Below are 236969 nucleotides of genomic sequence, written 5' to 3' on the forward strand. Positions count from 1 at the left end.
GGGGGAACGCGCGCCCCGGGTCGGAGATGGCTGAGTGGGGGGAAAGGCCGAGGGGCCGGGGAAGGGGGTCGTGCCTGGAAGTGGGGGGCCGATCCCGTGAGCCAGGAGAGAGGCACCAGCGAGGGCGCAGCACCGCGCAGCGCGGCTAATGGAGGGAGAGCGCAGCGGAGAGCGCAGCAGGACCTCTGATCGCCATCGCCAGACGCGCAACTGAGAGTGGGGAAGCTGCTCCGCCGGTTTCCTCCTCCAGCACCCTGCGGGAAACAGGAGCCCGTGATTCGGCGGCCCCGCCTGGGCCTGCCCCCTTCTGAGCCCCGGGGGCTTCCGCCAACGCCCCGGCGATGCCACCGGCTGCGCACGGGGAGAATGAGCCCTTTGTTCCCCCCTTCCCCCCGCGGCACCCGGGCGCCTGCCGAGAGAGGCTCCCCTGGGGCAGTGTGCCAGCTTCCCAGCCGCCCCACCCTCCCGTGGGCCCGGCCCGGAGCCTGGCAGGCGGGCAGCACCCCCACTATAGGTGCCAAGCCCGGGAACTGGAGCAAAGGGCGGGAGGGGCCGGACCAGGCCACGGTGAGGCGGGGTGCCCCCCGGGGTGCAAGGGCGGGGCGGCAGGGAGGGGTCAGTGCCAGAGCTGGCAGGGGCAGTCGGGTTCTCACGGGTCAGTGATGGCTGCTACGACCCACGCCAGCAGGCCCGTGCCTGCTGGACCACTCTCTCCCTGTCCTTTCCAGCTCTGGGCACACCCCAAGGACTGGTGTCTTCCCTACCACATTCTTAATCTTCACCTGCCCAAGCCCCTCTTCCCAGCATCCCTCTCAGGGCATAAGGTTACTCGAAGTGCTATGCTTCGGAATCTGGGAGGGCCTGCCATCTGGTCTATACCCTGGTCTAAGGCCCTTGATTTCTACCAAGTGTCCAGAGGGGTGATGGGACCAGAAGCATGCAACCATCCCAAGCTCCAGCTGGAGTTGCCTGCTCGGCTGCCCCATCCTCAATGTTCCTGGTGCTCCCAGGCCCAGTCTGGAGAGGAGCCCATGGGAGTGGCTCCTGGGAGGGAACAGCGAGTAGGAGAGGAAATGGGCAAACAGGGCACCCTCCACCCGAGGAAGCATCCCTGCTCTTCTGCGGGGGTGGTTCCAGAGCGCACACACAAACAGACAGATTCAGACAGACACACACAGAAACCCACACGCCCAACGGGTGCTTCCCTTCCCTGAAGGCACCCACCTCCTGCCCCTCTGCTCCCCTGCCTCTCTGAGCCCAGTCTGAAACAGAAGCAATACCACCTACTTCCCCATCCCCGTGGATGGGATGAATTCTGGAGGCCACAACCTGGTCCCAAGTTACACCACCATCTCTGAAGAGGATGTCCATGAAATGCCCAAGGTCTTTCTCTCAAAAGGGACAATAGTGAAGGCAAGGAGCCTTTCGCCAACTGTTGAGGACAGGATGGGTACTTGGGAGAGGTGGTCCATACAGCTGAAACTGGTCAGAGGTGGGCCTTGTCGACACACATCTTCCTAGCCCCTCATCTTCACAGGGGCCAAGGGGTGGGGGTGGGGGCAGCAGGCTGACAGGAATTGTTTACTTGATTCTTTCCTATTCCTTTTCTTATCCACTGCCTTGGGGGTGACCTGACTCCAGTGTGCCATGGAGATTAATGAGGAGGGTCCAACAGGGACTGGAGCCCCAAGGCTCCAGCCTGGCCTCCAGCTCCCAGCCTGGCTCCTGGGCAGGGTGGTGGGTTGGGATTTGCCTGTGGTCCCAGTCTAAGTCCTTTGGCCTACCTTAGCTGAGGAGGCCTGTGAGAGAACCCTTGTTTTGGGGAAAGTCCTGTGACTTGAGGCCTGGAAGAGGCCAGAGCAGAAAGCCTGTGCTGTCCAGAGTCCCAGGGGCCTGTGTCTGTCTGCCCCTAAAGTAATAGGGGCTGTCTCGGGGGGAGCCGAACAGAGAGCCACCCCTACACCTCCAGCTGACATATCTGCCTGTCAGATTATATTGCCTGGACTAGACCAGAGCTCTCAGGGAAGTCTTCTGGAATGTTCAGGGGTCAGTGGAGGTGACGGTGGGGAGAAGTGCACCCGCATCCCACCACATCCCTCATCCTTAGAGCCTGTGCCACAGGCCAGAGTCCGTGTAGCTGACTGCTGTGCCTGAGGATGGAGCATAGCTGAGGACACACGCAAGAGACACAAACACAGGGGGGAAAGCCACCCACCGCGTGGTCACAAGACCGGACCATGGACCTGGTAAGCCGGCTGTCACCCCCAGACTCACATGGGTCTAGCCACAGCCCACACGGACCCCTCACACACTGACACACAGGCTGACACACACACACACTCGTGCTGACAGGCACAGCCTCACTCACAACCGGCTGCCCTTTCTCCACCCCAGAGCCCCTTACCTGGGCAAGCACAGTGCCCCTCAGGCAGAGTAGCCCCCTGCCCAGGGGTGGGCAGCAGGCAGGGCGGGGGAAGGAGCCCCGGAGAGTCAGGCCAAGCTGCCACTAATCCGGGCGGGGAGAGGGGGGGCACACACGTCAGAGCGGGGACTGCCGGGTGGAGGGCATCTGAGGACATCCCCTCCCACACACGCGGCCGTCTGGGCACCTAGCCCTGCTTCCCCAGCCCCTCCATCCTTCAGACAGCTGAGGCTGGCCTCCCCCCACCCCACCCCCACCCCTGTGGCCATGCCTAAGGTGGGGGACACGGGAGGGGGGTATACCGGAGAAATCTCCCAGGACAAATCTCCCAGGATCGGGGGGAGGGGCCCGGGAAGGGAAGTGTGGAGATGTTGCCAGAGCCAGGAGGAAGCTTGGTGGTATCCTCTCCTCTGGCCCACCCACCCACATCGCTGACCTAATTCCTCTTCTGGAGCCCTCCTCCTTTCTAGCCCTCCCCCACTGCCATCTAGCTTCCATTGTGTTCCAAGCTGAGCTTGGGGACTTTGTGTGCCCGGCCATGTCAGCTCTGTCTCCAGGATCCCCCAGCCCTAGGCACCAGCCTCCTGCGGTGGAGATCACCTGTTAGTGTGCCCCAATCCCAGGTGCTGGGTGAGAAATGGGGACAAGGACCTGAGCAGTTACCCTCCCCCGGCCCCCACCAATGGAGGGCGGTGCCTGCCAGGACCCCCAACTCAGCCTGGGCCAGGGTCATATGGGATCTAGAGGCTTAGTATGCTGCTGAGGGTGGCAGCTGGAAGCACAGCCATGGGTCCCTGAGTGCTGTGACACGGAAGCCAGAGAAGGGGAAAGTGACTAGGACGATGAGGGCCACAGGGCAGAGGGACAGTGATGGGGCGGGAGGCAGAGGGCTGAAAGGATGGCAGGAGTTGAGGCAGAGGGAGGAAGGAAGGTGAGAAGGAAGCCAGGAAGGGTGGAAAGGCTGAGGAGAGGGAACGGGACCGGGACCCACAGAAAGGATGTTCTAGGGATCGACCTTCATGGGGTCAGGCCCTTTCCAACCTTGAGCCTACCCAAGGAGACTAGGCACCCTGGGATCAAGCAGAGGGTTGGTGGCCCTTGGAAGGCAAGCACATGGCTTAACCCCCACCCTACTGAAGAGGCCAGGCCAGAGGATCAGTGTTGGGTCAGGGACCCTCTCAAGAGGTGGGTAGTGCTAGGTGGGGGTGTGTCTGTGCGGGTCTCAGAGAGGCAGAGCTGCTCTGAGAGATGTCCAGGTAAGTCTCAGGCTCACATTTATGCTTGCACAGAAATGCCCACAACTCGGGACTTCTACTCACTTCTTCCTGTGTGGCCTCAGGATGCCTTGGTGGCCAATTCTAGCTAGCTATTCATCAAGCCGTATCAGAGATGCTGGTAGTTTGAAAGCCGGGAGGTGGAACTGAGGTGACATAGGACACAGACACCAAAGCACAAGTTCACACCCATCCTGAAGAGGGTTAGGACACTGACGTATATGTTCGCTTACTTAGGAGTCACTCTTGGAGATGTGAACAGGACCACAAAGGACTCCACGACTTCGGATCCTGTGCTGCGGACTTAGAGACGCTTCCCAGAGGAAGGGCTGATGCCTGAGCTCCAAAGTCAGACAATCACCACCAAATCCCACAGTTATAAAAATACCTCAACCACTTATTTCTGGGCTGGGATACAGCAGTAAAATAAGGCTGGTTCTGAAGTCACGACTGCAGAGGGACAGAAAAAACATGACGTACTCAGGAGGAAAACAGAATCCCTCCATCAACAGTGACAGTAGGGAATGCCAGATGAGCAAGGCGAGGCCGAGGCAGAGGCATGCCTGCAGAGGCTTTGGATATCTGAGTTGGGGTGGGAGTATAAACCTGAATGGGAAGGAGTGGGGTGTGGAGGGAAGAGCAGACATGGTTAAACACAGACATGGGCTTTGCAGAGCCCGGGACGCGGCTTCAACATTTCTGCCAGGAGGACCGACTGACTGCCCACCTCCCAGGCAGTACCACTGTAGAGGAGAAAGCTGTTCACCTGTAAAACGGACATGGGCCTGTTCTAGAGAATCCAAGGAAACCGTCTCTGCAAAATGCCCAGCACAAGGTCAGGCGTGCCAACAAATATTCCATACATGCCAGGCTCCTTCTCCCTGCCCCCCAGGCAAGGAACAGCCCATTGACTGAACAGTGATTAAGTAAATCAACTCTGGAGCCAGACTGCCTGGTCCAAAGCCCAATCCTGCCACTTACAAGCTAGGCCACCTTGGGCAAATCACTTGCCCTTCCTGTGTCTATTTGGGAAATGGGGATTATAATAATAGTACCCACTTCCTTGTCTTCTCACCCCTACAGCACCTAGCAGTGCGTCTTTTGAGTGAATTAATGAGGAGGTAAATCAGCATCACAATGAGAGGGAATGCCATAGAGGAAGCCGCTGAATTCCAATCCCAGAGAGGCTAAATCAGTGGAAGCCGCTGAATTCCAATCCCAGAGAGGCTAAATCAGTCACACAGATTAAGTGCCTTCCTTCCAATAAAACCCAGATAATCCTCACACCAAGAGTTAATCCTCACAGGCTACTCCAATTTAGCAGCTCATATCTCTCCTCCAACCAGCACCCTCTCTACTCCCAGCTATTTACTCCAGTGGGAAGGAAGGACAGATGGATTGTGGGAAGGGAGCACCCCTTGGCTACTGTGTCACTCCAACACCAGGGCAGCGACCCAGGCATCAGAGATGGATGAGAGCCAGTCCAGGGCGAGAGCCTGGGTCGCTGTGGACCGAGCAGGCCGCATATCAGCAACTAGTAGCAGAGAAGGACTATCATTGGGTCTGCTGGCTTCGGCATCTTTCCTTTGGCCTGCCCCATCAGCAGCCAGGCCCCAGCAGGGCGAGGTTTTGGCTAGTCTCCGAGCCCCGCCCACCTTGACCTGGAAGGTGGGGGCAGCTTGGCCCCAGGCAGCTGCTGCCCTCTTGTGGCTTCGAGTGTAAATTCACCCTGATTATACCTGAATATTTACAGAAAGGTTTAGAGAACTGAAACCCTCCAGGTTCATGGAAGACCTAGCCTGGCTCCCCAGGTTTCCACACCCTCTCCACACCTCACCTCTTTCTGGAAGGGCCAGTACTGACTCCTGACTGAGTCCTTTTCAAGAGTCTGACTATTTTGAGGGTTTTCTTTTCATTTTTTTTTTTTTGAGACATGGTCTTTCTAGTTCTGGAGCTTGCTTTGTAGGCCATGCTGGATTCGAACTCATAGTAATCATTCTGCCTCCCTCAGAGCAATGTTGGGATCAAAGACTTGTGCCACCTAGGAGTTCAACCATGAGGACACTTGTGGCTGTTGGTGGCAGAGATCTTCCCGCCCTTTTGTCAGAGCCTGCAGAGGGCTGCTAGTTAACAATGTGAGATGTGAAGAGACAAATCAGGAAGTCAAACACCGTTAGGTATTTATTTATAAAAACATTCACAAGCCTGACCTCGCTCCCCAACATGAAACACACAGCTAGGACACACACACACACACACACACACACACACACACACACACACACACACACGCACGCACGCACGCACGCACCCCAGGCCTTGGAGAAGGCTGTCAAGTACTGTGAAGGACAATGAAGGAATGAACACAACTGGCTGGACTTCTGATTTCATTTAGAGGGATTAGTGGGGCTCTGGTCCCACGTCTGGAAAGGGGAAAGGCCGAGGAAGGCAATAAATAGGTCCCTGGGCCTGGCCTGCTTTGGTATACTGTAGGTGTATCCCTATGCGGGGTACCACACCATGTGCCCCTTAGGCAGCTGCAGAAGCCAGAAGGGGCGGAGCCTAGGCGGCTGGTGTAGCAGCAAAAGGTCCCTGCTGGCTGGTGAGGTAAGATGGCCTGACTCTGCAGAATCTAGCTGTCCATGTCTGAGGGCATCGTCTTTTTCCGGGTTCGGACCTTCAGGGAGCGCGAGGTGCCCTTGGGGAGAGAAAGCCAATACACTATGAGTGTCGCGGACATGGCAGCTCAATCGACATCCCTCACATTGTCCTGCCAACACGCTGACCTCTCGAACCAATGGCTTCCTCTTGACCACCCGAAGGCTCTGGCTGCGGATCAGAGGCTTCTCTCGGGGCCGGACAGGTGGCTGGGAGGTTATCTCATTGTCTGACCAACACTCATCCTCTGTGTCACTATCTTGCAGGCCGCCTGGCCGGTACCCTGTGAAGAGAGGCTAGCCAGTGAGAGGAAAGCCGAACATTTATACAAACCTGGGGCCGCTCCCAGCTTCCCTCTACCCTCAGAGAGGCAGACCTTCCCACGTCAAATGTGGATTCCTTTTCACTTACCAATTGGGGGTCTGCGTCGGGGAACCTGATCTTCCAAGTAGAGGGGATCTTGGTAGGTGGGAGCAGGCGTGTCAGGGATAGAGCGGAGGTCTTGCATGGAGAAACTGCGTAGCCTTCCAGCTAGAGCACCCTGACTCTAGGAGATGAGGGATGGGGGGGCACTATTAATTGCAGAAGACAGCTACAGGGGGAAGGGCTTTAGCGGGGAAGCTGGTCACTAGGACACCAGATTCAGAACCGGACTGGCTCAAAGGTATTGGGAGGGGGGCTGCCGCTGTGAGCACTGGGACCCAGAGCACCTTGGTAGCAGCCTGCACAGCAGCAGAGGCCGCGATGTTGAGGCCCCGCTTCCCGAAACTGAGCATGGTCTCGTAGCTGCGTTCCTTTGCCTGCACAATGCATGCGTCAATCTCCTGCAGACCCAGAGTGGAGAGCTCAGATCAACAAAGGAACCATGTCTTCCTCCGCAGACCCCAGGAAGCTACTGGCTGCCCACTCTTCCCTAAGACCAGGAGCCACAGACAGAGGCTCAGAACAAAAAGCTGAGAGCAGGGTTCCCCACCCACAACACCCACTCCACACCTCAGTGAGTGTCCCTTCCATTTTCCCACATCAACTTCCTGCTGGCATGTCACACCCCTGGAGTTCATTCACAGGTATCACCCAGGTAGATGAGGAAAGTCAACCCCTTTCACAGTCCCACAGCAAAGCTCAAGTGGGACAGGGGACCAGACCCAGGTATCTCTGGCTCCCTGAACACGACCTCTCCCTGACACACCCTTCCGTGTTCATCCTCTATCTCCCCCAGGGGTACCTTCTCATGGCGGGACAGGGACGGGTGGACAAACTTTCGGTAAAGCAGGCTGGCTCCCTTGGTGTAAGGTGAGAGCAGCCATAGCACGAAGGCCATCTTGATCTCGTAGTAAAAAGGGAACCTGCGGGGAGCAAGGGGAGAGGTGTCCGTGTGACAGGAGCCAGGCAGTGGGCAGGCCTTCCCAACCCACGGCCCGCCAATCCTTGTGCCAAACCAGGAAATGAAGACATCTGTGAAGGTCTCTGCTGCCATGAACATTGCAAAGACAATCCAGTACATCATCCACCGGACCTGTGGGTCAGAGTGCACAGAGCTCAGCTTGGGAGCCTGCGGTGCCAACGCCCGCCCCCGGCTGGCCCGACCCAGAGATTCCTGAGAGCTAGTCCTACAGCATTGCTGCGTCTCCCCATGTCTGTGTAGACAGGAGCCCCTGAGAGACTGCCCTTCATTCCAGTGCCCGCCCCAGCTCCTCCTCCCACACTCAGCATCAAGGCCCTGGAGTGTGAGAGGCCGCTCAGCAGCTTCCGTATCACCAAGTCTTATCACCCCCCCCTCACTCCTCAAGGTTAACACTGATTAAGCTCTCCTGCCAACCCTTTGCACTCACATATTCTCGAATGTTTTTGCTCTTCACAGCCTTGTAGGAAGCATATGCAGGATACAGCATCCCAAATATGAGTCTGGAACAGCAGCCATGGGAAGTGTGAGGGGCACCATGCCCCGCCCTCTCTCTGCCACATGGCTGACTCCCCCAACCTGGGTTTGAGGTGGCAGTGCCTGCCCTGTTTTTCCCGCTTGGCTTGCACAACCCAAGGTGCCTGAGTCAGTGCCCTGGAGGCTGCCTCCCCACCTGGCTGTTTACAAACATCCCAAGCCTGCTCAGGCCTGCACTGGTGGCCCATGGGTACAAGACAGACTGGGAACACACAACAAGGAGGGTGAGGGCACCAGGCTGTACCCTCCCACCACACACAATCAGGCCCAGGGCCACCAGGTTGCAGAGAGAGACATTTGAGCCAGATGTTGGAATTTCCAAAAGTGAGGAGTAGACTTCAGAGGCCAAAGCCGCGAAGCTAGGGTGATGGGTTGGATGTATGGCTGCTCAGATGGGAAGGAGGCACTTGGATTCTCCGCCCACAGCAGCGCCTATCACCTCACGGGGTTGTGGGTAGCAAAGCCTGAGCCCTGCCTGCACCTATCTGCAGGGTGTGCGCATGTAGGAAGGGTCTCCATCAGCCTAGAAGGATGCGGCTTGGGAGAAAGGCATTCAGTGGTCAGGTTCCACTTCAGACCTCCAGGACCGTTAAGCGTGTGATGGAGTTCAGAAAATTCTCTCCTTTACCAAACGTTCCCAGTTTCCACCCCAAAGGCAGGCTGGCACCGGGGATCAGAGGGGTCTCACAGGGGCTATACTCACACTACCAGACGACAGATCATCCAGGACACCATCCTGAGAGCCTTGGGGATGACCCCAAGAGACAACTGGAGGGACGCTCCACTCAGGTGCTGGGGCAGAGGACCGAGTGCTGCAGTCCACTTGTCCCTCGGTGTAGGCAGAGACCACCACGCCTGGCTCGGATCCCACAGAGCGAGTGGCCTGGAGAACCCGGAACCAGTGGACGTAGGGCCTTGAAGAGGAAGGCGATTTGGGAGCGGGGAGGCGGGCGCGTTCCTCCGCCCCGCGCCGCGGAATCCTTGAGGCTCAGTCCAACAGTTCCTGCGGCGGAGAACCGCGCATTCGTCCGTTGGGGGCACCGCTGCTAGCCCCGGGTCGGGGAAGCAGGTCCCGATCTCCGCTCTCACGGACCCGTCAGGGTTCCGGGGCGACCGACCACCTGCACCAGTGTCCGGGGCGGAGTTTGTAACTCACTTGAAAGTTGCACGGAACCTGGTTTTGCCCAACCCCAGTGCTCAAGCTCGAGGCGCAGGCGCAACGAAACCTCCAGAGGGGCGGGGCGAGGTCATGGAGACAAAAGGCCCATCCCTTAAAGTGGCGATGCTCCTAGCAGCTCTGAAGTGGGGCCACAGGTCAAATAGTGTTCCAGGTCTGTAAGGTTAGCAGGTGGAAAGTCACAACGGAAAGACAGAACGAAAACAACCCGGACTCCTAGCTAGATGTGGTGGCGCTCACATGAACTCCTGAATCTGAGGCAGGAGAATTGCCAGTTCGGGCTGGGCTACAGATACATCAAGACACTGTTGCAAACAAAAGAAAAGAAATTCATAATGAAAGAAAAAAACAAATTGTATTGGAGTCTCCCGATGTTCTTTTCTGTCACTTCTCTCTCTCTGTATAATGGGAAAAAGGGTGAAATGAGCCGCGCGGAAGTGTTATATGCCTTTAATCCTCTCACTCGGGAGGCAGAGGCACAGGGATCTCTGTGAGTTCGAGGCCAGCCTGTTCCCCAGAGTGAGTTACAGGACAAGCTCCAAAGCTACACAGAGAAACCCTCTGTCGAAAAAACCAACCAACCAACAAACAAATAAACAAAAAAGCATGAAATGCATGCGTCCAGCGGGAGACTCGGGTGCCAGCTGGAAGCAGGCTTAGCTGATCCTTCCATCCTAATGGTCAAGAGTGGGGTCAGTGAGGCATCTTCTCAACAGGGGGCTTCAGGGTTCTACTTCTCTCTAAAGCAGCTTTCCAAGATCCATACATCTGGGCACACTGACCCCAGTGTCCTGAGAGACTGAATGAAGATCCAGATTAGCCCATGTCTTCCTTACGATAAATTTGAAATTCCACCTGTTTCTGAATGAAGGATACAAATATCACAGAAAGTTCTAAAGCACTGCCATTATATGCAGTGCTTTCGTGCTCATGTATTTTTTGTTGTTGTGTGAAATGATGGAGTTATTAAAGATTCTTCTTAAGAGGTTGGCCACAATGGAAAGGTATAATATCTGACAAAACTCGGGTATTTCGTCATCATCATCATTACAATTATCTTGGTTTTTGAGACAGTTTTTGGTTTTTGTTTGTTTGGTTGATTGATTGGGGGTGGTGTGTATTTTCAAGACTGGGTTTCTTGTCGGGCGGTGGTGGCTCATGCCTTTAATCCCAGCAGTCGGGAGGCAGAGGCAGGCGGATCTCTGTGAGTTCGAGGCCAGGCTGGACCGACAGCCTCCAAAACAATACAGAGAAACCCTGTCTCGTAAAAACCAAAAAAAAAAAAAAAAAAAAAGACTGGGTTTCTCTATGTAACAACCCTGACTGTCCTGGAACTCAACTCATGCTGTAGACCAGGCTAACCTCGAACTCACAGAGATCCTCCTGCCTCTGCCTCCTGAGTGCTGGGGTTAAAGTCGTGGCCACCAACACCCCAGCAGTTTTTCTTTTTTTTTCTAGACAGGATTTCTTTGAGTAGTCTTGGCTGTTCTGGAACTACTCTGTAGATCAGGTTGGCCTTGAATTCACAGATCTGCCTGCATCTGCCTCCTGAGTGCTGGGAATAAAGGCGTGTGCCACCACAGCCCAGCTTGAAAACGTTTTTTATTAATTCTTCGAGACTTTCATACAATATATTTTTATCATATTCTTTGCCATCCCCTACCTTCTCCCAGATGCCATCTCCCTACCCACCCTGCTTCTTGTCCCTTCTCTCTCTTAAAACACACAAACATGACTCCAGGGAGAGGCTTCCTCCTGTAGCAGACCAGAACAAATACAGAGACCCACAGCCAGACATTATGCAGAGAGTGAGAAACTTCGGAACACTGGGTCCTATAGGAGAGGTCTCCATCAAATCCCTCCCTCGGGGCTCAGGGAACCCCATGGAAGAGGAGACAGAAAGAGGGCATGGAGAACACCAGGAAAGCAAGGTCTTCTAAACCAACATGGTGGATGCTCATAAGTGCTCACAGACCGAGGCAGCATGCACCGTGGATCTGCATGCACCACGGATCTGCACCAAGTCCTCTGCATATAAATTGTGACTTCCAGCTGTTTTTATTGACCTGAGTGTGTGAAGCTGTGGGTCTGTTTCTTGTGCCTTCTCTTTTTGTTTTAAATATTTTATTTATTTATTGTGTATACAGCCTTCTGCCTACAAGCAAGCAGATGGTAAGGTCTCATTCAAGGTGGTTGTGAGCCACCATGTGGTTGCCGGGAATTGAACTCAGGATTCTGGAAGAACAGTAGTGCTCTTAACCGCTGAGCCATCTCTCCAGCCCTCTTGTGCCTTCTCTTAGACTGTCTTCCTTCTGGGTTTTTTGTTTGCTTGTTTTTTGTTGTTGTTGTTTTGTTTTGTTTTGTTTTGTTTTTGCTTATGCTGTTGTTTTGGGTTTTTTGAAACAGGGTTTCTCTGTAGCTTTGGAGCTTGCCCTGGAACTTGCTCTGTAGGCCAGACTGGCCTTGGCATCACAGAGATCCACCTGTCTCTGACTCCCAAATTCTGGGATTAAAGGCCAGCACCACCATTGCCTGGCTTTGTTTGTTTTGTCCAATTCCAGTGTGTTAGTTTTTGTTTCATCTTATTACATTGTATTTTATTTTATTATTATCCATTTGAAGTCTGTTTGTTTTCAAATGAGAGTCAGAGTAGATCCAGATGGTAGGGAAGGCCGGGAGAAACTGGGAAGTAGAGGGATATATTATATAATCAGGAATATAATGAGAAAAAAATTGCCGGACTGCCTACCTCCTCAGGGTTTCTCATTGTAGCCCTGACTGTCCTGGAACTCACTCTGTAGACCAGGCTGGCCTCTAACTCAGAGGTCCACCTACCTCTGCCTCCTGAGTGCTGGAATTAAAGACCTGTGTCCCCAAAAATCTATGTTCAATAAAATGAAACCCTACACACACACACACACACACACACACACACACACACACACACACACACACAACCATGGAGTCTGATTTGTATTGGCCAGCCTTGAGATAAGGGTGCAAGCTACCCCAGGGCGTGGGGGTGGAAACTCAAGCAGTTACTGCTTTATTAGAGCACAGTTAACACCCACCAACTATGAGGTTGGAATTGGTAATGATGGGAGCCAGGGAAAGGAGGCTTCTTGGGAATAAACAAACACATAGTGATTATACAGTCTTAATTATTATCATCAATTTTATTGGTATTGCTGGATGTGGGAGCCAGCAATGAAACCTGCCCACAGGAGAAACTCCTCCATGCCTTCAGTCTCCCTTGCTCCTACTGCCCCTCCCCGAATACTGTTTTGGAGAAACAAGAAACACCAAGGCTTGAGAAAGTCCCAGACCCCATGCATCTTGTGGACCTTTTATTTTTTTTTTAAAGACAAGATCCCATGTAGTTTAGGTATGATCTTGGACTTCTGATCTTCCTGCTTCTTCCTAAATGCTGGCATTACAGCTACGTGTCACCATGTATGCTAGTGCTAGGGCTCAAACCCAGGGTTTCACGTATGCTAGAAAAGCACTGTACCACCCGGGTGGTGGTGGCGCACGCCTTTAGTCCCAGAACTTGGGAGGCAGAGGCAGGCAGATCTCTGTGAGTTCGAGACCAGCCTGGTCTACAAGAGTTAGTTCTAGGACATCCTCCAAAGCCACAGAGAAACCCTGCCTTGAAAAACCAAAGGGGAAAAAAGAAGGAAAGATAGAAAAAAAGAGAAAAGCACTGTACTGAGTCACCTGCCCAGCCTTCCAAATCTGATATATGTATGTATGTATATGTGTATGTATATAAGTGTTTTGCCTGCATGTGTGTTTGTGCACATGTATGTAGTGCCTGTGGAGATCAGAAGAGGGTGTCAGATCTCCCTGGAACTGGAGTTACAGGTGACTGTTAGCCTCCATGTGGGTGCTGGAAGGGCAGCCAGTGCTCTTAACTGCTGAGTCATCCCTTCAGATCTGATTGTTTACACCAAGTAATCCCAGCATTTAGGAGGCATAGGCAGGGAGATCTCTGTGAGTTTGAAGCCAGCCTGGTCTACATATCGAGTTTCAGGACAGCCAGGACTACCTATTGAGACACTGTCTCAAAATATCAAGCAAATAAACAAACAGTATTGTGTATCCCCCTTGAAGGCAGAAGGATGCAACTGACAAACCAACTTAGGAAGCATAGAGAGGAAGAGACACCCATCACTTGAGAAACCCATGTGAGTCTGAACCCTTTGGTATGTTCACCCACTGGGTCACTTCTAGAACCTCCTTCCCAACTCTAGCATCACAGACTCTTTGTGTGGTATAGGCGTGGGTGGCCATGTATATGCAGAGACATGGGTGGTCATGAATGTGCAGAGACATGGGGTGGACATGTGTGAGTGCAGAGACACCAATGGGCATGTATGTGTGCAGAGGCACAGGTGGGCATGTGTGTGTGCAGAGGCACAGGTGGGCATGTGTGTGTGCAGAGGCATGGGTGGGCATGTGTGTGTGCAGAGACATGGGGTGGACATGTGTGTGCAGAGTCACGGGTGGGCATGTGTGTGTGCAGAGACATAGGTGGGCATGTGTATGCAGAGGCACAGGTGGGCATGTGTGTGCAGAGTCACGGGTAGGCATGTGTGTGTGCACAGACACGGGTGGGCAGGTGTGTGTGCAGGCAGGGGACTTGTAAAGGGCAGCAGAATGTCTTTCTCAATTATTTCTCTACAGTTTTTTGTTCGTTTAAGTCAGGGTCAGTTGGACGGTGGTGGCACACGCCTTTAATCCTAGCAGTTGGGAGGCAGAGGCACAAGGATCTCTGTGAATTCGAGACCAACCTAATCTACAAGAGCTAGTTCCAGGACAGGCTCCAAAGCTACACAGGGAAACCCTGTCTCGAAAAACAAAACAAAAAAGACAGGGTCTTACTATGTATGCCCGTCTGGCCTAAAATTTACAGACTCCCCTGCCTCTGCCTCCTGAGTGCAGGGTTAAAGATGTGTGCCACCATGCCCAGCTTCTACCCTTTTCTGTTTGTTTCTTTTGTTTTTCAGGACAGAGTTTTGCTGTGTAGCTCTGGCTGTCCTGGAGCTCCCCCTTAGATCAGGCTGGCCTCGAACTCAGATGTCTGCCTGTCTCTATCTCCTGAGTGCTGGGATTAAAGGCATGCCTCACCACCGTCAGGCATATTTTTTTAGACAAGGTTTCTCATTGTTCCTGAGCTCACTACTTCAGCTAAACTAGCTGGCCCATAAGCCCCCAAGAACACAGACACTCCAGGATTTGCCTCCACTCCTCTAGGGCAGGGATTGCCCTGAGGAGTCTCCATGCCTGGCTTTTTTTTTTTTTTTTTTTTACGAGACAGGGTTTCTCTGTATTGTTTTGGAGGCTGTCGGTCCAGCCCGGCCTTGAACTCACAGAGATCCGCCTGCCTCTGCCTCCCGACTGCTGGGATTAAAGGCGTGTGCCACCAGCTGCCCGGCCTGGCTTTTTACATAGGGGCTAGGGACCCAAACTCAGATCTTCATGTTTGTGCAACAGACACTTTATGCACTCACTAAGCCATCTCCCCAAGTCAACCGAATCCTTGTTTTGAGTCATGCTTGGCAGCACCTGCCTATAATCCAAGCATTTAGGAGGTTGAGGCAGGAGGATTTGATTTCAAGGGTGGCCTGGACTACCCAGTGAAACCCTGTCTTAGAAGAAAGAAAGAAAGAAAGAAAGAAAGAAAGAAAGAAAGAAAGAAAGAAGAAAAACAGCTCCCCTCTGCTTTTATTCACTGGCAAGAGCTTGCCTGTGCCAGCTGTGAGCTCTCCCATGGAGACTCTGGCCATGATGCCTGTGCTTGGGAGACTTAAAGGGTAGAAGTCAGAGGTCTGATGCTGGGAGCCGGGGGAGAGGGGGGACCTCCTCACAGAGAGGTGTGGGGCTGGCTGGCAGTCAACTGTCATCCTCCTTGGCTTGGACAGAGTAAGTCAACTCTGTCTCTTATAGCCTTTGGTCCTGGGCTGTTGACACAGTCATCCAGTTACCCTGAGTTGCTAAGCAGCTCCATGGACTCATGGCTGACCCCCCAGGCAGGTGACCAGGCAGCCTTGCCACAGAAAGCTGAGCATTCAAGGTTTGATGGAGAGAATGTCTCTACTGAAGGGAGTGGCTTGTTGAGAGCAGTGTTTATCTTGCAACCGGGCAACAGAAGGCCAAGGTGTCTAGGAAACCAAAGCCATTTCCCTTGGCAACCTCATTGGGCTCCGGTAGGGGTGCACTTGTCTCCCATTCGAAAAAAGAGGACAGTGACTGGGGATGTAGCTGGGTTGGTGTAGTGTTTGCCTGGTATACATGAAGTCTTGGGGTCAATACACAGCACTGCATAAAAGTGGCATGGGCCACGTACAGCTGTGATCTCAGCATTTAGGAAGTGGAGGCGAGAACCGGAAGTTCAAAGTTATCCTTGACTACACAGTGAGTTTAAGGGCAGCCTGGGCTACATGAGACCATGTCAAAAGGAAGGCATAAAGGGAGGGAGGCAATCGTGGCGTGGGATAGGGAGGACTCAACGGTCTCCACTCTGCTAAGAGCATAGGAGTGTGATTTGAGCAGATGGAAACCTAGACCTGTCACTTTTAGTTGTGACCAGGGATAGTCAGGAGGGCTGGGTGCCTGAAGCCACAGATGAGACGGAGTGTGCAGGGGCTTTGAGAATGCAGGTGGTGGAGGAACCCCTAGTCTCAGAGAGCACTTGTCACCAAGGATTGCCTTTCTGTCACTCTCCTGAACCTCACTTCTTGGAGCCACTCCATCTCATTCAATCCTACAGATCAAATAGCTCCTAATTACGTCCCAGGCACATTCTTCAAAGGCACCCACACATTCATCTGTACTTAATGCACTTAAATCTCAGGGGAGGTAAGCTGGACCTCACATGCACTAATCTAGGATAGTTGACCCTATTTGTAGCAGAGACAGATATTGGGGTTCAAACTTCAAAAAGGCAAAGTAGCTGGCCACTAGCTCTTACCACTACCTCAGGCTGAATGGGCTGATCCTGCTGCCTCTCCTCAGTGTGGCTGGAGAATCTGAAACTGAATGCCTCCTATCCTTCATGTTACTATAGAACGAATGCCTGATACTGAGACCTTGCTCCTGTCTTATATACCCCCTAATGCTGGGATTAAAGACGTGTGATCATCTTTGTGTGAGCTGTTTCTCTTTAGGGCTAGATCCAATCTTGTGTAGATCTGGGTGGCCTTGAACTCACAGAGATCTGTCTGTCTCTTAATCCTGAGTCCTAGGATTAAAGGTGTGTACTACCACCTTCTAGCTTCTGGCTGCTGGTATTAAAGGTATATACCTGACTTCCATGGCCTGTGGCTGGCTTTGCTTTCTGAATCCCCAGGCATGCTTTAATAAATCATAAATAATGTATCACCACACTTGGTGGCTAAGCATCATTGGACCCACGTTGAAGATGAGACTGAGACACATACAAGCAAAGTGACCAAATGCCATTCACTGCTTTTCCTCAGTAAGTGAGCTGAATCAGGACTCTACAAAGTAGGTTTGCTAGTCTGCTTTGCAGGGTTTGAGGTTCAGGGAAATTCGTTGACACCAAGCACAGTAATCGAGCCCACATCTACACATGTGTGGTCCAGACTGTTGAGTTCAGAGCATGCTAAAGATGCATGTTCCGGGGCTCTCGCACCTGGCGTCCTTCCCTTGTGACAGACCAGTGAAATGTGGTACACATGGACACTGTGGTGGTTTGAGTAGGAACCACCCCCATAGACTCATATATCTGAATGCTTAGTCATCAGAGAATGGCACTTCTTGGGAAGGACTAAGAGGTCTGGCCTTGTTGGAAAAAAAATGTGTCACTGGGGAAGGGCTTTGAGGTTTCAAAAGCCCAAGTCAGGCCCATTGTCCCCCTCTTTCTTCCTGCTGCCTGCAGATCTGGATATAGAACTCACAACTCCTTCTCCAGCACCATGTCTGCCTGCACGCCACCACACTTCCCGAATGCTAATGGACTAAACCTCTAAAACTGTAAGCCAGCCCCAGCTCAGTGCTTTCTTGGTGTCTCTTCACAGACATATATGTGACATGTGAGAGCTGACAGGGGCCATGGAGAACAGATGAGAAGCAGGCGAAGGGAAGAGGCCTAAGTGTGTGTGCGTGTGTTGTTGTCACGCATGCTTCAGGCCTGCTGAAGATGTTGTCATCTCTGCCACTTCTGTCCCTTTCCCTGTTTCTTTTCACATAAGATGGCAAAAGTTCCCACTTGCTCGAGTCTGGGTGGAGAGGAGTGGCAAGGAGATAAGTCCCACCGCTGAGCATGGCAGTTTTGCAGCACAGAGCTATGTGCTCTTCCCAAGATGCTCCACGTTCCCTAGTGACCCCGGCCATTGCTTCTGCCCTAGCCCCTGTCTAATGATGTCCTCCTTTTGTTGCAGGTTCTTACTGTTGTCTCAGAAAATAGCAGAATGGAAGCAGGCAGGAGAAAGACTAATGCTGCTGCATCTGTTGGCCCCAAGCAGAGGAGCCTGGTGTCAGCCACAAAGCCGTGGATTGGTTTTCAGAAGAGTGGGAGCCAAAGCACGCTCCTGGGTGGCAGATGACGTAATGGAGAGATGTTTCAGGAAGGCTGGACTAGAAGGATCTAAGAAATAGGCTGGCAGGAGGGACCTTGTGACTATAGTAATGAGGACAGATTTGGAGGAAGGAGGTAGTCAGGTAAGGGCAAAAAGAATGCTCTTTTAGAAACATTCAGAGATAAAGAATGGGGAATTGGTGGCTGGTAAAAAATGGGAAGAAGAGGGACCAAGATGTTACCTAGGACTCCAAGGTGCCTCGCTTTGGTGAGGGGCAGTGACAATGTCAGACATTTGCCCAGTGGGGAGCTCAGGGAGTGGTACGAAGACAGGGCTGCTGAGGACTGAACATGTCTTTCCATGTTGCTCAAAGTCATCCTAACAAAGACACAGACCCAGGTCTTAGCAGGTCCCAGGCCTGTAATCTCCAGGAAGAAGCACTGGGCTGTGAGTCAGGCCCAGGTGGAAGAGACTCGTCACACAGTCCAGCACCTGAGTGGCATCGCCGTGAACTCCTGACCCTAGTGTTAGCTGACTTTAAGGATGCCCATTGCTCTGAGGGAAAGGAGCCAAGAGGAAGAGGACCTGGAAGCTGGTGTGGTCCCTGTGTGCAGCAGGGACAGGTGACACGACCCTGGCTCTGCTCCTAATAAAACACTCCGAGGACACCTGAGAGCTAGCGGTAGGGTGGAACTTTTTATTTGAAGCAAGTAATAGCATGGCCCCCAGGTACCCCAGGGCATCGGGCCACAAGAAATCCTCTCAATCTGGCCATTTCCTGCTTCTGGGCTGCTGTTCCCAGTGGACAGCAGAGGGCAGCAGAAGCCTGGTTCCCAGGTTCTTCCTGTCACCCACATCCAGCCTCCACCGAGCCAGGCTTCCAGGGGCATCCCCACGGGATGGAGAGGTGCCAGGGACCCCAACACGTTCCTGACACTCACACAAGTGCCTCAGGTGCTTTCGGGCATCTTGCGTTGGCCAGATTTTATGTCCACCCAAGGAGCAGTCTCAGTTCAGGGACCACATCCCAAAGAGAGAGGAGACAGCCCAGTCTTGAAAAAGCAATAGCTACCCCGAGAGAGCTTTTCCACCTTTGTCCAGGTGGGCTGCGACTGAGTCGTGGAAGGAAACTCTAGTAAGAAGAAAAGGTATACTGCACTGTGAAGAATCCAGTTGCTATTGCCTCTGTTGCTATTATTGCTTCAGGATGAAGGCGCTTTGTCCCCAGGAGGACACGGCCATGCTTACTGTTATTATCCTTATTAGCCACATAGGGGGCACACTGGGGTGAGCAGAGGAGGTGTCAGTGCTGTGGGCACCCTCCAAGAAGAGCAGCTAGGTGATAGCGGGGAAGCCTGTTTGTTTAGCACCCAGTCTGCACGTGTGCACGCTCCCAGACATGTGCATATATGGAAATAGGAGTGTGGCCGGGTATACAGGAGCATGTAGCTGACTATGTCCAACAGTGTCCACCCTCAGGTGCATGAGGAAGGAGCATGGTGTGGGCAGGCACACTCGGAAGTGTGGGCACACCTGGGCAGAGGCTGTAACCGTGGATGCTAGACAGGCACACAAACACTTTGAGCATCCCCAGGAAAGGCCAGAGGGCAGGAGGCTAAGCCGAGGAGACAAGGCCGTGGCTCGCCCGTTCCTGCAACCACTGTATCACTCAGACACACTAGCGAGGGGGCAGAGCATGGGGACTCTGTAGATACGGGGGCCCCTGCTGCAGCAGAGACCCTGAACACCAGGTGCCTGGTGCATACAGAGGTGCCAATTATGGAAATGGGGATGGCTTCCCTGGTATGCGTGTGCCCAGGCCCACTTCTGTGTGTATGTGTGTGGGCACCGAAATAGGTTAGCCACATGTGACTTCACTTAAAGCCACAAGTTGCTCCCAGAGGTCTCTACCCAGCATACAGCGCCACCCTGAGGAACCCAAAGGACTTAACTTCCTTCTAGGCACTGAGATCCACCACAACATGGCGGTACACTAGCGTTTGTCCCTTGAAACTAGGGGCCAGGAGCAGCTGGGCATCTCCAGCAGGCATGTAGCAGAAGGCTCGAGGGGCCTGTACCGCCAGCTCCTGGAACCGTACAAACTTCTGCCGTCCCTCGTCCCACTGGTAGATCTGCGTGAAGGAGAAGTCACTGCCCAGTGCCAGGTAGCGGTGGCCACCAACCAGGAAGGGCTGTAGGGCCAGTGAACCCCGGGAGGGAAGGGCCTGCACCTCGGAGAAACGGGTTCCCTCCCAGCGCAGGATCTTGGAGTCACCGATGTATCGACTAAGACACAGGTAGCTGTCTCGGCCAGCACGAAAGTGTTTCACGGCCTGGGCATCGGGCACCTGGGTCACCTCTCCCTGGACCACAAACTGCTTCTGAGAACGACTCCACTGATGGATGACAGGTGCCTGAGAACTGCTAGACACAATCAGCCGGGGCTTGCCCTCTCCATCAACAAACTCCAGGTCTGTGTCTCGGTGCCAGGCGTGCAGGGCCTGGTGGGAATAGAAGCCGCTCTGGTGCCAGCGGTAGAGGCTAGTGGCACCCGCCTTGGAACTGTCAGCCACTGCAAAGTACCAGTCACCGTCGATGCGGAAGGCTTCCAGGTCATTGGGCTTGCGCACACGCTGTGGGTCGATGTCCTGCAGCTTTGTGAAACGTGTGGTGTTGGGATCCCAGTGGTAGATGTACGAGCCACCGAACAGCTGGGCCACGACGACGTAGAGCTGGCCGTCCACCACCATCGGCTTGCAGTGCACAGCTGACGGGGCTGAGGACGGAAGCATGTGGAATCAGGCGGTGCCAGGGAGCTCCCACCTTTCCCCACCCAAATGGAAGACCGCCCTGCAGACATGCCCCACAACTAACATCTGCCACAGAATCCCACTCCCAGAACTCCGGGTCTGTGGTTTGTTTTGTTTGTTTGTTTAGTTTGTTGAGACAGGGAAGCCCTGGCTGGCCTGGACCTTATGATACAGACCAGGCTGGTCTTGAACTAGCAGCGATTTTCTTTCTCTACTTCCCAAGTACTGGGATCACCAGTGTGAGTCACCACACCCAACAAGCCTTGTTTGTTTGTTTTTCCCTCTGAGACAGATTCTCGCTACACAGTCAAGTCTGGTTTTGAATTCTTCCTATTCCCACCTTCACCACTCAAATGCTGGGATTATAGGTGTGAGCCATTATCAGCCCAGGACTTTGTACGTGCTAGGCAAGCACTCTACCCACTGAGCTCCATCCCTGGCTCTCAGGATTGGATTTATGTATGTATTGTTTGAAACGGAGTCTCTCGATTATGTAGCTCTGGCTGACCTTAAACTCACAGAGATCCACCTTCTCTTCCTCCCAAGCGCTGGGACTAAAGGCATGCATTCTATAGATATTATTTTGTAGACACTAGCTTTCCTCGAACTCAGTAAATTCTTTACGGGCAGAAACCATTTTTTCACCCATCCTTCTTCCTTTAGGAATTGACTGGGGTTGGACAATAAATAGAGCCACCTTCCCCCGGATAGGAGCAGCATAGGCAGGTCACATGCGGCTACCTGGAATTCTGTCGTAGTCTCGAAGCTGTCGTTCCACGTAATCCCACTTCAGGATGGTGCAGGCACTGGCACCTGGCTGGGCCAGAGCCAAATAGAGGTCGCTAGAGTAAAGGAAGGGTTCCGCTGACACTGCTGGGAAGGACAGTGTCTGGTAGAGGACAAAATCTGCAGGGACAAGAGGGGGGTGGAATCAACACCGCAGAAAGAGGCACCAGCCCGCTGGCCGGTAGTGGGGACCTGGCCATAGAGGCTGGTGAGCTCAGCTGGGTGGCCCTCAGTCGGAGCTGAGGCCCATCCTACCGGTGGTGACGCAGTCAAATTCCCGAAGAGGCAAGTCTTGCACTTTGTGCTCCTGGAAGCGGGGCGGGCTGGCGCAGTAGATGGGGGCCACGGTGGTGTTGGTGTGTGCCAGCCACTCCACCAGCCACTTCACCTTGCAGTCACAGGTAAGGGCATTGCCCCGGAGGTCTCTGGATCGTGAGGATAGGGCACAGAGGGGCAGACCCTCAGCTGCTCTGCCCACCAGCCCTCCTGGCTTTCAGAAGCTGCTGGGGACGGCTCACAAATAACTGGGTTCCGCCCAGCCCTCACGGCACAGGCAGTGAGAGGTGTGCTGGTTGAGCCTAAGCCCTGCTTGCTTACCTACCTGGCCAGGTACTTTTTTTTTTAACTTTTTTTTTTTTTTTTTTTTTTTTTGGTTTTTCGAGACAGGGTTTCTCTGTGGCTTTGGAGGCTGTCCTGGAACTAGCTCATGTAGACCAGGTTGGCCTTGAACTCACAGAGATCCGCCTGCCTCTGCCTCCCAAGTGCTGGGATTAAAGGCGTGCGCCACCAACGCCCGGCTTTTTTAAACTTTTAATTAAAATGTTTGTAACGCTGGGGACTGGAGGCCAGGCCCTTGCGCATTCTAGGCAAGTGCTCTAAATCACCGTCCTATTTTTAGTTTTTAGCCATAAGACCAAATGTTATTGTTCATGATCTTCCTGCTGAGCCTCCTACGTATCTGGGATTGCAGGCCTGTGAAGCCGGTCCTGGTGGCCAGGCACCTTTTGCAGTGGCCACCCTACCCCACTGCATGTTACTTCCCAGTTCTTCCAAACTTGACAGAATTCAGGAGCTTTTCTCTTATAAATAATAGCAAATGACTGCAGATATGCTATAGTTTTTTAATTAATTCAAATCAACCACACATTAAAAAACCCACGTGTTTGCCATACATATCTAATGTGCAGTTGAGACTTGAAGAGCCCCAATTTGGAAGGCTCTTAGCTATAGCTAACTTGACTCCACTTTCTCGAAGTCCCAAACCCAAACCTCCCAGTCTTTGATCACCCTAATTCTGACTCCCAGTCTACTCCCTCCAGGGGTATGCCCTCTGTGGCATTGTGGGAAGAAGCAGAATTCAGGCCTTACAAGTCACTCAGGATGTCCAGGGGACGAAAGATGTCTCTGGGCAGTGTCTGTAGGTTATTGTTGGCCAGTGAGCTGCAAGAAAGACCCTGAGGTCATCTAAAGACCATGACTAAATCCAGAGGATGCACAGGTTCCAGTCCCATGTGGGTATAGGTATCAAGTACTCACAGGTGTGTCAAGGACTTGAGTCCTCTAAAGGTAAACTTGGAGAGCGCCCAGATGTCATTGTTCTCGATGAAGCTGGAGAGACAGGAACCGGCCTCAGTTGCTACTCAGGGTCAAAGACCCTCAGGAGTGATTACGTCTGAGGCCAGACCCCAGCACGGGAGCCAGAGACAGGCTTCCACAGTAGGCAGTCACATCACACCCGTAGTGATAGGGTGTTAGGCAAGAGAGGGGCATGGCTGTGCCCATCCCACCTCCCTCCCGGCCTTCTCGTTCATTGTACTTCCCGGCTCAGCCCACTCAGACCTGGGCGCCCTCCTTCTACCCTGCCCTTGACCCCTCCCTCCCACACACAGGTACTGCAGGTGCGACAGTCCTATGAAGGCATTGTCTCCAATGAGCGTGAACTTGTTTGAGTTGAGTAACCTGGGAAGACAAAGGCGGAATTAGAACTTGCAAGGGTGTGCCTGCTGCCCATGCCCACTGCCCCACCCTCGAGCTTCTTCAAGACCTGGCTGTCCTTCCTCCATACCCCAGGACTCCTGGACAGCAAGACCAGGTGTGAACTTGCTTCCACATCACAAGCTCCCTATTTGCTTCTAAATACGGCGGGGAGGCAATGTTGTCCTGCCAAATAGGCTCCTGGTCCACCTCCATAACGTCTCTTCCTGCCTTCTCATCCTCACCCCAACCCCCTCTAGCCCTGCACAGACAGTTCTCCACCATGCCTCCCAAACCCTGATCCCTGGAGTCACCTGTGTTTAAAATGACCCCCTCCCCCCAAGTGTCCAGTGGTTGGCACTGGCCCAAGCCATCACACCCAGTTCCCTAGAGTCTCCAGAGAAACCAAATCTGCGTTCTGCATCCCACGTTCTTGGCTCCTGTGTGCAGTTTCCCTGCTGCCTGGACTCCTGGCCCCATGTCACCCCCTCCTGCAGCGTCTATCAGGGCATCTGTCTGCATTTCCAAACACTTCTTCCACCTACTCTCACACAAGCTCAGCATCTATCTGGTCCTGTCCGGTCCCCGCCCGCCCTTCCACAAAGCCATCCATACAAGAACTGTAACAGTGGCAGGTGGGAGAAGGCTCCATCCTGGATCTCTGAGAAAGCAGCGTTCACCAGGGTCCTGCAATGAACACACCAGTCAATGCTGTGCCAGAGTCTGAGGACCTGTACTGGGCACAGAGGTAGACAGGGCAGTGGCTTCCGCTCTCAGCGGCCCAAGCCCCCACCTGCATCTTCCTTGGCTTCCCAAACTCAACGCCCTCCTTCACCATCCTCTGCCTCTGCCTCCAGGAGCACCAGCGGCCCCGGGGCTCACCCTCCCTCTCAGCCAACAGCGGGTTCCATTACCATCATCATCACCGTTAACAACACCCACAATGTGTTGGTGCTGCTGAGGGATGGGGAAGCAAGATGAGGGACCTGGCAGCCTCTCTGGTCCTACAGGCAAAGGATGGGGGTCATGGGCCAGTTACTGCAAGTGAGGCTGCCCAGCTGGGTGCAGACCCAGTGCCAAGGTACCACGCGGGCAATCTCACTTGACAAAGTCCCCCTGCTTTCTGTCCTTGGTGTGACCTCACAGGGAGGGGCCAGCATGCTCATGAAGACACTCCCTCCAACCCACACATAGTAGGTCTCATTATGCTACTGGTGGTGATGATTCATTCTTGGCCATGAACTCTGGCTTTCGTAGGCTATGGGGGCTGTATGATTGCAGAGCTCCCTGCAGTCTGGGACCTGGAAGTCCCTGGGGGTGCTCGAGGTCTGTATCCTCTGAAGAGAGGAGCAGGGTTTCTCTCTCCCAGAGCCCTCCCTACCCTCCGTCCCTTCCCTACCGCCCCCCCCCCCAGTCTAGGTACACACTCACAGGGAGATGACCTCTGAAGGCAGGTTCTTGGGCACTGCCTTTGAGTCCACGCAGAAGGCGGTGTCCCTGGTGCAGGAGCAGCTGGGTGGGCAGGGGGGCGTCTTAGGAGGCCTCTTGGCACTGGCTTGCAGCATTAGGCAAAAACCCAGCGTGGACAACACCAGTAGCCTGCGCCCAGGGCCCAGCCTGGCTCCTAGCCCGGCCATGCCTCCTGCAGGGTCTCCCCCCACCGGCCTGCCGGCGCCCCGCTGTTCCCTGCAGGATGTTCTGCTCCTCTCGGGAGCTTCCACCTCCGGCTGGGCTGCGGCAGCTCTGGGTCACCCGCACTCTAGGCGCCACCTATTCCTCCTGACCTCAGGCGCTGGCTGCAGTTCTTCCAGCTCGGAAGCGCTGCGCGGAACTGGGACCGCAACTACCGGCTGCCAGGGCTGGTGGACGCGGACTGCGGCGCGGGCGGCGGGGGCGCGCGCGGGGGCGGAGCGGGGAGGCCCAGGCCGAGCGCCCGCGGGAGAGCAGCCAAAGGATGGAGTGGTTGCACCCGTCCGCAGCGTGCCCTACCAGGCCACCAGCCTCTGTGTCTTGATCTCCAGGGCTGTGTGTGTAGCGAGTGCATTTGTATGAGAATGTGCAAGTTCACGGTGCACATTAATCCGTGGACCTATGTGCACCTGTGTGTATGTCTTGGCTGTGAGGAGGCACAGAATTCAGGGGTATGTCGCAAGTGACTCATGTACATCCAGGTTGGCATGACAGATCGGATGCTTGAGGGTGCGAGCGTGTTTGCATCAGCTGAAGAACAGAGTGTGCCTTTGTGCCTGTGAGCTGAAAAGGGAACGGTAGCCACTGGAGCTGGAGTGGGAAGTGTGGAATCCGGGAACGTTTCACACCGCACAACCACAGTCAAATGGAGCTGGTAGCACCTTGGCTGTGCTCCAGTTCAGGTCTTTGTTTTATCATCAAGGAAACTGAGGCCACAAGCAAGGGAAAAGAAGCCAAACTCCATATCTCTGCCATGTACTTGGCATGGTTAATTGGCTGACCCTTTGGAAGGAAGGGACATTAATTCCCTTCTACAGATAAGAAAAGTGTAGCCTTAGGCCCAGAAGTCCAACTTCAAGTTCACAGCAATCCTTCCACACCAGTGCTCTTCAAAGGGTAACGCTGGAAGTCCAAACCTCCTTGAGAGCTTTCCACGGTGTCTTAGAGGTCACCATACTTTACCTAAGAAGGACATTATTTGTCTTTTTCCACTTCTATGTTGTCATAAAAGTACTCTGGAATTTTCCAGAGCTACGTGGCAAGTCTTTTATGAAACCTCAGACTAAAGAGATTTACAAAAATATAACAGCAACACTTCGTTCTACAGCTATTTTTGTTTAAAAAGGCAAAGGCATATGGGTTGGCAAGATGGCTCAGCAGGTTGTCACCAAGCCTGATGACCTGAGCTCAACCCCTAGGACCCACACAGTGGAAGGAAAAACTAAATTGTGAAAGTTATCCTCTGATCTCCACATGCATGCCAAAGCATGCTAATGCCTCCCTAAATAATGGATGCAATCATTAAAAAAAAAAAAAACAGGGTTTCTGTGTGTAGCTTTGTAGACCAGGCTGGTCTTGAACTCACAGAGATCCTCTTCCCTCTACCTCCCAAGTGCTGGGATTAAAGGCATGCACCACCACCACCCGGCTTTTGCAATAATTTTTGTTAAAGATTTAGACAGATATCAGGGAATATAGTTCAGTGGTCATGGGTTCGAGCCCCCAGTTCAGTTGTTAGAGTGTTTGCCATTAATGTGGTTCCACCTCCAGCACCTCATTTTTTTAAAGGTATATAGATGTATGGCTGCTCCCGGCACTTGGTAGGTAAGAAACAAAGAAGCTCAAGGTTATCCTCAGCTGTATAGCAAGTTTAAGACTAGCCTGGGATACTTGGGACCTTGTCTCAAAAGCAAAACAAAGAGATGTGGTGGTGCATGCATGCATTCAAGCACTCCGGAGCGGTGGTTCTCACCTTCCTAATGCTGCGACCCTTTAACACAGCTCCTCACGTAGCAATGGTCCCCAACCATAGCATTGCTTTCGTTGCTACTTCATGTCTGTAGTTTTGCTACTGCTATGGAGTATAATGCAAATATCTGACATGCAGGACATCTGATAACCCCTGTGAAAGTGCCGGTCAATCCTCAAGGGGGTCTTGACCGACAGGTTGAGAACCACAGTCCTAGACGGAGGCTAAGGTAAGATGATCAAGAGTTCAAGGCCAGCCTGGCCATATAGTGAGAATCCCACCTAAGAAAAAAAAGAAGCATCTTTCCCAACTGTCCAAGCTTCAGTCATCAGGGGAAATCCCTGCTCTGAGTTAAAGTCTCCCTTCTTGCAGACTGGGATACTCCTGCCTTTTGACACTCACTGGCCTCTGCTGGTCCAGTGCATGCTGCCTTGTGCATGCCAGCCTGAGGGACAGGAGCAAGGAGGGGTAGGGAGGATGGCTGGGGCAGCTGGACAGCCATGCCCACTCGTCCCTGGCACGGCTTTGCCCGGCACACAAAGGGCAGAGTGAATCTTGTCCTGGATGGTGCAGCTGAGGGGCTGGGAGCAGGAGAGGGATAGTGGCCACTGTAAGGTTTTCCACTGCCCGCAGTTTTACAGAGGACAACCCAGAGACAAGAGGGAGGAGTTTGGCTCATAGGCTTAGCCTCATAGTAGGCGATAGTGATGATGATTGGCCTCTCATATCCATGAAGTCATTGCAGTGTCAGGACAGCTTAGTGAGGGGGAGAAGGCAGGTGGTAGTAGTCCCATTTCAGAGATGAACACAGCAGAGTTTAGAAAAGCGCTGCGGGTTCCAGAGCTTCCAGGGGGAACACAGAGCTCAGGTACCAAGGGACTTACAGAAGGAGCCTCCTTGTGTTGGGAAACTGTCTTGTGGGTGCATATGATCACATGTGGGGCGGTACGCGTGTTCCTTCCCCCGTGACAGGTTCACAATATATAGGGTGACAACCTTCCTCCCACCTTTCATAGCTGATTCCAGTTAACATTATGTGTGCTAAATGGAGTAAATTGTAGGGGGCAATGAGAGATTTCAGAGTCTGGAGCTAGGATAGAGGGGTCACAGAGCAGGTGCCGCTGACTCTTGGCCTTTTAGGACGAATGGGATTCACAGTAAGGTCTAGCTTCTTCAGTAAAAGCAAATAAAGAAAGCTGTACCCCAGGGCTGGCCTGGGGGGGCAAGGTTGAGATCTGTGTCTACCCAACTGAAGAGACAGCTTCCCTCTTTCCCCAATCCCTCTCCCCCTCCCCATCCTCTCTAAGGAACCCAAGACCCCCTACCAGGTGTTGAGAAAGATCTGAAATTCCTGACAGCAGCTTCTCCCAGTCCCCAAACAGACAAATTAAGACAAATTAAGTTGTTGCTGTTGTTTTAAAGTTGCAACACTGTGAGAACCCAGCCTAAGGGCAACCTGCAGGGGAGACTGAGGACCTGAGAGAGATCACTAAGATCTTAGTGATGATCACAAGCCCCAACGGTAGCTCCCATTCTGAATAAGTGCCACCAACTGGACACTGCGGCCCCCTGAGATGCCCACAGGGACCCCGAGATGCCTGCAGCTCTTGGCTGTCCTGCTGGCCTGCTGCCCACCTGGCTCAGGCCCAGTGTGTGTGAGTCAGCCATCAATCTCCAGGTTTCCAGGACAACCCTGGGTAGGAGTGGGAGCCTGGGGGATGGGCAGGGAAGTGGGCAGTGCAGGCCAGCTGTCACCTGCACACAACCAAGGGGAGAGGACACTGGCTTTCCCCTGTCTTCCTTCCCTCAGCCCTCCCCTTCTTCCACTCTTGCTAAGACACTTTGCTGAGCTGTGGGAGGCTTAGGCAAATATTTAAGGGGGCCATTAGAGGGGCGAGGAGGATGGTAGGAGCAAACATTTCCTTCCTTCTGCTCTCCACTAAGTGCTCAGGAGCTCTCATCTCAAATGCCAGGCTTTTGTCCACCCTTGAGACTGAGGCCCTCCAGCTGGAGAGGGCAGGGATCCTTGGGGGACAGGGGCAGTTGCCAGGGCTGGAGGGAAAGGGGCCAGCCCATGATCAAAGGCAAGGGCAAGGTTCTAAGGAGCCTGGGACACAGGCTAGGAAGGGATGCTATTTCTAAGTCTGGTACAGTTGGCTGCTTCTCTAGGTTTGGCCTTCATCAATTAGAAGGTAGATGGAGCTGAGCTCGGTGGCACATGTCTGGAATCTTGCACTCAGGAAGCTAAGCCAAGGGGACTGCCACCAGTTTCAGGCCCACTTGGGTAGAAAATAAGGCTGTCTCAAAATAACAAGGGACTGGAGAGATGGCTCTTGCAGAGGATCAGAGTTCAATTCCCCACACCCAAGTCAGGCAGTTTACAAGGCTCTGTGACTCCACATCTAGGGAATCTGACTCATTCTTACAGCCTCCAGAGGCATTACATGTACATGGTGCACAGCTAAGCATGCAAGCAAAACATAAATCTCAAAAACAACTTCTTTGGAAAGATTTGAAATGTTTCTATATATTTAGATTTGATACTGTATATGGATATTTCTAAGGTTGACCATTTGGCACTGGAAAACAAATTGGTGTGGTCTTCCCTGGGGAAGGCCATTTCTCTGATACCCCCCCCCCCAGGTTTCCTCAGTTGCCTGTAGTTCTTTGTGTAGGACTGAGGCATCGGGGGCTTTTTCCCATCCAGGTTGGTACATTTGTTGGTGTCATCCTTGTTCAACTCACATTTGGGTGGTGATGTTGGTGAGACTTTAATGTGTGTAGCATCGGATGTTGCTAGGAAACAAAGTCTCACAGCAAATTGCCTGATCCTGGTTTTCTGGTCCTCACAATCCTCCTTCCTCTTCTACAATGTCCTCGAGCCTTACGTGATCCACTGGGATCAGGCTCCACAACTCCGCATTCTGTTGTATGATGTTTTTTTCGAGACAGGGTTTCTCTGTGTAGTTTTGGAGCCTATCCTGGCACTCACTCTGTAGACCAGGCTGGCCCTGAACTCAGAGAGATCCACCTGCCTCTGCCTCCTGAGCGCTGGGATTAAAGGGGTGCGCCACTGCCGCCTGGCTAACTCTGCATTCTGATTGGTTGTGGTTTTCTGTAGCAGTCTCTATCCATTGTAAAGAGCAGTTTCCTTGATGAGGGGTGAGACTACACTTATCTCTGGGTGTAAGGACAATGTTTATAGAGCGTTGTTGGGATTATGCTGGCTTAATAAATTAGTGGTTGTAGATTCTCCTCCAATAACCATGACGTCACTAGCACTGAGTAGTAGCTAGGTTTCCAGTATAAACCATGGATTCTCTTTTGCGGAGGGGGTCTGAAGTCAAAGTAGAGAGCTGTTGGTTACTCAAAGGCAATTTTTAAAGAATATGTGAGAGTGTGTAAATGTATATAACTTCTTTTTTTGTTTTTGTTTTTTTGAGACAGAGTTTCTTTGTGTAGTTTTGTAGACTAGGTTGGCCTCAAACTCATAGAGACCCTTGTGCCTCTGCCTCCCAAGTGCTGGGATTAAAGCCGTGTGCCAACACCACCCGGCTAATATGTATGTAACTTCTATAGTCTATTTTGTATACGGGACTTGCATGCCTGTGGATTTGGCGTGTCCATGAGGAATCCTGGAAACAATCTGGAGCTATTAAGGGGCAGCTGTGTAGAAGGGTGTCAGGTAGATACAGGGAAGTACTGGGCTCCAGCTTACACATTCATAAAGTTGAGAGGTGCAAAGATGTTTCAAGACCACCTGACCAACAACTGGAAGGGAACTGGGGGGCTAGAGAGACGGCTCAGTGGTTACAAGCATTGCCTACTCTTTCAGAGCATCCAGGTTTGATACTCAGCACCCACATGGAAGCTCACAACTCTCTGTGACTCCAGTCCCAGTGGGTCTGATGTCCTTTTCTGGCTTCCAAGAGCACCAGGCATGCAGGTGGCACACAGGTAAACATGCAGGCAAAACACCCATACCCATAAAATAAAAATAAGTAAATCTTTTTTTTTGGTTTTTCAAGACAGGGTTTCTCTGTATTGTTTTGGAGGCTGTCCTGGAACTCACTCTGTAGACCAGGCTGGCCTCAAACTCACAGAGATCCACCTGCCTCTGCCTCCCGAGTGCTGGGATTAAAGGTGTGTGCCACCAACACCTGGCAATAAATAAATCTTTAAAAGGGAATTGAGGGGCTAGAGAGATGGCTCAGAGGTTAAGAGCACTGACTGCTATCCCAGAGGTACTGAGTTCAATTCCCAGCAACCACATGGTGGCTCACAACCACCTATAATAGAATCTGATGCCGGCTTCTGACCTGCAGGTATACATGAAGAGCATCCTTATACATAAAATATAAATACAATAAAATCTTTTTTAAAAAAAGGAATTGGGGAGAATTTGGGGAAAGAGAAGGAAGGGAGAGAGGAGAAGGAGGAAGTCATGAAAGTGAATTGAATGGGATTTGGTTAAATCACATTGGGCAAACTTAGAAGCCATAAAAAGGAGATCAGAAGGGTAGATAGAGGGGTAGAAGGGTAGAGGAGGCTGATTGGGGCCACACCCAGCCCTGTGCAAGGTCGTCTTGCTTAGGAAATGTCTGGGGATGTAGCCCAGTGGGAACCGGCTTCCCAAGCATGCTCATGACCCTAAGTTTGATCCTCAGCACTGGAAGGCAAAAAGTAAGGCCTGGATTAGCCGTCAGAGCATTCAAGAGTAACAAACAGGACTCATGCCCTAGTAAGAGGTTTGCAGCTGTGGGGACAGGGTTTCCAGAGTAAGAAAATGGCTAGAGCAAATTCAAGGTTAGGGACAGCACATGTGGGAAGCTGGATAAAGAGGAACTGACCCTGTCTAAGAAACCATACTAATGGACTCCCAGCTGTTGCTCCACGCCCCGTTCCTCCAGTAGACACCTCTCCACCCCCATCAATAATCACTACTTTCTCAGTCCCTGAATGGAACTCATGTCTGAGCCTGGGAGGAGATTATCTGGTAGAAAGGGATGGCCAGATTCTTGGCTACCACGGGAAAGGTTTGGCCTGTCAAACCAAGAGAAGCCACAGGGCTGCAGGGGCAGGTGCCAGCAAGAGAGGCAGACATGCCAGAAAGACACCCACGGTGAGAGGAGCAGGTGGCCCGAGGGTGAGTTTGCTCACCTCTCCCAGGTTTGCTCTTGTTGGGGCCAAGAGGATTCATGTGCCTAGGCCAAGGGCCCTTGGGGGCTCTTGCAGCTGGTTTATCAGGGCCTAGGCTCTGAAAAGCCAGGAACAAACAAGCTTCAAAGCCAAGGACTTGGCTGGCAGACAGAAGACCCGGTCCTTCACCTCTGTCCTCTCTCTCTGACGATATATATAGGACACTGGCCACACCAGAGAGATGAGAAGAGAAGAGAAGAGAAGAGAAGAGAAGAGAAGAGAAGAGAAGAGAAGAGAAGAGGAGAGAGCCTACAAAATGGATGTGGGTAGCAAAGAGGTCTTGATGGAGAGTCCACCGGTGAGTGTGTGTGTGTGTGTGTGTGTGTGTGTGTGTGTGTGTGTGTGTGTGTGTGTACACATAAGTGTACTGGACTGGCCTGCTCCATCCTCCATAGGCTTTTTTCTTCAATTAGTTTAGGATTGGGCTGTTAGGATGGAGACACCATGATCATTAAGAGTCCCTGGAAGAGGCAGGCATGGCAGCCATGAATTCCTGTATAAAGGAGCTGAGAGCCACCACAGGGGTCAATAGAAAGGTCCGTGAAAAACGCTGCTAGGGTCACCGAGTAATTAGGAGGTCGCAGAGAAAATGGCCTGTGAGGTTGGGGTGTAGTTCAGTGGGAAGAGTGCTTTGCAAGCACAGGACCCTGGGTTCGGTCCCCAGGACCACACAAACCAGACACGGGGTACACACCATTTGGAAGTGTAAGCAAGATAATCATTCAGTGTTATCTTTAGATATGTAGGGAGGTAGAAGGCAGCCTGGGTCATCAAAAAAAAAAAAAAAAAAAAAGAGAAGGATGGCTCCTCAGATAGGCATGAAAATAACACATGAATTGGATTAGGAAGAATGTGCAGGCACCCACAAGGCAAAAGAGAAAGGCATAGAATGAAGAAAGGGAGTCTACAAAAAGGCATGGAGATGGCGCTACCTGGATCCTTGGAAGGAACAAAAGATGCTGGCTATGTCTGAGGTGCCAAGAGTGTTGGGAGAGCATATGACTGCTAACTGGCTCTCTTGGATCCTTCCAAACCTAGATTGTGCCTCTAACTTCTTAAGTCTCTATGGGCTTGTTAGAATCCAACCACTTTCCCAAAAGCCTTCTCTGATCTCCCCAGCTCTTCTCTGCATAGTCATAGCTTACAGGGGCACAAGTGCATGTCTGGGTTGTACAGGGAGAGGAATGGGCATCCTCTCAACTGCCTGTTTGTCTCTCTGCTTCCCTCCTTCTTCAGGATTACTCAGCAGGTCCCAGGAGTCAGTTCCGCATCCCCTGCTGCCCGGTGCATCTCAAACGCCTTCTCATCGTGGTTGTGGTGGTGGTCCTTGTTGTCGTGGTGATTGTAGGGGCCCTGCTCATGGGCCTTCACATGAGTCAGAAACATACCGAGATGGTGAGCTGGCCTGGGTTGAGCACAGACTAGCAACGGGGAACGTCAGACAGGGGAAGTTGCTGGAGTGGGCAAACTAGAGCGTATCTTGGGTGACACAAGCAGAGATGGAGGGTGGCAGGCCAGCGTAGATGGTTTTCCCCCAGGTCCTGGCCTACAGTGTGATAACCACCAGTCCCTCCAATACTGTTATGTTTAGCCTTCCCGAGATCTCAGGAAAGAGGGAATTGCATTTGACCAGAAGGCTCTGGGTACCAAAAGGCTAAGAAAAGAAAGAGGAATGCCAGGCAGCACTCTGACAGCCTCTCCCTAGGTCCTTGAAATGAGCATTGGAGCACCAGAAACTCAGAAACGCCTAGCCCCGAGTGAACACATGGACACCATCGCTACCTTCTCCGTTGGTTCCACTGGCACTGTTGTGTATGACTACCAGCGGGTGAGTATGCCTGAGGGACCAATGTGACTTTACTGGAACTGCCTAGTTGTACCACCTCTTTCCAGAGGTCTCTCCCCATTCTGTGCCTGGCTGCTTTCCCTCGGATGCTCGAGTCGAGGACTCAGATATGTCTCCCAAGGCCGATCTAAAGGGAGTTGTCTGAGAATCAGGGTTGGGGAGTGAGCAAGACAAGAGACCTTCCTGAGTGACCTCTGGTGTTACATGCCTAGCTCCTGACTGCCTATAAGCCAGCCCCCGGAACCTACTGCTATATCATGAAGATGGCTCCAGAGAGCATCCCCAGTCTTGAGGCTTTTACTAGAAAATTCCAGAACTTCCAGGTGGGTGCGTGAGTGAAGGGAGTGAGCTGTCTCTCTCCAAGGGTTGGGGAGAGGAATATTTGAAACGATGGCTAGTGTCATCGGGATGGTTTTGATTCTCCTGGGCCAGATGTGTTCTCTCTACACTCAGCTGTGTCTCACACCTTCCCCAGCTGTCAGCTGGCCTGCTGCTAAGTTGTGCTTCTGTGTGCTTCTGATTTCAGCCTAGTCCCTCTGTATTGGTGAGGAAACAGCCTCGGAGATTTTGCCTGGCTAGCCTAGTGTCCGCAATAAGGACTGCAGGTGAGACTGAACATACGCGTTCTTTCCAGGCCAAGTCCTCAGCATCCACCCCTAAGCTGGGCCAGGAGAAAGGGCATGATACTGGTTCCGAATCTTCCGGGAGAGACCTGGCTTTCCTAGGCCTTGCTGTGAGCACTTTGTGTGGAGAGCTACCACTGTACTATATCTAGGACCCCCTCAGGTGAGCAATGGTACCTTTGAGGGTACCTGCCCAACACTGGGAAGGCTTGGGCTGCCTGCTTTGTCAGGGGACCTACTAGGATTCTTGAAGTTAGTGGTCTGGGGATGTCAGAGGATGGCAGGCTCACAGACACAGCCCACACTGGGATCAAGCGGGTGGCTCCCCAGTCCCCCTCCTTCGTGAGATAAACATCAGTTCTTTGCTTCACAGGGTCGGTGGTAACCGCATAGGGACAGGAAAGACCCTCAGTAAAGGGTCTCTTGCAGATGAGCAGGAAGCTGCTCCTGTTCGGGCCGGCAGGACAGGGTAGAAGTCAGTAGACGACAAGGGGTCTCCTACAGGCCAGGAGTCTCCTACCACAAAACAATAAAGCAGCCTGATTGAAAAACAAAGGGTGCCATTTCTTTTCTTCCACATTTTCAGTTTCGCTCCTGGCGGGAGTCGTCCTGGGAAGGAAAGGGTTTGGGGGAGTTGGGGCGCTTTGCCACATCCTTTCTGTCTAAGAGTGATGGGGATTTGGTCCTACCCCAGGTAGAGGGGAAGGGGGCAAAAGGCGGGGATAGGGGACGGGACCTAGGTGCCATACACGGGTATTAGGCGCCCTCCAGCGGTGTGTCCGCAGGGAAGGACAGCGACAGAGACAGGCTGAGAGACAGTAAGACAGAGACAGCGAGAAGCTAGACAGCAGGTCTGAGACAGACAGACTGGAGTCTCAGGCTGAGAGAAGGACCGCTGATCCAGGGATTGAGAGGCAGGAACGGACCTGACAGCGTGTCCGGAGCCCGGAGGCACTCCGCCCCGCGCCGGACAGCGGCCACTAGGGGGCCCCTCGCGGGAGCGGTGCCTCCGGGCATCCCGGGCCCGCGCCCCCTCCCCGGCCTCGGCCCCAGGCAGCGGATCCCCCTCCGGGGCGGGCGGCGCTACTCTCGCCCTCCCCGCCCGGCTGGCGCGCTTCCCGGCCCGGCCGAGCACGGTCCCGGCCCCGAGTGGGGCCGAGCTGGGCGAAAACCCGCCCTCCAGCGAGCTCATTTCCCTAAAAGGGGGGGGGGAGTGGGAGGGCGGCGGAAAAAAAAAAAAAAGGGAGCGACCGAGCCGAGGGCGAGGGGACGCCGGAGCCCAGGGCCGGAGCGAGCCGGGCCGAGCGGGGGGCGGGAGACAGGAAACGGGACGGGAAGAGGTGGCCGCGGGGGGAGAGCACCTCCCCTTCGCCTCCAGCGCTCCTCCAGTGCTCCCTTCCCCGTCGCCCCGCTCCCGCGTCCGGGCGCGACCGCCACCGCTGCCCGCCAGCATGCCCGGCGTGGCCCGCCCGCCGCTGCCGCTGCTGTCGCTGCCGCTGCTGCTGCTGCTGCTGCTGCTCCCGCGCGCCGGGCGGCCGCTGGACTTGGCCGACTACACCTACGACCTGGGCGAGGAGGACGCCCCGGAGCTTCTCAACTACAAAGACCCCTGCAAGGCGGGTGAGCGACCCCCGGCTCCCAGGGGCGCACGGGAGCCGGGCGTGAGCAGGCCGGGATCGAGGTTGCGAGCCGGGCAGGGGTTGGGGTTGGGGTTGGGGGAGGACAGTCCAGTGTGGGAAGCTGGGAGCTGCTTGGTTGGCAATGCAGTGGGGGAACAAAAGACCGAGGGAGAAAGGGAGGGGGAAGTTTGGGGGACTTTTAGGACTGAAGTTTTGCTGCTGTTTGTGGAAACTGCTGCGGCTGCCGCTTGCCTTCGAAGAGGATTCCTGGGGAAATCTCCCTGGGTCTTAGCGAATCCCGCTGGCAAGGAGGCTTTTTCTCCACAGGGAAACTTTACTGGCCAACTCCTGTGTGAGTGAGCGTGTGTGTGCGCGCGCGTGTGAGTTTGTGTGTGTACTTTTCCCTTCTCCCCTATCCCTCCTGCTTTATGGGTTATTGGTGTTTGCCCGCTTGTCTGTTTGCCAGAGTGCTACACATCTGTCTGGTTTGCTGCCCAGAAGGCCTGCAGCTCCAAAGGAATAGATTTCCCGGATACTCAGCCCAATGGAAGGAGAAAGTTTTTCAGGGGGTTGCATGAGATACTCCTTCGTGGGCAATCCTGTGACTCCAACCAGATGCAGCAGCTCTCCTGGCACTCAAAAGACAGCTGTCAAAGTCAGAGAAATCAGGCTAGGAGAGGACTTACCTGTGCCCCTGTGTGCCAGGAGAGCTCTGCCAGAGCCAAGTTGGGATAGCAAATGAGCCACACAAAGAGAACTTGGATATTTTACCTCAGGTCTCTCACCCCACAGACACCTGAGGTTAATTAGTCTGCGTGCGTGCGTGCGTGTGTGTGTGTGTGTGTGTGTGTGTGTGTGTGTGTGTGCGTGAGTGATCTTTGTCCATGAGGACCCTCCTGCTATGATCTCCCTGGAATGACCTGATGACCAGGCACTCAGGCCATTGGCCTAAGTGATGTCCCTGAGCAGGCTGCCTGGAACACACTGGGGACAAAATGTCACAACTTTTCCTCAACTTCCTGCTTCCCCGCTTCTGACTTCAGTCTGTCTATGAAGAGCTAGAGCCAGGGACAGGGACACAAGGAAAGGAAGTGGGCACGAAGTCTTGGGACAGGCAGCTGTAGTTCTGACCACAGGGAGTTTGAGCCATCCACTCTCCTTGCTCCATCCGCCCTTGGGTGGATAGGGACCATTTTAGTACAGGCAGGACAAGCCAAACCCTTCACTCCTTCCTCCTCCATGCCTGGCGGGCTGTGGGCAAACCAGGACATTAGCTGTCTCCATCTCATTGTATGTGATGGGTTGGCAGGAGGAAGATTGAGCAGGGCATAGACTCTGAAGGACTCATTAGCCACCAGAAAAGTTAAGCAGGAGTGACAATACATCCCTTCATAGAGCTGGAATAGGGTCTACATCTGGGAACACATATAAATCATTTATTATTAGCATATGATAAACAGTAAATAAACATTTAACCCTTGTGCCCTGTGCCCCTGGCTCTTTTTCTTTTGAGAGAGTATAGAGTTGGATTTTAGGAAAAAGCTAACATCTCCCTGACCCTCTTCAGTGTCTTTTATCCGTTCAGTAATGCACATTCCCTGATATGTCTCTGGCCTGGATTTGATGTGGGAGGTGCCAGGCAGGTCACTGTCCTTAAGGAGATCACCATCTGAGTAAGGACCCAAGAGCACAGTTACACAGCATAACCCAGGAAGAATTTGGGGCCCTGGTCATCTCTTCATTCCTGGTGATGTGGAGGGCAGAGCAAAGTGATGGCAGGGATCTGGGTCGGTTTGCAGAGTGGAGGCTCTGTGGAGGATGTGGGACCGGAGCACAGCCTCCAAGAATGAGCCTGGAGCCATGCTGATGTTGAAAGTGGGAGTGCTTTTTGGGAATGGCAAGAGGCTCAGGGCTCCATCCCCAAGTCTCAGATTTCATGCTAGGGTGGGGCTGGCTGAGTTGGAGCTTCAAACAAGGGCTGTGGAGAAAGCTTTCTCCACCAGGGTGAAGCGAGGCTGGTGGGGAGCTCAGCCAGGCCTGAGGTGGCGGAGAGGGCCTAAAGCCTGACAAGGCCAAGCTTCAGGGTCAGATCAGGCCTTCTTCTTGGGTGTGACTGATGCCTAGGCCCCATGGCCCACGCCTGGAAGGAACTGGACTGGTGTACATACACACACATACACCTTGGCTGAGCCTCGCCTGCTGTCCCCTCTGCAGGCCACCAACTCTCTTCTTTGTGTTGCTCCTTCCTGCCTGACATGGCCCCTCCGTATCCCTGACCTCCAGCTGCCAGGGGTGCCCGTAGCAGGTGCCCGTCTCTACTTCCTTTGGAAGTGGCTGGTAGACCTCTCCTTCTCCCTCCTTCTTTCTCCTCTTCCCTTTTCTTCCCGAACAGAGGGTTAGCAACGAAAGCCCTTTGATTCTCCCAGCTTAAACGGGATCTCTCTGTTTATTCTAAACATAGCCAGGCCTCATCATTTGAAAAGTATCTCTGTAGTTACTATTTGGGTGAGACTTTTTTTTAAAACTTCTATCAACGGGGTCCCACTAAATTGGCCCTGAGCTCGTCATCCTCTGCCCTTAGCCTCCCACGTGGTGAGATTACAGAGGTGAGCCACTATATTCATTTATGGCTCCTGTTAGGAAAGACAAAAATTAAGACCCTTGATGTCCTGGGGAAGGTTCTGAACTTTTGGGCCAGAAGCCAGCCTGGGCTATTGGTGTGCTTAAGGCTAATTCTACCAGGTCTGCTGTGAGGGGATTTACTGCAAACCCTGGTTTCTTCTATGTTGGATGCTGAGCCATGAAAGAGGATTTCAGAGATTCCCAGGGTAGTGTCTCCGCCCCAGATGTCTTGCCACTGACACGTATGGCTTTCACTTAAAACTCAGCTGGCAGCCAGTGGGTCTGCAGGAGGAGAGGTGGATGGTCGGTAAGGACCCTTCTTACCACCCTTACCCCAGGGGCTGTGTGTCCTAGGTGTGGAGTCCAGAGGAAGCACACGATATTATCTCTCACCAGACAAACATTCCCTCTTCCAGACACCCTGAGTGAGTCACTCCACCCACTTAAGACCCTGTTCCTTGCCTGAGTCACCCTCAATTTTAGGTGCCCCAGGCATGGAGGAAAACATATCTCCATGGGCCCTAATGGAGGGAGACCAGATAGATACCTTCTCTTGTTTTGAGACAGGATCTCACTATGCAGCTGTGGCTGGTCTGGAATTTACTCTGTAGACCATGCTGACCTGGAACTCACAGAGATCCACCTGCCTCTGCTTCCTGAGTGCTGGGATTAAAATATGCACCGCCACAGCTGGCAGGAAGAAGGGACTCATGAATTCTGTTTCTCCAGAATTGACTTGGGAAAAACATTGGTGGCGGTGGTGAAGGCGGGGAGCAGGCCATCTCCTGAGGAGGTTTATGGGGGCCCAGTTGGTCCCTTCCTCCCTACTCATGTGCACATCTCTGTCCATTCCTGGGAGCCCTCCTCCTTTGAGGCGTGCGGATTGTGAAATACAGTGTACTGCTATTTTCTTATGTTAGAACACCCTGGAACTTGCACAGGGAATTGGTTGTTGTGCACATTTGCATATGTGTCTTTGCTTCGTAGCAGGTCTGTTCACCTGTGTGTGTTGGTGAGCATAGGTACAATTGTGCATTGGTGTGTAAGTGGACAGGAGAATAAGTCCATTTGTATATTCTGGGGCCACAAGTACATCCTCCCTTGGCTACAAGTCTGCATTCATTGAGGGGGATACATGCCTGTCCTGCGTTCATGGCCTTGGCACTCCCGTCATACCAACCAGGTTCCTACAGGAGGGGAGGCCTGGCCATGCCAAAGGGGAGGGGACTTTGGAGTCCCGAGGCTGACCTAGGGGACAAAGATTGCTCTCTAGGTCCACATGCACATTGATGTGTCTCTGTGACCTTTTCCCTCCAGCACTGGGCTGGCTACAGAGCACCCTCGAGTGCTTCCTGGCTAGTTTACAACCCAACAAAACAAAAACTTTTGATCCTGTGTTGAAAACAGCTGCTACTTTGACCCTGACCTTGACCCTGGGGCTTCCTTTGGACCAGGAAAGCATCCGGAGCCCTCTTGCATTTAGATTGTCCCACTTCCTAAGGTTAGGATCCTAGATGGACCAGCTGTCAGCCCAGCTCCTGGCCATAGGCTCCTCTCCAACCCCACCCTGCCCCCATTCTGTTCCCATGCATTCTCCAGCCGTGACATCTCCACCACAGGGCATCCAGCTGAGCTCTGCAGCTAGGCCTGCTCCTTCTTCCTGCCCTACCCTGGTCCCACACTGCCCTGGTCTCACAAGCCAACGTGGTTCTAGAATTCTCTGTTCATAGACTGATCCAGCTGGGGAGTGAGTGCCAGGGAGCGAGTATGTCTAGGGAAGGGTTGGAGCTGATGTTGACTCTGGGTTGGGGTTGGTGTGGTGAGCATAGGGAACTGGCTGGTTAGTAGTTGCTTTCTATGCTCCGGGCTTGGTGTAAATGCTTCTACACACCCGGTTTCTTGCAGTACTCTTAGGAGGTGCATTCTATCATGTGCCTTCTTTTCTGTAGGAGAAAACTGAGGCTTCAAAGAGCTTGCCTGAATGTCAGCTAGTGAGAGACAAATTGAGGTTCAAAGACTTCAGTCTCTGCTTCTGAAGACTGCTCTTTGCTGATAGCCAGGCCCCATGGGTACGGCTGTCTACTGTATCTGTGGGTTCTGCACCCACAGATTCCACCGACCATGAATCAAAATTATTTCAGGAAAAAATAGTCTTCAGACTTGTTCATTATTCCCTAAGAAATACAGTATAATAACTACTAGATATTTACATTGCAGGAAATATTGTAAATCATCTAGAGATGACTTGAAGTATATAGGAGGGGTGAGGGTATGGTCAATTGGTAGAAGACTTGCCTAGCATGTACAAAGCCCTGAGTTTGAACCCAAGAACTGTTATTCAGGTAGAGTGGTTCACACTTATAATTCTAGCATTTGGGAAGTAGAGGCAGGAGGATCAAAATTTCATGGTCATCTTTGGCTATATAAGGAGGGAGTTTGAAGCCAGGGTGAGCTACACAAGACCCTGTTTCAAAAAAGGGGGGGCTGGGGAGATGGCTCAGAAGTTAAGAGCACTGACTGCTCTTCCAGGGATCCTGAGTTCAATTCTCAGCAACCACATGGTGGCTCACAACCATCTACAATTCAATCTGGTCCCCTTTTCTGGCATGTAGGCTGAACACTGTATATATAATAAATAAATAAATCTTAAAAAAAAGAAAAAGAGAGAACCTATGAAGATATGATTATGCTTTATGCAAACACAATGCCATTTTATATATGGACTCGAGCCTCTGGAGATTTTGGTATCTGTAGGGGTCCTGGTATCGATACCCTAGGGAGACTGAGGGACAGCTGTGTCTGATGATGCCCATAGGTGTGGGTGTAGAAGCCTGGAGATGCCATGTATATGCAAAAGTACAACGTGTACAGTAGTTCAAGGTGTTCCTATGTTGGCATACAGGAACCTACCATCTCCTCTATGGAGTCTCTCCTGTCTCATGCCCCTTTGCAAAAGAGACTCTTGACTAGTTACAGGCTGGTGACCTTGGACATGCCATCTCCCTCTTTGGCCCCAAGGTCCTGATCTCTGTAGTCAAGGCAGGGGGCTGGTGTCTAGCTATGAGGTTATCTCTCCAAATGTTTGTAATGAGACACTCCTAGGGGTGTCATGGCTTACTGGGCATGTTGTGGGTGGGCCAGGATTAAATGGACTCATTAATGAGAGAACACTTTGTGAACTGGAAAGTGGTGGGTAAATTTCAACAACATTTACATAAGGTGTCATTATTGCTACTATTACGGGCTTAATGAGTTCTCAAAGCTTGCCACTGGCTTGTGTCTGTTGGAGCTTATATCTGTGTTTTTTTAGAACTCTGTGTGTATATTTTTTTGTCTGTGTGGATGTGTGTATCTGAGTGTCTATTTTTGTGTATACGAATTTACAATATGGGTTCCTGAGAGGTAATGAACTTGAGTAAGTCCACTGGACTAGGAATGGTGAAGTATGAGTATAAAGCAAGCCTTTCTGAGGCTTAACAGTATAGTCTAAAGTCAGTTCCCTTCTGGGCCTCAGTTTCCTAAATTGTTAAATGAAAGATTGACTTGATGCTAAGGTCACTCCCACATTCTGTGTCTGTGTGAGCATGTGTCTCTTTGCAGACCAAAAGAAAACTGTCACGATCATTCATTCATTCATTCACTATGCTCTTTCTACTCAAAAGCTAGTGCTGGGTGCTGCTTCCATGTGCAGGGGTGTAGTCCCTGACCTCAATGGCTCTGCACAGACAGTATGGGTTTGGATGTCACCATATGCCCATAGGGACATTAGCCATCTGTGACTAAGTGTGTGATAAAGTAAATGTATACGTACCCACCCAGTGGGGCCAACTGGGGAGGAGGAACCTGTGTGTAAGGCCTCAAGGTTAAAACAATCTGTGTCATGCTGACTCTGCGGGATGAGAAGCAGATGTTACAGCAGCTGCAGGGAGCTGCTGTGCTGTCACCTCCAGCTCGGCCTCCCTCCTCTCCTGGTCCAGCCTAGCCCAGTATGAAGCTCACTCACATCTGGGCTCCTTCCAAAGCACACAGCACTATGCTTCTGCTTCCTCTTACCCCAGACTTGTCAGAAAGAAGACAGGCTGTTCAACCCATCTCTCCAAAGGCTTCTCTTCCCAGGCCCAGAAATGGAAATGATCTCTTGGGAGGGGGATTGTCCTACCCCTGTGCCTTTCCTCCCCAGAGGGAGGACCCAGAAACTTAGGATTTGTTTGAGAACCGTTAACACCTTTCCCTGTTAACTGGGAACTTCCTGGTATAAGTCTTGACCTCCCAGATTTGCCTACTGTTTTATCAGACCAAGCACTGGAGAGTGCTAGTCAGTCAACTTCGTGATAATAATAATTGTAACCAAGCACCTGAGAGTACTAGTCAGTCAGTCAACTTTCTGATACTGTAACCAAGCCGCTGAGAGTGAGGACTGATTTGGAGAAAAGGTTTATCTTGGCTCATGGTTCTGGAGTTTCTAGTCTGAGATAGTAGAGAACTTGGTTCTGGAGCCTCTTGGAGGCAGCAGATTTTAGTGGGAACACTTGGCGGAGTAAAATGACTCATCTAACTAACCAGGAGGCAAAGAAAGGATGAGGAAAAGGCTGGGTCCCAGGATCCCCTTCAAGGGCACACACACCGTGACACAAGCACCTGTAAGGCCCCACATTCTAAGGGTACACAGAACCTCCCAGTGGCACCACCTTGGGGACCAAGCCTTAAAATGCAGGCTCTTAGGCACCTTTTCTTCATGTTTCCTACCGTCAGAGCACATGTCTCTGTGGACTTCTCTGAGTCAGTGTTTGTGTGAACTTTGTGTTGTAAGGGTTAGCTCCATAGGGCCTGGGACTCTTTCGCCTTGCTACTCTCTGACTTAATGTCTGGCCCGTAGTGGGTAATAATTATTTGCTGGAGATAATGGGAAGAGTGACACAATCATGTCTTCATGGGAATATTTATTTTATTAATAGTTTTATTTACTCTCTGTCTCTCTGTCTCTCTTTCTGTCTCTGTCTCTTGCACGCGCACAGGGACATCTTGTAGGAGTTGGTTCTCTCCTTCGTCAGGTCATTGGGTTGGATGCAAGCACTTTTATTCACTGAGCCATTTCACTATCTGTTTGTCTGTCTGTCTGTCTGTCTGTCTATCTATCTATCTATCTATCTATCTATCTATCTATCTATCTATCTATCTGAGGCAGGGTTTCTCTGTAGCTTTGGAGCCTGCTCTGGAACTCGCTCTGTGCACCAGGCTGGCCTCCAACTCATAGAGATCTACCTGCCTCTGCCTCCCAAGTGCTGGGATCAAAGGCGTGCACCGCCACTGCCCTGCACCATTTCACTATTAAGTCTCAGTGTGCAAACCCCAGGCCCAAGAGATCCTTTTGCCTCAGCCACCTGAAAAGCTGTGGCTGTAAGCATGTGTTATCACACTTCCTTCTTGTTGGGATTTGAAGTAAAAAGCAGGTATAATCCCTAAAGAGATTCTAGAAGCTGACCTGTCTGTCGTTCTCCTTGGTCTTTCTCAGGTGGCGCCTGAGGACCAGAGTGGCTGTAGGGATCAGGGCCATGTATCCCCTGTTCCAGGGCTCTGAGCACAATGGGCACAGCCTTGGGTAAGAGGATTAACTCAGCCTCTGGCCACTTTCTTTTTCTCCAGCCGCCTTTCTTGGGGACATTGCCCTAGATGAAGAGGACTTGAGGGCCTTCCGGGTGCAGCAGGCCGCAGCTCTCAGGCAGCAAACAGCTGGAAGGTCATCCATCAAAGCCTCAGGTACACGGGGACAGGCTGGCTCTCTGCGTCCTAGAAATGTGTTTCAGATTTGGGCGACAAGAACTCCTGCCCCCACCCCCATTTCCAGCCAGGCCTTCATAGGGCAGAGGTCATGAACCTGAACCCAGCAGGGGACTGTCTTCCTTTAGGTATCTTTATCCTTTCCCCAGAGGAGAGATTAATGTTGACACCTGTGGGAACCAAAAGCCAGTATTTTTCCAGCGTACAGCTTACAAAAGTATTATCCATTCTTGATGGTCTCCAGCCACCTTCAAGAGTGTCTTAGAGAGGGTTTATATTGCTGTGGTAGGACACCGCAAGGAAAAGCAGTTTGGGCAGGAAAGGGTTCACTTCTGTTTATAGCACTCAGGTCAGATTCCATCACTGTGGGAGGTCAGAGCAGGAACTCAAGGCAGGAACTGAAACAGGGGCCGTGGAGGAGTGCTGCTTCCTGGCTTGCTCCTCCGGACTCTCTCACCGCGCTTTCATGCACGCCCCACGACCGCTTGCCCACGAGTGGCACCAGCATGGTCAGCCAGGCCCTCCAACACCAACCATTAATCAAGACGATACCCCACAGACTTGCTTACAGGCCAGTCTTAAGACATTTTCTCAATTAGGAGTTCCTCTTCACAGATGACCCTAGTTTGTGTGAAGTTGGAAAAAAATTCAATCGGGACAAGGGGTGTCAGGACCACACGTTTCCCAGAAGCCGAGCCTAAGTCTCGCAAGGGTAAAGTGATTTACCCAGCGTCACACACAGTGTGTTGGTGACAGGACTGGAACTGGAATTCAAACCGTTGTCTTCCAGTCCAGCACGCTGTGGCCAATACCACAGTCCCTCCTGGGACTCCTGGTCCCAGTGTGCGAGCTTCTAGGCAATCTTTGGGGCTTCTTCAACACCCCTCCCAAACTGTCTCCAAGATGGAGCTGTTCACCTTTACCGCCAGGGTTCTGTTCTGTGTCTTTCCATGCCGCACAGAAAGGGTTTATTTACATGTCCTAAATAAAGCTGGGCTCAAAGCTCTTTGTTTCCTGGCAGCTCAAGCACCTACCAGCCTATGTGATTGGTGATTGGGAAAGCAGAATGGCTGAATCGTCTTTTTCCAGCCTCCTGGCTGCGGTGCTGAGGGCACTCTAAGATCAGGATGGCACTGGACCATGGTTCAGAAAACCTGCATGGAGCTCTCCATTGTATAAGTGAGAGATTCCGATTGAGATCCAGTTCTGGGCATACTTGGGTGTGCTAGGCTCTCTTCCCTGCCCAGCAGAAGGCACGATCCTGGTGTGAGAAATGTAGGGGCCGTAAGCCAACTATCCAAGAGGGCCATTGGTATCCAAGGGTACTCTGGTGTCTTAGTGTCAACAGAAGTTTACAGGACTTCAGTGGAGACTAGTGGGATTGGCACAGGGGAAAGTCTTGCCAGGGTCTGCTGTCAGCCCACCAGGTGATCTCGGGCACAACCTTGGCCTTAGTCTCCTCTTCATTCAGATACAGACAATGGCACTTGCCCCAGTGCCATAGAACTGCTGAGTCACGTGGGAATATGGGCCCTAAAGCCCCGAGAAAGCGTATTCTTCACTGAGACAAAAAGGGACGTTTTCCAAACCTTGGATCCCTTGAGTCCTCATAGTTCTTGGGAATCAAGTACCTCGTTGTCTTAGTTTGGAGTCCTAGCCCATTCTTGCTGTCCATGGCAGTTCCAGCTGCTTAGAGCACAGCCCCACAGCTATTATGGAACTTTATAGTTATTTTACATAGTCAGCCATGAAGAATGAATTAGCAAATACTGAGTCATTGCTCCTAGGAGAAATGCAAGTTCCCACCAGCCTTTGGTTACGGTTTTGTAAACTGATCACTATATGATCACATTTTATGTGTGTTTCACTTAAAAGATACCTTATTTAATATAATGTTAGTTCGTTAACACTGAACTCATGGCTAGCAGCATTGACTTCAGCCAGAACAAATTTATTGAATGTGGGCATTTCTTGGTAAGATACATCCCAGCTTTTGTTTTGCTGTTGTTTTTGAATGCATGTGTGATAATGGAGATTACCTGGGGCCTCATGCATGCCAGGCAAGCATTTTACACTGAGGTACCTGCCTAACTCCATTTTTTTTCCTGTGTTGTTTTTCAAGACAGGGTTTCTCTGCATTGTCCTGGCTGATCTGGAACTCTCTGTAGACCAGGTTGGCCTCGAACTCAGAGATCTGACTGCCTCCATCTCCCAAGTGCTGGGATGAAAAGCATGTGCCACCACCACCCAACTGCCTAGCTCCATTTTTAGATAGGGTCTCTCTTAGTTACCTGGCTGGCATTAAATTCAGAGTAGAACTCAAGCTGGCCTTGCACTCAAAACCCTCCTGCCTCGGCTTCCCCGGGAGTTGGACGACAGGTTTGCGTCACCAGCTTTCTTGCTTTGGGAACACAAGACAGCACATGGGCACGTTGCCTAGGAACCATTTTAAATGGCCAAGTTAAAAAATACTTAAAAAGTGGCACTCAGTTTACCTAAAACAGGACACTTGTGTATAGCGTGAGAAGTAAAACAGGCAGACAGAATACTTTACCTTTGGCTGGGAATGTGCACACATTGGACCACTCAACATTTTTTGTTTTTGTGGTTTTTTTTTTCTGCCCTGTGCACGACCATAAATGATCATGAAAGCCTGGCAGTATTAATTTGAGAGTTACAAATAAATTTCTAACAAAGCAGACGGACTTGTAAGTTCAAAATCTACAAGTAATGGGTTTCATTTTTTCCTGCATCTCCCCACTGACCTCTTTCCTCCTTCAGTTCCAGGAAACTCTTCTGCCCTGGGTGGCCAGAGCACTAGTGGGAAGCCACAGAGGGAAACCAGGGGCAGATGGAGAAGCCGACGTCGGAGCAGGCGGGCAGCGACATCCAGACCTGAGCGAGTGTGGCCCGATGGGGTTATCCCCTTTGTTATTGGAGGGAATTTCACTGGTGAGTGTGCTGCTGTGAGCCAGCCTGCATCCGGCCTTGGTCTTGTTACCTTTGGCCTGGCAGTGTGCCTGCAGATTGTCTCTAACACTATCAGTGGGTGGAAGCCACTTGACACTGTGACAGCCTAGCTTCTATCCTTCCGCAGGCAGCCAGAGGGCAGTCTTCCGGCAGGCCATGAGACACTGGGAGAAGCACACCTGTGTCACCTTCTTGGAGCGCACTGATGAGGACAGCTACATTGTGTTCACCTACCGTCCCTGCGGGTGAGCAGGAACCCTGGGCACTATACCCTTGGTGGTGATCCCCAGTCAGGTTCTGCCCTAGGCATTCCTGCTGCCCTCAACTGGGCCTGCACATCCCCTCTCCCTGCTATGGGCATCGCCCATTGATACAGCTGTGACCTTGGCATACAGCCTGCGCATTGGGTGCTCAGGGTCATCCCCACCCCCCTGCACCCCTGCACACCCCCTGGCAGCCTGGCCCGGCCCCTGAGTGGATGCACTCCCCCAGCTCGGGACCACCCCCCTGAGCTGGCCCCGCCCTCCAGGTGCTGCTCCTACGTGGGTCGCCGAGGTGGGGGCCCCCAGGCCATCTCCATCGGCAAGAACTGTGACAAGTTTGGCATCGTGGTCCATGAGCTGGGCCACGTCATTGGCTTCTGGCACGAGCACACGCGGCCCGACCGGGACCGCCATGTCTCTATTGTACGCGAGAACATACAGCCAGGTACACACCCCCCAGGGTTTGCATCCCATCTTAGGGCTTCTGGAGCTGCTTGGGGGTCTGGCCCAGGTTCTGGACATAGGGGGGCAGGCTGAGTAGCCAGAAGCCAGCTCTCCTGGTGAGAAGGTTGAGCTGCAGCCAGCTTGTCCCTGGATACTCCCACAGGCTTACTGCCATCTCATGGCTTTGCTAGTTCTGTTCCTAGCTCTGTCCTTGCTCCTTCTTGTCTGTGGTCTCCTGACCCTCTTCAGCTAGCTCTTCAGTCTCTTCTGTTGGGAAGGGCTCCTCCACAGACGTCCCTGTCCCCTTCCCCCTCTGCATCCCTTACACCTTCAGATAGACAGCCCCTCACAGGTACTGGGAGGACACAGGCCACTCCCTCGACCCCACCCCCGCTTTCCTCACCTTCTTTGCAGGGCAGGAGTATAACTTCCTGAAGATGGAGGTTCAGGAAGTGGAGTCCCTGGGGGAGACCTATGACTTTGACAGTATCATGCACTATGCTCGGAACACGTTCTCCAGGTGAGAAATGGTCTGGGTTTTGCCCAGGGTAGCCCAAGCCTGCCTTCTGGAAACCATTCCCTTGCTGATATCCTAGTCTCCCTGTCCTGCCCTGCCCCAGCAGGCACCAAAGCCGAAGGTAGTCCTCTGGGTGCCTGCAGCCCCTGGACAAAGGGCTTGGGCTGTGCCTTAGTAGCCTCCCCGTTAGTGCGGAGCTGGCAGCCCAGGCTTTGCCCATCACTGTGGGAAGCAAGGCTGAGCTTGTCTCTCGTCTGCCACCAGGGTACAGGGTACATTTCTTTTTCGTGACTCCGAGGGAGACTGCCTCTTTCTAGTTTCTTAGTTTCTAGTCTGCACCTCCCCACCTTTTTTGTTTTTGTTTTTGTTTTTGTTTTGTTTTGTTTTTTAGCAGTACTAGGAATTGAACCCAGGGTCTTGTCCCCACTAGGCAAGTGGTGTACTCCTGGCTTACAGTCCTATTTTTTATTTATCAGTGACTTTGCTTTTATTTGGTGTTTTGCCCGCATATGTCTGTCACATTCTCTGGAACTGGAGTTACAGACAGTTGTGAGCCACCTTGAGGGTGCAGGGAGTTGAATCCAGGTCCTCTGGAAGAACAGTCAATCCTCTTAACCACTGAGCCATCTCTCCAGCCCCTAATTTTTATTTTTGAGAGGGTCTCACCAAGTTACCCAGACTGGTCTTGAGTGTAACCCAGGCAGAGTTTAAACTTAGAATTCTTTTTTTCTTACATTATTAATCTGTGTGCATATGTGAGCATACATGCCACTTGTGGAGGTCAGAGGACAACTTTTTTTTTTTTTTTGGTTTTTCAACACAGGGTTTCTCTGTCCTGGAACTCACTCTGTAGAACAGGCTGGCCTCAAACTCGCAGAGATCTGCCTGCCTCTGCCTCCCGAGTGCTGGGTTAAAGGCGTGTGCCACCACTGCCTGGCGGTCAGAGGACAGCTTGCAGGAGATGTTTCTCTCCTTCCACAGTGTGGGCTCTGGGGATCAAACTCTTTAGCGGATGTGGTGGCATGTGTGTACTCACTGAGCTGTCTCACCAACCTGAGACAGCAGGTTTGCTTTTAGAGTGTCTTGCCTCAGCCTCTCAAGTAGCTCATTACAGACCAGGGCTGGTTTTGTCTGCTTTGTGACTGGCTAATTAGAACAAAACTTGGCGTTTACCCTGGAATGGTCCCCACTGTCAGTTCACAAGATACCTCCTTACCCAGGGCCTGATGTGAAGAGATTCTTCTACAGAACTGGGGGAGCACCCCACTCCTCACACTCCTCCTGCACCCTTCCTGCACCACCCCTACCTGGGTGGCTTCCCTTCCTCCCTTCCTCTCTAAGCTCCTCTAGACCCATTCTTCCCGCTCTGGACCTGGGAATGGAGACCAGGGAAGAGAGTGAACTCATTCAGCCCTCCACCCCCACAGACCCTCCATGCATTTCCCATCATACCCACACCCCCTTCTGGCCCTGCCCAGCTGGATGTGAGTCAGGGACCCTGGGGATGTCGAGAACTGCTGTCTCCTCTTAGTTCTGCCCCTCCCCTGTGGGGTTTAGCAGGAAGGGATTGGGAAACAGGGACACTGTGCCCTAAGAGCTGGCTGGCTGCTGTGGAACCTGCTGTCAGCCTTGCTCCAGTCACAGCCGTGTTAAGAGGGTAATGAGTTGACCCTGGGAAGTCCGGAGAAGTTGGTTGGGACTGAATCATCATTTGAGGCCTGGAGCTGGGTGGCATTGCAGAGATGACAAATGAAAGCCCAAAGCTCTCCCAGGGGCTGGGATTTGAAGCCAGTCTGAACATCAAGGGTCTGGGCCCCTCATCCTCAAAGCATTTCTGCCCCCACCCCCCAGCCCCTGTGGTGTAGCTGCCACGGAAGAGAGTGACTGCTGGTCAGTGGGCAGCTTAATGACAGGGTGAGACAGCTCTACCCTTCCCTGACCCTGCTGAGGAATGTCTGCGCCCTGGCAGTGTCCTGCCCTGTGGGTGTAGATGAGCACGCTTCCCTTCTTCTTCATCCACCTTCCACAAGACTCATGTCCTCAGTCTCCTCATGTCCTCCTCAGGGGCATCTTCCTGGACACCATTGTTCCCAAGTATGAGGTGAATGGGGTGAAGCCGTCCATCGGCCAAAGGACCAGACTCAGCAAGGGTGACATCGCTCAGGCCCGGAAGCTCTACAAATGCCCAGGTTAGAGCAGGGAAGGGACAGACCAGGAGGGATGGAGGGTAGAGTCCAAGGAAGGCAGAGGCCAGGGCCCAGAGCCACCTAGGAAGTCACAGCTGTAAGTCTCCGAGAAGAGTATTGGGAAGAAGGAACAATAAGGAAGGACAGCGTCCCAGTTAAGGACCAAACTGGGGTGAGGCTGGTAGGTGGTAGGGAGGGCCAAGGGTGAGGATGAGTAGGGGCAGAAAGGGGCAGCAACTAGCCTCTCTCCTGGGCAGTGAGGAGGAGGTGAGGCCCACCGGAAGAGCTTGACCTGAACTCTGGAATCCATGTTGCCTTGACAACAGGGCATCTGGTTACCCTGGCAGCACTAGACCAGGGAAGTAGGATGGTTTCTGCTTATATGTGAGGAGGAGGGGTGTATCTTAAAGGGACAGAACCCCTCTCTTCAGCCACTCTTGTCTCCCCAATGGATTCTAGAGCTCAGGGGTGAGCCAAAGTTGGGCGCCTGAAGTCAGTAGCCTAGTTGCTTTTTTGCCTTGACAGCCTGTGGCGAGACCCTCCAAGACAGCACCGGCAACTTCTCCTCCCCTGAGTTCCCCAACGGCTACTCTGCCCACATGCACTGCGTATGGCGCATCTCAGTCACGCCCGGGGAGAAGGTAACTGTGATTGACCACCTGCCTGAGTCTTCCTTCTTCTCTTGGGACCCCAGAAGTGGGAGAGCATCTCCCTCCAGGAGCCTGAGCCCAGGGACTTCTGACACAGGGTGACCTACCTGGTCACCAGCATGAATGCATTAAGTATGCCATGAGGGGGGCTCCCAGTTCTACCCTCGCCCTGTCCCCTCCTCCCCATGAGCTGTAATCAGTGCTAATCTGAAGATTATGTTGCTATGTACAGTTGCCATGTCTTGCTATTACAATTGTCTAGCTCTTCTTGAGTGCTTTTTAAAGTGCTTGTCACATGGCTCCTCTTTTAATTTTTATGGATGCCCTGAGTCTTTATGTTATAGAGGAGGAAACTGAATCACAGGAAGATTAAGCCACTTCCCCAGATCATGCAGTTAACAAGGACAGGGTAAGATGTGAACCGTTCCTAGGGCTGGGTTCAATCCCAGCCTTTTCCGGGTTGTCCTGGGTGACCTTGGGTGAACTACTCAGCTCCAGCCCTTGTCTGTCTCCTCTGTGTCATCAGAGCTTGAGTCAGGGACTCCCAAAGGGCCCTTCTCAGTTCTCACAAGTTGTGGTCCTGAGAACAGTTAAGAGCAAGGCAAATGCCTCCAGCAAGATGCTTCTGGTCATGACCATCCTTCCTGGGACCCTCCGGTCCTGCTCTGCCTGCTGCTCATACATGTGAGCAGAGGAGAAACAAATGCGTGAGGGGCCCAAGAGCTTGCCCAGTGCCCTCTCCCACTGATTGGTTAGCCTTGTTTGAATACCTGAGGTGAGCTTGGGACTTCCCTTACTATTCTGTTCTGGTCTGTTGCTGACTCTGAGTGTTGCAAAGTCTGCTGGAGAAAGGGGGAGTTTCTGTCCCTGAAAACTCTCAGAGCTTCTCAAGAGCAGTTCGTTGTAGTCCGCCTCCTGTTTCCCAGACAGCCCTCCAACCCAGGAAGGCGACTCTCCTCCTTTGTTTTTAAATCATATTATGTGTATGGAGTTTGTGCGTGTGGGTACAGAACCCAAGGAGGCCAGAGGCATCAGGTCCTCCTGGAGCTGAGGTTACAAGCAGTTGTAAGCTGTCTGATAAGGGTGCTGGGAACCAAACTTGGGTCTCCTGCGAGAGCAGAGACACATCTCCAGCCACTCTTCTGACTTCTTAGACTCACACGTGGCCTTGCCACATGGAGTCTCGATTTCTCAGCCAACCCCGCACCTTCTGTGTCCTTCATATTTTTATTGTTCCCAAGAGTGAGCTGATACATTCTTTTCCTTATTTGGAGCGTGGTGTTTTATTTGGTGTTACTGTTATTTTCATGGAGCCTTCCAGCACCTTGTGCAAGAGGGTTTGGCGTCAAGAGTTCCACTATCTAGCGGGACACTAGTAGCCTCGAACCTCTGCCATTGCCCATTGGATAGGTCTGCCATCTACGACTCTGTCCCGAGCTTCAATCAGAACACTGAGCAGGAAACAGGCCAGGGTGGGTGTAAGATCTTCCTCCAAACTGCCATTGACCCGCTAAGTTGCAGGTTTCTGCCAGCCACGGGTCCCCACCTGTTGATGGAGATGCGCACTCTTCAGAAACTCTGTTGTCTTCCTCTGCATAGGAACCTATTGGGCAGTGATGAATACAAAGCTGGGATGCATTTCCAAGTCACACCCACCGTCCCGACAGTTGAGAGGAGTCCCTTTGGGAAGGAAGAGAAGTGTACTGGGCAGTGGGCCGCTTTTCAGTGCTCCATACCCTGCCCTCCCCACCCCACCCCGCACGTCCCCACGCACTTCTTTCCTAAGCAGCCGCAGACCGTCTTTTTAATTATGGATTGACGTTCAGCTCCAGGGGCTGCAGTTCCCAGAATCTGCTCCTGATCTCCTTTCAGTAGGCACATGCATGCGGACACACACACACACACACACACACACACACACACACACACACACACACACACACACCCTGGAAACTTGAGGAAGCTTTCGCTGTGAGCTGTCGAGATTGCAGTCGCTGACCACATCTGCAAGCTATTTGACTGTTCTCTGACGTCATCTGTGAAGCCCAGAGACCAGCGAGCGTCAATTTAGGAGCTCCTTACTCTCCCTTCTGTCTGACTGGGCAGCTGCTTTCCTTTGCTTTCCAGACGATGTGTTTTTGCAGCTTGAAGATCATTCTTTCATGTGACAGATTCTTATTGAGAATTTGGTAATTCTGTTATCTCTTTCTTAGTTGGCGTTCTGCCATTTTCCCTCAAAAGCAATCTCGTCCCTTGTTCTTCACATTCCAAATCTCAAATTTGCAAGCCTCTCTGCTGTTTTCAATAGGCTGAGCCCTGGCTGCTTTCCCAAGGGTCTCTACTACTTCAGTCTTTGGAAATTTCATCCACAAATAATAATAGTAGTAGTAGTAGTAGTAATAGCTAACAATTATGGAGCTTCTGATTAGTCGAGCTTGCAATTCTTGTGTTGTCTTTTGTGTGTGTGATGGGAACCAAACCCAGGGTTAGCTAGGCAAAGGCTTTACTTTACTGTGATCCCCAACCTAGACTGTGCGTTTTAATTAGCATCGCATCATTATAATCTTGGTACTGGAATGGTCCCTGTTTTGCTTATGAGAAAGTGAACCTAGAAAAGTTAGTGGCCGGTCCAAGGTCACATAGAGGCTGGATTTGGATACAATAGTCTGTGATTACATCGCTGTTGTGCTCAGGACCCTGTTGCAGCGTTTCAACAATTGTTCTGGTTCTTCAGCAACCTGTAAGCCTACCTAGCACAGGGGATGTGGAGATGCTCCAAAGAGCCCGGCCCTTGCCGGGCGGTGGTGGCACACGCCTTTAATCCCAGCACTCGGGAGGCAGAGACAGGCGGATCTCTGTGAGTTTGAGGCCAGGCTGGACCGACAGCCTCCAAAACAATACAGAGAAATCCTGTCTCGTAAAAAACAACAACAACAACAAAAAAAACAACAACAACAAAAAAAAGAGCCCGGCCCTTGAGGAGCCGTCAGAATGGAACATGGCTTGCTTTCCTGGTCAGGAGTGTGATGCAGTCATCAGGAGTGAGGCCAGGTGGCCTGGGTCAGCCTTCTCCCCAGTAGTTTCTGACTGCGTGAGCTGGCTCTAGTCTCTTGAGTGGTCACAGGGCCCTGGTTTAGGAGCCTCCCTGAGCTGTAAGCCTCCATAATTTCCAAAAGACCTTTCCCTTTCAGAACCATGCTCAGAGATTCAAGGTAAGAAGTGAATTCATGATAAAAATTATAAATGTATCACTGCATGGTTGTAGAAACGTATTAATTAAAAATGGTGAATCCAGCCTAGCTCTATGGTGCATGCTTTTAATAACAGCATTGAGATGCATAGGTAGGTAGATCTCCACATAGTGAGTTTCAGACACTCAGGACTACATTGTAAAACCTTGTCTGAAAAACAGGAAATAACAACAAGATGGCAGCTTGGGGACATGAGCCTTGAAAGGACCTCTGGAGGCTGGTACTTTCATAGTAATGGCCATTTTCTGTTATTCTTACTCTGTATCTCACTTTACAATCATAACCTTCGTCCCTGGATTTGTTGTTAGAACAATTTCATACCAAGCAATGAATCAGGCACGTGACACTTATAGTCTCTTGATGCCCATAGCCATCTTCAAGCTTGTCACTGTCACCTCTACTGTGTAGGTGAGGGAATTGAGGCTCACGGTGCTTGCACATAAATGTGACCAGGGAGTTCTAAACTGTGTGACTCCAAAATGCCCTTTCAACAGTAACCCTTAACTAAAGCCACCTGCCTGAGTGGATGGACTTTGACATCACATCTGGCTGCTGGGAGGTTGTTTTCCATTCACTCTCTAGCGCGTAGCTCATGGCCAGAGGTGTGGAAGATAGACCCATCTTGGCATGTCATGGTTGTTTCCTTCATGAAAGAGTTGCTTCAAGAGCTGGGAGGTGGTGGCACACGCCTTTAATCCCAACACTTGGGAGGCAGAGGCAGGTGGATCTCCAAGATCAGCCTGGTCTACAGAGCAAGTTCCAGGACAGCCAGATCTGTTACACAGAGAAACCCTGTCTCAAAAAAAACAAAAGAAAACAAAAACAAAAAGCCTTATGATGGCCCAAGTGCCTGTCAACACCCATGTACTTAGCACCTGGTCTTGGGACTTGGCAGTGTTTCCCAGGTAATGAAGCAATCTGTGTCTTTGTTTTCCAACCTACAAAATGGGCCCAGTGATTTGTGGGTTTATGTGAGGATTGAAGGAACCCGTATCCAGAAAGAGCTTGAGCAGTACATAGCGCGTAGAGACATCTCAACAAAGGTTGGATGCAGCTCTCGTCTCTGTATTCCCAATGGTTCGGCTGGTAAGTGCGAGTCTGTTTCCCAGGTGCCCTGCTTGTTTCTCAATTCTTCCAGGATTCTGATTTTCAGAATGTTTTAAACAGCTTAGAGTGGCGGCACAGGACTAGCATCCCACCTCCTTGGAAGTCAGAGGCGTGCAGCCTTTACGTTCAAGGCATGCCTGGGTACTTGAGCCCTTGTCTCAAGATAAAAAAGCAAACCCCGTAAGAAGGGCTAGCAGTGTGCCGCTCAGTGATAGGCGCTGGCCTGGCGTGTGCGGGTCACAGACTCACATCAATCCCCAGTACTGCTAAGACTTGAGCAAACTGGATTCTAAAAGTGAAGTTCAGGCTTACTGTCTGCCTGCCTTGCACCAGATGGTGACGTAAGCTTTACTCATCTCATTTCCCCTCAGCCCTGAGCGGCACTATTACCCACTCACAGATAAGGAAAACAGTACCATAGAATTCAGTGACGTGGCTAAGATTGTGGGGTGAGGCCACCCTGAAACCAGTGAGTTGTCTAATGTGGTTACTGGCCTCATGCAGCTCTTCCCCAAAATGGTTCTCCCTGAGAGCAGCACCATGTGTGGGGGGGCTCCTCAGAGTTGGCTACACTGTACCTCACTTAGCCCCCCATGTCTTCAGTGCAGCCACTGAGACCCCGTCCAATCTGCGGACAAATATCCGGAGGCTTAAGGAAGCTAGCTAAAGGCTCTAAGTCCTCAGACAGGGAACAGTAGAGCCGGCCAGGTTTTCTTTGGCAAAGGGCAGTGCCACTGCCACCAGGGCACAGCTGTGCCCACATGACAGCAGTTAGTACAACTCTTAATTAGACGAGTCTGGTCTCAGTATAGCCGTTGCTGTGCTCTTGAGGATGTAACTCACCGCCCCCCACCCCAGTCAGGCGACCTCTGTCTGTCCAGTCCCTTGGGAGGTCTTGGGTGGGCCCTCTGGGGTTCTGCCCTTTGGGCGTGGTGACTTTGGAGCGTGAGGGAAAGTCGATGTTTGTTCTTATTCCAGCTGCTGAGGGTAAAGGAAGACTGGTGGCCCAGGGGGCCGTCTGCATGAGGGGCAGAGGGTGTGTGTGGGAGTCAGGGTGCTGCGCCTCAGCTCTCCTCATCCCTTCCTCCATCTGGCGTTCCGTGAAGGGTATTTTTGTCGCTTGTTAGATATATAAAAATAACATGTGCATGATATAAAATGCCTGAACAGTCCATAAACACAATGTAAAAAATGAATATTCTCCTCCTTAATCTTTTATATCCCACTGCTCAACAGGGACTAAGCACGAGGAATGCTTTGATGTGTTTGTCTATGTGACACACATAAAGCCAAAAGGACTCATGTTCATCTAATGGATTTCCGCAGCTTGCCTTGACTAGCAGTAAATCCTGTCCTTGCTTTGGGTCAGCTTGTATAGATTTACCCCATCTATTTTTATGACTGTTTATCCTTCAGTTCACTTTTTCCCTCCCTCCCTCCCTCCCTCCCTCCCTCCCTCCCTCCCTCCCTCCCTCCTTCCCTTCCTCTCTTCCTTTGAGATAAGGTTTCTCTGTGTAGCCCTGGCTGTCCTGGAATCTGCCCTGTAGATCAGACTGGCCTCGAACTCACAGAGATCCACCTGCCTCTGCCTCCTGAGTGCTGGGATTAAAAGCGTGCACCACCACCTGGCTGTCTTCATTTCTCTCCATGTAATGTTTCAATACCCATTGCAGCGCTCTAGTGAAGGGCGGTTGATTTAAGTTCTCAGTATTACCCCAAAATGCTTCAGTAGACATCTTTATTCTTCCTTATTTATACATTTGGGCAAGTCTGCCTAAAGATTCCTAAAAGCAAAATTGTATTTGAGAGACAGTTTTTAAGTACCTACCCAGTGCCACATATGGAGAGGGACAAAGGAGATTTTTGCCTGTCTGGGTTTGCGTTTCTATGTTGGAGGATAAACAGAGAAAGAATGTATCAGAAAGTCCCTGAGAGCAGGAGATGGTGATGCACCTTGGGGAGGGACCAACAGGGAGAGTGACTCCTGTGGGATTTCAGACCTCATTCCTGCAAGTGTTTAGGGACAGAAAGTGGCAGGAAGTGAGGGAGTACCGCAGGCAGCTGTCCGTACAGAGGTCCTGAGGTAGACACGGCGTGTTTGATGATGAGCGTGGACCATGTGGCTGGAGTACTAAGGAGGAGGGGTGGGAGACAGGGTCAGAGGTACCAGATGAGATGGAGAAAGGCCTTCAAAGTGCCAACGTTGGGGTTTATTCTGAGTTGTGCATCTGTTACTCAGGCAAGGCAAAGCCAAGAGCAAGGACTTTTGAACTAATCCCAGACAAAAAGCTGACGGTGGAGCCGGGTGGTGGTGGCGCACGCCTTTAATCCCAGCACTCGGGAGGCAGAGGCAGGCGGATCTCTGTGAGTTCGAGGCCGGGCTGGACCGACAGCCTCCAAAACAATACAGAGAAACCCTGTCTCGTAAAAACCAAAAAAAAAAAAAAAAAAAAAACTGACGGTGGGACTAGGATGGGCGAATGACGGAAGTGGCTGGAAGAGAGAGGAGAGGTGAGAGGAAGGTAGACTTAGTCTAGCAGTGCCAAGGGCCCGGTGGGTAGGTAGCATGGCATCCCAAGTGACAGTCACTTACACAGGCAGGTGCGGCTGTCCATAGAGACAGAAGACAATGATCTGGATGTGACCAGCTTGTAGTTTTTAGGTGAGAACAGTGAGTTGGAAGAGGAGTTCACACCTAGCAGGAAGTGGGGGGAAACCTGGGGGCAGCTGGTGAGAGCTTCTAACTGTCCGTACAAAGGTCCTGAGATACGGTGTGGTGTGCTTGGGGGTGAGTGTGAGTTGTGAGTGTGGCGTCCACACCATGGAGGCTGAGTGTGAGGAGGTGTCAGCGCAGGCTCGACGTGGACTCGCTTGGCAGGCTACCGTGCCAGCCCTTAGCTGCTTCCTCTGTGGGAGCATTGGGTCATTTTTCTAAAAGGGCTGAGTTGGGTGGAGGGGCTTTCGAAACAAAGCCAGATGAATGGATCTCTGTAAGCCTTGTCTACACAGAGAGTTCCAGACCAGTCGGGGTGGGGAATGTGACACTGTGGCCCCACGGGAAGAGTTAGAATGGATCTGCAGCTTCACTCTTTGAAAATGCTGGCGGTAGTAGTAATAACAGCAACAGCTTTCCATGATAATGACTGGGGAATAATTACAATACAGAATTCACTTATCAAAAATACGGTCTCGTTCAGATACACCTCGGGTCACTACACCTGATAAAACTTGCATGGCGAAAGTAAGAAAGAAAAGGGGGACCGTGGAGGAAGGAGTGGGCAGGGATGGGTTATAGATTTGCCTATAGTCTCAAGACCTTGAAAGTCACAGTGAGGACCGCTGGCCGTGTGCGCTTGGAAAGATGGAGTGCGGAGATGCAGGCAGGGTCCTAGGAGTGGAGATTGTAGACGGGGCGAGAGTACTTATTTATGAGCCTAAGGCATGTGTGCTGGGTGTGGTCCAGAGGGTAGGTATATAGAGAACGGGACAGAAGACGTCATGGAACTGAGAGGCAAGGGGAAAAGGGGATGGTTAGAAATCACTCAGAAGGGCTGTCGAGATGACTTGCCCACCAAGCCTGGCAACTTGTGTTTGATACTTGGAACCCACATGATGGAATGAGAGAACTGATTCCTGGAAGTTGTCCTCTGACCTCTATGTGCCTGTTCATACACACACCAAATAAGTAAATAAACAAAAAAGTGTCCACACCCAGCACTGACAAAGCTGGCTTGGGAGAGTGCCCAGGAACCAGTTCTTTGACCTTATACCTGTTGACAGTGATACAGACATTGGGTGCTGGTGCCTGCTTTGGAATCTGTCTCATTCTAACCTTGTACCTGTTGACAGTGATACAGACATTGGGTGCTGGTGCCTGCCTTGGAATCTGTCTCATTCTAACCTTGCCATCCGCACCTAACTCTCCACTAGCAGAGGGGAAGTGGGGGCCCTTGTCCCTTCTTTGGCATGAAAGCCTCCTAGCTGAGTGTCCACTACACCCCCCCCCACACAGGTTGCATCAAATCTGACCCTGGAACCTTGTGGGGTTTCTGACAGCACAGCAGGCTTGGGGATCCCTCTGGATATTTCCAAGCAAGTGGATTCCCTTAAGCCCCTGCCTTTTAAAAAGCCGTTGGTCTGGGGGTACTGGAGAGATAGCCCCGTGGGTAAGAGCATAAACTGCTTTTGTAGAGGATCCAAGTTTGAGTCCCAGCATCTACATGTGGTGGCTTACAACCACCTGTAACTCTAGTTCCAGAGGCTCATGTTTTCTTCTGGCCTCTGGTACACGTGCATGTATTCAGTCACACACAGATACACATGTACTAAACTAAATAAAAAACATTTTTAAGAGAGTGTCTTGCTGGACAGTGGTGGTGCACAGAGTGAGTTCCAGGACAGCCAGGGCCACTGGTTGTCCTAGAACTCGGTTTGTAGACCAGGCTGGCCTCAAACTCACAGAGATCCTCCTGCCTCTGCCTCCCCAGTTCTGGGACTGAAGGTGTATGCTACCACATTGTCTCTAAAATCTTTTTTAAAAAGTTCTTGACCATGGTTATGGAGCATTGAGACTTACCAAGGGGCTGTGGCAGGTATCAAGTCAGTATGACAGTATGATCCTTTCTGTCTCAAGGGGAATACTGTGGTGTCAGCTGCTGTCGTGTAAACTGGGTGACGTTGGAAGTTGTATGATTCATCCCAAGACTTAGCAGGAAATACAGGCTGACTGAAACCCAGGTCCTTTGTCTGGAGTGTACGTTTTTTTCTGCACAATGTTTCATATATATACATGTCATCCCATTCATAGGCTCCATGAGGTCAGAGATGTATATTAAATCCATCCATGAGAGGAACTGTGACCTGATAATTACTCCCTGCAGATACCATGCCCCTTCCCAGAATCAGGGCTCAGGGAGTTTGTACGATTGGTAACCTCCTGCCTGGCCCCTTCTTTCCTATCTCAGACACCCCCATGGGTACCCTCACACCATCCTGGGCCCTTCCTGGACCTGTCCTCTTCCACTGTAGGGACATCATGATTGATACTGACTGTGTTGGAACCTGATTGGTTATTTAACCCAGGACAGTAGCCCTGTACTGGGGTGGGGAGTGCCTGGATGTTCATGACGGGGACAATAGACAGGAGTTTTCAGTTAGACTGACAAGGCCTGTGGGGACACAGTGCTGGCCGTGGCTTGTAATGGTTAGCTGTCATTCCTGCCAGGCAGTGACACATGCCTGGACAGGGCAGGTCTAGAGTGGGAGCAATGTAACTTTCTGTCCTCACCCCTTGTTGCTTTCCCTAGATCATTCTGAACTTCACGTCCATGGACCTGTACCGTAGCCGCCTGTGCTGGTATGACTATGTGGAGGTTCGTGACGGCTTCTGGAGGAAGGCGCCCCTCCGAGGTAAAGGGCACTGGCCACTCAGCCCCCTCAGCACCCTGGCTCCTTGTTGAAACGCTCTGTGACCCAATACCCTAGGGGGGTGACATCCTGATATGAGACCTGCAAGCTCTGGTGTAGTTTGTCCGGGCTAGTTCTGTCATTAACTAGTCCTGTGACAGTGGGCAACTCCTGTCTGTGGTCCAGACTTTCAATTCTTACTGCAGACTTTTGAGCTACCCTCTGAAGATGCTGCTGAAAGTTGGGGAGTCACAGGAGTATACATGGATATCTGGCAGGCTGTTTTGCACATCCCATAGCTCCAGGGATTTCTTTTATCTACAAGGCTTCAAACCTACTAGGGCAGGCCCTTAGCTCACCTTGATAACTGTAGGCTTGGAACAGTCGCCTGGCGCTCTTCGTAGAAGATACTTTGTCATCAGTAGAGATAAAGAGGGTCAGAGCCACAGGACAAAGCTAGGCATAGTAGTGTCGTACTTCCAACTTTCGGGAGGCAGAAGGATCCTGAGTTTGAGGATAGCCTGGGCTAAATAGCAAGATCCTATCTTAGCAACAACAGAAAAGAAAGCACCACTGAAAAAAGAGGCAGCTCAGCGGGCGTAGAACTAGAGCAAAGAGGACGTTTGCACCGAGCCTGAGGTGTTGTGGGACCCTGCTCACTGTTCCATCTGTTTGCAGTTTGACGTGGTTCAGGGCCACCTACCCCTCATCCTCAGCAACGTCGTCCCATAGGCTGTAGCGAAGCAGCCGGATGCTTTCAGAGAGTCACCCCTTCACTTCCGTTTCTGGTATTTTAGTAGACCTGTCAGTCACCCACAGCCGCTGGCGTTACATTTCCTCTGTAACACATAACCCCCCAAATCAGTAAAACACACATGTCATTTAACTCTTGTCCTGTTCCCTAAGGGGTTTCTGGCTCCTCTGGTGGTCTTAGAAATATGCACAAGTAGGTGACTGTTGACTGGAGCCCTGGGCCTCCTGGCAAGTTGGGGCTTATATGGAGAGACCTGGAACTCAAGAGTCATCTGTCTCTACTCTCTGCAGGCCGGTTCTGTGGAGGCAAACTCCCCGAGCCCATTGTGTCCACTGACAGCCGCCTCTGGGTGGAATTCCGAAGCAGCAGCAACTGGGTTGGAAAGGGCTTCTTTGCCGTCTATGAAGGTACTGAGGGAAGGGAAGGGGACCCTTGGATAGTCCAGAGCCACTCCCTCCTGATGCTGCCAGGGTCCCTGCCTGCTGTGGGTTCTCCAGCAGGGTCAGCAGGGTGGGCAATGTGGGATGTGGAACAGAGTGGAAAGAGGGGGAAGGGCACTTAGGCAGGGCCTACTGACCACCATCATCCCCGGTTCCCAAAGCCATCTGCGGTGGTGATGTGAAAAAGGATAACGGCCATATCCAGTCGCCCAATTACCCAGACGATTACCGGCCCAGCAAAGTCTGCATCTGGCGGATCCAGGTGTCTGAGGGTTTCCACGTGGGCCTCACGTTCCAGTCCTTTGAGGTAGCCACAGACCCTACAATGCCTATGCTGACCTCTCTGAAGGCTCTGGGGGTGGGGACCCTGGAAACCAGAGCTCCTTGCCCTGACAGAGCCCCTGACTCCTAGATCGAGCGTCACGACAGTTGTGCCTATGACTACCTGGAGGTACGCGACGGACACAGTGAGAGCAGCAACCTCATTGGGCGTTACTGTGGCTACGAGAAGCCTGATGACATCAAAAGCACATCTAGCCGGCTCTGGCTCAAGTTTGTCTCCGACGGGTCCATTAACAAAGCTGGCTTCGCTGTCAACTTTTTCAAAGGTGCTTCCTCCCGCCATCCCAAATTCTCCTTCTAAGGGTGGATACTCAGTCCCTCATTTCTTTATCCTTTCATTCATTTAATGTGAAGACTCCTGAGAGAGATGCAAATGCAGGTTCACTGAGGTCACGGTATTGAAACATTGCGGATAAACAGTAGCAAAGGCCAGCCCTGGAGGAGCAGGCTTGGGGAAAGCAAGACACAGAGAGTTGTTTTAACCCGTGTGGTCTGGGGCAGACTGTTTCCCCAAGCCTCACAATGGCTGCCTCCATACTAGGTGCCACGTAGTGGATGAAGGAGAAACAGGAGGGCAGTCCTTTGGTGGGGGCCATACATAGGAGCAGATGGTAGCTGCCAGTCAGCCTGAATGATCAGAAGCAAGGTGTTGTAGGGTATCCTTGTGCGTTCTCAGCTGCCGTGGGGACTTGGGGATAGCTCAGGGCTGAACAGACAAGTGAGGCTTTCGACTGACTCCCCCCTGCAATCGGGGCGGGGGGGCACAGGAACCCTGAGACTCTGGACTTGCAGCACAGTGCAGGGAGGAGGAGCAAAGTCAGGCCTGTGGTTTGTAACACCGCTTTCCTCCCCATAGAGGTGGACGAGTGCTCGAGGCCCAACCGTGGGGGCTGTGAGCAACGGTGCCTGAACACCCTGGGCAGCTACAAGTGCAGCTGTGACCCCGGGTATGAGCTGGCCCCAGACAAGCGTCGATGTGAGGGTGAGTGCCCCACTCTGGCCCTGGTCACTGATTTCTTTCCTGTGCCTTCGGTTGATCTCATTCCAGGACAAGCTGGAGAAGTTCTCTAGTCCCATTCCCAGCCGTGGATGAGAAAGTTGTACATGCCAGCCCCAGATCACTGGCAGGGTGTGATACACGCTAGCACGAGGGGTTTCACTCCTTTGTTAATACTGAGCTTGACCTGGTAATTGGTGTCTCCACCTTCCAAAGGATCATGATCCAGAGAGTCTCAGCCTGTGTGCTAGTGACAACCCTTCAGGGCAACAGTTCCAGGCTGGTCTTAGCTGCCTTTGAACAGCTCCTCTCAGCGCCTCCCAGGACTACTACCCATGTATACATGTACACCCATGTATGCCCATGTATACACGCTCCCCAGGCCCCTCTGAGGCCCCTCCCAGCAGATTCCTTGCCCATTTTCCAGAAGACATAGTAGAAATGACCATATATGTAGCCCTCCTAACTCTAAAACTTTGGGCTCCCCTCCAGAGACCTCCATCTGTCCCATACCCCCAAATTGGGGGACCCACAGACACCAGAGACCCCTATCTCCCCCTGACAGCTGCCCAGCCTAGGCCTCAGGCCCCTTCCCTAGAGTGGACTTCTGGTGGATGACACCGCCTCCCTTGTCCCTCCAGCTGCCTGTGGTGGATTCCTCACGAAGCTCAATGGCTCCATCACCAGTCCCGGCTGGCCCAGAGAGTACCCTCCCAACAAGAACTGCATCTGGCAGTTGGTGGCCCCCACCCAGTACCGGATCTCCCTACAGTTTGACTTCTTTGAGACTGAGGGCAATGATGTAAGTGCCTCTGGTGGGCTGGAAGGTTGGGTAGGGCTTAGGGACGTGGCTCAGTGCCTGCCTGCTCCCATCGGGAGAGCACCCCGTAGAAGGCTATGAGAACAGAGAGGGGACTGCCCAACGCATGGAAGCTTGGTGGGTTTGAGGGGCCGTGAGGGAGCATCTGCAGGTGAGAAGCGGGCATTGAGTCGGAAGCTCATGGAATGAGAAAGGGCCTGGGCCCAGCTGCTCTGGGGCTCCACGGTGCACACAGCAGCGTTTGATGAGGGAACAGCTGCTCAGCCTGACAGTTCCCCAGGAAGGGAGTCGTCAGGAGAGAGGCTGACTGGAGGAGGCAGCCAGAGCTGAACTCTCCGGCAGGTTTGCAAGTATGACTTCGTGGAGGTGCGCAGCGGACTCACAGCTGACTCTAAGCTTCATGGCAAGTTCTGTGGCTCTGAGAAGCCCGAGGTCATCACTTCCCAGTACAACAATATGCGTGTGGAGTTCAAGTCTGACAATACTGTGTCCAAAAAGGGCTTCAAGGCCCACTTCTTCTCAGGTAACCCTGGATTCCTTGGTCTCTAGCACCACCTCCCCCCCAAAAGGGGGCTCCCCTGCCCTCCCTGGCCTCCTAGCCTGCCCCCTGCCCCCCATCTTATCATTCTCCATCAGGTCAGCCCCTGGGACATCTGAATATCTTTATTAGGAAGCCCTTAAAACCTTAGTTGTGCCAGGCCTAGGGAGGGGCAGAGCATTTAAGTGCAGAAATGAAGAACCCTGGAAGCCGAGGCCTGGAAGGGGAGGTCCTGGGACAGGGAGTTCAGTTGCCTGAGGACGGAGTTGCCTGGGACTAGAGAAGAGAAGGGTGTTTGCCTTGGACTGTGTAGGACAGTTCATCGGGCTGCAGCTGGACTTCTAATCAGACCCCGCCCGGTCCACTGGGTCCATGCCAGGCCTTCCCAAAAGAGGAGTCGCCTCCACCCTTAGTACCAAAGCTGCCCACTCCCCTGCCATGGAAGCTTGGCTTGATCCATCCCGTGGCTTCGTCTTTTGATGAAGTCCTCCCTTTCGAAGGTCCTCTCTGGGTGGTCCAATCCCAGCTTTCCCAAACTGGATCTCGGGGGTCTTGAGAGACCTCTCCCCTGCTCTAGGAATCCCTAAGTCTTTGGTCCTGGGTCAGTGGGAGACCAGGAACAAAAGGGCCCAGACCCAGCCATGAAGGGTGAGAATATTCTGGGTGGAGGTGGAAAGAGCAGGAAGTTGGTGGGCTGGCTGGAGCAGGTGGCTTGTGGAGGGGTGGGTTAGGGACCCGACTTCTCCTGGTGGGTGGCCATAGGGTGGGCAGGAAACAGGAAGCCCATGATTTCGTCCATGCTGCCTCCCTTCTCCCCTCCTTACCCGGGGTCCTGCATCCTTCAGCTCCCTATGTGGTTGCCCTGCATCCTTGCCTGTCCCACCTGGATGCCATGCAGCTGTCCCTGTGCACTGGTTCCCCTGCTTGGCACTGCCAGCTGCCCTGCTCTGCTTAACGTGCTCTGTTGAGCTATTGCCCCCGGCCCCCTGACCCACGGCTTGCTGGACCCTCTCTGTGTAACACCGACCCCCTCCTTCCCTAGGTCCACCTAGAACAGAGATGCTTTCCCGAGCCTGAGGGGATATAATACCTGCCAGGGTGGGCTTCTCAGAGAAACCATTACCTGCTTACTCTTGTCTGTCTCTGCCCTCCTGTTGCTCCAGTCTTGGAGAGGATGGGGGCAATATTCATGTCTGTCTGGAGTTACTGCCTTGTCTCCCATCCCCAACATAAGACTCACACCATACAAGATACATACATGCATATACACATGCTCACAACATATGCATACACACATGCATTGCCCCTTGCACAAGAAACTGCAGAGGACCCTCATCGATGGGCATCAGAGCCCAGCCTCAGGGCCTGGGGCATGTGACTTTGGCCCCCAGGAGGGGGCTGTGTGGACTTTTGGGACACCCATCAAGGCGACCCTAAGACAAGAAGGAGAAGCAAGAGCCTGAAGACCTTCGGTCTGACCCCAGCACCTCCAGGGCATTTGGGCACTGTAGGGTGAGTGCCATCTCCTTGTTGGGGTCTGTGCCACCTCCCCTGCCCTGATCCCCCTGCAATGTGTTCTCCAATCACCAGAGTCCCCTCCCAGATGTTAAGGCAGCCATCCACAGAACCGACATTCCCTCACTCGCTTCTTTAGTCATTCACTTACCTATCCACTCATTGACTTAATGTTTTTATTTTGCCCCACCTGTGTTCCAGGCACTGGACTAGGCCTTTGGAGAGCATGTATGAAGAAGGCATGGGGGTTCAAACATGCTAGGGAGCTGAGCCCCCTGGAGCTTCTAGCAGAGCCCCAGGAGAGGTACCCCCTACACTCAGGGCGTTCCTCACAGACCTGTACAATGGCAGCCTCCTTGAGCTCCTGTGAGCTCTTGACGGGTCTAGCCCACCTGAGCATGGGTGGGAGGAGTAGGGCCTTCTGGGAGTCAGTGCTGCAGCCCTCAGGCTCCTCTCCTCAGGTTAGATTAGGAGCAGTGTCCACTTGCCACATATCTGCCTGGTTGGTGAAATGCCAGCAGCCATCTTTCCACTTCATGGTTCACCTCTGGAATTCTGGGTGTAGCTGGGATCCACACATCTGTGCTGACTGCTTGCTTCTGTGCCAGGCACACCGGTTTAGAACCACGGTGTGGCACATGTAAACCTGTAACTGTGTGCATCTGTGTGTGTCTGTGCGTGCATGCAAGCGCACACACGCACGCACATGCGCCTGTCAGCATGTGAGCAACTCTATGTAAATGCTCACATGATCGGCATGAGCCCTTCTGCATGGATGTGTGTCTGCATCCACATTGGGTCCTCATGTCCTCATGTATGCAGGTTTGTCTGTCTCCCTCTGTGTGTCTGCTCCTGCCTGTGTGTTTCTATCTGCATACGCGCGCGCGCGCGCGCACACACACACACACACACACACACACACACACGGAGTGGGCCATGTGGGTCTTGTGTGTGTACTCACACACCAATGGGTGAGTAGGTTGTCTGTGTGTGACTGTGACTTTGTGTCTGAGTCTTCATGGTATACTGTAGGTGTTTGCCTGTGTGTGGGTGATGTAGGACATGTGTACATGTTTATCTCTATTTGCATGTTTGTACAGCCGTTCTTCCATGCTCAGGGTTGCGTGGGGAGCCTGTGTTTATCTGTATGTCCGTGTCTCACGCACTGTCTGCAACTGTCAAAATGAGGGTAAACAGAGCTCTTACACAGCCCTTTCCACTGCTCCCCCCACCAACAACCCTGACTGCCCAGTGTACACACCTCAGAGTGTGTCATCCCTGCAGCCCTTCTCCTTGCCACAGGCTCGGTCTTGCCCCCTGTCGCTGCGCCTCTTGCTAACCCAGCCGTAGTGACATGGCCGTCCTGCATGTGGGTCTGCCTGCCCTCCTGCCCCACTCCGCCCCGTCCACCTGTCTGGAGACCCTGGGTCTAGTTTCCATTGATTTCCCTCCCACTTCCTGCCCTTCACCCCCACTCCTCGGTCCCTTTTCTCCTTCTCTCTCTCTCATTTCAGAAAAGAGGCCAGCTCTGCAGCCCCCTCGGGGACGCCCCCACCAGCTCAAATTCCGAGTGCAGAAAAGAAACCGGACCCCCCAATGAGGCCTGCCAGGCCCCCAGACCCTTCATTACTCAGGAAGCTCACCTCGGACGGAGTGGGCTGGGGGCTCAGGAGCCCACCCACTCCCTGCCTCCACTCTGCCATTCCAGCCGTTTCCTTTGGCTGGACAGAACTGGTGCTCTCCTCTTCCCCTGACCCCTTCAGCAGACAGGGGAACCTTCCCTGCCCCCTCCCATTTTGATGGTGTCTGTGACATTTCCTGTTGTGAAGTAAAAGAGGGACCCCCGCGTCCTGCTCCTTTCTCTTGCAGTCTGCTTGTCCCTGTGTCTGTTTTTCCACTTGTCCGTCTGTCCAGTAAGCAGGTAATGGTAGAGGTTCCCAAGCTGGTCAGTTCCAGACCCCAGTCCTCCCTCCACCTACTTCTCCCCACTTCTGCCTTCTCTGCCCAAAGCAGAGACGCACTCAGCTGGTTCCACTGATGCGGTGTCCAGAACGCCATCATCACCCTGACCTCCCAGTCCACACCCAGCCCCCCTGTGCACTCCCTCCCACGGGAGGAAGCCCGGCCAGGCCTCCCACTTCCCCTAGGGTGCCCAGACCTCAGCCCACACAAACCCATTGCTCTTGTTTGCATTCTTACAGACAAGGACGAGTGCTCCAAGGACAATGGCGGCTGCCAGCAAGACTGTGTGAACACTTTTGGCAGCTACGAGTGTCAGTGTCGAAGCGGCTTCGTCCTTCATGACAATAAGCATGACTGCAAAGAAGGTAAGAACCGTGCAGAGGGTGAGGAAGGTGGAGAGGGTGACCAGAGCGTCTCAGGTGCTTTATACTGCCCAGAGTCATCCGAATACAGACATCTCCATCCCAAGGAATGCAAGGCTAGCACCTCCCACCTGGTGCATGGGCCACCCTCCCTTATTGTGGTATCCAGGTCACCTGCACACCAGGAGAAAAGTCCACAGATGCTGAAGGTCCATTATGGACTCTTTTGAGGCGTGGTCGAGACAGGGTTTCCTTGGGTAACAGCCCTGGCTGTCCTGGAATTCACTCTGTAGACCAGGCTGGCCTCAAACTCACAGAGACCCGCCTGCCTCTGCCTCCCAAGTGCTGAGATTAAAGACATGCGCCACCACCGCCCGGCTTATCTCTGGACTCTTAGAACCCGAACCCAAGCCTTTCCGTTTGTTATGCCCTCCTCTGACACACAGAACAGAAAGGATAGCCAGCCGTTAGGGCACTGACTCTGAAGCTAGATCGCATGGCCTGGATCTGTCACTTGGCTAGCTATGTGCCCTTGAGTGGCTGCTTACTAACTCTGTGCCTGGGTTGTCCCATGTAAAATGAAGGTTATGCGTGCTGGGAAGTGACCAGGTATTCCCAGCAACCCCGATTGAGTACATTGCCGCTGTGGGCCACACTTCACCGTGGGGACTCTCAGAGCAGGGCTGCTACTTTCTCTGACATCATAGCCCCGCAAATACAGGTTAAGCACCCTGAATCTGAACATTCAAAATCCAGAACGTTCTAAAAATCTGAAACGTTTTGAATACTAACATGATGGAATGAGTAGGAAATTCTACCCCTGATCTCCTGTGATTGGTTGTAGTCAAAACATAAGCAGCACTAAAAATATGAAAATACCTTCTGGGACTGTCAGAATGGCTCAGCCTATAACCTGAGGAAGGAGAGAACCAACTCCGCAGAGTTGTCCTCGGGCTTCCCCACACGTGCTGTGGTATGCACAGGTGCACCCACACACATCATACATGTTCACATATGCAGTGGTAATAAAATATTCATAATATTCATTTTATTTTTAGATGTGTGTGTGTGTTTGCACATGACTACAGTTACCAGAGGAGGCCAAAAGAGGGCATCAGTTTCCCCTGAAGCTGGAAACTTGATGTGGGTGCTGGAAATTGAACTTTGATCCTTTGAAAGAGCAGTATGTGTTCTTAACCACTGAGCCAACTCTCCAGCCCCAAATTTTACAAATTTAGGAGATACTTTCAGGCTGTGTTCGTAGGGTGTATATGAAACATGAATGAGCTTAGTTGGCACTTGCATGCCATCCGTACAGCTCATTACCTACGTTCCTATAGTGCAAACACTTCTGGTCCCAAGCATTTTGGATGAGGGAGGCTCAGTGTGTTTAAAGGCAGCTCTCCCCTCAACACTCACAGGATCCAGCTGGACAGGGTACAACACTGTTCCAACTCATTAATTCTGTGTCCTGTGCCTGCCATCCCAACAGCCAGACAGGCCTGCCTCTGCCACTGAATGTTTGTGTGACTTGTGGGGAATCATTTAACCCCTCTGAGCTTGTTTCTTCATTCATTACACGATAAACAAACAAAACCCTGCTCTGCCGAGTGCCGAGCTTGATTGCTGTTACTCCGTGCACTGAGATAGTCCCTGACAGATGACTCTTCACTATCATTAAGTGAACAACCCAACTATAAATAAACAATGCTTCTGAGCAGAATCAAGAAAACTGAAGCACCCGACATTGGAGCCGCGTGGCATTGAGAGCCTCCGCTAACCACTGAGGGTGCCCGGGGAGGGAGCGTCTGACTCACAGAGCACCCACTGCCGTTAGCTAGCAGAACCAGTCCTGTGGTTTTCTAAACCACATAGCATTTCTGCTGTTTAAGTGGAAAGGGATGTGGCATGCTCATCAGCTCCCCTCCTGGTACACTTAGAAACACTCCTTGCCCCTCACTTGGAGGCAGGCTGATCAGTCCACATCCCTGGCCCCCACGGAGGATCTAATTCCGTTCAGTGTTCTTTGAGGGAATGTGCACAGCGATGGCACCCAGCCTGAGAAGAGATGCGGGTACCTGAGAGGCAGAGCAGGAACTCAGTACGGAGGTAGGGTGGGCAGCCTGGCCATCGGGAGCTGCAGGGGAGGGATGGGAACAGCTCACAGCTCAGCAGCAGGGAGGCGGGCGAGACAGCCACACAGATTTGAGGACTCAAGAGTTAGGTGAACCGGGCTGGAGAGATGGCTCAGAGGTTAAGAGCACCAACTGCTCTTCCAGAGGTCCTGAGTTCAATTCCCAGCAACCACATGGTGGCTCACAACCATCTATAATCCAATCTGGTGCCCTCTTCTGGCATGTAGACAGAACACTGTATATGCAATAAATAAATAAATCTTTAAAAAAAAAAAGAGTTAGGTGAACCTTAGCTCTAGTCTCGGTGTGTGGCCTGTGCCTGCCTGGCTCTTTTCCCTCAACAACCCTACCACACATTGACCAACTGCTTTCTGTATTAACCACCCACAAAACTCTCTGAAGAAAACAATTTAAAGAAGGGAAATTTTTGCTGGGTGGTAGTGGCGCATACTTTTAATCCCAGCACTCGGGAGGCAGAGGCAGGTGGATCTCTGTGAGTTTGAGGCCAGCCTAGTCTACAGAGTGAGTTCCAGGACAGTCAGGACTACACAAAGAAACCATCTTTCAGAAAAACAAAAATCAAAATAAAGAAGAGGGAGTGAGTTTTATCTTGGTTCATGAAGAGTTTAGTCTATAGTCACTTGACTCCATCACTTTGGATTTAAGGCAAGGCCAAGATCATGGCAGAGAGTTCATGATGGAGCAACAAGCAGAGCTGCCCAACTTGTGGTGACACAGAAGAGGGTGGAGGCAGAGAGGTAGCAGTGGTCAGGGGCAAGATGTTCCCTTCAAAGACGAGTGAGGCAACCTTCCTCAACTTGACTTCACCTCCTAGAGTTTCCAACCCCTCCCTCCCTCAGGAATCTGTTCAAGTATGAATGCATCAGTGGACTAATCTATTGATGAGATCCAGTGACATTCCAAAACCATACTGCTGCCCGGGGGATATCTCTTGAGTGTCTAAGGGACATTTTAGATCTACACCGTACACTTGTCTTTAAGGGTTTTGCTACTGTCTGATCATGAATAGTGATCATTGGCTTTCGTTTGGGGACAGGGTCTCACACCATAATCCAGGCTCGCCTTGTCTTGACCTTGTGGCAGTGGTCGTCAGCTTTTAAATGTGTGTTTGGGAGGCCTTGCTCTCTGTGGAAGTCAGGTTACTGTGGGTGTAGGAGGCATAGGTAATAAGAATGTGGCGATAGCCAGATCTGTGGAAGATAAGCTGCGAAGAAAAAGCAAGAGAAAGAACCAAGGCCGGAGGGTCTCTAGAGATGGAGAGGGTGACTTCAGCATCTCATGGGCTCCAGAGCTGGGACAGAGGTCCGTGGATCCTCTTTGGTGTGAGTGTTCCTAGCTATTGGCAGCAGTGAGCACCAGCTTCCAAAAGGACAGTCCCTTTGCATAGGGAGGCAGGGCAACTTCTCAGAGGCCCCAGGATGGGAAGGAAGGAGAGGCAAGGTGGGACCTCGTTTCTTCAGGACTCAGGAGGGAGAGTGGCTTGCTGCCAGGAGGGAAGATAGTTGAGACAGTAGCCTGAGGAGACGGCTGAAGGTTTGGAACAGTTGCTGATAGATGGAGGTGGTGAATGACGAATGTGATAAGGATCAAATGATCTGGGGGTCCTGGTGGAGTAGGACACCACAGATGGACTTTCTGTTTGTTTATTTATTTTGTGTGTGTGTGTGTGTTCAAGCGTATGTGGGGGGGTGGGGGGTGTCACAGTGGGTTGTGCAGGAAACCACAAGTTGACATCAGGTGTCTTCCTCAATCGCTGTCTACCATGTATTTTGAGACAAGGTCTTTCACTGATCCTGGGGCCTAATGATTTGTCTAGACTAGATGGCCAGCAAACTCCAGGGATCCTCCTATCCTTGTCTTACCAGTGCTGGGATTTTAGGTGTGGGGTACCTCACCTGGCATTATGTGGGCTCTGGGGATTGAACTCTCATATTCATATGTGTGTGACAAACATGTATTTATTTACTATTTTTTGCTTTGGTTTTTCAAGACAGGGTTTCTTGGCTGTCCTGGAACTCACTCTGTAGTCCAGGCTAGCCTCAAACTCAGAGATCCACCTGCCTCCTGACTGCTGGGGTTAAAAGTGTGCGCCACCAATTGAGGCATCTCTCTAGCATCCTCCCTTGTTTGCTTGCTTTGTATTGGGGCTTGAATTTAGGGCCTTATGCACCCCAGCAAATATTCTGCCACAGAGCTATGTTCCCAGATCTCTTTTTACTTTTCATTTTGAGGGAAGGTCTCACTAAATTGCTAGCTGAACCTGCGATCCTCCTGCCTTGACCTCCCCTGTAGCTGGAATTATAGCGTATGCTCCCAGGCCCAGCTGACTGGGGCTTCTTAGGTAGAAGGGTGGGCTGTCAGTAATCTGGGGACCAGCCATGTTGTTCAGCTGCAGAGGACAGCCAACTGATAAACTATGGAGGAAGACAGACCTCTAGGTGGTGGGTCCAGTATTTGAATTCAGGCAACCTCCTTCTGAAAATGCAGTTAGTCCTGTGGGCAAATATTACACCATTTTACACACAAGAGACTTGAACATTGTGGAGCTTGATAGCTGTGAGGAGTTCTAGATAAAATCCCTTGTGGATACTTAGGGACCTAAGGCAAGAAAGTGACACATGTTGGAAAAACCCAGAGTGAGGTTGTGAGGGGAGGTGAGAGCCAGAAGAACTGAGAAGGTCAGAAGTCCCTGAGGCGGTGATGCATGAGCTGGCCGCTTGTTTGTGTCTGTCACCCGTGATGGGAGCGGGAGCAGAGCTTGGGGGCGATTGAGTCAGGTGCCGAAGTCTCCAGTGACTGTGGATGACACGGCCTCACAGCTCACAACAGCTCCAGGCTGCAGAGAAGACAGAGCGTGTGACAGCTGGACTGAAGTGGTGTGGCCAGAGGGTCACAAAAGGGTAGGGGACTTCACCTGCTGCTCCTAGGGGTCTTGAGCCAAGGCTTCGTTAGAAACCAAGTCATTAAGTTCTCCCCCAGCATGGGTAACTGAGTGAGGAAGAAATGTGTGTCTTCAGTCCATTTGTAAGTGGGGGGGGAAGAGGCAGAGCAGAGGAGTGGGCAGGAGGGAAGTGCTTTCTTCACAGAAGGCTTGGGGAGCGGGAGGTCCCCGTCATCCCCTTCTGTCACTCACCCCACAGCCGGCTGTGAGCACAAGGTGACGTCCACCAGTGGCACCATCACCAGTCCCAACTGGCCTGACAAGTACCCTAGCAAGAAGGAGTGTACGTGGGCTATCTCCAGCACCCCTGGGCACCGGGTAAAGCTGGTAAGATATCACTTGGCACCCTGTGTGGACACCCTGCTCCTCGATGTCAAGTGGCCATTTGCTTCTGCCATCTGCAAAGGCTAGTGTGAGTCCAAGGTGTTGGCTGTGGACGGGGTGGCCTGCCTCAGCCTCAGGGCCTGCCCGTCCATATGGAAGCAAGTCTTCCCAAACAGGAGTCCTCTTTCTGAATGTGCTTTGGGGATATCTCCGCCACTGCCCGTTCCCGAGTCCTCTCTCACCGTCATCCTGCAGCCCTGATTGCCACCCTGGTTCTGTATCATCCGGGGTCCAGAGGTGTAGAGATCTGGGGACTCTTCCAGCTGCCCTAGCCATGCCTCTGATCCGGACTCTTTCTTGTGTCCCCCAGACCTTCGTGGAGATGGATATTGAGTCTCAGCCCGAGTGTGCTTATGACCACCTGGAGGTGTTCGATGGGCGCGATGCCAAGGCTCCGGTCCTTGCCCGATTCTGTGGCAGTAAGAAGCCTGAGCCCGTCCTGGCTACAGGCAGCCGCATGTTCTTGCGTTTCTACTCAGACAACTCAGTGCAGAGGAAAGGCTTCCAGGCATCCCACTCCACAGGTGAGGCTGGCCTCGGCTAGGCGATGCCCTTACTAGGATGTTGGCTCCAGGTACATTGCTGGCTCTGGTCGCCAACCCTGGCCTTGAGTTTACACGAGGCCTTTGAAGGTCCATGGAGCAGAGCCCTATAGCCCCAGGGCCAGTATTGTGTTGTGAGGTACAGGTCATCAGCGTGAACACTAAGGGGAAAATGGGAAAGGGATCATGAAGGTCAGAAAACAGTATAGTGACAGGGCTCAGAGGAAGGCATGGTTAAGGAACCTAGGAACAGGGAGAGCATCACCGGCTTGTCCCTACTGTAGCGTGTTCAGTAATGCACCAGCCTCGGCCCACCCACACTCCATCCCTACAGCGTACTGTCTCTTTCATTCTGCAGCTGTTTATTTGCAGGCAACATGCAAAAGGCATCATTCTAAGTGCAGGCCATAAAATGAGCCTAGCTGAGGATCCTAGCCTCAGGGAGCTTGTGCTTCTTTATTGGACCTGGGGGCACGTGGCAGTGAATCAGCCCTTACCCCGCCTGTCCCAGGAACTCAGAGTCCAGCAGAGAGATAAGCCAGACGTAAGACAGAACGTGACTCAAAGAAAGGAACCTGACTGGGGGAGTTGCTAGAGTCATTGGGGCAGGGGAGGGGCAGAACTCCTGCAGAGCTCATGGGACACACAGGTGGACAGCACCTGATCTGACTAGAGCGGGGAGTGTGTGAGGATGGCTGGGGGGACTATGTAGCTGCAGAGGGAAGCTAGAGGCCGGTCCTGACAGACCCAGATGCAGGCCAAGGATGCCAGTGTCACATTTCATTGTCTACTGGTGAGCCCTGGCCTTCCCAGAGCTTGTAGGCCCGGCTCCACCTTTCCCTTTGCCTTGGTCCTCACACACTGAGCTTGCCTAGCTCACCTCTTCCCCAGACCCTGAGCCTCGGGTACGAGGAAGGCCAGGGACATGCAGAGGAGGGTGGCTGCTCTGTCCGTGTTTTTCCCGCCATTTGCCTTGCCCAGCACACCTTCACAAACCGGAGGCTGGGAATCCACCAGTGTTTGACTCACAGTGGGGTGATGGGGTTTATTTGTTGTTGGTTGGTCGGTTTTGTTTTTTTGTGAATTTTTCTTTAAACTTGAGCCGACACTTACAAACCAGCTCACACACAAATGTATAGCTTTCATCGGCTAGTGTAAAGTCTGCCGGCGCTGGGCATGTTCTTCCATGACAGCCCTCAGCTAGAACACAGGAATAATTCCTTCACAGGTGAAGCTCACCTTTCCCAACACCACTGCTCAATGAGACCTCTTACCAGGATCTCACCCTAGAGCGTCTCCTAGCCTCCTCCTCGGGTCTCTATCCGGAGGTGGCGTAGCAGGGCATTTGCCTGAGGCTAGGCTGGATCCCACCTGGCCACGTGGCCTCTGTACCCGGAATTTGTCTCTGTGGTTCTGGGTGGCGCTGCGCAGAACTGTGAATATGGTGTTCTCATCAGTGACGGTCAGTCTTGTCATTCATCCCCGGCAGAGTGTGGGGGCCAAGTGCGGGCAGATGTGAAGACCAAAGACCTTTATTCCCATGCCCAGTTTGGTGACAACAACTACCCTGGAGGGGTGGACTGCGAGTGGGTCATTGTGGCTGAGGAAGGCTATGGTGTGGAGTTGGTGTTCCAGACCTTCGAGGTGGAGGAGGAGACCGACTGTGGCTATGACTACATGGAACTCTTCGATGGCTATGACAGCACAGCTCCTAGACTTGGGCGTTACTGCGGCTCTGGGGTGAGTGCCCTCCTGGCCCGACGCCTCACACAGCCTTCCAGCCTGCATGCTAATCCCTGCCTGGCCCTCTGCAGAAGCCAATACACTTACAGATGCCATCACACCTTGGACTATCCTTATCCAAGGAACCACGGTCCTTTCCAAACAGTGTAAAGGTTTCCACAACCCCTAGCCTGGGCCCCACCCTGACGTCTGCCCCATTGGGGCAAGTTTGACCTGGCCCGCAGAATTTGCGTGTATCTGGAATTGGAGGTGATAGGGTTCTCCCTGAACCATTCAACCTTTAACCCCCGCCACCACCAGTTTCCAGGACTTACCTGGGAGCCTGAGGTGGGGCAAAGGTTAGGGCCAGAATCAGAAATAGGGGCCCTGAGCTGTCACTCTGACTAGACCGGCTGAACCATAAACACCATTATCTCTTCCTCTGTCTGTCTTTTGCTTGGTGAGAGGCCACAGTGTCCCAAAGTCATTGCTGCTGCAATCCAAGCAGGCCTTAGGGTTGCTTCTGACTCTGCTTAGAAAGTATATTGCAGAAGCTGCAGGCACCGTCACTTTGGTTGGTTTGTCAGAAAGGCCAGACTTAGCCCATAGATACACTTATTTTCCTCCCAGTAACAGATTAGAGTCTCTCTCTCTCTCCCTCCTTCTCTCTCTCTCTCTCTCTCTCTCTCTCTCTCTCTCTCTCTCTCTCTCTCTCTCTCTCTCTCTCTCTCTCTCTCTCTCTCTCTCTCTCTCTCTCTCTCTCTCTCTCTCTCTCCCTCTCTCTCCTCTTTTGCTGTACTCCTGCTTCGGGCAGTGGTTCTCAGCCTGTGGGTCGAGACCTCTTTGGGGGTTGAACAACCTTTCACAGGGGTCGCCTAAGACCATTGGGAAACACAGATTTTTTTTTTTTTGAGACAGGGTTTCTCTGTATTGTTTTGGAGGCTGTCGTGGAACTCGCCCTGTAGACCAGGCTGACCTCAAACTCACAGAGACCCGCCTGCCTCTGCCTCCCAAGTGCTGGGATTAAAGGCGTGCTCGACAACACCCGGCTTGAAACACAGATATTTACATTAAGATTTGTAACAGTAAGCAAAATTGCAGTTATGAAAGTAATCTGTGGTTGGGGGTCACCACCGCCTGAGGAACTGTATTAAAGGGTTGCAGCATCAGAAGGTTGAGAAATGCTGCCTTAGGGACTGAACTTCATCCTAGCATAGCAGCAGAGGCTGAGCCAAGGTGGAACAAGCTGTGGGAGGAGAGGCCATGTATAGCTGCAGCCTGGCTGCCCAGCCTCTCTGGCATCCCCGACTCACAGGTTAGTGCTTCCTCCCTGCCTCGCCCTTCCTTTTAGCCACACAACAAATGGAATGTCTTCAGAGGGCTCTTCTGGGGATGTCCCCAGGCTGGGACCAGCAGGGGGGAGTGGGAAAGAAACCCAGGCAGAGATTCTTATTGGCACAGTTACTGGAAATGTCTTCAAGGCTGTTGGGAATGATTCCTTCTGTGATTGGAGGGCCTGGGCGTAAAGCCACCTCAGAGGGACATCATCTGTCTTCCTCAGGCCCTGGCCCTGGCTTGAGGCAACTCTTCAGGCTCTGGAGTCAGAGCAAAAATTTGGGTCTAGAACCAGAACCAGGGCAGGAGTAGAAACAAGTGGAGGACAGCAGTGCTCACATCTGGACTCCCTGCCTAGCTGGGCGGGCAGAGAAGAGCTGTCCCATCTCCTCTAAGTGGTGTGCATTTGTAATCCCAGGACCAGAGACAGGCAGGATCCCCTGCCTCTGCCGCCTGAGTGCTGGAATTAAAGGCCACTGTACCTACCCAGCTCTGATTGTGATTTTAAAATAAACTGCCCTCCCCATATTTCACTTTAAATTCCTGGTATCATGAAACTGCTTCATTTAAAAATATTTTTTTAATTGTGTATATGCGGGGGATGTGGTGGAGCTTGTGCAGTACCTGAAGAAGCTAGACAGGGTCATCAGATCCCCTAGAACTGGATTTACAGGTAGTTGTGAGCCACCCGTTGTAGGAACTGAACTCAGGTTCTCTAGAGAGCAAGAGTGCTCTTAACTGCTGAGCCATTTCTCCAGCCCCTCATCTATCTTAAAAAAGAAAACTAAAAATTGAATGTATATATATTCACTAGAGAACCCAGACTGCTCTCCTTCTGGCTCTGTTTCTTAAGTGCCAGGATTACAGGCATGCACCACCCAGCTTCATGGGGACTCCTGAGACAGAGGACTTCCGGGAGGGAAGACAGCAGCCCCTTCCCAGCTCCTCATTCCCATCCTTCTCCCTGGCAGCCTCCTGAGGAAGTGTACTCGGCTGGAGATTCTGTCCTGGTGAAGTTCCACTCTGATGACACCATCTCCAAGAAAGGATTCCACCTGCAATACACAAGCACCAAGTTCCAGGACACACTCCATAGCAGGAAGTGACTGCGCCTGAATGGTTGCAGGAACTGGAGTCCTGCTTCCCTTGGCCACCCAGACTGGACAATGGGGGTGACAGGCACATGGTGACACATTGTCCCTCACCCCCAGGCACCAAGACCTGCAGGGCCAATGTGCCAGGTGTCATCGGGAGGTAGGGGAATCGAACTCTTTATAAGCCAGTTCCCCACAGCTCCCACCAGAGAGGCCAGAGAACCAGAGCTTTCACCAAGACACTTGAAGTGACCATTCCTCCTTGGGGCCCTGCCCGGGGCAAGACAGTCTCTGTGCAGGATCCTGCTGCCTTCCCTGCTGTCTCTACACACTATATTGTGTATAGCCGGTGGCCCTAATCTTCATTGTAACGTACATTTCTTGCCCCTTCTCCGGCCTCAATTTGGTTTTATTTTGACCCCCCGCTTCCAGGTTTCCTGGGGCACAATATCTGTGTGTATGCCCGAGTTGGAGAAGAGGGGGTGGATAAGGAAGACAGGGCTTCTCTTAGGCCCACTGGCTCATCAGCCACACCAGGGTACCCCAGCCAATAAACAGAAAGTGTTACAGCCAATATCCTATGCCAGATGTTGTCTGCGATGTGGGGACATGTGGATTCTTCCAGATGTGCCAGTTTGCTGGGTGTCTGAAGCCAGGATGGAGCCAAAACACCTGGTTTTGCTGGCTGCCCTTCCCTCTCAAAATTCCAGGACTCCTAAGGGTGTGATTTCACACTGAGGCGCGTGCGCACATACACACACACACACACACACACACACACACACACACAGTGCTTATAACCCTCCCACACTACAGGAGTAGAACATTCTATAAAGAGGCTGTCTGGGGGAGGGAAGAGGCATATAAAAGAGGCTTAGGATATGTTTGTCCATCTGGCTTTTCTGTCTCTTGGTCTGGGGAGGCAGGAAGGGGTATGTGAGACCGTCTAGCTGGCAGGCCACTAGAAGTGGGAAGACCCACACTGGCTAAATTAGGTCCATCCTGACCCGCAGATGCTGGGTGCCAGCACCAGGGATCTTCTACCCTTTGGAGAGGAAAGCCAGGATGGTCCAGTAGTCACTGAGTAAACATTCCAGCTTGGGCCCCTCTCCCCAGGCGACAAAGGCTGCTGTCTTGTCCAGTCTCCTCCTCCCTGCTGTTGCCAACAGTGAGGCCCAGACTGGAGCCTGGAAAGCCAGAAGAGAGCCCTGCCCCCTCCTTCCCGAGGAGGCTTCCCTAGGATTTCTGACTGCATCTCACAGAAAGCAGGACAAGGCTTTTCTCCCCTCTTCTGGCTATACCCCTAATGCTGGTGCAAGCCAGTGGCTTGCCCTGAAGCAGGACTCTCTGAGACGCTAGGATCCTTCCATCAGACCCAAGCTCCTCCCTGTGGCAGATGTAGACACTCTACCAGGCCATCTGGACCCACCCCTAGGGAGCAGCATAGCATGGTGGACCTCATATAGGCCTTTAATGCAGAAAGCGGTGATGGACAGTAGACAAAACACCCAGGGCCTTCCAGAACACCAAATGCTACCCTGCCAGCCTGAAGCCCCCACCCCCCCCCCCGCCCCCTGCCAGGCATGACTATAGATGAGACTCTGGAGACCTGCATACAGACAGGAAATGCCCAGAGCTACTTATCCTTAATTCCACCCACCCACTCCATGGGAAAGGTGTTCAACACAGCCTGTAGGGCCATGAGTAGAATCCAAGGGCTCCTGAATGATGGGAGTCACATGGCATCTCCTGTAACCTCTGCTCACCTACCAGCTTTGCACTGACTCCTCCATGACAGAATGTGTAGCCAGTGGTCACAGGTCTACCAGCCTTCCAGGTTCTTGTAAAATCCAAAGGAAGGTAATCCCAGATCTTAAGGCATATGCCCAAAGGCGCCAAGAAGATCACAACCTTGTCTAAAGCCAGAGGCTTCCAGCCACTGAGAGGAATCAGCTCACCCCCTCTGGTGGTGGAGGCAGGTGTGAGTGTGTGTGTGTTGTGTGTATCTCATGAACAACAACAACTTGACTAGAGACAGATGACCTACCCATGCAGCTGCCCCAGGCACATGTCTCACAAGAATCCATCATCCAGGAAGACTTGCATTCTTCTGAGGACTCTAGGTTAAGCCTTTTGACCTTTTCTGGGTTTATCAGAGATGGCCAGTGGAGCCATGGCATTTCAGTTCCAGAAAGTGACAGAGGCCACTGTGCCAATAGCAGGAGGTGCAGAGCATCATGGAGACCTACCTAACTTTTGCGTAGGGCCAGAGCCACAGTATTGGCTCCTAAACCAGTGTATAGAGTAGGTACAATGTGAAGACCCCAGAGTAGGTCCTTGGAGCTATTTCAAGGTTCCCCATCACTGTTGAGCTGGGAAGTGGGGGAGGAAAAGTCTGGATTTCCTGATGTTCACCTCCAAATGCTTGCAGTCAGGTAATGGGTGATGAATAGTCAGTGATGGTGATGGTGAGGAATCAGGAGGGGGACTTTGAGGATGGATCGCCAAAGTAAGATGGGCAAGGGGAAGATGGAGAACAAGGCTGGCCTCCTTAGGGCATTGGGAGCTATTCCAAGCTGACTGCAGGATGTGGAAACATTTTTGGGGTGGGTTTTTTTTGTTTTGTGTTTTTGCTTTTCCAGACAGGCCTGGCTTGTGGGAATTTTGTTTAAGAGTTGAGTAAATCACCATGCTCCTCATGACCAGCCCACCCTCATCCCTAAACACCTAGCAATCGGAACTAGGGTCAACTCCAGTGCCATGCACATGATGCCATGGCTGAGGAAGGCCCAGTGGCTCCTTCGCTGTCTGCCAGCTCTGAGTGTCCTTAAGCCCCAGATACCTCAAGATGGGAAAACCAGGGAGAAGATCCACTTTACCTCTAGCCTGGGGTCAGGAGAAGAGACGAAAGTCCCAGAGCGTCTCCTGGGAGCACATCTCAAACCTCGGCAGACAGGCCAGCACAACCCCGGGGAATTGCTTCTGTGACACTGACCAGCTGCTCCATGGCGGGTTGTTTGCTCCCAAAACCTGCCACCTACCATCAGTTCCCCTCCTATTACAGAGACCGTCAAGAAACCCCAACATCCAGGCTCTGAAGCCTCCAGAATGCAAACTAGACTGTAGAAGCCGCTGGGACCCTTTCAAGGAACCCAGGACCCCCAGGTTGCCTTGACAGCCAAATCAGGAACGCTGGGTACCCAGTCTGCCCTTCGCTTTCATCCCCCCTCCTTCCCTCTCATGTTGCTCAGAAGCAGAAAGGTCCCAAGCTTTAACACAAACAACTCTGGTGCCTGTGTGACCCTGGATGACTCACTTAACCTCTCTGAGTCTCAATTGTGTCATACTGGCCTGCTAATGATAGGAACACCTGCCATGGTTATGAAGATGGAAGGAAGTGACCTCTGAAGACAGCCTGTCACTGTGTCTAGCAAATAGTAGGTTTTTAATGACCAGGCTTTCTCTGCCAAAGAGCTCCCCATCCCGGACTGCTCTCTATTCCTGTTCTGAAAACAAACTTCTGGTACACTGGTTTCCAGTGAGACATTCAGAGCTCAAGGCAGCTCTTCCTCTGCGGGGGGAGGGGGGGGAGATGCTTAACCCATAGCAAGGAGGTGCAAGGACATATTTCTGGTCAGCTGGTAACCTTTCTGGGTACCTCCCAAGTTTCGCCCTGTTCTTGATTGTCCCTACGCACAAGGCAGATTCTGGAATCTGAAAAGTTTGGCTGCTCCAGTTTGCAAAAATAGAAGTACCTGCCTCGGAGAATGGGGGGGAGCCAGATGTTTTCTCCAGAGTGCCATGAGCCACCCCAATGCCACCCCCCACGACCCAATCTCCTGACCAGAGCGGCTGTTCCTGCCTGATGCCCTCCCTGCCCCCATCCTGGAACATCTGGTTCCAATCTTCTCCAGATGCTGTGGCCACACTTTTATGGGCAATCAACTCAGCTTCCTAAATCAGGCCTCCTTCCATCTCAGGGTACAGTCCCTCTTTGTCCCCTTTCTTGGTACCTCAACTACCTTTTTCCTAACGAGGAAGTCACAAAAAGAAGGCAGAGCAAATTCCGAAGCCTTAGAGCTGGCCTCCGGCTCACTCTGCTCTGGCAGGCAGAGCTCTTTTCCACCAGGACTGAAAGTTCAGATACTGGCCAGGGAGGAAAGAAGTAGGGAAGTTGGGTGCAGAGTAGTTCAGAGGAGAATGTGGGGGTCATGTGTGCCTTGGAGGCAAATTGGTAGGACCATGTGTTTGTGCCTCGTTGTATTTAGGGGAACCCGCCTATTTATAACCTTAAGCCTAGGCTTCGGTTCCCTTTACAACCAGCACTGCAGACAAACTCAGGTTCCTTAGCTGTAATCCACCTTGGGCTCCACTTTGGGCCTCTTTTCTTCCTCCAAAGCCTGCCCAAGGGAAGAGGTGTGTGTTCCTGTGTGGATGGTGTGCGGGTGTGTATGCATCTCCTTCTCCTGGAGTGGGTGCTCTGACAATTGTCTCTCTGCTGGATGCTTCCAGCTTGGTCATGTGCTCGAGTGGCCATCCAGACAGAGAAAGAAGCAGGGTTACTACTGTTCTCCGCCCTTGTCCCCCAGTATGAGGACTCTGAAAGCCAGTCCCTCTTTCTGAGAGACCCTGGGGGACTTTCAAAGGGAAAGATGAGTCGCCCCCACTCCCCTTCTTAAGGACTCTCAGAATCCACACTGCCCAGAGAGAGGCAAGAGTCACTGCCAATCCTTCAACGCTGGGTTCACTCTACCCACTCCTTTAAAATAAGCCTCTGTGACATTTGTGACTCTACAGCCCCCCCTGGCGTCATTCTGAAACGAGGCACGTGGTCGGTGAGCTGGAAGAGCAGTGGAAAGGGCCACTGATTGAGAGACGGGCCCTGCCTGTGTCTAATGTCCCACACATAAACTGACATACTCTAAAGGAGGCAGCCACAGGGGGCCCTGGGTGGGATAGTCCTGTTTCTGAATTGACAGAGACATGTGCAAGCCTCTAAGCTCTGTGCCTCAGTTTCCTGTATGTGAGGTAGGAACACCATGCAGTGCAGACCAACCCAGCTGCTGTGTGTATCAACCTGGTGCCTGCACACGAGGCTCTCAGTGGTGGTGACCTGCCCTTCAGTTTTCCTTTATCCCAAAGCGGCCAGGCCCCATGACACATGTAACCCTGGCCCTGACTCAGGCAGTGTGGGTAAGGTGCCTGCGACAGTTCTGGAACATTCTCACTGCAGCTGAGAACCATTTTAATAAGCCTATAATAATAGGCGCAGAGGTGACTCAGATCTGCAGCCAAGGAGTCCTGCCAGGGAGGAGGGGATATGGGGCTCTTGGGAGAGGGAATCCAGTGGCACCTGGGTCTGAGCCATGGCAGGCTGTGGCTGTAGGGAAGACTCCATCAGGGGCCCAGGGATTTTAGGCAGGCATCCCAAAGAGCCCTTCCTAGACAGACACCCCAGCGCCACATCTGGGAAGCACAAGGTGAGACCAGACGATCTCCAGAGTCACTTCCACGGGACAAAGCTGTGCCTCTGTGTCCTGAGCCCTGCCACCCACTGTAGGATTTGGGTTCACTACTGGGGCAGTTCCAAGTGGCTCCCTGGTGGAAAGAGCAACTTAACCACTCTGTCCATCTCTCCTCCGTCTCAAAGAGAGGCACTACCGTATTTCCCTGATTGCTCTGCAAGCACCCCGTCCCCAAAGTGCATATAGAAAATTCAAGTCCCACAGTGCTGGGTTTAGGAGGCATTGGCCTTCATAAGGAGGGAGCCTTATGAATGGCATTAGTGCCCTTGGGAAGGAGGCTGGAGGTCCACTGAGCTGTGGTTCAGCGGAGTGCTTGTCTAGCATGCCAAGAGCTCTGCATTCGGTCTCCAGCGCCTCACAAACCAGGCATGGCAGTACATGTCTGTAGTCTTGGCACCCTGGAGGCAGAAACAGGAGGATCAGAAGTTCACGTTCAGCTCACATATGGAGTTGAAGGATCAACTATACTAGAAACCCTAGCTTTTGAAAAGGGGGCCTGCTGGAGATATGGCTCAGCCATTAAGAGCACTGGCTACTCTTACAGAGGACCCAGGGTTGAGTCTCAGCAGCTACATGGTGGCTCACAGCCTTCAGTTACTTCTTTTGGCCAGGTACCAGGCAGGCACACAGTGTACTGACATACACATAAAAAAAAAAAAAAAAAACGTAAAGGCTAGGAAAACTTATTCACCCCTTCCATCATGGCAGGGGTGCGGGGTGCACAGAAAGGCAGAGATGGCCGTCTGTGCGTCAGAAAGCAGGCCCGCCCCAGACGTCAAGTCTTAATTTCTAGAACAGTGAGGGAGAAGGTCCTGCTGTTTGTAAGTCTGCAGCATTTCATTGCAGCTGTCTGAATGGACCACAACAGACGGAGCCCTTGGGCCGCGGTGGTTTATTGATGCACGGCAAGCACAGCACAGGAGGGTGTGCCCCACCCAGGAGCAGAGGACCAGGCAGCAGGCCACGCCCACGGCAATGCTGGCAGCAGAAGGGAGGGGCTTGGGGGTCAGATCCTCTTCTGCACACATTCCCCAGGATCCCAGACCTCCTGGCCCATCCCAGTGAGGTACCTGACTGTCTAGTAGCACTGACTCTGGTAACCAGCCCTTCATCTGTCCCCGAGAGGTATGGCCCCGTGGGCCTGCCAGCTCCTCCGTCCTTCACAGAACTCCAGCAGTCTGTGTATCATCTGTGCTGCCTCTGAAAATGTTATTGTGATTTTCCCTCCCTCAACTCTGCCTCTCCACCTGCTTGTCTCGTCTCGGGGGGGGGGGGGGGAGTCCACTCTCACCACCCTCCCGACCCAGACAACAGGGGAACGATATGAAAACATGGGGAGCTGTGAGGGGCTGCATCAGCAACTCCTGGGGGAGCAGCCCAGATAGGACTGATGTTCCGAGCAAGAGGTGGTGTGGTAGGGAGCCCACCGTCTGGCTCACACACGGCACACAACAGTCACGACTTGAAGGCAGAGCGGGCGAGAGAGCGAGCGGAATGCACAGCCGGGCGGGGTGCCAGGGCTCTGTGGGCCACACTCAGTTCTCTAATCCGTCAGGCCCACCAAGAAGTGAGGTGGCCCACTTCTAGCTGAGGACTAGGTCTCAGGGGTCTCCTTCCCCCTCCTCGACCCCAGCAGCTGTCTTTTGCAGGCCCTGGTGCTCTCTGAGCAAGGGAGGTTTGCCACGGAATACATCATCATCCCCAGACAGGACAAAAGTATAAAGCGCAAGAGTCCAGAGCCCTCCAAACTAGGAAATGAGAGAGGGTATTTTTCCAGAGAGTGGGAGGGTATCTCAAGTGGGACAGTGACAGGGACAGAAAGGACGGACAGTTCTCCCATGCGGGAAGAGGGAGGGCTCTGCGGGATGGGGTCGGGTGGGGTGGGGGAGGAGCAGCCAGGGTGAGACAGCAGTGCAGGAGCTTATTTATAGAGGGAGGGTCCTGGCCTGGAGGAGTCAAAGACCTTGGGGCCCAGCTGAGTGGGGAGGGGGCTGTCTGGGGTGGCCCTGAGTGGGGTAGGTGGGGCTAAGAAGGAAGTGCCCCAAAACTTTCTGCATCTACATGGAGGCTGCCCAGGAGGCAGGGAGGACTCTGGGAGATGGAGGCCTGCTTGAGGCCCAAAAACAAAAAAAGGGAAACAGAAAAAGAAGTTATCTCCCGCTGAGAACACCCCCACCCCAAGTCCACCAAGGCCTGAAATGGGCCATGCTAAGAGGACCACCTTCTGTTGTCTCCAGCACGGGGTGGGAGGGGGTGGATAGACAGAGTGGAGGGAGCAGGGGGAGGGGAGAGAAAGCCGGCTCCCCAAATCTAAGCCACACATCCCCTGCCCTCCTGCCACCTCTCCCCAGGCCTCCAGCTCCCCAGGAGTCCCTAGCGGCCCACACTGATGTTGCAGGTCTTACAGCTGGGGTCTTTCTTGGCATCGGCAGTGGACAGGCTCATGAGCTGGTGCCCGCTGATCTCTCCCAGCGTGCCCAGGGACAGGTCGACCGGCTCGGTGTAGATGATCTCCAGGATGAGGTCCTGAGCGTGGCGGAAGATCAGCTCCCCATCCTCCACACTGCAGGTCAGGAACTTGTTGCAGGCAATGTCCAGGAGGGGCAGACGGTCACGGCAGAAGCGGTCCCCCAGGGAGCCCTTGGGTGCCAGTACCAGGATGGCATAGTGGTAGGCTGTGTACATACAGTAGAAGTCCGCGAAGTAGAGATTGGTGCTGGGGTTGAAGAGGCGCTGGGCAGGGATCTGGAAGCGCCAGCGGCCATAAGGGGAGTCTTGTGGGGGCTGGCCTGTGTTGAACTCCGTGTTGCAGCTGAAGAAGACGCCATGCAGCATGCCACTGGTGGGGGAGCCGTGGCTGCCACTGTTGTCCTTCAGGTAAGGCTGCAGCACATTCCCACAGTGAGTCCTGCCCACCGGGGAGGAACGCCGAAGAGAAGGGAAAAACGCCATGGGTTAGCTCTGCTGGAGTCTGGCTGCAATGTGTAGTCCAGAAGAGAAAGAGCCAGCCCAACTCCAGCATTCCTATTAGCCTGCAGCCCCCACGAAGTCACAGACTTTCATGCTGCCTCCCTCACCAGACTCTGAGGATGAGTAACCTCTGCCTCAGCCTGCATGTCCTGGCCCTTCGTAAGGAGCCCGGCACAGGTGGGTACCCCTTGTCTCCCTTTCATCCTGAAAAGGGAGCCTAAACAGGACCGTTGCCTCCTCTTTATCAGAAATACGGAAACCTCCGGTTCTTTACTGCTTTCTTAGGGCAAGGGGGGAACGCCCACCGCAGCTGCCAGTAATGATAAAGACAGTAACATGGCAGATTGCCCTGACCTAGCTTGGAAGGACATGGACTTGAGGCAGTGTCAGCAGACATGGGGGAGGGTTACAAGCCCTGCTCCAGCCTCATTCTTGCCTACCCTGGCTGTCGTGAGAGGCAAGTGACTTGCCAGCCCTTGGTGCCTTGGGCTCAACATCAGTAGGCTGAAGTGCTAGATCTGGTCTGTCTGACCAACTGTCTGTCTGTCTGTCTGTTTGTCGGTCTGTCTCTGGTTCTCTCCCCTGCTCCCACTCGCTCCTTGGAAGAGAGCAAATGTACATGGGAGCCACTGACAAATAAGATGGAGGCTACTCTGGTTGGATCATGTGGGTGGGACCCTCCAAGCTCCGCCCTTTGGCTTCCTATCTGCCTCTGATCAGTACCCTGAAAGATTTCCCCAAAATGCTTCCCTGGAGCCTCTGAACTCCTTAGCACTCAGCTTGAAAGCTAGTCAACTGAGAGTCCCCAGAGCTTTCCGTGCCTTCTTCTTCCCCCCTCCCCTGTGTTCCTGGGACCTGAAATGGGGAGACAGCTGATGCACATGATAGACCCCAGAAGGCAGGGTCATACCCAGAACTTATTACCTGACCTTGCCAGCAGGGTCCTCTACCAGGAAGCCCCACTTCAACGTCCCTGATCTGTCCCTGATCTGTCCCCAACCTCAAAGTAGTAGTCACAATTTTTTTTTTGGAGATAGGGTCTTGCTATGTAGCCTAGGCTGGCCCTATGCTTGCAATTATGCTTCTGCCTTGGCATTCTGGGATGGAGGAAGAGCTGGGGGGGAGAAGCCCTAGCAGGTCTGTCTTGCCCTACCTGGCGTGCTGGAAGTACTCCTTGTGATGGTTGCGGTAGAACACGGAGAAGCGGAGCATGCGGCCAGCGATCTGCTCAGCCTTCTCCTGCAGCTGGGCAAGGTGCTCCTTGGCATAGTCTGTAACAGTCCAGGCAGGGTGCGGTGAGCAACGGGTCCGCAGCAGGATCTCTTCTTCCTCCTTACACCACCCACCAAGACTGCATGCAACCTCATCGTCCGGACTAACAGGGGAGTTTCTGCCATAACCTGGGCTCAGATGGGACAGGCCAGCTGGCCTTGGCGGGGAACACGGAGAACTGCTTGTTATCCGTTCTCACTTCTGTGTCAGCATTGCCAAGAGGCTCAGGGCGCTCTGAGTCCAAAACGGACAGAGGAATGCCTGTTATCACATTAGGAGCTCCAAGACTGTCATCACAGTGAAAAGAGGGCCAATAGGAAAAATAAAGACATGAGACGGAAAATACACGGTCCTTTGGGAGGGCCCTTCAAATCCAGGAGAGAGCCTGCCACACAGCTAGTGTGGTGGCTAATTGTACGTCTAAATGGGCACTAGTGCACAGGCTGTCTACTTGAGCCTCTCCATTTGGGAGCAATAAAAAGGCCAATTCAGGAAAAGCCTGAGACTGGACCCCGGGTCTTGGAACCTAGGCAGAGCTGTCTGTCTACACAGCGCCTTGGAACAAGTTAGAGGCAAACGCCCTTCGCTCATGGTAGCCACTGCATTTCTGTGTGCTTGGTCTCTGGAAAGAGCAGGGTAGACCCAATTACAGCTTTCCAGATCCTCAATTTAAATGAAACACCCACTGCATATGCAGTTCGGAAGGGGGGGGCAAACCAAGATGCCATTCCTACAAGGAGCAGGAGGCCCTCTCTAGTACAGTTACGGCAACTCAAGGAGACTAGGGGCACAGGGTTTGGCAGAGGATGGAGCCAGCAGCCTTGGAGGCCCCAGGGCAGAGAATGTTCTCTGCCCCTTCCTTGTGACAGAGAGCAATCTGGAGCAGATCTCACATGGACACCAAAGGGATAGAATATTTTGGGGCAGCTCCTTGGCTATCGATGACAAGCAAACACAAAGTGACATTTGGCTCTGCCTAAGAGACCCTTCTAAGACTGTCAGATAGGAACCATTTTTCCAGGCTAAGGAGATACTTAGGACAAACAAAATGTTACCGTGCTACCAAATGACCACGGGTAGACTATTGATGAACAAAACACGATCTAGCCAATACAGTGGAATACTGCCTAACCTTACGTGAGAAGGGAATTCTGGTAAATGATATAGTACCTGTGCGTCTTACTGATATTCTGATAAAAGAAATAACCCAGTCACCAAAGGACAAACACTTGATCTCACTCATATGAGCACCTTGCATTGTCAGAATAGAGGTAAGCATGGCCCAGAGGAGAAAATGGGAAGTGAGGGCTCTGAGGGTATAGTGTTCTGGAGTGAGGGCTCTGAGGGCATAGTGTTCTGGAGTGAGGGCTCTGAGGGCATAGTGTTCTGGAGTGAGGGCTCTGAGGATAGTGTTCTGGAGTGAGGGCTCCGAGGATAGTGTTCTGACTTTGCAAGATGGTGAAGTTCTGAAGGTGGACTGCACAATAGCCATGTGAAACCACTTACACTTCTGGACTCAGCTAAGGTTCAGACGGTCGGTTTTATGCTACATCTATTCACCACGACGACAAACATATATTCTTGGGGCTGAAGAGATGGCTTAGCAGTTAAGAGCACTGTTGCTCTTGCAGAGGACTGGAGTCTAATTCCCAGCATCAATGTGGGGTGGCTTACAACCGCCTGCAACTAGTTCCATGGGATCTAATACTCTCATCTCCCTGAGCACTCAAATGTATGTGTGCACATACAGACACACATGTACATGTAAATAAAAATAAAGTAACTTACAAATATTTTCCCTTGAAAAAAAGCCAAAAAAGTAGTTCTGTCCCTTCATGCAGGTGTTACTGCCAATGTGTGGAGTGTGCATCTGTCTAGGCAGGCTCTGTGTTACCCCTCTGGCCTAAGTGTAGCACCAGTGTGAGCAGGTGTTTCTCAGCATGCCTGGCTAAGATGAAGAGCTTCCCACGGCTCAACCGAGCCAGATGTGCTATGGAGGCAGGGTGTTCTCACAACACCGGGGTCTCACCTCCAGTGCAGAACTCCACAGTCTCGCTCCAGCCAGACACCAGGTACTCCCCATCGCTCTGCTTCACCGCTGTCTGCACAGCCACGCTGTACTCTGTACGGGGACTCAGGAACCAGTGGCCTCTCACTGTCATGGGCAGAGGCACCGCCTTGGCCACAAGCTTGGTGGGGACATCCTGAGAAGCGGCGTACAGATGGAAAGCCAGGCATCAGTCTTGAAGTCACACCCCATCTTGGTGTTATTCCAGAATCCCCACTCCCCCAAAAGGGTCTCTCCTCTCCCTCCCATGGAGGACCAGAGTTTCAGAGACTCCACAGTTCTGTGGCCCAGCCACCATTCCACTGAAGAAGCAAGCAGTGTCTTGAGGCTACCTCCTTCAAGCCCCATGATGCCCCATACTCTTTCGAACTAACGGGAAAGGCCACTAGGATGGAGGGCCCCAAAGTTGAAGGTGGCGAGACCTTCATTTCTGACGGAGACTTTGAGAAATCTGCACACTGCAGTGCTGTCTCCACGGCAACGGCAAATGCTGGGAAGCCAGGGAGGAAGAGAAAAATATGCCTTATTCTTTGGGGGGAGGGCCAAGGGGGTGGTGTGGAACATTCACGTCACCGTGGCAACTGGCCTGCCAAAAGACACCCAGATCTGGGGAGCCAGATCCAGAGAGAGAGAGGGAGGGAACGAGAGAGAGAGAGAGAGAGAGAGAGAGAGAGAGAGAGAGAGAGAGAGAGAGAGAGAGAGAGAGAGAGGAGCGCCCACACCAAGGCTGTCACCCTGGGAGTCAGCTCCTTCGCTGAACTCTCCCCTGCCTAGGCATACAGCTGGAGAAGATGAGAGGTTCCCTCCCACCTGCTCCTATGCTGGCTTTTAACCTGGGGAAAGGACATACTGAAGAGAACCCTCCTACATCTCTTTGTACACCGTGGAAACAGTCTAGTGGGCAGGGAAGGGGCAGAGAAACCCTAGGATTGTGTACACATGCCCAGCTAAAAGGGGCCTATGCTGCCCACCCAACCACAAGTATGACCCCTGAGTCCTGAGCCTTATTGGGGTTTGGAACATGATCCGGACATGTGAGGTCTTGGGCCCCAGCCCACACACCCAGCCGTACACCCAGGTGCTCTGCTCCCGTCTGAAGGTCTAGTTATGAGGAATAGCAGCACTGGGGATGTACCAGGCATGGAGCCAAACAGCACAAAAACATCTCTCATGGAGTCTTCAACGGCTCTACAAGGGTGGTGTGGTCATTCCACTTTTACCAAGGAAGACACTAAGGCTCAGAAAGGTCAGGTCACTTTGGCAAGACAACCCCGTGAGGAGAGTCAGGATTTTGGCCAGGCATCTGGCCTGTCCCTGTTTTTCTAGAGAGCCCAGCAATCTGCTTCCATGTAGAACAGGGGTGGGAAGAAATATCAGGATATCCTTTACTCACCCGGTGCTTGAATTTGTTGGAATTCTTGTTTTCCTTCTTGTTGAGGTCAATGAAATAATGGGTGACCCTCTCCAGGTCACTGTCTTCCATGGCCCAGGAGATGCGGAAAGAGTCACAAGTGATATTGTTGATCTCGATGCTGTGGGGGGTAGACAGAAGTTCCATGTTCCCCTCTGGTTTGGCTCCTGTGGGGATTGAGAGCCGGAGGAAAGATTAGCATCTCTCTCCCATCACAGAGCTTTCTGGAAATGTGCTGCTCCCACCATGCTCTGTGAGGTGGAGTCCTCGCATACCCATCGAATGCCCCTGCCTCGTAAATGCGCTAGAAAAGACTGCAAGGGGGCTACACTGGATAGGAGGGACCTAAGGTGAGGTGGGGTACCCTCCGGAGGGGGCTCTTGGCTCTCCTCCGAGGGTCCACAGAGCAGACTGCACCTGACAGGTGGCAGAGGCAGTGGGAATACTGCAAACACTGGGCAGGGACAGATTTGCAGCAGATGGAGCTGAGGAGGGAGGGGCCCCTAGCCAGCGGGCGTGAAAAGAGAAAGGGTAGGAGTGAGGAGGACCAGGAGGAGGAGGTACCCAGGAAGCACCTGCTGAGGGGCTGATGCCTGAGGACTGAGGCAGGTGGCAGGTCAGGGGCAGCCAGTGTCCACAGGTGCCAAGACCCTGGGGCTCCGGCCTCATTCCTCCCTGGGAGTGACTGCAGCAGCAAGGGGCCCTGCTGTGGAGGGCTGGAGGGATAAATGCTATGGATATCTCTGTGGTGGGTGGGGGTGGCATGGGCCACAGCCTGTTTTAAGCTCTTTTTGGTCCATGATTTTGACGTGCAGTTTCTATTTTCATAGACCCATTTGACTTTTCTTTTTTTTTTTTCTTTCCTTTACTTCTTTCTCTCTCCTTTTCTGAGACAGGGTCTTGCTATACAGCCCAGGCTTTGAACTCACTATCCTCCTGCCTCAGCCACGCTAGCTCTGAGATTACAAGTATGCGCTCGCTTAGCTCTTTTAAAGAATTACTTTTGGTCTTTTTGAGGGAGGGGTTCTCTGTGCATCCCTGACTGTCCTGGGACTTTGATCTGTAGACCAAGCTGGACTCCAACTCAGAGAGCAGCCTGCCTCTGCCTCTGAGTGCTGGGATTAAAGATGTGCACCACTACACCCGACTTACACAATTACTTTCAACACTGACAACATAAACTAATAACATTTCACACAAGTCTGCGGGATATATAGGTACTGTTTTTCTCCTTATTTTATTTTACAGACAGATAGCCAAAGTTTGGAATGCTGACATGTCCACACAACCAGCAAATTAAGAACTGGAGGCCAAGCTCTTTGTTATGGACTAAGGCTGTGTGTGTACGTGTGTAGTGTGTACATGCTATATGACTGTGTTCCTGCTGTTTGCTTTTCTCTTCCTATTGGTGGTTTTCAAGTGATTGGATTTTTCCTTGCCTCCTACTCCTATTCCTTCAGCTCTACCCAGCTGTGCCCTTCGGGCATGAAAAGACTACACCATTACTTCTCTTGACTGTACTAGCATTAGCTGAGCTTGTCTGGTTCTCCCAGGAATGGGGAACTTGGGGGACACACAGAGCTGCAGGTGGCCTCACTCGGGGCCTTTCCTGGCTTCTCTTCCGCAGTCCACCACCCAGCACATCTCACAGTACCTTCTGCTCTGCACTCATCTTTCTTTTCCTTCCCTTGCCCAGGAGCGAGGGTGAGGGCACCTTGTGCCTGCAAAATCAGGTACTTTTATTTATAGCTCCCAGAAAATCCAACCCACATCTCCCTGTCAATTAAGCCTGCTCCCTGTCAATTAACCTGTGGATTGCCTGGAAGGCAGGTACAGGGAGAAATGTGGGGATGGCTGATGGCCTTATCTGCCAGGGGTTCCTCAAGTCCAGTTTCTTCTTAGCTTTCTCCCCGGCAGGAAATCTAGGGTCAATAAACATGGGAGCGCTACCAGGTCTCTTCCCAAATGAGACAAAATGGGACAGGGTATCTGGAAACAATCCTATAACAATGTTTCTGTAGATAATTTTGGGAAGCAGCAAGGGGTTAGCAACGCCCTGGATAGTGACAAGGAGCTTCTGAGGAAGCTTTCTGTACCCACAAACATGAACACGTACTCCCACCTGAGGACTCGAGTGGTTCCCACCCACGTGGGATCCAGCCTACACCTGCCCTGAGCAGACACCTGTCCCCGCCTTGATCCGTCCTCACTTTGGAGTCTTCCTAGAGGCCAGGGCAGCTTTGGTGGTGGGTGGAGATTCCAGGTCAGCTGCTTGCTCGTTCCTCCTCTCCATTTCTGGGAGAGCTGGTCCCCACCCTAGCCTAAGGTCTGGGAGAGTGGGAGCGACCGACCCTGCAAGGGCAGCCAGCCAGCATGGACGAAGGGCGGGTGTCAATCCAGCTTCTAGGGAAGGGCAGCCTGTGAGGGACAGGTTGAGGCAACACCCGAGGAACACCCACACTCCCATGCGAATCCACCCTGAGCAGGCATGTACACACCCCCACGCAGGCAGGCAGGCAGGCATGCACATACACATGCGCAAGGGGTACCCACATACCTCAGCACACGCCTCCTTAGATATCCTCATTCCTCCACACTGCACATTCTAAGAATGTCCCAGTATTGCCCCTTTGAAAGCTGTCACCTTTATGCCAACACACACATGTTCATGTCCACAGGCTCACACGTACCCACATGCGTGTGCCCCTCATCATCACAAGCCATAACTGAGGGAAAGAGGAAGCCACAGGCACCAACATATACGCATGCTGCCTCCCCCAAAAGACAAGCAAACCACATGGCTGCCTGGGCACACATATACATTTGTACATGTCAATCCTTGCCTGGTCTCTGGTATTCTCCATGGAGCCTTTGTAGGTTCCAAGGCACAGACTTGGAAAACATGTTTGCCTCTGGCCACATTGGTCAGCCTGCTTCTTCACAGGCCAACAGGTTTGCACACCTACTCAAGTTTGCCCACAAACAGAGGCTTGTGCCCACACTTCCCACCTACCCACCTAGTCTTGCCCCGAAGTTGCCCCTCCCCGCATAGAAACAGCCTGGTTGCTACAGTACTCCCTCAACATGTACTCCCACCCACATGACAAGTGACATGTCCACCCCCTAAAAATACTGTCTCTTGGGGCCCCTGCCCATATATGCCCACAAGCTACTCAGATAGACGCTGCCCCCGCACACATGTACCTCACGCATAAAAATGTTCTGAAACATGCCATAAGCTGGTCAGAAATCCCAAAGGAACCTAACTGCGTGGAGACAGACCTATCTGCGCAAGCTAGCCTTCAGCCTCCCCCCAACCATGCAAACACATTGTACACACTGGGGTCCCTTCCCCGAGCCCATTCCAAAAAGCCATTGGCATGCCATAGGGAACGCTCCCCCACCCAGCAGAACCTTTTGGCATCGCCGACTGCGCAGAATGGTCACGGGGTAACTAACTGTGTCGTCCCGGAGACCAGATCCAACTGTTAAGCTCTTTGCCAAGGACTTAGGGGAAAGGGGACAAGGTCGCCAGGCCTGGCGACCCAGGTGGACAGCCAGGGCAGTTGTGGGACCCTGGTGGCCACAGCTCTCAAACCTTTCTGAATAGGCAGGATGGTTTGGGGGAAGACGCTCACTCACCTGGCTTCAGCCGGCCCTGCAGAGGGAGACTTGGAAGAGAAGGAAAGGAGAAACCGCTCCGTGGATGATGAGCTCCCCTGGCAAGGGACAGCAGCCTGACGCCTAGGTCACAGGCAGCGGGGCTTGCTCGTTTCTCTCTGGGCTACCACCGGGGAGGCTGCTTCCATGCCCCACAGGCAGCCCCTCCTGTTTGGCTCTGCAGCTACCGCTACTGCTCCCGGCAGGAAGACGACGTTGCTCGCAGCCCAGCGAGTGAGTGCACAAGAAGAGAGAGGCAAGAGCGAAATCAAAGCAGCGTGGAGGAGAGAGAGGCAGAGAAATCGAGAAGGAACGGGAGAGCCAGACCGAATCTGGCTCCACCAATGGGATCAGAGAGAGGCTGCTCAGCGTCAGGTGATAACAAGCAAGCTTGGTCCCTGCTCGCCCAGGCTTGTGGGAGGGGGAAAGGGCAGAGGGTCCCTGGGGAGCTATACAGATGTCCTTGGAGGCAGCAGCTGTGGCTTATGCCACATTTCCCCCATTCTTCCAGGACAAGATGCCTCCCGAAGTCAGTCCAACACACCCCCTACTTGGAAATCTAGGGTTTGAATGCAGCCCCCGAACTTTAAGGTACTGGGATAGGGGTGGAGCTTAACGCACAGGAGGTTGGGGTAGCAGAAGGGTCCCAAAGAGGTGGCTGAGTTGGGGTTGGAGGGACCTTCTCTTCAATCTAGGTGATCTCCTAGGGGACCTTCACTGATGCACGGCTCCATTTTCTTACCAACTCCTATCAAGAGAAACCAGCCCCGCAGCCTCGGAGACTCTTGAGTTTCCAGGGAGAATCTTCTAGCTTCTTAAATGTCCCCCCCAAAAAGAAGTGGGAGAGAGGTGTTGTAAAACAGGGAGGGGTGCACAGAGGCAAGAATGTGGGGGGTGGAAGGCTACACAGAGCTTTGAGTGTTCTCATCCCAACCACTCTCTAGGCTGGAGACCACAAAACCCTGAGACTGCAGTCAGAGAGGACAATCAGCAGGAGGCTTGTCTACCACCTTGAACTGAGGATGGCTGGAAGTTCCCAACAGAGCATCAGGGAAATCTGATGGAAGTAACAGTGACCACAGAGTTGATACTATGATGAAAAGCACAGGTCTTGTAGTCTGATGGAAACGGAAACAATGTAACTATGGTTTTCTAGCTGTGACCTCGGACAAGTGACTCTATCTCTGAGCTTCGGTTTCTTCATTTGTGAAGTGGGATGATAATACAGGTTTATTGTTATTGTGGAATGAGATCATTATGTAAATCACTTAGCTCTGGGCTTGGCACCTGAGAAGTGTCAACCAGTCAGTCTCTGCCCTGCAAAGGTAGGAGGGACATTTAGAAGGTACTAGTGGAGAATAAGAAGACTCCAGTTGCTCCTTCTGCATCTGCTGGGCTGGGGAGATGGTTCAGAAGTAAGGAGTACTTGCAAAGAACTCAAGTTCTATTCCTAGCTCACAACCATCCAGTTTCAAGGGAATGCCCTCTTCTGGCCTCTGCTGCCGCTGTACACATGTGGTGCTGTTGTACAACAGTTTCCTCCAAGATTGAAACATTCCATTCTGCAGGGAAGCTCCTTAAACAGGAAGGGAAACAACTCAAAATAAATTCAGGAAGTCCCTGAAACTGACCAGATTCACTGGGCTCCTCTCTGCTAGAGTAAACAATAAAAGGTGAGACCCTTTGCAGAGGAGGGAAACACAGCTGCAAAGAAGACAGACAAACCAAGAAGCTGCTGAGACAAAAACAGCTGCCTGGAAAAAGCAGAAACCAGCTGAGCTTCTGGAAGAGGTTTAGACCAACCGAGGAACCTGGAAAAGGACACTTTCCAACTGGCTAAGCTGCCTGCAGGCTTTGCAAGCTGCCTTTTCTGCTGGGGTGGGCCTTGGCCATCAGCTGTCTTTGAGTCATTTCCACTCCTATAAGTAACTGCAATAAAGCTCATTGGTTCACCAAGTTGCACTTTGGTGGTATCCGTACTTTGGTTTGTCATGAGCTCCCTATCTGGGGTGAGTAGATGTATGTGTTTTGTCTTCCCAGGAAAAGTTTTGTCATACACAACAGGTGCAACAGATATACATGGAAGCAAAACACTCATCCACATACAATAAAATACAATTTCAAACTTTTTTTTCCATATTGAATTTGTGGTGATGAGGATTTTTCTCGGTTTGTAGAGTGTTTGAGTGTTTGTCTGAAACACACAAAGCTCACCCCAGGAGTGGCAATGCATGCTTACAATCTAGTCCTTAGGGGATAGAGGCAGAGGAAGATCAGAAATTCAAGATTATCCTTAGCTACATGGTGAGTCTGAAGCCAGCCTGAGCTACATAAAATTTGATTTAATTGTATTTGTGTTGAACACATACAGACTTTTATTTCTTAAACCTCACATAACATTTAGATTGCTTTAGATAGTAGAAGTAGATTAAGGAGGGTTTACTTCGCTTGCATGCAAACTCCATGCAGTTTTTACATAAAGTACTTGAAAGTCCTCTGGTTTCGGTGTCTGTAGATACGTTGGAACCAAGCCACTATCAGTGCATAGAGATGGTGTCTGACTAAGTTCTGGGTACAGAGGACAGAGGAGGTGGCAGGGTGGAAAGGGAGTGACGTGGGGACAGCAGATACCACTTGACCTTGGAGTGAGGGAGGACCACAGAAAGCAGAAGGCATGAGCTGAGCATCAAGGGACATGCATGGAGAGGGACTTGGGGTCTGTATTTATTGGTGGTAAGGGTCAGCGATGGTGACAATGACAGAATGAGGAATCCACAGGATACAAAGCCAAGCAGAAGCCAGGCTTGCCTTAAATGGGCGTGAGAACCTGAGCGAGTCTGGTCAGATCATGTACCACAGAATGTGGAGTGGTGTGTCACACAAGGCAGGATTAAGCACCCCTTTGGACAAACACAAGGCCCTGCCCCTCACACACCCACACTAAGATGTTGAAACTCAAAAGAGATTTGAGACATTGTCACCCAGTTAGGAACAGTTTCAGTTGTCTAGCCTAAAACCCTAAGACTAACCTGAAGGGCAGCAAGGGAGGAAAAGGCAGGTTCTCTGTGACTCAGTTTCCCTTCCTTTAAGTGGAAGAGTGCTGAATCATTTGCGCTTCTCACCTTCTCAAGATGGCACTTGAGACCAGGAGCCTTGGTGGTGGTGAACAGCCGCCGCATGAATGACCCTTTGTGCAGCTGTGTGCCGGTGAGCCAGATGGGCAGGTGAGGGCACAACCCTTGTGGCTCATGCCTCTTCACGCCTCACAAGGACTCCTCTCAGGGCAGGAGGGAAACTCATGGTCAGAACAAAGCACAGCCAAGTATAGCTAGCTGCATATAGGAAATCTGCCAGACAACCAAGTCAATGCACTTCTGCTATCGTAGTTTGGTTGGCTTGTTTCTTGAAGACAGGGTTTCTCTATAACACAGTGGCTGGCCTGGAACCTGTTCTATGGGCCTTTACCTCACAGAGATCTACCTGCCTCTGCCTCTGCCTCTGCCTCTGCCTCTGCCTCTGCCTCTGCCTCTGCCTCTGCCTCTGCCTCTGCCTCTGCCTCTGCCTCTGCCTCTGCCTCTGCCTCTGCCTCTGCCTCTGCCTCTGCCTCTGCCTCTGCCTCTGCCTCTGCCTCTGCCTCTGCCTCTGCCTCTGCCTCTGCCTCTGCCTCTGCCTCCCAAGTGCTGGGATTAAAGACATGTGCCACCATGCCTTACAGAAGTCACACATGGTCACTGTAGAAATATGTATTTCATTGTAAAAATTAAGGGGGGAGCGTGGCTGGAGAGATGGCTCAGCAGTTAATAGCACTGGCTGTTCTTCCAGGCGTCCTGAGTTCAATTCCCAACAACTACATGGTGACTCACAACCATCTATAATGAGGTCTGGTTTTCTCTTCTGGCATGCATGCAGGCAGGATACTGTATACATAATAAATAAATAACACTTTTAAAAATTAAGAGGGAATTAAAATCATTAGTTTTCCCATCTTTCAGAAATAGGTATATGATATACGCACTTGATTTACTGAAAAAGTGGAAGAAAGAATTGACCTGCTTTTCTGACTTAGCAATGCCCTTTTATTTATGATATGATCTAAATTGCTGTCTTGTATTCCATTGTTGGGTCCCTTTTGGAATCTTCCACACACCTGATTCCGTCTCTCCTAAACAACACTGCAGTGAACACATTTATAACTAAATTCCTCCTCATGCCTTAATTACACTTTCAATTAATATGAAAGCTTAAGTAAGCTATCAAAATACAGATGCAACAAACTGCTTTTTAAAAGATCAGCAGATGTGATGGCTCATACCTCCAGCACTTATACTGAAACAAAAGAGTTGTCTTTAAGTTCCAGGTCAGCCTGGACTACAGAGTGAGATCCTGTCATCATAAACCCCCCTCCAAAAAAAAAAAAAAAGGAACCAAACCAAAGCAAACAAAACAAAAACACTATCTAAGGGGCTGGAGAGATGGCTCAGCAGGTAAGAGCACTGACTGCTCTTCCAGATGACTCAGGTTCAATTCCCAGCACCCACATGGCAGCTCACATCTGTCCGTGACTCCAGTTCCAGGGGATATGATACCCTCACACATACATACATGCAGGCAAAACACCAATGCATATAAAATAAAAATAAATTTTTAAAATCACTACCTAAACAAAACAACCCAATTATGTGACGAGTAGGGAAAATGACATTTTTTAGTTTTGATTTTGTTTTTACAAGACAGGGTTTCTCTGTGCAGCCCTGGCTGTCCTGGAATTTACTCTGTAGACCAATCTGGTCTCCACCTGCCTCTGCTTCCCAAGTGCTGAGGTTAAAGGTGTGTGACCATGGCTGTGGGAGAGGACATTAGATCCTCTGGAACTTGAGTTCCAAGTGGTTTTGAGCAGCCATATGTATGCTGAGGATTGAAGGCAGGTCCTACCAAGAGCAACAAGTGCTTTTAACCTTTGAGCTATCTCTCCAGCTCTATAGTGATTTTGCAGTTTTTAAAGTCCTTATTCTTTGGAAACATATATTGTGATATTTATAAATGAATAACATACTATATGTGGCTTGTTTCAAAGTGATCTTGGTGGGTGGTGATTGAGATCAAACAAAAGTGGATAATTAAAACTGGGCTCCTGGAGAGCTAATGAGCTATTTTCTTCTACTTTTGTGCATTGTTGGAAGTTTCCACATTAAACATTATACCTAAGCCAAAACTGCAACAATAACAAAGGCACTTATTAAGCACTAAGACACACTGCCAGACATGTGATTCGGAAAGCAGACTTGAGAGATTGATTCATCAACCTCATAACTGAAAGGAAAATGGAAAGCAGGCCCAGCCCCAAAGTTAGAAAAGTCGTATTCAGTTTTAGATAGAAATACAAAGACTGTATTTGGCATGGTAGAGAGATGGGTAGCAAATACAGAGTCTGATACACTATAGAAGAGCCAGTCTTTTAAAAAATTAGATGCATTTATGAGTGTTTTGTCTGCATGCATTTTGTGCACCACATGTATACCTACAGGTTGTTGGGAGCTAACGTGTGTGCTGGGAACTGAACCTGGGTTCTCTGCAAGAACAAGTGATCTCAACTGCCGAGCCATGTAACCAGCCCCAAGCTTACAGTCTTAATACTGCTTATGCGTTTTATGAAATCGAAATGTATAGATTTTCTTTCTAGGTAAGCTGAGTTTGGAGATCCCATGAGCCAGCAAAGCACACACATCCATAAAACCCCTTGTTCATTCAGTTGTGCTACAATGAGAGAGGAGTGAGGGGACAGTTGTTTATCAGCACCGCACAGGGTTCTCACTGCTCACTTACTTTCACTGTTTGAAACTGCATTTAGATACCCAGCAACTCTCAGTGACTACACTTTTCATAATTAATAAACAACATTAATGAGCTGGGCCTAGTGGAGCAGCTACTCAGAAGGCTGAGGCTGGAAGATCACAAGTTTGTTGTTAATCAGGGCAACTAAAAAAAATTCTGCCTCTGTATAGTGGTTTGAATAAGAATAGCCCCCATAGGTTCATATATTTGAATAGTTAGTCATCAGAAACTACTTCACTATTTCAAAAGATGTGGTCTTGGCAGAGTAGGTTCGTCCTTGTTGAGGAAGTGTGTCACTGGGCGTGGGTCTTGAGTTTTCAAAATCCTAAGCCAGGCTCGATGGCTCTCTCTTCTTGCTTCCCTTGGATCTGGATGTAGAACTCTTAGCTCCTTCTCCAGCACGATGTTTGCCACTGTGCTGATAATGGACTAAATCTCTGAAACTGTAAGCAAGTCCCAATTAAACACTTTCCAAGATTCAGGGATCGTGGTGTCTCTTCATAGTATTAGAACTTGACTAAGACATTCTGGAAAGATAAATCCCTATCACTGATGACACCATACACTTCGGACACAGGACCCAGATGACCCCGGCTGGATCTATCCTGAAAGTCTCCTCCCTGAGGACTAGCCTTCCTGTACCAGAAGGCCATACAAGCTTCCAAAGGAGGGAAGCAGCCAACAGTGCTACTCAGCTATGGCACCCACGGAGCACAATGATCAGCATGGCACAAAAACCCTAAAGGTGCAGTAGTCAACACCATTCCTCGGTGGTGACCAAAAGCTCACTAACTGGACCTAAGGCTGGCTCAACAAGAGGGAAGTAATGTCTGGGTCTGGGAACCCAACTAACTATTTGGAGTTAGTGAAGTCGTGGATCTTAGAGGAGAATCTACAACCACCAATTTACTAAAGCAGCGTAATCCCTAACTACATTCTAATTACTTATTCTAATACCTACAGATAAGTGCAGTTCTCACCCCTCATCAAGGTAATTTATTCTTGCAATAGATGGGGACAACTCAGAAACCTACAATTGATCAAAATACAGTTGTGGAGCCCAATACCAGTTGATACATCTGTAGCACAACTCCTGTGCTGAAGACTTAGGGATCATTGTAGAAGAGTGGGCAGAAAGACTGTGAGAGTCAGAGGAACAGGGGTTTTACAGCGAAGCTACATCCATGAAGTCTTACCAACATGGCTGCCTAAATATGACCGGAACAAGGATGACACCAATAGACATATGAAAGAGAGAAAGTCCATGAGGTCCCCAGCTCCAGACAAAGAACTAGAGACAACTAAGGAATGCTCAGAGAAGGAGAATAGTCTTCCCCAAGGAAGAATACACCAATCTATTATTCAATACCAAATGGCCAAGGTCAGGTATGGTGCTGCACACCTTTAGTGCCAGCACTTGGGAAGCAGAGGCAGATAGATCTTTGTGAGTACAAGGCCAGCCTGGTCTACATAAAGAGTTCCAAGAAAGCCAGTGTTATATAGAGAGACCCCATCTCAAACAAACAACAACAACAAAAAACCAAACGATCAGAATTGAAATCATACATACAAGCAACATTATACAGACTAAGCAAGTTGTAGTTACAGATATAGGAACACACATCACTACCACTGATCAAACGTCGAGCCCTTGTCTACTAGCATCATGTATGAGGTCCTAGGTTTGATCTTAGAATTTCGAGTCAGAGAGAGAAAACATGAAAATATAACTCAAGCCGGGCGGTGGTGGCACACGCCTTTAATCCCAGCACTCGGGAGGCAGAGGCAGGCGGATCTCTGTGAGTTCGAGGCCGGGCTGGACCGACAGCCTCCAAAACAATACAGAGAAACCCTGTCTCGTAAAACCAAAATATATATATATATGTATATATATATATATATAACTCAAAAATAGCATTTACATATTTGTGTGTTTATTTCTGTGAATCTGGAGACTCAAATCCAGGGGCTTGTGTATACCACACATTGGCTTTATTCCAGGGGCTTGTGTATGCCACACAATGGCTTTACTCACCTGCCCCTGCCCCAGGCTGGAAATGGCTTTTATGTGAATGGTGTCAGAGTTAAATTTACCTCCTAAGAACAATCCACCTTTATATTTCTAACCACAGCCAGACTTGCTCCATAGTCTCAGCACAAACTGGAAGTCATTCATTCATTTTAAAAGGTCTGTTGGGCACTCATTATGCATCAGGCACTGTTGGAGGCAGGAGGAACAGGTGACAGACATCCTCCTCCCCCACCCCCTGCCCCCCAAGAAATTCTTCCCCTCGTGGGGCTTGTTTCCTGGCAGGAAGAAGACACATACATAAACAAGTAGATGCTATGGTCCGTTTTGGGGTGATAGAGAAAAATAAATCAGGAAACAGAAGGAGTCAGGGGAGGGATTTTTGCTTTGTTTTACAGTTTTAAATAAGGCCAGCAGAGAAGGCATCTGTGTGAGGTAACTGGGGGACAAGGAACCTGACCCCAGGGATGGGTGGGCCCATGCAGCATTCTAAGGGGGAAGAGCATGCTTCCTCAAGCAGAAGCCGACCAGGTATGTTCCAGCTGGGCCTCGGGTAGCAGGAACAATCAGTGAGGGACCCAATGGTAGAGGCCAGAGAGTGTGTGTGCTTGGAGAACCAGGTTATGCCGGCCAGGGAGGCCATCCTAAAGCAGCTCTTCTGAAATAGGCACCCACTGGGAAGTTTGAGCACAGAGGTGACCTGATGGGAACAATGTCACTTGTGCTGTTGAGATTAGAGCAGGAGGCCCATCTGTAAGGGAGTTCATCCAGGAAATTATTATAAGAGCCACCGACAGTGATGGTGGAGTGCACCAGAGAGTTGGGGATGTGTGGTAAGATTCTGAGAGAGTCTAGCATGCCTCAGGCCCTGGTTTCAATCTCCACTTTGGGGCTGGGGACAGATTTTCAGTGTAACTACTAGAGGGACATAGTTGTCACTTAGTAAAATGGGGGCACTTTGTAATAGTTTCAGGAGTATCTACAGTTTGGATGTGGACCTAGGTTTTAGATGCCGTCTTAGGGTTTCTGTTGCTGTCAAGAGACACCATAACCACTGCAACTTTTTTTCAATATTTATAAAGGAAAGCATTTAGTTGGGGATGGCTTACAGTTCAGAGGTTTAGTCCATTATTTTCATGGGGAGAAGCCTGGTGGCATGCAGGCACACGTAGTGCTGGAAAAATGAGCTGAGAACTCTACCTAATCTTGATCTACAGGAAACAGGAAGAGACTGCCACATGGGATGGGGCTTGAGACCTCAAAACCCACCCCACCCCCAGTGACACACCTCCTCCAAGGCCACACCTACTCCAGCAAGGTCACACCTCCTAATAGTGCCTCTCCCTCTGTATCAAGCATTCAAACACATGAGCCTATGGGGAGGTCAAACCTATTCAAACCACCGCAGATGCCAACAGACATCCGTGTGTCAGTGTGGATAGACAGATGCCCATATATGGGGCTAAGAGACTTCTCTGCTGGAGCCCTGAGAAATACATATAGTGTCTCCCTGGAAACAGATCAGGGCAGGGGAGAGGGCACTCATGCCATGGCACCCATGTGCCCACACTCACACAATAATGATCAAGATCAACAAGACAACGGTAATGGAGAAAGTGCAGGGAAAAGGATGGTTGAGGGAGGGGTCAGGACGGGACCCTGAGGACTTAATGTCTAGAAGTCAAGGCAAATTACGACGAACCAGTAAACTAACCGCCTGCAAGGGAAGCAAATGGATTAGGATAAGTAACAGAGAAAACAAGTCACAGCTTGAACTTGGGTAATGTTCTCATACCACACATTCCTTTTATTTTAAGGATATGTATTTAAAGATTTCTTACTTACTTTGCTTTTCTGATGCCCATTAAGAATTCACAGACATGTGGTTTTTAACAGAATCTGGCTATAACTTCTCAGACCAACTTTAGACTCCCCAAACAATGTTTGTTAGTTCATTACTTATCGTAGGAATGAGGATTATCTAGACTATGACATTCATGAGCATAACATGCAGTAAGAGGTTACTAGTAACAAAACTAGGTCTCCTAGGATCATATCTATTATGCAGGATTTAGCTAAAAATAACTTAAAAAGTTCCATTGAGGATAGATGAAAGAATCTAGCCCTCAATCTTTGGGAGAAGATGAAGAGAGAGGTATAGGAACAAAATGTTCAGAGTCTATTAGCTTAATTAAAGGAAGGCTGGAGAAAGTCCCCAGATATAATAATTAATGTGATGAAGTAATCTCTAAAATGTCATGGATATGGCTGGGATGTTGTTGAGCTGGTAAGATAACTTGCCTAGTATGCATAACGTCCTGGGTCACATTTCCATAAACCAGGCATGGTGACTGTCCTGTTTATGTTAACCTGAAACAAGCTAAAGTCATCAGAGGAGGGAATCTCAATTGAAAAAGGGTCTCTACAAGATCAGGCTGTAGGCAGGCAAGCCTATAGGACATTTTCTTAATTAGTGATTGATGCGAGAGGGCCCAGCCTGTTGTGGGTAGGGATACCCCTGGGATGGTGGTCCTGGGTTCTATAAGGAAGCAGGCTAAGCAAGCCATGGGAGTAAGCCAGTAAACAGCACCCTCCTTGGCCTCTGCATCAGCTTCTGTCTCCAGGTTCCTACACTGTTTGAGTTCCTGCTTTGGCTTCCCTCAATGGATTGTGATTCAGGATATATAAGCCAAATTAAACCATTTCCTCTCCTAGTTGCATTTGGTCATGGTGTTTCATCATAGCCATAGAAAAATAACTACGGCACACACTTATGATCTCAGTGTTTAGGAGGTAGAGTCAGCAGGACCAGAAATTCAAGGTGGTAAACGGCTACTTAACAAATTAGAGATCAGCCAGGAAACAGAAGACCATATATAAACAAACAGTATGTTAAATATCTGCATTCTGTCTGGAAATTCCACAAACATTACAAGAAAATTGACCATATATTTTGATTATATTCATTTCTCCCTTATCCTCTCTTGTTGCCTACCCCCCCATCTGTCTTAGGGTAACTATTGCTGTGATAAAAACACATGACCAAAGAAACTGGGGAGGAAGTTTATTCAGCCTATGCTTCCACATCATAGTTCACCATCAATGGAAGTCAGGATAAGAGCTCACACAGGGCAGGACCCTGGAGGCAGAAGCTGATGCAGAGGACATGGAGGGGTGCTGCTCACTGGCTTACTCCTCATGATGTGCTCAGCCTGCTTTCTTACAGCACCCAGGGTCACCAGCCCAGGGGTATCTCTACCCACAATGGGCTGGGCCCTCCCCCATCAATCACTAATTAAGAAGATCATCTACAGGCTAGCCTACAGCCCAACCTTATAGAGGCATTTTCTCAATTGAGGCTCCTCCCTCTCCAAGGACTCTAGCTTGTGTCAAGTTAACACAAAACTAGCCAGCACACTATCCCACTAATCCTCGTCTTCTTGAGTTAGCTGCCCTTCTGCATTTCTGTATTTGTGCATGTGACTCAATGAGCTTCATTAGGGCTGTTTAAAGGAACAGAAGCATATTATCAATGACCACACCACTGAAGAAACACGTCTTTTCTTTTTCCGTCAACTTTTAACTACTTGGAAAGTCCTCAAAGAGTGGGGATCCATGAGGCCCTCCTCTATTTTTTTAAGTTTTTTTTTCTTTTCCATTTATTTATTTGTATTTTACTTGCATTGGTATTTTGTCTGTGTGAGGGTATCAGGTTCCCTGGAACTGGAGTTTCAGACAGTTGTGAGCTGCCATGTGGGTGCTGGGAACTGAACCTGGATCCTCTGGAGCAGTCAATGCTCTTAATCTCTGAGCCATCTGTCCAGAACCTTTTCTGGGTTTTTGTTTGTTTGTTTTGTTTTGGAGACAGGGTTTCTCTGGGTAACAGCCCTGGCTGTCCTGGAAGTTACTCTGTAGACCAGGCTGGCCTCAAACTCACAGAGATCCACCTGCCACTGCCTCCCGAGTACTGGGACTAAAGGCATGCACCACCACCACCCAGCTGGCACCGTACTTTTAAAAGTGGGATTTATTTGTTCTTAATCTATGTATATGTTTTTGCTCACATGTATGCATGCTTGCTTTGAGCTTGCCAAGTACCCAGCGACCAAAAGAGAGCACCAGACCACCTGAAAATGGATTATAGACAGCTGTGAGCCACTGTTGGGAGCTGGGAACAAGAGCAAGAGCTCTTAATCATGGAAGCATCTCTCTAGGCCTCTACTGCAAATACTTTTTGAAAGTGATTTAGTAGTATCAATGATGAACTACAAAACACTCATCAAAAATAGTCTACCCACCGTAGAAGACACTTTGTTGTGTTTTCCCCCCCCAGAATCATACAATCATACATATCAACAGGTGTACTCTTTCCAGGGAAATGGCAATTTGTACTTACACAAAATTTTGTACATTTGCTCACAGCAACTTTATTCATAATAGACACAAACTAAACAACCCAGATGTTTTTCAAGGGATGGGATAAACCAAAGATATTCAGCAGAAAAAGGAACAAACCAATACTATGCACCACTTGGACAATGCCACAGAATTATGGGGATAAAAAAGCATCCACAGAGCCGGGCGTTGGTGGCGCACGCCTTTAATCCCAGCACTTGGGAGGCAGAGGCAGGTGGATCTCTGTGAGTTCGAGGCCAGCCTGGTCTACAAGAGCTAGTTCCAGGACAGCCTCCAAAGCCACAGAGAAACCCTGTCTTGAAAAAACAAAACAAAACAAAACAAAAAAAAGCAGCCACAGGAACTGAGCATGATGGCACATTCCTATAATTCTAGTACTGGGGAGGAAGAGGCAGACAGATCTCAGCAAGTTGGAAGTCAAGCCTTGTCTCTATAGTGAATTGCATGTCAGCCAGGTTAAGACCCTGTCTCAACAACAACAACAAAGAAAGTCACACATTGTATGGTTCCATTTCTAGGATTGTGTTTTGTTTTTTGTTTTTCGAGACAGGATTTCTCTGTGTAACAGCCCTAGGTGTCCTGAAACTAGCTCTGTAGATCCACCTGCCTCTGCCACCTGAGTGTTGGGATTAAAGGCATGCGCCCCCCACTGTCTGGCCTACAATATTTTTGAAATAACAAAATTATAGAAATGGAGACTAGCTGGGCAGTGGTGGCACAGGCTTTAATCTTGGTACTTGGGAAGCAGGGGCAGGAGGATCTCTGAGTTCAAGGCCAGCGTGGCCTACAGATCGAGTTCCAGGATGGACAGAGATATACAGAGAAACCCTTCTAGAAAAAAACAAAAGATAAAAAAAAAGAAAGAAAAAAGGGAGAACAGATTAGTGGTGGGAGGAGTGGGAGGAGAAGGCTGAGCAGCAAGGGAGGTTGTATCTAAAAGGTCAGCTACAGGGCTTCCTGTAATGTTGAAAATGTCTGTAAAAATGTCAGTATTCTGGTTTTGATCTAAGTGCTAGATCTTACTATTGGGGGAACAAAAGAAAGAGAACTCGGGCTCACTCTCCTGCACCATTGTCATCACCACCACCACCAATTGCAGTCATCATATGAAACAGGATCGCATTTTCTAATCCCAGCTGGACTGAATTCACAGAGACCGCCTGTTTTTGCCTCCTGAGTGCTGAGTTTACAGGCATGCACCAACATGGCTGGCTCTCCAAATCAGTTTCGCTTTCCTTTTTTTTTAAATAACTGTATATGTATGACCTCCAACTTACTTTTAAAATGTACATCTTCTGTTTCCTAGGCATATACTCTAAAAGGAAAAAAAAGGTTGAATGTATCCAATGTACAGTACAGTTATTTACAAGGTAATACCCATATAAATGAAGTGCCCAATCAGAGAAATCAATAAATTATATCCACCCACTAATCATTTGACACCACAACATGTGGCACAATATCACAATACATCACAAATATTTTAATACTGGCAGGAATACTTTCCTTCTCTTGAACCACATAACGTTGTTACTGCTTGTATTCGTATTGGGGGTGGTTGGAGTCTAACATTAAAGGGCTGGTTTTTTTTTCAGATTAAATTACAATCATTCCTTACCATGTAAGTTTTTTCACCTTGGATTGGTGATGCACACCTGTGATCCCAGCACTGAGGGGATAAAGAGACGGGACTACTACAAATTTGAGGCCAGCCTGGTCTACTTAAATTCCAGACCAGACAGGGTTATACAGCAGTGTCGTTTTACAATAAACAAGGAACGCCCCCCATCCCATCACCACAACCTTCCACTTGAAACGCAGAACTTTGGTTCCAGACTCTTCCCAGACTTTGACCGAGCAGTCATGAGCCCAGGTAAGGGAGAACTACTGGCTGCTCTGCTCAGCTGCGTAAAGGGTGACACGCCCCAGGACCCAAGGGACCGCAAGGAAGGCGCTGGCGAGCAAAGGGAAAGGCCCAGAGGTACAGTGACAACTCCAAGGTCAACGCAGAGAAGCTGCAGGCAGCCTTGGCATGAGGCTACTCCCTGTGTCCCCAGCCACGAGCGAGCGGCGACCCCACTGCCTCTAGAGGCTAAGCAGTGGGGACTCCACACTGCAGGTAGGCGACCTTGGAACCCCCCCCCACCGACCCTGAGGACCACGCCTTCATTCCCTGCAGGGGTCGAGACACGCCCCCACGAGTCACATCTCGGCATAGCGCACATCCCAGCCCTTTTCCCCCTTTTTTTCGCCCTCTCAACCCAGCTTTTCCCGACTCCGGGAAGAACCGGGAAGAGAAGGCGGAGGGTAGCGAGGCGCCGTCGGATAAATACTATGGTCCGGTCCCGCCCCTTTGATGTCACTTCCGCCCCGGGGCAAGATGGCAGCGCCCGGTCCCTGCCACGCAGACTTCCGCCTGGCGGGGAGAGCGGCTGTCCGTGGCGGGTCGTGTCGGAGGTGAGGTCGTGACACTCGGCGTGGAGCTTCAGCACAGGTGCGTCAGGCGGTCCCGGGAAGGGGGCTTGTGGCGAGTCCGAAGCCAGAGGTGGGGCGTTCCGGGGAGCCTCGCCACGTGGGACGGGGAGGAGCTGAGGCGCAGCGAGAGCGACGCACGGACGGGGTTGGGGGGGCGGGAGGCCGCGTGGGTCGGGTTCCGCCCAGGGTCCGCGCGTCCAGCCCTTGGAGTCACTTGGTTGCCCATTTTCCTGCAGACACCATGTCGGAAGGAAACGCCGCGGGCGAGCCCAGCAATCCTGGAGGGCCGCGACCCCTTCTCTCTGGGGGTCGGGGGCTGATCGGCCGGCGACCGGCACCACCGCTTACGCCTGGCCGCCTTCCCTCCATTCGCTCCCGGGACCTCACCCTTGGCGGAGTCAAGAAGGTACCTGCGCACTTGTTTGTACAGAAACCCAAGTACCTCGAGTTCCAAGCCGTAGGCATGTAACTCCTGATGTTTTTGTAGGGCCTACAGCATGTCAGCCTCTAAGGAGACCTTCGAGTCTAAGTGCTGGTACAAGATACTGAGATGGTTTCACATGCAATTAAAAGGTAGAGAAGCTAGTTAATTCAGGAAGTTCAAAAGTGCTTCTTGTGTTTTGGACACCTTGAAAAAAAATCCCATGAAAGTCAGGCTTTAATTTGCAGTTTTGAGTGTTCAGAGCTCTGTGGATGCCGGTACCAAAACTACAAATCTAGTATGTGATAACTCTGTAGTCACGACCTTAGCTGCTCTTTGTCCTCTCCCATTATGTACATAACTGTAGATGTAGTGAATAGTTCTGAGAGGAAAAGGCACAGTGACACAAGAATAAAGCTAATTAGCTTTGCCTTGGGTACTTCTGGTAATAGTATACCATGTCATCCGTGACTGGTCATTTGTGAGTGCTGACAGAGCTGTCTTTCTAAGCCTTCCCAGAATTGTTTCCCCAGTGAAACTAACTGGTCTGTATAGCACTTGGAAAATACTATTATTGTATTTTACTTTTCAGAAAACCTTCACCCCAAATATCATCAGTCGGAAGATCAAAGAAGAGTAAGTAGCTAGGCCTAATGAATACTTTACCCTGTATGGCTGTGACTTTAGGTGTGTGGCTCAGAAATTATAATTTATGCTGGGCGACTGTGGCACATGCCTTTAATCCCAGTACTTGGGAGGCAGAGGCAAGTGAACATCTGTGAGTTTGAGGCCAGCCTGGTTTACAGTGAATTCCAGGTCAGCCAAGGCTACACAGAGAGAAACCCTGTCTCAAAAAATGAAAAAAAAATTTAATTTATGTCATTAGCTTATTCACTGGTGGTTCTCCTTCATCCCAGATTAGGTAGAGGTACATTTGTTATCGAGACAGGGTCTCTCTTCTTGGCCCTGCATATCCTGGAACTGTTTTCTGTAGACCAGGCTGGCCTAGAACTCAGAGATCTGCTTGCTTCCAAGGTGCTTTGTATTAGAGGTTTTCTTTCTTCTTTTTAAAAATGTAATAAATAGCTGGGATAATCAACTTTCAGAGAGGGAAATTCTGGAGGTTTTAGTTCATGATCAAGTGCAGCGAGCACATGGCAGAGAGTATCTGAAGAAAGGAAAGGAAAACTTCAGGGGCTGGACACATCCAGCTCTTATAGTTGAGGCTGCCTCCTAACACTGTAAGGTGGAGCCGGGCGGTGGTGGTGTCGCATGCCTTTAATCCCAGCACTCGGGAGGCACAGGCAGGAGGATCTCTGTGAGTTCGATGCTAGGCTGGACCGACAGCCTCCAAAACAATACAGAGAAACCCTGTCTCTTAAACCAAAAAAAAAAAAAAATACTGTAAGGTGGAGCTAAGGTATTCACACTTGCCCTTAAGTTCCTCTTCGTCCCAGCCTTTCTGTTTCCAGGCAATGAAAAATAAAACAAAAATGCCACACTTGGGGCAAGCAGGTAAAGAGAAATGAAAGGCCCTGCTTTATGAAAGAAAAGCTCCCGCAAAGGATTGGGTATCCCTGGCTCACAGACTCAGCTCAGTGGGATGGAATGGGGTGGACAAGGAAGGTTAGTTTTCTGAGGCAGCCTCCTTTATCTGTTCTCGATTCCAGACCAAAGGAAGAAGTAACCACGAAGAAGGAAAAGCGTGAGCGGGATAGAGACCGCCAGCGTGAGGGTCATGGACGGGGACGTGGCCGCCCAGAAGTGATCCAGTCCCATTCTATCTTCGAGCAGGGCCCCGCAGAAATGATGAAAAAAAAAGGTACCCAGAAGGGATCAGTTCTGGATTTCAGTTCAGGTTGCCGGAGAAGGCAAAGCAATGGATTCTACATTCCCAATTTGGTTTTCCTTGCTGTTGCTGTCTTCCTTATTTATCCCTAGTGAACAGGATGATTTCCCACAGGGAACTGGGATAAGACAGTGGATATGTCAGACATGGGACCTTCTCATATCATCAACATCAAAAAAGAGAAGAGAGAAACAGATGAAGAAACCAAGCAGATCCTGCGTATGCTGGAGAAGGATGATGTAGGTACCAGAAGTCTGGAGGACAGGTGTCTAAGGCCTTCTCAGACCACCAGCCCTCAAATCATGACACAGAGACTTTCTGTTAGTAATGAGTGCTCAGCCTTAGTTTAGCCTTGTCCCACTAGCTCTTATAACATTTATTAATCTGTTTCTCTTCATGGACGTTTCTGCCTTGGGGCCTTTTACCTTTCATTCTGTATGTCCTACTTTTCTTGCTTCCTCTGTGTGTCTTGTCTGGCGTCTCTCTCTTTCTCCCTCCTTTTCTCTTCCTCGCTTGGATTCCTCCTCCTTCCTGCCCACCAGCCCCACCTGTCCCTCTACTGCCTAGCTGTTGGCCATTCAGCTTTTTATTAGAACAATCAGGTGCCTTAGGCAAGCAAAGCAGCACACCTTTACATGGTTAAACAAATGCAGCACAAACAAATACAACAAGTCTTTATGTAGTTAAAGTAATATTCCACAACAGACAGGCTTCTTTGTAGCTACTAAAGCGGGGTTTTAGGGAGCCAGGTCAGGGAATGCGGGGCTCACTGATGTCCTGGAGCTATTGGTTACAGAAGCCCTAGAGTGGGACTGGGGATGTAGTTCGGTGGTCAGAGTGGTGTCTCCATGTGGGAGGCCCTAGATTTAGCCCTTAGTAACACACGCACGCACAGATGTTGACATTCTATGTGACTTCGACTCTTTGGCAGTTCATCGACGACCCAGGGCTCAAGAACGACACACGGAACATGCCCGTGCAGCTGCCACTGGCTCACTCAGGGTGGCTTTTTAAGGAGGAGAGTGAAGAGCCAGATGCTAAGCCTTTTTCAGCTGCCGCTAAGGAAGAAGACATGGAAGTGGACGTGCCCTCTGTAAAAGGTAACCCTGGCTGCGCCCAGGAGCCCTCACGTCACCGCCAGGACCGCTGCTCACCGTCACCACCTCTTCATTCCCACTCGGAAGCATGGGCACAGAACACAGACAGCCCGTCTCCTCAGAGTTCATGGCATTGTGTGTCAGTACACTTGGCCTCAGCGGTCCCATTTCAGAGAAGTCGAACACCTCTTGGATTTCTTTCTCCTCTTTATATGTAACTGAGTTCCCCAGCCTCTTGGCTGAGCAATGGTGGAACACATGTGTAAAGGGTTGGGAACGGTGAGCTGACTCGGTGGGCGATTACTTGATGTCTTTTCCTTTATCTCACTTTGGGCAGTGAAAGAGGAGCCACGGGATGAGGAAGAGGAGGCCAAGGTGAAGGTCCCTCCCAAAGCAGCCAGGAAGACTCCTGGTCTCCCAAAGGACGTGTCTGTTGCAGAGCTGCTCAGAGAGTTGAGCCTTGCAAAGGATGAGGAACTGCTGTTCCTTCAGCTGCCTGATACCCTACCTGGGCAGCCGCCCACTCAGGACATCAAGCCTATCAAGACAGAGGTGCAGGGCGAGGATGGACAGATGGTAGTTATAAAGCAGGAGAAAGACCGGGTATGTTCAAGAGTGAGTTCTGAGGAGATTCCAGGCTGATGGCTCCAGCACACGCCCTTGTCACAGAAACTTGTGCTGCTGGTGCCTTTCTCTCTGGGAAACAGAATGGGGTTCCTTCATGAACGTAGTTGCCTGCTGTCTATCTACTGCCTCTCTCCACAGGAAGCCCGGTTGGCAGAGAATGCTTGTACCTTGGCTGACCTGACAGAAGGTCAAGTGGGCAAGCTGCTCATCCGAAAATCGGGGAAGGTACAGCTCCTCCTGGGCAAGGTGACCCTGGATGTAGCCGTGGGAACAACCTGCTCTTTCCTGCAGGTGCGACCCCTGTGGCGACGCTGGGGCCGGGGAGAGGCTTTGGGAAGTGTTAAGCAGCTGGTGCTGAGGCTGTGAGGGCAGCTCATGGGTCTCAGGACTGAGAGCCGAGTTGGGTGTGTGGTCCTTACTCCTGTCTCTGTTGAATGGCAGGAACTGGTGTCGGTGAGCCTTGGAGACAGCAGGACAGGGGAGATGACAGTCCTGGGACATGTGAAGCACAAACTTGTATGTTCTCCCGATTTTGAGTCCCTCTTGGATCACAAACACCGGTGAAATGAACAGATGGAGGAGGATGGTGACTGCCCACGACTGCTGCCTGCTCCAGACGTTTTGTTCTCGAACCCATGTAGCCCAGAAGGGACCTGGTTAGTCCACCCACTGCAGCCTTTGGCAGCTGTGGTTCCAGTTCCTCCTGATTAGGGCCCATGCTGCGCCACCTACCCCCAGCAGCTGTGAATGGCACAGTGACCTTCCCACAGCATGAGTATGGACGGTACATCCTCGCTGGGACTTGACCCTGCTAATTTATTTTTTATTTATGTCTTAATCCCCACTACTAATTGCATCCTCCCAAGGTAGGATGGGGCAGGCTTCTTGTTGGGGAACCATGGGCTACAAGTAGGGAAGGGGAGGTGTTCAAGCAGGTAGGAAAGAATAGGGGTAGAGTTTGAGACTAAAGACTCAGTCCCAGCTCACTGGTTCTGTGCTTTTAAACAAACTACCTAAACTTTCTGAGCCTCATATTCTTCATCCAACAAACACGAGAATAATACCTACCTCGAAGGGTTGGTGTGAGGATCAAATGGAATATTGTAGCTGGGAACTCCTTGCACAAGACCAGGCATACATTTGTGTGTGTGTGTGTGTGTGTGTGTGTGTGTGTTTTCAATAAATGTTAGTTTCCCTTTCCTTTGCTTGGTCATTTTCTTTTTTTTTTTTTTTTTTTTTTTTTTTGGTTTTTTGAGACAGGGTTTCTCTGCATTGTTCTGGAGGCTGTCCTCGAACTCACAGAGATCCGCCTGCCTCTGGGATTAAAGTGCTGGGATTAAAGGTGTACACCACCAATGCCAGGCATTGCTTGGTCATTTTCTAAACATGCAAATGAACATCATACTCTGAAGGAGTAACTGGTTCTACTCACATCCTACTTTTGTGACTTCGTTGCTTTTTACTTTTTTTTTCCGTGCTGAGCCTAGGATCTGGAGCATGCTGGACTCTACCACCACCGAGCCTCAGCGTCCAGCCCTCAATCCTTATTCTGCATCTCATTCCCACCCTAGGCTGATACCATGAATGTTCATGTCAGCTCTTCTGTACCTCTTATCCCCTGCTGTTTTAGCCACCTGCTTCCTGTTGGAAGAAATTAGAGGCTCCTTCTGGCACCCTAAAGGCTTTTAGGTGATGAAGTGGGCTGAGACTCTCCTGTGGTGAGTGGCTAATAGACTAACTTCCATAAAGGTATTTTTCAAAAAGAAACATCTGACCACAGAATTCCCATTGCACTACATCCAGTAGTGCTTAAAATAACAAACGATCTTGGTGGCATTGGGATTGACCCTTGATTGATGAGACCTTCTTTAGAAGCTTGGCATCTGAGAGGTTCCCTTCTGCCTTCTAGCGTCACCAGGTGTGCTGTTCAGCATGTCCTGCCTGGTTCCCACTGCCATGCTTACTGCTGCCGACCTTGCTTCATTCGTGGTGCCTGGAAGAACATCTCTCTTCCATGTCAGTAGGACTGGAGCATATTCAAGTTGGAGCACTCCCCTGTCAAAGTCTTAGCATGTAGCATCTATACTGATGAACCCCATGGTGAGGACTCCCAGGTGGCCCTAGAACCTCTGGGTACTTCTTCCTGTAGTCTCCCTTTTCTTTCTCCTTCTCTAGCCTATTTATTGAGCACCGCAGCAGCTTTTCCTACAGCTCTCTCAGGCTGCCCAGTCAGCTGTGTGAAGGGATTGAATCTTTAGTGGCCCCATTGTCCTGGAACCATTGGGTGACGGTATTAGTCTTCATAAAGAACGGGAGGAACGGGTTCCTTGGGAGTGTGTGCCATGGAAATTCTGTCTGGTCTAAGACAGCTTCGATTATCTCTGGGCTCCAGGCTTTTGTGCTTTTAAATATGGCCCTTGAGTCTCTGTGGGATCCTCTCTTGTAATTCAGAACCCTCCTCCTCTTGGTGGTGTAATCCAATGACCTTGTGTCTTTAGATGTTTGCTGTTTTGCAATCCATAGTTTTGGGAGAATTCTTTTTCTTTTCCTTCCTTCCTTTTTTTTTTTTTTTTTTTTTTTTTTTTGAGACAATTTCTCTATATAGCTCAGTCTGGCCTCAAACTTTCAACCTTGTCCCAGCCTCCTGAGTGCTTTAATTACAGGCATGCAGCAACCATGGGCTGCACCTTTGAGTTGAATCTTCCCAGAAGAGTATGTAACACCTTTGTATTTACTTTCAAATGGCTTAACAGTGACACTTTGACTGTGTCAGCTCTCACACCTGTCTCTAAGTTCCACATGCACCAGAGCTCGTCCATGGGTACAAGGCTGGGAAGTGAGGCAAGTCTGCTCTCTTGGCTGAGCCTCTGAAGCGAAGCATCCATTTCTACCAGCAAATATGTGAAAATAACGGGCTGGGAAGGCAGTTCATACACGGGTGCAAATGAATGCAAATGTATTACTACCTGCATCTGTGTGTGTATATGTTGTGTTAGAAACAGAAAGAACGATAGACTTGTTCATTTCTTTGCGTAAGCAACTTCAGTAGATTTCAGACAGGCTTGGAGTGGCCTTCAACTCGAGAAACCATGGGGAGAAAAAAAAATCACTTGTCCTCACTCAGTTTATTTTACTTTTTTAAAAGAATGTTATCATAGCTCTTTTTATAGTGTTGCTTTTTTTAATTAAAAAGGATTACTTTATGAGTTGGGGTTCATACATGGGGAGGTCAGAAGACAATTTGAGACAGGGTTTCTTTTTTTCTTTTTTTTTTTTTTTTTTTTTTTTTTTTGGTTTTTACGAGACAGGGTTTCTCTGTATTGTTTCGGAGGCTATCGGTCCAGCCCGGCCTCGAACTCACAGAGATCGGCCTGCCTGTGCCTTGCAAGTGCTGGGATTAAAGGCGTGCGCCAGCACAGTTCTGCTGCTTTTAATGTGGGTTCCAGGGATAGACTTCAAGTTATGAAGCGCAGCAAGTCTTTTTACCCAGTTCCCTAGTTTGCTTTTAATTTTTAAAAAAGGTATGTGGGGCTGGAGAGATGGCTCAGCCGTTAAAGGCTAGGCTCACAACCAAAAAATGTATGTGTACCGAGTACATGCCTAGTGTCAGCAGAGGTCAGAAGAGAACATGAGATATGGGCGATTGTGAGCCACCATATGGGTGCTGGGAACCAAACCCAGGTCTACTGCAAGAATAAACGCTCTTCATCTCTGAGCCATCTCTCCAGTTCCACCCCCCCCCCATCATGTTGCTTTTAGATTAGAATGAAAGTAAAGAATTTGAGTCCCAGATAGATAGGTTCCAGTAGCAGACACTTGTGGTCAGCAAGTTTTTATTAAGCCAGTCTATTCATAAGCATAAAAAGGCATGGAACCCTCCTGTGATTTCTGCATCCTTTCCAAGTCTCCTGAGTTATTCCACTTCAGCCACACAGACCTTGCTGCCCTGTCACATAGTGGTAGGCTGTACCTCCCCCCCCATGTCTTTTTCCCAGGTCTAGACTCAACTTTCCCCAGATGTTCTAAGTCTTACTTCTGAAACCCTTTGGTTGTCTGAGACTCCCGGGCCACACTACATGAATTAGCAACTCTTCAGTGCTCTCCCATTGCTGCCAGGGTACTAGAGCCAGAGGGTATGAGTTTGAGGCTAGCCTGTGCTGCACAGTTCCAGGTAGATCTGGCCTATACAACAAGGCTTTATTTCAGAAGAGACAAAAAGAAAACTCACATTTCTGGTGCTTTTTACTTCTCTTTCCCGCTTCCCTCTACCCCATTTGTCGCCCCATGATACTTTCACTTTTTAGCTGATACTCCCATAGAATATGACTGTAGAGCACAGCTGAATCTTGTGCATAGGCGATATTTTAGTACATAAAATAGTCTCTTGCACATAATAGCCAGCCAGTAAGTTCTGGTTGAAAGAATCAAGAAATAACTATTATGTGCAAATTGCATGTGTTCTAGTTAACACCTACATCTCTAAGCAAATGTGTGAGAAAATTGATCCAACTGTAATATCCTTCCCTCTTCCAGGAAGAAGGAGTCAGGCCAACCCTGTGGGCTGGGCTTCGAGCAGGTTCCGTGTACTGCTTTGTGGCTTTCCCTTGTGGGTGTACAAACTGTATACTTGTTTTCCATTAATGTGTCATGTGCTCATAAATGTCAGAGGAATCATGGCAATTGCTTCATACAGACTTGTGTTCCCATCTTTGGGACTCTACAGCCCTAATAGTGAGATAACTTCAGTCTTTGGTTGGCTCTTTGCTGCCTAGCATGATTAAAGGGAAGTAGCCTCCACAAGGTGGTAGTTCTATGGTGGGGTTGGGATTTGCTGCTTCTAGGATGGGAATATTTAATACATCTCTTTTTTTGAACGTCCCCTGTAGAAAAAAGCTAACTCCTCATTTGCCTCAGCTGGGATTAGAGGCCGTGCACAACCAGTCTCAGCTGACATAACCTGTTTGAAAACAACTCTTGAGATTGCTTCTCAGTTCTCATTAAAACAACACCTGGGATGAGGGTAGTGGTGTGCCTCAGTGGGTAAAGGACCTATTGTCTAGCCTCAAGTCTAAATTTAATCTCCTTCATGGTAGAATGAGAGAGGACCAATTGTGTAGTTCTCTGACCTCCACACATGTGCCATGGTGTATGCACACACATAAATAAAAAACGCTTGGCAGAGTGATCCAACTTGTACCCATCAAGGCCTCATGACAGATGCTCCCCTTTTGAGGTGGGCTAACTGATTCAGCATCTGGCATGTGTGTAGGGCTAACCACCTTTCGTGTCACAGTACTACAGTGTATTGCATTCACTGGCCTGACATTCAGCTCTGCTGACATGGGGGCTGGGAGCAGGGATAGCTGTTGTTCCTTCGGTCAACTTTATCCTCTGCTCCACAGCCCAAAGCAAAGTCGATGGATGACTCACAAAGCTCCCAATTGACAGAGGTTTCCTTATATGCTAGGCCCTGGTTCACTGATGTTTGCTAAGCTGAAACCAGCGGTGTTCCCAAGGGCTGTTAAGGCAGCATCCTCACCAGATGAATGGCATGGAAATTGGATGTGTTTGCTCCTCCACTCAATGGACAGAACTCAAAGCTGTTCTCACTGCACTGGCCAATACTATTTTTACTGATTCCTGACTGTTGAAAATAGCCTATGTGTTTTGTGCCATTTGGAAAACTACAGACTGGCAGGTTAGAGATTTCCCTTCTTGGAACCATGAAACAAGGAAACAAAGCTGATAGAACCAGTTGGGTCAATCATAGAGATGCCGATAGTGAAGGTTCATTCTCTAATGAAACCAACTGGAATTGGCATCGGCTAAAGCTGTACCTCCTTGGTTGCCACCTTTGCTACTTGGATTCCTTGTGCCCTAGACATGACAGCACACCCATCACCATAGACTGAGGACCCACAGCTAAAGGACCCATGTCCCACATGCACAAGCAGCTACTGCACAGACCCAGCCACAACTAATAAAAGTTAAACTGCCAGCCTGGCATAGCAACATATTCCTGTAATCCAAGCACTTGGGAGCCTGAGGCAGGAGGATTGCTGCAAGTTGAAGGTCTGCCTGTGCTATATAGTGAATTCCAGGCCAGTTTTGGATACAATGCAGCTCTGTAAAAATCCAAAATAAAAAGGGGAGGCGGGCTGTGGGTGTAGCTCAGTTGATAAGACACTTGACTTGCATTCCTAACACTTCATAAATATTATGCTAGTACATGTCCATAATCCCTGCACTCTGGAGGTGGAGGTAGGAGGATCAGAAGTTCAAGGTTAACCTCAAGCTCAAGTCAGTTGTAGAATATTATTTTAAGGTGTATTACTTTTGTTTATGCTCTGAAACATTTGTTTCATGATGCAAAGATGTGTTTGATTATATAAAATTCACCTGTGGTCAGGAGGCTGGGTCAGCAACTGACAGGAAGTGGTAAGGTGGAGCAACAGACAGGAAGGAGGAGGACTTCAGGGGCTAGCCACCCAACTACACAGCCAGACATGGGCTAAGAAGGAAAGGAAGGGCACACAGAAGAAAGATAAAAGCTCAGAGGGAAAAGGTAAAAAAAAACTGGCTAGAAACAAGCTAAGGCCAGGCATTCATAACAAAGAATAAGCCTCTATGTGATTTGTTTGGGAGCTGGGTGGTGGGCCCCTCAGAAAGAGCAAAAACACAAAAGTAAAGCGTCGGGGCCGGGGAGATGGCTCAGAGGTTAAGAGTACTGACTGCTCTTCCAGAGATTCTGAGTTCAATTCCCAGCAACCACATGGTGGCTCACAACCATCTGTAATGGGATCTGGTACCCTCTTCTGGCCTGTGGACATATATGCAGACAGAATACAGAATAATAAATCTTAAAAAAAACACACAAAAGAGTAAAAGGTCACACAACACAAGGCCAGTTTAGAACACATGAGATCCAATAAAGAAATACATAAACTCTCTTGGTAAGGGAGATGCGGCACAGCCTGAGGCCCTTGAGCTTTTCCATGTTAGCTTTCGTTGCGATGACAAGTACTCAGTAGAAACAGTTCAGGTTGGCTGGCTCCGTTGTTTCTGGATGTAGTTCTGGAGAAAGTCACAGTGAAAAGATGTCATGGAGCAGAGGTGCCCACTCCTGCAGCAGAGACGCAGAGACAGGAAGGGACTAGAGAAGATATACTTTTTCTTTCTTTAAAATATTTACTTTCTGTGAGTGAGTGTTTTGTCTGCATGTATTTAAGTGCACCATGTGCATGTCTGGTACTTCAGGAATCCAGAAGAGGATGACAGATCCCCTGGACCTGGAGTTACAGACAGTCATGACATATGTGGGGTGCTGGGAATCAAACTTGAGTCCTCTGCAAGAACAACAAATGTTCTTAACTGCAGAGTCTTCTTTCCAGCCCCAAGACATGCCTCCAATGGTCAACTTCCTCCAACTAGGCTCTACCTCCCAAGCCTCCAGCACCTCCACTTACCTACTGTTAATGAAGTCAGACCTTTTATGATCCAGTTCCAAAAATCCCTATCAGCTGACAAACTCTTTTAGATTTTGGTTGGTTGGTTTCTTTTTTGAGACAGGATTTCTCTGTCCAACAGTGCTAGCTGTCCTGGAATCCACTTTGTAGACCAGACTGGCCTCCAACTCACAGAGATCTACCTGCCTCTCCTTAGGACTGCTGGGATCAAAGGTGTGCGCCACCATCGCCAGGCCAAACCTTTTAAAGACAAATGAAACTTTGGCTTTTCCCAGCTCTCCCCGTCTGATCTCTCATGTGTGCTGTCATGTGATGTCTTCCACTGTGCTAAAATGAAGCAGACTCACCAGACACTGCCCTTCAGTTTTGGACATTCAGTCTCCAGAACTGTGTGAAGTAAATTTATTTAGCTCTCAGACTGCCCAGTTGCAGGTATTGAGTTAAATAGATTAAGATAATATCAACTTCCCCTTTGGGAGGGTCCATATAGCTAGTATCTTGGTGGTCTGTGTTACTGTAAAAAGAGTTCCTGGCCTGAAGGAAAGTGGTTTATTTTGGTTTACAGTTCTGGCATTCTATGCAGGTCCACTGAGGCAGATAATGGAGGTAAAGTACATCTGTGAATAGAGGCATATGTGTAAGAGAAACCAAGAGACACCAGGCTTGCTTTATGAAATTAAGAGTGTATTGTCATGGGCCTTGCAACTAGCCACATTAGAAGTCAAACTTCTTTCTTTAATTATTTATATTACATTTAGTGTTTGGAGTGCACTCATGCCTCAACACACATGTGGAGGCTGGAGGACAGCTTGTGAGTCACTTCTCTCCTTCCACCATGTGGGTCCTTGGAATCCATTAGGCTTAGATGTAAGCATATTTATCCACTGAGGCATCTCACCAATCCTCCTCCTCCTCCTCCTTCCTCCTCTTCCTCCTCCTCCTCTTCCTCCTTCCCCCTCCCCTCTCTGTGCCTCTCTTTCCCTCCTCCTCCTCCTCCTCTTCCTCCTCCTCCTCTTCCTCCTTCCCCCTCCCCTCTCTGTGCCTCTCTTTCCCTCCTCCTCCTCCTCCTCTTCCTCCTTCCTCCTCCTCCTCTCCCTCCTCTTCCTCTTCCTCCTCCTCCTCCTCTTCTTGGTGAAAAGGTTTTTAAAATGTGTTGCCTTCACTTATGTGTGCCTATGGATGGGCAGCTGTCACGGAAGGCATGTAAAGGTCAGAGAATAACTTTTAGGAGTCTGTTCTCACCTTCCATCATTAGCCCCTCCCCCATGTAATGTGTATGGGTGCTTTGCCTGCATGTATGTCTGTGTGCTACATGTGTCCATTTCCAAGAAGACTAGAAGGGCTGGAAGAGGGTGTGTCCTCTGGAAAGGGCAGCCAGTACTTTTAGCCACTGAGCTGTCATCTCTCCAGTTCTGATTCCATCTTTTGGGGTCTGGTTTTGAACTTGGGTCATCAGACTTGGCTGCAGGTGTGTTTACCCGATGAGTCAGCTTGCTGGTCTGAAATAGGCTTTCTTTTAATTTTGTTTTAGAGACGGGGTCTTATTGTGTAACCCATACTGGCCTTGAACTGGAGATCCCCTCCTCAGCCTGAATGTCTAAGGATGGAGTTATGTGACACCACATGTACCCATGCTGGACTTTTCAAATCTCTTGCCCATTTTTGAATTTTGGATTTTGTTGTTGTTTATTCTTTTGTATGGACTTATGGACCCATTTTCATCCTTAGGTTCTAGAAACTGGTTATGACTTTTCTGAGTTAAAAAAATCACCTGTAATTTAACTCTAAATACTTTATCTCAGACAGTGTGTGTGTGTTTTGACAAATCAGTCACCGCATATATTTATGGGGATACAATGTGATGCTTTATATGTATTTCATTGTAGAATGATTGCAGTAAATTAAATATATTCTTGAGAGCTTGTTTGGAGGTTCTAGCAGGGGAGCGCAGCTACTCGTATACCCTTGACCGAAGACCGGTCCTCCTCTATTCGGGGAAGGTCGTCCTCTTCGACCGAGCGTGCAGCTTCGGGAGGGACGCACATGGAGCGGTGAGGGAGGAAGGGGACACCCGCCTAGCCAGCCAGATCAGCCGAATCAACCCTGGCGATCAATGGGGTGACAGATGTCGCAGCCAGATCGCCCTCACATCCAAATTAAATATATTCTTACCTCACACACCCCCACTCTCTCTGTGGGCATGCACCTGATAAGATGGTGTGTGCTTTATAAGAGTTGTTTTTTGGGGGCGTTGAGGATTGTAGCCAGGACCTTGCATTCAGGAGACAAGTGCTGTATATGTGTGCACTTTTTAAAAATGGCTACCCTGGAGATGACACGCTTATTGACAACTTTAGTGCCCCAACAGGGAATGTAAATAACAATACATGTTGATTAGCTTTGGAAAGAATCCTAACAAATACTAATGGTCCCAAATGCTTCCCATCTTTATCTCCAATCAATACTAAGATTGTATAGACTTTCCCTTTGGTGAAACAGCACTCATGGTGTAGGGATTACTTGGAATCACTGTACTGAAGTCGTCTACTCTTTTTTTTTTTTTGGTTTTTCGAGACAGGTTTTCTCTGTGGCTTTGGAGGCTGTCCTGGAACTAGCTCTTGTAGACCAGGCTGGCCTCAAACTCACAGAGATCCACCTGCCTCTGCCTCCCGAGTGCTGGGATTAAAGGCGTGTGCCACCAACGCCCGGCGAAGTCGTCTACTCTTGGTTCAACACCAAAATGCTAAGGAACCCAATCTACAACTTTTGTAACGAAAGCTGCTTGTGTCAGGTTACAATCAGGTAGGTTCAAAGAACTAGTGTTATCACACTTCATCTGAAAGACCCCGAATCCTTTCCCTAAGAGACTGTTTCAATACACAGTGAATGAATCTTTCACGAAAGCTTTGGTGAGTGTTCCAAACAGGATAGGGAGCTGAGACTTTTATCAGTGTTGGAGAACAACTTCTTATTCTCCCCCACCCCAACTGTGGTGGCTTTGGTGCGCCCCTCAGTTCTAGACAGGGGAAATGCTCTACCACTGAGTTAGCAGCCCTGTATCAACCTGTGCTGGGAGGACAGTGCGGGTCGCTGTCAGCATGAACATGTTAGCTAAACTTGTTTACCGGAGCAGTCCATCGAAAGGGGTTCAGAGCCACCCACGCCACCCACACACTTTAAAATGACCCCCATAACTTCTAGCGCCGCTCAACTTCCACACAGCTAAGCTCCCTGAGAGAGCGAGCCAATGGGGCGGCGAAGCTTTATGAGCGGCATGTTGTCTGGCCAATGGGCTGAGCGTCGGGACCAAGGAGCCCCGGAAATCAGGACTTGGGGCACGTGGCTCATGTTAAGTGGCGGGCGGGGTGGTAAGGCTCGTGTTCTCCCGAGGCTGGGTGCTTCAGGGCCCTGGGGACTCGAGGCCAGGTGAGGGGACGAGAGTCAGATGGGGACGGCCAGGAGGGTCAGGGGCGCTCCGGTGTGGACTTGATAGGCTTCTGCCCAAGCTCCTGGTGGTGACCGGGAAGCTCTCAGCCAGGGCCCTCCTCTTGGTTATTGCCTACCCCACGCCCCTCCCCCATAAGCACGAGGCGGTGTGGGCGGGGGCAGGGTGGACTGGAATTCGTTATTCCAGGCCGAGTGTGCGAGAGGAACGCAGGGCCTGGAACAGGAGTGGAAATAAGTGGCTCGAGGAGGAAGGGCACTCGCTTGGGGTTCAGTGGCACAAGACCTAGAAAGAAATCTAGCCGAGGCTCGGCTGGCCGCAGTCCAGTTGGTCACAAGGTATTTTGCTATTTCGGACCCTGGGTGGGATTCGCTTTGAAGGACCTGGCCTCAGGTTAGGCCTGAGGCCTAGTGCCCCAGCCCAGAGGGCACACGTGGAGAAGCAGAAGAAGATAGGCCTGGTCTACCACCCTTGCGGATGTGGAAACCCCGTTGAAGGAAGGGCCTTGTGGAGGAGGGTCCAAATCTGTGAATGTGGTCATAGAAGGGTAAACAGGGGCCCCGAGGTCTGCATTACAGCATCGCTTCGGGTGAACCAGTTAGACCACTGACTTCTGGGTAAGGCCAGGGTGGGGTGGAGAAAGGTGTGAGCCGCTGAGGAGCAGGTTTAGCAATCGGGGTAGAACTGTTGCAGTCACTGAGAACAGAAAGCCTTAGTAGCTTTTATAATAAAAGAGATAGTACTTCAATTCAGACGATTTGGGAAGCCCCAGAGCTGCTTCCGTCCGGACCAGCACTGAGGAGTCGCGTGGCCAACTACTTTCTCTGTAGCCAAGAGTGCAGACAGGCTTTCAAAAGCTCAGTAAGACATTCCTAAGATTGGAGTGTAGCTCCATGGTCTAATGCATGTTCAACGTGCGTAAGGCCTAGGCTTGGATCTCCAGGACAAGAGGGGAAATAAAAGAAGAAAGAAAAAAGGTTCTTGAAGGGCCAGGAACAGGTCAGGACAGTGAAAGAAACCCTTACAGAGTGAGTCTTGAAGTCTGTAAACTGTAAAATGATTTTGAAGAGGCTTGATAGATTGGAGATAGGCCCAGGGGCTCCCCCCTAGTTAGCTGGGGAGGGAAGGCATTAAATGGAACCTGTGAGAGCCAGCAGGTAGTGTAGGCTCAAAGCAGGAAGGTTTTGTTCCCTGGAGACCTCAGTCCTGATGCTTGAAAAAAATGGGATAAAGGTTCAGAAAAGCAACTAAACCCAAGAGAGTAGAGTAGAATGCAATTATAGATTGGGGGTGCATGTAGGATGATATGGACTGATAGAAAATAAAGCAAAAAACATAACGTGTTTGTTGACAATAATTTTGTGGTATGGCGGTGTTAACTACAACCAAAATCATCCACATACATAAAACATTGTTCCCGTCTACAATAGGGGTTTAGTTGATGGTTTCCAGAGAGGCTGTTTAGGTAGAGAACTCCAGGGAGTGCTTAGTTAGTGGGAGGTGCTTAGGATGTTCTGAGCTGAAATAGGAGCCTTAATGGGACATGGGAGCCTATTCCTGTAATGCTAACACACAGGAAGATTGCAAGTTCAAGGCCTGCCTGAGCTACACAGCAAGCCCTGTTCTTAGAAATAAGACAGGTGTGGGTGGCACAAGCCTGTTATCCCAGCACTTGGGAGCTTGAGACAGGAGTATTATCAAGAGTTCAAGGTACGACTACATAGCAAGACCCTGCCTCTAAAGAATTTTTTTTTTGAAGCAGAGTTTCTGCTTTGTAGCCCTGGCTGTCCTGGAACTCACTGTGTATACCAGGCTGGCCTCGAACTCTCAGAGATCCGCCTGCCTCTGGCTTCCAAGTAGTGGGATTAAAGGTGTGGGCCGCCACCACCTGGCCTAAACTGACTCCTAATGACTTTTTACACCCATAGATTAATCTCTCAACTCTCATCCCAAAAGGTTCTATTTACAGTAAATGGTATATCTTTAATCCTTTGAAAATGCTGGCAGGTAACTAATCAGAACAGAATCGACAGTGAATTCTACAGTCTCTCGATGGATCCTGTCCGGCCATTGTTCAGGGGGCCCAGCCCTGTCCATCCGTCTCAGTGCGTTCGGATGCCAGGCTGTTGGCCACAAACTCCTAGACCTGTGGACTCAGCCTGGGGTAGGGCAGGACCTGCAGGCAGAGGCCTTGTGTTTAGAAAGCCAGAGGAACCCAGCCCACAAGTCCAGCCAGTACAAAAGGTAAGACCAGTTTAGAGGGCTTTCTATAAAATCGAGGTCTGTTATTTTTGTATTTTGTTTGTTTTTGACAAGTAGTTGGTTGCATCTAGTGGTCACGCGCTTCAAGTCCTAGAGAAAGTGCCTGAAGATAAACACTAGATAGATGCCTTGGGTTGGTTTCTAGTCCAGTCCTCTACCCTGTCATTTCTTCAGATTTTCATCCTTTCGTATGTGATACTCTGATTAGCTCTGTATTAGTCACAACTCTTACTTCTGGGGTAATAATTGTTCAATTTGTTCCTTTCAAAACTCCCTTACCAGACCTTCTTTGAGGATCGAGAGGATCTTCAGGGCTGCTGCTGTAGTGTGGACAAGCTTAATCTCCCAGTTACATGGAGACTTTAAGGACAGAATTGTTCTATAATTAATATGTCTGGGGTAAAGAACCATATAGATAATGGATTTGGCATTACCCCAAGAAGAGTTGGAGGGTTAGGTACCAGGTTTTCTTTTTTTCTTTGGTTTTTACGAGACAGGGTTTCTCTGTATTGTTTCGGAGGCTATCGGTCCAGCCTGGCCCCGAATGCACAAAGATCCGCCTGCCTCTGCCTCCCGAGTGCTGGGATTAAAGGCGTGCGCCACCACCGCCCGGCTAGGTACCAGGTTTTATAGGAAAGCTGACAGCAGTATTGTGTGTTTAGTCAAATGGAGTGCTTTGGTTTGGATGTGGCTGTTACTCCACTAGCAGCTCTGACTGGTGTGCAGCAAGCTTTGAGGACTACCACAGCAGTGCAGCAGCAGGTTTCAGTGGATCTCCTTTAAGAGAAGGAAAACCCAAACCGGACTAAGCATGCAGCTCAGTTCGTGTTGTCCTAGTGTGCCTGGCACCAAGGGTTTGATTCCCGGCACCCACGTAAACCAGGTGTGGATGTGCAGGTCTGTGATCCCAGCACTGTGGAGGCAGAGAAAGGAGGGCCAGAAGTTCAGGATTTATCTCTGACTATATAGCAAGTTTGAGACCAGCCTGTGAAACAAAACAAAAGCAAAAATCAAAACCCTGAACTTCTGATATCTTTTGAAACATGGTACCCACATATGCCCATAGTCACACTAGTGCACAAAGAAAGAAAATATTTTTAATTTTTAAAATTAAGTTTAGCCGGGCGTTGGTGGCGCACGCCTTTAATCCCAGCACTCGGGAGGCAGAGACAGGCGGATCACTGTGAGTTCGAGACCAGCCTGGTCTACCGAGTGAGTTCCAGGACAGGCTCCAAAACAACACAGAGAAACCCTGTCTTGAAAAACCAAAAAAAATAAATAAATAAAATAAAAATTAAGTTTAATTATAAAATCAACCAAGCTGGTCGGTGGTGGCACACACCTTTAATCATAGCACTTAGAAGGCAGAGCAGGCCAATCTCTGTGAGTTCGAGGTCAGTGTGGTCTACAGAGTGTGTTCCAGGATAGGCTTCAAAGAAACCCTGTCTTGAAAAAAAACAAAAAGAAACAAACAAAATAAAACAAAAATAACCAACCAAACAAAAACAGGGTCATCAAGATGTCTCAGCATTTGCTGCTCTTTCCCCCACATGTTGGTTCATAACAGTCTGCAGTGCCAGCCATGGGGATCTGATGCCCACTGCTGGCCTCCACAGGCACCAGACACACACATAGTGCAACTGCATACATACAGGCAAAGCCAGTCATGCATATAAAATAAAAATAAATAAAATTTAAAAAAATAAGTAACTAAGTGACATATGTTTTTAATCCAGATCATCAAGGGATGCTTAGTGTGACCATGTCTCAAATAAGTAAATAAAAATTAAAAACCTGAAGAACAGATAACTACTTTGTGGCATTTTATTATACTGTGCATCATTTTGTTGTTTTTGTTGCTGTTGTTAAGACAGGCTTCTCGCCGGGCGTTGGTGGCGCACACCTTTAATCCCAGCACTCGGGAGGCAGAGGCAGGCGGATCTCTGTGAGTTCGAGACCAGCCTGGACTGCCAAGTGAGTTTCAGGACAGCCTCCAAAGCCACAGAGAAACCCTGTCTCGAAAAACCAAAAAAAAAAAAAAAGACAGGCTTCTCTATGTGTAGCCTTGGCTATTTTGTGAACTCGTTGTAGACCAGGCTGGCCTGAAATTCACAGAAATCCACCTACCTCTGCCTCCTGAGTGCTAGGATTATAAGTGTGTGCTGCCAAACCTAGCTAAATTCACAGACTCTAAAAATTACACATATTTTTATTTCATGTGTGTGGGTGTTTGATCTGCATGTATGTCTCTGCACCACAGGCATGCCTGGTGCCAGAGGAGGCGTAAGAGGACATTGGGTGCTGGAAATTGAACCTGGATCTTCTAGAAGAGCAGCCAATGCTCCTAACTGCATAGCCCTCTCTCCAGCCCCTTAAATTCATAGTTTTTTAACCCAGCTACATGTACTTTAAAGTCTACTATGAAGTGTTAATAAGTATTGAGAAAGTTTATGAAGAATTCTATTTTTAAAAAGTTTTTTTTTATTTGCATTCAGTGTGTGTGCGCGTACAGGTACACATGGCAGCGTGTATATGGAGGTCAGGGGACAACTTGTGAGAGTGGTTCTCTCCTTCCACCATGCGGGTCCCAGGGATCAAACCCATGTTTTCACATTTGCAATAGTCACCTTTAGTCACTGGGCCACCTCACCAGCTGGTATCTCTTATTCTTTTTTTGTTGTTGTTGTTTTTTTGTTTTTTTGTTTTTCGAGACAGGGTTTCTCTGTGGCTTTGGAGGCTGTCCTGGAACTCACTCTGTAGACCAGGCTGGTCTCGAACTCACAGAGATCCGCCTGCCTCTGCCTCCCGAGTGCTGGGATTAAAGGCGTGTGCCACCAACGCCCGGCTGGTATCTCTTATTCTTATAACATTAATAGGATTTGAAGGAGATTTTTTTATTTAGAAAGCCATTGTTTCTAGGGCTCCAATCCATTTCTTTTTTTTTTTTTTTTTTTTTTTTTTTTTGGTTTTTTCGAGACAGGGTTTCTCTGTGGCTTTAGAGGCTGTCCTGGAACTAGCTCTTGTAGACCAGGCTGGCCTCGAACTCACAGAGATCCTCCTGCCTCTGCCTCCCAAGTGCTGGGATTAAAGGCATGCGCCACCAACACCCGGCTCCAATCCATTTCTTAGGATAACCTTAATAATTATCTTTCCCTAGGAGTCTGTGGGTTTAGTGTCCATGTTCCGTGGCATGGGTCTTGACACAGCCTTCCGGACCCCTTCAAAACGAGAAGTGCCGTCTTTAGGTATGTGGAAATCAACTGGAAATGTGGAGGCATGTGTGGCCGCTTGGTTCTTGTGTTATGGAGACCTGTATGGCTTGGTTTTTCTGTCCACATTGTTTGTTTTCAGAAACCTAACTGTACAATGTGCTGAGCTCACAGTAACAGCTGAGGTTTGGCTCTTGTAGGTAGAGGTGTTCTAGGACGAGGCTTGTCTGTTAACATGATCCACAAAGACAGAGAAGAGCCCCGGTCCTCTTTGCCTGATCCTTCGGTGCTGGCAGCTGGGGACAGCAAGTTGGCAGAAGCTTCAGTTGGTTGGAGTAGGTAAGTAAAGTCACTTGGTCCTGTAACCTCCAGTGTAGGCTCTGGGATAGACATGCTACCATCCAGATGAGCATTTTCAAGATGATGGTCCACAGTGGGTGTTTCCCAGGAATAGTTGGTGGCTGTTCATCCAGGAAGTCATTGGGAAAGGAGACTAGTTCCCATCAGGCACCTCACAGCTTCTTTTTTTTTTTTAAAAGATTTATTTATTTATTACATATACACCAGATTGAATTGTAGATGGTTGTGTGAGCCACCATGTGGTTGCTGGGAATTGAACTCAAGACCTCTGGAAGAGCAGTCAGTGCTCTTAACCTCTGAGCCATCTCTCCAGCGCCCCTCACAGCTTCTTTTGACTCTTCAGAATGTCCCCAGGTGGTAAAATGAGTCACATTCCCCTTGATTCTGCCTAGGAAGATAGCTCTGAGAGGGCATACCAAGACTCTCTAGGGAATGGGTCATCATTTTAAGAGAATCCCAAGGCTGTGCTTGGGCCCCTTTGGGCCCTGCAAAAAAAGAATGGTTAGGCAATAGTTGCAAACAGCAACTTCCATAGAAATGCATGTACCATGTTGCCAACATGATTGCCTAAAGGACCTTGGGAACAATTTTGTGGAGGCTAGTCATGTCTCTGATCTCAGTGCTGTTCCCAGCCTAGGCTCCAGACAGATGTGTGGTGCCTTTGGGAAGTTCGAGGGCCATGGCCAGGGTTCACACTGGCCAGGTCATCATGTCCATCCACACCAAACTGCAGAATAAGGAACATGTCATTGGGGCGCTGTGTAGAGCCAAGCTCAAGTTCCCTGGCCACCAGAAGACAGATCTCAGATCCATGCTAGCTGGTGGTGGTGGTACACGCCTTTAATCCCAGCACTTGGGAGGCAGAGGCAGGTGGATATCTGTGAGTTTGAGGCCAGCCTGGTCTACAAAGCTACACATAGAAACCATGTCTTTAAAAAAATCCTTGCTTCATTAAGTTCATACACATGAATTTGAAGACATGATAGTTGAGAAGCAGCTCATCCTTGATGACTTTGAGGTCAGATTGACCCCAGTAGTGGTCCCCTGAATAAGTGGTGGACCCTGCACTCCCATCAAATCATGTTCAGTAATAAGTTTCACAACCAGTTTTTAAAAATGAAAGGATTGGTACACTTGGAGGGATGGTCTATATGTAGTGTAGACCAGGAAAGCCCTGATTTCCTCTTTTTCATTTTAGAATGCTGGGAAGAGGTAGTTCTGATGTATCGCTGTTACCACTGGGAAGAGCAGCCAGCAGTATAGGCAGAGGAGTGGACAAACCTCCCAGTGCCTTTGGCCTGACTGCTCGGGATCCCCCACGGCTGCCACAGCCTCCCACTCTGTCTCCAACCTCACTGCACGCTGCAGATCCCCTTCCAGTCCTGACCATGGAGCGAAAGGAAAAGTGAGTTACGATCACCTTCTGCTCTAAAGCAGGGATGGTGGAGGAAGCGGGACCTCTGTAGTCTGCACTCTGGCTGCTGGGTGGAAATACAGATACTGTTCTGAGTCCACAGACGAAGAGATTCCTGAAGAAGTAGTGGGCTTAACTATGAAAATAAACAGTTGATTGTTCCGGTGAGCAGACTCATGGCTTGTCACTTCCCTTCCACATCGAAGATAAGGATGTCACCTAGGAGCAATATTAACAGCCCCTCATCTTTCTCTGTGGAACAGATTCTTTGTCCTTAGGTAGCTGGCCTTGGCTATTGTAGCACTATTTGTAGGGCAGCCTGGATGACTTTGCTGTGGAATTAGATGTGGCTGCATTTGTATAACTTGACTTCTTGTTTGTGTATCTGTAAGTGAAATGGGGAAAAAGTGTTTTCCCAGTAGATAGGGGCTGGTCAGCTGGTTATTGAGGTATATGGGGCGTGCGTGCGTGCGTGCCTGTGTGTGTGTGTGTGTGTGTGTGTGTGTGTGTGTGTGTGCGTGTGTGTGTGTGTGTGAGTGTGTGTGAGTGTGTGTACATACGTATGTATGTATGCATGTACATATTTTTAAGGTAGTCCCAGCTGGCCTTGAACTTCTGGGCTCAAGGGATCTTCTGCTTAAGTTGTACATTATCATGCCTAGCTTGTGCTTTTTTTCTCCTTTCTTTCTTTTTCTTTCCTTCTTTTCCAGAGAAGTTTTGGTCAAGCAAGGATCAAAAGGAACACCTCAGTCTTTGGGACTGAACCTCATCAAAATCCAGTGTCATAATGAAGCAGTTTATCAGTATCATGTGACTTTCAGGTGTGTACAGTTGTTTTCTCCCTTGTTCGCTTCCTAGAAGACAGGGATGGCCTAGATCCCTGGAGGTAACTCAGTGCTCTGAACTGCTCCTTAGTGACTACTCCACAGGCACTAAGCCTGCACCCAAGTTTCTGGGAGGAAGTTCAAAGTTAGCATTTGCAGGAGTTTTAGCTCTTTGCCCAATTCAGGTTTTGATGTCATAGGCACAGGCTCATGGTGTGAGGCTAGAAATGGATTAAAGTAGAGGTGGTGGACTGTAAACTCAGGGCCTCACACGTGCTAAGCAAGTGCTCTACTTCTGAGCAACACCCAGCACCCTTCTGTGATCTCTTGGCTCATCTTTTTTTTTTTTGTCATTTTTATTCCTTTTGTCAAACTCCTACCACAAAACCTGGATCCTGCTATACACACATTACCATAATCGGCATTTCATGTCTCTCCAGTGACACTCCAGGCTTAAACTGGAGGGTGTGGGACTAGAGAGATGGCGCAGTGGTTAAGAGCATATGTTATGTTGCTCTTGCAGAGGACCTGAGTTTGGTTCCCAGCACCCTTTTTGGGCAGCTCACAACCAGCTGTAAGTCCAGCTCCAGGTGGAGCTAACACCACACCTGCACATAGGCACATACAGATAGTTAAAAGTAATAGAAACAAATCTTAAAAAAATAAAATGAACAAACTCGGTTTGAAATAAAAGAAAAGAACTTTAATTTTAAAGCAACATTTTAGGATTTTTTCCATCTTTTTAAGTAGTTCTGGGTTGTTTTGTTTGTTTGTTTTTTGTATTTTTGTTTGCTTGTTTGTTTGTTTGAGAAAGGGTTTCTCTGTAGCTTCAGTGGAACTCGCTCAGTACACCAGGCTGGCCTGAAACTCACAGAGATCTACCTGCCTCTGCCTCCAAGTGTTGTGATTAAAGGCGTGCGCCACCACTGCCCAGCAGGTTCATAGTAGTTTATGATCATAGGAAAGCCTTTCTCTAGAGGTTGTTGACTGGAATCATGAAAAACGAATGTTTTGGAATACATTTGAAGAAAATGTAACTGTGGAGTAGAACATAATTTCCCTGTGTATACACATTGTGACACTAACGGACATACCTGTAACCTACTTGTGGGGAGAACGTTTAAGGTCCCCTTGGCACTGAAGTTTGTTTTCCCATGTCACAGAGCACCTTGATGCCTGTCTCCCAGCCTCATCTCACCATCACCCTATTCTGGATGAGTTTGATTTTTTTATTTTAGCTTCTACCTGTAAATGAGATCTTAAATGTTTTAAATTATGTATAGTTATGTGTCTGTGTGCGGGTATATGTGCACATGTGTGCAGGTACATGAAGTCAGAGATATGAAATCCACCAGCAGCTGGAGTTCCAGGCAGCTGTGGGCCACTGGATGCAGGTTCTAGGAATAGAACACAGGTCCTCTGCAAAAGCAATACATGTTTTCTCAGACAGGATTTCTCTTTGTAGCCCTATCCTAGAACTCATTCTGTAGATAAGGCTGGCCTTGAGCTCACAGAGATCTGCCTGCCTCTACCTCCCAAGCGCTGGGATCAAAGACGTGCTCCACCACTACCTGGCTGTAGTACATGCTCTTAACCACTGAACCATCTCTGTAAGTGAAATCTTCTAGTAATTGTCTGGATCACTTAAGATAATGTCTTATAAGCTCATCCATACTACAAATGACAGAATTTGCTTTTACAACTATAGAAGCGAGGTATGGGCACATCATGGTGATCCCAGCACTTGGAGGCCAGAGCAGAATTGTCTTTCATTCAAGGCCAGTCTGGCTACATAGTGAGTTTCTGGCTAGCTTGAGCTACAGAACGAAACCTTATCTCATATGTGTGTATGTATATATATTTGATAGAGATCATAGCTGGTTAGAGTGTTAAGAGTTAAGTGATAATGAAGTAAGTGCTCAGCTCTAAATGAAATAATTATATCCCTCCCACCAAACCTCATATAACAATATGGAGAAGGGATGGAGAGAATGTAAGAGCCTATATTCTAGTAAATAACCTCATGCAAGCAACCTTACTGAATACACAAAGACATTAAAATGGGGCTGGAGAGAAGGCTCCAAAGTTAAGGATACTTGCTGCTCTTCCAGAGGGCCTGGGGTTCAATTCCCAGAGTCCACATGGTGGTTCACAATCATCTATACTCTGGTTCCAGGGGATTTGACACTCTTTCCTGGTTTCCATGGATACCAGACACAAACATACATGTATAAACACACATAATAAAAACATTTTTTATTTTGGAAGTGGGGGACGGCTTTTTCCTTAATAGGATTCAGGAAAATCTTACTAGTTGTATTTATTTATTTATTTTGGTTTTTTTTTTTTTTTTTTTTTTTTGGTTTTTCAAGATAGGGTTTCTCTGTGGCTTTGGAGGCTCTCCTGGAACTAGCTTTTGTAGACCAGGCTGGTCTCGAACTCACAGAGATCTGCCTGCCTCTGCCTCCCGAGTGCTGGGATTAAAGGCGTGCGCCACCAATGTCCGGCTCTTGGATTGTTATTTTTTTAAGCCTTCATACACTTCTTAAATGTATTCTTCTTTCATACAGTACTCCTCCTAACCCACCCCCACCCCCAGAAAAGAGCAGGTTTCCAGGGACATCAGTTGAACACAGCACAAGATACAATAATACCAGGCACAAAACCTCACATCGAGGCTAGGAGAGGCAACCCAGTAGGAGGAAAGGGGCCCTGGAACAAGGGGAAGCATCAGACACCCCACTCCCATTGTCAGGAGTCCCACAGAAATCCCAAGCCAACACCTGTGACATTCATGCAGAGGACCTAGTGCAGACCCATATTGGAGTCCCTGACTGCACTTCAGTTTCTGTAGGCTGCCTCCTGGACTGCTCTGGCTTCCCCGGTCCTTCCTCTCTCTTCCATGGAGTTCCCCAAGTTTCAAGGGAAGGGACCTGATGGAGTCTCCAACCTGGGCTTTCTATCCAGACTGTGGTCTCTGCTGTCAGCTGCCAGAGGAAGCCTCTCTGATGATGACTGGGTGAGGCACCCAGCTGTGAATGTAGCAGAACATCATTAGGAGCCATTCCATTGTTTTGTTTTCCAATCGTGTTTGATTCTACCCTAGGTCTCTGGGCTCTCCAGCCTCAGGTTCCTGGTCATCCAGACAATGTCAGTCATGGTCTCCCTCTCCTGGTGTGGACCTCAAATTAGACCGGTCATTGCTTGACCACTCCCACAAGTTCTGCATTACCATTGCCTTAACACATCCTGCAGGCAGGACAGATTATAGTTTGACGGTTTTGTGGCTGAGTCGATGTCTCAGTCCCACCACTGGGGTCCTCATCTGATTGTAGAGGACGGCTGGTTCAGGCTCCTTATCCTCCATCCCTAGGAGCCCTTGCTAGGGTCACCTTCATAGATTCCAGGGAGTTTCTACTGCACTAGGTTTTCCCCCCAATCCCAGTTTTTCTTCCCATAGTCTCTCCCTCCCTCCATCCTCACCCTACTGATCTCTCCTATTCTCCTCACCCACCCCCATCTGCCTGCAACGATTTCCCCTTCCCAGGGAGATCCTTGTGTGGCCACCTCAGCCCTCAGCCCTCCTTGTTGCTTAGCCTCTCTGGGTCTGTGGATTGTAGCGTGATTATCGTTTACTTAACAGTACATACCATATTTGTCTTTCTGGGTCTGAGCTACCTCACTGAGGATGATTTTTTTCTATTTCTATCCATTTGCCTGAAAATTTCATAATGTCACTTTTTTAACACCTGGGTAATAATTCATTGTGTAGATGTACCACATTTTCTTTTTGTTTTGTTTGTGGTTTTGAGGCAGGGTTTTTCTGTGTAACAGTCCTGGCTGTTTTGAAATTCACTTTGTAGACCAGGCTAACCTCTGCCTCCAGAGTGCTTGGGTTAAAGGTGTGTGCCCCTCCACCACCAACTAAAAACAGAATTTTTTTGTTTTTTTTTTTTTAGCTTGTTTTTTTGTTTTTCAAGACAGGGTTTCTTCGTATAGCTCTGGCTGTCCTGAAACTTACTCTGTAGACTAGGCTAAACTCAAATTCAGAGATTTACCTGCCTCTGCCTCCTAAGGATTAAAGGTGTGTACCAGAACTACCTGACTACCATATTTTCTTTAGCCATTCTTTTGTTGAGGGATATCTAGGTTGTTTCCAGTTTCTGGCAATAAGAATAAAGCTGCCATGAACACAGTTGAGCAAGTGTCCTTATGGTAGGCTGAAGCGCCCTTCCGGTGTATATCCAAGAGTGGTATAGCTGGGTCTTGAGGCAGATCCATTCCCAATTTCCTGAGAAACTGCCATACTGATTTCCAAAGCTGCTGTACAAGTTTGCACTCCCACCAGCAATGGAGGAGTGTTCCTCTTACTCCACATCCTTTCCAGCATAAATGGTCATCAGTATAAAACAAGGTATTTCATTGGACTGAACTTTGCCAGTTAGGTCAGACTGGCTAGCAGACCCCAGAGATCCTCTTGTCTGTGTGACTATAGGACATGCTGGAGAGATTATTCAGTGGTTAAACCCACTGCCTGCTCTTCCAGAGGACCTGTGTTCAATTCCCAACATCTCCATGGTGGCTTACAACCATCTATAACACTCTCTCTGGCCTCCACAGGTACTATGCACATATGGTGCATAAATAATGTGATGCCATCATACTCTGTATTTTTACGTGGGTTTGGGTGGCAGGTGTTGAATGCAGGTCCTTGTGCTTGCCTGGTAAGAACTTTTCCAATTAAGCCATCTCCTCATCCCTGTTTTCAGTTTTGCAAAGAGCCTCCATGCTGTTTTGCAAAATGACTCTACTAAGGAATGTGAGTTTTTGAAGAATGGCTACTAAATGATGATATGGTAGAAGAGGAGAGAGTGGAGTGAAAAGAGAGAAGAAAGTGATGGCTGGGGGGAAAGGACCCAGAAGAACTGTAACTCCAAAGAAAGGACCATCTGGATAAGGAGGACAGGGTTGATTTTGGCCACAAGAAAAGTTACTTGGTGGTCTTCTATAAACTCTTAAGTTACAGAGAAAATGCCTAAGATTAAAGGAACTAGGGAGAGCACAAGCCATGAGGAATAGCCCATGAGCCTACCATTCATTTCAAAAACTGGAAAAATGCACACCTTTAATCCCATCACTTGGGAGGCAGAGACAGGCAGATCTCAGTGAGTTCTAGGCCACCCTGGTCTGCAGAGTGAGTTCCAAGACAGCCAGGGCTACACAGAGAAACCCTGTCTTGAAAAAACAAAACAAAACAAAACACACACACACAAAAGAAAGAGCTGGAAAGAACGATAAAGAAGGCAGCAAGATTTCCTACCAGGGAGCTGAGCTTGGTGGTACAAGTTTTTAATCCCAGAAAAGGCAGGAGAATCACTGCGAGTTTGGGATCAGCCTGGTCTACAGAGCAGCTGGGGTTGCTACATGGAGAAACCCTGTCTCAAAAAACCAACCAAACAAAAAGTGAAGATTTCCTATGGGTAAGGAACCAGAGTGCAACTCACACTTGATGGAAAGGGAGGGAGGCAGAAGAAACAAGCAAGTGGAGGAAGCGGGCCTGTCGTGGACCACGAGTGAGTGCGGGGCTCCCTTTGTGAATGGACTGGCAAGTTGTGATGCAGCTGGAGGGGTTCTTGCATTGACTGGGCCATGAAGAAGCTGTGAATCGATTTGCAGGGTTGGGGATTATATAATCTAAATGGTGTTTGTGTGTGAGCATGCACAGAGGCTCAGAGGTCAGCTTTGTTTATAACGATGGGGCTTCTCACTGGGACCTGTCTATTGCTCCCAGTCAGTGGAACTACAAGTAGGCCACCATGGGTGCTAGAGTCAAACTTGGGTCTTCATGCTATAGTGTTATCCTGGTTAGTTTGATGTCAAACTTGACACAAACTAGAGTTACCTGGGAAGAAGAGACAGCTGAGAAAATTCTCTTATTAGATTGCCATAGGCACGTCTGGAGGGCATTTCTTGATTAGTGACTGACATGGGAGGTCCCAGCCCACTATGGGTAGTGGCGTCCTGGGTGATGTAAGAAAGCACGGAGAGCAAGCCAGTAAACTCCTCCATGGCCTCGGCTTCACTTCCTGCCCTGATTTCCCTTAGTGATGAAATGTGACCCGAGAGTTATAAACTGGAATAAACCATCTCTTTCCTTAATGTGCTTTTGGTCATATTGTTTTATCACAGCTATAGAAAAGCAAACTAGGGCAAGTGTCAAACACCTTACTGAGTCACCTCCCTAGCCCTGGGGACTTTTGAAGCCCCAGTGTGAGGGTGATTTGAGGTAACTGGGAAGATACTGATAATATGGGAAACGCTGATACAGTGCACTAATGTGTAGCCCTCATGGAGTATGAACAGGAGACATGTCAGAGAGTTGCTCCATCAGCTTGATTGTCCTAATTTGGAAAATCCCAAACCTGACAGCCTCCAGAATCTGAAGGTTTTTGAATGTGGACATGATGCCATGCGTAGAAAATTATACACCAAGAAATTTTCATCTACAAAGTTTTCTAAAAAGCATTATATAAGAGGCTGGAAAGATGGTTCGATGGTAACGAGCACTGGCTGCTCTTACAGAAGGCCAAAGTTTGGTTCTTGACCCGCATGATGACTGAAATATCAGTAACACCAGTTCCAAGGGATTCGGTGCTGTCCTCTGACCTCCATGGTCTCCAGGCACCTATGTGATACATAACATACCAGTTAGATGAAATACTCATATAAAATAAATCTGGATCAGCGGTGGTGGCGCATGACTTTAATCCTAGTAGCACTCAGGGAGCAGAGGCAGGCTAATCTCCTTGAGGTCAAGGCTAACCTGGTCTACACAGGGAATTCCAAGCCAGCAGGGCTACATAATAAGACCCTTTATATATATATATATATATATATATATATATATATATATATATATAGAGAGAGAGAGAGAGAGAGAGAGAGAGACAGAGACAGAGACAGAGACAGACAGAGAGAATCCCCATCCCTGGGATATTATGTATATGTAAATATTCCACAATCAAAGACACTTTGGGTTTAAGGTATTTGGCATAAGGTAAACTCAATCTGTGTATGAGAATTTTTTTAGGAGAAATGTTAATGTATTTAATTTTAGGGGTGACATGTTGAATTTTTTAAAAGTCTTCCTATATTTGAACATACTTGACCATTTTTTAGTCTTGAATTTATTCACACTTTATAGTTGTAGAACAAGATTGTGTCTTAGTGTAATATAGTGGAACAATCATTGTATAAGGTAGCTGTTGGAATTTTTTAAGCTGCCAGTTTGTAACAATAAGTTAATAAAAAGTTGAAATTTCCATTAGTGAAAAATGATTAAAATCTCATTTAAAAAAATACCTTATGGTGGGATATTGTGGTTCATGTCTTTAATTCCAGCACTTGAGAGGCAGAGGCAGATGAATCTTGTTGAGTTCAAGGCCAGTCTGTTCTACATAGACCCTGTATCATCATCAACAACAACAAAAAAACAGTTTAGGGGTTAGAGAGATGGTTCAGAGGTAAAAACCAAATCAAAACAAAACATCACCACTACAACAAAAACTCTTGCTGCTGTTGTAGAGGACTGAGTCCAGTTAGCAGCATCCGTGTCAGGCGACTCAGCCCCTGTAACTCCAGCTCCAGGGAATCTGCTGCCCTCTTGTGGCGTTTGCAGACACAGACACATGCGTATACACAGAAGTAAGAAGAAATCTAGAAAAAGACTTTAAACGTGGAGAAGAAAGAGAGCACTCTAAAAATGTGTGTCCCTGAAGACTGAGCAGGGACTGGCAAGCCACACAGTCCAAGGTCAGCCTGGCCCATGGCTTGTTTTACAGTGAACTTTTATTGGGATTTTGCCAGTTTGTGCTATGGCTTACTTTGTGTTATGACAGCAGGGATGCACGATCATATGGTCTTGTGAAACCTTAGGTACTTACAACATGGACCTTAGGGTTCTGATCTTTGCTTCGTAATCTAGAAGAATATACATGACATGTGAAACTAGCTGCCTAGAATTGTGGGTTTTTGTTTTAGTTTCCTTCGATCCAGGTGTCTCTCTGTTGTCCAGAGAAGTCTTAAACTTATGACCCTCCTTCCTCAGTCTCTCGCATAGCTCAATTGCAGGCATACCCTCCAATCCTGGTATTTATTTACAATTTCTAAAGTCTCTACCAAGCAGGTATCTTTGAGTCATTGTCTCTTTAGTCAGCCATGTAATTATAAATGTGACCACTAGGTGGAGTACAGTTACAAAAGAATAATTGACTTACCCTACAGCTATAGTAAGATTGCCCTTTGAGGTAATCTAAACTAAAATCTCTTTGTTGTTTTGCAGCCCTAATGTGGAGTGCAAAAGCATGAGGTTTGGCATGTTGAAGGATCACCAAGCTGTCACGGGAAGCGTCACTGCTTTTGATGGGTCTATTCTCTATCTTCCTGTTAAGCTTCAACAAGTGAGCCCCAGTGGAGACTGTGGTGTGGGTGGAACTCATGCTCCGATGGTTTGAGTGGTGGTGAAGTACAGTCTTCCTGGATGTTTGACTTGTACCTTCCCATCTTTAGACAGAAGGGAGACTTCTGCAGAACAGAGCAGAAATCCCCCCACTTATATTTAAGAAGTAACTTTTCACATAGGTAGAGTGGTAGGAAGCTTTTGGCCTCTGTGGCAAAAGTTTCAACTTCAGGGCCCGGAGAGATAGCTCAGCAGTGAAGAGCACTTGGTTCTCATGCAGAGGCCCCAAAGGTTCTGTTCCTTGGCCCGGTTGTGGGTGGGTCTCAGTCATCCTTCTAATACCAGGGATCCGGTGCCCTCTTGCGGCTTCCTTGGACACCTGCATACACATGTACATACGCATAAAAATCAATCAAAAAATAAAGATTTAAAATTTCATCTCTGAGTTACTTAATTGCTTGTTTTTTGTTTATTGTCACACTGATTTTGCCAGCATAGACTGCAAAGCCAGGGGGAAATAGAGGGTACATTTGGGACTCTAGAAGTTGGTGAGTTAGGGCTAGGGCTTCGTAAGTGTCATTTCTTGTTGCTTGTGCATGTCTATTTGTAAGGTGGTTGAGTTAAAGAGCCAGAGGAAAACCGACGATGCCGAGATCAACATCAAGATTCAGCTGACAAAGATCCTTGAGCCGTGCTCGGACTTGTGCATTCCCTTCTACAACGTTGTTTTCCGAAGGTAAGGAAGGCTCCCAGAAAGTGTGGAGAGTGCCACACACAGCGTCTGTGTCTGTGGGTGGGCTTGGAAGCACGTAATGGTGACCTTAGCATCAACTCACTCAAAAATTATCTCTCACTTGATAGGCCAGGTTTGGGCCCCTGCAGCTAAGAGCCTGGGTAGCTGAGTAGGCAAATGGGTTCCTTTGGATTAGTTTCGGAATTTTCAGACCAGATGTTTGTTTTGAGATAGGATTTCCTGTAACTCAGGCTAGCCTCAAACTTGATATGTGGCTGAGGATTGCCCATCCTGATTCTCCTGCCTCAATTTCCCTAGTGCTGGGATTACAGGCATGAACAATCATGCTTAGTCAAAACAGATGTCAGTATTGCTTTCTTAATAGTGTTATCAGTGAAGGGGCTTCTCAGAGTACAAACATGTTTGCTGGGAGATATTTTCTAGCCTTTAAAGGTTATACATAGCTTACAATTATTTATCTTCTCTTGAGAGGCCCTCAGTTTTGCACAGATGTTAATCCCAAACTGCCTCTCATTTAGTGAACCGAAACTAAAGCGAGCTGCGGGAACAAACACAGTCCCCTGGTGGGCTGTTCACAAATTTGGTAGTTCACTTGCATTCTCTGTAGTTGATGGGGGACAGTGATATAGTTAGGCTGGGAAATAGTGTTTGGCAAGGTGGGTACTGAGAGCCTTCAGTCATTTGAACATTCTCCAGATGGATGCCTTGCTACTTTACTTTTCTATAGCAAGATTATTCTAAACATAGGCTACATTGTGCAAAAATCACCTTTGGGTTTCTAGAGGAAGCTATAGCTGAAAACGTTTTTTGTTAGGCTTGGGATGGAGCTACATGGTGAACGCTTGCCTAGAGAGTATGAGGCGCCGTCCCCCCCCAACCCTCCAGAAGGAGAAAGGAAACTCAGCCCTCACATTTATTTCAGGGTAATGAAACTTTTGGATATGAAGCTTGTGGGTAGGAACTTCTACGACCCTACAAGTGCCATGGTGCTACAGCAACACAGGTTGGTGGGGTTTTTTGTTTGTTTGTTCTTCCTCCTTCAGTTTTGAATGTTCTGGAAAGACACTTCATTATGCCCACTATACTTAGGACAAAAACTTCACCAGTGTGTTAGGATGGTAACTACAGTGTAATCAACTAAATCTTTTTGTTTATAATTTTTAGTAAATTTGTACTGATACTGATTTGATTATGCTTTCCCCTAGGGCTTCTTCATTATTTCAGGAAAGGCAGTGTCAGTGTTGTGTCAAATGGGGCATGGAGTTCTGTGGCCCTGATGCTCTTGAAACACTTCTTTCTTCAGGTTGCAGATCTGGCCTGGCTATGCAGCTAGCATCCGGAGGACGGATGGAGGTCTCTTCCTGCTCGCTGATGTCTCTCATAAGGTCATTCGGAATGACTCTGTGCTGGATGTCATGTGAGTGAATGGGGGAATCCACCTTTACCGCCTTGATGGCTTTCTGAAGTTCAGAAATGGGTAGTCAGAGGATAGGCTGGACTCTGTCCTGTGGGGATTTTTTGTTTGTTTTTTGTTTTTTGAGACAGGGCTTCTCTGTATTTTTTTGGAGTCTGTCCGTCCTGGAACTCGCTCTGTAGACCAGGCTGGTCTCGAACTCACAGAGATCCGCCTGCCTCTGCCTTCCGAGTGCTAGGATTAAAGGCGTGTGCCACCAACGTCTGGCTCTGTGGGTATTTTTAATCATAAAATGTATTAAAATAATTGAAGCCAAGTATGGTGACTCCCCCAGGGCTGAGGCAAGAGGTTGACTTTGGTTGTCTAGAGGGTTCCAGGCCAGCCAGAGGTACAGTGTGGGAACTTTTCTCAGAAAACAAAACGGAACAGAGAGCTGAAGGAGTGTGTTCTCTCATGAAGTCTAGTGAGTCTAGGACATCTGAGTGGGCATCTGCAGTTTTCAAGAGGTCTTAACTTCCTGTGTGGTTGAGTCCTTTTTTGGGTCTTGTGTCTGGCATCACACTCTTATTGTCACACACAGGCTGAAGTAGTTGGATGGTTTGTTTGTTTGTTTGTTTTTGTACTTTCCAGACAGTCTTACTCTGTATCTTGGATAAGATAGTCTTTTTTAGTGTCACAGACTAGCCTGGAACTTACCCTGTGGTCCACGCTGGCCCCTAGTATGATTGCGGTGTAGTGCCACTTAGCTCTAGAGCAGATCTGTGGCTTTCAGGAGACCTGCCACTGGACTGGTCACTACATCCTCAGGACCGTTTGTGTTATTACAGACCCAGGAAATGGCCAGTGCTCAGTCTTCAGAAATAGAGTTTTTTCATGGCCCAGGAATAACTTACATGTTTCTAAATGGTGCTGAGCAAATAGGCTTACGCAGTGGGCTGTGTTACCTGTTGCTGCTACATTCTCAGTAACTGATTTAATGATTACCCGGTGGACTTCAGGACCATCTTCACGTCTGCTGAGCACTGGTGTGGGTCGGCTTGGCTGGGTTTTCTTCTGGCTGGCTGGGCTACCCCTACCTCCTTCCTGTTGCTGTCACCTGTCAGGTCTTAGGCCTAACACATCTGTGTTGTCCCCTGCTCTGGTGCAGGCCATGTCCTCCATTGTCCCCTTGGAGAAGGGTACATAGGAGGAAACGCTGTATGCCCTGGGTGTTTACCTTAGACTGAGTGGAGTTCTAGGCAGGAAGTCCTTTTCCCTCACAATTGGGGCAGTGCTGCTTCCCAGGCCCCCGACCACTGAGTGAGCAGAGCCTTGTTAGTTCTGTTTGTCACGTCTTCAGGTGTTGTCCTCACCATGAGTCCTTGTCCCTTTGGAAGGTTCAGAAATGGTGCCACGCTACTTCACGTATGTCTATGATGAGTTTGGTCATACTCGCCCTCATCCCCCTTTCTACTGGTGTTTACTCCATGCCTCTTTCCAACCAGTTGCTCCCCTCCCCCTCCTCCATGTGCTTTATTTTGTTGGGCATAATTTTTGTGGTTCAACAGTTTAGGGTTGCTCACGTGAGCCCAGGTGAGAGCTGATTTACCAGGAGCTGTGTGCCACTACAGAAAATGCTCCCTGTTGCAGTACAAAGACCACAGCACATGTTGAGATCGGACAGTTTCCAGAGGGTTCCCAGAACCAGAGTGACATCATACTCTATGAGGGCTTCAACGAGCTGCTGCGGGGTTCAAACTTAAGAAATTAAAATGAACTCTTACATAATTGATAGTGCAAGTGTGGACCCTGAGTAACAAACCTTATTTCTAATAGATCCATTGCTTTGGAATAGCCACAAAAGAGTTCTAACTGTGTATTCACTCAGGCTTGTAGTTTGAGAACTGGAAAGTGTTGGTCACCTTGAACCCATCTGTATTGTGTTTTTGTGAGTTCATGAAAATAAAATTGTCTTATTCTAGAAAAAAACCAACAAAATGCTTTCCAATCACCCAGGAGCTATTGGAGCCTCAGAGAAGGGCAGGACCTTGCTAGCTTGTCCCCACTAGCAACCTTTAACTTCCTGTAAATCTGTGGGGTGAGTAGCCCCATGATGGAATTTTGACTGGCCCCATTTCCTGAAGGTTTCTCAATGTAGTCTCCTGACGTATTACTTGTTCTTTGTTCCTTCTGTGCATTTTAGGGCAGTTTTCTTTTTGCCTAAAGTAATACTATAGTATGTCATTTAGTGTAGGATTTGCTGATGACAATTTAGATGTTTATTTTGCTTCTAAACTAAAATTCTGCACTTGGTAGATGTTTTCTTCTAACCTTTTGTCTGTGTTCCATTATCTTCTAGCTTACATTGCAGATGCCTGTGTTACAATTGGTTTTTATGAGACTGACGTGCTGCCTACTGTGCTAACGAGGCACCTACAATTGTTTTTTAAATTGTTCTTATTTCTTTTTTGTTGTTGTTTCGTTTTTTTTTTTTTGTTTTTTGACACAAGTTTCTCTGTGGCTTTGGAGGCTGTCCTGGAACTTGCTCTTGTAGACCACTAACACCCGGCTTAAATTATTCTTATTTATTGTCTTTACATTTCAGAAATTTTGATACAGTTCATGTAGTTTAGTTTCTGTTTAAAAAAAAGTCCTGACACTAGTTCGGGAATGGTAAGGCGGACTTTGTGAGGATCATTGGTGGGACCATGAGGACCATTTGGGAGGGGTGGACTCCACTGTGAAGACCACAAGGCAAAGTGGGACCGTTCTAGGTGGGATTTTGCTATGTTGCTAGGCTTGTCTCAAACTCCTGGTTGGAGCTGGGCAGTGGTGGTACATGCCTTTAATCCCAGAACTTGGGAGGCAGAGACAGGCTAGATCTCCCAAGTTTGAGGCCAGACCCAGCCAGGTCTACAGAGTGAGTTCCAGGACAGGGCTACACAGAGAGACACGGTCTCCAAAACAAAACAAAAATTTCTGATTGGGTGTAAGCAATCCTTTTGCACCAACACATCTGACTTGGGAGATAGCGGTGTAGGGGAGAGTGAGAGGGGCTTACTAATGGGGAAACACTGCAGGGAGGGACTCTAGCCAAGCAGAATGAAGAGGACATGATATGGCAGGCCTAGGACATCACCTGGGGGACGATGGGAGTGAAGACTGATCAGATATGGAAGGTAATCAGATATCAAGGCTGGGATTCTGGCTAAACTGACTCAGTAGGATTTTTGCTAAAATCTAGTACAGTGGTGGACATGGAAGCCTGGTTAAGAAGGCCTGACTGGAGTCTGGGCAAGGAGAGGCTCTTCCTCACTTCCTAATAATGGTACTGTGAGGTCTGTGAGGTCCTCCTGCTGGCCTCCACTCATGAGTGTGGGCTGGGCTTTCCCACATATCTTAATTACCAAATACGCAGGAGGGTAGAGTAGGAAAAGATTGTGCTTTCTGACTGGAGTGTGCTGTCTGATGGTCTCTTGGGGAAGACTGAGGGGAAGCAGCCATGTTACAGAGCAGCCCTGTGGAGTGGCTCACTTTTTTGGCTCACTTCTGAGGTGTTAGGAACACATCTTGTTTCAGTTCAGCTTTGAGGTGACTACAGCTGCCTTGGAACCTTGTCTGCAGCCTTGTGAGAGCTGCCTTGATAAGCCACACTCAATTCCTGACGCACAAAGACAGAGATAATGAGTATATGTCTGGTCTTCTTTATATTGTTATCGTTGTTTTGTGACTGGAGACAGAACTGAAGGCCTCATGCATGTTAAGCTAGCATTCCAGCACTGAGTACGGTCTAGCTTGTGTATGATTTTTCTTACATCTGTTTGTTTATTTGTGTGTATGTATCTGTGCAGGTGGGTGTGGAGGTCAGAGGATGGCTTGAAGGAATAGGTTCTCTTCCTCCACCTGGAGGATCCAGGAATCAAAGTCAGGTCTTCAGATTTGGTAGCAAGTGTCTTTACCCACTGAGTTACCTAGCTGGCCCCATTGCGACCTTATTACATAGATAGTTTAATTGAGATAAACAATGAAATATGCTTATTTGGAGGGTGCTGTTAGTGTATGCCTAGTGCATATTGTCACAGCAGACAGTTTTAGGACATTTTCATTGCTGTAGAGAGAAGCCCACACCCCATGGCCATCAGTTTCCATCTTTCCCCTCAGGTCTACAGAAACTGTCACTGTTTTCTCTCTCTCTCTCTCTCTCTCTCTCTCTCTCTCCCTCTCTCTCTCTCTGTGAGTGTGTGTGTGAGAGAGAGAGAGAAAGAGAGAGAGTGTGAGTGTGTGTGGTGTTCTCTCCTTCCCTCCCTCTCTCCTTTCCTTTTTCTCACTGATTGAGTTAGGCTTTTACCCATGTTGGCCCCAGATTTGTAATCCTCCTACCTCAGTAATTTGTTTTCTGTTACAAATTTTTCATGTGAAAAACTGTCTTGGTATGTTTTCAAGATCCATTTATGATACAGCATTCCTTTTTGCGTGGAACAGTATTCTACGATGCTGATATACTATATTTTCCTTCTAAAATATTTATTTTTACTTTATTATATGTGTATGAGTTTATGCCTTATATGTGTGCTCATGGAGACTAGAAGATGTCTGTGAGCCATCCAGCATGGATGCTGAACTCTAGTCCTCTGGAAAACCACTGAACCATCTCTCCAGCCCCGAGTATTTTCTCTTTTTTCTAAGGTGATCTTTAAAATGTTTTATTTTCTAATGCGTGTGCATGCTGTACGTTTGTGGATGTGTCTGCTGCTTGGGTTTGGAGGCCAGAGGACATGGGTCCTAAGGATCAACCTTAGGTTGATAGGCTGGGCAGTAAAAGTGCTTCCCTGCTAAGCCACCATGCTGGTCTTTCCTTAATTATTGAGCTGTTTGAGGGGCGCTTGTGTTCACTGTTTGACTGTGACATTCGTGTCCAGATCTTGGTATTTGAATTGCCATTTCCATTTGCTCTCTCTTTTTTTTTTTTTTTTTGGTTTTACGAGACAGGATTTCTCTGTATTGTTTTGGAGGCTGTCAGACCAGCCCGGCCTTGAACTCACAGAGATCCGACTGCCTCCCAAGTGCTGGGATTAAAGGTGTGCCGCCGCCACCACCACCACCGGCCCATGTGCTCTATTTTAATCCTTTATTTAACACAAGAATAGATGGACTTTGTTTGTTTGTTTGTTTGTTTTCGAGACAGGGTTTCTCTCACAGGATAGGCTTCGGAGCCTATCCTGCCACTTGCTCTATAGACCAGGCTGGCCTCAAACTCACAGAGATCTGCCTGCCTCTGTCTCCCAAGCGTGTGCCACCAATGCCTGGCCAGATGGACATTTCTTATGTGGGTTTTGTTTTTATTTTTTTGTTTTGTTTTGTTTTTTGACTCTTTGGGGGCCTACTACCCAGCTCCCAAATAAATTCATGGAGACTTATTCTTTCTTATGAATGCCAGGCCTTAGCTTGGCTTGTTTCTAACCAGCTTTTCTAATTTAAATTAGACTGTTTTTTTCTCTCTCTCTCTTTTAATAATTTGTTTATATGTTTATGTGCATTGGTGTTTTGCCTGAATGTATCTCTGTGTAAGGGTATCTGACCTTGGAGTTACAGACAGTTGTAAGCTGCCATGTGGGTTCTTAACCACTGAGCCACCTCCAATCCTATCCATTTTTCTTTAACTATGTTTTTGTCTCTTGGACTTTTTACCTTTTGTTATTCTATATACCTTTATTTCCTTTATTCTGTGGCTGGCTGTGTAGCTAGTTCCTGGCATCCTTCTCTCCTCTTCTCCTCACTGTTTTCCCTAGATTTCGCCTCCTGTTTATTCTTTCTGCCTGCCAGCCCTACCTGTTTCTCTCTCCTGCCTAGCTATTGGCTGTTCAGCTCTTTATTAGACCAATCAGGTGTTTTAGGTAGGCAAAGTAACACAGCTTCATAGAGTTAAACAAATGCAGCATAAAAGAAGACAATACATCTTTGTATCATGAAACAGATTTTCCACAGCATAAACAAATGTAACATCTTAAACTAATATTCTACAACACTTATGTTCCTACCAGTGGTGTTTGAAGGCTCCAGTTTACCTGCAGCTTCTCTTGCCGTCGTCTGTTTTTATTCTAATCACCTCTGTATGGGAAGTGAGTCTAGCTATGGATTCGATCGCATTTCCTTTATGGCCAGTGATACTGAGCAGTTTTGCCTGCACCTTTTGTATCTTGGTAAAATGTTTAGATCTTTGACCCATTTTTAAAATGTACTTTAATTTTTTATTTTAATTCTCATGCATTGGTGTTTTGTCTGCATGTATGTCTGTATGAGGGTGTTAGACACCCTAGAACTGAGTTATGGAGAGCTCTGATCTGGAATGTGAGTGGTGGGAATTGAACCTGGGTCCTTTAGAAGAACAGCCAGTGTTCTTAACCACTGGCCAATCTCTCCTGTGCCTAAAATGCATTTTTAATTTTATGATTTGTGTTTTTTTTAGACACAGATATCTTGTCAAATACATAATTTGAGATATTTTCTCTCATGTGAGTTGTCTTTCCTGTCTTAGTTAGGGTTTCTCTTGTTGTGATAAAATACCATGACCAAAGCAATGTGAGGAGGAAAGGGGTAATTCAATTTACACTTACATATCGCTGCTCACCATCAAAGGAAGTCAGGACAGGCTCTCAAACAGGGCAGGAACCTGGAGGCAGGAGCTGCTGCAGAGGCCGTGGAGGGTGCTGCTTATTGGCTTGGTCCTTATGGCTTGCTCAGCCTGCTTTCCTACAGAACCCAGAACCACCAGCCCAGGCATGGCACCACCCACCATGGGCTGGGCCCTCCCACATTGACCACTAATTGAGAAAATGCCCTGCAGCTGGGGGTGGTGGTGCACGCCTTTAATCACATCACTTAGGAGGCAGAAGCAGGTGGAGCTCTATGAGTTTGAGGCCAGCCTGGTCTACAGAGTGGGTTCTAGGACAGCCAGGCACCCTGTGTTGAAAAGCCAAAAAAGAAAATGCGTTACAACTTCATCTTCTGGAGGCATGTTCTCAATCTCCTTGCAGATAACTCTAGCTTGTGCCAAATCGACATAAGATTAGCCAGCACGTCTCTTCCCTTCCGTCCTTCCTCCCCCTCCCCCTCCCTCTTCCTCGTTGAGACAGGATCTTATTATGTAGCCCTGACTGGCCTGGAACTCACAGAGATCTGCCTGCCTCTGCCTCCTTCCTGATAGGGCTAAAGACGTGTACCACCATACCTGGCCTAGTTGCCTTATTTTTCATAGAACATTTTGGCACATAAAAAAAAAATCAGTTTGATAAAGATAAATCTTTATCTTTATTATATTTTATTTGCCTTTAATTACACTTTATATGTTTATGTATATATTTATGTGTCTGTGCGTGTGTGTTTGTGTGTATGTGCTCAAGTGTGTGCATGTGCTCAGGTATGCCCAGCATGCATATAGAAGTCACAGAAGACAGCTTGAAGAAATCAGTTTTCTCTTTCCACCCATATGGATCCTGGGGATCCAACACAAGTCATCAGGCTTGGTAGCCAGTGCCTTCATTCACTGAGATAGCTCAATGACATTTCTTATTTTAAATTATCTATATTTTATATGTAAAAGTTGTTCTAAAATTTTTGTGTGTGTGTTGCTTTAGGTATGAAAAGAGCAGGATTTTCAATTTATTTTTTAGGTAAAATATTTTATTTTTTCAACATAATTTTTAATTAATTTGTTTTTTATACTCCAATCCTTCCCTTCTCTCCTCCCCCTTTTCCAACTTCTTCCCCCATCCCACCTCTCTTCTCCTTGGAGAGGGTAAGGCCTCCCCTAGGAAGTTACTAAGTCTGTCCCCTCACCTCATTGAGGCAGGACCAAGGCACCTCTCCACCCTACACACCCCTGTGTCTACTCTGAATAAGTTATCTCTTCATATAGAATGAGCTCCACTAAGTCAGTTTGTGTGTTAGAGTTAGATCTTGAACGCACTGCCAGTGGCCTCATATGTCATCCCAGCCACACCACACCTATGTTAAGGACATCTAGTTGAGTATTATGTAGGCTCTCTATTTGTCAGACTGGAATCAGTGATCTGTGGGTTTCTCCATCATGGTCTTGACTCCTTCGTTCATATTATCGCTCCTCCCTCACTTCAATTGTACTCCAGGAGATTGGCCCATTGGTTAGTTGTGAATTTCCGCACCTGCTTCCATCTGTTTCTGGAAGAGGGTTCTAGCTTCTCTGGGGTTGTGGATTGTAGGCTGGGTATCTTCTGCTTTATGTCTGGTATCCAGTTATGAGTGAGTACATACTATATTTGTCTTTCTGGGTCTGAGTTACTTCACTCAGGGTGTTTTCTTTCTGGTTCTGTCCACTGGCCTGCACATTTTAGGATGTCATTATTTCTTACTGTTGAGTAGTATTCCATTGTGTATATGTACCACATTTTCTTTATTTATTCTTTAGTTGAGGGACATCTAGGTTGTTTTCAGATCTATGGCTATTACAAATAATGTTGCTATGAACGTAGTTGAGCAAATATCCTTGTGTTGTGAATGTGCCCAAAAGGATTTTCAACTTTTTGTAGTTGATAAGCTCAGTGTAGCACATCACAACTCCGTCCCCCTCTCCTCAGCCCTTCTACAGGTGCTTCACTGAGAGTGGGGAAATGAAGCACCCCTTAGCCCAGGATGTCGCCACGTCACCACTTTGCTTTAGATTGGTGTTTAAAAAAAAAAGCAAACAGATTTAAACAATGTTTAAAGTTCACTAGAGGCATCTACAAGTCCTTTCACCCCATGAGCGCATCTCAAAGAAGGGCTTCTCTGGGAGCCAGAGCAACTGTATAGAGCTGTAAGACACCAATGCTCCATGTCCTAGCCATGTTTATGTAGGCCCCATACATGCAGTTTGGCTTGTGGTTTAAAATAAAAATTATGGACAAATTATAGAGCTTTTCGCTGTTTGTTTTGTTGGAGGTCATGAGAATTTAATTAAAATTTTACTTTATGTATATGTTTTGCCTGTGTGTATATCTGTGCACCACACGCATGCTCAGTGCCCAGAAGAGGGAATCAGATCTCCTGGAATTAGAGGTACAAATGGTTGTGAGCCTCCATGTTACATGCTGGGAGTTGAACCTGGCCTACATACATAGTAAGTTCCAAGCTAGCCAAGGCTATCTTATAGTGAGTGAGACCGTGTTTCAAAAAGAAGTAGTTGGGGTTGACTGGAGAGATGGCTTAGCAGGTAAGAGCACTTGCTTCAGTTCCAGGGCAGCTGGTGCTTCCGGTCTCCTTGGGCACTTGCACTCACGTGTACATACCCACATGCAGAGATACACACACCCCGTGCACATAATTAAAACAATAAAATCAATCATAAAAAACAAAGTCATTTATTGGAGCCCCCTATCGCTTTCTTATGACCCTGAGTGCATGAATGCCATCCAAAGCCTCTTGCCTCTTCCCAAAGGCATGCTATCTACCAGCAGAACAAGGAGCATTTCCAGGACGAGTGCAGCAAGCTTCTGGTTGGTAGCATTGTCATCACACGTTACAACAACCGCACCTACCGCATTGACGATGTGGACTGGAACAAGACCCCCAAAGACAGCTTTGTGATGTCTGATGGGAAGGAGATCACATTCCTGGAGTACTACAGGTACAAGAGAGAGGCTCACTTGGGTCTGTGGGTGGAGGTGCAGTTCCTGAGATATTTATGTGCCATTAATAACACGGTACCTAACACTGAACAGATCCATAAAATGGCAATAAATACACCCGAGACCAAAAGGGTTGTCTGTGGGATCTGGCCTGAATGTGTTGCCCGTACAGTTGGTTCTTCTGGTACTTTTGGCAATAACTACATAAGTGAATTTTTGGCTGTGAGTTGTGTTTCTCTCACTGATTTTTGTCTGGTGAGAGAAGTGAAATTCAAGTCTTTAATCAGTATACTTTTATTTTACCTTTCTATTGTCTGAACCCTTTAGCCTGAACCCTTTAGCATCTTTCCCATGCTTCTCTCCTGGGCTTATGGCTTTTGTTCTTTGTCTATTAGCAAGGAAACTGTACCCTGTATTTTCCACTTACTAATGCTATGATCAGTTTCTGATGGATTCACAATGAGGGTAATGTGCAAATTGTAAGCTGCAGGAGCATTGGTAAGAGCTACAGGGGTTGTTGTAGGAGTGGCAACACTGTTTCTTACTCTGTCCTGCTTTAGCAAAAACTATGGGATCACAGTTAAGGAGGATGACCAGCCACTGCTCATCCACAGGCCCAGCGAAAGACAGAATAACCATGGCACGGTGAGTGGTTTACACGCCCAGCAGTAGTCCTCTATCCTGTTGGCCACTTGTAATGTGCACTCAGAGGCATGTGCGCATGTGTACAGTGTGGTGGGGCCCACTGGGCGTGGCTTTATTTTTCCTCTAGCCAGAGTTTCTAGGACATAACAGGATGAGCTAAGTATCCAAATGAACAATTTAGGTTAAAGGCATAAGGAGAATTCTGTATACAAAGATGAAAACTCTAGGGGCTGGGGAGATGATACAGCGGTTAAGAGCACTGGCTGCTCTTTGAAAGGCCTGGGTTCCATTCCCAGCACCCACATGGTGGCTCACAGTTGTCTGTGACTCCAGTTCCAGGGGATCTGAAGCCCTCTTCTGCCCTCTGTGGGTACCACGTACATATAATACAGGCAAGCAAAGAAATTTTTTTTGAGACAGGGTTTCTCTGTAGCTTTGGAGCCTATCCTGGAACTCTCTCTGTAGAACAGGCTGGCCTCAAACTCACTGAGGTCCACCTGTCTCTGCCTCCCCAGTGCTGGGATTAAAGGCATGAGCCACCATTGTCTGGCTGCAGAGCTCTTTTACATTAAAAAAAAAAAACCAACATTACAATACAGAGAAACCCTGTCTTGAAAAGCAAAAAAAAAAAAAAAAAAAAGATTAAAACTCTGATATGAGCATAGTAGCACATGCTTGCAATTCCAACACTTGGGAGGCAGGCAGAGGCAGGCAGATTTCTTAAGTTCATGGCCAGCCTGGTCTACATAATGGGTTCCAGGCCTGCCAGAGCTCTGTAGTGAGACCTGCCTCAAAAAGAAAAAAAATAATTGAGTTTATGGGGGTTGGGGAGATGGCTCAGTGATTAAGAGCACAAAGTGTACTATTCCTGAGGACCTGAGTTCAAGTCCCAGCACCCACATCAGGCAGTTTACAACTGCCTGTACCCCAGCTCCGGGGGATCCGACACCTCTGACCTCTGTGCACTTGCATTCGAATGTGTATACCCCACCACACACACACTCACAATGAATAAGAATGAATCTTTAAAAAAACAGAAGCACATCTGTAGATTTAAGAGGGAAGGTGTGACATTGATTTTAACAGAGAATTGGCTTGTCACCATTCTTAGTTTATCTTTTAATATTAAAAACCATTTAAATTTATTTCATGTGTATAGATGTTTTGTCTGTCTGTCTGTCTGTCTGTCTGTGCCCGATGCCCACTGAAGTCAGAGGTGTCTGAGCTCCTGCAACTGGAGTGTCAGGTGTTTGTGAGACATGTGGGTTCCTCTACAAAAGCAGCAAGTGTTTTTAGCTGCTAAACCATCTCTCTAGCCCCACCTCCTCTGCTGAGGAGTCAGAGCAGGAAGCACTGAGCTTGACAGGTCATCTTGCCATTGCCTTGAGGCTCAATGGGGCCAAACTTTTGTTTTTCTCTTCTTGTGACAAGCCGCCCCCCCCCCCCTTAACCTCACACAGCAGCTGTCTGTATTGTGCCAGATGACATGAAGGGTATAATACATGCAGTGTTTCCTGTCCTCTTGTCCTCTCCCTGGGGTTTGGTGGAGTTCCTCAGCGGTAGGTTTGTTAGTGCAGACTTGCACCCCCTGGAGTCGGTCCCAGATGCCATCTCTGTCCCCTGCCTTCCTTTCTCTTGTTTAAGCTGCTGAAAGGGGAGATCCTGCTGTTGCCTGAGCTCTCCTTCATGACGGGGATTCCTGAGAAGATGAAGAAGGACTTCAGGGCCATGAAGGTTGGACTTGTGCTGTTTGGGGAGATGCCTACTTTCAGGGGCCACCTTTGGGGTAGTAGCCTGAGCTGGAAGTAGGTCAGGTTCTGGCTCTGACTCCCTTGGCAAGCCCTTCTGGGCTCAGTTTCCCTTTCTGTAGAATCATGTACTTTGCCACGGAAAAGGAGCTTTTGAGGTCTTTAGAGTTGTGCAGGCACTGGATTCGAAGTGAAAGGGACCAGCCCTGTCCACCTCTGCAGTCAGCCGGTAATGGTTAGCTGGTTATGTACTATAATGAGACTCCTTGAGAACACCAAGTTCCTGTCGTGTTTCTCTAAACCACAGTTTATGTGGAGGCATGGAGAGAATGAAGCGCAAGCCAGGGAGTGAGGAGACGAGAAGGGAAGCTCTGAGACACTGGGAGCATCAGCCCTGCAGCCCCCCCTCCCACCGCCACCCCCCGGCAGCGGGAAGCCAAGCCTTCACTGCTGCCTTCCCCTGACACGGCTGTGCTTGAGCTGCTCTCTGCCACCTTGCTAGACTTTGTTAGATGCTGAGTGGCATTAGAGGGCGCCTAAGGAAGCGAAAGGCCCTGTGAGAGACTTCTTTCATTTACCCTCAGTTCCTTCTGGGTAGCTCAAAGCCCCTTCCCAACAATGCCCAACCCCTAATGATCTCTGGTATCTGTCCAGCCTAGAAGAGCCAAGCAGCAACTGTGTGCTTCCTGAGTCTCAGAAGCACAAAGAACTCTTACATGACTCAGATTCCTCATACACACCTACACCTGTTAAGTAGCCCTCAAAACACCTATAGTGTGGCTATACTGTAGCAAGTTCTGAGAGCAGGAGAGCTTTGTGGTGAGGCTGACTTCCTAATACAGAAACAGTGCGAGCCTGAGTATGGTTTTCTGTCCTGTTGTGTTTGGTCCTAGCATAAACATGTGCCTCTCTACCCCAGCCCTCCCCCTACTTCTTCCCTAGATTTTAAATAGGTGTAATTAAGCCTCCTTCATTCCTATTCATAAAAAAGATGCCTTGAGAAAGAAATCAGATGTAATGGAGCAGTCAGTAACTTAAAAAAAAATAGTTCTTGTGAGACAGGGTCTCACTGTGCAGCCTTAACTGGCCTGGGGGATTCCCAGAGATCTGCCTGCCTCTGCTTTCCAGATGCTGGGATTAAAGGCCTGCACCACCACGGCCCAGCAAGAGAGACAGTCAGGGGCTTCTGAAAGTTGTTCATTTTGTTACTAAATTGTCTCCGTATTTCTCAGAAGTATTTATAAAAGTTCTTGGCTATATTTGACATTTTCCATTGATTTTTCACTGAACATGAGATCGTTCACAGAAACATTTCATACAACTGGGTGTCATTTAGCCTCCTGCTAGAAGGAGTAATGCTTGGAACTTGCTGTCTTACTTTTTAATTCTGCCTAGGACTTGACTCAGCAGATTAACCTAAGCCCTAAACAGCACCACAGTGCTTTGGAATGCCTGCTACAGAGAATTTCACAAAATGATACAGCCAACAACGAGCTGACCCGCTGGGGTCTCAGTCTGCAAAAAGATGTCCACAAGGTGAGTCAGAGGTGCATGTGTGACATCTGCCTGAACCAGGGGCCAGGAGTTGTGAGCAAGACGGTATCCTCCCTTGTCTCCACTGTGGGGTTATTCTTCATTTCCTTTTGTTGTTGTTGTTGTTTTATTTGTATGTGTATGTTTTTGTCTACATTTATGAGTATGCATTACATTCCTGCGTGGTGCCTGCAAAAGGCCAGAAGAGGGCTAGAATTAAAGATGGTTGTAAGGAAGCCGGGCATTGGTGGCGCACGCCTTTAATCCCAGCACTCGGGAGGCAGAGGCAGGTGGATCTCTGTGAGTTTGAGGCCAGCCTGGTCTACAGAGCGAGTTCCAGGACAGCCTCCAAAAAATACAGAGAAACCCTGTCTTGGAAAAAAAAAAAAGATGGTTGTAAGCTCTCACCAAGTCACCATGTGGGTGCTGGGAACTAAGCTGGAGGAGCAGCCACTGAGCCATCCCTCCAGCCCTTTGATCTTATTCTTACACTGTTTTTTCATGTCAGTCATAGTATCTGAATCCCCTTGACTTAATCTGCCAGCAACATTTGCAGACTTTTCTTCCCAAAGATGATAGCTATTCATTTCTGATCAAATAGGAAGCATTAATTTACAACTGTCCTTATCTAACACAGATTGGTTTTTGAGACAGGATCTCAGTATGTAGTCCTGGTTGACCTTGAACTTGCTGTATAGACCCTAACTCACTGAGATCCACCTGCCTATGGGAGTGCTGGGAATAAAAGTGTGTACCACTAAGCTCCAGTGGCCAGATTCTTGTTGTTGTTGTTACTGTTGTCATCGTTTGTTTTGTTCTTCTGTATAGCTTTGGAGGCTGTCCTGGAACTCGCTCTTGTAGACTAGGCTGGTCTCAAACTCACAGAGATCCGTCTGCCTCTGCTTCCCGAGTGCTGGGATTAAAGGCGTGCGCCGCCATCACCCAGCCTTTTTTCTGTTTTTTGTTGTTGTTTGTTTGTTTTGTTTTTTAAATTGACTGGATAGTGGTGGGATCCCAGCACTTGGGAGGCAAAGACAGGCAGATCTCTGTGAGTTCGAGGCCAGCCTGGTCTACAGAGTGAGTTCCAGGATAGTCTCCAAAACAATACAGAGAAACCCTGTCTCGAAAAACCAAAAAGAAAGAAAAGAAACGGTGTCTTGAAAAACATGTTTTTCTTACATTTTATTTCTTGTGTGTGTGTGTGTGTGTGTGTGTGTGTGTGTGTGTGTGTGTGTGTGTGTGTGTATACACAGGACTATACTGTGGCATGCATGTGGAGGTCAAAAGACAGTTTACCGGAGTAGGTTCTTTACATGGGGCTTGGGGGTAAGACTTAGGTTGCCATACCATGAAGCATGAGGACCTGATTTATCAGTCCCTAGCACCACATAAAAAGGTGTGCCTGGGCCGGGCGGTGGTGGCGCACGCCTTTAATCCCAGCACTCGGGAGGCAGAGGCAGGCGGATCTCTGTGAGTTCAAGACTGGGCTGGACCGACAGCCTCGAAAACAATACAGAGAATCCCTGTCTCGTAAAAAACAAAACAAAAAAAAACCTCCTGGTATGAAGTAGTTCAGATGGTGGTATGCATCTGAACTACTTCATACCAGGAGGAGACGGTGTACAGACAGGCAGATTCCCAGTGCTCACTGACCAGCCAGTCTAGACAGTCTGAGTTCTGGGAGACAGCTGTCTCAAAAACAGGGCAGAGAGCAATAGAGGAAAACATCTGGCCTATACACACACATACACACAAACATATGCACATGCAGCACATGCATGTACACACACACAAAACACACTTGGACACATATTACAACATGCATCCAAAATAGAAAATGATGCCAGTGATGCCAGTATGTAAAGACGCTTGCCACCAATCCTAACAGACTAAGTTTTGGGCTGTCTTGAGGCACAGTATGGAAACCAGCACTCAGGCTCTGGTGATAGCCCTTCTAGCATTGACTCTCGGCCCTACTAAGTTGCAGGTTGGAGGCCAGCAAGACTATTCATAAAAGAGAGAAAGAAAAACGGTGCGGCTCTAGTTGGTCAGGTGTCTGTGGAGCAGGACCAGTGTTTTCTTGAAGAGTCTGTCGTTGGCTCCATGTCAGAGACCCTTTATTCTCTGTGTAGATCGAAGGTCGTCTTCTGCCAATGGAGAGGATTAACTTAAGGAATACCTCATTTGTCACGTCTGAGGACCTGAACTGGGTTAAGGAAGTGACCAGAGATGCTTCCATCCTGACCGTGAGTGATTTCTGAAGTCCTGGAGAATCCGTATGCTCCGAGTGTGGAAGCGGGTGATTCGGTACTCTCTTCAAGAGGAAGTACCATCTGAATTCCACTCTGAGTGAGTCCTGAGCAAGGCCTCCCAGATGAGCAGTGCTGGAGGGCAGCCCTGTCTGACTACAGGATGAGGAGAAGGAAATAGTTACCATGGTGATTTGTCTGCTGTCGCCCATCACCTGCTCTTCTTTTTTTCTTCTTTCTCCCTTGCTCTTTTGCCCCTGGGAATTCCCAGGATTATTTTTATCCATGAAAGATGTCAAATTAAAACAGGGTTCCCCCAAGAGACAGCTAGTTGTTAGTTATTTACCTCAAAGTATAAAATACTTTGTAGTAGACAGACAAAGTTGGTCTTAGGGGTTATATTTAGAAAATGTCAACTTTTAAAGTTTTTATTAAAATACAGCACAGTTGCTGGGTGGTGGTGGTACACACCCTTACCCAGCACTTGTCAGGCAGAGGCAGGAGGATCTCTTGAGTTTGAGGCCAGCCTGATCTACAGAGTGAGTTCTAAGACAGTCAGGGCTGTTACTCAGAGAAACCCTTGTCTAGGAAAAAAGAAGAAAGAAAGAAATACAGCATAGTTAAAGAAAAAGCACACTTAGAAGTGTATAACTTGAGTTTTACAAATTAAATAGACCTATGTAACCAACACAAAGGACTAAAAAACAGAAATTATAGGTACACTCAACCCCCTAACCATATTTCCTGGTTATTGCTAGTCCCATTCCCTGGGAATAGCAAGCATCCTGAATTGGCAAAAGCATGTGTTCTTTTTGCCAGATAGATAGATAGATGGATGGATAGATAGATAGATAGATAGATAGATAGATAGATAGAAAATCAGAGAGTGAACAGTCTTTTATGTATGACTTATTCAACCTTGTGTGCAGAGTTTCATGCATATTGTTGGGTATGTTAGTAGGCCTTCATTTTTATTATTGTATAGTATTACATTATAAGACTGCCAAAGTGTATAAGTCTATGAGAATGATAGGAATCCTATCAGGTAGAGGAACTCAAGCAGAGGGAATGCACAGTCATTTATCCTCTATAGTAAAATCTCCATCATGTGCTTGTTTCTAGATTCCCATGCATTTCTGGGCACTTTTTTACCCAAAGAGAGCAATGGACCAAGCCCGAGAACTGGTTAACATGTTGGAGAAGATAGCTGGCCCCATTGGTATGCGCATAAGCCCCCCAGCCTGGGTTGAACTGAAGGATGACCGAATAGAGACCTATATCAGGACTATTCAGTCCCTTCTGGGAGTTGAGGTAATAAAGTAACTTAATTGAAGTAAACTTACAAGATCTCTGGAAGTACTTGAATGCTTAATCTTATGTAGATTGTGTCAGTCTGTTTGATGCCCAGGAGCATACATTCTTCTCCTTTTCACATGAAACTGTTCTTCTTGCCCTTTGGTTATTATCTTTTCTCATTCTGTTGGCTGTCACGTGCTCCCGTGTGCTCCCTGTCTAGCCATTCCCTTATGAAGTTGTCTGAAATAATAGTCACTTAGTTCATTATCTGTAGAACATGCTGTGCTCAGGAACCAACTACTTGGGCCAAGTGCTGTCTTCTGGATTCAGTTCTGAGTTGTAACAGAATAGTCTGGCCCAGAATGCAAATTGCCCTAGTGATGAACTTGACCTTAGACACATAAACGAATCCAGATAACTGATCAGAACACTGGATATGGGCACTCCCATTCCAGCTTCCAGACTTTTCCTTCTTATCTCTTTGTAAATAAAATATTTTTCCTTTTTTATGTGTGTTGCTTGTATGTATGTCTGTCCATAGTGTGTGTGCCTGGCACCTGAGGGGTCCCAGATTCCCTAGAACTGGAGTTACAGACTGTTGTGAGCTGCCATGTAGGTGCTGGGACTTGAACCCAGGTCTTCTACAAGAGCAACAAGTGCTCTTACCCTCTGAGCCATCTCCCCAGCACTTTGTAAGTAGTAGAGGAGAGGATGGAGGTAGAAGAGAAGTTGTTGGCGATAATTATCCCATAAGCCCAGGAGTCTGCTGAGTTTAATTGTTCTGGAAAGGTCAGTCCTAGAATTGGAGCCTCTTAGCATTGTGGTATTCTGTTTGACATCCCACTTTTGGAAGGTCCTCTGTTTTGACATTGGCTAAGAGTGCTGGGAAACAGAGGCTCCTGCCAGGTCTGTTGCTGGTAGTGTCTGTTCTCCCTAGACAGAAAGTGAGGACTAGCTACTGTGAACTTGGCTTCGTCCCTCTTGTGCTTGGCTCTACACACTGCCTTGTAGTGCTGTGTGCCTTGCTTCCTCAGCTGAAGCTCTGTGGTCTGACACATTGCTTAGTTGGCGGAAGAGCACAGGGAAGTCATTGAGGGCAGTCAGAGGAGGAGTCATAGAACCTTAGCATACTTCCAAGCCTAGCCCTTTTCTAGAATCTGAAGCCTCCTAGGCAGTAACCATCAGTAGTCATAGCCAGCTATAGGTGTTAGTAATGTACTACCTGTCCATGGACAGCAGCTCCAAGCCCATGCTAGTTCAGATTAAAAGGATGTTTCTGGTTAGAATGCCCACCATCTGTTTTTCAGTTGCACGTCTATCGTATCTGTGTCCCATGAAAGTCCCCAGAGTGATCAGGGCCTGACAGAGTATGCACCTCTCCTCTAGGGGAAGATACAAATGGTCGTTTGCATCATCATGGGCACACGTGATGATCTCTATGGAGCCATCAAGAAGCTGTGCTGTGTGCAGTCCCCAGTGCCCTCACAGGTGAGTGGAGGCAGGGCTCCAGCTCAGTGCCTCTGATGGGCTAGAAGCTGATGTAGCCACTAGGGGCCAGTATGCTTCGAGCTTCTGACTGGAATGAGCCAGCAGCAGCAGGTGGCCCTGTCTTTTGAGGGCTCTTCCTGCTCCTCACAATCCCTAAGTGCTTCCCCATGACCAAGCTGGATGGGTGGGCTTCACTCTGAGAAGGGAAGATATTTTTTCCTAGGTAGCTATAAAAATGACACTCTGAATAAGATAAAAGTTTTTTGTATGGTTTTGAATGCTCATGTGTGTACTATGAGTATATATGCCTAGTGACCCTAGAGTTAGAGTTATTAACAGATATATACTAATTCAAGTTTCCTAAATGTAGTACACTCAGCCCTCAGTATTTGTGGTCTTTTGAGACAAATCTTGTGTAACCCAGGCTAAACTCATACTCCCTGCATACACAAAGATGATTTTGAATTCCTATCCCTCCTGCTTCTAACCCCCCCCACACACACACACACAAAGTGCTGGAATTACAAGCATGCCACCATGCCTGGCCTGACTGTGGATTCTGCATCAGCTGATTCACCAAACATAGTTTAAAACATTCTGAAAGAAAATTACACCTCTTCTGAGCTCATCAGACTCATAAAGGAAACCCTTGTGCTTATTCTTAAACCATACAGGATAACAACTATTTACATAGTGATTGCATTCAGTCCTAAAAGTAATAGCAATCTGGGTGTACATAAGGATTTGGGGCAACTATACACAAATACTGTACCAGGAGGGTATGGGACAGCTATACACAAATACTGCATCGTTGCATGGGAGGGAGTTGAGAATCCTCTCATTTCACTTTCCTTGTTGGAAGGGACTGGAGCCAAGAGATGTTGGTGCTTTAGAACTGTTAACATTTCCTAAGAGATCAATGATGTTCTGATCCTATAGGTCATCAATGTCCGAACCATTGGTCAACCCACCAGGCTTCGGAGTGTGGCTCAGAAAATTTTGCTTCAGATGAACTGTAAACTGGGTGGTGAGCTTTGGGGAGTGGATATCCCATTGGTGAGTGATGTTGAACTGTGTGTTCTGTGCCTGGCTCTTTCCCATCCTCCCCTCTTGTCATCCTTTCTATTCTCATTGTAGACTCAGGTCCAGCCAGCTGCTGCATGTTACTAGACAGGCCGTGAGCTAAGCATGTACTTTATGTTTTCAAGTGGTGAGAAAGTTCAGGTCAACATTTTCTGATACATGAAGATTACCTTCTTTCAGTTCTCAGTATTTTACGTACACTTTGACTGGAACACAGAGCATTGGTTGCCTCTGTTTACCACTGTAGTCCTCAAAAGGCAGAATTACAAGGTTCCTAAGGAGACTCTCAGCTCACAAAACCCGAAGATTTACTCATTTGTCCTTTCATAGAAAGCACTTGCTGACCTGATATAGATCTGACTTGGTTTATTGTGTTTAGAAAGTCAAGTCGATTGCAGTCTTTCTGTTTCTTTTATAGAACTTGTTTTCATGTGTAAATCATAAGGAATATTGCTTTGAAGTTAAGATAATACAGACAGAGGAATGGATTGCTTGGGTTTGAACTTCTGTTTTTGTTTTTCAACCTAGAAACAGTTAATGGTGATTGGAATGGATGTATACCATGACCCCAGCAGAGGCATGCGCTCTGTGGTTGGCTTTGTTGCCAGCATAAATCTGTAAGCAAAAATCATAGCTGTATGATGCCTGACCTTATTATAAATCCATTAGATGATTTTTGGGCACTCTGTATCACACTATAAGAAGCACTAAGTTCCTTCCTCTGTCCTTTAATAGCTATATTTGCAATGTGAAATGCCACACTCATCAGGACAGATCTGTTCCCTGTATTCTGCAGCTCTTGCAAGAGGCTGCCAGCATTTTGTGTTACTAGCCTTTTTAGAAATGAAATTACCGCTGGGCGTTGGTGGTGCACGCCTTTAATCCCAGCACTCGGGAGGCAGAGGCAGGCGGATCTCTGTGAGTTCGAGGCCGGGCTGGACCGACAGCCTCCAAAACAATATAGAGAGACCCTGACTCGTAAAACCAAAAAAAAAAAAAAAAAAAGAAATGAAATTACCATTGAGGAAGGTGGGAGGTGGGTATTAGGGTGTGGTGCATGTTTGGAGGTCAGAGGCCACCTCTGTGGTGGAGTCAGTTGTCCCTCCACATGGCTGTGGGCATTGAACTCAGGTTGTTAGGCTTATACTGACCCCACAAATGGCAGGTAGATGGCAGGTACATATACAAATGCACTTGGCAGGTAGATGTGTGTTGAGCTGATTCAAAAGGAACGTTGTGTGTGGACAGCGGACCACAGAGAGTGGCTGCTCACTGTTCTCTGTGTGTCTCTCCTTTCTCCCCTGCACCTGCCTAGCACACTTACCAAATGGTATTCGAGGGTGGTGTTCCAGATGCCACATCAGGAAATTGTGGACAGCCTGAAGCTCTGCTTGGTGGGCTCCTTGAAGAAATACTATGAGGTGAGGAGATCAGAAACCCCAAAATTTCTGCATTTTAGGACTACCTGTTTAAGTTTTGAGCAGAAATCTGGCATGGTGGGAGGAAATCAAAGGTGAATCTCTGAAAGACTCGTAGCCCGGTGGAGAGCTTAGTGTCCTGTCCCAGGCATCTGCTTCTGTAGAGCAGTTACAGAGCTGACGCTGCACCGCAGGGTGGTAAGTTAGAGATCTGCCTGGCTGGCCATCGTGCCTGCAGACATGCTTCCCATGCCCTTGCTGGCTGAGCTGGAGGTAAACTTCAGCATTGAAAACTCATTAATTTACTCAGCTCTTTATGACTGTCATTACCCGCTGACTCTCCATTTTGGTTTAGGACAAAAGCTTCACTGTAAATCACGTCTCATAGTTTGAAAGATTGCTACCCATAGACGATTGCTGTCATTAAGCTGATAAGAGGCTAAAAGAGTGAGCAAGCAAGGCTCTGCATTTTGTGCTGGCCAGGACATCAAAGGAGGCAGTGGGGCTTTGCATAGGTTGTAGACCACAGGGAACTTGATTCTGTGTGGCTGAAGTCACTCTCCAAAACCCCACCTTGTTTCTTTACGGAATTACCATTCTTGCAGTGCCCTCATGTGTTAGACAATATGGATTTCTGTGTCTAAGAAGTTCCAAATGATGTGGTAACTTGTTACCAAGCTCTGTTACTTCTTTTCTTACCATTGCTTCCTTGCAAGCTCTGCCTGTCTTCTGGGCCTAACTCAGAGATGACCTCTGTGACACTTGCCTATTTTCTCCTTGCTGTTCCCTCCCTTAGCTAAAATGATTGGCTCCTGTTCTTCTCCCAGTCCTTCATTATGTACCATTTACTGGTTATAACGTCTTGTTAACTTGAGTTTGTTTCTGTCATTACCCACCCTTCTCTACTTTGGTGGTGTTTGGGGTCAGACTCAGGACCTTGCACATGCTCAGTTGATGCTTTACTTTTTAGCTGTATTCTCAGGCCTCTCACTGGATTTTTGTTTTATTGGTTTGGTTTGCTTTCTTCTTTTTGAGACAAGGTCTCTCTAGGCAGCCTTGGCATACTGGAACTCCATATGTAGACCAGGCTGGCCTTGAACTCATAGAAACTCCCACCTGTCTCTGCCTCACAAGTGCCACCATATTCGGCTTGGAAGTGGCTTTTTCTATTCACTCCTTTGATGGTTTACTCTCACCTGTTTTTGCATACCTTTTCTTGTTTTCTAGATGGAAGTTGCTAATTTTTATGTGTGTCTGTCCTACTTTTCATATCTTGTACGCTTTTCCAGCAAATGTTAATTTCAGAAATGTCATTGTTGATACAAGAATCTAGGGCCGAACAATGAAGTTTACCAAAGATTACCCCAATTCAGAAGACCCGCTAGTTGAAAGTTTGGGTGGCTCCCCAAATCTCATTGACTGAAGGGACACAGAACTCACTAAAAGCTGTTATATCCATGTTTGAGGTTTGTTTTAGGAAAAGGATAGAGACTAAAGTCACTTAGGAGAAGGTATGCACTGTCTAAGTCAGGGAAAGTCAGTAGTCAGAACACTTAGTTTCCTGGCACCAAGATACATGATAAGATGATAAGGCATGTGGAGAACGCCAACCAGGATCTGAGAGCTTTGTATCCAGAAGTTCACTGGAATGCTTACATGGGTGTGGTAAGCTGATTAATTGCCCTTTTGATTGATTGCACTCTATAATGTTTGTAGTCTGACTTGTATGCGCCTGTTATGCCTCTACTCAGATAGCTTAATAGCTAATGAATGGGCAGAGTTGCTACGAGGCTCACACTAACTTTGAGTTCACTGTGTGGCCCAGGCTGTACCCTCTGTCTGTGATTTCCCTGTTTTAGCTGTCTATGTCCTGGGATTACAAGTGTGTACCAACAAATGCAACTTGAGGGATTTCTTCAGATGTTGTGATGCCCTTTTCCTCATGCGGTGGTGATGGCAGATTGTCAGTCACCATAGGGTCAAGATTGCAGGTGGGCAAAGGAAAGCACTAGAGTAAGTTAATCATAGTCTCTTAGAGTAAATTATAAATCACATTTGAGTTACCTAATTTCTCACATTTTCCCTACTGATCCAAGATAGTGATGTTCTCTAGTTTGTCATTGCCTTTACCTAGGTACCCAGGGAAAACCTCAAAATCTGTAAAGGGAAATAGCTTCAGAGTCCGCATTATCTGTTTGTTTATTGAGAACATCGTGTTTGGCTTTTGGTTTTGAAAAAAGAGCACATATATGCCCATTCTTCTTATTTGTTTTTGTTTGAGCTGAGGTTTTATATTGTAGGTCAAGTTACCCTGGAATTACTATTAATCTGGACTAGAATTATAGGTGTGAGTCATTATGTCCAGTCAGATTCACTTTAATTAAAGAGCTCATGAAGGAAGAAAAATACAGAAGTGAAGATGAAAACAAAACAACAGAAATACAGAGAAATGAGGGTTGCTTTTGGATGCCTCTCCCCTAAGGGCATGCAGCTAAGAGAAAGTTACTCAGCATTAGGGAAAGTCTTCAAAGGCCAAAACAAAGCCAAGACCCTCCAACATGGGATCCTAAGTATTACCAAGCTTAAAGCAAAAAAAAAAAAAAAAAAAAAAAAAAAAAAGAGGAATAAAGTGAACTCTGACTCATTGTGACCCTGTGTGTGGATGGGGTGGGCTGTGACTGCTGCTTAGAAGAAGGGATACCAAGGTCCTTAGCAGGAAGCAGCCAACAAGTACCTGGGGTATGAGGAAAGAAAATGAGAAGAAACTGAGTAACTCATAGAAGACTCCCTTAATTAATCAGATACCCTGCTGTGCATGTGGTGACTCATTTCTGTTACCCGAGCCTTTCCAGAGGCTGAGACTGGAGGAGGATTGCAGCTTGTGGGGCCCTCATCTCAATAAACAGATGAGGGCCAGCACATGGCTGAGTGGGTAAAGGCGCTTGCCCACAAGCCTGACCATCTGAGTTTGATCTGGACCTACATGGTAGAAGAGACCCTGCTCCTACTGCTCACACACACACACACACACACACACACACACACACACACACACACACACACACACACACACTCGCACACTAACATGCTTCTGCCCCCCAATAAATCAATGTTAAAAAAGAAAATTAATGAATAAATAAAAACAACTTATTATCTTCAAAGAGATTTTTTTTAATTACTAAGAATTTGGACAATGAACTGAAAACTATGAAATCTACAATTTCTAAAAGGGGATCTGCAATAATTGAGATTGCTCCCCCATAGGTAGGTGTGTTAGTGTGTTAAAGAGGCTATAACAAAGTCCTGTGGGTGGAGAACATGAAGAATGACATGAATTTCCTCCTAGTTCCTGAGAAGTTTGAGGTGAAGGTGACAGTGGGGTTGATTTCTTCTGGTGTCTTTCTGTCCTGTAAATAGATTTTTCACACATTTTTACCTCTGTGTTTGTGTCATTATCTAAAAAAATCAGTCACATTCTGAGACCCAGCAGGGTAGGGTGTCAGCATAGGAGTGGCGGGGATGTTGCCATCCACAACAGTGGGTAGCAGGGGTTTAAATACAAAGTGGTTTAAATGCAAAGGAGGAAAGGCCAGAAGAAAGTAATCAGACTAAAACACAGATGCAGGAGCTAAAACACAGGGAACCACCACACATATATTTCTGTGTGTATTTTTTGTTTTGTTTTCAAGAGAGGGTTTCTCTATGTAGTTGTGGCTGTCCTGGAACTCACTCTGTACCAGGGTGATCTGCCTGCCTCTGCCTCCCGAGTGCTAGGATTAAAGGCATGCCACCACCGCCTGGCTTGTTTTGTAACTCCATACTGCCCTCCCCTTGTGTATTTTAAAATGTTAAAATACCGTGTTTTAAAATGCACAAGGCAGCAAACAAACATAAGGGCCAAAGCAGTATCTGAAAAGACAGAAGAGAAGAATGTTCTGTGATGGAGAGGATGTGAGAGCATTGGTTCAGAAACTCCAACAAGCAGGTACAGTGGTACCCATGTAATTTCAGCACGATGCAGGGCGATCCTGAGTTCAAGGCCAGCCTGTACTGCCTAGTAAGGCCTGGTGTCTGTGTCTGTCCGTCCGTCCGTCCGTCCGTCCATCCGTCCGTCCGTCCGTCCGTGTGTGTGTGTGTGTGTGTGTGTGTGTGTGTGTACACGTGCGAGCATGGGTGTGTCTGTGTCTGTCTGTCTGTCTGTCTCTTGCACATACATGGTACAACAGATCCCAGAAGATAAAAAGATGTGTGTATGCATGAGCATATATATGTATTTATGTATATATATGCAAAGATACAGTTAGGCACATTATAAAAACTTGTTGGGAGCAGGCATAAAAATACACATAGATTGGGAGAGCAAAGAAGAGGTTATATCTGTTGTGCCCAAGTTGCAAAGTCCCCAGAGACTACCAGGAAGACAAACCCACTAAACTGCAAAAGCAAGGTTTTAATTGTTCATTCAACCATGACAGGGACCCTGTCTAGTAAGCTGACCAGCAGCCTCCAGAGGAAGTGAAGTTCCCTGTCTACTGCTAGGTTTTAAAGACAAAAGTTACAGGATTACATCAGTAGGTATAGGTTGGTTTCTGATTGGTTGACATTTGGGAACAATCAGAAGAATTTCTCAAAGTCATATTTTGGCATGAAATACCTGTGTAGCAATTATTTTCATTGGTCAGTGCTGAGAGGGAATATTCTGTGGTTTCTATGGCATTGTCTTGTTACTTGCAGGTGGCCTGTTGTACATAGATACCAATAGTTCTCAGAACTATATCCTGGAGACTAGAGGGGAGGTTTTGGTCCCCCCTGGAGTTTTCTTTTGTGGCCTACCTGTTGTGGCTACTATCAGGGGGCTGAGTGAGGGTCTGGTTCCTTTATTTCCAAATTATTAGAAGTGAAGCCTTTGAGTTTAGTTTACCCCTTTCAATAACCTTAATGAATTAATAGCTAACTTGTCAAGCAGTACAATCATAATGATCTAATGTCCACCAAAAATGACTTCCAGAAATGGCAGTGAAAGATGCGCAGGGAAATGAGAAATGGAGATGGTATCCTTATAAGATTTGCACTGAAGTAAATTACTAAAGATGACATTGTTCACAGGAAAAAGATACTTTAGGTAAAAGGTAGAACTGTTAAAGGAGCTGGGTGTGGTGGTATATACCCTTAATCCCAGTACTCAGGAGGCAGAGTTAGGCGGATCTCTGAGTTTGAGGCCAGCCGGGTCTACAGATTGAGTTCCTGGATAGCCAGGGCTACACAGAGAAACCCTGTCTTGAAAAACAGGGAAAAAATGTTTAAAAGAATAAGCAACAGTAAAAGTAATAGATACGAGGGTAAAGTTAAGTGAATACATAACATCTAAAATTACAGTGTCACATTGTATGTGTGGGGAGTCTACTCCAGAATCCATGACAGCAGCAGCCTATCAGCTCATCATTAGGAAGAAGTAGGCAGCAGTCCAGTGTTAAGTCTTTGAATCATGAGGAAAAAAAAGACATTTTTATGTTACATTTTATTGTGATAAAGATGTATGTTGAGCTAGATATCCCAGTACTGGGAATGTTGAGCCAGGAAGATTTTGAGTTTGAGGCTAGCCTAGGCTACATAGTGATACCCTGCCTCAGAATACTAAACAAGGCCTGGGGACATAGCTCTGTCAGGAAAGTGAGGTAGGACTGGGTTAGTGTGGGTCCTGACCCAGTGGCTGCCGTTCTGTGACTGTGGGTGTGGGGTATGGAAATAGGGTCTCTGTAACTCGGGTTGATCTCAAACTCCCCAAACCCCAGGCTGGCCTTGGATTGTTACTCCTGTCTCATCCAAAAGCACCGATACGCTCCAGCACATCGAGCTATGCCTGCTATTCTAAGAGGCGAGTTGGACACAGATGCAGAGAGAATACATGTGAAAGTGCAGAGGCAGATGACTCTGTTTCCCCTGAGGAAACAATGCTGAAGATAGATGCAGAGGTCCAGTGTTGTAGCTGCAGCCACGGGAAGCTTGAGGGGTTGCAAATAGATAATCTTCCCTAGGGATTTCAGGGGAAGCATGGCTCAACTGACACTTAAAAAAACTTTTTAAAAGGGGTTCTTGGCCAGGTTGAGCTTAAAGGTGACATACACCTTTAATCCTAACCCTTAGGAAACAGAGGCAGGCAGATCTCTTGAGTTAGAGGTTAGACAGGTCTACAGAGTGAGATCTAGGACAGCCAGGGCTACTCAGAGAAACCCTGTCTTAAAACAACAACAATGAATCCCAGCTATTCCTGGCTGGCCTCAAACTCACTGTGTAGCCAAGGATGCTGTTGAGTTTCTGGTGGTCTTGCCTCTACCTCCCAAGTACAGGGATTCTTGGAGTGACACCCCCCCGCATACTTTATATGCAGTGCTGGGTCAGATGTACCCCCACTGAGCTACATCCTTAGCCCACTACTTACATCTTGTTTCATGTTGCAACTTTCAGACCATAAGGTAACAAGTGTCTGTTGTTTGGGGCCACCCAGTTTGTGGTTCCTGGTAGTAACAGTCATGTGGAAACTACTGCTTTGTTCTTCATCTTTGAGGGGAAGCAGCTAGTTTACTGTTCTCGTGAGCATGATGCCACTAGATGTAGAGGTTTTTCATGAAGGTCCTGGGTAACATAGATTGAAGTCCCCTTCTGAACTAGCCTTACATAGCTTTAGTAAACTCACCTGGTCACTATACAGCAGTAAGCACACTTACTGCAAACAGTGGTAGCTTCCTGTCCTTTCAGTTTCTATTTTATTGCATACTTAGAAGTCCCAATTAATGCAGTAAAGAAAGGAAGCTGGAGTTTATTTCTCCTAAATGTTTTCATTTTAGTCTTGAATGGCAGCGATGTGTGTGGTTTTGTTTGAAGTTCGGTTCTATAAGAAAGGAAACTGTTAGGGATGGAGAGATGTCTCTCCATGGTTAAGAACACTTGTTGTTCCTGCAGAGGACCTAGGTTTGGTTTCCAGTATCCATCTGGTGACTTACAACCATCCCTCTCCAGTTCTGGGGGATCTGACATCCTCTTCTGAACTCTGAGGGCACCAGGTTCCCAGCACCTTGATCAGGTGGCTCACAATCACCTGTAACTCCAGTTCCAGGGGAGCTGAATTCTTTGGGCTCTATAGGCACCTAAAATAATGTGTGCACACATTGACACATAGACACATTCGGATAATTGGCAAAATGATATGATTCTTTCTAAAGATGCAAAACCTAGCCAGCTGCTTCTCATTTTATACAATCACCAGTGGTTCATAGGTGTAATGTCAACACTCAGGATGCTGACACAGTCCTTCCAATGTTTGAGGCTAGTCTCAGGTACATAGAGAAATGGTGTCCCAAAAAAAAAAAAAAAAAAAAAAGGCAAGATGGCCTGCTGTGGTGGCTCATGCCTGCAATCTGTAATTCAGCACTTGGGAGGCAGAGGCAAGAGGGCTGTGTCATGTGTTGGAAGTCTATCTCTCCTGGAGTGGAGGAAATCGTGGCACACAGCAGTTGGGCATGGTGGCATACACTGGAATCCTAGTACATGGGGCTAGGGTCGAAGGATCTTGCCTTAGCTTTGAAGCTGGCCTTGGCTACATAATAAATAATCAGGACAGCCAAGGCTTGCCTACATACATAGAAAAGCCCTGTCTCACTGCACTCTCGTTCCTCTAAAGTAGACAGGAGACCAGAACTAACATGAAAGAATGTCACCAGATATCAAGTAAACATGTGGAAGGATGGTCAACTGTGCCCTTAGAGCCTCCCACAGCAAACCCACAATGGCCTGCTATACAGCTGGGAGCACCAGATGCTGGTGTGGTGCACCTCCATCAGAATACTCAGCTTGCCAGCACACAACTAAACATAATCTTGCCACGGAATGCAGGAATCCTGCTCTTCAATATTTTCTCAAACAAGTTGAAAACGTAGGTGCCCACAATAAACTACCCGGAAGCTTACTCTTGTTCACTGAGACCTGGAAGCAGCCAGTGCGTACTGTGGTGGGCAAATGGGAGTTTACTCAGTGCTAGAAAGAAATGAGAGACTCGGCATAGTGATGCATGTCTGTAATCCCCGCACTCGGGAGGGTGAGGCAGGAGGATTACTGAGAGTTCCAGGTCTGTGTGAATTCAAAGCCATGCTGTGCAGGCTAGTGAGGTTGTGTCTCGGTAAGTAAAAGGAAGTAGAACACTTGTCCAGCACATAGCCCTGGGTCCAGTCCCTACTAGTGAAGGAGGAGGAAGGAAAGGAAATGAATAGGTTAAAATGATGTAAGCTAGGACCCAGCTCTTGAGAGTAGAAAATAGGCAGATCAGAAGTTGAAAGCCATGCTCAACTACACCCAGGACTTGAAACCAGCCTGGGCTGCATGAGACCCTGTCACAAAAACAAAACTACTAAGTTCAATGCATATTAGTATACATGGCATTTAAAATGAAAGGTGACTACTAAAGTTTGAGTGAGACCAATGCTGTTTTATATGCTTGCAAGTGGCTATGATACCTGACTTAAGAGTTGGAAATATATTACAGTCTACTGCAATACCACACATCATTTACTCTGCAAAAATGATACTGTAATTTATGTCAAAATTTTTCATGAAAATGCTTCAGGATGTGCTGGGAACAAAGCTTGGTGACAGAGTGCTTGCCTGGTTTGATCTCCAGCAGGAGAGAAGAGAAGTTTTCCATAGAGTCCATCTTGAGAGACCCCTGTGTGGCCCGTCCAGTTCATAGCACTCATGTCCAGCTGCCTGAACTATGCAAGCTCTTCCTGGTCACTCCAGCCTCACAAGGCTGAGTACCAGCCTTCCCTACCACTTGTGTGTGAAAATCCCAACAGGTTTGACACCTGCCTCTGCAGCTTTCTCCCTCATGACTAAGCCCTGAGCCTGACTTGATCTGCTACCGACTTGAGCTGACAACTGCAAAGTGGAATTGCTACCAACTAGACTAGCCAGGCTGATAAGGCCAGTAACCCAAAGCTATCAGTGGAATGAATTCCCACAACACCTCACTACAAAAGTTAGTTTAAAACAGGATCTTAGGCTATGTATGTAACCTAGGCTGGAATTTGCAATCCTCCTGCCTCAGCATTGTAAGTGCTAGAACTATAGACATTTTCTGCTACACCCAGTCTCTACAGCCTTTATACATATATTTATATGTTAAAATATATGTCATCTTATATGCCATTGTGGGGTGTGTGTGTGTGTGTATGTGTGTGTTCATCAATTTCTAGCTTGTTTTTGAGACAGAGACTCTGCTGGAACCCAGAGCTCACTGTTGGCTGCATGGCTGGTCTGGGATTCTCTGGGATTCTCCTAGCTCTGTTCCCCGAGGCTGCTGCACCTGGCTTTTTATGTGGGCCCTGGGGATCATGCTTGGGCAGCAAGTCCTTTACCCACCAAGTCACTTCCTCAGCCACTGTGTTCGTATTAGCATGTACGTATAACTTCTTTCCTCTCCACCTGGAGAATGTAGTGAGGTGTTGTGGGAATTCATTCCACTGATAGCTTTGGGGTACTGGGCCTTATCAGCCTGGCTAGTCTAGTTGGTAGACCATGAGACTCTTAATCTCAGGGTTGTGGGTTAGTGCCCCACATTGGGTGCCAGTGAAATGTGAAGGTATAAAAAGTGATTTATTAAAGGGTGCGATGAAAAAGAGAAACTCACAGATAGAGAGTGAGGCTGATGCCTCCACCACAGATTTGGTACCACCTCTCTGCCCTTTGGGACACCAACCACCCAAGCAGTAGCCTGAAAGAATGCATTCTCTCTCTCTCTCTCTCTCTCTCTCTCTCTCTCTCTCTCTCTCTCTCTCTCTCTCTCTCTGTCTCTCTCTCTCTCTGTCTCTCTCTCTCTCTGTCTCTCTGTCTCTCTGTCTATCTCTCTCCATCCCTCCCTCCCCTTTCTCTCCTCTTTCTCTCTCTCGCTCTTGCTCTATCCTCCCCTCTCTATCTCTATCTTGTTAGTTGTGATGTACCAGCTAAAGCCACACCCTAAGGCTGGTACCTCAAAGGTATTGGCAGAATGAATTCCCACAACAGTGAGGTGATCCCTTTTCTAGTGTTTTCAGCAGGAAACAGTATTCAAAGCCATAGCTAAGCCGTGGAGTCAGACTCAGCGGAGCTCATGCCCCACATCCCATGTCTTTCCTGTGTTGTGTGTGAAGGCACATCTGTGCTCCCCAGTCACCACCCTTCTTAGCACAGCAAATCAGCTTCTGAGTGAGGCTGAGTTTTTTGTGTGCTCTGTGGCTAAAGTCATAGTTCCCCACTGGGGCAGTATCTGGAGACACTGTGGTTATGACTGCTGTAGCATTTAGTAGGCAGAGACTTGGGGCAGTACCAAATGCAGACTTGCAGAGCACAGTGAACACTCATCCATCTCCAAATGCTGGTCTTCTGGGACTGAGAAACCCTGGTTTAGGGGCACTCTGGATAGTAGGGGACAGAAATCTTATCACATTAAAAAAAGGGGGGGTTGGGGGTGAGGCAGAAAAAAAAGTACCACAAACAAAGATAGTAGCTCCAGTAATTGTAAAGATGTTCGTAAAAAATTGGAATATTTGAGGTTTCTCGGAAAGGGGGCCATTGATTTTTGAAGAATTTTTTGAAACAGGGTCTCATTATTTAGCCCTGGCTGGTGGAACTCACTAGGTAGGCAATTTGATCTTGAACTCAACACAGATCCACCTACCTCTTCTGGAGTGCTGGGGTTAAAGGCATGTGCCATCACACACCCAGCTTGAAACACTGAATGAAAACTTTAAGAAAATACTTGGAGAGAATTTGAGACCAGATTTTACCCCACAGCTTAAGCTAACCTGCAGTTTGCTGTGTAGCCTATGCTGACCTCAACTTCACAGCAGTCTTCCTGCCTTGGACTTTTTAAGAGCCGGGATTGCAAACTCAAGTCACCATGCTCAGCAAGATCATTTTTGGAAAAGGGTTTTTGAGATAAGATTTTCTTGGGGTCATCCTTACAGAAGGTAATGAATATTTAAGCTTTACTCGTAATTTATCTTGTAAGGAACAAGATCCTACATTAAACTAATCAGAACTGAATCAAATCAGTGTCGAGGGGATTTCTAACTTAAAATGTACCCAAATGCAGTCTCAGAGCTGATGCAGAGAAAACTCACTATTAGTTATCATAAGTGTTTATGACATTCTACTGGTCATGGGGTATTGTGAAGAACCTGTCACTTGTCAGTAACTTGGGATGTTTACTTACATGTCAAAATCTGAGTCTATATTCCTGTGTCAGACCTTCCTTAACACTTGGGCTTTTCTGGGCAGTTGTCAGCATTAAATCCAAGTCAGAAAAAAAAATCCAAGTCAGATAAACACTGATTTACCCTTTCTGGCCGTTATCTTTGTAAAAAAAAAACGTTGAGTCCTTGCTTCCTCCTTCCCTTTCTCCCTTCTTCTTCCTTCCCTCCCTGTGTCCTCTCTCCTTTCATTCCTTTTTCCAGAGACAAGATTTCACCTATGGCCAGGTACCCTGGAACTCATGGTGATCCTCCTGTCTCAGCCTTTCAAATGCTGCCTTTGGCCGGGCGTTGGTGGCGCACGCCTTTAATCCCAGCACTCGGGAGGCAGAGGCAGGCGGATCTCTGTGAGTTCGAGACCAGCCTGGACTACCAAGCGAGTTCCAGGACAGCCTCCAAAGCCACAGAGAAACCCTGCCTCGGAAAAAACAAAAACAAAAACAAAAACAACAACATCAAATGCTGCCTTTGCAGGTATGTGCAGCCATGTCAGGCTCCTGCCATTGCCTTTTAGCAGTGCTGATTCTGTTTGGGGGTGAGCTGTGAGCACGTGACTCATAATTGCCATGTCTTCTTTCATGCTTTAATGCACCACAGCTGTATCAAGCCTTTTTGCTACTCTGAACAAATCTAGAAATGGTTAGATGCTTTTGGCATGCTTGGCAGTCATGTGCTTTGGGCTCACTGCTATAGGGCCCAACTGCCAAACCTCCAACTTGCACAGTGGGTATGAGCTTTTCACTGTGGTCCTTGAGCAAAGAGCCTTTGGAGTCACCTCCTCCAGGTGTCATTTCAGGTGAACCATTGTCTCCCAGAGAAGATCGTGGTGTACCGAGATGGAGTGTCTGATGGCCAGCTAAAGACAGTTGCCAACTACGAGATTCCTCAGCTGCAGAAGTGCTTCGAAGCCTTTGAGAACTACCACCCTAAGATGGTGGTGTTTGTAGTTCAGAAGAAAATCAGCACCAATCTGTACCTGGCTGCTCCTGACCACTTTGTGACCCCTTCCCCTGGGACTGTAGTCGACCATACCATAACCAGCTGTGAGTGGTAAGTAGACAAAATGTTGAAGAAGGCAAGATCTGAAGGAGCTCAGTGATGGAGCAGTAGTCCTGTGTGAGCACGGGCTCATCTCTACCAACCACAGATAGACATGCACATGTGCACACACAAGCACACATGTACAGACACATACACATGTATACATACAAGCAAACATGCACAAGCACTTCACCACAAAGCTGTGTTCAGAGCTCTAAAATTAAAAAAAATTTTAGACAGGTTTCTCTGTATTGTCCTAGCTAGTCTGGAAATGGGCTCTGTAGACCAGGCTGGCCTCAAACTCACAGAGATCCACTTGTTTCCACTGCGATTAAAGGAATACACTACTGCCACCCAGCTAAAAACATGTTTTTAATGACAAAACTTTTACTTCTTACATGTACCCCTGCTTTGTTCCTTTGAGATAGGGTCTCATGTAGCTCAAACTGTCTATGTAGCCCAAGCTGATCTCAACAGATGGCTTGCCTCTTTATCCTCCCCAGGGCTGAGATTATATCCATGAGCCCCCCCCCCACACACACACACCAGTGTTGTTTGGTGTAATTGACTTTACCGTTTCCTCCCTGAGCCCCGTGTCCCTGTGTGATAGGACTGTGGTGATCTTTGAAATGCCTGTCACCAGTTGGTGCTCTTTGTTTGCTAGGGTGGATTTCTACCTTCTTGCCCATCATGTTCGGCAAGGCTGTGGCATACCTACACACTACATCTGTGTCTTGAACACTGCAAATCTGAGCCCCGATCACATGCAGAGGTAAGCCTGTCTGAAACGTACTTGTTCTCACTGTTTTCCCGACTACTAGCTAAGTCACTAGTCACTGTCTCTCAAGATAGCTTATCCTTTTAGTTCGTGTGTGTGTGTGTGTGTGTGTGTGTGTGTGTGTGTGTGTGTGTGTGTGTGTGTGCGCGCTGGAGGCTGAGATCAACTTTAAGTGTCTACCTAGATTTTTGAGACAGTGTCTTTCACTTGGATCTAGAGTTCCAGTTAGACAAGGTCTCTGTCTCTGGTGTTGAGATTACAAGCACACACCATGTGGTTGCTGGGAGCTGAGTTCCAGTCCTCACAGTTGTGCAGTAAGCCTTTACCAACCGAGCTGGCTACCAGTATCTGACCCCTTGACTCTCCCAGGTGTTGATAATAGTCATTATCTTTGTGAGGAGTCATTTGTAATCCTGCTTTATATTAAAAATCACTTGAAGAGCTTTAAGAAAACGGCTGCCTGCCAGCCCTTAATCTTGTGCATTATAAAGCAATGGTATTTACTTAATTTCTTTTAGAAAAATAGTCTTGCTGTGTTGCCCAGGTTGGTCTCAAACTCTTGAACTGAAGTCATGTTCCTAACTCAACCTTCTAAGTATCCAAGATTACAGGGCACACTACTATGCCTACTGGCATTTATGTTTTAAAAGACTGCTTCAGCTACATGTGGTAGCACATGCTCATAATTTTATCACTCAAGAAGTCTGAAGCCAGAAAAGCACCTAGAATCACCAGCCTGAAGGACATAGTTGCAGGTCATTCCCAGCTATATAGAAAGACCTTGTCTCAAAAAGCTAGCTAGCAGCTGGGCAATGATGGTACAGACCTTTAATACCAGCTCTCAGGAAGCAGAGGCAGGCAGATCTCTATGAGCTCAAGACCAGCCTGGTCTATAAAGGGAGTTCCAGGATGGCCAGGGCTGTTACACAGAGAAACTCTGTCTTGGGGGAGGGGGCGCTAGCTAGATGAAAGATAGATGACTACTGCCAATGACTATGACACAGCCACGTTTATGATGTAGAGACCCGTTAGACCCTTTTAGCCTTTTCCTGTAGACAAAATAGGTTTTCCCTTTGTGGTGTTTTTCTTCTTTCATTGTATTGTATTTTACATGTGCAATGCTTTGCCTGCATGCATATATGTATACCATGTGTGCTTGATACTTGTGGAGGCCAGAAAAGGGTATCAGATCTCCTGAAATTGGAGTTGTAGATGATTGTGAGCTGCCATGTGGTTGTTGGGAACTAAACCTGGATCCTCTGGAAGAGCAGCCAGTGCTCTTTAACTGCTGAGCTATTTTTCCAGCCCCCCTTTTTAAATTAAAAACAAAAGCAAAAACAGAGACGTTCCTAAAATGAGAAGATACCTATCCTTTGGCTTAAGTGGAAATATAAACAATTCCATAAAAAACAGAGAAGTTCCCAAAATGAGAAGATACCCATCCTTTGGCTTAAGTGGGAATGTAAACAATTCGATAAAAAGTAATGGTTTCTCTCTCAGCCCTAGTGGCTCACTCTTATTTTCCTAGCACTTGAGAGGCTGAGGCAGGAAGATCCCTGGCAGCTAAAGGACAACCTGGGCTACTGGAGTTCTAATCCCGCCTAGGCTAGATAGTTGAGAACCTGTACCAGCAAAACAAACCAACCAACCAAATATAAAGCCAAAAATTCCTGAAAATGGCATTAGGTTTCCCAAAATCCCCCAGTTTGTTGTGGGTGTGCTATGTGTATCCCCAAGAGAGTGAAACCCTACCCCCACCCCTTGGTGAGGACGGAAGTGATAAAGAACACATTTTCATCTTAACTTCAGGTTGACTTTCAAACTGTGCCACATGTACTGGAATTGGCCTGGTACTATCCGAGTTCCAGCTCCTTGCAAGTATGCCCACAAGCTAGCCTTCCTGTCTGGACAGATTTTGCATCACGAACCAGCCATCCAGCTGTGTGAGAACCTGTTCTTCCTGTAACTGGCAGTGTGGACACTGGCTACAAGGAGTAACTGGACTGTAGCTCCGCCCATTCTCACAGAATCAGCAGAAACGGCCTTGGGATTCTATGTTGGCATTTTCTCTTTCTCCATCCTTGTAGAATTAGATTTCTGTTCTTCCTTTAACCCTGATATTATAGTAGAGTGTGGTGGGGCATGTCTGTTACCCCAGCACTCAGGAGATTGAAGTAGAAGGATCTTTAGTTCAAGGGCAACCTGGACTACATGGTGAGTTCCAGGCTAGTCAAGGCTACAGAGTGAGACCCTGTCTCAAAAAACAAAAACAAACCCCCATCCCCCCAAAGCCCACAACAAAACCAAACCCTGATGTCAAGGAAGCAAGTTTCTAAGTACCAGCTACAAGCGCCTCGCTGCCTTTGTAGAGCACAGTGGTGTCAGGAACTTCTAGGGGGCTGGGGCAGTGATAAAGCATTTTCTTAGCATGTAAAATCCTGAGTCCAGTTCTCAGCAATCCTCCTGCCAAGTAAGTAAAGACAGAAACACTAGTCCCCAAGGCAGCATGAGCATCAGTTATACCTGGAGGTCATGCCTACAGGACCATTCTATTTCTGGTGCCAGAAGTGATATGAATGAAGTCATTGCAGACATCTAAATAAGAGAATTACTTTATTTGGACAACTGAGAGGGCTATAGAAAGGCCTGTGCAGCATAATGTTTCAGAGAGCACAGATTTATACATGTGTGAAAGACATGTAGTTAAACCAGCTTAAGGCATAGTCAAGCCCTTGAACCCACTTGTCCCAGGGAAGTAAGTGCAGCTATTCTGGCTTCCTTGGAATCTGGCTGAAGCTGCTTTTTTGAACTTTTCAGCCCCTGACAGTTGGATGCATGCACACACATACACCTTTGCTCTTTGTGGCTGATCACCAGTAAATTTGATCAGAATACATGGCAAGAATTCAGCAGAGCTAGGAACATTCTGGATGTAGTGTAGGTTTTTTTCTGCAAATGTCTATAAATGAGATTTTGCAAGAGTTTCTTCCAGCTGTGGGCTGACGTTGCATGGAATTTTTCAAAATCCAGGTTCAGGCTTCCCAAAATTGGCTTGGGCAAAAGTGATGCTGTCACTTGAGTGAGACATGTAGGAAGTTGTCACCAGTCCTGTGGGCTTCAGTGTTTTGGGGAATTTTGGTTTTCTGTGTGGTTTTCTTCTCTCTCTTTTTTTTCTCCTTCTGTTTCAGAATCTTCAAATTTCTTCAGGTTTAAGTGGATCATCCCTTTCCTGGGTTTTAAAATCTAATTTTACCTAACCTTTTCAAATTTGTATGTATCTATGTATGTTTTGGTATGATGGCTAGATGGTGGGGACTGAGCAGAAATACTCATTTTAAATGCCAGTGTGTGAGAAGAGCTTCATCATGAGACAGTGAGGAGAAACTGGGGCTGCAGTAGACAGTGTTAGCATGCTCTCCAAGCACGTGCCAGGTTCTGGATTTAAAGAAGACTTTAGTTTGTTGCAGCACCCTGAGGCTAGGGAGGGATGAGTGTTGGGGTCTTCAAATGCACCCCTGGTTTTATTTGGAGTCTATGACCAAGGCTAGACTGAGACCTGAAATGCAAAAGCCACAGAATTAAACAGAACAGACTGAAAACTGGGTCTTTAGCTGAACAGATTCCGCTTTCTGACTTCTTTGGAAGTAGTTTGAGTTTGTCCTTAGAAGGTGCTGCCCCCAGCACTGCTTTTCCCTTTCAGTAGAGCAGATACTTAATGGTAACGCCAGAATGTCGACTTTCTGTACCTGATGTTCTTGCCCTGTTTTTCAGTTTCAGTGCCAAGCAACGAGCCCAGTGGTGTAAAATAAAAACAATCTCTGTGTGTAGTTGTGTCTGAAAGAATGTGGTTTGTTTATTAAATGGCTATAATGCTTTTCCTCCAGAGAGAAGCAGAAGTTACTCATCTGTTATTCTGCGTGTTGGGGGAGGCACCATTGATAGCCAGGCTGGGGACCAGACAGTAAAGCACTGAAGTTTTGAGTATGTGCTTAAACTGTTTGTCGGTCAGCTCAACTTCCAAGTGCCTTCTCTACCATTAAAAAGTTTTTTTAATTACATTTACTTACTATATGTAGGGAGGCAGGGAAAAATACTTGTCACAGTGTGTATAAAAATTTTTAATTTTTGAGATGGAGGTCTCACTGCATTGACCACACTGGTCTTGAGCCCTTAAACATCAGTGGTCCTTCCTTCTTCCCTAGCTTCCCAGGGAGCTGAACTACACTTAGGTGTGTGCTACATACCCTGCTATTTTTTTAAAAATAAAAGTCAGTGCAGAAATTAATAGAAGACAAAAGAATGACAGAAAAAAACAACGAAACCCTAAGTTGTCTTTTTGAGAAGACTAACACAATGGATAGATCTTTAGCTAGACTGGTGAATAATAAAAGGGATGACCAGTGAAACCGCTACATACGTGTCACCAAGCCTGACATCCTGAGTTCAGTTCCTGGACTCACGTGGAAGGAGAGAACTGATTTTCCCCAAGTTGTCCTCTGACCACTCACTGTAGCATCTCCATACACAAAATAAATGTGAAACATGTTTCTAAGGGAGTTAGAGAGAGGGCTCAGAGATTGTGAGTACTGGCTCCTCTGCAGAGGACCTGGTTTGGGTCCTAGCACCCATATGCTCACAAACCTTCTGTAGCTCCTGTTCCAGGGAATCCAGTACCCTTGTCTGACCTCTGCAGGGACCAGACATGTATGTGGTGCATACACATGCATACAAGCAAAAATACACATAAAATATAAAAAAAAAACAGAATAAGAAGAGTCAAATTACCAAAAGCAGGGAGAAAAAGGTTTTGGAATACTAGTAATAGGTGTTTCCCCAATTAGAATTCCCGTTGATAATTACTCCGGAGCCAAGTGTTCTCCCAGTTGCTGTTTTGTCTGACTGGGTCAGAAGTTCCTATGTGATTCACAGCCAGGGTCACTGACCATCATCTGAGCTTTGCCTAGCAGCAGAGGGTGTTAACACATGGACCTTTGGGTCCTTCAGACTGATTTTAGGGTGAGGGACACATTCATGTTTTCTCTGATCCTCTTAAATGTTAAGTCCTACTAGAACATGGGAAAAAAACTCAGAAAATCCCCCAAAAATCCCCAGAGGAAATAACTAACAGTCTGGAAAAAAGCTGTGGATTCTTGGCCAAACCAACATGGTTCGAAACTGATGGGAAGGATGAGGAGTCTTGGCTGCCCAGCTCATTCCCTGCCTGTCTTGTCAACACAGTTGACTCAGGGGACTGTGGCTTTCTGGGTCTTCAGCCCCACCTTCTACATTACAGAATGGGTGTCTCATTTCTCTGGCTTCATCTGCAGGACTATTCTCACCTCTTCTACGGGAAATCCATCTGCATATGTTGGCAGGGCTGTGACCATGTCAGTTTCTTGTGTTCAGTTCCCTTAAATATTGCCCAACATCCAATTTTTTTAGGGAGCTGTTAGCCAGTCCAAATATTTTTAGAGAATCTTTTATGTGCAAACTGCTGTATCACAGGATTCAGGTACAGATTGAAATCTGTTATAATCATGGCAGGTTAAGGTCTAAGGTTAGGGATAGAAATAAAATACTTTGGGTCCCAACAAGGTGGCTCAGAGGGTAAAGGCACCACTACCAAGCCTAACGACCAGAGCTCAATTCCTGAGACCCACGTGGAGGAAAGAAAGGACCAATTCCCTGCAAGTTGTCCTCTGACCTCCACACACGTGTCCTGGTGCCCAAGCATGTACAAACACATACAATAAATGAATAGATAAGTATAATAGAAAATAAAAGGCTTGTATTAGAAATGAAATGCTTTCAAGCAAGGAATGCAAGTTCTATAAATCATATTAATTCATATTAAATCATATTAATCCAGCTATGGTCACAAAATCAAATTTGGTGGGTTTGTTACTAGCCTTGAAGTCATAGAGCTCTGACTGCTCTTGCCTCTTGAGTGCTGGAATTAAAGGGTTGGACCATCATGCCTAGCCCTTTGTTTTGTGGTCCTGGAAGTTGAACCCAAAGCCTCAAGCATGCTAGGCAAATGTTGTACCAAATATACTCTTAGACTCTATTATATGAAATTTTTGCTTGGTATGTTATTTACACTAGAGTTGTGGCACTATATTATTTTTTCTTTAATTTTACATGTATGAGTGATGTGCCTTCATGCCTGGAAGTATAATGTGTGCACAGAGACCAGAATGGGGGTGGGGTAGGGGGGTCAGATTCCCCCACAACTGGAGTTACAGAGGGTTGTGAGAAACCAAGTACATTGCTTTTTTTTTTAATACGGGTTTCCAAAAAGTCTGGAAAAGTAGATCTGATATACTTCAGAACAATTAAACTAAGAGAAAAGTGGAAAGGTGGGGGTGAGAGAAAAGGGGGACAGTACAGTAAGGGGGCGGGGACACGGTGGCATAGGACCTAGGCTTCAAACTGTTCCTGTGTGTGGTGAGCATCACTGTCATGGACAAGGTAGGACCTAGCCTGGGTATGTCATCTAACCAGGACATGCCTCCTGAGGAAATGTATGTGGGGCGGAGGCAGAGACTTAGGACCTTCTGATTTTGAGCTATGTTAATGATTAATTGTATTGCTCTTGTGTGTAGCTTATCAGCTTGAGATAGCTTATCAACTCCAGTTGCCCCTGTGGACTTTGACAGTTCTACAAACAAGTGACAGTGCCACATAGATAGGTCCTGAGATGGGGTGTCAGTCACCCCTGTCTTTCCCACTAGTACTTTTTGTTTGCTTGTTTGTTTGTTTGTTTGGAGACAGGGTCTATTTGTAACCCCAGTTGACCTTTCACTATGGAGCTGAACTGGCCTTGAACCCTTGATGTTTTTACTTCACTGACCAAGTGCTGGCATTACAGTCAGAAGCCACCATGCGGAGCTCCCCACTATGGACTCTTGGACAGCTGTATAATGTAAGCTGTAATCCTGACACCTTGCATGGAACCCTGTGGCATGTGTACTGACAGGCTTCTTTCTATTCAGAGCTCTATGTCTCTAGGTGGGCTTTTCATTCTTTTTTTTTTTTTTTTTTTTTTGGTTTTTTACGAGACAGGGTTTCTCTGTATTGTTTTGGAGGCTGGGCTTCTCATTCTTACATATGCCTTCGAGGAAAGGCCTGATGGGGGACTACCTTTCCTGACAGCCCATTGCACTTTGGAGCTCAAGTGAATGACATAACGTCTGAAAAACACTAAGTTTAACCAAGACAAATATTCAGTGTTATTACAGAGTTGAAGGGGCTCTGGAGGAAATTCTGCAAGAGCTATCATTACCTCTGAATCACTCAAAGTAAATGAGAGGGCTATCACAGCTCTCCCCCTTACCCACTGGAGTACTGTAATTACAGAGTGAAGATAAATGAATTTTGGGAGAACATAGTGACCAGAAGAAGCTGGATGACCTCAGTACCTTTATATCTTTTGTATATGCTAGGCAAGACATTGATTAATCAATTTACAGACAGGGTCTCAGGTGGCTCAGGCATGGCCTCAAACTCATTGAACCGAAGGGTGATTTTAAACTTGTGATCCTTCTGTCTCTACTTCCCAAGTGCTGTATTACAAGAGTGCATTACCAGACTGGTTTTGCTAGTCTTGAACCTATGGCTTCATGCAGACTTATGCATGCACTGGACCAGCATGTACCCAGTCCCCCTTTTACCTTTTGTTTTAAGAAAGGGTCTCATGAAATTGCCCCAGCTGGTCTTGAACTTGAGATCCTCCTGCCTGCAGAGTAGCTGAGATTATATAGGTCTGCACCACCAGGATTGGCTATTATCCCTCCCACCCACTCACGTTAGTGCGTTTTCTCTAGCCAGCCCTGAAGAGCAAGCTGCCACTGAGCACTGGCGTCCTTCCTGCCACCTGTTCTAGGAACTCTGGGTTCCTTTCCTATTTCTTCTCGAGTGAACTCCCCAACACTTGGATGCCATCTCTCCACTGCACAGATCTAGAGATGCTCGTAGGCCCTTTCCCGGTGCTGGAATAGAAGCATAGATGCCCATTGGCTCCAGTACCAGTTAAAGTACTCCCACTGTTTCTCCCAGTCCCAGGTGACAGCTAGTAAAGCTGTAGAGGAAATAATCCTGCTAAAGTCCAGCTGCATAGAACAATAAGGGTTTAGTGGGTGGTTTGTTTTTCTCAAGAAATTTGCATATCCGAGGCTCGTTATCCAACACAATAGGCCTTCCCTACAACGGAAGTGACTCCCTCCTAAGACATTGCTCAAACAAAACCTAAGGCTTGACTGGCTCCATAGGAATCTGATTACTGCGAGAGAGTGGTGCGAAAATCTGAAAAACCTGAAATGTGAATATAATCTTTTATTTGGATCGTGACAAGACCTTTTGGTTCTTTGGTTGGCTGGGGCATGCACAGGAAACATAGGCTATGAGTTGCTCCATCCTGCTTAGAGAACATTTTAGAATTGGGGAAAACAGAGAGAAGCCCCTTAGATTCATCAGCAGTGTTAAAATACGTATTTCTACCAAGGCAGGGGCTCTCTACTTCAGGATGGAGGCCAGTTTCCCTCAAAGGGCGCAGAAGGACAGATGGGAGGTTTCCAGAGAATAGAGGAGCCTTCAGGGCCTCTATGAGTCAAGGATGTAATTTGAGAGGGAGGGTGGGTGAGGCCGTGAGAGGTAGGATGCGAGTCCGGGATGCACAGCGCTAAAGGACCAGGTTGGCTGGAGTAACTGGACGCTGCTCTCTGACCGCCCCACGTGGCAGGCCCGGGGGAACGGGGCGGGGCGGCAGGCAGGGGCGGGTCCTGCGGTGACGCGCGGGTATATGACCGGGCATGCGCACGCGGCGGGGGCCGGACACAGAGGGGGCGCGTGGCTGTCGGCTGGGACGCACCCACTCAGTAGCTGTGTCGCCGGCTGCCCCCGGGCCTGGATAGTGAGGCTGCGTGGGCCCGACTGCCGACTGGAGGACTGCAGGTGAGGACTAATGGGGCGCATGCAGGATGGGAACCCGTTCACCTCCGGGCTGGGGGACACCGTGTGGGGGTTGGGGACACAGGCACACCGAGGACCGGGATCCTTTCCGGAGGCCGCTCACTCCCTGAGCCCGATCCTGGTGGCACCTGATTGCAGTGCCACGATGGCGAGGGAAAGGAGGTCACAGCGCTGTCCCTTCGGCTGGAGGGCCTGGGATGTGTGAGCCAGAGAAGGGCGCCAGAGAGGTCGATAGCTGCGCGGAAAGGTAGAGATGGGCTTTCTAGAGCCGGGGGACGTAGAGCACAGAGGAAGCGGAGTAGATAGATGGGCAGATTGGATGCTCTGCGGTCGCGGCTGCTCGCATGGGACTCTGGTGTCTGGAACTTGCATTCCAGTAACCTGTGTGTCCTCCTCCCTGCCCCCTGCCAGGCCATCCTCCGACTGAAGGGTGATGTCTGATTCTTATGGTTGGGTTGGACCGGAATGGAGAACCGCACGCTGATTTCCCTCTTGACTAACGGCAGGGATGGCTCTTGGACTCTCTTAGGTTGGGACTGACCAAATTAGGTGGTCTGACTGATTACCGGCTGCCCTCTCTCGGAGTTTTAGGGCTACGGTCAAAATAGCCATCCATAATCATCTTGTGGTCCCGAGGTGGGATCGCAGAAGGAAAGTTGCCTCTCTGGTGTGTGGGTTTAGTTTTAAGAATCTTGTGTCTCCCCGGGCCTAGATTCCAAACCGATCGAACTGTCCGAATAGTTATGTGACCTGTATGGTCAAGATAACTCTTGAGTATGATTTGGTGAGGGACAGAGTGCTTTCCTGTAACCTAAATGGAAGGGTAGGGGCAGGAGCAACGTTGGCAGAACCCCTCTTCCTGAAGCAACCTCTGGATTTGGGGTTGTGGTATTAGCCTTTTTAAAACCCAGCTAGTCCCTGGTCCTTGGAATACCGTACTTGCTGGGGGTGTTGATTTTAGGGGATGGTGGAAACTGGCCGCAGAGTAGCCACCCTGAGCTTGGTTCAGCTCCTGTTCCTAACGTGGTCTGCGACCTTGGGGAGGGTTCTGGTTAGTCCTGAGGCCAACCTGACTTGTTTATCCGAAATATGTACAATTCCATAATCCTTACCTGTCAAACCTTAAACACCGAGGGCTTCCAATGTGCCTCCTTGGCCAAGCAGCGGGAGTGATGGCCAGATTCACAACTTCCAACAACTGGAGTTCAAAGTAGTTTTCTGTTGCTGACTCAGTTGAGCTCTTTGCCAGCGGTGCAAGCGGGAGATGGAGTACGGGTCTTCTTCCCGCGACTTTTATCGGTGTGACCAGAGGCACCGAATTGACCCAGGACGCTTCCAGAAGGACCGTGCCGGAACGAAAGACCGTGCCGCAACACTTATTGACGCTGTATCTGTCTTTTTATTGTTCACCTGCACAGTGTAGAAGCCCAGATAACGGGGATAAAAGGACCTAGAAACTGACTGAGCAACCGACTAATTTGAGTGAGGGAGGTCTGTCATTTAGACAAGAGGAGAATTGCGGGCTCCCAGGGATCCAGAGCTCTGTTGCAAACCCGGTGTTGGTGCTGAAGGCCCAGGTCCCTTGTACAGAGTTTGGTTTGCACCCTTCCACGGCCTGCAGGTGAAGAAAGAATTAAGTGGCAACTCAAGAGGTCTCCTTGCTAGTTGGAGTAGTTTAGAGAAGGGAGCGCTCTGTTAGAGGTGAGGCGCGGTGGCAGAGCGCTCAGCTCTTTGGAACTAGATGGATGTCTGTCCAAACCCCAGCGCCATCACTCCAACAGTGAGTCTGTTCTCTTGACTGACCGGTGGGACGTTGTGGTCGTGTCTGGAATGTGTCTGACGCCTTGGTAGGGCCTCCATTCTGTGGGTTTAGAGTCTCAGCGGCTCAAGTAGGCTAGGTTGTAAGGATGGTGGGAACCCAGACATAAGGTGAATTGTCTCCTCCTTAGCAGGGTATAAAGTGTACCTTGTCCTCCTGGGGACACTGCTTTTCTGTGGCCTGCCATTGGGCAATCTTAGGAAGATGGGTGTTTTTCTGCCTTGAGTCTGTTCCTCCTCAGGGTTTAGTGATGGCCAGGAAGGACTCCGCCTCAACTCCCCCCTCCAGCGCCTCTGTGTGTGTGTGTGTGTGTGTGTGTGTTTGTGTGTGTGTGTGTGTGTGTATAGGATACTTGTCAGTCACAGGATAGGTCCTGGTTTCGGAGACTGCCTACACCCTCTTCCCTGCACCCCAAGCTAATCCCTAATGGGGCGGAATATATTGCATGTGCTTCCCTCCCTGACCCCCCCATACCTGCTCTATTTAATGCCTGAACAAAGTAGTATTTTGCAGAGTCACAGACTGGCTTGTTATCTGAAGTGACTTATAAAAATACTGGACCCAGAGATGTTAATTGGTGTCCCCAAGTGACATCTCTGTGGCAGAGACGTATTGGGGAATACCAAAGAAGTGTTCTGCTCCCCACCCTTTAATTATGTCAAATTTACCGATAGTCCTGTGTTCTCTTTGGGAATACTGGGAAGGGGGTCAGTTATTGCTCAGCATGTTGGATGGACCAAGGGAGGGAGTTTCTGCTTTTGCCACAGTAGTTTGTTTGGGGAAGCCCTGTACTTCTTTCTCTTGTAGACTCTGGAGGAAAGAGAGGGTTCCAAGAGAGCAGGGAAGGAGGAAAGGGTCATGCTATCCTCCCCACCCCCTTAGAGTCTACAGTGGGCCTTCTCTGACCTCCAAGCTGGCGGCTGTCTGAATGCCAGGAGATAAGAAGTCCAGAGTCTGCTAACTTAGGACTGTTGCCAGCCAGAGCCCCATCACAGGAACTCCAAACCCCAACTGCCATGGAGTCTCCAGAGAGGGCCATTGACTGGGACCAGTCCAGATAGGGAAGCAGAGCCCCCTACTGGTCCTTCCAATTGATATCAGACCGAAGGCCTGGCAGGTATAGATCTCACCTGCCAGGGGAACTCCCATGCCCAGCCATGGCAACCAGAGTTCTGCATCCTACAAGCCCTCTAACTTTCTGCCAGAGCAGGCCCAGGAGAACCTAGAGATGGTGGAATAAAGTGATGCTCCTAAATTTATTATGGTTGACGCCTAGAGCGTCTCTCAGGGCATTCCATACTGTTATAAAGACATCCATTAAAAGGTGTGAATTAAGGGGTGATATGGTTAGTATATCTCCTCATAGAGGGCTGTGTTATTATTATTGTTATTATTGTTAAGGTTTTTTGAGACAGGACTTCCCTGTGTTACAGTCCTCGCTGTGCTGGGACTGGCTCTGTAGACCAGGCTGGCCTTGAACTCGTAGGTGGTGATGCGAGGGGTACTGTGAGATGGTTCAGTAGAGAAATGTGCTTGTTGCTGGGCTTAACATTAGGAATTGGCTCTCCAGGACCTACATGGTAAAAGGAGAGCACCAACTCCCTAAAGTTGTCCTCTGACTCATGCACACAAATAACTATAAACAAAATTACATATATATATTTGGTTTTTCAAGACAGGGTTTCTCTGGTTTTGGAGGCTGTCCTGGAACTAGCTCTTGTAGACCAGGCTGGTCTCGAACTCACAAAGATCGTCCTGCCTCTGCCTTCCAAGTGCTGGGATTAAAGGCATGCGCCACTACCGCCTGGCTCAAAATAATATTTTTTAAAAACCTATATGTGTTTGTACTCATTTAGGTCCACCTTCTCCCATTATACTAGGCTAACACTTTGTATCCTTCAGCAATGTGACCCCTTTGGGTTTAGTCCCCTGATTAGACTTGGAAATCGTATATGAGAATCACACGTGTTGTGCGACAGTTGTATGCTGTGTGGAGGTGCATTGCTGTGATTAGTGTAATAAAAAAACGAATGACCAATAGCTGGGGGGAGGTATACACGGGACTTCCAGGCAGAGGGAGAAGATAATCAAGGTGTAAGGGGGATGGGAATGGGCCACCTGTGAGCCCTTGGTTTCCTTGGGTTGTGGTGCTGGGGACAGAATCCAGGGCCTTGTGTACCCTAGGCCACGGTCTGCCAAAGAGCTGCGTTTCTTTGTTTTCTTCGTGAAATAATGTTCACTGGGCTCTATAATCACGTAGTTCAAAGATCAGAACAGTCAAGAATGAAAGTGTTCATCATCCTGCTCCCCCACTCTGCCTTTTAAAAATAAATATCCTTGGCCAGTGTTTCGGACATTGCCTGCCACTATCCTAGCTGCTGTTATTGGTACCTCACCATTCAGTCATGGGTTTACATTCTCTGCTACAGCTGTGTAGTAGTCCATAGTAAAAGGGCTATCATCTTACATCCGTGTTAACCGCCTGGGTTTCCATCATTTTTCCATGACACACGGGGCTGTAATGAATAACTTTGCACATGAGTGGCACTTCCTAAGCATGTCGTTATAGAATAAGTTTTGTGAAGTGGACTTCCTATGCAAATGGTTAAATACAGCCCATGCAAAAGGCTAGATATAGCCATTTAGTCTGCATTCACTAAAAATGACATTTACAAGCTGTATTTAGAATCCTATTTCTTTTAGGGGACACCTGATTTAAATTTGTAATTCTTTATTTTATTTTTGTAGCTTGTGTAGGTTATTCATTTTCATACTTTAAAAATTTTAATTTTAAGCTGGGCGTTGGTGGCTCATGCCTATAATCCCAGCACTCGGGAGGTAGAGGCAAGCGAATTTCTGTGAGTTTGAGGCCAACTGGTCTACATAGAGAGTTCCAGGACAACCTCCAAAGCAATACAGAGAAACCCTGTCTCAAAAAACAAAACAAAACAAAATTTTAGCCAGGTGGTGATGGCACACGCCTTTGACCCCAGCACAAGAGAGGCAGAGGCAGGAAGATCTCTGTGAGTTTGAGGCCAGCCTGGTCTACAAAGTGAGTTCTAGGACAGCCAGGACTGTTACACAGAGAAACCCTGTCTCAAAAAGCAAAACAAAATAAAAATTAATTCTATGTGTATGAACGGTTTTTTCCTTGCATGTCTGTGCACCACTTTCATGCAATGCCCACAGAGGCCAGAAGAGGGCGTTGGATTCCCCTGGAACTGGAGTTTCAGATGGTTGCGCGTTGGATGTCCTTTCCCATTATACTTCATTTTATTTACTTATTTTGGAGATTTTCTCTTTTTAGTGTATGTGTGTGCTTGCATAGGTACAGGTGGAGGGCCAAGGAAGGTGTCAAATTCCCTGAAGTCGGAGTTACAGGTCGTTTCTTTTCCTTTTGAGACAGGAACTCATATGTAGCCCAGATGGCCTTGAATTTACAGTGGTCCTCCTGAATGCTGGGATTACAGGTGAGCCACCATACCCAGCTGTTATTTTAAACTTCTGATATTGACTTTAGATGTACTAAAGAGTTGTAGAGATAGATTTCCTTCCCCAGGACTTCATTTACCAAGAGCAGGAAATCAAATATTGACATAGCATTATAGACCGTGAGTCTTTTTAATATGTCACAATGCCTACACTAACATCCTTTTTCTGAGTTCAGGGACTGATGTGCCACCCACATCACACTGAGTTGGTGTTTCTCCTTAGTGTCCCCTTTAGTCTCTGAAATACATAGGTTCCCTGATTCTGGATTGTATCATTCATTTTGAGCAAAAATGTTGTCCAAGAATGCTGATGTTGCTTTTTTTAGGTTCATAATGAGTGTGTGTGTGTGTGTGTGTGTGTGTGTGTGTGTGTGTGTGTGTGGTGTACAGGGGACAGGAGGTCAGGGGGCAACTTCAGGGTTTTTCTTTCTTTCCACCTGTGCAGACCAGGGTCCTTTTTCGTTTCTGCCCATGCTGCATACTCCAGGCGAACTCTCCAGCAAGCCTCTGGGAGATTCTCCTGTCTCTGTCTCCCATCTTACCACAGGAGTGCTAGGATTACCGATGCATGCCACCACACACCATGGTATCCAGATATTTTTGTGGGGTTTCTGGAGTTGAACTCAGGGTGTTAGGTTTGCAGGCTAATATTTTTACTTGCTGAGTGGTCTTGTTTGCCCTCCTGTGAGTTATCATGACCCAGGGACCCAGTTAGGGAACCATCATGTACCCAGGTCCTCCTTTACCACCGAGGGAGGACAAAGGAGAGGTGGCATGGAGCCAGGTCAGATCTTCCCAAGAAAAGTGCCTTCTGCTCTGTGGTCATCCCAGGCCAGGGCCCAGGACACATGCTGGTGCCACTGCCACACAGAGCCATCAGCCCGTGTGCTACAACTCACCTCGTAAAGTTACCACTGCCTTTCCCTTGGTCACTGCAGGCAGTGCTCTGAGACTGTACAATCCTGTTTCTCCTGGTGCTGTCCCCCTCTAATTGTAGCAACCTTCTGTGGGTCTTGTTTGCACAGTGGTCACTGTGTTTGCCTAACGATTCTGTTTGCCCCTTTCCTGCTGCATGTATTGAGATTCTGCTGAAAAGGAAGAACTGACCCCTCTCTTGTGTTAGCTTTATTCTGGGGTTAGGATCTTATGGTCATTATTTATGACTCACTCTTCCCATTCCCTCCTGCCTTTTGTGGTATTGAACCAAGGGCGTCCCATGTGTGGTGCCCCCCCCTTGGATCTGTGGCTATCCCTGCCCCACCAATGGCCACTTTAAGAGCTTCCTGTTATCTTTTGTGCTCTTTGATAAGCCCCTTCCTCCTCCTCCCCCAGCAATTTTTTTTTTTTTTTTTTGGTTTTATGAGACAGGGTTTCTCTGTTTTAGAGGCTGTTGGTCCAGCCTGGCCTCCAACTCACAGAGATCCGCCTGCCTCTGCCTCCCGAGTGCTGGGATTAAAGGCGTGCGCCACCAAAGCCCGGCCCCCCAGCAATATTTTAATGTCACAGGATAACCCTTGTTCATCTCATCACTTCCCTCTTCAGCCCTAGAACAAACCACTTCTCCAAGGAGCCTGATAGTGAGATTAAGGTCTATTTGTTGGACGTGTCATTAGTCACTACTGGGGTTATCTAGGTCCTTTTAGCAGACAAAGCTGGGAAGTGCATAATGATACTAACCCATAGGTGTCCGCCCCTCCTGTGTTGTATGATTTAGAACAATCTTGAGCAGAGTGTCATGTGGCCACTTGCTATGTAGCTGAGGATAACCTTGAACTTCTGATCCTGCTGGGAATACAAGCACCTGGTTTACTCAGCCCTGGGCTTTAACCCAAGGCTTCATGCATGCTAGGCAAGCACTCTCCCAGCTGAGCTACGCCCCAGCCCCTGTGTTTATGTTTTAAACCGTGTCTGTACCGATACGTCTTATTTCAACCTAACACCGTAAATTCACTTCGTAAGTCTTTACCCCGTCACTTACAGCTTCCTCCTTCAACAGTGAAAAGCTGTCAGCCCCCGTCAGATTGTCAGGTTGTAGGTTATCTGCTGATTGTGCGGCTGTTCTGACACTGGCCTCACCACACGCCTCTGTGCGGGCTGTAGATTTGACTTCACTGACCTTCCTGATGATAGAATCCAGACGTGGGGGCCGGTGTCCCTGCCTGCCATGGACATTTGTGCCTACAGTGGTGTCAGGGTCAGTGATGTCGCTGACGTAGTCCCTCCTAACTGTCCCACCGCACTCCTCTTCCGGCCACTCGCATCTGCCTTCCTCTCCCTTCCTCTCCTCCCCTCCCCTCTTCTCTTCCCTCCCTCCCTCCCTCCCTCTACAAGCGCATGGGCCATTTTATTAGAGTTTGAGAGAAAAACAGGACAATTGAGCTGCAAAGCTGACACTTGTTGGAAGGAAGGGATGAATGAAGAAGCTCAGGTCTTTGGACATTTCAGCTACAGACTTTTACAAGCAGCTGTGCAAAGGGTGTGGGGAGTCTTCAGAAAAAAGAGCTTGACTTCTTAGGCCAAGTTTTCTGGGGTTTTTTTGTTTGTTTGTTTGTTTGTTTTTTTGACTGGTATCCAAAGAAGAGATAGAAAGGGAAAAGGAAAATACACATACACGTTTGAGTTGGAAGAGTGGGTGGACTCTGCAGTGAAGACAGATAGTAAGCAACTGCCACATTGTCCTTACAAGTTTCCTTTGAACGTTGATTGTGTGTGCTCACGCACACACCTGTGCAGAGGTCAGAGAACACCTGGCTAGAACCGATTCTCACCTTCCCTTCCTGGTTCAGAAAGTGGAGCTCAGGTCGTCAGGCTTGGGGCCAGTGCTCTTAGCTGCTGTGCCGCCCCCCAGTCCACATCTGTCTTTTGAGATGGGGGGGGGTCTCTGTTTAACCCAGACTGGTCTCAAACTCGGAGATCTTCGTGCGTCGGTGCCCCCAGTGCTGGATTTGTAGGCGTGTGACACTTGCCTGGCTTTGCATCTGTCCTAAGCAACAGTCTTGTTAGTGCCGTGGCTTCAGAATTATTAACTCACAGAGCACACAGAATGGCCACTTGGGTGAGAGCTCCTTGACAACAGCCATAGTCATATTCCCCACCCCCTTTGCTCGAGTGGTCCTGCACTTAACATTGTTGCTAGGATGGGCTAGTGGAAGTTGCAGAATAGGGAAGATCTGCTGAAGCTTGGGGTCTTCCATTGTAACTCTAGGGTATGCAATTGTGTGGTGTTGTCTATGAAAACAGGCAAGCATGCTAGCCCAACACAGATATGTGCTAAAACAACCCGTTTTGTGATTAGCTGTCTCTGATGGCTGATTCGGGCAATTCATCAACTGAATTCTTTGCTGAGGGTCCTACAAAGCTAAAATCAAGGCGTCAGCTGTATTTCTTTTCCAGAAGGGTAGCTTTCAAGGTTGGGAAGAAGTCGGCTCCTTGAAGAAGTAGGGTGGATTTCCCCCACTCTGGCTGCCAGCCAGGGACCACTTTCAGTTCTTAGAAACCCTTGTCCCATTTTCTTCTATCTTTTTTTTTTTTTTTTTTTTTTTTTTTTTTGAGATAGGTTCTCGGAATCATAGGTTGGCCTCAACCCTTGAATTTCTGATCCTCCATTGTGGTTGGGATTGAAGCCACAGTGTTATCTTAGGCAGGCACTCTACCAATGGAGGTGCATTCCCAGCTTTTTCTCTCCCTTTTTACTTTTGGGGCAGGGTCTTCTGTAGCCTTGAACTTACTATGTGGCTGAGGATGGCCTTGAACTCCTGATTCTCCTAACTCTTCTTCTTGCATGCTGGCGAGTACATCCACCACTCTTGCTTCCTGTGTGTCAGCCACCAGCGGCAGCCTCCCTCTCTTCAGGAGGTGTAATCCAAGCACGGGATTGAGGAGTCATTTACAGGTTCTGCCCACAAATAAAGCAAAGGTCACAGACATCATCCTAGAACACTACTAAAGTGATCCAGCTGTGATTCCAGCACCAGTTTACCTCGTTTCAGTTTTCCTGACAAGTTGCCACAGATTTGATGGTTTCAAACCACAGCAGTGTTGTTCTCTCAAAGTTCCAGGGACCAGAAGTCTGAAATTAAGTGTGGGTGGGTGGGACTCTACTCCAACAGCTCTTGGAAGAATCCTTCCTGCCCTTTCTGGCTTCTGCCAGGTGGGGTGGGTGGTGACAGTGACGGCAGGGTCGGGGTGGCAGCTTTTGGTACTTGTGGCTGCATTACCCCAGCCCGTTTCAGTCCTCATACAACCTCCACCATCTCCAAAAAGACTAGTCATTGGATTTATGGCCCATCCCGATACTGTGATGGTTTCCGCTTGAGGTCCTCACCTGACGTCATCAACAGAGACCCCGTTTCCTACTCGGATCACATTCTAAGGTTTTGGAGAGAGGTGATTAGGGGGTACCATTCAACTTAGAATGCAGGAGATAGCCTTTGTAAAACCTGGCTCATGGAACTATGAAAAGGAGGAGGAAGAGGATACTTCTGTTGAGCCCTGAGGCAGAATGCCGGCCTGGATGCTCTGGCTCAGAGCCCAATCCCAGGCCCCTGCCTCCCAGGTCAGAAGGCCTCAGGTCTGAAGGAAGGCCTGGCCTTCTGGATCAGGTGCTCTCTGTACCAGTAGTTCCAAAGGAGTGCGGAGTGTTCCTGTAGGAAGTGTGGGGCTGGTGCTGAGGGACCATTTGAGTGCTCTAGCTCCGAGCTGTACCTTCATTCTGTCGCTAGATAACTAACATTTATTGGGTGACTTCCTGTGTAGCAGCTACTATATCTAATATTCCCCATCACTTTTCTCAGCTACCCTGAGGGGGAGGGCCTGTTTCAACCTTGGCTTGTCTCTACCAGGTAACTGAGTCCCATTGGCTGTGTCTTCACTTAGATCCTTGAAGCTGATAGTTAGAGTTAGGACTCAGGCAGAGGTCGGTGTGACTCAGCACTCTTACGTCTCCTTCCATTTAGCATTATATGTGTGTATGATGGGGAGGCACATTTGCCAAGCACGTATGTGGAGTAAAAGATCATTTGCTCATTTATGTGAGCTCCAGGGACTGAACCCAGGGTGCCAGCTTGTGTCACAGCACTTTTACCCACTGAGCCATCTTGCTGGCCCAGCCTCCTAACCTTTGTATATACGTTATGACTTGGATTACCTTCATGGTAACAGTCCTTGCTGTTGTACACTTAGATTGCTTGTCTTTGGTGCGTTGTGACTTGCCTGTGTGTTTGGGGCAGTACTGAGGATTCAATCTAGGGCCTTAATAAGCAAGCAAGATCTATCTCGTGTCTCCTAATAAAACTTAAAAAAAAGACTGTGGTGGTGCATGCTTTTAATGTCATAGCCAGGTGGGTTTTAATCCCATAGGCAGGTGAGTTTGAGGACAACCTGGTTTCCGTAGTGAGTTCCAGGGCAGCCAGAGATACATAGAGTCCCTGTCTCAAAAAAAAAAAAAAAAGGAAAAGACTCAGTAGGTAAATGCCTTGACATCAAGCCTGGTGACTTGAGTTTGGTTCCCAGGACCCTGGTTCCCAGGCCCTGAACTCCACATGCCCTTTAGAAAGGAGGTAAACCGTGCTTTAGCAATATTGGGGTAACCAACTATTTATTAAGAAAAAAATTAGCGGGCGTTGGTGGCACACGCCTTTAATCCCAGCACTCGGGAGGCAGAGGCAAGCAGATCTCTGTGAGTTCGAGGCTGGGCTGGACCGATAGCCTCCAAAACAATACAGAGAAACCCTGTCTCGTAAAAACCAAAAAAAAAGAAAAAAAAAGAAAAAAATTAGATTCTCTTAGGCCAAACTAAATTCTGGGTGAGTTAGAGATTGAAGTCTTTAAATGTAAGAAATTCAAATGTACATGTCTATAATTACATCTTAGGAAGGTTTTGTTGTTAATGTTTGTTTCTTTTCTTGAGTCAGTCTCTCTGTAGCCCTGGTTGGCCTGAAACTTGCTGTGTACCCTAGGGTAGCCCTGACTTTGTGGTTATCTTCCTGCTTTCTGCTCCCCAGTGCTGAGATTACAGGTGTGTATCACCGAGCCTAGCTTTCGGAAGTCTTTTTCTAATCATGCTAGTGAGAGCAGAAACTTTAGGAGAAATTGTATTTTGACGTCTGATAATTGTGTCACCAGGAGCTGGAAAGATTGCTTAGTGATTAAAAGCACTGGCTACTCTTACAGAGGGCCTGGGTTTGATTCTCAGCACTCACATAATAGCAACTGCAATTCCAGGGGACACTGCATCCTCCATGGGCTGCTGAATGCACATGGTGAACATGAACTCATATAAGCACACACACACATACATGAGTATAAATACATAAAAAGATAGAATGTTATGTCACCAATTCCAGTTGAGCAAAATTTAAAAGGAAATAGGAAAACATTTGAATGTGTGACCAAAGGTTAATATACAATGAAATCTTTTTTTTTCCCTGGAATAAGGGGCACAGATTCTTTAAACATCAAGGCGGTGTGTGTGTGTGTGTGTGTGTGTGTATGTGTGTGTGTGTGTGTGTGTGTTTGAGTGGGTGTATGTGTGTGTGTGGTTTGTGTGTTGCAGATAGTTGTGAGCTTGTGAGCTACTCAACATGGACGCTGGGAACTGAACCAGTCCTCTGGGAAAGCAGCAAAAAAAGCTAATCTGAGCCATTCTCCAGCCTCAGCAATGAACTCTTTAAGAAGCACCAAGAAAAAGATGCTTGTATTTTAGCAGCAACAAGGAGAGGGGAGTAGTAGGCAATTGGGGAAACAAAAACATAACTGTTTGCAAACCTGAGAATGTTTGGCCGCACTGAGAGTCATAAAGTAAAATGCAAGGCCAGTGAATGGATGGAGACATTTGCCTCCCGCTGTGGTAACCCAAGCTGGATCTCTGGAGCACACAGGGTGGAAGGAGAGGGCACATAGGTTCACACACAGACATACATATAAATAAATAAATGTGCAGAAATGCAAAAGCTGCAAATGCAGCTGAGCGGCAATGGCTTGCCTAGCATTTGTGAAGCACATGCCTATCATCCCAGGAGGTGGGGGCGGGAGGCTACAACCTGGTCTCTATGAGACTCTTGAGTAAGTGGTACTTAACCCCTTATCCAATGTTTGTTCTGGGCCTAACGGCACAGGCATATAATTCCAGTCCCTTTCGAGGCAGAGGCAGAGTGATCTGACAGTGTCTTAAAAAATAAAAAGAGGGCTAGGGACATAATATGGTGGTTAGTGCTTGCCTGGCATGCACGTTACCAAACTAAAATAAATAGTTGTTAAATGTGGCCTCTGCTGACTTCCTAGGTCTGTCCTTTCCATCCATTTGGTAAGACCCTCTTTTATCTCTTATAGTTTGTGCGTGTCTTGCTGGGGATGGGGGTGGGGTATGGGCACTGCCATCTCCTGTTAGGGAGGGTATCTGGCCTAGGCAGCTATGATTTCTTTTTTTTTTTTTTTCTGGAAGCCCAAACTGTTCTGCCAGTCAGGAGAGCCCTGTACTATGGATGCTTTCTCTGGCCTTTCCTGGAAGTTAGAGGGTTCCCTTGCCAGCCCAGTGAAACACTTGTTTTCTTGGAGAACAAAGTACAAAGCTTGGGGGCTAGTTCCAACTTTGGTGGCCTTCGGGGGACTGGCTCTGCCATCCCTGATCTATGGAACGTCTCTAGCCTTTGGGTATTCCACTGCTATTTCCCCAGTGTTGGGACACTTTGCATGGGACAGGCTGGGCAAGTTCTCAGGATAACCAAGTCCCTGGGTGGTTTCCAGGGCAGCAAGCCATGACTATTCCCATCCCCTTTCCCAGAAAGGTGCAAAAAGTACAGTCACCCCACTCCCCCAGGCCCCGGGCAGCTGACCAAAATGCCCCACGGGACAGCCTGTCCAGCCCTGGGAACAAAGTCCCCGTGTTTCTGTTTCTGCACCTCCCTCTCTCGACACTTTCTGACATCCAGCAGACCCATGACAGAGACCTTGACCATGAGTGAGCCGCCTTCTGTGTGTGAGCTATGACCTTCATTATTGTCCACTCTCTCTTCCGGGCAACCCTCCGCCCTCCCCCCCAGCAATGCTGTGTAGTTGGCACATTGAGGGGGTTTTGTACGTAATGGGAGAAAAACTCAGAGTTTCCATGAGCAGCTGAGGAATTCTAGGAACAGCCTGTGGGGCTCCCCTTATACTTCCCCTACTATGGGGGGAAAGTGAAATGTTATTTTTGGTGAGATTATCAGATGGCTGCCAGTCTGGGCACTTTGTTCTCAGAGACGTGAGGAAGGGAGGGAGCTACTTACTGCTATCCAGTCTCCTGTTTTGTTTTGAGACAGGGTCTCACTTCGTAACTCTGGCTGTCCTGGAACTCACTGTGTAGACCTGACTGGCCTCAAACTCAGAAATTCACCTGCCTCTGCCTCCCAAGTGCTGGGATTAAAGGCACGGGCCACACTATGCTTGGCTTACCACAGTAGCTTTTAAAGTCCAGGAAAAGATTAGAATTTCATTCTAGTTTTGCTGAGAGAACATTAACTGGGTTAAAGCCAAGAACATTATGTGATCAGTCTGATGAAGTACCACTTTGATTAAAGTTTTAATGTTTGTATGCAGTTGTTACACTGTCAAAAAGAGAGGTCTCTGACATTAGTTGGGCAGGTGCCGATTTTTTGAGAACCAACATGTCAACATTTCCTCCTGCTCCTTTGGCGTCATTATGAAACTTAATTGGGCTCTTGGCACCAGAAGTTGCAAGTGCAGTGTTCCAGACTTAGGCTCTCCAGGCTTCCTAGAAGGGGTCCCTTACAGATGGCTGTGTCAGTGGACAACTGTTGTTGAAAGCTCCCTGAGTGCATTTGCCCACACCCCCTTCCTTCCGGAGAGGTTCCTGAAGGTTTTCTGCCTACCTTCTGGCTCAGGGAACTCTGGGCTGTCTACAGGCTTTTCCATGGATGGTGCTTCTATCCATAACTTCTTTTGTGTGTTGTATATGTGTATACTGGTGTGTGTGCTTGCGTGTACCTGTGTGTGGAGGCCAGAGGACAACCTGGGAGGTTGTTATCTAGGTGTTGCCTCTTTTTTTTTTTTTTTAGTAGTTTGTTTTTTTTCAAGACAGCATTTCTCTGTGTAGCAATTCTGACTGCCCCGAACTCCTTTTGTAGACCAGGCTGGCCTTGAACTCATGGAGATCCACCTGCCTCTGCTTCCAGAGTGCTGGGATTAAAGGAGTGTGCCATCACCACCTGGCTGATTTTATTTATTTTTAATTATGTATGTATGTATGTATGTATGTATGTATGTATGTACATGGGAGAGTAGGTACCCATGGAGGCCAGAAGGGGTGATGGACACGCTGGAGTGATGAGCAATTTTCAGTCGCTCAATGTGGGTCCTGGGAGCAGAATTCTGGTTCTCTGCAAAGCCGTATACACTCTTAACCACGGAGCCATTTCCAGCCTTCAACCTTCTTTTCTTTTCTGAAGGGTCTCTCAGGTGGTGTACCCTGGCTGGTCATTGAGCCTCAGGGATCCACCGCCCCCTCCTCTGTAGCACACGCCCCCACACCTGAGCACTTGTTCTGGGCATTGAATCCAGGTTCTTACACTTGCAAGGCAAGCATTTACCTACTAGACTGTCTCTCCAGCATGTGTAACTGTTTTAGTGTCCGTTTCTCTCGTCTCTGTGTTTGAAAATTACCCAAACTAGAACTAGGGTTAGTGACGGCTGGAAAGAGTAAGCTTTTAAGTCCGGCTAGAATGTTGATCCCTTTTTAATAGGCAAGCAGCTTGTGGGAGGTCGGGGAGGGAGTGGAAATACATGCAGAGATAGCTACCCTGGTAGGGAGCTCAGTTTTGTACCAATTTGCCTGGAGATGGCAGTGTGTCAGCAGATTTGGTTGTGTGGCCCCCGTTGATAGCACGTGCTGATCTGTGGCTCTGTGTGAGATGAACCAGAACCTTGCTGCCTTTGCTCTGGAATCCATCTGTGCTTGAACCTGACAGCTTCTCTGCAGAGCTCTGGTCAGGATTCGGGGGAGAGGGTGCACACCAGGGGCTTCATGGGAACTTCTAGAAGATGCTACCGTGCTAATTCTCTTGTCCCCCGTGACCTTACCCAGTGCTTCCATGGTGAAGTCAAAACTTTCTGCAGTGCCCAGGGAGGGTGAGGTTATGCCAGAGTATAGCAGCATTTTCCTTTATAAACTTTAGGTGCACGTGCTCAGTGAAGGTCCTGCCAACCTCCTGGATTGTTAAGAAATAGCCAAGGCCGTTAACCTGAACTATAAGCCTGTCATTCTAAGGGGAAGGTGAGGCTGGGTCTGGCTGGGATGAGGCTGTGCTGGGGAGGACTGGAATGGAGTAGAGACAGAATTTCTGCAGGACCCCTCACCCCTCCTCGTCTTGTGGATAGGTAGGACGAGCATACACTGGTAGCTTTCTGACACCTTCATTAGGCTTCTGAGTCTAGAGGGGTGGGCACGGAAGGTGGAGGGGTGAAGTGGGTGGTGGTGGTGGTGGTGGTGGTGGTGGTGGTGTGTGTGTGTGTGTGTGTGTGTGTGTGTGTGTGTGTGTGTGTGTTTTCTGCTTGGAGACCAGAGCCCAGGAAAGAATAATAGCAGACGAAGGTGGACTGGATCCTAAGGGGAGAGAACGCTGGGTACCAGACGGACGAGTGCAGGGGCTTGAGATGAAGCCAGGCGGGAAGGGAAGGAGGGTGTAAGCGGCTAGAGTGAGGGCAGTAGGTGGGCTGGTTTCTGTTTGGTGCCTGGGATTTTAGGAAGCAAGATACTCTGGTTTGTGGTCACACAGTGCGCAAGCAGAGGATGTGGGAAAGTCTTACAGCTTAGTAACCAGTGACTGGCTGGCTAGCTATGACCTTGGCCAGAGAGTATGCTAGGTAAGAGACTGGGAGAAAATTTAGGATCAGTGTATGTCATTTCTGTCTCTGCTGCCTTCTTACCCAGTTTGGAAATAAGTATTTTCCTTTTTTTTTGGTTTTTTGAGACAGGGTTTCTCTGTAGCTTTGGAGGCTGTCCTGGAACTCACTTTATAGACTAGGCTGGCCTCGAACTCACAGAGATCCGCCTGCCTCTGCCTCCCGAGTGCTGGGATTAAAGGCGTGCACCACCAACGCCCGGCAGAAATAAGTATTTTTCTTTACTTTCTTCAGGAACCCTCTTTTTCACGAGTATAGGGTGCCCAGGTGCTGTTCAGCAAGCAGTGACCAGCCAGGAAGGTTGGATGCTGGGTGGAAAGGCCCATGTAGTCCTTTTATTGCCCCTTTGGTTTTCATGGAAGTGGAATGGCAAGCCTTTAGAGTCCAGGAATATTGCCAGAGCCCCAAGGAAAACCCCCACTACTGGGCCAACCGAGTTTCTGGTTTGCCTGGAGGTGCTGAGAATTCACCCTTCCTACAGGTTCTCAGGTGGAGATCGTACACTTAAAAACACATTCCCTCAGCTAATGATGGGATGCCAGGCTGTCTCAGCTATGGAGACTGGCCTTCCAGAGCCTTTGAGAATGATCTGGGCTTGATCTGGCTTGCGAGACTGGAGGGGCTTGGGGGTAGGGGTGCGGGGGCAGGCAGTCTTGGCCATTGACCAAGCAGTGCAGCCAAAGGCCCTTGGGGGTATGTTTTACTGCAGAGCCTGAGTACATGTTTCTTAAATTGCCTACCTGCTGCAGCAGGATGGTTGAGCTGACTTGTCTTAGCCTGAATTTTGGGGTAGTCTCTTCTCTAACTCTACTTGCAGAATTCTGAGGTCTGCATAAGTTACTGTTGAGTCTGAAGCCAACACAAAGAACTTTTGTCCATTAGTCCAAAGTGGTTCTGTTTTCACCTGGACGTCTGTGAGAGCCCATTGTTTAATCTCCTGCTCCTCTTCTGTCTGCCTCCTGCCCACTCTCCACGATGCAGTCAGGTAGACATCGTAAAAACACTCGAATGCCAGGCCTAGTAGCTCATGTCCATTGCTGGTTGAGGCAGGAGGGTTGCCAGGAATTCTAGGCTAGCCTAGGCTACATAGTTAGTTCCCAACCAACCTGGACTATAACATGAGACTGTAAATAAACAAATCAAAGAAAGAAAAATACATGCTTTAGGTATAGCTCAAAGGCAGAACACTTGCCTAGCATGCTTGAGACTGAGTTTGATTCCCACCACAATGGAACCGATGATTTCTTGAATCCTTCAAGGCCCATGTTGATAGCCTGAAATCCTCTCCCCGTGTGACCTATTGTGGACCTAGCCACGGGGACTTCAAATTCTAGATGCTCCATCTTCGCTGAGTCTCCAGGACGGGACTCAGACTGCCCTACCTCCTGCCTCAGCTTACTTTACATGTTCTGGGTGCTGAACTTACTTCTGGGGAGCCCTTCTGAGCTCTGGCATCAGAAGTGAGTTCCAGGACAGCCAAAGCTGTTACACAGGAAAACCTGTCTCTAAAACAAGACAAAACCAACTCATGGCCTGGGAGTGTAGTTCACTGGTAGAGTGCTAACATGCATGGAGCTCTAGGTTAGGGCCTTAGCATTACATAAGAAAACAAAACCAGACTCTGCTCAGATATCCTGTGCTCCTCAAATTCCCGGTGTGACTCAGACTCTGCCAGTTAGATGTGCTCATCACATATGTAACGGTTTTGTGGGAAGACGCTGGGTTTTCTCTTCCATAGGATAGACTAGAGGACATCTGTTTCGCTGGAATGGTTCCCTGGCAGGGATGTCTCAATGCCATAGCTACCAGATGCCCGAGTAGCAGCCCCTTGCAGTATAGTTCAGCAACACGATCTCAGGAGTAGGGCCTGGGAGCTCAGCTTAGAGCCAGTTTCTTCTGTTCTGATGAGTCTCTGGGCTGTTTAATAGCCTGTGTGGAATCTCTCTTGGCTCGGTTTGGCCAGGTAGCCTTTGAAGTGTCCATTACCCTTGGCTTTGCCATCCTGCTAAGTTTCTTGTCCAGGACTTACCTTCCCTGTTGTGTGAGGGAAAATACCTGCTGTCATTTGCATCCCAGGGACTCACATTTTTGGTCATGGGCAGGAAGTGACCATTTCTTGAATGGATGAACTCTGAGACTAAGGTAGGTCTTTGTTGTCCTTGCTTTTTATTTCTTTATTTATTGAGATAATATCACATGCCAGGCTTGCTATGTAGCTGAAGTCGGGCTTGAACCCCTTATTTTTCTTCTCTTTCAAGAGCTGGCATATGCTGGGCTGGAACTGTTTTAGGTTTGGTAAATATAAACTAGCTCTTAGTTTATTTAATGTACATGAAGTACCCGGTGTGACGATGCCTACTCACAATCCCAGCACTTACTTAGTAGGACGAGGCAAGAGGATTGCCATGAGTTCAAGGCTAGCCTGGGCTGCATGTTAAGTACCAGACCTGCTAGGGTTACATAACATAGCAAAACCCATTCTGAAAAATAAAAAACTAAACAAATGTGTTTGTAATTTGTGCTGGTGTGTGTGTGTTTATGATAAGAGAATGGTTTAGAGGAAGTAATAACAGATGGTTCTGACGGCTGACTTCACGTGATCTGTGGGGACATCTAGGGACATAGAATGTCTGTAGAAGGGGGGTATTGGGCTGTAGGGACCTTGTAGACACTGGTAAGCTGGATGTTAAACTTCTCATCTTTGATCAGAAATTCTGTGTCTAGCCTTTGTGTCCAGCACCATGCCAGGCTCATCTTGACAAAGGGATACTAGATGACCCTCTTTGCCTTTAAGGAACAAAAGTCTAGTTACGCAGGCTTGTTAGAAGACCAAGGAATACAGTGTCCAAAATAGTTGGGGAGCTAACAGTGGGACGTGACCCCCTGGAAGAGGCAGTAATTGAGATGTTTGTGAGAAAAAGCCTTTGTGATTTAGTTACTAGGCCTTGCTTTCTATTTGGCCTTGAATAACAAGCCGGAAGCCTTTACTTAAGCAGGTGATAGATTGAGTGAGCACTGCTGTTACTTAGGCCACGTGGAGGACACTGTGGTCTGGTAAACAGTAGTGGACAACAGACCACACTTTTGCAATCGGATGTCCGGGAACTGGCGATGGGAATAGGAGCAACTTTCCCCCAGGCTTTGGCAGGAAGTGGTGGCTGGTGCCCCTGGACCCCTTCCCTGTCTCCCCCTGCCTGAAGACATTTTGGAAGTTCTGGCTTTGTTTGACCCAGGTTTCTGGTTGCCCCTGAGCTCTGACGTGTGCTGTTCCCTCCCCCGTCCTGGCTCTAACACTGGGCTTGGCTGTCATTAAACTCATTCCAGGCTCAGCTCAGGGCTAAATACGCCTTCCTGTTCTAGTCCATGCCGGCTGCTCCAGCCCCTGATCACCAATCTCTGGCCGTATAACCCCCTCTCTACTGAGCTCACACACAAGGGGAGATCGGCAGATATTTGCGCGGTAAGCCCCTGGCTACTGGTTCTGATTCTGTTCCCTGCCTCTGGGTTACCATTGACCTTTGTTCCTTGCTTCTGGGTTACCATTGACTCTTTTTTTTCTTCCTTTCTTCCCCTTTTAGCAGCCGGAGGTTTCTTGGGGTGAATGAGTGGACCCCTCTTGTGCTGTGTGGAAGTCTCCCACCCTGGGTGGCCTTTGGCTTGTGGTAGCTTGGGGCTCGGGTCCTAGAACAGGAACTAAGGAAGGAACTGTGCCGGGGTTGGGTTGCAGGGAATGGAATAGTACAGCCATTGAGTGCCTGGACTGGGTGAGTAAGACTGTGTTCAAGCTGTACTGTTCATCACCTCCTTCCTTGGGTGAAGGCCTAGGATAGCTTATCTTGGGTGTGTGTGGCCTCTGGACCATGCTCATTCAGTGAATGGATAGGCACCGAGACAGGCTAGTTTACTTCTTTTTTACTTCTGTCTCACAGGATCTCCCTTGGTTACCTAGGCTGCCCTTGAATTCGAAGCAATCCCCCTGCTTCAGTTTGCTGACGTCTGGGATTACAGGTGTGTACTACCGCAGTTACCACCACCCTTCCCCTTTCCTTTTTTGTGGTACTGGCGGGGTGGGGGTGGGGGGGTGTCTGTTTTGGGGAAGTGGAGGTGTGACAGAATCTCTTGTAGCCCAAGCTTAGCCTCCAGGTAGGATGTGATTAAGGCTGGCCCTAGACTCCTGACCTTCCTGCCTCTGCCTCCCAAATGCTTGGAATTACAGGCATGAACACTTCACCCGTGTCTATGACAGGTTCCCACTGAGTTGCTTAGGCTGTCTTTGAACGTACTCGGTAGCCCAAGCAGTGCTTGAACATAAGATCCTCCTGCCTCAGGTCACTTGAGTGTCTGGGATCGAAGAGCTGCACCACTATAGTTTTCCTTGAAGGTCTCTGAACTCCAGAGACAATATTTACCTGAATGTAGGGCTTCGAGCCTGCTGCTTGGGCTGAGGTTGTAGCCTGTCGGTGGGTAGAGAGCATTTGTCTGGCATGTGTGAGGCCCTCGACTCCATAAAGGGAAATGGAAAAGAGAATAATCACTAACTTTCTAATTTTGGATACTGAGACTTACACAGGTGGCTGTATCACTGTTAGTTTGGCCATAAATATGGAGGATATGAAAGCGAAGTGTTTGTAGAAGAATACTTGTAATCAGAGGTGTCGGTGAATGTTTCTGTAGGGCTCCATGTTTTATGTTGTGCTCGGAAAATTTGGACTGGGATGTAGCTTCCTTACTATGCTCAGAGCCCCAGCACTTGGCAGGCACAGGTGGACTGATCTCTGCGAGTTCAAGGACAGCCAGGGCTATGTAGAGGAACTCTGTCTCCAACAAACAAACAAAAAAATATACATTGTCAATATTCCAAGTATTCTTCCAGGCATAGTCATACACAAATGGATATTGAGAAATAGATAAAAACACCGGCATGGAAAACTTTGTATTTCTTTGACTGCAACAGAAGAAAAAGAAACTGCAGTCAACTAAAGAGAATTATTACATTTTAAAGAAATATGTTACTTGCAAGAAAGAATTTTCTTTCAGCAGAGTTAATTGCTTCTGAGTCATCTGTAATTGCTTGTTTTCATTTTAGACAGTGCCTACTGACTCTTGCTCTATTTCAAAGGGCATTTGCTTTCTTACATTGTCCCCATTCCCTGCCCCCACACCCTGATGATGCTAATTACATTATTGGATTCTTTTTTTTTTTTTTTTAAGGATTTTTTCTACCCCTGGTTTCTGTCTTTGTAAGCATCCCCTTTAAAAAGAAAAGAGATTAATTTTAATTGTATTATTTTTGTATGTGTGTGTGGAAGTCAGAAGGCAGCCTTTTCTCTCTATCTGTTTTGGGGCAGGGACTCCTGGGTCTGCATATTGGGTGCTCCAGGATGAGATGCTGGTTCTCTTATCTCAGCCTCTCTCTTGATATATGAGTGCTGGAGTTACAGGTGGGCCCCACTACAATCAAACTTCTTTCAAAAAACTTTTAAAGATTTATTCCTGTTTTATGTGTATGAGTGTTCTGCCTATATTTGTGTGTTCCATGTGGTGCCTGTGGAGGCTCAAGGATGGCACAGATCCCAGGAACTGAGTTACAGATGATTGTGAGCCACCAAGTGAGTACCGGGAATAACCAGGTCTTCTGTAAGAGTAACGAGTGCCCATAACTAAGGCTGTCTCCCAGCCCCAACAACCAGCTTTGTTACATATGTTCTCTCTCTCTCTCTCTCTCTCTCTCTCTCTCTCTCTCTCTCTCTCTCTCTCTCTCTCTCTCTCTCTGCATCTGTGTATGGGGGGGGCGGGGTAAGGGAATTTCTTCCATGCTTGGGAATCTCTGCTTGTTAGCTTAATGAGATCCTAGCAAGGGATACTACTTTTTTTTTTTAAGTTCCAGGAATTGAACCTAGGACCTCACAACTTGCTAGGTAAGCAATTTACGGCCAAATTCTATTCCCACTTTTAAAAAAAAATTCAAAATAGGTTGACTAAATCAGCCTTGAACAAACTTTGTAGGCCTTGGACTAACTTTGTGGCCCATGGGCTTGCCTTGGATTCATAATCTGCTAAGTAGTTGGGATTACAAATCTGAGCTTCAAGGCTCAACAAGGAATAATATTTTGTTTTGTTTTGTTTCATCCAGAAAGGGTCATGTAGCCCAGACTGGCCTCGAACTCACTATGAAACTAATGCTAGCCTTGAACTCCTGATTTTCCTGCTTCTACTTCCTCAGTGCTGAGATTAGAGATGTGCACCTCGAGCTTTTCTGTCAGAATAGTTTGGATATTCCTGTTTATCTTCTAATGTTATTGTTGCTGTAGGGAAGATGAAAGTAGTCTGAATTAACTCCCATGTAAAAAAAACTCAGGGGCTGGAGAGATGGCTCAGAGGTTAAGAGCACTGGCTGCTCTTCCAGAGGTCCTGAGTCCAACTCCCAGCAAACACATGGTGGCTCACAACAATCTAGAATGAGATCTTCTGGTGTGTAGACATACATGCAGACAGACCATTGTATACATAATAAATAAATCTTTTAAAAAAACGAAACAAAAAAATGTTCAACTCAAGCATGGTGGGAGGCGAGGCAGAAGGACCATGAATCCCAAATCTGCCTGAGCCACACACACACTCACACACTCACACACAGACACACTCACACAGACACACACTCACACACGCACTCGTGCATGCACACACACTCACGCACACTCACACACTCTCATACACACACACACACACTGCCCACCTTATTTATAAGTTTGTGTGTATATGTGTTTGCCTGTGTGAATTTATGCATTATGTGTGTGCAAAAGCCTGAGGAGGCCAAGAGCCTGTGGAGGCCGGAAGAGGGTGTTGGATTCTCTGGCACTGGAGTTACAGATGGCTGTGAGCTGTCCTGTGGATGCTGGGAACCTAACCCCTGTCCTCTGCAAGAGCATCAAGTGTCCCAGCCCCAAACCTTTTTGTTTTTAAAGCCTATGAATCCTGGAAAAGTCTTGTCTTGTCCCTTAGTTCTCTTTCTGAATGAGGTGGTGTCTCTGTCTTGAATGTTTTTGGAGTGCAGTGGGTTATTTCAATCTTCAGGAGTGGTTTTTCCTCTTTTTAGGGAAGTTTTCTGTTGCACGTCTTTGTCCGCCACAACTCAGCTTCATGGCTGTTTTCCATCCATTCACAATAGTTTTCTCAAGCTTCCTTTGTTGATATTCCTAGTTCGAGTTACTGGCAGAATTTGGTTTTCTGACGACTATAGTGCCTCAGGGGTACTATTTGGTTCCTCTTTTCCTGCCCTTCCTTTTGTTGTGAGACGTCATCATCTCCATTCTACATGAGTGTGTCATGTGTATTTGCGCACATGTCTGTGTGTGTGATGCATGTGTGGAGTGTCTATGGAGCCCAGAGGTCAAGGTTGGCCATCCTCCTTAATTGTTCCTCGTGTTATTCTTTGAGGCATGGTTTTCCCCTGAATCTGGAGCTTACCTAGCTGACCAGCAAGCCCAGGGATCCTCAGACTCAGTGCTGAGATTACAAGCACCCACCTCCATGGCTGACTTTTACATGAGTGCTGGAGTTGAGTTATCTGTCCAGGCCCTGTTTTATGATTTGTTCCTTTCTTTCTTTTTTTAAAGGTAGAGTTTAACTATTGAGACCAGGCTGGGCTGAACGCATGGCTCTCTGCCTCAGTCTCCCTCGCAAGTACTATTGTCTGGTAGGCACACTGTTCTGGCAATGAGCAGAACTGTCTCCCTTGAATCCTGTGATGCTAGTATGCTTGGCTCCGCCTGTGTTTGCCTGATGTTCTGTTGTCCCTCAAGTAGAAAAATGGCTTTCTTCCCACCAGGTGTGGTTAATTTGTTTCCTGCTTCCCACAGACATACAGAGGGTGTTCAGATCTGCCCTGTGAGTCTGGAGAATGGAAGTGAGGCAGGGGAGGTGGGTCTGTCCTCTGCTTTGGGATTTTTGTGACTGTTTCCTGTAGTACAGACATGGTTTAGTCTATAATTTTGGTAGAGTACCTCCCATTTCTCTTGGAAGGAGAAGGAGTCTTCCTGGAACTGGCAAATATCCCCAGGTCAGTGTGTGTGTTGGAGCCCTTCTGGCAGAGGGAGGCAGCTATCCGTGTCCCAGTTTCTCCCTCTATCCCTCCAGGAGCTTTCCCCATCACCCTCAATTGGAGAGGACAAAGAATTTGTCTCATGCCGGGTTTGGAGACCTCAGTGAGAAATGGCCTAGTTTCATTCATCATTTGGGTTGTCACAATTGGGGCTGCAGTAGAAGATCTGTGTGCTTTCCAGTCATGGTTAAGGCCATTGGAAGGTGTGTCATTTGGTACTGCAGTGATGTCGGATGTTAGGAGGTCACTCTGGCAGCCATCTTAGAACCAACCAGTTCTAGCTAGCCCACCTGAAATGGAACTTCTGACCCTTCAGGCATCTGTACTCAAAGATAAACAAGATTAGATGAGGTTGAAATTCAGCTTGGTCACCTAGGGAATGCTCCATGTGACAAGGGAGGGGAAGGGTCATGAATGAATACATATACCTTGGTGGCCTCAGAAACACTCATTCCTTGGCCAAGTTTGCATTGGAGCCTGTGTGAGTGTGTCTGTGCTCCAGGAAGTCTGGATACAGAGTAGTGGATCTCCTGGCCAGCTGGTGGGACCAGGGAAGGGAGACTTGGCCTCTCTCCAAATTCCTTCAAGTTTCTACTCTCTCCTCCTCCGTGGTCAGCTTCTTGACTGAACATCGTGGCAAGTTTACCACCTAGTTACCTCAAAGAAAAAGTAAGTGCTTTCCTTCTCTTGGTTAAGCCTAGGAAAACAGAACCCAGTAAGTACTGCAGTAGTGTGCCAACAGAGTAGGCCGTTTGTAGGTGCTTCTGGACGCAACGAGGGGGTGACAGTCAGCAGATTCCAATTTAGGAGCTGAGGATGGCAGGGGGACATCACAGTGCTCCAGGATGCTAGGATGAGTGTCATGTCAACTTCCTTTTATATATTTGTTCCCCTGAGACTGAGGTCTAGTGCTTAGAGACAGACCTGAGGCTTTAGGATGACTTACTTTGACCCTGAGCCCAGTGGTCAGGGGGGAGAAACTCCAGAAGTTCCATTTCAGGCCTGGGCTGAGCGACCACACTGGAGCCTCGCCTCTGCCCTACTCTTCCGAGCACCCTGGGAGGACCGCAGGGACTCCCATACAGCTGGGGGTGGGCCTGAGGCCACAGAGCGAGGGCCTCTGGTAAGAGCTGTGTGTGGTTTTTGCCTCTCTGCTTCCTCCAAGGTATCTGGATTTTGTTATTTACATGCTTTTTGCGTTCTGTTTGTGTGTGTGTGTGTGTGTGTGCGTGCGCGCGTGCACATGCTCGTGCGTTTATGACACTCAAACTTGTGAACACGAGTGTGCACACATGCTCTCGTACACTCGAAACCCTGTTGTAGCCCTGGCTGACCTGGAACTCAATTTGTGTAGATCCAGTAGCAATCCTCCTGCCTCTGCCTCCCAAGTGCTCAGATTACAGATGTGAGTCACTGTACCTGGCTAATTTCAAAGTGCCCCCCCCCCCCACTACCTCCACAGGGTTTCTGTGTGTAACAGTCACCCTGGCTGTCCTGGAACTCACTCTGTAGACCAGGCTGGCCTCAAACTCACAGAGATCCGTCTGCCTCTGAGTGCTGGGATTAAAGGCATGCAGGTATATGCCACCACCACCACTCCATTCTGAAAGAGTCTTCTAGAAAGATTTTCCCCCTAAGAATGACTTAGAGTTAAGGGGGCGGGGCCATGACCCACACCCAAATCTCTACTGGAGCAGAAAGCACCCTTCATGCTTACTAAAAGGCCGGGGTCACTTGAATTTGTAGTGCTCTCAACTGTTCTTAGTCAAGGACTCCTAACTGCACCAGTTGTATTTAGGCTTCCTTACTTTTTTCTTTGGTTTTTGTTTGTTTGTTTGTTTGTTTATTTTGTTTTTTTGAGATAGGGTTTCTCTGTATTGTCTTGGAGGCTGTCCTGGAACTCGCTCTGTAGACCAGGCTGCCTCTGCCTCCCGAGTACTGGGATTAAAGGTGTGCACCATCAACGCCTGGCTGGCTTCCTTATTCTTAGTGAGATAAGCTCAAGAGCCTGGCCAGGTGACAGAACTCTGCTCACTGGGTCTTCCCACCTGCAGAGACCGGCCTGTACATCAGAGCCCTGACACTGTCTTGTCTGCAAAGCCCAAAGCAGTGTTTTGTAGAGAAGGGAGCAGCCATGCTGCGGCGGGGGTGGAGGTGGTTGGGGGATGTGTGTTCATGTTCCTGGAGAAACACAGGCTTGTTGTGGCACAGTCAGTCAGTCAGAAGGGACCAGTTCTCTAGCATGACTGACTGCCCTCAAAGCCACGGGAGGGACCAAGAGGCCACTCGGCCACCAGAAAACTGATCCATCATAAATGCTAACCCAGGTGGAGATGCCAAGGTAAGATTACCCTGTGGCGCCCACAGTTGAAGGGCTTTTGTTTCCTTTTTAGTAGTGTTTTGAAGTAGGAATGGTGCTGTGTTCTAGGAGTCTACCACAGGAGCTTTGTAAGACAGCCTGGCATGGACATCCCCAGCCTGGATCTAGGGTCCCCACTGGAGCTGACAGAAACTGGCAGATCTCTGTGCAGAGGCCTGCAGAGTTAGTTTGGTGGTTCTCCATGGCATCCCTGGCACGAGCTCGCTGTCTTCATGCCGAACCCACACTGGATGCCAGGGCTCCCGAGTCATTCAGACCTGACCTCAGTTCATGAACACTTCAGTTCCCGACTTTGCTGCCTCCATATGCCAGCTTCCTTATCTGTGAAATAGGGATACCTTTTCCAGCTTCTTTGAAAGGGAACAGTGAGTGAATGTCAGAGGCATAGCAACATCCGCCCTTGGGAAAGGCTTACCACTGCTCAACACCTCTCCTTAAGCAGATCTGCTTAGATCTCGCCCCTCACACACCCTGCCCTCCTGCTGACAGTGAAGACAGCTCACAGCTATCGGCTGGATAGCCAACGGTGTCTTGTAGCCCAGGCTGGCCTTGAACTCACTGGGTAGCTGAGGCTGGCCTAAACTCCTGATCCTCCTGCTTTGGTTTCCCAAATCCTGGGAGTATGGGCATATGCTACTGTGCCAGATAAACCGCTCTTTTGAACAGTGGGTGTTAGTCTAATTTTTGCCTAAGATCCATTCCACAAAGCGTAGATTAATGTGGTTCTTGGTGGTGAATCCAGAGTGCTGAGTTGCAAAATAACCATTTTGTAGACTGCCATTTTGCCCTTGTCTGGTCCTTCCAGTTGTATGGCTGAAGGTATATCCCACTGAAAAACTACCCTTAAAATTATTTGTTTGCTTGTTTATATACCTACTTATTTCAGACAGGGTCTTACTGTGTAACCTTGACTAACCCGGAACTTGCTATATAGAACAGGCTGGGCTTGAGGTTTAATAAATCTGTCTGCTTCTGCCTCCTGAGTGAAGAATGATTTTTTGGGAGGGGATCTAAAGCCAGAGTACCCTCAGATGTGTTGTGACTTATATGACTGACGGGGTGCAGGAGTTGTGAGGCTTAGTTGAATGTAAAGGCAGTTACACTCAACTCATGACAGTTTCATTAACAGCTTCATGTTTGAACTGAAAGTCAAAGTTGGGAAAGCAATCTTGTCTTTGAGTGATTATAGCCAGGTTTTTCTTATCTAGCTGGTTAGTTTCTCTCTCTCTCTCTCTCTCTCTCTCTCTCTCTCTCTCTCTCTCTCTCTCTCTCTCTCTCTCTCTCTCTCTCTCCCTCCACCCCCCCCAACACACCCATCCTCTCTTTTCTTTTCCAGTGTTAGGGAATCACATCCAGGGCCTTGTACATGTGAGTCCCATACTCTATGGCTGAGTCCCTAGCCTTTTTTCAAGAGTTATCTCCTTCCTTCCTTCCTTCCTTCCTTCCTTCCTTCCTTCCTTCCTTCCTTCCTTCCTTCCTTCCCTCCCTCCCTCCCTCCCTCCCTCCCTCCCTCCCTCCCTCCCTCCTTCCTTCCTTCCTTCCTTCCTTCCTTCCTTCCTTCCTGGCCTGTGGCCCCCCTTTCTCCTTTTCCTTTTGTCTCACTATGTAATACAGGCTAGACTGAACTGCCAGAGCCAGCTTTTGAGTATCTCAGTTTAGGTAGTTAGTGGCTAGGGCTTTTCCAGCACTGTGGTTCTTAACTTTTGACTGTGATCCAGTGAGGTGTAAGGTGGGTACCACCTTTACACATGAGAAAACGGAGGCAGCTGAGGCTGAGTGACTTGCCCAGTGCCTGTCCTCATGTAAGCGACGGTGTGGAAATGAAAGCCATAGCTATGGTAAGATGCCCTGGATCATTCTGCGGTGTTTCTGGTTAAGTAACTACCCACAATCGCATTGTAAACAGCAGGGGCAGGGTTCAGGGAGGCCTGTTTCTTAGCCATGGGGACACTGTTCCTATAGAGTTCTGTTGGGCTGGCACCTCCTCATGTTTGCTGATGTCACTAAGCTATAACTGTACTAAGGGAAGTAAATGATTAACGGGAAAACTGTAACCAGCTCTCATTTGTCTTTGTTCCCCTTCAGTTTTTTTTTAACTGTATGAAATAATTCTGCTTTAAAATTTTATATTATAGCCAGGGAGTGGTGGTGCACACCTTAATCCCAGCACTCAGGAGGGAGGCAGAGGCAGGCAGATCTCTGAGTTTTAAGTGTTCTTTATTTTAATTTTATTGTGTGAGTGTTTGCTTGCATGTACGTTAAGTACACTGAGTGTAAGCCCATGGGAACCAGAAGAGGGCACCAGAGACCCTGGAACTGGAGTTGCAGATGCTCAGGCTGCTCTGTGGGCACTGAGGACCGAGCCCTGATCCCCTGCAAGATCAGCAAATGCTTGACCCACCACTCCGTCTATCCAGCCCCTAGCTTTTATTATTATTATTAAGATTGCATTGATAGAATAAATTCTGGAAGTGTGGATACAGTTTGAAATATGTAAATTCTGGAAATAAGATGAATTCTGCAATTTAGTCCCTGGAACATGAGGTCTTTGGGTTGTGTTTTGCAGTTGTGTGCATAGAACCAGGGCTTTTTTTTTTTTTTTTTTTTGAGACAGAGTTTCTTTGTATAGCCCTGGCTGTCCTGGAACTCACTTTGATGATCAGGCTGGCCTCAGACTCATAGAGATCCACCTGCCTCTGCCTCTGGAGTGTTGGGATTAAAGATGTGCACCACCACTGCCCATCTGTTTTTCTTCTTTTTAAAACTTTTTATTAGGGGCTGGAGGGACAGCTCAGTGGTTAAGAGCACTGGCTTCTCTTGTAGAGGACCCAGCACTAACATGGTATAGCTCACAACTGTCCATAACTCCAGTCCTAGGGCATATAATACCCTCCTTTAGTCTCTGGGACACCTAGGTATGCACTTAATACACAGACATAGATGCCGCCAGAACACCCAACACATAAAATAATAAATTTTTATTAGCACAGTATTTCATTGTGACATTTTTTTGTTGTTGTTGTTTTTTTTCGAGACAGGGTTTCTCTGTGGCTTTGGAGGCTGTCCTGGAACTCGCTTGGTAGTCCAGGCTGGTCTCGAACTTACAGAGATCATTGTGACATTTTTATACATGAATATAAAGCATTCTGATCTTACTAACTCTTCAGTACCCTCTCTTGTCTCATTCCCACTGAGTCCCTGTATCCATTCAGTGTGTGTGTGTGTGCTATGTGTGTGTTAGTTTAGACTCTCTGAGTTTCTTACAGGAGGACAGACACCTGAAGAAAGAAGGCTTTCCACCCTATTATCACCCTTTTGGGGGAACAGGTTTCTGCATAGCCCAAGCTCACTGTGTGGCTAAAACTGGCCTTGAACTCCTGATCTTCCTAAGTGTTGGGAGACATGTACCCCAGGGCCCAGCATGTCCCTTGTCATGTTACCCCTTCAAAAGGAGGGTTTCTCTAAAGTCAGGTCGAGCACCTAGAGAAGGAGACCAAGTCACACTTGGATGTTCGTCCCACTCAGGGTCTGAGGGAAGGGAGCCCTTGTCCTTGGCAAGGGTGCTGAGATGGTGCTCTAGTGCTGGGGCAGATAGAGATCTTGCCCTCACCTGACTCTGTGTTCTTCTAGGTGTACTTGGTCACCATGAAGCCCCTGCACCCAGCCCTTCCTAGCTGCCTCCTGTTGGTGCTCTGTGGTATCTGGAGAACTGCTGCCCAGACTCCTGCCTCATCTACTGCCATGCTGCCCCTCAGCGCCACCTCTTTCCTGGAAGATCTCATGAATCGCTATGGGGAGAATGACAGCCTTACCCTGCCACAGCTGAAGGCCCTGCTCAACAAACTGGATGTGGGAGTAGGCCGGGATAACGTTACTCAGCCCAGGGAAGGACACAGGAACCTCTCCACGGTAAGGCTCCTCTCTGTCAGGTAGGCCTGTGGCAGTCAGCTCCCAGCTTTGTTGGGATCGACACATTCTGCATGTCCAGTGAGACCTCCTGACCTACCTACATGTTGGTTTGTAGCTGCGCCCAGGTCATTGCTTGCAAACCATAGGAGAGCATATCCAGTAGAGTTTATTGTTTACACTACACACCATGCCAGATGCGCCTCACAATCCCTTCAGGTGCAAGGGGAATTGTTTTTCTGGGGAGTGGTTTCACAAGGGTTCTTGGGATGGGGTCGAGACTCTAGTCTCAGCTAAAACCCGGGGCTTTGAGCTCTTGGTTCTGTGTTCTTCCACATTATCACAGCCACTCAGAGAACCTGCTATTTGTGGCAGCCCAGCAGGTTAGCCAACAACGTCCTTATATTCTGTTTTGTTCCTCATACAGAGCATTGTGGGAGGTGGAGAAACAGGAGTCCCATTGAGGGAGCTCACTGGTTAAGAGCACTGGCTGCCCTTGCAGAGGCCCACATGCCATGCTTGAGTTGAGAAGCTCAGCTAGCTGGAATGAAAGGAAAGTACCACGCTTTGTGGGCTGCGCTGTAATTACGGGGTTTGTCTATGAGACAGACGGGAGTGAAGGTTCCAGAATAGTTTAGGGTTTGTGCATGAGGCACGCTGAAGCCATACCCAGAAGGATGAATAAATAGTGTGAAAGGAATAAGTGGACAGGGCGCTGTGTAGCATGCAGAGCTGCTCAAGTAGGACAAGTGTCAGCATTACGGGGGGGGGGGGGGCGCATGTGCCACATGGATAGGGGGTGAGAAGCAGACCTGTGGCCAGGGACTGACACATGGGCCGTGGGGTCTGCAGCAGTGTTCTGGGTTTAACAGAGTTCAGCACTTAAACTTTATATGTCTAAAAACCTGTATTGTTGGCATCCCCAGAGGGCTAACTCTCAGGGGTAGACCCTGGTGAAACCACACTCAGAGAAAGGACTAGGTTTGCGTGAATGAAGAGAAATTAGGAAATTGGCATTGTGGGCATCTCAGTGGTAAGAGCGCTTGTTTTGCAAACTTGAGGACCCAAGTTTGAATGCCCAGAGCCCAAGTGAAAGGATAGGTAGCCATGCATACCTATAGTCCAGTGCTGTTTCACCAGCTGCCAACCTAGCTCCAGGTTCCATGAGAGACGCTGTCTCAAGGGGATAAGGTAGGGAGACCAGCAGAACCAGACACCCAGTGTCCTCTCCTGGCCTCATGAACATCACGTGCACGCACGCACGCGCAGAGAGAGGGTGTGGGGAGAGCTCTCAAATTCAATTTCCCACGTTACGCAAGACTCCCCAAGGTCACGACCGGTGCCTGTGTCTGCTAACCAGCACACACCCATAGTCCAGTAGAAGTTTCTAGGATCTGCATTTTAGCAGACTAGCTCACTGGGCTGTTGTAATGTGCAGCTAAATTTGATGCCAGGTTTGCAGATAGAATCCTGTTTTTCTGAAACCACACCCTGGCCCCATGACTGGAATCTTGTCCTCCACTGTTACCCCACCCCCGGTAGGACTGGACATAGCCCTTGCAGGTGCATACTAGACAGGCATGCTGTGCCTCAGTTACATCGCCCGGCACTCTTTACTGTTTTCTCTCTTCACCTGGAACCAGGGTCCTGCTGAGCTTCTCAGGCTGGCTTTGAATTTGCTTTGTGGTCCAGACATCCTTTGAAGCTGCAGTTTTCCTGCCTCAGCCACCCAAGTAGCTGAGGTTAAGGTCCCAAACCTCTTCCTGCAGCCATTTACAGTTGTGCGTACTAACCATTCGCCATGATGGTGACTGACCTTTTCAAGTGCGGGAAATTCCTTTCTCTCGTCCCTGGAGATGAGTCTCCAGAGTCGTGTCCATTTTCTCTTTATTTCTGAGGGTGCTGGGACTTAGTGGGGCAGGGCACTGCTTTTAGAGTTTAAGAGCCCTTTCGCCCCCCTCTGGTTTCAGTGCTTTAGCTCTGGAGACCTCTTTGCTGCCCACAATTTCAGCGAGCGATCTCAGATCGGGATGAATGAGTTTCGGGAGTTCTGCCCCACCATCCTCCAGCAGCTGGACTCCCGGGCTTGTACCTCAGAAAACCAGGAGAATGAAGAAAATGAACAGACAGAGGAGGGGAAGCCTAGCGCCATCGAAGGTAAGTAAGGAGCGGAGGGGAATGGAGTGATGGCAGACTGTGATAATTGGCATGTGCACCAGACTCTTCCACTACATCAGCAGACCCTGGGTGGGCGGCTGGCCAGTGAACACAGGGCATTGGGCTGTGGCCAGCATGTGAATATGTTTTTCACTCTTTGTTTTCATTAAACTGTAAGAGTGCCAACCTTTATGACCTCCCTTGACTACTTCATTATCCCCGCCTCCTAGAGTGGATTCACCCCGCCTGAATTCTTGAGTGCTTTCCTGAAATCCTATATAGCCAGCAAGGGCTACCAGACCTAACGTGTTGCCTTCATAAGTACATGTACTGTCCAACCAATGGTGTTCACTCCACCGTGTTGATCCCCAGTCTCTCCCTCTAGAAGGTGAGCTGCTCCGGCAGCAACCTTGACATCGTTTTTCCTGAGCCTTCCCTAGCAAGAGATGGGAGTCACCAAACATTTCCTGAGGGACTTGTGTGCTTAGATCACTGGCAGCAGCACAAGTGCCCGCCCTCGGTAATGGAGGCCCTCATCTGTTCTTGTTCCTCCACAGTGTGGGGCTTTGGGTTCCTCAGTGTCTCACTGATTAACCTGGCCTCTCTCCTGGGAGTCCTGGTCCTGCCATGCACGGAGAAAGCGTTTTTCAGCCGTGTGCTCACTTACTTCATCGCCCTGTCCATTGGAACGCTGCTCTCTAACGCACTCTTCCAGCTCATCCCAGAGGTGCAGTAGAACAGGCGCGCGCTCACTTCCTCCGGGCCACCCCGGCTACCCCGGCTACCCCGGCCGAGTCCTCCAGCTGAATTCTCCCTCTCTGTTCTAAGACTCCCAATAACTGCCCCCCCAAAAGTGAATTTACTCTTCATATCAGGGGGTCCAATAACTTCTCTCATGCCTCTTCACTCAGGTTGGCCTCTGGCCTCTTCAGGTGACATCAGATGCAAGGGTCTGAACATGTGAGCCCCCTCCTGGGGTTCTCTTTTGGCTGCATTGCAGAACCCCCATTTATGGGAGTCCAAAGGAAAGTTGCAGTTTGTGGGTGTGGTGTGCAAGGCAGTCCCCATATTCTAAGGGAACTCCTGGGAGCGCTCACGTGTGCACTCCGGTTGATCATTCGTGAGGAATGAGGCTGAAGGAAGGAAGGTCACAGTGGCTTTCAAAAGCCTGAGCCTGATTGTTATTTAAGGCAGCTGCGGCAGCTCGTGACTGCCCGGCAGCACTTGGAAATTTGGGGGGGGAGGCAACTTAGCAAATATATTGTTCCCACCGAAACAAACAAGCAAACAAACAAAAAACAAATGCAGTGCATGAAAGAGAAGCTCACTTGTTAGTACCTTGCATCTTGATCTTTCCCTGACAGGTCTGACTTCCTGGTACCTCATCCCACTGTTTGGAAGTGTTCAGTAATTTTGTTCTTTAATTGTCATCACTGAGGAGCTACAAAAATAAGACCCAAGTTGACCGTCTACCCACCTTTACGGCCCAGTCACGTGTTACTGTTGGAGAAATAGTGTGTCGCTACCTGGCTGACTCCTTTGGCGATGTGAAAGCTTCCATGAAAGCTCACATCACGCTGGCTTTGAAGCCCCCCGTCAGCCAAGGGACTGTCCTAGGCAAGCTTTCATAGACCCACCTCCTCCTTCATGAGGGAAGAATGGAGTTACGGTCAGCTCCCTTCACAGTTTCAAAATTCCCAAGGGAGACCTCATCTTGGGCTATTTTTTCAGCTCCAGCCATTGAATTTACTAATTTTTTTAGGGATTTGAAATGAAACGTTTCGTTGCCTATTTGGCTGGTACTACTGCCATTGCCCGTGTTCCGCCCTTGGGGTCACACGAGGGTTGCCATTGTGGTACAGTTTTGTGTGCTCCCTCCTGAGGGCTGCAGTCACAACCCGGAGTGTGTCGCCCTGGGAAATGCATTTGAAATAATTTTTATGATGAGTTGGTCTTGGAACTCTGCTTTCTACACCAAGTTCCTCTCAGAGTAAATAGGAACAAACAAACACAACTGCTTAGAAACCAAATCTGATGGGCATCGAGTCTTACCTGTTCTGCCCTGCGCGTAACTTTGTTGTATCTTGTACAAACCAAACCATCTTTGGGTAGTATCACGTGCGCCTCCATGACATGGCTAAAATGTGCAGAAGCAAAGCCAGTGACACACCGAACTTCTCTCTGAATTTGCTTTGGTGTCCTTTTAAAAGACCTGAGTGCAAAGTCTTTGCTGGCCCAGAGCATGTGGTGCGTGTGATGAGGCAGCGTCCTGCCCTGTTTGCCCGTCACACCAGCTGGCTGGTATGACCCAGGCCACCTCAGGAGCAAGGGCAGTAGTCACAGGGTTCCAAGGCCACCTCAAATTCCTCCTCATACCCTCTTGCACTGATTGAAGGAAATTGCATCAGACTCGAATCACTAACAAGTTTCCTATTTCTCTCTCCCTCCCTACTTGTCTCTGGTTTTTCTTTTTGGGTTCCTTCGTTAATACCCACAACTCTCCTCTCCACCTCCTTTCCCTAATGGTGGTTGCCTTGCTCCCTGTCCTGGGTGGGCTGGCAGTATGGGGGTACGGTCTCCTCTGTGTTACCGTCATCTCCCTCTGCTCCCTCATGGGGGCCAGCGTGGTGCCCTTCATGAAGAAGACTTTTTACAAGAGGCTGCTGCTCTACTTCATAGCCTTGGCGATTGGAACCCTCTACTCCAACGCCCTCTTCCAGCTCATCCCCGAGGTATGGCAAGCTGCAGCATTCACCCCAAAGCACCCCGTCTGCTAGTAGGCACAGGGGTAGGCCCCTCTGTTTACATGGAAGGCAGAGGAACTAGCCCCCAAGGTTCTTTCTGTTTGGAAAGTAAAGCTGGGACCAAGGCAGGAACTAGAGGAGGTTTAAGAGCTAGGTTGAAGTCCCATCCTTCCCATCTCCATATTCTACATCCTGGACCAGCCATTCACCTCTCTATTCTTTGTATAAAATGGCAGACAATCAGATTGACCTCAAAGGCACATGAGTGCCTCCAAAGTGCTGGAACTGCTGAGTAAAAAGCCAGTGTAACTCAGGACTGGAGAGATGGCTCAGTGGTTAAGAACACTGGCTGTTGTGGTTTGATTCCCAGCACCCACACAGAGCTTAAACTGTAACTCCAGTTGCAGAGAATTCAATGCCCTCCCTCTTCTGGCCTCCGCAAGCACACTTGTGGTGCACATGCAGACAAAACACTCATATACATAAAATATGGATTTGTTTTAATAAAAAAGAAAAGCTAGTGTAGCTCTGGCTCAGTGTGGGGCTTCATTTCAGAGAACCAAAAACACAACAGAATCCATAGGTCTCAGTGAAAACCCTGTTCTCTTTGGTAGGGAGTTTGAGGGCAGAGGAAATCTGAAGGAAACACGTCAATGGCACCTTCACGTGGGTGATCTTCCACAGAAGGGAGCCAGTGTTTTGAAGCCTGGGTAGTCAGCTTCGGAGACATTCCATCTGACTTAGTGAGGTATCTTCAGTAGACGCGATAATTATAATAAGCACAAGGCATTTCATTGTAGGTGGTCTAACAGGTCTGAGCAAAGGCAATAGACACTTTCACATGCTTCTGAGAACACAGTTTTCCACAGTATTGCTTTGTGTTCCTAGTGGAGCAGCCATGGTAGCTGTGACCTAGTCATGTTTTACCCACAGAGCCTGCAGAAGAGGCCACTGTCCCAAGGCCTTGAATCCCACCTCACCTCCTGGCTTTTTCCCAGGATGCACCTCTTCTCCAGGAGCGCTCACCTGAAAACAGGGCCTCTTTAGCATTTGCCCTCCAGGTCTCTTAGAAGATGACGCTAGAGGAAAAGTGCTTGCTTCTGGAGGCTGTGGGGTTCCCCTTCAGAAGGGTCAGCTTCTGTCTGTCCTGTTCCAGAGAGAGCTGGAGGGTGTTTAAATTTTAATTGTATTTAATTAATTTTTTTTCAAGACAGGGTTTCTTTGTATAATAGTCCTGCCTGTTCTGGAAGTCACTCTAGACAGGGTTGGCCTCGAACTCACAGAGATCCACCTGCCTCTGCCTCCCAAGTGCTGGGATTAAAGGCGTGTGCCACTGCTGCCGGCTGGAGTTTATTTTTTGAGGCAGTTTCACTCCTTGGTCTCAAACACCCTGTCTTCCTGTGTCAGCCTCCTGAGTGCTGGGAATGTAGTTTCTACGAGCCTGTTCTCTGTTAGAGAAGAGACAAGCAGGTCATTGGACACTTGACACCATAAGCCAGGAGCCGAATTAGGACAAGTCTCTGGCTACTCCTGTCTTCCTGTCAACAAGTCCTTTTTTCTCCTTCCTTATTTAATAAGTGAAATTTCCAGACGGAACTCAAAGAAACATACCCTCCACTCCATTCTTTTCAAAAAAAGTTTTTACTATGTTCTAAAGAGATGGAATCTTTTTTGGGCAGGCTGACCTCACATGCCTGGGCTCTGGGTCCTCCCACCTCTTCCTCCTGAGCTGTGGAAACTGCAGGCATGTGTAACTAGGGCTGGCTTTAAACCACCCCAAGATTGATGCCTGCAAGGATGTAGCCTGCTTTCTTGGTTTGTGGTCCTTTCAAGGTTCTGTGGTCAGGAAAATGCTGCAATTCTTGCTGTAGAACTGGAATGGATTTCCCTTTTTAGCAATCATAAGTAAACCACTTCCTATTGTGTTTATGGGCAGATCAACCAGGGACACTGGATGAGGCAAAAATAAATGCAAGTGGCCTCCCTTTAAATATGGAATTTGATGACTGAGTGCTTGTGTGGCTAGGTACTGACAGAAATGAAGGAGTGTTCTCATTAAAAGAGAAAAGCTATCTCCAATCCACAGCACTGAGGAGGTAGGGGCAGGCTGCTGTCTGAGTTTGGGTCATCTTGGTCTATGTGATGACAGGAAGGAAGGAAGGAAGGAAGGAAGGAAGGAAGGAAGGAAGGAAGGAGGCCAGTCAAGCTAGGCATGGTAGCACATGCCTATAACCCAGCACTTAGGAGTCTGAGGTAGGAGATTGCTGTGAGTTTGAGGCTAGTCTAGGCTATGGAAAGAGATCCTATCTCAAAAGAGACCACTACCACCAACAGACAAACAAAAAAGTAGAACACCACACGCAGTGTCTTTTCTCCAGCTCAAGGCTGGAGAGATGGCTCAGCAGTTAAGAACGCTTGCTGCTCTTTCAGAGGAGCAGAGTTTTGTTCCCAGCACATATATGACTCACAGCTGCCCTACAGCTCCAGGGTCAGGTGACCTGATGCCCTCTCTGCCCCCTCCGACACCCACTGCACATTTGCAAACAAACACAGAACATACATATAACCTAATTGCATATGTCATATATACATGATATGTATGATTTCTAGCATGTATATGTGACATATATGACTTTTATCATAAATATGGGCTGGAGACATAGCCTAGTGGTAGAGTGGTACCTTAGCACGTATAAGGTCCTGACTCCAAACCCCAGGGTCGGGAAATGCCAAAGCTGATCTGTATTTTGTGTCAGAAGAGAATACCCAGCCCACCCAGCTCGTGCTGACAGATCAGGGGAATGCCAAGGTAGGGTTTTTGCTGGCAAGAGAATGTGCAGAGAGCAGAGCTCCCCGGGCCGCCTCTTTCCTAGAGTGGAGAGATCGGTAAGCAGGGGAATGATGAAGGCTCGTTTACCTAAACTCACTCTCTTTTCCTGTGCCCACAGGCCTTTGGTTTCAACCCTCAGGACAATTATGTCTCCAAGTCTGCAGTGGTATTCGGAGGCTTCTACCTTTTCTTTTTCACAGAGAAGATACTGAAGATGCTCCTGAAACAGAAAAACGAGGTGAGGCCTGGAGGTAGCGATGGGAGAGCTAAGGGAAACCTTTAACTAACTTCAAACAACGCTGGTGTGGGTCAGCAGCGTGTGAAGGCACTTGCAGAGCAAGCCCGGCAGTCTCCCTATAGAAGACAGTAAAGAGGCTTGGTGACAGACATCCAGGAACAGTGTAGCTCCAATAAGAGGTCTCCAGTAGCTGGCATGGGGCTACTGCCTGTTAGAGTTGAATGAAGAGGCCATCTTGAAGAGGAATCTAAGTACTGAGAGTAGTGGTCACCCCACTCGATCGACTGACATCGGGAGATTACTTTTGTCTGATAGGAAGTCCTTGTCTTCATGTGTGTTGCCACTAATATGTTCCCCCAATCCGTGTGTGTGGCCTGCTTAGTTTCCTGCGATGTAGGAATGCCCGGCGTAAGCACGCTTCCTCCCAGAGGGTGCTGTGGTTGGGCTAGTGGTTTTGGTCAGTAACACCGATCCCTTTTCTATCTCTAGCACCATCACGGACACAACCATTTTACCTCCAACACTCTCCCTTCCAAGAAGGACCAGGAGGAGGGTGTGACGGAGAAGCTACAGAACGGGGACCTGGACCACATGATCCCTCAGCACTGCAACAGCGAGCTGGATGGCAAGGCAGCTGGCACGGACGAGAAGGTCATCGTAGGCTCCATGTCTGTGCAGGTCAGTAGGCCCCAGCTCCGGGGGCGCCTCTAGGAAGCCATGGCCTGGGTGAGTCAGGCTTACCAGAGTCGCTCTGTAATCTCAGGGTGCCTGGGATATGCTCTCTCCTAGGACCTGCAGGCATCCCAGAGTGCTTGCTACTGGCTCAAAGGGGTCCGATACTCTGATATTGGTACCCTGGCCTGGATGATCACCCTGAGCGACGGTCTCCACAATTTCATCGATGGCCTGGCTATTGGTGCCTCTTTCACCGTGTCTGTTTTCCAAGGCATCAGCACATCCGTGGCCATTCTCTGTGAGGAATTCCCACACGAGCTGGGTGAGTGCGCATCGCCTATTGCTCTGGGCCAGCTGTCTCAGTTTTTGTCTGAGACACCCTTCGTGTGTCTCAGCCCCTGCTGCCTCTCCCTCTTTTCCACCTCTATGGTGTTCCGTCTAACTTCCAAAATAGAGTGTAGCTTAGAACGGTTTTTACAGGAAGACTTTTATTCCATGAGCCCCATATACTGTGGCTTAATCTTCTCACCTGTGTGGTTAATAACTGCACCTGCCTTTTGGAATCATCAAGGGAATAATAAGCAAACAAATGTTGGACTTAGCAGGTGCTATAAGCTAGTCTGGATACTCAGTGAAGACGATCATCTCTTACATCCTTTTCATCCTGCAGAAGCTGGGAGTCTGCTAAAGTGAAAAAAACAGAGCTTCAGGATGTATATAATTTTACCAAGGAAGAGTAAGAAGCCAGGACTCAAGACTTAGCGACAGCCCAGGGTCCTAACTTTGGCATTTGTTAGCTTGTGACTAATTTCTCCCTCTCTCAGTTTGGTTTCCTGAATGTACCATCTTAGGAGAAAGGGAGCTATTTTTATTTCAGTCCAAAGAGAAACGAGGCCATTGCTAGTTGGCCGTCTACTTTTAAATTCTTGTAAATTATTTCTGTCCTCTAGGTGGGGAGCAACAAGGCCACTGTTGGTTATTTATGTACTTTCAAAACCCTATGAATCCTTTCCAGTCCCTGTGCTGGGAAGCCAGAGCCAGAGTTGGACGATGTAGGTGCCTTCATCTCAGGACCCACAAGTCATCCACCGTTGGAGCAGTCTGATTCATTAGTAGTCCCGTGTCCTGACTCATCCCTTCCTGTTCTTTCCCTGTTGTAGGAGACTTTGTTATCCTGCTCAATGCTGGGATGAGCATCCAGCAGGCTCTCTTCTTCAACTTCCTTTCTGCTTGCTGCTGCTATGTGGGTCTGGCCTTTGGCATCCTGGCTGGAAGTCACTTCTCCGCCAACTGGATTTTTGCGCTGGCCGGAGGAATGTTCTTGTATATTGCTCTAGCCGATATGGTAAGTGTGCCGTGGCTTATGATTGACCCTTGAGTAGGAAGGAAAGGACACACATTAGAATGTTTGTTTTTTAATTCTTTTTACATTGATTTTTGTATGGGTGCGAGTTCATTCTTGTGGAAGACAGCTTGTGAGGGCTGGTTTTCTTTATCTTATGGGTTCCTGAAATGGAACTCAGGTCCTTAGTCTCAGCAGCAAGTACTCATTCACACTGAATCATCTCACCTTCCATGATTTTGTTTTTAATAACAGCTTTATTGAGGTCTCTTTCCCATGCCACACCATTCACTAAATCAGTGATGCAACAGTTCAGGGATAGAGAGATGGCTCCGCTGTTAAGAGCACTGGCTGCTCTTGACGAGAACCCAGGTTTGATTCCCAAGACCTGTATAGTGACTTAGGGCCATCTGCAGCTACAGTTCCAGGGGATCCAACCTATTCTGTGGTACATAGACATCCATACATACCAAATAAATTTTCAAAATTGAAGAATGATAGACTCAGCATTTTCAAGGCAGCATTAGGGTTTTCTGTCTGTGTTTGTTGAAACAAGAGGCTTGCTTTTTAGCCCAGACTGGCCTTGAAGTCGTTGCAGTTTGCCTCAACCTTCCAGATGCTGGGCATATAGGAGTAACTGTTATCCCATTGAATCATTGTTTTGTTTTTTAATTTATTTTATGTATTTGTATGTTCTGTCTGCATGTGTGCCTTTATGCCAGAAAAGGGCATCAGATCCCACTAGAGATGGTTGTGAGCCACCATGTGGTTGCTGGGAATTGAACTCAGGACTTCTGGAAGAACAGCCAGTGCTCTTAACCACTGAACCATCTCTCTAGTACAAGTCATTGGATTTTAAAGAGAGAACTTTGGTTCCCTCTGTTACCATGTCATTAAGGAAAATTGACTGTAATCAGTCCAGGGTCCTTATTTAAATTTGTTGGAAGAGTTATCAAAAGAAAAGAGTGAAAGAGAAAGAGCATTGTGTCTATCACAAATAATGGTAGCTATATCTTTTTTATAAAGTTTTAATATTTTTTGAGAATTTCATATATGAGTGCTGTGTTTACATCATTTGCCCCTTCCTCCAACTCCTCCTGTGCCATCATCCCCCCTCAAATTCATAGCCTCTTTTTCTCCAATTATTATTGATATATGTGTGTCTGTCTGTCTGTATGTGTGTGTGTAAAATACATATATATATATATATAACATACACACAAACACATACAAGCTGCTCAATCCATTTAATGTTGCTTGTATGTATTATGTGAATTGGATATCCAACTAGAGGGCTCATGCTTGGGGAAGTCTGATTCTCCCTCTGAGCAGTCATTGTCTGTAACTCTTCGTCTATTGGTGGGGCTTGGTGAGGTTTCCTCCAGTCCACGCTGACATGGCAATTAGTGTTGGCATTGTTGAGGTCTTGTTTCCAGCAGCCATATAGTTGAGAACTACGGGGAATGGCCAAAGATAATGCCCCCAATGACTTACTTCCTCCAGAGAAGTCACCAGAATCTCCAACATTCCGCCACCATAAATGGGGTGAGGTGGGGGTGGATTCAAATGATAACTTGTCCCAATCACCACAGTTGGTAAGATGATGATGGAAACTGTAACTCACATTTTGCTCTCCTTTCTCAGTTCCCGGAGATGAACGAGGTCTGTCAAGAGGACGAGAGGAAGAGCAGCTTCTTGGTCCCCTTTGTCATCCAGAACCTTGGCCTCCTGACTGGCTTCTCCATCATGCTGGTCCTCACAATGTATTCAGGGCAGATTCAGATTGGGTAGGACCCTGCCAGCGGGAAGCCAGTGGTATTGCAAGTCGGACTCTGGGCCTTATATCCCTGGCCTGAGGACTCAGCATCCATGAAGCACCGTGGAAGAGGCAGTTTTTTACACACTGGCGCCTACTGCCTGCCCACATTCAGATGTCAGCTGTTTCAAAACGTTTCTGTCCCAGGAAGAACCCGCCCTGGGACACTCTCTAGGTAGTGCCTCAAACCGTCTCCCAATGCTTTCCACAGATAATTCTGGAACTGAAATGCCTCCCTCATGTAGGACACACCTCCCTTTTCCTTCTGGTCACCTTCACCTGTCTTTTTCTCTTGGAGGAAGCACTGAGAGATGTCGAATCTTTTACAGTGTAAAAATGAAACCAGTGGTCATGGTTTGGTTAGAAATACCAGGGTGGCATCTGACTTTGGGGCCTGTGATTCTGAATGTGTGTGCCCCGGACTTCAGGTCACTCCATCTTCACATGAGTTCTCCTGTTTTTACAAAGAAAGGACAGAAGATAAGAATCCCATTTTTGTTTTCAGTCTGTTCAAGTAACAGTTCTCTGAAAGAGACTGGCATTCTGAGCAGTTGAGGCAGGGGGTCACCCTGGGTGACAAGGAATTAGAACTCATGGTGGATATCCTGCCTCCTTGGTGCTCTCTGGTGTCCACTAGGATGCTGGGTGCTGGCTGTACAGCGTCTGTGTCACAGAATCAGCCAGGTGAGCCACTGTGGACATTTTTTGGAGTAGCAAGAGATTTGTGCTAAATCAATTCGTTTTGCCCTGGTTTTCACACACACACCCCTCTTGGCTTCCTTTTTCTAGATACTTTTTTAGATGCCTCACTAGGAGCACATTTAAGATTTTGCATTAGAGGGGGAAATTGCACAAATTAATCTCCCCTGGTCTAGACTTCTGTCAAGTAGAACCTGATTCAGAATCAGGACACAGTTGTTTATGCCTTATTGTGACAAAGGTAATCAGAAACGGAGTCAGTGCTGACCAAACTTAGGACTTGCTAATTGCAGAAATAATAGGTGAATACCAAGGGACTCTGGACCTTGAGGTCAAACCTTCAGGTCAGGGCTACAGATGTCATTGCTGCCAGTGGGTTTTAAAGGGCACACTGCCTAGCTACCGCTTCCTCCCTGGCCCCAGCCAACAAGACTGAACCCTGAACTGAACTGAGTGTAACTTGCTTTCTTTGCTCCAGGAAAATGAATGGCTGTGTTTGTCACTCACACCACAGGCCAGCCTCAGACACTGTGGAGCCCTCTCGTCAGAACTCTGGCTTCCAGGGGAGCTAATCTCCAGGTTCACTGAGTGAATTAATTTATTATTATCATATTGATAATGTGGATTCCTTAGCCACTTTAGGGAGCCAGTCTCTCCCGGAGCCTTTCCTAGTGTGCCCACAGTCACAGCCCAGGGGCCACTGTTTGCATGACTGATAGTACTGGTTCATTGCCAACACCTGAGTCTTTCTCTTCTTACCACAGGAAAACTGTCCATTAAAAGCAGCATATATATATATATATATGTGTGTGTGTGTGTGTGTATATACACATATATGTATATATGCGTATGTATGTGTGTACGTATATAAGCATACACACATATATATACATGCATATATGTGTGTGAGCATATATATGTGCATGTGGCATGTGTGAACATATATATGTTCATTCTTCTTGGGGAAACATGCTTGAAAACCAGGAATCCTGACAACACAACTGGAGAAGCAGAGGCTTGCTCGGTCTCTTTCCTGCTCTTACCTCTTGCTTTGACTGGGTTTGAGAAGAGGCAGGGAGGAAGAGAAAACTCAAGGTTCTAGATTGAATGTCAGGACCAAGTCCTGGTAGGATAAGGGTCCAGTTTTACCAAAGAACGAATTCCTTCAATCTCAGAATCTAATATTTTATGTTACTGTCATTACTGTTTGAAGATGAGTCTCTTTCTTTTTTGTTTTATTTTTCCAACAACTGCTTCCGGAGCTAGCGGAAATTGACACAGAGTTCAAGGCTGAGCCGGGCGTGGTGGTCCAGAGGCTCAATTTATGCACCAACCTGGGCTTTATAGTGAATTGCAGGCCAGTCCAGGCTACAAAGTGAGATCCTGTGTCAGCAAGACAAAGGAAGATAAAAACATACAACTTAATACTATTTTATGCGTGGGCTGAGGGTGTGGCTCAGTGGCGGAGCTTTTTCCTAGTGTGTGTGTGTGTGACACCCTGAATTTCATTCCCAGCACCACCACACACCCCACAAAAAGACTGAAAGATTCTGCTTTGCTTAGTTCATGTTCGTGTATTATAATTTTAAAGTCTCCTCTAGATACTATTATTCCTTAAATGCCTTCATGCTGAAGGAGGACAGTGGTTTAGTTTGTTTAGAAGAACTTAAAAATGAGATAGAGTGCTTGCCATGCACACTTCACAAGAACTGAGAACTTTCTTGTGCAGACAGCTGCCGTTAAAGGGAAATCCTGGACTCAGGTAGCCAGTGGGGGGGGGGGGGTGCTCCAATCCAACTGATTATCCATTGTTGGCAGCAGATTTGCCCAGCGAGTTGAAATTGTGGCCACCGAATTCTTTTTGAACTTGCTGTTTTAAGCATTTGTACATATTAGAAGTCCAAGGGGTGGCGAGTTGTTTAGCAGGCGGCTGCCCCACCCTGCGCCATATTGCCTGCAGCTTTCTTCCTCCTGCTAACACTAGCAAGGAAAGTACTTGTCACACAGAAGAGCCCTTAGCCAGGGAGAGGGTTCTGTCACTTCACACCTCATCCCTGACCTCGCCTTTTGTCACCCACCCCCACCCTCCTATATTTAGTGTCTGGTGTCAGCAGGGGGAGCATTCTTAGTAAACCTCCACCCTGGTTTTAAAGGACTTCTCTGGATTGCCTAGGATCCAGTTTTAGTGAACCCTCTTCCAAAGAGATGCAGATAAGCTGGGTGAGTTTTTTTTTTTCTTTTTTCGCAAAAAAGAGAGGATTTTATTCATAGTTCCCTTTGCAGTTCCATCACAGTATTTTTTTAAATAACTCAGGTGTTATGAGAAGAATTAGAAAATTAAATAACTTATGTCATGTAGACTGTGTTTTATTTGTAAGATTCTATAAATAAAGCTATATTCTTTAAGAATTGTTGAGAATCCCAAGTGTGGTCTTTGGCCTGAAGATCAGAAGTGTAATGAACAATCTTTGACACTAGGTGGCAATGGTGTGTTGTTGATTTACAAAGGGTTGTTTTACCAGGTCTGGCTTACACTTTGGCTATGGAAATTTAGAAGGGACTTAATATATCATATAATGCACTTATTTTTAGAAAAGATTCACTTTGGGCCCAGTGTGATACACAGGAACAAAGCACTTAGCTATGGATGAGGCCTTGGAAAGAGTAAAGTTCTGTAGAGAACTCCACTGACGTTGCTTTTCCTTTACATTTATTATGTGTATGTGTGTTTGTGTGGGCATGTTCATGCATTCCAGGGTGTATGTACAGGTGTTAGTTCTCTCCTACTATGTGGTTTCTGAGGATTAAACTCAAGTCATCAGGCTTGGTGACAAACTTAAAAAAGGGGGGGCCTTTTTAATGGATAATTACACTGTGTAGGTCATGAGGTGGTGTTTAAATGCCACACCGCTCTGGTTTAGCTCTTAGTGGGTGAGATACCTCCAGGGGACTCATGCTGATGATCCAACAGAGTTCTCATCATAGTTGGCTGCGGAATAAATCTTACAGTGAGAAGGGGCTGGAGAGACGGCTCAGCGGTTAAAAGCACTGGCTGCTCTTCTCCAGTTCCAAGCACCCACACAACAGCTCACAACTATCTAATTGCAGTTCCAGGGGATCTGACATCCTCACACACACATGCATGCAGGTAACGCACCGATACACACAAAATAAAAATAGTCTCTTAAAATCTTACAAGAGTAAAAAAAAATCTTACAAGTGTGAATTGTCAAGAGTTCCTAGCAGTTCCCCGAGTATCAGAGTCGGCTCATTAGTGAGTGGAGCCCTCTGCAATAGTATCCTGGCACCTTAAGATTTCAGCCAGAGCCTGTTAAGGTTTATTCTGGTCTTGCTGGGGTGCAATAGTTTGCCCAGCTGAGGCAAAACTGTATTCTCACTCCCCCACCCCCCACAGCTTAGAATAACTCTGCAAAACCACCTACCCTGGGACAGCATCCACAAATCATATGATCTTTGATTTTTTTTCTGTGTTTTGTGTACATTTACATGTTGTCTACCACTTGCATGCCCAGTGCCTAAGGATAGATAGTATCAGACCCCCTGGGACCCAAGTAGCTAAGGGTTGTTAACCACCAACGGTTGTGCTAGGGATCAAACCTGGATCTTTTTTTTTTTTAAGATTTATCTATTTATCTGTTATGTATACAGTGTTCTGTCTGCATGTATGCCTGCAAGCCAGAAGAGGGCATTATTACAGATGGTTGTGAGCCACCATGTGTTGCTGGGAATTGAACTCAGGACCTCTGGAAGAGCAGTCAGCGCTCTTAACCTCTGAGCCATCTCTCCAACTCCCAAACCTGGGTCTTTTGGAAGACCATCCAGTGCTTGTAACTGCTGAGCCAGCTCTTCAACCCCTTGTGTTGCTCTTTTAGTTTGCATTCATTTTATGCACATTTGCTGGTGCTGTCACAGGTCACCCTACACTGGCATCTACTTCTCTGGGACCTACTCCATATGCTCTTAATACTTTCCTAGGCTGGGTTTGTTTTTTCCCTTTGAATGACTCATTTCTAGGACTTGCATTATTAACTGAAGTTAGCACACCAAACTCCTGGGTGGAGGCTTCAATTGCTTTCTGATACATGAGCACCCGCTACACAGAAGGAATGAATGAGAAGACCAAATGATACATCTGTGAGTTTGGTCTTTTCCTTTTGGCAGCATGCTTCCAAGTGACGCTTTGCTTTCTCCTCACCTGGGCCACGAGGTGAAATTACAGCATGGAGGACAATATGGCACAGAAGTAAACAGGCCCTTAAGATGATTAAAACTGTCACTGCAGACATCTTTGTAATACTCTTAGCCAGCTAAGCCCTTCGGGGGAGGGGGTGGAATGCCTTTAAACTGGAAATGTCATTCTGAAGTAGTGAATTAGGCTTCCTCCCTCATTGCTTCTTTTCCAGGCAGTGATGCTTAGATCTGAGGAAGTAGCAAAGATACTCTGTGCGGACACAGGTCATAACACTGGAAAAACAAGATGCCTATCTTATTTTAAGGAGCGTGCACAGTTTGTGGTCTAACATGGGATACACATACTCCTGAAGACTGCTGGTTTACCCATACAATACCCATTGAGAGTCAATTTCTTCATTCTTCTGGAATACGTTGAATTACAATCTGTGTCTCTGATTTTTTAGAAAGTGTGTGTGTGTGTGTGTGTGTGTGTGGTGACTCAGAAGGTAAAGGACATACCTCCATCTGATGGCCTGAGTTATGACCTTGGCATCCACATGATGAGAGAAACAACCCCTGCGAGTTATCCTCTGGCCTCCACAAAAGTGATATGGCATATGTCATTCTCCCCCAATAAATAACAATTTGGGGCATCCTAGAGAAGATCCTGGTTTGTTTCCCAGGAAGTGGTTCACAGCCACTTGTAATTCCTCTTCTGATTTTGCAGCACCAGGGACATATGTGCTGCACATACACACAGGGTAGCAAAACACACATGCATGCAAATAAAATTTTAAATAACTTTAGAAGATTTTTATTTGTGTTTGGGGGGGTTGCGAGTGTGAATGCAGGTGCTCTCAGAGGCCACAAGAGGGTGTCGGATGCCCTGGAGCTGGAGTTGGCTGTGAGCTGCTGAACCTGAACTCGGGTTCTTTTCAAGAGCGGTGCACCCTCCATTCCCTAGCCACCCCTAAAGAAAATTAATACACTTTTATTTATATATTAGTTATATATAAATGTATTTGGAAAAACAGCAGCAGTTGGGAAAGATGCAAAGGCCCTATCAGAGCTAAACACCCCCACTCTGCCACACCCACCTACCCCCTCCCCCACCACCGAAAGTGTTTTCAGCATCACAGCCTCTTTTCACTGATTGTTTTCTTGAGGTTCATTTGAAAGGAAGTGAGTTAGCAAGACTATTCTGGTATAATAGCAATCTTTGACCTTGGCAGCGGGTAGGTGGCCAGGATGGTTGTCACACCAATTAAAGTTAAGGGATAACTAGAAGTTCCCTGACCCTGGTAATCATAAGCCAAGAAGTACTTCTCCCATTAGGCTCTGGGGTTTCTTCTGTACCTGTTCTTTTGCTCAAAGACACTCCAAACACTGAGGTTTTGAACAAATAAACTGGCTTTTCACAAATGCATCAGGTTGTCTGAGTGGAGGCCCCTGGCAAATCTGCTGAAGTCATTGTAAATAAGGTGGGTTATTTCCCCTCTTCTATTTTCTGAGACAGGTTTTCTCTGTAGCTTTGGAGCCTGTCCTGGAACTCGCTCATGAGTCATGAATCCCGGCACAAGTACAGAGGCCAGAAGAGAACATCACTGTCTACCTTATTTTCTTAATTATTGAACCTGGAGCCTGGAGCTGGGCTGGCAGCCAGCAATCCCAGTGACCCCCTCCTGCTCCACCCCCACTGCTGAGGTCACAGGCACACGTTGTAACCTTCACTATTTACTTGGGTGCTAGGTGTTCAAACTCGGGTTCTCATGCTGGGAGTCAGGGGAGGGCTCAGAACAGAGGACATTCAGTGGTCGGTGGTGATGCATGCCTGCAGTTCCGGTTCTCAACCTGTAGGTTGAGACCCC

General features: G+C 48.6%; 8 protein-coding genes and 2 long non-coding RNA genes across 24 annotated transcripts; 7 read left to right on the plus strand and 3 right to left on the minus strand.

Moving 5' to 3' along the window:
* Positions 1-5859: 5859 nt before the first annotated feature.
* On the minus strand, positions 5860-9484 carry Reep4 (receptor accessory protein 4). Its single transcript, XM_005070993.4, has 8 exons — positions 8997-9484; positions 8187-8259; positions 7794-7870; positions 7580-7700; positions 7065-7178; positions 6766-6901; positions 6483-6637; positions 5860-6394 (listed from the first exon to the last, which is right to left on the minus strand). Exons 1-8 carry the CDS (start codon positions 9026-9028, stop codon positions 6329-6331), a joined length of 774 nt encoding a protein of 257 aa, XP_005071050.1. The 5' UTR covers positions 9029-9484; the 3' UTR covers positions 5860-6328.
* A 6238-nt stretch (positions 9485-15722) lies between these two features.
* Positions 15723-19144, plus strand: LOC121135372. The gene is made up of 2 exons (XR_005872518.1): positions 15723-15887; positions 17876-19144. It is a non-coding gene; the product is annotated as an uncharacterized LOC121135372 (long non-coding RNA).
* Lgi3 (leucine rich repeat LGI family member 3) lies at positions 18691-25469 on the minus strand. Its single transcript, XM_005070994.4, has 8 exons — positions 25015-25469; positions 24199-24270; positions 23497-23568; positions 23146-23217; positions 22978-23049; positions 21865-22034; positions 21565-21729; positions 18691-20789 (listed from the first exon to the last, which is right to left on the minus strand). Exons 1-8 carry the CDS (start codon positions 25218-25220, stop codon positions 19972-19974), a joined length of 1647 nt encoding a protein of 548 aa, XP_005071051.1. The 5' UTR covers positions 25221-25469; the 3' UTR covers positions 18691-19971.
* A 6894-nt stretch (positions 25470-32363) lies between these two features.
* Sftpc (surfactant protein C) lies at positions 32364-35245 on the plus strand. Of its 4 annotated transcripts, none has more exons than XM_040734336.1 (7): positions 32364-32519; positions 33458-33616; positions 33927-34049; positions 34280-34390; positions 34594-34611; positions 34702-34853; positions 35064-35245. In XM_040734336.1, the coding sequence occupies exons 1-6, from the start codon at positions 32403-32405 to the stop codon at positions 34840-34842; spliced, it is 669 nt and encodes a 222-aa protein (XP_040590270.1). In that variant the 5' UTR covers positions 32364-32402; the 3' UTR covers positions 34843-34853; positions 35064-35245. The 4 variants fall into 4 exon arrangements, with proteins under 4 accessions (XP_040590270.1, XP_040590308.1, XP_040590347.1 ...); XM_040734413.1 differs by having other exon boundaries at positions 32425-32483; XM_040734460.1 differs by lacking the exon at positions 32364-32519 and adding an exon at positions 32683-32757.
* Positions 35246-35969: 724 nt separating this feature from the next.
* On the plus strand, positions 35970-79981 carry Bmp1 (bone morphogenetic protein 1). Of its 4 annotated transcripts, XM_005070995.4 has the most exons (20): positions 35975-36310; positions 44575-44688; positions 47491-47661; positions 47807-47924; positions 48209-48387; positions 48801-48906; positions 50968-51092; positions 51615-51730; positions 61404-61506; positions 62548-62664; positions 62859-63004; positions 63110-63305; positions 63896-64021; positions 64678-64838; positions 65199-65379; positions 69111-69236; positions 74530-74657; positions 75025-75238; positions 76746-76996; positions 79285-79981. In XM_005070995.4, exons 1-20 carry the CDS (start codon positions 36142-36144, stop codon positions 79417-79419), a joined length of 2982 nt encoding a protein of 993 aa, XP_005071052.1. In that variant the 5' UTR covers positions 35975-36141; the 3' UTR covers positions 79420-79981. The 4 variants fall into 4 exon arrangements, with proteins under 4 accessions (XP_005071055.1, XP_005071052.1, XP_040590117.1 ...); XM_013114077.2 differs by lacking the exons at positions 35975-36310; positions 44575-44688 and having other exon boundaries at positions 47519-47661; positions 48172-48387; XM_040734183.1 differs by lacking the exons at positions 69111-69236; positions 74530-74657; positions 75025-75238; positions 76746-76996; positions 79285-79981 and adding exons at positions 66786-66906; positions 68424-68777 and having other exon boundaries at positions 36014-36310.
* A 5826-nt stretch (positions 79982-85807) lies between these two features.
* LOC101841070 (phytanoyl-CoA 2-hydroxylase interacting protein) lies at positions 85808-96604 on the minus strand. Of its 4 annotated transcripts, none has more exons than XM_005070999.4 (5): positions 96296-96604; positions 92636-92820; positions 91204-91378; positions 89056-89173; positions 85808-87840 (listed from the first exon to the last, which is right to left on the minus strand). In XM_005070999.4, the coding sequence occupies exons 2-5, from the start codon at positions 92798-92800 to the stop codon at positions 87306-87308; spliced, it is 993 nt and encodes a 330-aa protein (XP_005071056.1). In that variant the 5' UTR covers positions 92801-92820; positions 96296-96604; the 3' UTR covers positions 85808-87305. The 4 variants fall into 4 exon arrangements, with proteins under 4 accessions (XP_005071056.1, XP_040590489.1, XP_040590640.1 ...); XM_040734555.1 differs by lacking the exon at positions 96296-96604 and adding an exon at positions 95497-95676; XM_040734706.1 differs by lacking the exon at positions 96296-96604 and adding an exon at positions 95211-95458.
* On the plus strand, positions 96549-98269 carry LOC106021199. Its single transcript, XR_001196531.3, has 3 exons — positions 96549-96688; positions 96825-96904; positions 97258-98269. It is a non-coding gene; the product is annotated as an uncharacterized LOC106021199 (long non-coding RNA).
* A 12679-nt stretch (positions 98270-110948) lies between these two features.
* Positions 110949-116259, plus strand: Polr3d (RNA polymerase III subunit D). Its single transcript, XM_005071000.4, has 9 exons — positions 110949-111084; positions 111302-111471; positions 112079-112122; positions 113157-113308; positions 113450-113574; positions 114267-114435; positions 114770-115035; positions 115198-115350; positions 115501-116259. Exons 2-9 carry the CDS (start codon positions 111307-111309, stop codon positions 115621-115623), a joined length of 1197 nt encoding a protein of 398 aa, XP_005071057.1. The 5' UTR covers positions 110949-111084; positions 111302-111306; the 3' UTR covers positions 115624-116259.
* Positions 116260-125868: 9609 nt separating this feature from the next.
* Piwil2 (piwi like RNA-mediated gene silencing 2) lies at positions 125869-182670 on the plus strand. Of its 3 annotated transcripts, none has more exons than XM_040734889.1 (23): positions 125869-125951; positions 127978-128214; positions 131390-131477; positions 131642-131780; positions 133000-133206; positions 133926-134036; positions 142381-142498; positions 143109-143233; positions 144174-144254; positions 144555-144668; positions 154096-154284; positions 154846-154930; positions 156575-156664; positions 158074-158214; positions 160344-160457; positions 161583-161771; positions 163143-163244; positions 164184-164300; positions 164856-164944; positions 165643-165748; positions 177809-178074; positions 178730-178837; positions 180653-182670. In XM_040734889.1, exons 2-23 carry the CDS (start codon positions 128023-128025, stop codon positions 180807-180809), a joined length of 2928 nt encoding a protein of 975 aa, XP_040590823.1. In that variant the 5' UTR covers positions 125869-125951; positions 127978-128022; the 3' UTR covers positions 180810-182670. The 3 variants fall into 3 exon arrangements, with proteins under 3 accessions (XP_040590823.1, XP_040590860.1, XP_040590904.1); XM_040734926.1 differs by lacking the exon at positions 125869-125951 and adding an exon at positions 126135-126308; XM_040734970.1 differs by lacking the exon at positions 125869-125951 and adding an exon at positions 126140-126308 and having other exon boundaries at positions 177821-178074.
* Positions 182671-187652: 4982 nt separating this feature from the next.
* Slc39a14 (solute carrier family 39 member 14) lies at positions 187653-233316 on the plus strand. 4 transcript variants are annotated; one of them, XM_040735084.1, is made up of 10 exons: positions 187653-187795; positions 207949-208027; positions 218131-218409; positions 220377-220563; positions 221121-221290; positions 226256-226375; positions 226865-227053; positions 227165-227372; positions 228211-228395; positions 230037-233316. In XM_040735084.1, the coding sequence occupies exons 3-10, from the start codon at positions 218146-218148 to the stop codon at positions 230181-230183; spliced, it is 1470 nt and encodes a 489-aa protein (XP_040591018.1). In that variant the 5' UTR covers positions 187653-187795; positions 207949-208027; positions 218131-218145; the 3' UTR covers positions 230184-233316. The 4 variants fall into 4 exon arrangements, with proteins under 4 accessions (XP_040591018.1, XP_040590976.1, XP_040591094.1 ...); XM_040735042.1 differs by lacking the exon at positions 221121-221290 and adding an exon at positions 223126-223295; XM_040735113.1 differs by lacking the exons at positions 187653-187795; positions 221121-221290 and adding exons at positions 207332-207479; positions 223126-223295.
* Positions 233317-236969: the final 3653 nt, after the last annotated feature.

Source organism: Mesocricetus auratus, unplaced genomic scaffold (genome assembly GCF_017639785.1).
Source record: "Mesocricetus auratus isolate SY011 unplaced genomic scaffold, BCM_Maur_2.0 Super-Scaffold_2245, whole genome shotgun sequence".
NCBI lineage: Eukaryota > Metazoa > Chordata > Mammalia > Rodentia > Cricetidae > Mesocricetus > Mesocricetus auratus.

Coding starts and splice junctions, on each gene's coding strand:
- Bmp1 (XM_005070995.4), top strand. CDS start 36,142: ATGCCCGGCGTGGCCCGCCCGCCGCTGCCGCTGCTGTCGCTGCCGCTG. Junction 63,306..63,895: donor CGCTGTCAACTTTTTCAAAG/GTGCTTCCTCCC, acceptor TCCTCCCCATAG/AGGTGGACGAGTGCTCGAGG. Junction 69,237..74,529: donor TAAGCATGACTGCAAAGAAG/GTAAGAACCGTG, acceptor CTCACCCCACAG/CCGGCTGTGAGCACAAGGTG.
- Sftpc (XM_040734336.1), top strand. CDS start 32,403: ATGAGAAGAGAAGAGAAGAGAAGAGAAGAGAAGAGAAGAGAAGAGAAG. Junction 32,520..33,457: donor TCTTGATGGAGAGTCCACCG/GTGAGTGTGTGT, acceptor CTCCTTCTTCAG/GATTACTCAGCAGGTCCCAG. Junction 34,050..34,279: donor TTGTGTATGACTACCAGCGG/GTGAGTATGCCT, acceptor TTACATGCCTAG/CTCCTGACTGCCTATAAGCC.
- Polr3d (XM_005071000.4), top strand. CDS start 111,307: ATGTCGGAAGGAAACGCCGCGGGCGAGCCCAGCAATCCTGGAGGGCCG. Junction 113,309..113,449: donor AGAAATGATGAAAAAAAAAG/GTACCCAGAAGG, acceptor GATTTCCCACAG/GGAACTGGGATAAGACAGTG. Junction 114,436..114,769: donor GGACGTGCCCTCTGTAAAAG/GTAACCCTGGCT, acceptor CACTTTGGGCAG/TGAAAGAGGAGCCACGGGAT.
- LOC101841070 (XM_040734555.1), bottom strand. CDS start 95,575: ATGTGGCCAGAGGCAAACATGTTTTCCAAGTCTGTGCCTTGGAACCTA. Junction 91,379..92,635: donor CCAACAAATTCAAGCACCGG/GTGAGTAAAGGA, acceptor GCCGCTTCTCAG/GATGTCCCCACCAAGCTTGT. Junction 87,841..89,055: donor GAGTACTTCCAGCACGCCAG/GTAGGGCAAGAC, acceptor CCCGGTGGGCAG/GACTCACTGTGGGAATGTGC.
- Reep4 (XM_005070993.4), bottom strand. CDS start 9,028: ATGGTGTCCTGGATGATCTGTCGTCTGGTAGT. Junction 8,260..8,996: donor ATGATCTGTCGTCTGGTAGT/GTGAGTATAGCC, acceptor CTGCTGTTCCAG/ACTCATATTTGGGATGCTGT. Junction 6,902..7,064: donor CTGTGCAGGCTGCTACCAAG/GTGCTCTGGGTC, acceptor CTCATCTCCTAG/AGTCAGGGTGCTCTAGCTGG.
- Lgi3 (XM_005070994.4), bottom strand. CDS start 25,220: ATGGCCGGGCTAGGAGCCAGGCTGGGCCCTGGGCGCAGGCTACTGGTG. Junction 23,569..24,198: donor CTGCCACTGTTACAGTTCTT/GTATGGATGGCT, acceptor TTGTCTTCCCAG/GTTACTCAACTCAAACAAGT. Junction 20,790..21,564: donor AGACTACGACAGAATTCCAG/GTAGCCGCATGT, acceptor TTCCGTCCTCAG/CCCCGTCAGCTGTGCACTGC.
- Slc39a14 (XM_040735084.1), top strand. CDS start 218,146: ATGAAGCCCCTGCACCCAGCCCTTCCTAGCTGCCTCCTGTTGGTGCTC. Junction 218,410..220,376: donor GACACAGGAACCTCTCCACG/GTAAGGCTCCTC, acceptor CTCTGGTTTCAG/TGCTTTAGCTCTGGAGACCT. Junction 227,054..227,164: donor TAGGCTCCATGTCTGTGCAG/GTCAGTAGGCCC, acceptor GCTCTCTCCTAG/GACCTGCAGGCATCCCAGAG.
- Piwil2 (XM_040734889.1), top strand. CDS start 128,023: ATGGATCCTGTCCGGCCATTGTTCAGGGGGCCCAGCCCTGTCCATCCG. Junction 143,234..144,173: donor TACAACGTTGTTTTCCGAAG/GTAAGGAAGGCT, acceptor CATTTATTTCAG/GGTAATGAAACTTTTGGATA. Junction 164,945..165,642: donor TTTGTTGCCAGCATAAATCT/GTAAGCAAAAAT, acceptor GCACCTGCCTAG/CACACTTACCAAATGGTATT.